General features: G+C 36.1%; 2 protein-coding genes across 5 annotated transcripts; one reads left to right on the plus strand and one right to left on the minus strand.

The window, feature by feature from the left end:
* Positions 1 to 10,236: 10,236 nt before the first annotated feature.
* On the minus strand, positions 10,237 to 200,290 carry LOC149780838 (uncharacterized). 4 transcript variants are annotated; one of them, XM_089937905.1, is made up of 2 exons: positions 200,166 to 200,290; positions 10,237 to 21,936 (listed from the first exon to the last, which is right to left on the minus strand). In XM_089937905.1, the coding sequence occupies exons 1-2, from the start codon at positions 200,203 to 200,205 to the stop codon at positions 18,413 to 18,415; spliced, it is 3,564 nt and encodes a 1,187-aa protein (XP_089794031.1). In that variant the 5' UTR covers positions 200,206 to 200,290; the 3' UTR covers positions 10,237 to 18,412. The 4 variants fall into 4 exon arrangements, with proteins under 4 accessions (XP_089794031.1, XP_089794033.1, XP_089794030.1 ...); XM_089937907.1 differs by lacking the exon at positions 200,166 to 200,290 and adding an exon at positions 118,564 to 118,687; XM_089937904.1 differs by lacking the exon at positions 200,166 to 200,290 and adding an exon at positions 85,824 to 86,166.
* Positions 200,291 to 200,352: 62 nt separating this feature from the next.
* LOC149780839 (uncharacterized) lies at positions 200,353 to 212,111 on the plus strand. Its single transcript, XM_089937903.1, has 3 exons — positions 200,353 to 200,477; positions 206,578 to 207,656; positions 208,279 to 212,111. Exons 2-3 carry the CDS (start codon positions 206,584 to 206,586, stop codon positions 211,493 to 211,495), a joined length of 4,290 nt encoding a protein of 1,429 aa, XP_089794029.1. The 5' UTR covers positions 200,353 to 200,477; positions 206,578 to 206,583; the 3' UTR covers positions 211,496 to 212,111.
* Positions 212,112 to 288,358: the final 76,247 nt, after the last annotated feature.

Here is a 288,358-nt window from a genome sequence, read left to right on the forward strand (position 1 = left end):
CGACGAAGTGACTCCCGACAACAAGTGACTGTTTTTGAGCGCCTGTTTGGTACATTCCCGACGGTGGCTGGAGATTGGGTGCGCTTTGGCAAAACCAAATGCTCTTTCGACAAAGGTTACTTATCCAACTGAACCACCGAATTGTTTCGTGTCACTGGATGTGTGCGTGGCCGTCATCAAGCCTTCTATAAATTGGAAGACATTAACAGGGAAGTGTTAAAAGGAACGTTTTCTCGTCCGAGTTACAACCTTGACCAAAATAGAAGACGAAGTGTACGACATCGAAAGCATTCTCGAACGAAGAACCCGCAAAGTGGGAAAACGCTGTGTCAAAGAAGTCAAAGTGAGTTGGAAAGGATATCCTCCCAGTTTTGATTCTTGGATCGACGCTTCGCAAGTTATCGACTTTAAAAAATAAGTGACCATCATGCCCTTCAACACAACCTCAACCTCAACCTCAACCGCTACCGCCGCAGTGAGAACGTGTGCCTAAAGCGCAAATTGTATTTTTCTGCCAAATGTTTGTGGTATAGTGTGTCATCGGTGCAGCCATTGCCAATCTGAGTTTTCAGCAAGGAGGCAAACGATTGTGGACCATTTTACTGAGCAGTTGCGGCGGTTACCTTCTTCCAAATCCTTTCCCGAAATACTCCTCAAACGGGAACAACGTGAGTCTTGTGTCCAACGTCAGTCACCACTCCAAACAATAATCACAACAGCAATCCTATTTTAGGCACTCCTCTGACCCCTCGGACAGCAGCATAACTCTGGAATTATGAACTTAACGTTACTCAGTGACAGTACCATGGAGGTGGTAGTTTAGCGACTAATTCAAGGCATTAATAGGACAATACAGGAGTACCTTTTTCTTCGGGTTCCATAACAAATGTTACATCGTCTTAAATTACGTGTTTAGGCTCGAATAAACAGTAACACAAGAAAGCGTGAAAACAACAAGCTTTGAAAAAATGTAACAAATAATGTATTTCCCTGGAAAAATATTGCACAAATGAAAAAATATGAGAACTTAGGGTTTCCAGAATCATATCCAAATATAATACAAGAATAATCAACGAATATAGTTTTTGAAGTACTAATATTGAAATGTTCTAATGATTCCAAGTTCGAATCCCGATGAAGAATCCAAGATGGCAGGGATGACCTATGTTGTAGCCTGTACTGTGTTGACGTCGACAGTTCCTTGTAGAGTCCAAATGTTCTGAAGGAAAATTATCATATAACTCAAAAACTCAAAACTTCAATACTGGTCACAACAGAAAAAAACAACTTGACATCAAGTTTTCATAAGCCCGGACTCTGAGCTCTCTCTCTCTCTCTCTCTCTCTCTCTCTCTCTCTCTCTCTCTTTAAACATCACTATTAATACTAAATATTTCGCGATTTCTTAAATGCCTAATTGCGAAATAGAAGATGACGTGATCATGTTTACATGAAAAAGTCACATAGCTCCTGTATGTCCTTGATAAGAACCAATCGTTTTACTCCGAGAAAAAGTTCTTTACTTGACCCTCAATCAAGGCCAGGAACTATGTCAAAAATAGAAACAAGTGTTTCTTTTATTAGGTATCTAAGGAAAACTCATGTCAAACTGAGTTTTCTGGAAAATATCAAATTCCCTGCAAACAAAATTACATTACACTGACATGTAAAGGAAATAAAAAGATTCCAAAAGCCACAAACAATCAAATCAAATCAAACACAAACTAAATCAAATATAAATTAAATCAAATATATGTAACACTTCGTCGTTTTGATCTAGTACTAATAACAATACAGAAGGTTCAGATTGTTGAAGACGGCGTAAAATTGAGGTAAATGCCGTAAATGTTTTAATTCCGATTACTGAGAACCTGTATATACCGGTAACATCGCCCTCTTAGTAAGAGGGGTGGTTAATTGGATTTGGATGACGTTATCAAGAGGATGACCTCCATCAATGTTATAGCCCGGTGGGAGTGGGAAAAAAAAAACAAGAATTTCAACAGAAAACTGAGCAAGAATATTGAAAAGAAAAAAAAGCAATAAGAACTCCCTTAGAAAAGAATTTTTTAAAAAATCAACCAAATTAAATTCCGCAATTCCAATTTAATCTAAATTATGTCAACATAATTTGTTAGCAGTGTCCAATCTGAATTTATTTCATCAAAATAACCAGTAGTGAAAAGAGCGCAATGTCCTCGATTGATTTGTATCACCTTCCTCCCTTCACAGTGTATCAGCGTCTTCCTATTTCCTCGACTTCCTATTCTCTATGTTTGATCCCTTCCTGGACTTCATAGTCCTTTATTCTGAACTCGTCACTTCTTTTCTTTTTGACTTCCGTTTTTGGACTGTTCCGTCTCTCTCTCAAGAAAATTGTTCATTAAAGAACAAAATTACCCTCAAATCTCTATATGTGCCACTTTCCACACGGACATAAAATTCCCTCACTTCGTTACTGAGAAGCATACTAGCTATCCACACAGTGCGTAAATTCTGACTTAATACGATAGAACAGTACCCTCGCTTCACACAGACAGGCTATAATTAACACATTCGCGGTAGCTAACGTTACCGTATCTCTTTACATACGCTATCACATGCTCAGTTACTATGGCATAAAATTCACAAAATTCTAGCTCGTAGCAATCGCTAACTTACAAGATTATTTAAACATTTCAAAATCAAATATAAATAGGTAATTATCGTTAACTCACGATAATCAGTATCGTCCTAACAGACAAAGAATTTTTTTCATATAACCCTATGAAATCCTACCCATATGAAAAGTTTGGATCTCATGCAATCAATTCTATCAATGAATTAATAACTGTAAAATTAAACGGTAAATTACATAACAACTCTAGTATCAACACATTTCCATGAAACAGAATAAAATAAATTGCATAACAACTCTAGCATCAACACTTTTCCATGAAACTTAATAAACGATACATAATATGGAACCTAGTCAGAGTAAACACATTTACATAAAACAAACAGCCAAAAAAATTGAAAATTACGTGGGAAATTAAAATTGCGTACCTTAATGATATTCTCTTTCCGAACTTATGTGTCCTAGCACTAAACCCTGTCTTTTCTCCCTATACAGCCACATGGTCCCTTTCTTGTTTAACGAAGAAAGCGCTATTCTCTTTAGGCTTCCCCCGGAGCCAAAACTACTCCTGTCTCAGGAAATCAAGACTAAAGAATTCCGACTAAGGTCGTCACTTTAAATTCATATTGCTACTAAAGTGTACGCGTAAATTTATTCTGTCCAATCATAGGCAGCGGTTTCAAAATTTTCCCCAAGATAATAATTTCTTCCGTCAGATTTAGACAACATAGAATCTGTGAACTACGGGGTATATAAATTTCCCTTTAAAAATGATAACTTGACATGGGATCCTATCAAGCGGTTATGGTTGGTAGCTCAGATGTTTACATTTTCAGGACAGCGTAGCAGTGCCCTTGGTCAAATCTCACTCAGTCATAAATTCTAGTCTTCAAAGTTTTAACACTGACACGGGGGGAGAAAAGAAGAAATGTTGAAGTGACCCTTCACAAAGACCTTTCTGGTTTAAATGCGATAACATTTTAATGCTCAATGCATTCAGCTTTAAGGTTCAATACAATTCTAAACTCGACACTTCACAACCGGTAACATCGATGTTTAATGGGTTTATTAAGTGGTGTCCATAATGTTGATCTAGATGCTATGGTATATGTTACACTGTCGGTAATTTTCGATATGTCAGAGAACTTAATGTCGATGACTGATGGGTCTATTTAAGTTTCCACGAAAATTTAAGAACGTTTGTACATGATTAGCATATTTAGATCTAAATGTGGTAATTTCATCATTAATTGCAATTAACGAGTTCAGCATCGGGATGTTGCTATCGTCGACGTATTTCTTCGTTGCAGCGTCATTGTTTGATTCTGGTTCTCCAAGACCAGTAATTTTAATATTAGTCATATTGAGAGAACCAGCCATTGTATCAACTGCGGTTAATAAACGATCATTGATCTCAGTTCTGATCGTGTTGTTGTTGCTATCTACATATCTTTTTGTTTCCACATCATCATCTAATTTTCGTTCTCTCACATTAATAACAGTAGTTTTACTTATACTGAGATCGCCATGCATAATATCTCCAAATTTTCTGATGCCTCCAGTAATTTTTCTCATGATTGATAGAAAAGATCCCTCCGATTTTTTAATGTTACCGTTTTTATCAAACACCACTAGGTTATCTTTGGTCGCATCTGGAACCCGTAGAATAATATCTGTCAACGGGTTTTTTCATCTTTAGTCGTCCTTGTTTATCTTGAAAAACAAGGATATCATTTTGGTCCACATTTGCAAGACTCAAAAGATTAGGGAGTTCATCTTTAACATCATCAAGGGTTGCATATTTAGATAAGTCGCCATGCTGAGTTTTGCTGAGTTTTACTCTGAGTAAGACTCAGAGAAACTCTTCCATATACCTCTAACATTATACTTTAAGATAAAGGACGATGGAAGGCTATACCGTCTACTTGTATATTAGTACACGACTTTATGAGGTGGTATTGTTGATGATGACACAGCGTCTAGTACAGCGAGTACTTCACGGCCACATATTGGCGGATCGGTTATTGTCTGGATTGGTAATGTTGAATACCATACTGGAATATTTTGCACTCTGCCGACATATTTTAAAAATTCTTCTGGTGGTGCCAACCCATACGAATCAAAATAGACAATTCCACGTGGATCAGTCGCGTATGTAACCCAATGAGTACCTGGGCCAGAAGTCATATGGAGATTAATGATACCGATTTCAGCACGGTTTGGTTGTTTTGGTAATTGGTCACGCAAAAAAAAAACCCAACCAACTCTGAAGTTTTTTATGTTTAATATTTTTAATTTTTAACAGCATCAAGTAAATCAAAATTTGACATAGGAAGGAGACGCTTTGCGTCTAACGAAGTGTCCTGGGAAGTTTCAGACCTTTTCCGTACTACGAGTGGGGAGTTCCTGGTAGTCATAGACCCTTTCCCTTTTTTAGACGTCTTTATTCATTTTCCTGTTGCTTTCTTTATTGCCATTCCAGCGACAGTTCCAACAGAACCAAATGCAGCTGCTTTTGCAACAGCTGAAACTTCAGCTGCAAGAAATGGAAATATACCACCCGTCTTGACTGCGTCTTGAAGTCTTGAATGGCGCCCGCAGAAAGATTAAGTCTAACACCGGTTTTTGATTCTTTAGCTTGACTGAAGTGCCTGAGTTGACGTTCTGACAATTATAGTTTATTTTGACCTCCTTCGATTTGTTCTTTTTTGAGTGATATATTTATTCCGCAGTTCTTTGCTGATTTCTATTGAAGCCTTTTAATCTGACCAGGAGTCAGACTGACAATAACACGATGATATGACATTATAATATCATGAGTGATTTAATTACATGTTTTCTACTGGGGCATCAACCGGTCCTTTGTATTTTCGCCACCTCTAACTTGGATGTCTTTAATGTCAACAATATGTTTTTTGTTTAGCTTCTTGAACATGGTTAAGCTGTATTTGAGTTAACCACAGGTAATCATTTCTATTTAACAGTGTCTGGTAAAGCCTCAATATTTTCTTTAGATGCTTTGGGCTAAGTCCATCCTTACCTTCGTGATATGACATTATGTTACATCATGCTGTTCAATTACAACAAACTACAGCAATGATAGGTTTTCCACCACCTGTGCACTCCAACAACAGCATCTCACAGGAGCTCGACATGACCTTAATATTAAAAAAAGAAGCTATAACCTGAAGGGAAAAATTCATACCGTACGACAAAATTGCCTCAGATTACCCCGATGACTCATTCTAACAAAGATTCCTGTCTGTCGTGTTATAAAAGAGACAAGGTAATTAATTTTCAAAAACATCGTTCCACGACTGACCCTTAAACTCCTTCTGCTATTTCCGGCTTTGAAGGCACACTATCATAATCTATGAATTGTTTTACTCCTGAGATAATCTTGTATTCATCAAGCCAACATTGATTTTTCTGCGTTGCACCAAACTGAAGTTAAGGGCTCCGAAACGTACAAATGCCTGCCGGGACAAACTTACTCTTACATGCAACGTGTTCTATTTACTAAGAGAGACTGTGTTTGCGACTCTACGATACATTCCTTCATTAATCTGAGAACAGTGGTAGATGCAGAAGTATGTTCCTACTTCCATTAACTCGATTCAACTTTAGGAATCCGGTTGTATAGAAGAATTATATATTTGTTATCTTAAATCCACGCAGATTGATTACACGTTACATTCCTTTTCAGAACATTCCGATTAAGCGTGACACACGTTAAGGGCGAAATATGATTGGCTAAAAAGGTAACATCATGAACCAGATGCATGGTTTCATTTATGTATTACCCTTTTATACTCAAACTTCATGATTGCGCTCTTGTCAAAGATGCCAAAATATGATCTGATTCCCTGGAACCAACTTTTTTTATTACACGTATCCGCCATTATGTGGATGAAGCATGCAATGTGTGATATTTCTGGGACGATGCATGATAGTTTTTACTCCCATCAAAGTTAAAGTACTCTGCGCTCTTTCACCAATCTGTTAAAATTAGATCGTTGCTGTCCTTCATTAATATCTGACGACGGTCGCGTAGGAGTAATGCTCTGGTGGCCTTTGAATTAACCAATGGAAATGCAGCTTTCCAAAATCGGAAAGCGAATCATATCGTTCGGTACACATTCATGCTCTTCATCCACACTCCTCAGTTTCCAAAACGCGAAGATATTAGACTTCATCTGATTGGCTGATAAAATTAGAAAATATGGTAATAACATAGTATTTTTTTTTTTTAAAAAAGACCTCTAAATGGTCGCTGTTAGATCTTCTGTTATAACAGTGGAGATATGATTTTAATCAAATTGGTTTTTTATATATGACATTTCTCCAATTACTTAGTGCAGAAAAGTCACATCATCACGGCCTTCACAGCTACCATTTCCTCGAAATTAGCGGAGAGGAAAAATGACTGTGGATAAATGTAAAGAAGAACAAAGAAAAAGGGGAACTTCTGCTAAAAAGAAAGCCTTCTAAGAGCTACCAACACTGCCTCTTATCCAGGGAACCATTTTGGATTGGTATCCCGTTTCCATAAAACTATTATGTACACTAACTTGATCCGTCAATCCACCGGTTCAAAATTCAAACCTTTTATGACCTAACAGAGACCAAACTTTTTATATGTCGCTCAAACATATTAGTTATAAAAAATTTGTAGGGCATCTACAACGTACACTATGAAATATAATTTTTACGATTGTTAGAACGTAGGAAAATTGTACAACTTGTTTTGATTTGACCCAATTGCACAGATGGCTAGCACATTATTGGCATTTTTTATTGTTCATTAGTACAACTAGACTAAATTTGACTAAGTACGGGCTGGCGTTCTTGGTTGTGCACGACATCCATGGCTGGCTTGCCGAGTTCCTTGCCCTCTTGCCTCTCTTGGACATCGTATAACGGCGGAGATATGGAACAATTTCCACCCCACCCCCAACGCTAGGTGTCCCGATGTGACGCCATCGTTGCGACCAATCGCAACTGGCATTACATACTGCTTGGGTCGACACATAATAGTACAGAAGATATGGACTGAAATCAACTCATTGTTAACATGAGTGTGTGTTGGGCCCATTCCCATTCATGAAAGCCCTTCATTCAGGTCGTTAGAGACATATAGTCCTACCACCTGACGGCTAAATTAGCAGTGCTCCTTGAGCACATAAACGTGTGGGGGATGTGGCACTAATTCCTTCCCCCAGGGATATTTAACATCCCGCTGTGCGGGAATAAACCCGTCGCACATGCACTTCTGGGCGCACGCGATGTAAATCCAATCAATCAATCAATCACGGCCTTTCCTGTATTGTACTTAAGCCATTTGTATTAATTTGTCCATTATTGCTGATAGTTTCTTCTGATCATCTTCATCGTAATTGTGTGCCAGTCGTTTAGGCGGCGGCTGTACACCATGCAAATACTCCCTCGTGTTTACCATTGTCATGGCGCAATATATTGAATGTTTTATCTAAACACATTGTTTGGTATAATTTTGGATTATGTGTTGAGTTGTCGCACGCAGCTTGTAAAGTGTTGTCATCAGTATAATAAGTTGTTTAGCAGTGACCATCTTGTGACGTCACGAATAACTATCACATACTTAAAAATAAAATGTAGTTCCAGTTTCGAACAAACAGATAGTAGTATGGCTGGCCAATACCATTATTTACATAATAAAAATACCGTATTTATTGAGATAGAGTAAAGCAAATTAAATTTTAATAAATACAATGATGCAGTAATTAATCTTATTGATAGCTTTGTAAATACTTTTCTTGCTGCCTAACAACCTGTATGTACGGAAGTTCTGTTCTATTTGTACATCTCTGAACACCTTTTTTTTATCAACATATTCTTCCGATTTAATGCATTGTGCTAATTAAGTACCCAAATGTCATTTAAAGATCCATTTTAGACTCGTTATAAATTTTTCTGATTTTATTATTTTATTGTTATTTCAACGGTTTTAAAATTTAACTCCTTTTTTATTTATAATAATAATAATAATAATAAACTTTTTTACTCAATTCAACTAATGTTAACCGAAAATACAAATGTAGAAATGCGGGGTATCAAATATTCCTATCGTAAAATAACGTATGCACTACACTGGACATACCCCTCCCCCCCCCCCCCCCCCCGGCCAGAATTTCGATCAAAATATTATCTTTAATAATTTTTGGTAGAAGGTATTTTCTTAAAAAAAAGTATAAGTGAACTTACACTCTTTATTAGCTCAAGTCTTTGAGTCTTTGCATCATTTCAGTAACAAACTGACAATTAAATGATGAAATAGCTATAATTGGCTAAACAACTCTACAAGTGTTTATAGCTGGCTAAACAACTCTACAAGATAAGGCGTGGAGGCCGTCTAAGTTCCAACGACTGTTCTTAATGCGCTAAGACTGCCATGGAAATTATCACACTAATTGAGTGGATGAGTGGTCAAGTTACAATCAATAACAAGATCAATACTTGGAGGACGTCATCTGGGCTGGCTAGTATTTAGTGCGCTAACACTTGGATAATTATCATACTAATTTTGTGGACGAGTGGTTTTGAAATCATTCCATTCGCGCCGCGAGCATTTTTTTTTTTTTGCTGTTGGTACCTTGCCAATTGCAGGATATTGGTAGGTAGGTACTCAGTTGACACAACTGGAACGGATCATTTTACCAAGAAGGGAATGGTAGGTAATCAGTTGACACAACTGGAACGATTTTACCAAGAAGGGAATGCCGCCTTAAGGCCACTTAAGTGTTTAACGGTTGCGGTAGATGACCGGAAGTAATTTTCACTGCCCAAACGGATTATTGCGTACTGGTGGGTTTTACTGATCCGCGAGCTGAATCACTAATTGTGAGAGGGCGGATCACGGTTAGAATCTCTCACTTTCTCTCTCTCTCTCTCTCTCTCGGAACTGCGGTAGCGGTAGCTCAGTGGTTAGCATGCAGGTCTCTAGCCGACCAAGAAACTTAATTCCAACTACATTGGCATTTAATTGCCTGCTTGTATTGATGTAGCATAAAATCCCATTAGACTGATATTATCAAGTGCATGTGATGGAGAGATATATTTTGATAATACAGCTTTTTTGTGATTTAACACCTTGTTTAAGTAATATGTTTTCCAAACCAGAACCAGTAACAATATCTCCAAGTATTCTTTAAGAGCAACGTCAAATCTGTTGGAATACTTATCTGAACCCTTTTCGTTGAAAAAGACATTACATATAATGGATCAACCGAATGCTAAAGCAAGATGTTCAAAAGATGATGTTTAAACTATATACGAATATATCCCTCTCACTAAAGGTTTCATCAGTTTGTATTTGGTAGCTATGTGGATGCATCATTTTATAAAAATGACGGTCATGTACAAACCAAAAAATTTCACATTCTTTTTTTTTCCTCCTTTTTTTATGAAATACCTCTTGTACGTGCAGAATATTGCATGTCGCCGAGGGCCTAATGGAATACTGGCTGATATTTAGTTCATCATGTTGTACCACTTAAAAAAAGTATTATGATTATTATGGTGACGACCACGACGACGATCATCATCATCATTATTATTATTAAAAAATGACAAGGTAAAATATTCACTCTTAAAAAGTATTTATTATCTTTAACAAATATTTCAATATCAGCTTTGTTTTTTTTTCTTCTTCTTTAGAATGACTTACTACTGAAAATAATGATACAATTGAAGATAATGCTAGGTTTATATAAAGCCTTTACTCTACATGCTGGCTGGTCCTCACAACACAACAGTGGTTGACTAATCAAAATGTCCACTCATCTTACCATAGTTAATTGTTAGTATAATATAAACCTATATGAGAAAAGCATAAACCATGTTACATCACCCTATGTGAACTGAAGCAAGAAAAGCATAAACCATCATTATCGTATAATGTGAACCAAAACGAGAACAGCATAAACTATGTTACATCATCCTATAATGTGAACCTAAATGACAAAAGCAAAAGTCATGTTACATCATTCTATTATGTGAACCCAAACCAGAAATGTAAAATGTGTTGCATCATCAGATCATGTCCGATACAAATTGTTGGTAGTAAGAGCAAGCTGAAAAATGAAGATCATACTAGAGAAATTCTGAAATTCAACACTGGAATTAAAAGTTTTTGGCTGATGCAATACTCTCCCAAAGTCATGCCCAAAAGTTCTAAGGTTAAGAACAGATTTTTGTCAGCTTCATTTTACAAGTGATTGTTTATTTTCTCATAAGGAGAGTGATTTAAAACTACAGTGGGTTGGAACATTTTTATCTAGGTGTAACCCCAAATTTTTTTTTTTTTTTAAAAAACTGGTTTGTCATAAAGACTTTTTGCTTGATGTAACCCTAATTTTATTCTTGCACTGGTTTGTAGCTAAAGTTCTTGTTGGCATTTACTGATATACATTACATCTGCACTGTGAAACTTAAATAAAGAAGTTGAAAACAAGAACTGTTAAAGACAAACCCATAAAATATCTCACAATTTCCGTTGGCTGCAGAGAAGACAGATAAACCTACATATGAGAAATGGACAAATATGCTGCATCATTATCAATTTCTAAACCAAAAATGATTTTGAAATACATGGATAAATTATGATGACAAATTATATATGGTACATTTCACTGTAGACCAAACCACCCTCTGTTTTAAAGTAGGTAAATTCGATTTGGGCAAGTTTTTTCTGCCAATGTAAGATATTGAAACACAGGATATGAAATCAGATTTGAGCTTAATTCATCTCTTTAAAATAATTAAGACTTTTTAAAGCATAGTTGAATTCACATAAAAAATTTGAAAGATTAAAGAACAACTGCGATATTTTTAGCAAAATTATTTTTAAAAGTTATATCATCACCTTTGGTGGTATTTTTGGAATTTGCAATTTTAAACAGAAGAGTAAATAATGAAAATCAAGGTCTTTTTATAACAATTAAAAAAAATTCAAGGTTTTTTCCTTCCTTTTAAAGGAAAAATAGAATAGAATCTATACATTGTTTTAAAATATCAATTATTTTTTATACTTCATTTAAACTTTTTAAAGTTATATTTCAGATGTATGAACCATTTCATGCAACTGACTAATTAATCTCTGTAGCACATGGACATTTAATCTCATTTGACTGTATTAACAGCACATGGATATTTACAACTATCAAAATGCATATATATATATATATATATATATATATATATATATATATATATATATATATGTAGAGTTACAGAGTCTTAAACATGCCATTATAATAGGCATTTATATTGGTCAAAATCACATGATGTGAAGCAGAAAACTAAAAGTTATTAGTTCACAACACCAGAAAGGAACTCCTCATGTGGTTATGTGCCCCTCTTGTGTGCTTTTAAAATATTTTAAGCAATGGTAAAAATATACCTGATGTTTTGTTTTGTTTTTCTCAAGATTTTTTTCTTTTTTCACTATCTGCAATTGAAGAAAATGAAGTTTACATTTTACTCAATTGATAGTCATGAAATTTGAAAATTCATTACACACTATGCTCTGGGTATTTATGCAGTGTGAAATTGATTTTCAAAGCTTCAGGACTTCCTGAATCCTGTCCATTATTATGTTCAATCCTAAAGTAACCAGACATCATTTAGAATCATGTCCATTATGTTTAACCCTTAAATAACTGGACACCATTTAGAATCCTGTCCATTATGTTCAATCCTCAAGTAACCTGACCTTATTTAGAAAAGATGAGTGGTACATTCTGATTTGTCATGAATAATCCCATTAAATGCAAACAGTGCTCTTTTGTGAAAATTGTAGTGAAACTTTGCGTAAGAAGAGTCACAACTTTTATTATATATATATAATATTGGACAAAGGGTATAAAAAGTGTATTACCACTTTACAAATATTCAAGGATTTCAATGAAAATGGCAACAAAAACCAAGGTGGATACTAATACATATTGATATGTAGGAGAAAAACTGGATTCATTATACACGGAGATACACAAGTAATGAAAAATAACATGGAAATGTATCATAAATATTCATGATAATCACAAATAGCATTATCATTTAAGGCAAGCAGTACTTTGTGTGGGTTTAATTGCTAGATTCTAGCAGAAAAAAGGGTCTACATTTATATTGTAATTTGTTATTAACAATGATCAGAAACAAACAGATGGTACATGTACAAAGCCAAAGAAGTATTGATATTTAATCAGACCATGATCAAGGTATGGTACACTGAGATAGTCAGTCGGACACATTAATGAATTTCCAAAACCTTGTGCATCACTACATGATCCAACCTGAGATCAGCTTCCACTGCTCATGTGCATGAAAAATGAGTAAGAACATACAATAGCAGTGTGGAAGATGATTTGTATATTACAATATGCCTCAGATGATACCATTAACTAATGGTTGTTTCTTTTGCATAAGAAAAGTGTAAATAACTACTGTTCTATGCATTATTGCAAAGCTATTACCATGCAGAGAACATAAGCACAAGGCCTTTGGAAGTGAGTGAAAACTTTTATAACGAAATCATTTAACTTCTTGAGAGAATTACATTTCCTTCTGGTAATTACTTTGGGCGTTCACAATAACAACTGATTTATTCAAAAACAGATAATGAGTGCATAATCAAAAGATTAAAATCAACATTAGAATTCTAATAAATAAACAAATCATTAATAAAGTCCCATTACAAAGTGCCCATAATTCAATCAACGTCAAAACAGCACTTAAAAGTTACAAGAACATGTGGTAAGGGAGGTAACTACAGGTAAAAATAACACAGTATTAGTAGTTACAAGCCTTGCATCAGCATTCTGCAAATGAAGACATGTTTTGGACAATGAAATCCTAAAATGCTTCCTATGAAAAGAATACAACTACTTCACAGAAAATGAACATGATACTTACAGTCTTATGAAATGTTCCAGTCAAGTTAAATGCTTTTATATTACTCTGTTCTTAAGAGAACTTAATTCCATATCTACCCTTTTTCCTTCACTTTTCAAATATTTTACACAAGGATGGGAATGACAAGACACAGAAAATTCTCAAAACTTAAGATTACGCATTTAAAATATTATTTGAAGTTAGTAAGATTTGTTTCCAACATGAACAATACAAACTGTACTATTTACCAGTACTTCGTCCATTACACAAAGTTTTGGAATGGTAACAACTTGTTTCATGGATTTCTTGTCAAAAAGTATTGTTCATACAAATAAAAAATTATTCAAATGATTTACATTTATACATTTATAATATTTATCAAAATTACTACAGTTCAAACAATTACCATATATACCTGCTTATAAATGAAGTCCGACTGCAAACACAGACCCTAATTTTCCAATGCATAATTTACCTTCAGATCAGGGGTTATACTGTTTGTTCTACTGATTACTCCTAACAAATTGCACAAACCCAGATCTACTGGCACATTATGTGAAATCAGATATGGGTCTGTTCAGTATGCAGTTGGACTCGACATTAATGCAGGTATATACAGTATATTGCAACACTTCTTAAACAATGGATATCATGGTATGTGTATCACTTCCTAATGTACTTAGAAAAGTTAACATCATTCAGTAAAACAGTTTAAAAAAAAAAAAAAAACAAAACAAAACAATACAGGTTACAGTCTTGTGTGTAATAAATGAAATGCCATATGTACATGCTTGTAAGTCAAGTGTGTAATAAATGAAATGTCATATGTACATGCTTGTAAGTCAAGTTCAGCTGCAAACTGCGCAAACCCAGATTTGCTGTTGCATATGTGCTTGTAGATATGGATCTATGTAACTTATTTGGAGTAATCAGCAGAACAAACAGCACAGACCCTGATCTGCTGGTGCATTATGCAATGGCAGATTGGAGTCTATGCTGTTTGCAGTTGGCCTTGTGAGTATACAGAGTCTCAACCATGTTTTTTAATTGTTGTCAAAATGGTTATTTAAATGTTATAAATATTATTCTTATATACAGACTTTGCGGGGGGGGGGCATCATTTATGTAAAATTATAATGAAAAAGACAGAACAGACATTCAGATTTTAAAAAATGCCCTTGTACTGGAGTGATCATTCAATGTACAAGAATAAATGCCATATTGTCTGTGTTTTCATACTCCCTTTAAATATTTATACATCAGATCATCCAATACAGTACAACCTGATATGAAAAGACTATATTTCAGGGAAGACCAAGATTCAATTTCACCAGCATTTCTTAAGATTACGACTTAAGTCTAGATTCAATTTTATCCAGTCAGGTTGATGCAATGAAGAGTATAACTTTAGTCTAGATTCAATTTTATCCAGTCAGGCTGATGCAATGAAGAGTATAACTTTAGTCTAAATTCAATTGTATCCAGTCAGGTTGATGCAATGAAGAGTATAACTTTAGTCTAAATTCAATTGTATCCAGTCAGGTTGATGCAATGAAGAGTATAACTTTAGTCTAAATTCAATTTTATCCAGTCAGGTTGATGCAATGAAGAGTATAACTTTAGTCTAAATTCAATTGTATCCAGTCAGGTTGATGCAATGAAGAGTATAACTTTAGTCTAAATTCAATTTTATCCAGTCAGGTTGATGCAATGAAGAGTATAACTTTAGTCTAAATTCAATTGTATCCAGTCAGGTTGATGCAATGAGGAGTATAACTTTAGTCTAAATTCAATTTTATCCAGTCAGGTTGATGCAATGAAGAGTATAACTTTAGTCTAAATTCAGTTGTATCCAGTCAGGTTGATGCAATGAAGAGTATAACTTTAGTCTAAATTCAATTGTATCCAGTCAGGTTGATGCAATGAAGAGTATAACTTTAGTCTAAATTCAATTTTATCCAGTCAGGTTGATGCAATGAAGAGTATAACTTTAGTCTAAATTCAATTGTATCCAGTCAGGTTGATGCAATGAGGAGTATAACTTTAGTCTAAATTCAATTTTATCCAGTCAGGTTGATACAATGAAGAGTATAACTTTAGTCTAAATTCAGTTGTATCCAGTCAGGTTGATGCAATGAAGAGTATAACTTTAGTCTAAATTTAAGTGCTGTTGGTTAAATCCAATTTAGATTGTTCATGCATAGATGAATTGTAATGATACTGTGCTGATTTTTAACAAGATCATCTTTCTTCATTGATCATTGTTGGCTGAAGGGGTGTGATTGTTCTTTCAAGACACATTTCAATGTATTGCAATTATGTTTTGTACAGAGGTTATCATATCCAAATATTGCAAATTTGAGATACAAAAGAAAATTTTAAGTCTTTTCTATCCCATAATTATTTGCACAACTTTATATTTTTTTTGGTAATAAGTATCCAAAATTGAAATCAATACACTGGTTTCCATTCACTTTAACTTTTCAGTTAACTTCTGACCAGATTGATCACACTAGATTGAACAGAATCATTCTCTTCATAATACAGTATTAATTTCATCTGCTGGAAAATCCATTGTTATTCTTAGAAATGGTTTCAGTTGATTAGTTGAGACTGGACTGCAGTTTGAGTAAATAAACTGGATATGTGCTCACTGAACAGTGCTGTCCCACTGCAGGGTATGAAAACTGACCTAAATGCAAAACCAACCCATTGTGTGCCAAAAGGTCTAGGATAAGACTATGCTATTACCACTGTCATGGTGGAGCATAAACAGCTTTATGTCGTTAGGGAGGAAAAAAAGTTTTATGAAACATTTTTTAAGTGTATGATAATTAACAATATAATATAGTGGAAATGATTATGCTACTAAATATACTAGAGTCAAATCCAAGTATAAAGTGCACTGGCCCAGATCTAGCATTGCATAATTCACAAGCAGATCAGAGTCTGTGCAGTTTGCTAGGAGTAATCAGTAGAACTAGCAGCACAGACTCTGATCTGCTGGCTCATTATATCATGGCTCCTGACATTTGCAGCTGGATCCAATTTATGTGAGTCTGCTGGCTGAAAAAGTATTAAGTGATGAAAAACTATGTGCCAATCGTTGATGGATGAATGATGTTTTGAGTCAATTGTATTTTCACAGCTTTGGAGTAAAAGTTCTTTGGATTTATTAAATAAGGATGCTCTAATACATGACATTATGCACAAATTCACTCCTGAGAAATAGCAGTAACAGTCATACCATATTAAGTTTAAAACATCTTTGTAAATAAAAACAAAGTCTCATGAGAAATCTTTTGAAACTACTTCAATATTATGTGTAAAATGAAACCTTGCACTCTGCAAAAACATCAAAATAATTAAGTTAATATCCACATTATATTTTTAAGATAAGAGTAGAATAGACCAAACAAATTTTAACTTGAAGAATGTATTAACAAATTGGCCACTGATTTGTACATGTTTATGTATTTGTAGAAATGTTACATTAATGTTGACATCTATGCTACAATTTTTAAGAAAAAAAAATTAACATGCAAGTCTCAATTAGCACAAATGAAAAATAACAAGAAAACAGTTGTAAAGCTTGAAATTTGTGTCCAATGCTAATGTGCATACTGAAGATCCACATGATTTGGAACATGCAGTCTGCCTGGAAAAGTCATCTCTGATCCCTAATTGACCACTAATCAAGACATGTAGGAACTTACATCTTAAGTAGTAAGTATTTATAAAAACCAAACCAAAGTTTATATGTATTTCTTTTCTCTAGAAATATTATCAATTAGTCCATAACAAAGACTGCATTGAAACCTATGCTATCTTCAAAGAAAGAGTTCAGTTACAAAGACCTACCTGGAATTCAGAAGCTGTTGTTCAAATGCAACATTCAAAAATGATAAATCTTTTAAAAAGGTTGACTGCACAACACATAATTTAATTTTCATGGTTTGGAGCCATTAACAGAAATAAAAATCTATAATAAGTTCACACTGACTATATTTTCACTTTTCAAAGAATAAAACCTATATGTTAAAAAAAAAATAACTTATAGATCAAGCTCTTACATTTGCAATGAAGAAAAAAAAAGTGAAAAATAATAAATAAAAAAGCAAGAGGCCCAAATGGGCCTATAATCACTATTCTTCCTATTGCTTTGTACAGCAAACACAACTGCAGCAAAGTTAGCAAGTATACACATCTGGATGCTTTTCCAAGCATATATTTCTAATTTAAATCAGTCTGCTTCAGACATTTCAAAATGTACATATAAATAAATTAATTGTTCACAACCACATGGGAATAACTATTATCTGTATTATATGAAACTTTGCACCATGTGCTGAAAATGCAATTAAGGATTTAGTAAACAATAGTAGACACTGTAAATCTCATGAAATCTTTTCAAAAATAAACATGGATAAAAACTGGTTCAGCCAATCAAATTCAGCAATATCTCGGTGAATCAGGTGCTCAATCACCTCATGAATATATACTCATATAAATTCATCCAAAGATTTGATTGATATAGACCTACGCACCATGTTTCACTGAAATTTGTTTGGATATAAAGTCTCCAGGGGGGGTGGGGGGTGGGGGGGTGATAAAAAAATTAGAGGAAAATTCAAGCCATAATGCAAGGCGAATGATGGACAATGGGTTCATTCCAGGAACTCATTTGGCCTTTCGCTTGGTAAGCTATAAATTTCATAACAATCTTAAACTCTAAAACACTGCAGCATTCAGAAAATGGGAAAAGATAGACAATTTAAATGCCGTTAAATTTATGAATGCAACTGAAGAATGAGGTTGTTATAAAGTGAACAAGAAGTTTCTCCAAACTCTTTCCTAACATTTAAAGTCATATCTCCTCTTTTTCTAAAATGCTACCTTTCTTTGCAAGCTCTTGTGCCATTTCATAGTACTTGACAAACTTAGCTGTATGATCCAGGGGGAGGTAGATGTATGGGCTCATGTTGAAGGCTTCTTTTATTCCATACTTTTTCACACTAGATAAATGACAGCGACTGAGATGATAGCGATATGATCCCTTTGAGGCAAATCGTCGACTACAGGCTGCACATCTATGTTCCACTGCTTCAGCATCACCGTTTAGTGGACTCCCTTCACGATCAGAAAAGCTGTCCTCTCCATTTCTTTCGATACTATCTTCATCACTGTCATCTGTCTGAAGTTTGGTGGACAAATTAAGAGGCACAGGCATATCTGGTGAGGCTTGCAGCTGAAGAATTGGAGGCAAATATTTCATTGATCTCATTATATTAAGTTTTGACATGTCGGGTTTGGTAATCAACCTCTGAAGACTGTCAAGTGGATGTTCACTTGTCATTGGTTGTCCATACACAAAGCTGCTCAAATTATCAAGTGCTGACTTATTCCTCACTGCGTTTGCCTCAGAATCATCAAGATTCAAATACTTTTCTTCAAGATTCCTTGATCTCTCCACTGAAGTCTCCGACTGATTGTCTGATTTTACACTGCTGCTATCATCCATGTCCCTGGAATCAGTGTCTTCCTTTGTAGGCAACTTCAAACCTGGAGAACCTCCACTTTCCAATTTTGAATCTGTGTCCTTTTTCTCCCTCTCACTGACATGCTGATGTTTGTCAGTATCCTCTATAATATTCTGAGTGTAGTATGAATTGTACAATTTTTTGTACTTTTGATAGTCAAAAGAATTTTCCTGCCCAAAGTTTATCCCCTGTGAATATGGTCGAGTATATGAACCCATGCTACTACCACCAGGATTTAAAATAATATTGCCCTTTTTGAAGTCCATTTTACTACTGAAACTCTTCTTGATAAAAGATTCCATGGCCTGAAGGGCTGAATTACCTAACTGTCCTTCACTCAAGTTTTCTGGATCAATAATATCCAGTTTCTTGCCTGAATCATCTTTGGATTGTACAAAATACTGATTGTCTCTTTCCTCTAGTGAAGGAGTTCTTGCTTTCCTATCCCTATAATTTTTTGTAATGGAGGAATTTTCCATACTGCTAGTTCCATTTTCGCTAAAACCTATGGTCTTTCTACCCAGGTCTAGCTCCTGGATTTCTTTTGATGTATGTAACTGACCATTAATAGTTGATGGTTTAGGTGATTTTACTTTTGGATTTGCTTTTGATAATTCTCTTGATACCTCCTCTGACTGACTCTGCTTCTTAAATTCTGAATTGACAGAATCTACTTCTTCTTTGACAAAAGTTGGTGAACAGTTCAATTGCTTAAACTCTGAATCTAATGCTGAACCTTCAGTGGATAAACTACCCTTGTGACAATTTGAACGTGTGACAGAAGAAGTTAATTGTACTGCAGTAGATTCATCCTGTTCTACATGCCTATATTTTAATTCCACACCATCCTCGAGAATTCTGCTTCCCAAACATGCTCTAACATGCTCAACAAAGAATTTTGCTTCAATTCTTTTACCACAATTTTCACAATTGATTGTACCACCTAAATTTTCCAAATGAGTATCTGAGGATAAATCTGGACTCATTCGATCAGAAGTTGGATATCTTCGCTTGTATTCCAGTAAAGCTGCAACTGTTGGATTTCCATGAACATCATATGCATCTTCAAAGCTATAGTAACGTTTCCTCTTTGTTTTAAATGATACATCAAATGCATTTTGCAACATTTGCTTCTTGTGGTGACCTGAGAGTACCATATGATTGGCTAGGCCTTCCATATCTGTGAATGTATTGTTGCACACTTTACACTTGAAAACACACTCCTTATCAGACTCACGATCGCAATAAGCTGAGCATTTGTGGGCTCTACGAGCATGCTCTGAACTGACAATTTTGGTGTAGTGTTGTGTTTTCATCATGTGAACTGTTAGCAATGGCAACGTTTTGAAAGATTCACCACACTGAATGCAACGTAAAATTCTCCTTGTTTGCTCTGATTCTTGATTTAACCACATGTCTTGACCACGAACAAGTTTTGGGTAGTCCATCAGATTGACATTACGACTTCCTGATGGCATATGCCCTGATTCTTGAAGGTGTAGACTAAGTTCATAAAGATTGTTGAACCATTTACCACAACTGCAGCGATGATTTGTGTACCTGTCACTTTTTACATCCAAGTCTTCTGTATCAGAATGGGATTGCACATGTTCAGGTTCAGACACCTGACCAATTTTGTTGTTCAAACTCTTATCATACATTTCCTCCTGCTTTATGGATTTCCCTGATATCTCTTCCCTGCTTTTAGGAGATGGTGTCGTGTTCCTGACCAAAGGACCATGCTTTGATGGACTGATCCCGCTTGAGTGGGATGTCAAAGCACCATTGGAGGGCACTGATAAGGATGCTCTATGAAGCATTGCTATATGATATGCTGGAAGATCGGGTCTAAGAAGCATATGGTTTGGAGCACTCCTCCCTCTCAAGTGAAAGTCTCCTCCAAACTTCTGTTGAAGACTTTGTAGGCTGGATGATGCAGATGCAGCCAGTCCATTTTTGTGTTGCATTGAAGAGCTGGACATTTTCTGTTTTGGTTTCTTGGACAAATCAAGAGGTTGGTCATTTTCAGGGACATGGGTCACACCCCTTGCCAGGTACATATTATTCTGAGAGGAGAGAGTTTGATGGGAGGATTTCTGAGAAGCTAAAGGCCGGATACAAGATGTTCGCAAGCTCGACATCATAGAAGCTGATGAAGATATTGATGATGAAGAATACAATTGCTTTGGATGAGAAGCAGTGCGAGAACTGACCACAGAACTTGGGACAATCACTGAGGCCAGTTTAGATGTAAACCCTTCCTTCATCTTTTTCGGAGGAGATGGGGAGTAGAGAGGCTCACCTGGCTTTAGCAAGGGAGAAAAATCTTGTCTCATCAGTCTTTTAAGAGGTGGTGTTTCTGGCCTTTCATTATAATTCATATCTTTACAGTATTTCTCTTTAATGCATTCATTTGGTTCCTTTTCTCTCATCCTTCCATTTTCAATCCTCTTTTCAGAATCTTTTTTCACCATATCTTTTCTATGGTCTTCACTTTTATCTTCATTGTGCAAATCTTCCATGTTTTTGCCAAGTGTGTCATTGTCATACAAGTTACATTTTTCTTCTTGATCTCCACTATCTTTCATCAAATTTTCCTCCATTTCCTCATAGTGATCTCTGTTACTGACACAACCTGATTTACTTTGAATATTTTCCTTAACTTTGGGAACACCTGGACTAGAGTCCCTTTTGTTCAGAGTATCACCATCAGAGTCAGTAGCATCAATGTCTATATCTGCAGCCATACTGTTATTACTGGAGTGTGGAATCTTCTTGTTGCTGTCCTCTTTATTTTCATTGCAACTTCCTTCCTCTGGGTTTTTCTTGTCACCATCTCCCTCTTCACCAGCTGTAAAGAAAAGGAGATGACACTTAAATTTTAACATAACAAGGGGTCCACATGGCTCTGAATTCATTCACTTTGCTAACAGATGCCTAATATTCTAATATAAGAGCAGCTGGTCAAGAAATGAGTCTACTGAATGCTTACTGTCACAACTTTCTTCAAATCTTATTGACAAAATATGTTAAGATGACAGGTTTCTGTTTTGTGTGTCCTCATCTAAATTTAGTGGCACATTCATTTAAGAAACAATTATCCAATATTAAAAGGCTTAAACTGAGGATGGTTTCTGTAAAGTTTGTTAAAATGTTTTTTGTATATATTTTGGTTGTTGTTTTTTGGTGTGAGATAAAGTGATTTAAATAATTTTCTAGTTTTAGTAATGCTTGTCATATTTGATGGTTGATTGGCATCAGCTACACAAAATTTTGAAAGCCCTTCTTACCACAGTGCGTTCTGTCAAACATCAAAGATACTGGCAGTATTACATAAAACCAGATCTGTCGGCAAGTGAGTGCTTATATCTCTACCCAACATAAAAAGTGCAAATATAATTTGTTTTTTTAAAAAAAATCTGGGGGAGATAACTCAAAATGTACTAATATGACAATTCAGAATTTAGTATGGATCAAAACTCTTGTTCTCAAGCAAATTCATACCAAATAATATAAAGATAGATAAATTTCAAATGGTTCTGCAGATATTAACTGGACATGAGTATTAACAGAAGGATGAACAGCCAGACCAATACAATTTGTAATAAAACTTGGACAACTCTTAAAATTCTAATTCAACATGTCCCACATTTCTTAGAACACTATATCCTGAAGACATTTCAAATGGTTCAGGAGGTATTATATAAAGAAAAATGTGATGATCAAATGATTATATAAGCCCAATCCCACAAAACTTCATCTGAGAGGGGTATAATTAGAGAAATGCAGTCTCAGCTATGGCAAGGAAAGGACTAATATACCAGTACTAAAGATAATTTTCTGACTTTGCTCATACAATCAGTAATTAACTAATCAGCCTGTCACAACCAATCTTAGTTGGCTCGACACCACCATCTACAAATTTGCACTTTCATGGGAAAAGTCTATAACTGAAATATGGAGCTTTATGTGGAAATATATTAAAAGTTATGCCAGTTTCACATTATGTTCAAAAATGGAATGTGACTTTTATTGAATTTATGGCATGAACTCGTCAAGTTGGTCTTTAGATGTGTCTGATAAGACAAGATTAAGGTGTCCATATAGTTTTCAAATGCCCTTGTCTTAAATCTTGGTAAAGATAAAAAACAGTTTATGAAATAAGCCTTAATTCAATTTAAAGGAACCAACATTATCAAGTGGAATGTGGAATTTACATAGTTACACCCAAAGGATAAAAAAAGAATGTGGCAATATAATGTCTAAATCTGCTGATAAACCAGTTCAAAAGACAAATCTTCATCTGAAGCACTTTGAAGATTTTGTTTTTCCTTCAAATTTAAACACTTTGCATGACCATCTAATAGTATTACAAGTTTAATTAGCTAGTGTAGAATTGAATCATCATCACATACCACGGATGAAAATTTCAATGCATGCCACAGGTGAAATTCTACAATGCTCTCTTGACTTATGATGATGAGAGATGAATGTAATGATAATAAAATGCATCAATTAAAATTTGTGAAGATAATTAAAAGATTTCCTTCATTGGTAATAAAATGAATACAAAATATCATCATGTGCTGCAATGGAAAATAAGTCACTGTATAAATACAAGGCATGAAATCCCAAATTATTTTTAAAAAAATATTAAAGTTCTCCGCTATGGCACTTGTATCCATAATAACCTCTTCTTATGGATGGGGTAAAATAAAATGGGTCCATAAATTTTAATTGAAGGAGTGGATCAATGATATTTTAACAGTGCTTCGCCACTTTAAACACTGTGAGTGCCATCTGGTGGCAAATGTTGTGCATGTACTTTTTGTTTCACTTTTTTGAGGGGTGAAACAAATTCATGAAAATGGAGTAACTGTGGGAAAAATATAGACGTTTTGTCAACCTGACAAAAGGACATATCATACATATTTTAAAGTTAAGCAGAAGTTGATTCTCACTATTGTTAAGATTGTTACTGACTCTAAACATGTCACTGGTGACCACTGGTTTGGTGAAGGTCAACCTGGAGCCTCCTAACTGGGTGCAGAAACAAATAAAATTTTCCAGTTCCACTGCCACATATGTAACTATCACCTTTCTGGATAAACAACAACTGTAAACATGAACAGGAATATTAGTTAGCTTAAAAGTAAGATGCATGTTTCCGTGATTGACTGAAATGTCAGGCTTACAGATGACTGGCTCCCATAAACATCCTGGAAGCAATTCTAGAAGGAATAATGTTGTTGGTTTAAAGCCATTTTTCAGCACATGATAGGCAATACATGTCAGCCAGTAAAATTGGTTGTTGTTGTGGTTGTTGCATGGTTTAATGCCATTGTTCAACATAAGATAGGCTATACATGGCAGCCAGTATAACTGGTGGAGGAAGGACCCGGGAAGAACCACCAGCCCATGAGAAGCTACTACCAAGCTTTCTTACATACCCACATTAGCTAAGCCTGAGACTTGAACCCACATGGACTGAGGTGAGATGGCAGTGATCCAGAACAGTGAGCACTTTAGACCACTCGGCCAAGCCCAAGATATGTTAATTAAGAACTGTGTTCTTATATTAAGTCCAAAATTCTACATTTTATGATATACTATTTTCACAGATTCATGTCATTTCTGTGGATGGACAAGAATGTTCTCTTACACGTCCCCAAAGGGAATGACAATATATGAGGAAGATACTCTAAATGATGGTGCACAATTGTTTCAACAAACAATGCTCTACATTTTAGGAAAGTTGGGTTTCATTTGTTTATCACATATCATCTAAATAGAAAAAGAATGATTATCTAAATATATGATTTCTGTTTATCAAAATAAACAGTCACTATATAAATACAATATATGAAATCCAGAGTCATTTAAAAAAAATATATATATATTAAAGTTTTCCACTATGGCTCTTGTGACCATAATAATCTCTTCTTTTGGATGGGGTAAAAAAAATGTTTTCATAAATTCCACTTGAGGGAGTGGATCAGTGATATTTTAACACCCTTTGATGCTTTAAACACTGGGAATGCCATCTGGTGGCAAATGTTGTGTGTGTACTTTTTATTTCACTTTTTTGGGGGTGGAGTGGGTGAAAATTCATTAAAATGAAAGTTAGTTTGGAGTAACAGTGGGAAAAATAGAGATGTTTTGTCACCCTGACAAGAGGACATATCAATACATATTTTAAAGTTAAGTAGAAGTTGATTTTCACTAATTTTAAGATTGTTACTGACTCTAAACATGTCACTGGTGACCACTGGTTCGATGAAGATCATCCTGGAGCCTCCTAACTGAGTGCAGAAAGAAATAAAATTTTCCAGTTCCACTGCCACTTATATAAGTATCATCTTTCTAGATATAGAACAACTGTAAACATGGAAAGGAATATTAGTTAGCTTAAAAGTAAGATGCATGTTTCTGTGATTAACTGAAATGTCAGGCTTACAGATGACTGGTTCCTGTAAACATCCTGGAAGCAATTCAAGAATGAATTATGCTGATGAAAAGCCATTTTCAGCACATGATAGGCTATAAATGGCAGCCAGTAAAAGTGGTGGAAGAACCCAGGAAAATGAAAATAAGAATCATCAACCCATGGGAAGCTATTGACAAGCTTTCTCACGTATCCAGGTTAGCCGAGCCTGAGACTTGAACCCACACAGAGGTGAGATGGCAGTGATCTGGAATGGTGAGTGCTTTAGACCACTCAAGACCCCGCCAGTTTAAACTCATGGAAGAACCCAGGAAACTGACAATAAGAATCATCAACCCATGGGAAGGTATTGGCAAGTTTTCTAATGTACCCACATTAGACAAGCTCAAGATATATTAGATAAGAATTGTGTTCTTATATTAAGTCCAAATTTACTACATTTTATCAAATAATATTTTTACTGTTTGATAAGTCATTTCTGTGGTTGGACAAAGATGTTCTCTCAGACGTCCCCTGATGAAATGACAATATATGAAATACTCTAAACGATGATGCACTGTTATTTTAACAAAGAACGCTACACGTTTTAGGAAAGTTTGATGGTTTCATCTGTTTATTGCATGTGATCTAAATAGAAAAATTGATTTTCTTAATATCATTTCTGATGATCAAAATACAACTTTTTACTTATCTGCAAAGGTTCATTTAGTTGACAATGATAATTGTTTGAACACTCAAGAGTACCTCAAGATACAATTATCAATAATCCTTGATTCTCATAAACTTGGTATTTATTTTCTAAATGGAAGATTTAGTGTGGATGAATATGGAATATGAACATATTTTGACAGTAAAAGTGTCAAAATTCTTGCAGATTAAATGTTAGCATCATCAAATATATCTGACATGATTCTCAATTTTTCTGTTTTAGATAATCATGAATCTGAGCCTTGTCCAATCATGTATGTTTTTTCGAGTTATCTTCCCTTGACCATAGAATACTCAGGAAACAAAATTCTTTGGTCATTTGCATTGCAGGGTAGGACAAACATCTTAAAATATTACTTGTCCCTGTTCAGCAACATTCAAAAATATGAGCAGAAAACTGGAATTTTCAAGTATGATACAACAATAACTGTCAAGAATGTCATAGTAAATATAAACAGTATTGTTTTTTTGTTTTTTTTTACAAGATACATAATTTACTGAACCATTTAAAAATATTATGGCTGATAGTGGAGATAGTTTTTTTTACAAAAACAAGTATGATCCAAAAGATAATCCAACGTTGACAAATAAATTAATTTTTTTTTTTATCAAACTATCCCAGGCAACTGGTATTATGTTTTTTTATCAAAGTATCCTAGGCAACTTGCATGGTGGAATACTGAACCTCAGCTTTACAAAAAGAAAGAGAAGTTTATTCTTCTGAAACAATGCAGAATATCAAAATCAGATAATGGAAAGACTACTGGGTAAATTATTACCAGGAACAGATATATTACAAGTCTAAGGAACAATGCCAAGATAAAGTATGCAAGGACCTTGCACTTTTCATATGCTTCTCCTCAAGAAGGTGTTGCAAATTTTCTGAAATTATTGGACGTTGATACAGAGTCTGAAGAGGATATGAATTTTACAAAAGAAGCTCATCATGCAGCTGTGATCTCTGAAAACAATATATCATATATACTCGCCTATAACTGAGTCAAACTACAAACAACAAAGATGATGATCTGCTGTAGTTATTTGTTCTATTGATTCTTTCTATCAAACTGCCTAGACCCAGGTCTGTTGGTATAGTATGCAACAACAGATCTGGGTCTTTGCAGTTGGACTTGTCTTATAAGTGAGTATAAACTGTAATATACATCTTGATCAACCAATCACTTTAACTGGGTTTTGTAAAGCTATCAAGTCAACAAACAACAACAAAGCACAAGTCCAGACAGTACTATAACTTAACTTTTCCAAATTTAGTAATCATGCATTTCTAATGGTGTTACTGCCAAACAAAACTTTTCAAAAGGCATTTTCCAAAACCAAAGTGTGAAGGACTCATTTATCCATTACATAATGGTATGTGTAAGAAGGATGTAAATAATTATCATGGAACTGCTCTTTTGAATGTTTCTGATGAGTTTTCACAACAATTATAAACAACAGAATAACACTGGGGGAAAAGAACAAAGTTTGTTCTATGAAAACCAAGCAAGAAACAGAAAGGGATATAGAACATTAATTAGTTGAGAAATATATTTCAAGGATAAATAGGCACTGCTATCACTGCAGAAATCAGTCATACTCAAAGTTGTGAAATACACTGAAACGTCCCAAAAAGCAAATTTCATAATCTTTTCAGATTCCCTTTCCATGCCAAAAGTCTTGCAAAACCTTAAATATAACGTGTTAATATTCCAAATATTCCAAAACTGTGATGTTCTCATACAGTCTGGGAAAAGTATTCTGCACCATTGGCTATCGAGTCGCATTGGTATAAAGGGTAATGAAAAAGAAGATGAAGCAGCCAAAGCTGCTCTGTCACCCATTTCTTCAAATAAGGTTGACTTTAAATATTGCATAAATCGGCATGCTCATACTGCTTGCCAAAATACATGGAATGAAAACTCCACATACAAACTTGGGAGCATCAAACTCTCTATTGGCAAGTGGTATTCCTTGTATAAAATAAATTGCAGAGATGACGTGGTATTGTGCTAAATTGTGTGTTGTAAACACCTCTACCTGGCTTGTATATACCTCCTGAAGGTTGAACCTTAATAAGAGTGAATACATGCCAGTATCAACTGACAATGGAACACATACTTGGTGAGTGGTTCAACTTCCATCCTGTGAGACAGAAGAATTTTGAGGTCAACTGCAATAAAAAAAACTTGATGAGGATTAACGACCCAATAAAATTTCAGATTTTTATGAAATGCAGTTTATATAGTAAATTTTGACCACATTTTGGGGGATTTTGTATTTTAACTTCATCTTTTGCTGTATATACATTTTCCAGAATCTTAACATTTTTAAATTTTATATTTTACCTTAATGTATTTCATGTTAACATTTATTAGGAAAGGTTTTTCTTCCTTACATTTTGGTGCAGTTAATTTTTCATACATTCACCTATAGCTGGCACAGAATAGGTCAATACTGTGCTGCAGTGCCATCAAATACTACAATATGCATATGTGGTTTTTTGTTTTTGAATAGCATTTAATTGTGAAAGGCATCATTTTTTTCTTCATATTTTTAACACAAAGAAAACAGACTTAATGGTCAACTTTTTAAAATTATTCAATCTCTGTATAAAATCAGGTGTGCAAACTGAAAAAACTTTCATATAATAATTTAAATGTTCCCTTGGTCAAGTTGAACAGTTTATGAAAATGAACTGTTATGAAGGCACAAATTAATCCAAAATTAGGCAGCATACATGTACACTCTATTAAATCAAAGCCAAAGAGATACTGTCCAATAATTATGGAATTAAAGTAAATCTGTCTAAAATGTATGCAATGCTTTTTTCAAAAAGGGTCATTTAATGACTTTCATTTTACAAATATCTAAGGACTATATTTTCCTTCAATGTGAATGATCCAAAATACATCTTATGTCAGCTAGTAAAGAAAACAAACTGAGGCTATTGAAGCATTTTGCTGCAACGCGTCTGTGTACAGACATAAAAATATTGCTTTTATTTTTCTGACCATATGGTTTTACCATCAATGTTATATGCATTTGAAATATGGGGATATATGTTCATTCTATGGAAACTGTTAAATAAGTTTTGTAAATATATATTTAGATTGAAGACAAAAAATTACTTTAGATGCTGTTGTATTGGGAGAGAGTTGGGTGTTGTCTGTTATTACTTCATTATATGAAGCGGTGTATAAAGAATAAGTTAAAAGTGGATGAATCTAGAAACTAAAATGGATGCTGAAATCATTTGATGATATAAGAAGAATGACTTGGACTACTCATCAAGGATATGGTGAGGTCAGGTTGTGTAGGTGACAACAAACAAGTTTTACACATGTGAAAAGCAGTTTAGTGTGCAGCTTTTCAAAACTGGCATACAGAAATGAACAAAAAAGAACATTAGATAATAAAAACTTTTTAAAAAACCATTTAAGTTTGAAAAACTAATTAGTATGAATCATACCTTTGCTCTATCTAGATTGTGTTGCTCAAATCATACTTATAGGCTGCTGCATTTGTATGGTAAAATATGAACAAGTTTTTTCGATGGAAATACTGCACGACCATGCTTGAGAACCGATGACATGGCTCATGTAATTCAGATTTGCAGAACCAAGAATGTGCGTACAAATGCAGTAACCTTTTTAATTATATGCTCATTTTCTTATTCTACCTAAGGCTTAATTATATAAACAAAAATACACTACAAGAAACAAAGTCTGAATGTATGCAGTATTCCAAACTAAATACACAAGTGCAGCTTCATCATTACACAACATTATTAATGCGCACATTACTCCGCCCAGATATATTTGAACATAGTCATGCGCTAGACATAACTTTCAAAAGAAAAAGGCATTTTTGTCTGCTTAAAATTTACATTTGGAGTCATACTGTGAATGAATGTGCAATGCAACAACTTTTCCATTTGATCTGGAATAGATTTTGGTATTTTTGTCGATTCTTTGAGATTTCATGATTATGGACTTGATTTATCTGTGCCAATTCTACATGAAGTACATCAGATTTCAGCAGCATGTTGACATTTGCAAGTGTGTTTCTGTTCTGTCATTGAATGTTTGAAATCATAATGTGGGAAAAATATGAAGTCTTTCAATTGCAATTATCAAAAAGACGCTACGGAATATAATGTTTCTTTCATTTTGAGTTCAGTAAGGAGGATGTAACTGCATTTGGAATATAGTTGACATTGCAGTACAATTTCGATATGTGTAATCAAGCTTGAGAACCCATGACATGCCTCATGTAATTCAGATTTGCAGAACCAAGAATGTACATTTTGAAATTCAGGATGTAAAACAAAGTATATTTTTTGCCATTCTTATTACCAGCTAAAGAAAACAGTTTGTGCCTCGTCACTTGCATGTTATTTGTAAGGACCCTGTCTGGCATCTACAGCTAGCCTAACTCCAAAACAATGTATCAAAAAAAGTCAACGCAGAATGTGTCAAACCAGTTGGTATGTGGCAGTCCACGAAACATCTGCTTTAGTTCATTCAGAAACAAATTTAATCAAACTAAAAATAAAGCATCTGCTACATGCGTGTACATGATTTGTTTACAACGCAGTTCATAATACACTACTGGATACATGTGTCCTGCACATGAGTGCAATATGTAGGTGTGCAATATTGTAAAATACTTAATGATTCTGACAATGTAAAGTTAACGGAGAAAAAACGAGCATATAATAATCTATCTAGATTGTGCTGTTCGAGTCATACTCTGTCTAGATTGTGATGTTTGAATCATACTCTATCTATATGGAGAAAATAAATTACCAGCATTTACAATGCTCACAATAGTTATACAATCGATCTAACGTGCTTCAAAAAAAAACCTTTCCAAAATACCATGAATCAGGGTCAGTCTGCTCTAAAGACTATTTAACAAATAGAAATCCACCGTAGTCACTGAAATGACGGACTTAAAAGACATTAAATAGTTGCATCCTGCCGATGTCAGTTGTGTGTATGTCGGGGGGGGGGGGGGTAGGCCAATAAATCAGCCCTTCATCCGTGATGTTGATTTTCGTACATCAGTATCAACACAGATTTGGGGGGGGGGGTGATTAATCAGACTAGGTGGGTTGGTGCGTGTGTGTGACACCATGGTAACTGATAGACATTTACAGCACATAAGCAAAATCTGGGTGTATTTGTAAGCAAGACACATGCGTGTAGAGTGCTCGGAAGTGGCTGAGGGCCTTCAAGGGAGACTAGATACGTGTGTATTTTAATTGAGCTACCGCGTTAAATAAAGAATTATTATTATTCAGTACAATTATTGCAAAATAAATTAAAAGCAACATAGGTTTTGCAATTGTTATTTTCGTCAGAAAGTTCTGGTAATTTGCTGATGATCTTTCGATAACCCCCATGTCACTATCACATTTTAAAATTTTTCGAAAAGTTTACACTTTTCCCGGGATCTTGTCACAGACTGCAATTAAGACCTTTCTTTATAGCCTGTAACCTTTTTACATAATGTCAGTTTCATGTCAGTAATGGCTAATGACAGGAAACACACCTCATTTCTAAGAACACATTACTCCAAGTGAAATAGGCCACTTTACCTGCAATGTCAATCCATCTCATTACACAGACTGTTTCAACGTTCCCTCCGTACACCATATTTACAAGTTTTACAAAATGGAAATGAAACTTACTTAAATCAAAGTTAAACAAGGACAACAGCCAGCTATCCATCGTAAAATACCATCCACTCTGCGGAATGATGACTTGAAAATACCGTGTGAAATGTATAGCCAAAGAAATGATAAATTATTATCAATGAGCAAAACAAGGATGATAAAATCCGTCAGAAGTCCCTTATCAGACATTACGGGGGTGAAAAAGGGTGCCCTACAAAAGTAGGATAGTCCGGAGATCACTCCAGTATATGACACAATGCAGGTTACCAGGCATGTGACTTGTAGCTCTTGTAAAAGCTAACATTATGTAAATAAATTTGAAAAAATAACAGTATTTACAAAAGATTCTTCTCATTATGCTACAGTATTGAAAAGTGTACAAGAAAAAAGTAGCTATTTACAACAAGTGACCAGAGCCATGCACTGACTTAAGGCATGCTAAGTAACCTGGGAGCCCAAGGAGTGGGACTGTGATGTTAACCTAGATCTTACATATATGTCATAGATTTAGAAGAGAACTGTATAATGTACATGTTTTCTTTCATCTGATATCTGATGTGTACCTGATCAAAAATGTACAGAGCATGGGGTAAGTGACAGGTTATTGTAAAAACATTCAAATATAATTAGGGACTTTGACCCCTACCCCTCATATCTCTCTCATCTTCTCTTCCTAGATGGTTATGTTTTGGTCACCAACTTTTCTATAATGAATGTATATACATGTATGTTACTGAACATGCTTGAAGATATTTATCATATCAATCATAAAACACAATAGCATAAGAACAATGTCCAATACTGAAACATCTGAACATTTTGTCCACATACAAACTTTTGTTTAGAATATATGTTTTTTGTTCAGCTTTTCAAGTAGCTATCCACCTTATTCCAACCTGAATTATTACAATTATAATGGAATAGGACAAAAATCATCCTTCTTTTCAAGACTGATGGAAAGTACAGGTTTGCTGTAATAATGACGGATCATGTTAATATTTATGAGTTAAATAGAAATTTAAATGTTGTGGCTTAGTGTACAATGTGAAAAGAAATAGGGATGGAAGATCATTACAAATGTTTTTTATATTACGTTTTTCTTTCTTTAACCAGCTTGTGTTAATTCTTGTTAAAATTTCCAATCTATAGTTACCAGTTTAGATCTGCAAAACAAGGCACAGTTGGTACTGTCTTTTCTGGTTTTTGGGTGTACCTGATAAAACTTGGAGGGTTGGAGCCATTTAAATAAAGGCAGGTTGGGTTACTGGAACCACATGTTTTTTTTCTTTAGTATCAATGAAATACGGTCTATTTATCCATACTGCAGCACTCTCTCTTGAGCATTATGTAGATGCATATTTTGCATATTAGTAAGAGAACAAAATGGAAAGCGAAATGATGACAGCATTTGTCTGATATAATGATAACTATTAAAGATTGCTGATTAAGTGATTAGAATAAAAACAAATAAAACAATGGTTTTTAGGGAAGAAAATGAAGGACTGTGAACTGCTGTTTGAAGGAAGATACTTCAGGCAAGGCAGTGATATTTTGTGCGAGTTTGCTCCACTGTATAATGTCCTGTGGAAAAACAATAACTAGCCATACCTGAATATGGACAAATGAAACTGTGTGCTTGCATCTGGTCATTCATCAAAAATTAGGTGATAAGGAAGTATCCATACACTAATAGGTAAATGCAAATGAAAATCTGTAAGGTCATGACAATTAAATCAATTCATCCATCAATTAGCATATGATCAAACACTGACATTATACAGTACATACAGCCCAGCATAACAACATAAATAAACTGATAAATTTTACTACTTTATTTCTAGATCTGGCAACCATATATCACAGACAAAATACCAGCTTCCAGCAGCTAAACTTCAAACTAGATGGCAGGTCCATCACTTGGAGGCCAAGATAGAATCAAATCCATTCATCAAGCTTAATCACTTCGATTCTATCTGCTTTAAAGGGCATCAATTTACATTCTGTCTGAAAGCCTAATGTGTTCCCATACATTTCAGTTTAATGGAAGTTGCTTTATGTTATGAATAAACTAATTTGTCACTAACAGATACAGATTTAGTGGATACCATTTTGGAGAAATGAACCTAGCTGCACAGCTATTGTAAAGTCAGTTCTGAGATTTTTAAAAGAAAATTGAGAAATAAATTATTTTCAAAAATGATTAGCTAATATGGTTGACTAATAACTATTGAAATAATTTAAATGTTAAATCAAATCTGAGAAGAAAATGGAATCATACTTCCAAACAATGTATTTTTCATCTTTAAAGGTAAGCAAAAACAAGTTTTTCCTTAAACTCTATTTTCTTAAAGAAGGCTTTCATCTGCTAAGACTGACAGTAACATAAATAGTTTATTTTATTATTCCAAGAATGCTTATTTTGCATATTTCTTGTCAAAACCAGCAGAAACTAGAGCAATTGCAATAGCTTTCCACTTTAATTGCCACGCCTTTTATTGCACACTCCAAACTCACCCACACCAACACCCCAAGAGTGTGGCCCAGTAGGTCACAATGTAAAATCAGCCACACATACATCTTCCAGCTATGATAGCATAAGTAAAGTTTCGTTACAAAATATTCAACAATGTCATTGTAATCAAATCAAATCAAAGTCCCCATCCCAGGGACTCCAGGTGTGAGAGCCATGGATGAAACCCCTCTTGCAAATGGTTACCTCATGAGCAACATAACAACAAAGTTTCATGAATTTCCACTCAGTGGTACAGTATAGGAAGATATGAGGTAATGGACAGATAAATCAACAGTGGGTACCACAATACCCTCTGCTCAAGTCTTTTGGGGAATTCATATCTAAAAGTTGTTCACTGGTCACAGTGACTTCAGAACCTTTCATAATCAGAAACCTGGGGAGATTAATAATAAAAAAGATATATTTTGTGTGTGAACGTACATCCATAATTTATATTAATGGCCACAATGAATTCTTACTAATATGTTAATTAATGAAAACCTGGAGAAATTAGTAATCAACTGCTATATTATTTACATTTTAAGCACAATTTTTCTTAAAATCAGTGAAATGAATGAACAAAATATGAAAATATTCATTATTATTAAAGAAATAATTTTTGTAAATGCATATTTTACATCAATTGGTCATAATGAACTCTGAAACATTCACTGCTGAAAACCTGAGGGAAAAAAGTCATCAAGTGTTCTACTACTTACTTCTGAAGTATAATTCTACCTTCCATCCCAGAAATTTGTTCAGTAACATGAAGTATGACCACACAGCCTGTCAGCTGAGTGTTTGGCACAGCTTGTATTCAGCTACAATTTCTTGGTCTAATAAATTCTGACAAGAATTTTGTGAGCCATTTATTCCTGATGTCATTGCATTGCCCAAGGACAGCAGAAACACTTCAGGGTGACCAGCTGTCACTGGCTTTTGTTGTTGTTGACAAAATGCCATGCCATGTGTGCTCATGTGGTAGTCATTATAGATAGGGAGTTCAATCACCGAAACAGAGGCTATGGTCAGACTAATGTGTGATCAAACTCATTCTTGGTCAAGAAGAGTGATGTGTCATCAAGAACCTATGGTCTGACCCATCCATACACTAGTGGTTTTTCTAGTTCTGACATAGAGGATGTAAGAAAAGTGTATTCTGTACCTCTTTGAATACTAAAATTAAAAACCACATACTATAAAACAATGATGAATCTGTAAGTAAACCATATTTCTGTACTAAACTTGACAAACTGTATGAAAATGTATTTAGCACGGTCCTAAACCAACAATATTATACAGTAACATGTTTCCGATGGTCACCTATTTCCGATATTGTAACTCATAAAATTTAAGGTAAACCATGCTATAAGAATTTAAATTTATTTTGAACAAAAGATGTGTTTTTATTTATGTCAAAAAGGGAAACATGTATTTAAAAATATAAACTGACCTGCTTTTGCCATTTTTAAGTGACTAAAGACTATAGATACCAGTTTGATCTTTGCGGCCAACCAGACGTGCAATTTAAATTCCTGGACACAGATTATGGTCAGTTATTAAACTACCACATTGTAAAGATACAATTCCAATTTTATTATGCTCATGCATATTATCCAATAAATTTTAAAAACAGATTCTTAGCAAGTCTGCTGCCATGACTTTTGTTTTTCTTTCTTTTACATCACTATTAGTTAACTGGACAGTCAGTTGTCCACAAATTTCTAATATACATGGAATTTGTTAGAGGTGCTGGCGTGACCTGAAAATGATCCTCAGCCCCAATGTTCAAAGATCCATTATCTAGTTTTAAATATTGAACTCTAAATTCTACATTACTCTTTATAAAACTGTTGTACCAATTATGAAACAGATTTTTTTGTCACAGCAATTGACCCAAACCTTTTTCTAATCAAAATTAAAATGGACATTTGTTTCACCAATATATCATCAAGTTTATGTATACACTAAAATGTTATCCAATGGGATTGCTGCATTCAAAATTTAACATCTAAACTTATATTTGTGAACTCCACTAGTCAAGTTCCAATTTCATACATTAATCATCTCCATCTGCTCACATGATTAATATAAAACTTAGTCTCATCTCAAATTGACAAAAGTAAAAATTAGTTTCTTAATTTTTAATTTGAAACTGATTAGTGTTATTCTGCAATGTTTTAAAAACAAGTTTCAAACAAAAATTCTTGGAAATAAAACATCCTGGAGTCTATTCCTTTTATTGAGAATAAAGTGACTGATTTTTGGCCTCTTAGGATCCATAATTAAAATGTTTAAGAAGACCACATGAAAGATTACCTTAATGCTAATTATTTCAGTATGACAAAATAAAGTTACAACTAATAATCTTATTGCTCAGTTTAAGGAAAACAAGACTGACTAAAATTCCAATAGGGACATTAAGAGTTTTTATAAACCTATCAAGAGTGTTTATTTCTTGTACCATTTTTAAAAAAAAACATATTTGAAACATGTGGAGGGGAGACTGACTATATCCAAGTCTTACATTGTTGAAACTCTTTTTAGCACAAGATCTGAACTTATATTTAAAAATATAAATCAGATATGATGTTTAAAAATTACACCAGTGTCCTAGTTAAATTCAACATTTAGCTTGAGGAAACCAAAATTGAGATGATTCAGCATATTTGTATAAAAAAATTTTAATAAAGTTTCAGGATGTAAACATTTCAAAGTTTATTTCGAATTTTTGGCTCTGTAGTACTGAGACAAATGAGAGTCAACTGCCATGAATTCTCTGGATGGTAGTCATATCATAAACAATGTGTTCATATGGTATATTGTGTTAGAATGTAAAATCCAATATGAAATCTAAACCAAAATTCTGACTAGTTAGAGTGATTGAACTCAGTGTGGGTATTAACATGTTACAACTTTAATGTGGGATGACTAGGCTAATGAGCAGAGACACTGCATTAGTTCCTCTGAAGATGACAATGATGGACTGACAATTCTTAGGTGTAATGATGATTAAATTGCCGATAACATGACCTCTGGGCTGGCTAGCCAGGTAAAAACAAATTCTATGATGGGAACATATCACCTGGTGTTATTTTACCTTAATGCAGATGGCAATAATTGGCAGATACAAACTAAACTGAAAAGAGGCTCAATGTCAACTGAAGCATGGTTTACAGCTCAAAGTGACTGCTGTTCCAAATTTAAATTACTGGCAAGAAAAATAAGTTTTTATGAAATTCTGACATTTCAGTCACAAGAGCTTGAGCACCTGCATTTGCAACATATAAATAAATATATTTTACACAATAATCTCACACAGCTTTTCAGTTAGTGTCCTGGATTTTCAAATTTGATTGCTGCTCAAACTGTGATGTATTGACTGCTGTGATGTCTCTGGACAAAACATTTTACTGCTATTACCATGTCTCAATATTACCTTTTGTGTTGATCTGCCAATGGACCACCAATCAATAAATCAATTTTTTTTCTCTCTCATTTCCAGGAAATCGCTTAAGCAAACAAAAATACAGAAGTTCATTACTGGATAGACAATAATTACAGAGTATGGCCTGCATGATGAGTGACTGACCACACCCCAAATTCCCAAATGGTTTTGACAAATGAACAACACTAAAAAGCTGTCATGTTACATTGTCCTTCTCACACTTTCCAGCCATGACCTGAAAATTCCCCCCTGCCTGTCTAGTTTGTTGATTAATACAGATGCAATAGGAATAAAACTAATGACAGAAAGGAGAGAAAATGACATCTAAATGGAAACCTCATATCAACTATCCCACCTTCAGGCTGGATCACTACAACATTTGCAAATCAGTTTTTATATCACAGGCAATCATGTCAATAAGCTGTGTGATGGTATACACTGCATAATGCCCCCCCCCCCTCGTAACCAATTTTATTAGATTTCATTGCTTTGCTTCAAAATGTCTGAATATGATTTTTCAATTTACCTGTGCCAGAAGGACAAATAAAGACTGCAGTTTCTACAAGAATGGGTTAGGATGTTATATTTATAGATTTCACTTAAGACAATCTTCACTGTAAACCTTCATTCACTGGTTACTTTCGTTAAGAAGATACCTGCATTCAACAGTCCTTACAAAAGCAACTACAACACAAGAATAAGTGTTTTCAGTGTTCATTATAATTCTATATAATGACTTTCAGCAAGCATCCACCCAAGCAAACAGTATGGTGAGATTCTGATGCATCCACACCAGTATTTCACCCCGTATCAACCTCTCCAGTGGCCTAGTGGTTAAAGCATCCATCTTAGATGCTGGGGGTCACAGGTTCGAACCCCGGTCGCGTCAAACCAAAGACTTGTAAAAGTGGTATGAAGATTTGCCTTGCCTGGCACTCAGGATTAAGAGGTTAGCATTAGGACTGGTTGGCCTGGTGTCAGGATAATGTGACTTCATGGGACATCATGCTACATGTCTGCGACATGATGCCCCAGTGAGAGACATCACTATAAACTGCCACACTGCAGACATTGTAGTGATATGATTGATTTCTTTTTAAAGCTATGTAAAAGATAAAAAAAAACCCACATACACACTCACTTAAGATAAACTGAGAAGGCCAGCCTTGCAATTTTCTTTTGAGAAGTTGGGTGGGTTTCTCGTGTACAAAACTTGAAGGAACTGATGCTCTATTGACTGTAAAGAATTTTAATATAAGACCATTTCTTCTTATAACTGCTGAGTGTTGAAACCATCTCTAATATCCTTGAGTGATAAGATTTTCAGGTTAGCCAGTATGGCAGCTATCCTGGATGTAAGAACCATTTTTCTAAAGGACAAACTGGATTCCATTAGGAGACATTTTATGAGTACCTCATACTGATACAACCATTCATTCAGGAGGAGTAGTGACAAGATTTTCAATATGTTAATAATTGTGACAGCCATATCTGAGGTCAGATCAGCACCAATTTCATTCAGCCCAACTATGTATCATAATTATTCTTCTGGTAAAATCTTTTGGTCAATATGACTTTCTACTTGACCACTCCGGTGGCATAGTGGTTAGAGTGTCTGCCTCGGAAGTGAGAGATCGTGGGTTTTATCCCGGGTCGAGTCATACCAAAGACTTACAAAAATGGTACTAACAGCTGCCTCGCTTGGCGCTCAGCATTAAGAGGTTAGTGTTAGAACTGGTCGGCCTGGTGTCAGGATAATGTGACTGGGTGGGACATCATGCTACATGACTGCGGCATGATGCCCCAGTGCTAGACATTACTATAAACTGTCACAATGCAGACATCGTAACGATATGACTGAACAATTGTTAAAGCTACGTTAAAAATCCAAATCACACACACACACACACACACACACACACACACACAACCTTCTACTTATGAGGAGTGGCAATAAAAAAAAATAAAGATAGTCATAATGGATGTCAGATCAGTGTCAATTTTGTTTAGGACCAACTAGACATCTTAAGAATTCTTGTAGTGAAAGCTCCATGACGATGTGGCCATCCATTCAGGTGGAGTAGTAATAAGATTTTAAAGATGGTTGTTGTGGTTGCCATATTGAACATCTAGAAGCACTGGTTTCATTTAGGATCAACTAGACATCATAAAAAATCTTCTAGTGAAACCCCCATGCCAATATGACCTTCCATTCATGAGTAGCTATAATAAGTATGTCAAGATGGCTGCAATGGTGGCTATGGTGAATACCAGATTGGCACCATTTTCATTTAGGATCATCCAGACATAATAATTTTTTTTTTTAAAAACCATCAAATGTTGATATGACCATCCATTCAGGTGGAATAGTAATACCAAGATGTTCAAGATGACTGCTGTTACAAAGTGGCCATATTGGATGTCTTATCAAATAGACCTCTTGATCAATATGTGTACACAATTTCATGGCAATCCTCCAAGTAGTTTAGGAGGAGTAGTGAGTAACAAGATTTTGAAGATGGCTGCTGTGGTGGCCATATTGGATGTCTGCAAAACATCATATTCATTTCAGACCAAGTAGACCTTGGGATGAATATGCATGTTAAGTTTCATGGCCATCCTCCAAGTACAGTAGTTTCAGGAGTAGTGATAATGTGCTAATTGACAGACACATACAATGGATGATGGATGATTGACAACTCGCCTTCTGGTCTGAAAAAATAAATTTTCTTAAAATACAAGAGAGAAAAATCCAGGTTTGAAAGATAACCCCAGTCCCCAACCCTTCCATTAAATGGTATGTCCCTTATATCAGAAGAATGCTTTTGCAAGAACTGTTCTAAGAACCTCAATGACCTTTGTACACATTATATGTTACTTTTTATATTGTCTGTGCATATGTAAAACAGGTAAAAAGAAATACATTTCAAGTTGTACTTGACTGAACTTTCTGTGGAAATATGAAGTCATGCCCGGTATGAAAGCTTTGACTGAAGAGATCATGTGTTGACAATTTTTTTTGGGGGGGGGGGGCGGGAACAGTATCGTTACAAATCATCACTCATGCTCCAAAATGTAAAAACAATGATGTTTATTTCAAATATGGTATATCAATCAACATGAATCAGGTATAAAACAGCAGACCTCAAACATTAAAAATCATGCTATTATTCACAAATTTATCATAAATGCACTTGAAAACATCTGCCTTTACCATCTTTTAGCATGTGGTGAGCTAAGAATAAAGTCAAATAGCTTTATTATGGTCAGAGCCCAAAGAAAGATAGGGTCAAGATTTAATGATTAAGATAATTCTAAAACTGGACTGATGTGACTGGACTCTTCAGATACATTAACAAATGTCCTGCACTCACAAACCATTATCTTCTTCCTCAATCTTTGTATAATCAAGGATCTTTATTAAATGTCTGGTACAATTGCATCCAATTCTGTCACAAACCTTCAGCCTTCTAGTTACATATTGATGACCTGAATTGCTGAGTCACTTTTTTCCACTTGCCTAGTGAAAACGCCCCCCCCCCCCCGCCTTCTTTCAACTTATTAACAATTTAACAACTATAACTATACACAAGAATATTTATATGAAGAATGAATCCAAAACATTTGAACAGTGTGTAAGGGTTCAGGTCATGGTTATAAGCCAAGTGTAGGAGTCTATTTATGCCTGCTGCAAAGTGTTCCTTTACAGATGGTTGTATTTCTGAAAAGCCCTTTTCACCTGTCAAACTATTGCTAATTTATAGTGGTGATTAGCTGTCTAAATCATGTCACATGACCAGAACTAGGCTGATATTGATTTTATATGTAAAATACCTGTCACTTCAAATGACTTCAACACTGAAACACAGAAAAGGGGGCCCACTAAAGGTACATTGTAATTGGAAAATCCTGGAAATTTCATTAATCAATTATTATGATGAACCCTAGCCCCCCCCCCCCTTTGTTTAATTATATACTACCCTCACAAATTTTACCTAAGAAAAACAATTAAAAAAACTAAGTTTTAAGTGAGATGGCAAAAGAAATAATAAAAGCAGCTGACCAATAGCAGCAATTGTGACAGCACCTCTGGTAGTATCAGAGTGTTTATAAAAATGCATCATTTTTATTAGCTCCACTGAAGAGGAAAAATGTATAGCAAAAAGAGTCAACAAAACAGCACAGCAAGCTTTGATGCTGTTTATGACTCTTTGGATACATTTCAGTTTGAAAAAAAAAACTTGACCCCCAGGTCAACATATGGTCACTTGACAGGTACAAAATATGGTCAAGTTATGCTGTGCTTTTCATTCACCAATCAAATTAGAGCCTTCATATTTCTAGATTTGAAAAATGATATTCAAAACATGGTTACTAGAGACAACTCCCAAGAGAAAATGCAATCCTTTTTTTATGCTAAAACAAATAAATGAGTTGGGAATTCCAAATGTCACCAGAACAGTTGATCAATGTTTGTCGGTTCTGTTTATTATAAATTGATCTTGACTTTAATCAGACTATCTTGAACCCACTTTGACTAATGGCAGTCAAAAAAATAACACTTCAAGGACATTTGCAAAATAAAGCCATGTTGTCATTTAAGTTTGGGATAAAGATGCTGTTTTCACTCTCATTAAGCTTACTCATTTCTCAGTATGAACAGTGACTGAGACATGAATAAAATGACTAACGCATACAATTTAACTATAAACTGTAGGTCAGTTGTTCCATGTTACTTTCTTGATCACTGCATAGCCTAGTATGAAAGTAGAAAACTGTAACTGCATCACTGCTGCAAAGAGATGTTACTTTATCCAGTAAACTCCATTGTTATGTGTCTTCAATCCACCTAGTTTTATCTAATTTTTCTTACTTCTAAGTTTAAATGAGAAAAAAATTGTGTAAATAACTGGTATTTAGAAATCAGAGATATATTTTATGCAGTTTAAACATTCTGTATTCCCTCTGAAACATTAAGGATATAACAAACATTTTTCAAATTCAAGAAGTTTTCAAGGCAATCTCTCAAGGTTGTCAGAACCATGTTAAAGTAGAAATTGGTCACAAAAGAACTTTCTTGAAAATAATAAATTAAATTCTTGAATTTTTCTCTCCGATGAAGCTCATTTTAAGATCTAAAGTTCAAAATTAATATTAAATTCTAAGACTTTAAACTGAAAAGAAGAAATCAACATGCCTCATCAATAAAATGCCCCTATACACAGACTAAACAAAGACATTCCTGTATATTAATATTATTACAGGTTTATGCCCAAGACAGGTCTTTGATCCAGTAATCAGAGTAAACGTGTCAAATGCATCAAAAGTTACACTTGACAGTTTAAAATTATGCACTTGCTGTGATTTTGCACTTCCTAAATTCCTTTAATGTCTTTAGCAGGCTGCAACAAATATTAGAACAATAATTAATATCAGGGAAAATGAAAGCATTATTATACATGCTTATCCAGGAATGGACAAGAATGAAGAATAAACATTTCAGAATATCAATAGATCTTTCTAATTTGCAAACTGCTTTATGTAACTGCTGTTTTAATGTCAACTTCTTTGTCTATAGTAAAAACTAAGTAGTCACACTGTTGAGTTTAGAGACAAGTTATTGTCAACAACTGTGATCTTTCTTGTTTCTTTATTTGTTTGGTTGAAGATAACAGTGAGGAGTTGGTCTTCTCACTGATGTAGACACTATGTTGGTTGGCATTCAAACAATCTGGCACTGGTAAGCAACTCAAAATGCAGAACTGATCCTATTTTATCAATATTTATGTCAGCAAAGTAAATATCAGTATCATATATATACATGTTTTCTTCAGATTCTTTACAAGAAACAAGTAGATCATTTATATAAATAAACAAAAGAGGTTCTAGGATGCAGCTGTGGGGAACAACCATATTGACGATCATGCTATATCAAAGGTTAGCATTCATGACACTGAATTAGTTTGACAGATATTAGCTAGGCCCAAAAACTCTTTTATAGGAAAATGTTCAAACACACCAAGTACTTCTGACAGTCATTGTCAGACAATTATCTGCCCGTTTTAGTATTTTAAATGGCACTTTTTTACAACACAATATTGACTATATCATGCAGAGGAAAAGGGAGCTAAGCACCTTTCTGGGTGTATCAAATCCACAACCTTTGGGTTATTAGTTGATTGCTGTACCAACTGAGCTACATTATCTAAATATCTGTTTCTCTTCATGATGGTTTTTTTCTGCCTAAGAATTTACATTCTGGAGTACATTTTCAGACCTATCTATGGTCAATTAGTTAAGGAACTGCAGTGTTTCAGAGGTTAGTGTAATGGACTCATAACCATAAGGGTGCAGGTTTGAATCCTACCACTGGACAAGGCACTTTACTCCAACTGCCTTGGCACTAAATAACCTATTTGTGTTCCTGTGCTGTAAAGAACCAAACCACACACATAGTCAATTAGATATGGTTCTCTGGCACAAAAGAGGATAAAATCATAGGTTTTCCAGCACAAGAAATAACATGATGAAGATAGTCCATGCTAAAATTAAAATAAAAAAACTTTGAAAAAAACACCTTCTCCAAATTGATGCAATTAGTTCACAGATTTCAATATCAAATACCTGGATATGTAAATGCTTTAAATTGTTAATGTATAGTCAGTTTAAAAGAATATAAATTCACAATAACTGATATAAAAAGTTCAACAAAATGTTATGCCATGCTAATATAATTGCTATCAAACAGTACAATGTTCCAACTTAAATTATATAAAAAAGTGGGTTCCATTAAGAAGTCATCCCATGTATTTAGTGAAAATGTGGTTAAATATAGAAAGCATTTTGATTTAAACTTATCACTATTTCCATTTGTGTAATTCTTCTCCCTGTCCTTCTTACAGCCCCAGATTTTTCTTCACGATCTTATCATACTGATATCGGTTTAGTCCAATATCTAGCACATTATACAACAGTTATCCAAGTGAGCTCTATTTTTAGTAGTCAGTATCATGTACATGGGCAATGAGAGGGAAGAATTGATAAGTAAAACCTTATCCTTTTTTTTTTTTGTTGAATTAAAATTTCACTAAAACTACGCCATTTAGATTTCTTGCTATTTTAAAAAAATCAAGAGTAACATCATTATAAGCATAGATTTGCAAAGTTTAAGACAGTGATGCCAACTGTGTGATCTTCAATGTGGACAAGATGTCAATCAAGCACTTGGATACCTGATAAATTTATATGCAATTCACAAAAGGAAACAAACAGAAAAAAAAAGTGGGATACACTGCAAAAATTATATCGAAATTAAACTAATCTCAACAGAAGATAAAAGAGAATGATGACAGGAATATGTTACTTAAGTGCAACCTCCAGGAAGTAAAAGTGTGTAAAGAGTCAAATCATGGTCATGCATCCATCTGCAAATAACATCCATATTTTCCCAAATCCCTCCTACTTAATAATTTGCCTCCCTAAAACCAACACCTGCAGAATATGGCAAATTAATGTAACTTTTTGGTACATTGAACACTGATTTACTGGCTTTAAAAAACAGCATTCTTTGAGGGGTTATATCTCTCTGCAATGAAACTTGTCTATAGAGGTCACTTGAAAGTTCCTGAAATCTGTCCTTTATTGAAGTAAAACATGCAAATAAACTAATGGGTTTTATTGTCTGTTTCCATTTTGAATATATGTTCTTTAACTGCAGGTGTTCACTAAACCCAGTTCACTATATCTGCCCATCTTCTCAGTCTGGTTTTTCTACTCTTTTTATCTATTCTTCATTCTAAAACTGTCTCCCCTTCTCACCTGGTCCACTAACTGGTTTTTATGCTGAGCTCTGACTGTAAATTGTAAAATGTCATTTTCAGTGTTTTGTTCTGCCTCTCCTTTTTTACTGAAGCGTTTTGATGGTATAAAGGACCCCTAGTCAATACAAACAATTTTATTGTATTATCCTGATATAATACACATAAAACTGAAGACTGACCCAGATCTGCCAGTGCATAACTGTTCAACTGAAATGACAATTAGAACAAAACAGCATCAACACTTATCTGCCAGCCAATTATGCTTCTGCTATCAGGGTCCACCTTGTTTGGATTTGGATGCAGTACATAATAAAGAAGTAAGGACAATATAAGAAATGAAACCATTTCAAAATGGCAGAATAACCAGATGTTTAGATTTATGTTTAATAATATTAAAATAAGCCTAAAGCATATCAAAATATTGCCACTTTTTACGATAACAAGATGATAATATCATGATTTTTATACTATTTCAGATCAATCAAATGTGGCAATCAACATGAGGCCAAAGTTATAGTTTGCAGACAATTACAGTAAATTGGAAATGGATCTACAGGGGCCCAATGTGGTGGTGGTGATGGGGTGAGGGCAGTATAAAAGTTACATGATATTGCCAATCTACAATTTTTGTGGTTTGGCCAACTACAATTTTTTAGATTTAAATTGTTGGTTCTACTGGCACTTTAAAAAAATTATTGGCTACAGTGGAAATGAAAGCTAATTGCCTTTCCCAAGGAGAGTCCCACCCAAGATGGTCTGAATGGGTACTGAACTTGTGATCCTTGGATTGCAAGTCCAATGCTCTACCAACTGAGCTATTGTGGCTCCAATTTAATTGCTGAGAAGGAATGTAAACAGTTGTATAGAGACTGCATACCATGATACAATACTATTTGATTGATTTATTAGTACTGAAATGTAAATTAATAACATTTATTTTAATCTGTGAATATAATAATGATAGGATTTATAAAGTTAAGTCTTTTGTGCAAAAATATGGATTGTATCTTTTCAGAAAGAATTGATATTCATGCACATTTTAAATAATGTTACAGGCAAACTATCCCAGTGTCATGGCCATCCATGATATCGTGTAAATTTGTTCTCGTTATAAATGTAGGCTAGTCTTGATCAGGTAGGACAGACACTACTATAACATAAAATGGTGCTGTTATAAACATTTTTAATCCAAGAGAAATAGTTGTTTGCTGATTTATGTCATTATAAGCAACACCTTTTAGGTGCCAAGGCAATTAGAGCAAAATGCCTTGTTCATGTGCACGATATGGTAGCCAATCCATACTAATCCTGAAGTGGGAAATGAACCAACAGTTTTCTGACAAAATTTAACTTAATTAGTTTACACAGGAAAATTAGTTTACATAGGAAAAATTTAAAACCTGTTAAATCGCCTAAAATCAAACTCTGACTCACATCATGGAAGTCATCATATCAAAATTGTGAAAAGTCCCATCAATGCCATTTCTGTTCATTGTTCGCTTGAAAAGACAATATGTAATATGGAAAACTGATGAAGAACATAGTAAGGAATAGGATCATATCAGTGAAGAACATGATATGAAATTGGGGTCGTATCAAAGTCAACATGATATAAAATAGTCATCAAACTTAAATTTCAGAATTCTTGTCGGACACTTGTTTTATCTAGAACAGTTACAGTCAATCCCACAAACCTTTATCACTTCCCATCCCACTCATCCTTGATCATTGTACTGCAGAAAGTAATTAAACTGCTATGGAATTACCAATATGAATAACACAAACATGGAATTAACCAACATGCTTAGAATCTGACACTATCCTTTAATTTTCTTATCAATAAAATGTACATAGGCAGGTTAACATAACTTAGAACACGATCATTTAATTTGTAGGGGTCAAGAGTTTGCTTTTAAAATAAAGCTTGCTGCTTTGTGTTATACATATGTACAAAGCCATAGTTATCAGCATATATTGCAATTTGCAGAGTTAGGTTTTCACTTTCTTTTGTATGCCTTGTTGAAAATGACTAAACTTTTTCATGGGAATTCCTTTTTAACCTGCAACCAAACTGTCTACTCATAATCTTGTTTCAGGTGGGATCTTTCAAGGCAACTTGTCTAGGAATGGAAGATTTAAATAAGTACCAAAGTACACATAAAGAGGATGGATTCAGTATCCCTAACATCGATGAATATTTGAATGCTATACAAATACATTCAATGATCATCTGAACAGGAAAATCTGATATTTGTTTCAGTTCTATTAATCAATATGAATTCTAGTCATGCCTTAGACTGATTGACAGTTGATCCTGTAGACTATTGACCAATCAAATTTTAAGCCAGGTGTAAATTATTGTGTGATCATCCCAAAGCATGGTTCATCATAGCCCTGGTAAAGGAGGGAGTGAACCAGTTACTTAAATTGTTTTCCATATAAGACACATAAATTCAGATTTTCAAGTTAGACATTTCTTGCCCAAATTAAGCTGAACATTTTTTGCTCAATTTCAGTGAAATTTTCAAAAAATATTAAACCACAATCAAAGTAAATATGCAGATTTCTAAAATAAATTATGAGTTTAAAACAACATATCTGTGCTAAACAAGTAGGTCAGCACTGCTGACAGATTAATCACCATTACAACTTGTGCGTCTTCTTGTACAAAAGAACAATTAATGTTTCACTGCATTCAACAAACAGCAGAAACGTTTGATCTTCAGACACATCCATCTTGATCTAAGACTTTTCTTATATTTGGCTCATCATAAATCAAAATGTACATTCCTCTTTAGTATAGGGTCATCTTTAATAAAAGTTATATTCAGCATATCTGTACAATTTTAATGTAATTTGTGGTAATACCTCTAATTCAAACATAACACTTTTATGACTCCAAAAGAGGATTTGCCATATAATTCTAGATCACTGTACAGACAATTTCCAGGATGCAATGAATAATATAAAGATTTTAACAATACATGAAAGAATATTTCTTAGAAATGCCAAATTGATGTATAAAGTATTCAGAAAAGCCATTCCTGTCTATCTAAGCAATTTCTATCACCAAAGAGATGCTGATGGTACTCCAAATTTAAGTTCCATCAGAAGTAAAAATTACATTATTCCCAGGCCAAAGAAGGAATTGTTTAAAAAAAAGTTTTCAAGATTCTGGTCCACTGGTATGGAACAACATTCCCAGTGACATAAGGCAGGCTCCTAGTATTTCTTCTTTTCATAATCAATGTCTCAAATGGATGAAATCTTTAGACAAATGAACAGTTCTAGTACAATAAATACTGCATGCTTTCCTGTAACTCTGCATAATTTCACAGTTGAATTTTTCAATGCAGGATGATATTTTATATTTTATATATGTTTATGTGTTCACAGATTCCTGTGCATATATTCCAGGTTTGATACTTTGGTTTTAAAATCACTTAATTATCTAGTGCCAAGCCAGATTCTTCACATTATGTTGTATATACTGTATATATTGTATATAACAGATAGAAGGCCTCAAGGTAGATTAGTTCTGTAACTGAGTTACCTTCTCTAAAGAAAGTCTTTATTATTATTATTATTATTATTATTATTATTATCATACAACTAGATACACTTCATAAATTTGCATTTGATTACAGTTGTAAAACCAGCAAGATGCACTGTCACCAACAGCCAACAGCTTCAGTGCTGATAACAATGTTGGCCAATCAAAGTATGACAGATTGTAACAAAATGATGCCCACAGCTGACATGTGGTTGGAGGACATGTGCAAAACCATTAAGGAATGTGGACTAACTACACATAATACCATTCCCTCTTGTGTTTCTGAAGATACTGGACTAATCTCCTTTGAGAAATTTCAATGTAGCACCAATTGCACAATAAGAAAAAAAAAATTTATTATCAGGATGACAAGTTTGCAGGAATGTAATGAGATGATTTATAAAATTTTGTTGTTACCCATCAACCCCACAAACTTCCAAGTCATTTTTCCCTGCACTCTGATTCCATATGTTCACTATTTGGCCTTTGAAATAAAAATGGTTTGTAATGGCCACCAGCAAAGATTTTTATGAATCTATAATGTCACAAATATTCTATCATGTTATCTGCCCACTGGCTATAGGGTAAAGGGCATGCAAAGCAGAAGTAAGGTGTGTTGATCAAAATGATGATAATGATAATGCCTGGGGTCAAGTAAATGTTTACTGATGTATGTGTATGCACAGAGTTCAAGGCACACCAGTACAATCTTGGCTATATATACAGGCCAATTATTTAAAGTAAAATCCAACTGTTACTATATGTCAGCTTTGCAAATTACAATACAAATATATTGTTACAAAATTTCTCCTGAAAGTCTCTCAAGAACTTATTCAAAATTGTAATGTTATAAAATATAAAAACTTCCATGTTTATATACCAGAATTTACAATTTTCATCCTTATGATAGGAACCATCTGTCAAAAGAGTTATTTAGGAAGGAAATCATGCATGAAACTACAAACACACAAAATCAGAAATTTGGGACACATTTTGATATTGTTCACTTATGTTCTTGTCTTGGTGGGGGTGTGTGTGCAGTGACCCAGCTGTTAAGATGTTGCGCTCGTGACAATAATGGTGCATGATCCAACTACCGCATCCTGTTCAGCCTGGACTGTAGTATTTGCTTACCCTCCCATTTGTTTGTACACCCACCCCTCCCAATCTACAGCGTAAAAGCTGCTTCAGGCTTAAGTCACTTGAGCTTGTGATTTTCTGAAGTGCACATTTCATTCAATGATTTATCCATGCATAGCACATACATCAACTGGAAAGTACAAAGAACCATATCTGTCACTGCATAATGCAACTTCATATAGGGGTCTATGCTGTGTATAACAGAAAACATGATTTCAAGCAAAGAGACTAAGATGGGACAGCAGATCTGGGTCTAGACTGTTAATCAATGGGATACATGATACACGGATACATACGGTAAACAGAATTATATAAAAGAAAGCCACCAGAAGTGCTTGTACTTTGATAAGAGTGTCCCTGTACTCTATTGATCACATTGTTAATGCTTCCCTATGATTGATTACTGATGAAATATTGATGTCAGGAGCTAAAAGGAAAACCAAATGTGATAAGATCATGCAACAAACAAATCTGTTGCATCTCACATTGACAGAATATAATCTACAAGTTTGCGGTTATGATTGTTGGTTAGCAATTACATATCAACAATCAAACTATCTAATGATCACAAAGTTACTTACACTATTGCTAATAAAAGGGAAGAACTAGAAGCACAGTAAACATAATAGATTTGGCTACAAGTTGCTCCTGAAAAAGATCAACCTTAGAGAGTTTTATGTACAAACCACTGTCAACACTGATTGGTGTGAATACTTTGAACTTTAAATACAAAGTTTCATATGAAGAAAATTACTTTTACACTATAGGTGATATAAACAGAGACTCTCTCAGTGATAAAATAAAAAATAATTTATTGGATTTTATTGCTTCATAAGGTAATGCAAAAGAGTAAAGTCTACCTATAAAACACTTAGCAACCATATTTATACCTATATACCAGAAAATGTTTGGGAAGTAATGGTTCTTAAGATTGATTTATGTGACCACATTGCAGAGTCAATAGTAAAAAATAAATAATATCCATAAATCCATTACTTACAGATCTTTTCAAACTTTGATACACCTCAGTTCCTGAAAGATCTGAAAAGATTCCATGGAATACAGCCCAACTCACTGACTATATTGATGATGTTTGGGTATTTGGATGGATCTTGTCATGGAAACAGTAAAGTAAAAACATGCCCCTTTAAAAACACTGTCTAATTACACAAACAACTTTTCATGGACCAATCAATATCTCCAAGATCCAAAATCTGGTTAGCAATTTTGAGAGTACCCCCTTCCCCAATTATGATCAAAGTACCTAGCAACCACTTGATCCTAATTTGAGATTTGTACATTTCCTATAATAAGTCACAAATAGTATGTGAGTACATGTATGTATACTTTAGTAAAATAAACTAAAAAGTCTTGCCACAATTGCCCCTGACCTTTTCACCCTGTACTTGACATATGCATACTGGTAAATGGACAGAATGTCACATGACAAAAAGTCATTGACCAAAACAAAGTCACAAATACACATAGGATAGAAAGTCCCAGGACAAAAGGTCACACTGTGAATTACCATGGTAATGATGGGCATGCAGAACAAAAAGTCACACTTTGAATTTAAACAAATTAATTTCCAAAAAATGCTTTATAATAATTATATTATTCTTAATTATCACCATTAATGATCACAATGAATTGATGGCTTCACAGGATAAAATTATTTACTTAGCATCTTAAGTCTTAAAGACAAATTGCAAAACAAGCAAATATCATTGAGATCATTTATTTAAGGCTTACTCTTAGGAAATAGTAGCTCTGATAAGGATATACAGGTAAAATTTTGGATTCAATTTTAATTTCTTTAAATAAGTATGTTAATAAAATTAAATAATTTGTGCGCAAATGGCTTTATTTTCCAAGGCTTCAAATATAATTAATTTATATAATAAATCATTACTGAACTTTTGCATTAGCAATGACAGTCATAACAATGTGATTATTTTGTTATAAAATAGCTGATATGGGTTTACTTTTCTGCAGTTGGGTGAGTGTTATACATGAATAACATACATGAACAAGAGCCTCTTGAAGTGACTAATACTCCACTATGCTAACAGAATTTCCATGAATTCATGATAAGACCAATTCTTCTTTTTAACTGTCAGGTGTTCAAACCATCTCTGACATTCTTTAGTAATAAAAAGATTTTTAAATTAGGAGCTGTGGTACACATACTGGATGTCAGATTGGTATCCTTTTCATTAGATATTATTGGAAGTCTTGTGGTGAAAACCCATGGTCATAATAATTCATTTAGTGAGGAAGTAGTGCCAACAAGATTTTATAGGACACATGGTACTAATGGTATGGAAAAATGGGAACCAGCCTGGAAATGGGTGAACATAAAATAGAGTATATATGGGTTAGGCTGACCAGGATTGGTTAATAATGTAAGTTATGTTGTAGAAAAAAGAATCTTTTGAGAGCTTTTCCTAGTTGTAAGTGAAAAAATAGAAACTTTGTTTTATTGATGGAATTTCAGTCCTTTAACAGTCTTGAGTTTGGAACACTCATCACTAAAATTAGCACCTGACTCTTTGGTGCGGAACTGAAAGCACATGTTTCAAACACATGCAGGTCCAGAAAATGCTGCTGCTCATATCCTTTCTTCTACACAGAAGCTGACATCCAGGTTTCATCTATACTGATAAATATAGGTTTGATCATGAGCACTCTGAAATTTTAAGTTATTATATTTTTAATATCATGGTGTTTGCATAGGTTTACTATGGGAACTGAATTAGTACCATGAGTCCACAGTAATACACAGTGACTCCACATATGCAAGTGCAATTAACTTTACTACAAATGCAATCATATGGTTCTATTTGTGGATAACTTTCAAAATTAGTACATATTGTAAACCACAGAGTGACTCTCAGTAGGATATTAAACGCATATTCAGATATATCAATGTTAAATGGAGTCTTTAGCACTTTGGTTTATATCTAAGCGTTGCATATATAAAATTTATACAATTTACCATTTATGGAGTAATTACAGTAAGCAATATGATATTTCCTATTTGTGTTTTGTAACATAATAATAATAATAATGAGGACTTTGTATAGCGCCTAATCTTTAGAAGCTCTAAGCGCTTTACAACATTAGACAACACCTATAAGATAAGAAACATAATAATATTATCACAAAAACAAACAACACGAAATTAGAAAAACATTAAAAAATAAAAAACATGCTGAGAATATTTCAGGTAGGAAACATTATTAGGTCTTTAAGTTTGTTCTTGCAGTCGAAATAAGTGAGTTTTGAGAGCCCTCTTGAATGTGATCACTGTGTCTTTGTGTCAAGTTCAGTGGGCAATTCATTCCACGTTGCTGGGCCCTGGTATGCAAAAGAACGCTGTCCATATGACTTTGTTTTCATAGTGGGAATAATGAGTATACGATTGTCAGAAGAGGAGCGTAACTATCTTGCTGGTGTGTACACATGGGTTAGGTCAGATATGTATGTCGGACTAGAGTACAAAAGTGAAATGTAGCACAGAGAACAAATTTTGTATTTGATTCTGGATCGAATGGATAGCCAGTGTAGGGTACAGAGCAGCGGGGAGGTGTGCTCTGATCGTGGTACTCTAAGTATGATCCGAGCAGCTGTGTTTTGAACTTTTTGAAGTTTCTGGAGTAGATACTGAGATGAACCAGACAGAATTGAGTTACAATAGTCCAGTCTTGAAAGTACTAATGAACACACATAATGCTTCAGATATGATCACTTAGGTCTGTTCCACCATGCTTAATGGTGATGACCTCTCATGACTTTGCATCCCACTAATTTCTTTCTGTGAATGTTTTGAAAGTTCATATTTTGTATTTGAATGGACCTATGTCTACTTTACTTTAGTTTTAAATTATATTTCTTCGGGTGGGGGGGGGATTTTAGGTAGCTTTTGTCATTTAAATCTCTTTTTCTGTAATAATATATGTACATACAGATGGTCACCTTGACCTTTTACTCATTAATTACATAATATGACAAGGCTGGTAATATATTTCAGCATTTAATTGAAGAGCAATAAATGGTGATATTAAAAAAGATGATTCTTATTATACAGCTTTATTTTAATAATTTTTCTAATTTTCTTAAATAAAGCTCAAATATTTAAATGTTGCCTGAAATGCACAATTGGTCTTTAGGTGAAGATGAACTTGCAATATAATGTAATATTCACAAATGTAATCTTTGACCAGCAGAACTATGCAGATTGCTTACTTATGAATTGAACTACTACTATTCCTAGGGCTGTCAAGAAAATCAAGGGTGAATATAGGACACACGGTACTAATGGTATGGGAAAATGGGAACCAGCCTGGAAATGGGTGAACATAAAATAGAGTATATATGGGTTAGGCTGACCAGGATTGGTTAATAATATAAGTTATGTTGAAGAAAAAAGAATCTTTTGACAGCTTATGCTAGTTGTAAATGAAAAAAATAGAAACTTTGTTTTATTGATGGAATTTCAGTCCTTTAACAGTCTTGAGTTTGGAACACTCATCACTAAAATTAGCACCTGACTCTTTGGTGCGGAACTGAAAGCACATGTTTCAAACACATCCAGGTCCAGAAAATGCTGCCACTCATATCCTTTCCTCTACACAGAAGCTATCATCCAGGTTTCATCTATACTGATAAATATAGGTTTGATCATGAGCACTCAAACATTTTAAGTTAATGAATTTTTAATATAGTGTTTGCATAGGTTTACTATGGGAATTAGTACCGTGAGTCCTTAAGACAGTTGCCATGGCAGCCATATTGAAAGTGTGACTGTACCATATTTATTTAGGACCAACTAGATACTGTACGAAATCTATTGGTGAAAACCCAATGTTGATATGGCCATCCATTTGGAGAGGATATGACTTTCCATTTTGGAGAAGTAGCAATAACATGATTTGCAAGGTGGCTTCTGTGGTAGCCATAGTGGACATCAGATTGACACCACTGTTATTTAAGACCAACTGGACATCATAAGAAGTCTAATCTTTTGAACAGCTGACAGCAACATGAATTTCTGTTAATTGACAATTAGAGTTGTGATAACAAGATGTTTAAGAAGGTTGCGATGGTGGTCTTCTTAAATGTCAGATCAGCACCATTTCATTTAGGACCAGCTAGTTATCTCATAAGAAGTCTTTTCGATTAAATAAATATCTCAAAAAGTCTTTTGGTAAAAAACCAATGTTGATATAATTGTCTATTCAATAAGAGTAGCAATAATAAGATTTTCAAGATGGTTGCTGTGGCTGCCATTTTGTACGTCAGATTATCACCATTTTTTCCATTACAAGCAACTAGACATCATAAAAAGTCTTTAAGTGAAATTCCATGATGATACGACTGTATGTTCAGAAGGAGATAACAAGATTTTCAATACAGCTGCTGGGGTGGCCATATTTGAAGTAAATTGGTACCATTTTCATCTAGGACCAACTATACATCATACAAAGTCTTTTAGTGAAAACCCCATGATCATATGACCATCCATTCATGAAAAGAAGAGATAACAAGATTTTCAAGAAGACTACCATGGTATCCATATTGAATGTTAGACTGGCACCATTCTGATTTAGGACCAACAAGACATTGTACCGGTAGTAAATATTTTAATGAAACCTTCAATTTTGAGATGACAATCCACAGTACCAAATAACAAAATTTTCAAGAAGGCCACTGTGATGGCCATAATGCATATCTGAGCAGTACCATTTTTTTTCATCTAGGATAAACTAGACCATGGGATGAATGTGTGTGTAAAGTGTGATGGCATTCTCCAAGTAGTTTAGGAGGAATACAAATAATAAATTTGTGCTAACTGACAGATGGACAACAATCAATAGACCATCTCATAAGCTGTTCTGATCTATGACCAGTAAAGCTAATAAATAAAGTAAAGAATGCATAAAGAATATAGCTCTCCCTTGTTATTATGCATTAGGAGGTATCCATAATTGCTCCAGCATTTTGTACATAACTTGATTATAGTGAGAACTGTGTTCTTTACCAAGCCGCAGTATAGCAAGGATCACATATGAAACCTCAGTAGAGTGGATTGATTTAAACTTGTCCAATAAAATTATCCTAAAAGAAAATAAACACACCATTCTAAGATTCATGGTGCTTTCTTTCAACTCGAATTGTTGTACATTTGCAAGGCAAATTAATAAAAGACAATGGATTAATTGTGAGTCATGTGGTCACAGTTGTACTGCATTATATCCAGAATTGCATTATAACAAAGTGTGTTGTAATGAGACAGAGCTGTACAAGGAGAAGAACAAACAATTCTATCTATCTATTAGGGGTGAAATGATATAATCATTTATTTTGCCCATTCAGTACACATACTGACACTACAGGTGGAGTATAGATTCAGAATGATACACACCATATAAATGTTACATGTAATTTTTAATGGCCATAAATAATGCTTAGCCTTTTGCCTCTATTCTTTACATGTATCAAAATGTATCATATCATAGACTATGTATTGTATTATGTAACAATGTTAAACATGTGTATTGTTTCATTATTATGTATTTATATAGTAGCCACAGCAAACGTGGCTACTGTGGAAACTACATCAGCAGCTGTAGCTGAAATAACAGTACAGTAATTATGGTGGTGGTTGTCACTAGCTAATGATCATCAATTCACTTTGTTCCACACTGACCCTTGCTATATATATATATATATATAGCTTGCAGATGGCGAGTTACTGTCCATTGCAAGCAAAATCAAGCTTGTCGACCTGTTTGGTTTTCAATGAGGTTACATCTATGATGTCCATGTAAATTGACTCAAAAGAATCATGTGAATTAAAGCTTTAAACAGGACAAATTTAAATGTGACTCATGTCATTGTCTATGGAGGTTACACTGATTATTTCCAGCTATCACTGCTGATCAATGTAATAAGCCATCTGATTGGATCAGTTTCTTGCAGATGCATTCAATCAATAGTAGAGTGACATATACTGTTTTTTCTAGTGATATATGTTGACAGTCAGTGTGGAATGAAGTGCATCAGCAAACTAGAGAAAATGTGTAGTTGTTGCAATGACTGTTTCAAGAGTTCTAACAAATGCATTAGCAATAGCTTCTTCACTGATCAAAATAGTGCCACCTTTAAGGAAAGTGAACTAATGCAGTTTTCATTTTTGCACATTATTGTTTTAGCAGAAAATATCACTCAACTTTCTTTAAAATGTCAAATAAAACAGCACTTCCACTGATCATAAATACCTTTTCAAACAAAATTGAATCCCTTTGTGTAGAAATAAAAGAGAACGAAATACAGACACAAATTTCTCCTTACCTTAAAGTATTCCCCTGTAGCACTGAATTATTGCCAGAGACCATTGACAAAGGCTAGTTTATGATTTACCACCACTGATTTAAGACAGATGCCTTCTAAAGCTTTTACAGAGTGCAGCTTGCCCCATGTGGGGGAGAATTAATGTAACACTGCCTTTGAAAACCCTGTCAACTCCTAATGATGATTTATTGGCTATCTTTATGAGCTGTTGTTTGTCTTGATCTTCATGGTACTGACTGATCCACACAGTTATGAGAAAATTAAAATATGAATACACACTGTAGATCAAATTAGCGGAAACCTGAATCAGCCTGCCAATGTTTGTAAATATTCCCACTCCCATGAAGAGAGAAGGATTTAAAAAGGACATTAACATACCATATATGTCCAGATAACAATATGACTCATTTCATTCATCAAACACTAAATATTGCAATGAAATTTCATGAAAACAAATTTTAAATTTTATAAATTACTCACTTTTGCCCCCCCCCCCCTTAGATACCTGGACAGTTAGGTTGGGATGGGAGGTCAAGAGCACATACCGAACTGAAAAGTTGGAATGCCATGGTAGCAGTATAGGGAAGTATGCTGGGGCTTCAATAATTATGCAATCTTATACTGAATCCTACCTCTCCAAAACTGATGATTGTAAAATATTAATTTTCTTAGACATAACAATTTGAGCATTAGTTGTAACTTTGATAAGTAAATGTATAATTGATCATCCAATATTGATCAAATACTTTAAATTCACAGGATCTCCAAATCTCACAGCCTACTTGTTTAAGCACAATCAAGTTATCATCAACCTAAATCTTTCATAGGTTACTTGCATAATGTGAATTTGTTTTTACCTCTAACATCAAGGAAAATATTGGCTGCAAGATTTGGGATCATGCAAGATGTAATGTAAAAAATGGCAAAGTATGAGGTACAGTTTGTAAACACAGAAGTTTAAGGCTCAAGTGGAAGATACTAATGAGGCAAAATATGTTTTAATTGTTATGTCTGATAAAATAAATCATTTCCATCTGTACTCACTTATAAGTCAAACTACAAACAATGAAGATCCAAAGCTGCCGTAGTATAATATGCTTGTAGATCTGGGTCTGTGCAGTTTGCAGTTGGTCTTGTTTTATATGTGAGTATATATGGTAACCTTGCTAAGCTTGTTAGTAAATTGCTACATTACACTGCTACCATGTAATTTTAGCAAATTCCAATTCTACAAGAGCTGATGCACTCTGACCTCCCGGTGCAAATAACTATCCAAATGTCTACCACTGAGAGGGAACTGTCAGAGGAAACTCCACCAATACATTAATATATTCTAGGCTAATGTTACTGCAACTTAGCATAAGGGCATTTGGCATCAATGCATGTTTTAATCAGAATGAGTTGCATTTGCAGGTTCTGGTTTCTGGAGAAAGCTTTTTCCCCTTTCCAGTATGTACTAATATATTGTAGGTCATATGGGATATAAAAGTCGGTCATATTTAAAAAATATTTCTTACACTATAAATACTGACAATACCCTGAAGATAAAACTAAATTATATGATTACCATACATAAACATAGTTAATCAGGCAAGTGATACCTGTTTATTCAACGATAATAGTGACAACTGAAGAAATGTATGGGAACTGGCTGGAGACATATGAGGCAGTGTATGCAAATTCTGCATCTAAGGAAGAAAAACAGGTATCAAAATCTTGCATTTACCATTGCATTAGTCACCAAAAAAAACCTGTTTGCTGCTTATCTAACTAAACAGGTCTATGTCAAAGAATATAATGGATTTGCTTTCAGAGAGTGGAATATACTAACAACAACAACAATAACATAAAAATATTTAACTTTCTGAGGGTACAATTCATTAAGCCAAAAACATTCTATCCATATAGTCTATCCATGTTCTCAAAACTTGGAGCAGGAAGCTCGCATTCCAACTCTCAACCCCATAATGAGGTACACTTCTTGAATTATATCTATATCAGTGAAATCACAGGATTCTAAAGTTTAGTTATCAAAAACGTATATCAGCATTTAAAAACTCAAACAAACAATTTACACATAAAACCAAGAATACAAAATATTACAGAGACATGGAGTGAAATCAACAAATGTAACAAAATTCATACTGTGCTACAGTATGGATCCATTTTCTCCCCTTATAAAGTAAAAATCATTGGACGTTAATCAAAGAACAATTCATTAACTTACCAACACTTATCCTTCCTACATCAATGAAATCAAAAACAATTTATTATAATTTCCTCCTACAGAAGTCCCATTTGAATGTCTACAGACAACTACTGTTGACATGTACATCACATGTACATAAACAGCACTGCCCTGAATGGGATGTTGGCAAGATAAATTAATTAGAAAAGAACATGAAAAATGTAAATTTCAAATATTATATTGGAAATTGTCTAAGTTTCATGAATTTTTACAGGTGATTCTCAGTCTCTGTTCATTATACAGAATTCTCAGTTGTGTCCCCAAAAACTTGTCTACATGTATTCAAGTTTGCTTTAGTACCTGTGCCTTTTTGGTGACTAAACTTAAAAGAACAGAGTAAACTGTAGTAGTTAACATGAGGGGTTTGAATCAGGTAATGCCTCTGTGATTGAAACAAACAAATAATAATTCCCATTACAATCACAGAACGTTACAAAACTGGTGCTTTCTGTCTGACATTCAATTTGAGTATATGATACCAGCAGAACCAGTGTACACCCCCTACCCCACTCATAAAAACCCAAATATTTTATACAGCAAGCATTCTTTTTTGTAAGATGAAAAAAATGTATGCATAGAAGTGCTTAAAATGCAGGAGCTTCAGAGGGCTTCACCTCTTGGATTACCGTTAAGTGGTTCAATTCCACATAGTGCCTTCTTGTTTACACTACCACCACCACCATGATATTCCTAGATATGCCCCTGGGTTGACAGCCATTTTGGTACATCTAGCCATATATAATCTGTGAAACTCTTTTAGCACAAAACTTGAACTCAAGCCAAAAGCTGAAATAACATTTATCATCCTTTAAGTCTCCATCATTTAATACTAGTATACTATTAGAAAAGACAAAGTTCAAACAATCCTTAAATTTCTAGGGTTGTTTGCTGAGTCTATTTAAAATTAGGAGCATAGAAGGTCAACTTTTTTAAAATTTATTTCAAACTTGAGCTAATTTGTTTCTTTCTCAACAAGAACAAAATTTTTTAAAATATCCAGATTTATGGTCTGTATCATTATTCCAGCTTGTGTTTCTTGGTCCATGTATTTGTATTCCAGATGATTAAACACCTCAGCATTGATATATCTGGATAGACCATTGTCAATTTACAACAAAAGATATATGGAGTTCACATACAACCAATTCAAATAAGTGATCTGTTTTGCTCCAAGGTCAATCTTTAGAACTGTTTTTCCCATCAAATTTCATTTATGACCCTAGACTGGACCAATGTTATATTTTTTCTTTCTTAAAATTTTTCATTACTCAATTTTTCTGATCTAAGAAAAGCTCTGCATGTCATCCAGTTATATATCAGTCCTACTAATCCAGCAGTTTCAATGGGAAGAACTTTGTTGCAATAATGATACAGCCTATGAACTATTTTGTTTTCATTTAACCTTTTTCATTAAAGAGCAAAGCAAAGAAACAACTATCCAGATTCTCCTGTAATCTGAAAATCACATTCCCCTTTCTCTCTTCTCTTTTTTTTTCTTCTCTCCCATAAATGCTATGAATTTATCAATCTTGGCAATAAATTTAAAATCTGGTCAATATCAATGTCTTCAGATGACTCTTGATAACTGACAGCTTTTTTTTCTGTACTAGACAGTGCAGTACATGGTTTCACTTCTGTTCATAAGTGGTAAACAGAATGCCCTGCATACATTCTTTTTCTTCTAGCAAAATTAGTTTTATAGGTGTCTGTCTACACGCTAATTAGAGTGATGTCTGGCAGCTTCTGGTGGGTGAGATGGGAAATTCATTATGACAGTCCTGAAGACCTGACAATACTAATGATGGCTGAGAGAAGAATCCTGCATGCAATCTGGACCTAGCTAGGGTCTGCTTTATATCACCCACAAAAAGTAAAACAGGCATAATTATTTAATCATTGGAAGATTTATGTACAAAGTTATGGGTGATATACACATGTCTCACTAATTAGACACCAAGCCAAAATCGAGAGCCAAGAATTTGAAATTTCACAGGGGAAAAAAAGCAAACATTAAACAGGAAGAGGCACTTAGTAAATGCAAGAAGGTATAGATTTTGTCTGGAAACACAATAAGAATATCCTGCTTTAGTCAATGAAGTGATTAGACTAAATTATAAATGAAAATTAAGTAGATTGGGGTGCATCAAGACAACCTACTGGTGATTTATTGTTAATTATAACTGCCTCTTAATGAAAATGTTTGTTTTGTGGACTTGATACAATAAATCTATGCATGGTTGCTCAACTAGTGTTGCTAACACATGGATGGGGTAACTCTTGATAAATTAAAGTCTCAAACTGTTATGAACAACAACAGTTAACTAATTTGAAATATTTGTGCACGAGTACATGAGACATGGCTTATTACTGGAAGAATTAATGAGCAGACTTATATTATTTATTTATCCACCATTAAACTCCACAACATTACTACTGTCATACTTTTATACATGTAGACTTAAAAAAAATATTTAATAAATGCAACAATCACTTGCTTATTAATGTTCAGAAGTAAAGTTTTATTAATCCCTAACATTCAATACATGGGTAGGCAAACTTTGAATAAATTATCCATTGGGGTGGAAGTAAGTTAATTTTTTCAGCCACATTTTTTATATGCTCATGGTTACATGGCCATATTTCTCAAGTTAAAGAATCAAATAGAAGACAATATATGGCCTTTAAATTTGTCTAACTGAATTTTAAAAAATGCTCAAGTAAAATCAAAGATTTTGTTATCTTTTAAAACACACACACACACACACACACACACACACACACACACATATATATATATATATATATATATATATATATATATATATATATATATATATAAAGAAAGAGACAGAGAGACAGACAAAGACAGACAGACAGGGACAGAGATAGAGAACGAATTAAATTGCCTTTTTTATAGGGCTGACAACATCAATCCCTATCTTTCAGATAAAAAAGCTCTCCATCTCTCAGCTGCCATTGCCAATTTTTTTATATTTCCTTGTCTATATACAAGAACATACCATTTAATGAAGATACCTCAAATAGTGAAGGAGATATGATGTATAAAGACAACTGTCAAACAATGGGACATAACTCTAAAAGTACTACCAGAGGTCTGATAAAGCCAAATCTTGTGTAGATGGGTCACAAACTCTTGCCATGATACAAATGAATACAGAGTTTCCTAAAGACATTTCAAAAGGTTCAGAAGATATTAACTGTCATGAGTGTGATGAAGATAAATATACACAGTTTTTGTTTAAATTGTGGAGAACTCTTAAAATCCTGATCATACAGAGCCATTCTTTGACAAGATACATTGTCTAGTCATGATACAAGAGCATGCCAACTAAAAAGTTGGTCCTCTACAGTTTTGTATTTTGCATATGATTAGATTTTAAAAAAACAATAATTTTCCACGTTTTCCTCATTGATTATACTGGCTATTTAAAAAAGACCTGGTATATCTTAGTATTGTTAAAAATGCTTTTAATTCCTTTTATTTGTGGTGTATGATTGATGGGTGTAATAATATAGGTTACAGTGTAGACATACAGCATGGCCTTAATTTTGATGTGGGTCTATCAAACACTTGCTAGCTCTGGTTATTTATTTTCACTTCCTGGACTACAGAGGTAAACTGTATTAAAAAAAGAGCTGACAATTTTTTAAATACATTTTATATATTTGGTAATTCATTCAATGCATGTTCAGAAGCTGCTATTGTCTAATCTTGCAAAAATCATTTTCCCTATTTTAATAACTGCTAAATATAGTGTACTTTAGCCTAATCCACCCTACTTTAGACTAATTCAGGCTCTTGTTTTGTAGCACATGGGAGCAGTCATTGTGTTCATCTGTGTGCTTAGATCATGTACAATTTCCGTGTGTACAATATCCAAATAAATTTCAACCACAGTACATGAAAGTAACATAGATGTATGCCAACATTCTCTCCATTGTGCATGTTGCAAATGTAAACAGTTTCACCATACACCTGTCACTCTAACAAAAGTAAATAATAGCTGTAAAGTGCCTCAAAGACAATTTTTAAATATGGCAAATAACTCTAAACATGTTTTTTTTTTTTTAAACAGGCCAAATGTTACATGGGACATTAAATCTTGTAATGATACTAATGTATAACAAGTTCAGGAAGATTTCTCAAATGGTTCAAGAGATATCAGCTGGAGAAGAGTGACATATGGATGGACACAGCTTGTAATAAAACAAAAAGTATTAATCCAACAAAGGCGAATCTTGTATGGGACACAAGTGGCTGAAATGAGAAATGAGACAGACTGCATACCAAATTTCACGAATAGATCTCAAATGGTTCAGGAGATATTAACCAAAGATGAAAGCAATATATAGACAGACACAATTTGCAAATGATATAGAAATAACTCTTAAAATGCCGATCAGATTACATTTTTCACAGGACACCATGCTTAATCATGATACAAAAAGCACACCATGTTTTCTGAAGATATCTCGAATAGTTCAAAAGACATTAAATAAATAAAGATGTGATGGACAGACAAAATGATTTCAGCATAACTCGTCCTTCCCCTTTCATTTTCTGGGGATATAATAGTAATACATGTATAAATAAATAATTAAAAAAACAAAAACAAATAATAATAATAATAATAAATCCTGGATCCCGGAGACAGACCACTTCAGAATCCCGATTCATGTACATTCTTGAAAGTCATTAGGAAAATAAGGCATCTAGAAGATATCTGGCAACATTTTTACATGCAGGATTTTAGATTATCAGGGTACCACTCCCCAAATGTTTTCTGACTATTTATCATTGGTAGTCTCTACTCCTGTTTGGTGGAGTATATTGTGATACAATAAACTGTAATAAATCTGGAGTATGCACATTTGGTTATAGTGCCCCGTTTTAAGGAATTCTTAGATTTGTGTGATTGTGTGATTATTGGATTTCAGCGCAATGGAAATATCCCTAGCCCAAAATAATTAGCCAATTACTAGCAGCAAACGTCACAGAGTGAAGTGTTAGTGAGTTTCCATGATGGCATGGTTCACTAGTAGTGAATTCAGGCCAAAACTGAATGAATGTCTGTCCCTGAGTTAGATAGTCCATATTAAAATCTAATGGTGTACATTGGTGGTGCAACTGCAGTGCAGTATTTATGGTAGGAAACTGGTAAATTACACAAAGGAAGAAGAAGGGACTTGGCAGATATCGTTTATGTCACCATGGGGGCAAATGTGGTGCAGTTATCTTGGTAAAATGTGCCTGGAAAGCATACATTGACTGGCCTAAGTTGGCGGAGTTAAAATAGTTCCCAGTGGTAGGGGATACTCATGTATTTTCTAAGGCGTGAACAGTTGCTGGTACAGAAACCTGATAAAGACAAACCATGCAAATGTGAGGTTGATAGATATTTGGCAGGTTGTTTTAACTGTGGTCTTGCATTAATTAGAATAAAATTTAGGTATAGAATGGACACGTCGGGCTTTCTAATTTACAAATGAAGTTGAATGGAAGTCTTTGGAAAGTTGGGGTAAATTTATGACTTCTAATGGGAATCGCGCCAGGGTTTGACAACTGCTCGGTCAAGTAAGGACCCTTGGCATGTAACAATATTTGTCCATCCATCCATTCATAGATCTTTCAAGTACGATATTTCCAGAAAACTACTGGGTGGAATAGGATTGTTTGCACTTCAAGTAACCATGTGCAGGGGGGAGGGGTGCTGGATGGCATGTGATCATTGGATGCAACCTTTTGGGTCCCTGAGGAGGGGGTCAAAGGTCAGATTTATAAAGTTCTGACCAAACTGTACATATGCAGCCATTGCAGGAAGACACAATCTTTTCCAATCATTTTGACTGGGGTTGGGGTTGAGCACATAAGAGGTACGGACAGAAGATAAAGATGCTGTTAAAATTATGCGGATTTGCAATGTTTATTATTATTATTATTATTATTATTAAAACCAATCTTGTTCATGACATCTGGTAAGGTACACAAAAAATGTTTCTTAACGGAACATAAGTCGTGAGGACTTTACATATTCCTCGATATCATCACCTACACACACACACACACACACAAAGGTATTACTGAATTGCCAGTTTAGCTGAAGTGTGATACTGCCTCCTTTGCAAAACCAAATAGAACTCACCTGACATGAAGGACTTAAAAAGTTGACCCCTACAATGATGTAGGCTTACTGTCTGTACTCACTTGTAAGTCGAGTCAAACAGCAAACAACAAAGATCCTGATCTGCCCCAGCATACTGTGCCTGCAATTTAGGATCTATGTTGTTTGTTTGACTGATTAGACCTAACAAACTGCACAGACCCAGACCTGCCATGCATAATGTGCCAGCTGATCTGGATCTGTTTGGTTAGCAGTTGGCCTCATCTTATAAGGGAGTAAAGACAGTACGTAGTATTGTAAGAACAAAACCTCTGTAATCTCTCTTTCAAACTTTATTATCTGCCTTTTACCTTTTACCTTGTTTACTTTATCTTGACAAAAATTCTACCCAGATACCTTATGGCCTGACGCAAGAAATGGGATACCAGTTTTAAGATCTAGCACAAAAACTTACAGAAAGCTGACACATTTTCTCATCACTTCTGTTATTTATTTTAGTTTTTTAATGCACAAGTGATTTGGATATAACACAATTTTTGGCAAGCAAAATTATGAAATTAAAGATTATCAACATTTTTATTTCCAATTATATATTTTTGGCGTAATTTAAATTTTGGGACATAAGTTCAGATCCATTCCACAATTTCCAAAAAAGTTTAGTAAATGAACAGTTAAAGAATAAATCTCACTATTTTCTATATCCTTACAAAAGATACATCTATCAATATCACTTTAATGATATTTCTTTCAAATAGTGTTTTGTGGCAATATTTCTATCAAGAAATTTCAAATTAAAGCTAATCAGTTTTGTATCAAAACAAAATAATTTGTCTATTCACCTGGAGTAATTGCACACGGTCTAAACCCAATCTCATGCTTACAATCTGGTCTTTATTTATCTTGGTTATTTTTGGGCTTTTATAAATAAATTAATTATTTTTTCTTACCCTAAAGAGTGAAGTTTTGTCCAAAGCTACAAGAAATTTATTTCCACTTTAAAAGATATTTCTAGGACTCCTTCTCTACTTTGATGATATCATCAAGTTAAACCAAACTAATGAGTGAAATTATTTTGTTCTTTGTTTTATTTAATCAAAACTAAAATAATGACTTAACAAAATTCCTTTTGCATAAAGAAGCTGTTGAATAAGACTAACACCATTTGCTCTCCAACTTGGGTATAATTTTAAATTATCTATATTAATAAAATTAATGTAATTCAAGACAAATATTTTTCAACAGCAGAATGATTATTTTTCCAGTGACATATATAATATTCTGCCCAAATGTGTTGTTGATTGATTTTAAAACATCTTTCAATTTAACAGTTCCAAAATAAAATAACTGTTTACCTCAAAATTTTCAAAAAAAATTGTTAAGAAACCAATTTTTGCCATATAACATCTTTGTTTACTAAAAGAAACCTAACAAAAGAATGTTTTTATATAATGAACAAAATGAGTAAAAGTGAACCATATTTAAATCCCCATTTTTAAAAGAGTTTCTTTTAATTGTCTCAGTTTTACCACCCCAATATAATACAACAGCTCTAGAATATTTGATATGATTTACACACTGTAACAACCACAAGTTTAGGAAAGTCTTCTTTGTAAATAAACAGGATTTATTTTCTTTAAAAAGAAAATGTAAGAAATCTAAATTATGAACAATAAATAATAATTCACCTTATGGCATATTTCAATTTAAAAAGCCTTGACTCCCATTTAAGCAGAGATGTTAATCTCTAATGGCTCTAGAGTATGTAATTGGTATATCCAAATAAGTTCTCTCTTATAAAAAGTGTTACTTGAGAGCTCTGGATGAGATTTAATAATTTCTGTTATCTGTTATGCTGTGGTTAGATAGATTAAACAGTTTAGACACCGAGGAATCTTTTTGATTATAGATATCCCTTAAGTGTTCTTTTATTCTCATCTGGAATTCCCTTTTAGTCTCACCTGCATATTGTTTGCCATATTTAATACAGGTGACCTGTTATGTATGGTACAATGCTCTCTTTGTTTTTATTTATATTTTAAGGTTTGTAAATGTGCTTCTAATGATTTTGGATTTATCCATTTTCAAGCAAAAACTGCAATTAATGGTCTAATACTTTATATGTGAATGTTTTACTCGTTAAGCCATGAATGTTTGCTAGAAAACTTAATTCTTATTAGTTGGTTACTAAGTTTATTACCAAACCTCAGTGCAAATATCAGTTGATCTTGGAAAATTGCTGGTAGACTCAAACTGACACTTAGCCAGAGTTTTAATTGGATGTTGGAGAAAATAATTATCTTTAGCAATTATGAAGATAGATGATATTACAATGCTGTATTTTGATACTTTTTTAATTGGTTTCAATAGTTCTCAATGATCAATCCAGCTTGGTTTGTGAAAAGCTTCTGTTAGAATCATTATCAGATAGCCTCTTCTTTCAGAGAATTGAACAAGATTGGAGACTTGTTTCTCTTATATATATATATATATATATATAGATATATATATATATATATATATATATATATATATATATATATATATATATATATATATATATATATATGAAAAAATATGACAAAGTTTTCATTCATTCCAAATGGGTGACAAATTGAAATTAAATTTCAGTTTGCAGAAACAAATTTGTAAATTTAGTACCTTGCTTGTGACAGTATCCCTGCAGACCTAGTAAAGCATGAGCAAACAACCTGACCTTGACCTCTGACCTTCTGACCACTCCAAATATGTAACAATATGAAACTATACATGTATGAAAGAGATTAGTCACTTTATAATGCTCTTAAAAGTTTATCTCTTCCCAATCCCCCCCCACCAACAAAACCTAAACAAAAACAATTCACCCTGCATCCTTAACCACTTACACATGGATCCATCATCCCCAATGATGTACTACGTACACTAGTAATTTTATTGACAACTGGCCTTTTAATCTCAACACCAAGATTTTGATATCAGTTCATCATTGCATTCACAGAGAGTATTGCTAGAGCAAAAATCTTTAACCACTCACCTGTGACCAAATATTTAAATGGCTCCTGATGACAATGACCTTTGACAGTCCCTTGGTCATTCACCCTCCCCCATGTATTTGTGGTGACAATTCCCTGATGATAACAGGATATTTCCAGATGGATGGACTAAATTTGTAACTTCCATGTTATGTCCATATTGCAGGTGATACTAAACAATAACAACACTTTTTATTTAAACTTTAAAGGACAAAATGACTGGTCTAAATCACCAAAGACAAGTGTCATAAATGTGTGATTGAGCCATTTAAAAACACAGGTATGTGAAGTAATGGAGTAGGAATAAACTAGAACATACCCTTTTGCCCAAATGATTCAAACATCATTCAACTATTGCATAACAGTTTTAAATTTCAATGGACCACTGACTGACTCTCTAATTATCAGTTAAGTGTGAATCATTACTGGACTGGAAGTGTTACAGGGGTAGGAGAAGAACTAATGGGATAATTTTCACTATACAAATTATACCATTTCATACTTCTGTAAATATTCAACATTATTTATCCAATATTTATGAATGTTTCACCATTTATTTATAAAGTTCTAAGACCCCCTCCCACCACTGACAAAAAGGGATAGCTAAGCTAGTGAACAGGCATGGGGAAGACTCAATTGCAAGTTAGCATATAGAGAACAAGTGTGTGGAGTTAAACAGGACAGATCAATCTTGGATGAGCAGAATTATAAATATTCTTGCAAAAAAGTGTGCCAAAATTCAAAATAAAGCAGGCTATCATGATCATGAACAGTTTTAATCGTTCTTAATATTTGATTACCTAGCCTCTGGATTCTTTAATTATATGGTTGTTGTTGTAGGGTTTAACACCATTTTTCAGATAGGCTATACATGGTGGCCAGTATCAATGGTGGAGTAAGAACCCAGAAAAACCCTGGAAAGAACCACCAACAACATTCCCTCTAAGCTGTGCACGTGCGTCTGTGCAGCTGTTCAGATATCCCTGTGCAGCTGAATTGTTCTCTGTGCATTATTTTTTGCAATTTGTAAGTTTATAGTTGTGTCTAGCACTGGGGCATCATGCCACAAACATGTAGCATGATGTCCCACCCAGTCACATTATCCTGACACAAGGCTGACCAGTCCTAACACTAACCTCTTTATGCTAAGCACCAAGCGAGGCAGCTGTTAATACCATTTTTGTGGGGTCCCAAGTGGTCGAGTGGTCTAAAGCACTCTCCATTACTGATCACTGCCATCTCACCTCTGGCTGCGTGGGTTCAAGTCTCAGATTTGGCCAATGTGCGTATGTGAGAAAGCTTGCCAGTAGCTTCTCATGGGTCGGTGGTTCTTTCCGGGGTTTTCCCGGGTTCTTCCTCCACCATTAATACCGGTACTGGCCAAAATGTATAGCCTATCGTGTGCTGAAAAATGGCGTTAAACCCCACAACAACAACAACCATTTTTGTAAGTCTTTGGTATGACACGACCTTCCGCATCCGAGGCGTAGCAGACAGGAAAGTGTAAATGCTACATATTCATAACATCCAGATCCATTCATTCATTCAAAATTATATGAAAGAATTTGATTTCAGATATAAGAAATATACACTGCATATATTTACATGTAAGACGAGTTCAACTGCAAACATCCTAGACCCCGATTGGCCATACACCAGCAGATCAGGGTCTATGTTGTTTCTTCTTCTAATTATTTCTAGCAAACTGGAGCTGTCCTTCCATATACTTACTTATAAAAAAATTTTTTGAGACAGAAAGCAAAAACAAAACAAACAATAAATATATGACCTTGACCATGTGAGCAAGGACCCCAAATGCAGAATGTAACACATCTTCAAAATGACAAAACATATAAGTGTACTAATTTCATTCATATACATAAGTATAGTAAATTTCATTCCATAATCTCAAATGACTATAGGATGGACTGGAAATTATGATCGAAAACTTTATACACTAAAAAATGACCTGGACCCCTGAAGATATAACTCCTAATGAGGTATGTGACACTTGCTAATTCTTAAATTATAGAAAGGAAAGAAAAGTGATGAAAACTTAAAATACTGACCCTTATTAAGACCAGCAATGTAACATAAACACACTCTTTAATGATGATGTTCATGCATACCAAGTTTCATCCTAAACAGCTCTAAAGTTACAGACCAGAATGAAATGTGTGAGGGAAAATTTTAAAATGTTTAATTTGTGCCCTGGACATTGAATACATAATCTCTAATGTAATAGGCAACATGTCTCATGATGATATGTGAAATATACCAAGTTTTGTTGACATCTCTTAGCCCCATCCCGGCATGTGTAGCTGGTTAGAACCTTGAAGTGACACCCTATTTTTCTAAAGATGTATATCTTGTATGTGTTTCCCTGTCCACCCGATAGAATGTGTTTTGTATGGATGTATAACAGAAAATAATATGAAATATTATGAATTTTGCAGGGTTGAGTTTTTGCTCATCAAATGATATTAGTTTTTATTAATCCCATAAGTTTTGGGAGATAAACATACTCTTCTTCCCTTGGCCTAGGCTGACTTTGGGCCTGGTTTCTGTATCTCTCTTGGCTTGGAGCTTCAGGTCTGTATTCCTCACTCATTGGACTATTCAGTCCAGGAGACGGTTTCCAGCCCTTGTTTCCTTATTTATGGTTACACAAAGCAACTCTGCCAAAGTCAGTTTGTCCTGTGTTTGTAAGTTGCATGTGATATTGTTGGTTTTGCATCTGTTTGTGTTAGAACTGGCATTATCTATATCAAATCATGTGATAGTCTGGAATATCTAACTATTCCTTTTCATTTTGAATATAAAGAATATTGCTGAAAATGAAAGAAATAAAATGCCTATGCTATAATCTCTAGGAGCTCTAATGTATAAAAGCTGAATAGAGGGGTGACAGGAAACTTAAAATACTGAGCAGTGACCTTGTCCTTGAAAACACAACTGACAATGTGGTTTGCAACACAACTTCTAATGATGATATAAATATGCCAAGTGTCATACCTAATACTAAATGTCTTAGAAGTTAATAAAGGGCACAAGAATGAGTTTGGCAAAACTTGTAATACAGAACAGTGACCTTGATCTTGAATACAGGATCCCTAATGTGGTATGTGACACATTTTGATGATGCTGTACAGGTATAACAAGTTTAATTACTTAACCTCAAATAGCTTGAAAGTTATGGAGCAGAAAGAAAAGTGTGAAGGAAAACTTGAAATATTAAGCTCTAACCATAACCTTGCAGACTGAACACCCAGAAACAAAAAAGGCATGTTTCTGGTCGGATGACTGACCCTGTTCTCATTGTGACTCTAGCACAACTTTCACGTTATAGAGCAGAAATGAAATTGATAAAAGGCAATAAGGATTGCTAGATGAAAATGAGGAAACTTGCCCATGCTTTTCACAAAAAGCAAGGGATAAAAATCTTTTTTTTTCTTCTCTTAAATACTGAGACAAAAACAAGGCTTGCAGTACAGAACTGTTAGAATGATATTAACTGAAATATGGCTATACAATCTAAGAAAGTGATACAAGTTATACCAACAAAATACTGACAATGCACTTTTAAAAAAATTGAAATCACCAGTCACCACTGGTTTAATATGGGTCAAGTTTCATTAAAGCAAATTTCGTCCCTTTAAGTCATACATGTACATCCTATATCAGTACTGTCCAACCTTTTTGACACCATGGGCCACTGAAAAATGTTTTTCTTGAAGCCGAGGGCCACAGCAGAAAACTGAAAAGCAATGACTATGTAGCTGCTCGAGCTCTGGCGGGCCATTTAAAATAAGCCCGTGGGCTGCGGGATGGACAGCACTGTTCTATATGAATAGTGGCTCCTTCTAAAACATGCAGATCATTATGGAAGACCTACATATATGAATCACCAATAATATACAATGGAACCTGTCTTGAAAGACCACCCCTTCTGCAAAAACATAATGATCTCTCATGACAGGTGGTCCCTCATAACAGGTCATATCACTATATAATCAATAAATCTGTACATGGACAACCTGGTCTCTCAAGAGGTCTCTCATAGCAGTGGTCTCTCAAGACAGGTTTTACTGTAACACATTGAACGCAACACAGCAGTCATTAACTTCAGATTTAAACAATTTATCATAAAATTTAAACAAATTCAATTAAAATCTGCCATTTATATCCTTAATAACCGAATTAAAGCTTACCCACTAGAACCCCAGATCTCAACTGTCACTGGCTTTTGATGGATTTCTATCTTTTAGAGCTGTCCCTCACTCTTGATATCAGTGGGCCAAAACCCCCTACTGGCTTTTTGGCCATCACATCCTATCTTTCTGTCAACTACACATAATTGATTGTGGCTCTATTAGTTCTTGTGACAAAATTAACACATTTCTTTGTCCTGTTTGAGGGTGTTGCCTACAGTAGAAAGCCCCCTGAAATTTAAATCAATCTCAAGACAGACAGGTCCACAAAAATGGCAGAGGAAGAATAAGTGACTCCAAGAATCTGGTGACAATTTACATTAGTAATCTGATGATACTGTCATGTTAATTGGTGAATCAGAGTCTTCATAAATTACGAAGATTTCATGTAGAATCTGATTTGACCTCCTAACTGTATTACTTCATTTAAGGACAGTAAAGAAGAGGATTAGATTCATAATCAGTTACATAATCAGCTGTCAGGAATGTAAAGTGTGAAAATAATCAGAGAACTGGTGAATCACATGTTAAAACCCAGCTAAATGAATGACTTGGCTAGCTATTAAACTACATTATATTACTAAGATAAGGACATGTGTTTCTGATATTACTTGTGTGCATTATGACTATCAAGTAACATTCATTGTGACCCACTTTATACACTGAAAAGCTACTTTATAAACTAAAAAGCTAATTAAACCAGAAACCTACAAAATTAAAGGACCGCACATTTAAGTAACAGACTGACCAAACATGCATTTTTTCCCCATAAATTATATTTTAAATTTTTAAAGAAAAAACAAACATTTAAAACCTTTCATAAAACCCCAAATTTATCTCAGACCCTCCAATAGTCAGTTGCTTATGCTGCATTCTTTTCCAAAACCATGAATGCTCTGAAGTAGTGTGTGTGTGTGTGTGTGTGTGTGTGTTGAACAGCACATCAGCACACTCGAGGTTATTTAGTGCTGAACAAAATCGAGGTAGTAAAAGTACTGTAAAGGCAAATATCTTCCAAAACCACGAATGCCCTGGAAGGAGAGAGAGAGAGAGTGTGTGTGTGTGTGTTTAACAGCACATCAACACGCATGGTTATTTAGTGCTGAACAAAAGCTAGGTAGTAAAAGAATTGTAAAGGCAAATATCTTGTCAAACTTCCCAAATGTCAAACAGAATGAAGACAAAAGGGTGCAAGCCTTCACACATTAACCCCTGGAGGTTTTTGTCATTTTTGCCTGAAATTCGAGTAGGAAACACATTTTGAAAGCTATTTCTGAATACATCAACTTCCTGGTGATTTTCCAATAACCTAATTCTTAGTTGTGTTAGAAACATCATTTTTCATTGGCTATTTGGCTCGAGCATGAGCAGAGGGTAAAAAGTTCAAGTTTTTTTGTTTTTTTTGCTTATTGAGACCAATCTTAATTCCAAATGCCCATCTTATCCTACTTTTTGCAAATGTTCATCTGTCTTTTTGCAGTTCATACTGTTCTGCCTTAGATCTGAGAGCAAAAGGTCTAAAATCCAGATACAAAATCAGATTCCGACCAATGGCTATTTTGGGTGGAAAAAATCTGTATTTTGTAGTGCAACTAGAACTTCCTGATTATTTGGTATCATTGTGGAACTTAGTTTCTGTCTACCTTTCTTTAATACCACCCACTTTAGTGTATCATGCATGACCTTGATGCTACAGCACTCTGCAGTAGGCTACTACTTCCTGCCACATGAACTCATTGCCAGGGGTTAATGTGTTAAAATACAAGGTCAAATTTTCATATTTAAACCACACCATTTAAAAAATCCATGACCACATTTGGAACTTTATCACAGGATGTATCCAGAGGCAAATAGTTTGCCTTCATTAGTCACCTCTTACAACATACAGGAGGAAGCATACTCTACATCCCTAAAATTCACATGGAAAGAATACCATGGAGAAATATTTTCTTGGACTCTATAAATTATCTTTTCTTTAATTGTGGATAAAAAAATTGGGGTTTTGAGAAAAATTACATTGTCAGTGGTACTTCAGTTTGTTGATCCATGAATACTTCCTACTGATGTCACAGAATGATTCTTGTTCACTGATGTTTAAAGAAGGGTCATCATTCTCTGATCTATTAAACGGTCCAACTGACTTTAGAAAAGGATCATTGTTCACTGATCTTCAATGAGGTCCTATCCTTTTTAAATAAGGGTCACTGTTCACTGATCTGTGAAGAGGTCCTGCTGTTTTAACAGAAGGATCATTGTTCATTGATCTGATAATGATCTTTGAAGAGGTCCATTTCTTTTCACTGTTCATTTATCTGTGAATTGTTTTACAGAAGGATCACTGCTCATTAGTATATGAAGAGGTCTTTTTTTTTCATGAAGGATCATTGTTCATTGATTTGTGAAGAGGTCCCATTGTTTTCACAGAAAGATCATTGTTCACTGAATTACTAGTATTAAGAGGTCCTATTGTTTTTCCAGACAGATCATTATTCATTGATCTGTGAAGAGGTCATGTTCTTTCCACACACAGGCTGTTATATCAATCCCCAGAGATTACCATCATCTGACATCATTAAACGTAGTTTCTACTGGTATTAAGTTATTAACTCTTTCATGGTGAAAGTTTGTAAATTTTCCTTTACTTTACAAGAATAATACTAAAATGTATAATCCAAAAAATAGTTTCAAAAATTGTAATGCTGAATACAATAGCCACCCATTTTCATATTTTAAAAAAAATGCAGTGACACAATAACTGTGATCGGGCAAAACTACAATGAAGATATAGGGATCCCCATGACGATTCAACAAAGTTATTTGGAAAAGTTGAACCCTTTTTTGTGTGCAGCAAATATGAAATCACTCCTTGTTTTCCTTATTCATCTTCTAACATATGTGTGAGATGTGGGAAATTCTTCTTGCATTTTTTTAAAAATAACCCAGACTTAACAACTGGCCTGTAATCAATACCCACACAATCTGTTCTTTTCTCCTGGCCATAACTACAAGTTGTCAATGTTAAAACCAATCAGGCTAAGATTGACAGGGGCGTATATAGACTGACAGCCCAAATACACCTGGGGGAAAAATGTCTACTTTTTGCCTGGGTCTACTCATTACATCTGTCAAACACAAATCACCAATGATTAATACTGTCACTTCAGCAGAAATAAAATTCAATAATATCTCATTTATCCATTAGGTCTGTTTGTGTATGGAAAATAAAAACACCCATCCTGGATAACTGCAGGTTCAAGTAGATTCTTATTTAAATTGCATGTAAGTGCCGAATTTAAGCCTAGAGTGTTAGACAGGTTGTAGGGCAGATATTGCCAAAATAATACTATATTTTCTCTTCAATTATGTAAGCTGTCTTGTGCAATCAATAAAGATAAAATTTTACGATAGAAAGGTATTGTTGACAAGACAGTGGTAATAATTAGAAATCTTGTATGAATGTAATATAATTATTTCTGACAGACAGAAAAATGTACAAGGTCCCAGTTTTCCCTAGAAGAAAAGCACCACAACAAAAAGAAAGTTTAAACATCCAAACATGACACAAAGGATACATGTTCAGTTTGTATTTACCAGGATGAAGATTAATGGACTGGATAAAAATATGTATGTATGTATGTATGTATGTATGTATGTGTATATATATATATATATATATATATATATACACAAACACACACATTTCCTCATTAAGGAGCCTTTCATTATAACAGTTTCTTCGTTTCTTCATTTTGAAAATGGTCACAGATCTAATTTTCATCTGCATTAGTAAAATTATATATATATCATGTATTTCATTATAAAATGGTGATATACTCCATGGCTCCCACAGACTGTGTGTGTGTGTGTGTGTGTGTGTGTGTGTGTGTGTGTGTGTGTGTGTGTGTGTGTGTTTGTGTGTGTAGTTTGGGGATAAGGCCTCAAGGGAGAAATGTCTTATACTAATTGAGAAACCTCCTATAGATAAAGAATTATTACAATTACTATTACACAAATATTTTAAATTGTATTGGTTTAAATTTTCAGGGTTTTCCATATTACATTTTTTTTTAGACTTTGTAAATTCATGGATTGGGAAAAAGATTAAATGCTTCATATTTATAACACCATACCTGGGAGTCATAAATGTGAGGAACCCTTATAAGGAGAGATGTTACAACAAGGCTGTGTCATAATAGTGCATATACACACAAAAATGGAATATTTAATGATGTAATATCCCATTCTCACTAGCCAAGAACTATAATTAAATCAACAAATGTTTAAGAAGATATCCAGAATTCAAACAATTTAATGGGATCCATTACCATACCTGCATTATAAGAAGGGCAGCAGTATAATGAGATGATTTATAATGACGGACCACTGCGACATCATTTTCAAAAGTGATTGGTCTACAGATCTGATATTGTAGTGACTACAAATCCACAACTAGTATACTAAAAAAAAGGTGCACTTACAGTATATACAACAAATGTCAACAATACTAGTAAAGCTGGTTGTTGCTAAACCTCTTGCCCAATATATCACTGGCAATTTCAATTTGGAAAGAAATTAAAGTCCATTATGTTTTGCAATGTTATGCTCTCAGCTTGCACTGTCAACAGAAATCATAAAGATGGGTAAAAAAAACTATCTTGTTTTATCCTTTATTGATGTCATAATTTAGAGGGCAGTCACCCATCTTTCAACAGCATTATTTTTTCTCAACACATCTTTTACCTAGTTAATTTTCACTAGGTACAGAGGCACTCCTTACTTGTTAGATCACAGATAATGCAATTTGCAGAGTATTATTGAATCCTGACACAGCACTTTTATGGAAGACAGCTGAAATACGAATCTTTTCTTCAATCTATTATATGCATTCACAAGTCAAGTCCAGTTGCAAACGGCACAAAGCCAGTTTGGGCATAACAAATACACTGACAAATCTGGGTCTATGTAATTTGTAAGGAATAGAAATCTGTAGAACAACATAGACTGTGATCTGCTGGTACATTTTGCAACAAATGATCATGGTCTATGCTGTTTGCATTGGGACTTATAAGCAAGTAGACACATTTTTTCAAGGCCATATACTATGCTTTAAAGGGATACTGTCCTTAATAGTAGATAGACAAACTGAATCAAACTGTCAACTGATATGCTTAATCATTATGATGGGTCACATAAATTGTGTGAAAAAAATGTGAGCTAAAACAGTTCTTTTTATCACTATCCTGCTACAAAAATCTAAATGGAAAACAAAACATTTAAAATTCCACAAGTTGACACTAACATAAAGCCATATGTTGAATACAGGTGTTGGTAATCTATCTGCTAAACAAGGCGTTTACATGCAAACATGAATTTCATTGCTAATAGAGCACATTTGGAGTAGCCAATAACAAACAGACTAGTATGAAGGACTGATGCTATGACATTGGGAGTTAAGAGTCTCTCAAAGAGATGTACCACAAGACTTAATTTAGGTTGGTCTGCAATTGAAGCTGTTACCTATGGGTTATGAGTCTAAGATAAACACTAAACCTATGTAAGTAAATAATGCTGCAAATATACTACAGTACTGTACTCATGAAGATGCATCAACATGCAAAATTTGATCAATGGGTTGAGACCAAAATTACCATCTGCCTACAAGGCCAGCATCAATCTATTTGTCACTGTGCTGGTGTATTTGGCAAAATCTTTCAGGTTCATGGCTATGATTAAAAACTGTATTTTAATTAACATAATTATATATGCAACAGAATCCTTAAATCTGCAGATCCTGTCCAAAGTAGAAATTGAAACATCAACAGTTCATGTGAAAAACTGTTTAGTGTGCACTTGTATTTTACTTAGTTATTAGCATGTAACTAAAAAGTCATCAAACAGGATAAATATTGCACAATATGAATAATCAGAACAACATACGTGCATTTTTTCTAACTCTTCTATGTTTGTAATTTTAGTTATTTGTTTCTCACATAACCATATCTTTAGGGTTAAAGACACAGATGTAGTAACATACAAATGGCTGAACTTACAAACATGACTAAAGTGTCAAAATTATGTCACAGTAATCTAGTTTGGTATAGTCAAGTCACTCTCCAAGAGATGCATCCACATATAAATTTTCATAATCAGAAGTAAAATAGGGTTCAGGATACTGGGAGATAAACAGAACGATTTGCTAAAATTACATGTCATTCGAGTGTGCAAATTAGGACTGAGTGACCTAGTTTTGGTATGACTGAGCTACATTCATTTAGCTACCTTCACATGCTAATTCTCTTGAACACTGGTGAAACAGGATCCAAGGTATATGAGGATAACAGGAATGGATTGCTGATAATACAAATGTCACTTGTGCATGAAAATTATGTTGCAGTGACCTACTTTTAGTAAGGTTGACTTACTCTTCTGAGATGCACCAACATTTTGTCATGAGTAAGTGGAAATGTGGTCCCCGATTTTGAGGCTGTAGTGAAATCTGGCATGAAATGATTTTTAATCAATATACTGATGCAGTAATACCATTTCTATACTAATACAAGAGGTGAAGAATCAATACAAAATACATCATACCCTATTTAAGTTACTTTAATCTTCAGCAGTCAAGAGTAATCATTAGTTGTCCTTTTATTCATCTAAGACATCTGTTGCAAGTATATGCATTAATTTCTGTCAGGTTAACAAACAAAAACAAAATATTGATAACACCCACTTACCTTCCAGAAATTAACACAACTGGGTTTAAAATGTCCCTCTACTTGCCAATTCTATTTGGACATTAGACTGGCACCATTTTAATTTAGGACCAAATAGATAAAGAAGTCTCTTCATGAAAACATGTTGATATGACCATCCATTTAGGAGAAACAGTTATAAGATTTTCAAGATAGCTGCCATACTGGCCATTAGACTAGCAGCATTTTCATATAACACCAAGTAGACATCTTAAGAAGTCTTTTAGTGAAAATCCCATGCTGATATGATCATTCATGTAGGAAGATGGCTGCTGTGACAGCCATATTAAATGTAAGATCCATTATCCATATCATTTTCATTTATAACAAAGTAGACACTATAAGACATTTCGTGAAAACCCATGTTGACATGATAATTCATGTAGCTGGAATAACAATAAAAAGATTTTCATGATGGCCACTATGGCAACAATATTGGACATCAGAGAGCAACATTTTTTTTTAGAACCAACTAGACATCATAAAAAGTCTTTCATGAAAATCCCCATGTTGATAAAACCAAAAAAGTAGGAGTAGTAGCAATAGAAAGATTTTCAAGACTGGACTTCAAAATTGCAACCCATCCAAATTGTCTTTATTGATATATCATGGATTGGGGAGGGGGAGGAAGGACACTGATGATAAAACATAAATAAATGTAATCAATGTATTTACACATTGCAATAGAGTTATGTTTTTATACATTCTAGAAAAATATATGTGTCCACATGTAACTGGTACTACAATAAATGCAATATACAGCCTAAATTATCTACAATACAGTAGATTTTTCTTCATTTTGACCTAATTTCACCAGCATAAATCTTTAAGTAAAAACTAGACTTAAGAAACTTAATTTGTAAAATTTAGGTCAGACTTTAATTTCAGCCAAACCAATTGCTGAATTTGAGTCCTCAGAGTCCAGACTTAAGTTGTTTTTTAGTGTGTGTGTGTTATGTGTATGATCAAGGCCAGGACTCATCTGGTGACACTGACTTCATCTGATTTTTAATAGTAACAAACAATGAAGTTATATGTAATATTAGTCATAAATTCTAGACCATTTCATCAACTCTTAAAATCCAAAAGTGTGAATATGATAAATGGCATCCAGATTTTTGTACGTTCCACATCCAATCTTAGTATGGTTCATCCAATCTACTTATTTTTAAAATCAAGCTAATACCACTAGTAGTAACAATTTCATAAAAGTAAATTCAAATTTTGTTGGCTAAAAACAGGGGGTGAGGGTATTTTAACAAGATAGCTATGGTACACTCAGATTAATCAGACCAGACAGCATATGCCTACAGAGCTAAAACAATGCCTTTCTCATGTTGACACTTATTTTGAAGTAGTAGTTCTAAATGCAGCAAAAGTAGATCAGGAATGCAAGTCACTTAGTATGGGTCTGCTGTACATGAACCAGAAATAACTGAGGTCACATATACTACAATACATGAGTGCAGAAGGAAAAGGAAAATAACACATAATTTTCATTTCCTAAGATCTATAAAAGACTACTCCTCAGGCGGTCCACTGTTATTAGCATTACTTACTTTGGCACAACACAAACACTGGTCTTCCTTCGCTCCAACTTTTTATAACTATTCCAAATACATTTTACAATTACACATAAACATCAAGTTTCTAACAAAATCCTTTCAACTTGGGGTGGAGGAACAAGTAGTCTGAGTTGATTTCGTTAAAACCACCTCTATATCTTAATTGAAGTAGTTTGCTTTTTTTTAAAAACATTCACAGTGTAACATACCATGAATTAAAGTAATCATATTTTGAATTACAACCCAGTAGTTACCTAATAAGAGACTCTTGCGCAAATTTATGATCAACTGTCCTAAAAGAATTTCCAGAAAGTAAAGATAAGACGATTTCTTCTTTTAACTTCTGAGTGTTAAACCCATCTCTGAAATTAATGAACAATAGGATTTTCAAATAAGCTGCTGTGTTGGCCATACTTGGATGCAAAACCAGCACCAGTTTCATTTAGGACCAACCAGATATAACACATATTCTTCAGATGAAAAGTCCATGTTGATATGACATTACTTTTGGCACCACTCCAGTGGCTACTTGGTTAGATCATCTGCCTCAGATGCAAGAGGTAACGGGTTCAAAACTTATATCGAGACTTATGCAAACAGTACTAGCAGCTGCCTCATTTGGCACTCAGCATTAAGAGGTTAGTGGTAGGACTGGTTGGCATGGTGTCAGGATAATGTGACTGGGTGGGACATGATGCTAGACGTCTGCAGCATGATGCCCCAGTGCTACACATCACTTTAAACTGCCACACTGCAGACATGATTTAATACCTGCCCAAGCCAGCCTGGGTTGGCTGCCTTGGTGTGTCATTGGGGAAGAGTACTTATCACCTGTTTCCATGGAAATGATATAGTCAATAACAACATAAAAGTGCTCTTAAAAGCAACAAAAAACTAAACAAAAAAAAACCATAACAGAGCCTTTCACGGGAGGTACAAGAACTTTGGTAGAGTTACCATAAATTCGTCCAATTGAGGAAGCAATATATCAAGATCACAGATAATGAGTCAATATATCAGTTAAGTCCAATCTATTTGGTGGACAAGAAAAACTGGTGATAAATAACAAGCAATTGTTTCTTCCATCAATCCAATTTTATTACTCCTTGATAATATCTTGTGCATTCAACTTCAAATTGAGGAATTTCTCAATGTAATCTTGACGGAGATAAGAAATGCATCAATATTGCAAAAAGTTAATGTAATGCATAGAAAAACGTTAAAAGCCCCCTCCCTCAATTCATCAATGCTTTTTCTTTTAATATGATTCATCATTAGTTTATTTCTCACTGTAAAAAGCTTGTGTTAAGTATGGTCTTAAAGTTTCGGTATTAACAACAAAATATTTAGGCATGTAAAAACCTTTACCAAGGCTTGTCTTGAAGGTTTCAATGGTAACACCAAAATATTCATGCGAGTGAAAAGCTGTGCTATTTCTTCTCTTATAGGTTTCAATATTAATTATTTATGAGATTTTTTTTTGTATGAACAACAGATATATAAAACCTGAAAATCTGTCAGACAGAAGGAACTTTATGTAATGATTATTTATGTTCATACACACTGTGTGAAAATGATTCATTTTCACAAAACCATTAATCTTGTACAACTAGTAAACAATTTTTTTTAAAGAACATCAAAGAAACTAAATACAGTTTGTGTCATAGCATGTTGTCAATCACAAGGTATGAATACAATAAATTATCATAGGATATCCTGGATTGTCATAAATATTTCAAAGAGAATGGTCTGTAGGTTGAAAAAATGGAATGCAATTTGGGGATTAACAGTATAAAAACCAATAGTTCCTGTTAAAATAGCCCTGGTTGAAAGTAAAAATTTTCAGCCCTTGACTGACACACCTGGTCACATTACATTGTTGCAATAATGATTAAAAGGATAATTCAAGAAACTACTCAATAAACAAAATACAATTTTTTTAAAAAAGACAGTTTTTGGTTTCTGTTGTTGTTCATACAGTACTTTGAAATCAAAAACATTGTATACACATACTATTTTTTACTGTATATAATGCACAACAAACCATGAATGTCAATGATCAAAATCTGTCATTGCATAATGTGCCATTAGATCATGGTCTACACTGCTTGTTCTCTATATAGTACTCCCTCACCCATAATGATGTCCAAAGGAGCCAATGAATATACTGCCTTATAATTAGTCAGACTGTCTTACAGTGAAGTATATGATACATATAATTTTAATACCAATGAATGAAATGGAATTCATGACCATATCTGCCTAATAACAGGAGCCATGTTATAATACAGGGCCTTGTAACAGTTGAGGGAGCTCTGTATTTTTTCAAACAGTGTAAACCCTGATATGAGCCACAGTGGCATCGTGGCTCAGTGGTTTGCATACCAGAATTGTGATAGAAAGGATGTGGGTTTGAATCATACCATCAGATTAGCCCAGATCTGCTACCAATGTGACGTTCTTGGGCTAGGCACTTTATTCCAATTGCCTAGACACTAAATAATCTTCTAGTGTTGCCATACTGAATAAATTTTTAAAAAACACGATCTGCTAGTACATTATGCATAAATAGATCTGAGTCATTGCTGTATATAAATTAAATGTTCTATATTTTTTAAAGAAGGGGTTGGGTTGAAAAAAAGCAATTTAAAAAAAAAAAGTTGGGTGAGTTTTATGCCTGGGTAAATACAAACATGAACTGACATGATTCAACATGAAGTTCTCAAGTGTGCCGTATACATTAATATCTAACCCAAAAATGTATTTTATAAATGTAAGACTGTACAATTTCAAATTTTAAAAGCAAGATATAGTTTATTTTTCAGTTTTATGCAAAGGTGCACTATTCAATAACACTTAGCATCAGTAAACCCGCTATTAAAATATTTTGTTTCTATGGTCCAAGCTTTGTGCCAGTCACACAAGCTAAATATTATATATATACCAGACTTAATAATATTTATAGTGTGCTCACAATCTGAAGATAAAAGGCACATTTTACTTTAAATAACCCAATATTTCAAGTGAATTTTCAGCAAGTTAGACAATAACTTTAATATGTTTAAATTTGTTAATATGATTTTATGTTGACAAAGTGACTTTATACATAATAAACAATTTTCAATCTAAATGTACAATACAGAGTGGTTTAGAATCCTGATATGAAATAAAGATCTAATTGTACAAGTAATATTTTGTTCTCCTCCAAAACAGCTCTCTTATCTTTCATTATTTCACCTTTCTATATTAAACCCCCCTCACCTCAGCACCACCAAAATAGCATTATAGACCTATACATATCTTTTTATATTGCTTTAAAAAAAAACCAACATAAAATGTTTAAATTTTTATCATTTTTAGTAAATATTACAACTGAACAAGTTTCTTATTTTCTTTCTTCCTTTCGTGCATTGTATTCAAACTATATGTTGTTCAAGCTCTACATCAGACTAGTGCTTGTTGCTCAATCTGTTATGTGTGATGATATACAATCAATGAATTAATGAAGATTATATTTAATAGATATTGTTTCAACAAAGTCAATCTTTCATATGATAGTGAAAAGTATTAAATGATCAATTAATGACCAATTATTAGCTGGATTTTTAAAAGAAATGATTGATCATAAATGTTTGATAAATTCCCAATAGTACAAACTCTGACAATAGCCATATATTATCAGATAAACCTAAGTGTTCAATGTAAAGGTTAAATGCTGTTATAACCCATAATAAATCTTTCTGATTTAAAATATTATACTATAATACAAAAGTTAAAAATCAGAAATTTGATTAACGAGTCGAATGTATTGTTTCAATATATTTTGGACAACAATTAATTAGATGTCACAACTACATGTTAAATACTGTCCAATAATCAATCTATTTATATGATGAATATTTTGTTCTCTCCCAAATTGCCCTCTTTAAGGATCTGCAGTAGCTCAGTTGGTATAGCATAGTACTGATATCCATGAAACACAGGTTCAATACCTGCTCAGGCCAATCCATTGGCTGCCTTAGTGTGTTTTAAATGGGAAAGGCACTTACCTCCGATTTCCCCTGCATGATGAAATCAGTAATGTACTAAAAGTGCTATTAAATCCAAGAAAACAAACAAAGATCTTACCTTTCATTATTTTGCCACTGCAAAGATCCCTTAGCATGATTTTCTTGTTAGACTTGTATTGCAAACCCAAGTCAATAATCTCACACAAAACTTTACAGTGAATAGCAGAATCTTTACAGTGAATAGTTGAATAGCTGAGAGACTGGAGCATCTGCTAGTGAAGTGAGTGTGTCAATCAAACAGATCAATAAGACCACATCTTGTGTGTGTTTTCAAGTCTAGTCAATGACTTCATCACGACCTATTCAATTCTATCTCCCTGTTGCCTACTTCACAACAAACATGTTTAAGTAATATAGGATAATCTCAAGGCAGTCAAATAATTTCTCTCTAAATCAATCAAGTTCACTGCCTATCACTTGGGTGGGTTTAGCATAGATCCCTTGTCCTTACTCAAGCTTTTATAAATGTCAAATACAAGGTTAATTTTCCTGCCTCATAAATTTTCCTGTCTGAATCTGCAATCAATACTTCTGCTATCAAATATTGAAATTTGATAACGCTAGTGTCATAAGATACCTCCATAATACTTTAGATTCTACACACATACAATAAAGCACTTAAAAATGTTCCCTCAACAATGAATATTGTATAAATCCAACAAATAAAAGGTCATTTGTGTTTACAAATTTTGATTAAATTCTGAAAATACTTTGATCTGGAAATACACAACTTTTCAATACTGTGATTCAAGCAATAATTCTCTTTTCGTCAACCTAATTAATAACACCTAATTAATAACTGTGTATTAGAGTAACTTACTTGATGCTAGAAAATATTCCTCTGAAAGTGAAATTTATTTATGCAAGTTTGTTTAACTGCAAGTGAACAACAAGGAATCCAATGTTGAATTTCATGTAAATTTCGGGTGAAATCGGATGTCAAGTGAAATTAAACTGCACTCACAGTAAAATCTATTTCATGATTCTAAAACTAAATGTACTCCTTTTTCAGTGTATCAAAAACATCTTATGAATAAATGTTATCTCTGCCTTATAAGCACACAACCTTGATAATTCTAAGAATTGTTAAGCTTTAGAAAATCAACAGAAATTGGCATGTTCAAATTCCCACATCAGCTGTCAGGTGCTATCAGCTAAAGCAACAACAGTAGTAAATGCAGTACTGAAACTGAATCATATCTGTTGTCCTGTATAACTTCTTCCTCTTAAAGTGTGCACATGATTATGCCTGTCCTGACATTGCCACCTAGCAAGCGTCAGGGACATTTTATAGTATGTAAAAACATGCTGTAGCTGCCATGCAAAATTATTACTGCACTATGGTCTTGAGTCAGTGCTCCTCGTGTGAACTGTACATTTGGAAATCCAATAAGATCCATAATTGTACAACAGCTGTATAATTCTATTCAAATTAAATACCAGACATAAGTAAGGTAAATGGCCTTCATACATTAAAGAAGGATGGTAAATTTTATATTTACAATGCAATGAGAAGGTGACTCAAATTTTGTTTGTTGCCCACCTATGTAGGGAAATATGTGGTAACTAACAAATGTATTTCTGTCACAGAAACAGGAGTTCAGTGGTGAGGCTATATGAGTTACAGTCATTTTCCACATTTTGTAAGAACTGGTGGTAGTTACCTCAAATTAGTTTTAAGAGCTTTAAAGGTTGGTGGCAATAAATACTAAACTATTTTCTTAACCACAAGGATATAAACATTTAATAACTATAATATATATATATATATATATATATATATATATATATATATATATATATATATATATATATATATATATATATATATACATGGTATAGATTTTACTTATTTTAATGACCCAATTTCAGATATGACAGTAAATTTGACTTTTGTTTCTTTTTACAGGTCATGTAGGGATTCAGTACCAACCATCAGATATGAGTGTCATTTGTTTAAATAAAAAAAATTGATTGTACATACCATTAATGGTAATTATTCACTTCATTTGGATCATCATACATCCATATTCATTCAGAAGGTCAAAAATACACACAGCAAAATTAATGTTAAAAGATGTGGCCATTTTTGGACAAGGTCAACCTAAAGGTGCAGTACAAAGTGGACTGCATGTTATGCACTGTGATGTTGCAATAAAAGCAGCACGTGTTAAAAAGAAATTCTACAGCCTTAATATGTTATGTTAAACCAAACCTTTTTCTTGACCCAATTTAGTACCTGGCTACCACTTAAGTCCATAGCTATCGATAATTTTCATCTGAAAGTTTTATAATGACATTTGAGTTGCAAAGCATTCAAATATCAGGACTTAAAACAATACTACATGTAGTATTAAATTTTGGAAGAACAAATGACATTTTATTTATTTTGAGTAAATATGCCTACATGATCATGGTGACATATACTTTAGGGGCAAATTTGGTGTCATATTTACAAAACCACTCACTCTGCATGCAAATTCAAATTTAAATTGTTGATTATTACCAGTAACACTTTTTCCAATTTGAGTCTCTGTAAAACATATCTCACCTTCACCCATGCTCAGTACAGCCACTGGGATTTTATTTTCAATGATTCTGTAACTAGATCCAAAGGTTTCAAGGAGTATTTTTCTTCTGGTAATTGAACACTTTCCATATTTTACTTTGTCACTGCATACAAAAATAAAATTATTAAAAACAAAAATAACTAATTAGCATTCCACAACAGTAACGGGACACTACTTGATCTGGTAACAACCCATGTTGAATGTAATTTGATTGATGCAATTTTATTTATTTATTTATTTATTCATCAGTTTTGGAAATAAGTAAATAACCAAACTTTTGAATTTAAAAAGTGATTTATTTTATTCAGTTTTATACTTTTGTATTCCATCAGATTAGTTCAAAGTGTTTCAGGTACATTCATGGAGTTTATAAACAAATTCAAAGACTTTTCATGAATAAAACCAACTGTTTTAAGTCAAAGGAATTATCAAGGCAACCACTCGAATACCAGGATTTTCAAAGCTGTACAAACCATGTCACCTGTTACATCTAACCCACCCATCCACCTAATATCTGTGCACAAAGGATTAAGTCTCAGTGGGGAAAGAATACATCCAGGTGCCAATTTTAGTTGCAAGACTCATTCAAACACAACAGCAATTTTGTTATATATAAAATAAACATCACTATTCTAAAAAACCCTAAACCTCAGCTGAAACATCATCAAGGGACACATCCAAATGAGCAGAGAGGTTGCCTCTATTATTTGCCTCCTGTGACTATTCTACATCCCCAGGCCCACAGGGTGGCTCACCTGTCAAAAGATTTGACTCATGTGTGTGTGTGTATATATATATACATACATATACACACACACACACGATCAACTTACTATAAATGTACAAGATTTACTTAATAAAGGCCCTAAATTAACTGAAAAAGTGGTATAGATGCAAAACTTTTCATTATTATTATCAATTCTGTCATTCAACTCAGACTGAGAGTAGCATAGCTCAAACATTTGACAGTTTGACTTCAGAAACCATCTCTGTACTTTGAATATACGAAGTAATGAAATGAAGATAAAATCAAAGGGCTTTTTCTTCTTTTCAGGCAATAAAAGAAAAGAAAAGCATCCTTTTCATTATTATTGTTCATTCTGTATCAAGTGCTGTCCTATGACTCAGACCTAGGACAGCATAACTCACCTATTCAAAGAATGGCATAAATTACACACACAAAAACCTCTCCCAAAACTTTAAGAAATTCATCCATCAACATCAACACCCAATCAAAACACACATTGGAAGGTTTGACTGCAGAAGTTGTCTCTGCACTTTTAATGAAGTACTGAAACTGAGATGAAATCAAATGCCTTTCTTTTTGTTCCTTTTAGCACATTACAAGAAAACAAAATCCTCACACTCACGATTGATCACTGTATTCATTTATAATTGATAATGTTCTAACTGAGAGTTAATTATTAAATGTTAAAACAAGAGTACCATGAGTGCCACATTATATACCTGCTCAATGTTTAATAGTTTTCTGTGTAGATAACTGAAATTATTATGGCAAAAATTAATTATTTTCTTTCAGAAAAAGTAGTTTGGTAACTGTAAATGATGTAATTACTGTGCATAAATCATTTTTTTCTTCTCTTAAGTCAGTGACCTTGACTTCTGACTCTGATTGACCATTTGACCTCAAAATCAAAATGGTTCTTCCTTTCCACAACTATAAGCAATCTACAAAGCTTGATACCTGTATATGAGAAGTTGACTGATTATGCAGTAACTATTTGGCTTTTTTCAGTTGCAATGATGTTGTACTTCTAACCTTTTGACACCAAAATCAAGAGAGTTCTTCCTTACTCCAAGTGCAAGTCATCCAAAAGGGTTCTTAACCACAGATGGTTTAGAATTTAAGTATTGTATAAACCAATTTTTTTCAGTCATGTTGACCATGACAGATGAATTTTAAAACCCAAAATTAACAGGGTGTTCTTCAACCCAAGTGTAATCTGTCCACAAAGTCTGGTACCCATAAATGGTGAATAACTTGAGCTATTGCACGGAAACAAAACTGGTAATAGACCAATGGATAGGAGGACAATGATGTAACATATTGTGTTCTGCGATATTGTTACGCATGTCTGTATTATACCTCTTTCTTCTGTTAAAATTTCACCAAAAAATTAACATTCTTAACGATAACAAGTTTTTCTGCTATAGAAGGCTAGAAGGAAATATATTGTCTACAATTAATAATGAACTTTCTATTTAAGTACACTTGAGAAGCAAGACAGGAACTCTTAACCTATCAGCATAAAACTTCAGATCAAGGATAATGTTATCTAGTTTGCAAAGTTTCGGTTGAATACCAACAAATATAGATATGTGACTTTCAAAAAAATTTAAACAAAACTTGAACATTGCTCAGAATAATGAAGCAAGCTTTCTGTGTAAGCTGACGAGAAAAGCATGAAAGGAACTCCAAGTATATCAGCATATAAACATACCCACTGTAGTATTATTCATAGAGTTGCAGCTCAACACAGCCACAGATGTAGAAGATATCTGACTTTGTTAATTAACAATGTTCACCACAATGCAACAAGCTTTCAAAACAGCAAGACATGATTCCCCACATATCACAGCACACATTTTATATCTACTAATATTATTCCAATGTTTCTTTGTTCAAATAGAGCAACTGATGAAAAGATCACTTTTCAGTGCCAGTAATTCCAGAGCCACAAATGGATAAGTGACTATATGTTGTGGAGAAAGAAAAAAAAGGACACTGAAAACACTGCTACATATGTGTGGATTAATTTTTAAAAATAAAAGTTTAAAGGTCAAGGTCATAACATAAAAGTGGACAGATTATTCCTGAGGCTGAATTTGGCTCTCAGTCAGAAAACATGCTCTTTATCATCAGACTGGTTGTTAGACATTTGGCACCACCTAACATTGATTGACAGGTGAATCTTAAAACCTAACTGACAACCTCTCAGTATTTATTGCCTATGCAGGGAGGATATTAGCCTATTTTTCAGCACACACCATGGCACTGACCTTTAGATTGGATAATCAAGTTCACCAACTGGACCAATCATAATTTAGACTAGCATATGCTGCCTACACCTGTCCTCGAGTGAATGACTGGTTTCCAACATTTAAGGTAAACTTCATCTGTTAAGGTAAAATCAACAAATGACTAGTTTCAGACACAGTAATTAGCAGCTATCAGTACATGTTCGCAGCTATTACCAAATAAAATATCAAGTGCATTTACAAACTAAAATGTGAGAATTAACATTTTCCACCCAATTTCCATGAATAATTTCTTATTATTAACATATACAGTGAAACTTTTCTAAAGCTAGCTCTTCTGTAACCCAGCTCTTTCTGCAGAATGGTCAAATATCTGGGTTTAAAACTGACCATTCTACCAGTCGTGCTAATCAAACATCTGTAATAAATACTGTTTAACTCTAAAATAAGCAAGCATTTTTGATCTTGACAGTGTCCAATTTGTGAGAGTTTAACCACATCTTTAAAACTTAACTTTTTTTCATATGAAAAATGTATATATAGCACATATTATCAGCCAATAAGTTTGGGTAAAATACTGTAAAAGTGGGGTAATTACATGGTCTGGACTGCTAGAAGTAGGGCATTACAATCACACATTGACAAATCACAAAGGACCCCAGTCATCAAAGTGTACATAAGACATCCATTCTCAAGTCAAGTGGAAAAGGCATAAGAACTGCAATTTATTTCATTACACCTGTGAGACACCTGTAACATGTGGAATTATGACATCAGTCCATATATTGTGCTGGCATAATGTCTTATGTGCAGTCTTTTGCATTCCAGACTTTAAAATGTGACATACTTACAGGCATTCATGATGATGGGCTAACCATCAACACTCTCTGTACACTGCAATCCATCTGTAGTAAAAAATCTAATGAAGCTAATAAATGTATTCAGTTTCATAAACAAACCCAGATTTGTATGTCGGCTATATTTTACAAATTACCATGACTCCAAGCATTTGACTTTGATGATCAGTTTTTAACTCTATATCTGGTTTCAAAAAACAGCAGAGTATCAGCTGTGTAACTAAAATGACACAGTGATTGAAGAAAGGGTACAATGACATGCATATTTGGCTGCAAATGTACTATAATTTAAATAAAAACAAATTTTTGTCTTCAAATGCAAAATAAATCAGAAATGTTTTAAGTAATAACAATAAACAAAATACTTGTTTTTTTGCAACAAAAAGTCATGAAGAACCAACTGATGAGTTAACCAACAGCATACACATCACTAATACCGATACCTGTACTCAAAATTAATAGAACTGGGCAACTTAAAAAAAAAGACCTTACTGAAATTATAACTTAGTTACAGCAAGTTATAACAAGACTAATTTTTTAATTTCAAAATAAAATGTATGTTTGGTTTGATGGAATGTACTAACTACATGCCATCTCCACATCAACAATTTCAAGGTGTGGGAGGGAGTAGTGAATCCAGACTGGACAGGCTTTTATGAGCCTGAACTAATTCAGAACCATTGACTATTGACAAGAAACACCACTTTTGGGAAGAAAAAACTAATTTCTTAACAATACCTCTAATTTCACAATGCTGAAGTTCAATATGATAGTGCACACACACACGCACACACACACACACACACATATATATATATATATATATATATATATATATATATATATATATATATATATATATATATATATATATAACAATGGTGAAAACAAATGGTTTCCAGCAGAGAAAAACCTAAAAGAACAATACAAAAAATTAATTACAATTTGGTGCTACTGCAACAAAATTTTTGATAGGATGGAGATCTTAATAGTTATTAATTTATGTTCTGGGTGCCAAGTCTTTAGGATTATGTTTAGACCCATGGGTCAATTTCACTTGCATGTAGAAATTTATCTCTGAATGCCAAACTGTATACATTTGCTTATAAAGCAGGAATTGCAGCTATTTACAATTTATTATCATGGGGCCAAATCCCTGTGGATGATGATGGACCCCATGGTCAATATCAGTTTAATGTTTTCTTATTTTCAAGCCCAGTAATAGTGTATGTGGTTATAAAGTGGTGTTCTTTATATTTTTTATATTATGACCCAGAGGCTACCATATGTACCCATTTATACGTAGAGTAAAACTGCAAACAACAAAGACCCTGATTTGTAGCATAATGCACCTGCAGATCTGGGTCAATGCTGACTGCTCTACTGCTTGCTCCTAACAATTTGCACAGACCCAGATCTGTCAGTGCCTTATGGGATTCAAGGGTCCCAGTCAGGACTTGAGCTGAGACGAGAGTCATTGATCACACATGAATGATGCATACATCCCTGGTGCTATTTAAATTTTTTATATAAAATCGCTCTTAAACCCTATGCGCAAACAAAATTTAAAAGTGTTGTAAGAATCTAAACTCATCACTGGCCCAAGTTTCATGTGTAAAGTTTTAATGGAGTATGAGGAATTCAAGGACATTATATACATATGTACTTACTTGTCTTTGGATTGTATTACAATATCTATTTGCCTCTTAAATGCACCAGGATACTAATTACTCCTTTCATTTTGTGACTGATGGTCTTGTCTCTACTCTTCCTGACTTCTCAGTGGACCCCAATCTAACTTGTAAGGGAGAACACCTGCTCCTGACAGAATTGGAGAGATTAATTGCCTCATTAATACCAAGTGGTGACTGATGCCAACAATCAACATCCAATCACCACACTGACAAATGGAAGAATGACTTGACTTGCTCCTCAGGAATGTGGGCATGGGATGTGTTGTCTCCCCTAAATAGTTAGCCAGACTAATAATAATAATAATAATAATAATAATAATAATAAAAGTAGTCATTATTAATGGATGGTAACTCAGCTAAGAAGAACTAATCTCCCAAAAGGCCCTCTAGTAGATAATTTTGTTAATTTTTTTTTTATAAAAAAATTATTACCTCTCATACTCATGCATGCACTCTTTCAACAGCCTCCAACTATAATCATTCTAAATTTAAATCCTATTACTGGTAAATGTTTTTGATTATTATAAGCAGAAAGTAAAGCAGAAAGTATACCAACTTTAATGGTTTGTCATTGTAAATACCCATTATTTTTTCCAGTGCATATTTGGAGCCCTGGCTGGTCAAGTAGTCTAAGGCACTCATCTTCAAAGACCAGTCACCTCAGTCCATTTGAGTTTGAGACTTGGCTTGACCAAAATGGATATGTGAAAAAGCTTGTCAATCATCCTGTGGGTCAGTGGTTCTTCTCTTCTACCAAATATACTGACTGCCATGTAAAGCATAGTATGTGCTGAAAAATGGCATTAAACCCCACAAAACCAAACCAATCCACTCCATATTATAACCAACCTACTCCCAACATGCACGAGTAATCACCTCCAACTCATAATGCAAAATCCATTGCATATATAATGAATCTTTCTGCTATGATTGCATACAGTTTAATTACAAAAAATATTTGAAAATGTCAAAGTATTGTGAAAATTCCACCCAGTGGTTTATGATGAAATGTGGTAACAGGCAGATGAATGGGACAGACAGACAGACAGACAAGAAAAGAGGGTATCATAATATTCTTGACTCTTTTGTACAACAACCTGGGATTAAATAATCTGAACAAGTTAAAGAGAGATATCTATATTATATCTAGGTCTGGAGCAGAAAAGAAAATTAAAATGGCTAACAATGTCTATATATCTGAAACCAGTTTACAAAGACTATCATGACTTATTTATTACACCAAGTTCTAACAACGATACAGGGATAAATATCACAACTATTGATATTATACTATCTAATTATCCTGATCTGTTTGAAACTACACTAGATCCAAATGTAATCATTTAATTTTGTAAGAATAATGGACACATGAAATTGGATAAAATTTTAGGATTTGCGGATTTGTTTTATTTTTTATGCTACACTTAACGGATTACACTTTAACCATTTTTTACTTTAAAATACAGACTAAAACAGAATCTATTTTAATTGATTAATATCCTTACTATGTAAAAAAAAAAAAATGTGCACCACTGCAACACCTGAAACAGATACCTCTTTGCAATACACTATTTTGATTCTAACATGAAAATAAATAAGATATGACAGTGTACTCAATTATACTCTGCTGACATAATACTAAAACATGAGAATGATGCTCAACCACTGGCTGCACAATGCTATGTCATGCCAAGTATTACTTTTGGCAACAAATACTTATAAAAGTGGCATCCACTGTGCAAGATAAATAATTCTTTTTCTCCATGCAGATGGATGGATGGATGCCTGTCTGTCTGTCTATATGCACATGTGTTTGCACAAATTTATTTATGTATTGTTGTTAGTAGTCCTTTGAGTTTGACGATGGCAGTGATATATCTTACTTCTTTGGTTTCTGTGAATGTGGGCATGGCTGATGAGGACAATTTGTGCCCTGAATAAACTGTGGCACACTTGACAAGAGATGCCACTTGCGGTTGGTTAATCAACAGATGATGTGCTGCTTTTCTGCAACTTGTGCCACTTGTGCTTCTGTGCTGCCTCTGTGATTGTCTACATTCCAAAATATTGCTCCATTCTGGATGAGACTCTGCCAGATGGACCATCCTGTGCAAGATCTTCCTTAAGATTCAGAGTCATGCTTGAATTTTTCAAGGATGACTTGAAGGAATCTTTGAAGTGTCTTTGCTGACTACATTGATATCACTTTCCCTCCTTTAATTCATAGCAGAAGAGCTTCTTTGGTAGTCTTGCTTCTGACATCCTGGTGATGTGGCCAGCCCATGTCAACTGTGATTTAATCAGCAGAGTGTGGATGCTTGGGATGCCTGCTCATGTAAGAACCTCAGTGTCTGGGACCCATCCTACCATCATATTCTCATAAGTTTCCTCAGGCAGCTGATGCGAAAATGGTTCAGCTTTTTGGCATGGTATCTATATATTGTCAAGATTTTGCAAGCATACAGCAGAGTCAGTTATACAATGAAATTGTAGATTTTAAGTTTTGTTTGTAGACTGATAACTCTGTGCTACCCCACATTTGCATGTAACCTGTTAATTCTGGCACTGGTTTCATCACCTATGTGGACTGCATGTGACAGAGTGCTGCCGAGATAGATGAACTTGTCCATTGCCATAAGGATCTGGCAATTTACCTTGATGGTAAGCCCTATGTAAGGCTGGCGCTTGTTGGTGCATCATCTCTGTCTTCTTCCTACTGACTGTGAGATGAAAACTGTCACAAGCTAAAGGGAAATACTGTGTTGCATCTGAGACTCATCAGCAAATTGGAGATCATGAACAGTCACTTCTTGTGAATTCATCTTTGCTTTAAGTATTCTTAGATTGAACAGCTTGCGATCAGTCCAGTATCTGATGTTGATCGCAGTGTCATAGTCATGGAAGACATCAGTAAGCATCACAGAGAACATCATACTTAGGAGGGTTGGGAACAACACACAGGCTTGCTAGACTCCACTGGTAACTGGGAATGGTTCAGATGACTTACTGCTATTCATAACATGAGCAAGCTTGCCATCAAGGAATGGCCAAACCATCGTGATGAATTTCTCTGGGCAAACAAACCTTGACATTATTTTCCAAAGGCCTCCATGGCTGACTGTGTCAATGACTTCAATCAGGTCAATGAATGTTGTGTACAGGCTGGAGTTCAGTTTTTTGCATTACTCCTGGAGTTAATGAGTTGCAAACACCATGTCTGTGGTCCCTCATCTTTTCCTAAGGCCACACTGAATCCCTGGAAGGAGCTTTGATAGATCTGATGCACAAGACAACTAAACATAATTCTGGCAAGGGCTTTGCCAGCTACTGATAGCATGGAGATGCCCCAGTTGTTGTCAGAGGACTGTCTGTGGCCTTCTGCTTTACAAGTGGATGATGGATGCATCCTTGTACTCACAGGGTGTAGTTCCCAGAAAGCACACTGACAGAAGAATTTAGTCTGTTACTGTGCCATGTAAGAGTCTCCTGCTTTGTAGACTTATGCAGGTAAAGCATCTGCTCCAGGTGCTTTTTCATTTGTTGGCAGTTGAATCGCTTTGAGTTTCAGTCAGTTCTGATGATCTGCAAGTAATATGTTGATTTCCACTTGGTTCATTCAACCACACTGCCTCCTTGCTGACTGATAACTGTTGATTGAGAATGTTGTTAAACATGTTCTGACCATATTTGAAGTATCTTTTCTTTGCCAGTTTGCTGTGTGGCACTGTCAGCATTCAATATTGGCAATACTCCTGATGATTGTGGCATACAGATTGCCTTTAGAGCATCATATAAGTTCTTCACACCAATCCTGTCTGTACAAGACTGAATCTCATGTGCCTTACTGTTCAGCCACAACTCCTGCAACTCTCCAAGTTTGCATTGGACATTCATCTTCTGCCTTCTAAAATGATGAAGTGCTATCTTACAGATAAGCTTTCTGTAGCTGATCTTTAACATTTAGAAGTCTTTGAATGGAAGCATCATTCTCATCAAACCAATCATAATGTTTAAGTGAAGTGTGACTGCAGGTTTTGGATGCATTTGAGTACACAGAGTCTCTAAAGGATGCCTGGTTTTCCTGGACATTGTCAGAGTTTTTATCAATTGTATCCAGCTGGCTGCACAGTTCTTCTACAAATGCCTGTTTCATATGTATTAGCATTTAATTGCAACTCAGCATAGCAAAATATGGTACCAAGTAAGAGTAAAGTCCTAAACATTAAAAATGTAAAGATGATAAACCCTACCAAATAAATGTAAACATGAAGTACAACACATATAAACTCAACAATTATGTGTTCCACTGTCATGGTATGCATTCTGGTTGAGGTTCATCCTTCATGAGGTACTGTACGCACGAGTCAGGCATATGTGTCCAATTTGCAAACGGCACAAATGCACCTCATTGTAAAGTGAGGATTATATTACAAATGAACATATAGTGTATATAAATCTACTCAGTTTTTGCCATAATTTTGGTTTTCAAACACATGATTGCTTGAAGCTAATGGTGGTAAAATATATCTGAATGAGGCTTGATACACTCCCATCCACCCCTGCATGTCATAGGAGATGACAAATGGCATGCATATATTCATGCAAGATGAAAGATTTTTCCAACGTAAATTTATTTGCCAGGTAAAATACTAATAGAACTGGAGGATGAACTAACTAAATTACACTCATTTACCTAACTCACCTGTAATAATGAATTTAGGTTAAATATGTTGCTATAACTTGTTACAAGTATGATTTGTAGAGTTTCCAGACACTGTTGCAATTATTTTATGTCAATAAATATATGATGCATGTTCCTTATACCACATGAAAGTAAAGTCACTGTTGCACAAGTGAGACTCCTTTCAATGTTCAAATTTAAGAAAACCAAATTTCTTCTATGAGCAAAGAAATTCTACTCAGTATTGAAACTTTAATTTGGTGCAGCAAGAGTAACTCATTTTTGTCACCTGGGAAATATTTTTTAAATTCAGTAAACATATCCTAAACTATTGTTCTTATTTTTTGGATTTAAGTAATGTTAAAAAAAGGTCATTTTAAGAATACTGAAAGAAAACCTAATGGATACATATTCAGAATAATGACAAGATTAGTATGAAACTGTTTGAGGAATTAACATAACTAGAGTGATACTGACATTCATATTACCATTTCTGGATGATTATAATCATATTGCTCGAAAACAAATCTTGATACGGAATGTCTTCTTTGTCTCTAAATGAACATTTCATAACAACATTCATAAATCTTTTTGGTGAAACATAGTACTTAGTTATACAGATATCTTTTGGGAGGAAATAACTCTCTTTCTTTCACGAACTACCTGTGGCAACAAACACTATCAAGGCATGTATAACCAAACTAGGATCCAAATTCTTCTGTTTGAAGGATAATTTTATAGCATAAAGGGAGAAAACTCTTACTGGGCTATGCCATATGAGCAATTACTTGAACTTGCCCATATCATGATAGAAAAAAAGTCTATTTCTCATCTCTGTTCATAACACAGTTTCCCCAGCATACTCTAAATATACCTTTGATGAGTAACGGGAAAGTAAGAAACCTTAATATAAATTACGTTACTTTTGAAAAGTTTCAATTAATTGATTTAAATGCTTAATTATCGCCTTTGACATCTTCATCTTAATAATAAATAATCTTCTCTTAAACAAACTAATCCTATAAAACTCAATTTCAGCATTTGATAGAAGATTTTAAAAAAATATTTTATAGCATTACCTTATCAATAGAGGACTGAAATACAAATGTCTTGCACAGAGCAAAATTGGCAGGTTATGTGATAAACCCATTATGTTTAATAAACACAGTCTCCAAGGGTCGACCTTTAAATACAATAGGTATAAACCAGTAATGAGCTAAATGTGGCATATGCCAGTGCACACTCCCACTAATGATTAAGGTTATTTCTTGACATAACAGGCAGATTAGTCTCTATCACAAATATTTACGAGCTAACACAGGGGCAGCTTACAAAAGATTTATGATAATTTTCCTGTCATAGGCTCTCTGGCAGCAACACAAAAACACCATAACTCAATGTCACAGCCCAGACTGCCTGGTGCCAGCAAAATGATAGGCTCCCCAAGGAAGTTGATGATTCTTGACAGTTGCCATGGCAACATCATTCATTGGATCTATCAATGTCATTCATCATCCTTTATCTTCATCTTTTTAAGCACAATTGGATTTCTAGAGACTGCAACACAACCTCTCATTTTCACCTGGTAAACAAACACTCTGCTACCAAATCTGATATAAGGGTATCTCTCCTCAAAAAGTTGGTAATTTCATCTTGCTGTCAATATTACATGTGAGTGACATGTGAAATGTGATGACTTGAATAACATGGGTCCATTTCAATCCAACCTGTCACAGGACAACTGGCATGTTTATGTACTGCTAACAGTTTCTGTTAAATCTGACACTGTTGTAGAATATGCAATAACTGACATCATTCTGAAAGCCTGAAACTATCATGTGACATTATAATAAATTAGGGATATCAAATTACATATAGATCCTCTTCAACAAAGTTATCTAATGGTGTATTGAATAGTGGAGCAGTATTTTTCCAGATTCATAAAAAAAATGGTAGAAACTGAAGGAAAAAAATGACCTTATTAATGAGCTGCCACCATATAGCTCTAATTAATGGCACCACTGAGGTTTTTGCTATAAATCTACTTAATATTTTTTGTGCATGTTGAAAGGTTTTAACTAAACATAAACATAATGTAATAAATTTGGTTGAAAGTTCTCCAGAGCATATCTACACAAACAAGCACATGTATTTCATCCATGTTTTCTCCTAAGAGAGTCATACAAGGTCAAAAGTGGGTAGAAATGAGTTATATTCATCCTATTTATCCATTTCAAGCCATACTTTTACTTGCTTGATTAGAATTTATTAAAATTAAATGAAATAAATTTGTTGAAAATACTCTTCAAATGCATCTACTTTTTTTATAATTTATACCAATCATTAAGCACCCTTATCACAAATATTGCAGACACACAGGCAGACACATGGTCAGAATGAAAAAGATAGATATTGACTGACAAACAGGTAGAACCAAAATGCCTTTATTCTACTTCAGATTCAATTTTATCTTCTCTAATTGATTCATGCTTAGAATGAATGTTATACAAGATCAACAAGATGTATTGACATATTGCATCCATACATTGCACATATACCTCTCATGGGTCACATTAGCACAGAACAGTTCTCAGACTCTAGAAAACAAATGGCAAGATTAATAGTTAAGGGAATGACCTATTCAGTAAAATCATACAAATTTGATTAAGCATTGGGTGTACAGTAGAGTGAGTCTGCATAGACTGTAAGACATGAATTGGGAGCAATTAGATTCAACTTCTATTACAAAGCTATTGGTCTATTGAAAATGCAGCCATGACAAGGCAACAAAAACAGCACAAGTCCCTTGGAAGTTGTTGTTGTTGTTGTTGTAGGGTTTAACACCATTTTTCAGCACACGATAGGCTATACATGGCGGCCAGTATTAATGGAGAGGAAGAACCCTGGAAATCCTCGGAAAGAACCACCGACCCTCGAGAAGCTACTGGTAAGCTTTCTCACATACCCACACTGGCTGAATCCAAGACTTGAACCTACGCAGACAGAGGTGAGATGGCAGTGATCCATAACGGAGAGCACTTCAGACCACACGGTGACTTGGGGCCCCCCCTTGGAAGTACTGACACTATAAATGAAAATGCAGCCATGACAAGACAGCAAATACAGCATGTGTTCCTTGAAGGGACTGACACTATAAATGAAAATGCAGCCATGACAAGACAGCAAGTACAGCACAAATCCCTTGAAGGTACTGACATTATAAATGAAAATGCAGCTGTGACAAGGCAACAAATACAGGAGTCCCTTGAAGGGACTGACACTACAAATGAATATGCAGCCATGACAAGACAACAAATACAGCATGAGTCAATTGAATAGACTGACACTATACCTGATGAAAAGAATTTCCAGGAAGAATCTATATGTCTTTTTCTTCTGTCCTTTCTTTCATTTTAACTGACAAATATTAAAACCATTACAGATATCTTCGAGAACTCCAACATAACACACTTAGTAACAAAACTATTTTCTTATATGCTTGAATTAACATGTTCACAAAATACCTTAAGTGCAGAACATAATTATTTTTCATGACATTTGACCAAAAACCTGATACAAGAGCAGATCCAGTAATATCATTTAGTTAGTATCACTCTGGGAGGAGGGGGTAAACAAGCAGGTGATGGTTATTTATAGCAGAACCTTGCACAGGGGCCTAGAGAGCAAAGCCCAAAATTTTTATTTGAAACATTTGCTATTTCAGGGTATAATCTTAACAAGCTAACTACAAAGAATACTTAATATAGGAACATTCTGGTTGTTTTGTGCTCATTTATTTTTTTTAGTTGGGGAGTGGGTACACTGGCTCCAGTTCCTAAGATATCATGGATAGATGGATAGAAAATCATAGAAATTAAACAAGTTTACTGAACTGTTATCATTCAAAGCATTCATAAGATAACTGAACAATCTGAATTTTGTAAACATCCATTTACATATGATTTTCTGATCACACTCAAAACTTTCATAAGCCAATACAGCAAAAACCTACACGGAGTCAAGATCTGTGATACTGAAGTAACTATTACTTGTTTACTGGCATGTAGCTAAATACAAAGTTTGCAGAAAATTCATTTTATATGTACAAGTCTTCATAAGCTGAATAAAGAACAAAAATATAAACAATGCTATTGTAATGTAACAATGTTACTCGACTTGACCTTGTCCAAAATTGAGTTCATTTCTGCTTGACCTGATTGACTTTTTCTTGTTTTTTTAATTTCATGTATGTAAACAACTACTAATAGCTTCATTATTCTCCATGTGTATAAGTTTATTATCAGGATTATTATTCAGGTAAACAAAGGAGGAATAAATATGTTGGTTAGGGTCAGGGTTTTGGAGATTCCAAAGTGAATTTTGTAGGGTATTGTGTTGTAACTAAACAAGGCTCATTTGCTCATTCTAGAAAGTTATCTTCCATTAGGTAATGCTTATTTTTAGAAAATGCTAATTGTGACCGGAGGTCAAGCAGAGAACTATATTATCTTGTGACTGTCAGGATTTTACCAGTTGTGCTTTAACATTTAGCACTTTAAGATGTATTATGTTGTGACCAGTTTGAGCTGAATTTTATTGTCTTCAAATTATTGAATTCAAGTGATTATTTTCTCTGGAAATACAAAAGTGCTCTGACAAAATTCTTGGATAGAGACATTTATTGGAATTTATGCTGAATTCAAACCTGGAATAATATTTCTGTGATTCAACAAGAGACTGTTGACACATCAGCACTTTGCAGACCATACCAGACACATCATCACCTTCAATTCTGGTTCTCTACGAGACTTGAACTAAGTTTTATTCAGGACTTTTTATTACTAGGATTTAATTCACAATACCATAAGTTCTTTTTTCTCATTTTTCACCTTGTATTCTAGAGAAATAAATTATTTGTCCAAGTTTACAAAGTTTGTTGTCTTCACTCTTTTCTGTTACTTAATTTAAGAGCATGGACTTGTAACACATCCATTTCATAAAATATGGTTGCTGTGGCCCTCATGTTGGATACAAGATGCATACCATTTTTATTAGCACTAACTAGATATCATCAGATGTTTTGAAGTTAAAACTGCATAAGCATCTGTTCAGGAGTAGCTATCACAAGATTTTCAAGCTGGCCACCTTGGCAGCAATATCAGATGTCCATAGGGTATCATTTTCATTTAATACCAACTAGACCCTGGGATAATAGTGTGGAAGATTCATGTAAATTATTCCAGTAGTTTAGGAGTAAAAACAACAACATGCCTGTATGAATGGGATGAAGGATGATAAGGGATTAGGAGCCATTACATAAAGTCCTCTGATCTATGACCACCAGTAGAGCTAAAAATAACAATATTATCTTCTGCAAATAATATATTAGGATATTAATTAAGCATTTGACATTCTTCCTGATTCATGTCCATCAATTCATAAAGTTCCTCTGTGTGAAGTTTGTTGCAGAGGACCAGAGCTTGATATAATATATATGTTGATTGTCCAGTCCTCAGCATGCTGATGTGTTTATTCATATGTTGATGAGCATGATTATCATATAACTAATATGTGTAAATATTGTTTATACCAACAAAAAGAACCATATAAGATTCTATGTAAGCCTTCCCATCTTTCATACATCTTGGTCCATTACTGACTATTATTCCTTTTGTAACAAATTAGTGAAGACTGATGCTAAAACAAGAATGACCCTGGTGAATGCATAAAACTAAACCCTTACTTGACAGTATCTGGCAAATTTATCACCTTCAAGCTTAGGCAAGCCTTTGGACTAGAAAACAAATTCTAAGCATGGTCAATTTAAGCACTTTATCAATCAATATTGGAAATAAATGGTTCAGAAAAACTATGGCTGACAGTGCTATATCATTAACACTTGATTTATGTGATCTGGGCAGACTGATCTGGGAAAATATGGGTCTGTTATGTAAATTTACATCCATTCTCCCATGTAAAGTCTTGTCAGGCCAAAAAGACTATTTAAAACTGGTCTTTACACCAAAGGCCAAATCTTCTTTATAGGCTGTTGAAAACAGCAGCTAATGGCCAGAGAGTATGTCCACCTGTCCAGCTACAAAAGACAATCTGGTGACCAGGGTGATTTAATGTTCATAAGTAGCCTGCTTTAACAGCTTCTGGGTCTCTATCCCACCTTTTTGTATTCTGCATATCTGTACTACCCTACTGACCTGACTATAAACTTCTCATGGAAAGGTCACAGAGTTTTCTCAATAACAAGTTTCTAAATTCACACCTTTAAGATTCCCCTTAGAAACCACTTTCCTACTAATTTCCTAATTTTGTCAACTTTTGGAATCCACTCTTTAAAAGATTTTATGTTGTAGACGTTACTTTGTTATCACATTTTTTTTCACAGTCTCTCTTCACACATGCAGACATTTTGTCCATTTTCTCAAAAAGTAGTTTACATGTGATTTGCCAATTTAAAAAATAAAGCAAAGGATTGGTTGCATCACAAAAGAACCCGACTTTCCACAACTTGCTTTGCAGGACATATACATAAAAAATATATGTTGGAAAATTAATTCTGACTGATGCACGAAATAACTAAAAGGCAGTCCAAGAGGTAATTACCAAATACCACTTTTTAAAAAAATAATTGGAACAGACCACATTTGACAATTTCTGGAAATAAAATTTCTCCAAATTGCTCTGTCAGAAAAAAAAAAAGCTGGTGGGATTTTATATGGGTTAGTATGATAATAGGAAACAAAGAATTTATTTTCCTTGACCTAAAGTTATGCTACAGAAAGACAAAGTTAGGAGGACAAGCAATCTGGGGTATAATCACATTAAAGGACATCACATTAAAGGCAATCACTTGTTTCATTTACAAGAATATGAGGCCTGTCCATATAAGAGCAATCCGTAATTAAAAGGCAACTGCCTTTTGTTATTAATAATTATGTCCCCTTCATGAAATGCCACCATCTTCCATGACCTGTTACATTAGGGACTGACCATTTAATTTTTGGGATGGCGCCTGAGATTTTCTTCTGAACCAGGATATTTAACTTTCTTTTACATGTAGATAAAAAAAATTCAACTAACATTATGGAATAATAGGTTCTTCTTTCTAAAATTCAAAGCAAGAATAATTTCTGTATTCAGCAACAATGTACTTGGTGGCCTTTTTTGTTTCTTCTTCCATCCAAAAAGTCTCAGCCCCCCCCCCCCCATCAATTTTATGATCATTGCCTTAGTGGTGGTGGTGGTGGTGTGTGTTTGTATATATGTGGTGGGGGTAAGGATGGGGGTGAAGGGTGGAATCAACTGAATGCAGAAAAGAGAAACCACCTTTCTTTGATGTAGTAGGTCTTGTTTTGGGACCATCAAGTGTCTTATTCAGTGCCAAGTTTAAATATATTGCCAAACAATCATTAGATTTACTGTTAGAATAGTCCTTCTGCTGTTAGAATGTCCCCAGGAAGTACAAGGTTATAGTACCTATGAACCTTAACAGTCTAACACATACAGTGTGGTGCAATGACAGTTCTGACATAAATGTAGGAAATGACTGACAAGGGTCTAATAAAATTGTCAATTTCTGAGTCTAAAAACAAGCAGTCTAATTCAATTAATTTGATACATGGGTTTGGTTGAGGTGTAAATGAAAATGTTTACAGAGAAACAGACAGATAGTGATAGGTATATCTTCCCACATTACATAATGGTGATGGAGAGAATAGTAATGACAATTTAAATTGGGAAATGAATACATTAAAACTGAAAGCAGCAGCAGAAAATCTGTATGCAGAATACTGAAGTATCTGGGAATTACTTGTTAATTCAAACAAAACATAATTATCTGTGCTACAATTTTTTTCAGAAGTTTTCCAAAAATAATGTGTCCATTGCCAGGCTTATTTGCAATATACTGATTAGTGAAAGCTTCCTTAAGTTGCTGCATGTTTCATATTCAAAAGATTTTCCCCAAAAATTTCTGTAAACAAGGAATAATACTGCCTATTATTTATGAGAAACACAGTAGAACAATCATTCTCTTGTCACATTTCCAAAATTATTTTAAAAAAATGAAAATAATATCATTAACAGCATTTGACAGATTCATAACGTGTGGACAGATGGGCAAATTTTCCATGGTGATATATGTACACAGTAAGCAAGTGGAAAATTTGCAAACTTTTCTATGGTTCTTTAACTTGGTGTTTATACAGACAAATTATAGCTTGTATTTTAATGATGTTACACTTTTTGCATTTGTTTAATGTATTTTTTCTAGAACTGTTACAACATATTCATCTTTTGTCTTTTGTCTCATGGCCCATAATTACTTTTGGTTAGAGGAGTTTATTTTCCTTGATGATTTTTGTAAGATTTTAGCAATTGTCATTTTTCTACCAAGCTTTTGTTCAGCACTATTTAGCCAGGACAGTCCCGATGTGCTATGAAACCCTATACATACATGCATACATTCCATGCCTGTGGGCTGGAGGATATAAAATAGACTAATTGTGCCATGCATTATGACATAAAAGGCGATTCATGGAGGCAAACTAAGTCCATGGAGGGATGCTGTGAGCAGGAGGTCGCAGGTTCAAACCCCGGTTGACTGATACTAAAGACATAAAAATGGTACTAACAGCTGCCTCAATAAGCCATCAGCACTAAGAAGTTAGTGTTAGGACTGGTCTACCTAGTGTCAGGATAATGTGACTGGGTGGGACATAGTGTTACATGTCTGAGGCATCATGCCCCAGTGCTAGACATTACTATAAACTGCCCAACTGCAGACATCATAGCAATAAGACTGAAACATTGTTCAAGCTATGTTAAAAATCTAAATCAGACACACACGATTCATCTGAGAAAGTCTTGGACTTTTTAACAGCATACAGTTTTATTATGTATGTTCCAAAAATTCTTGACGCAGGGAACTAGTTCTCCAATACAAGATTACATCCTACCATTTACATAACCCACAAAGCAGTTTCAAAACTTCTGCATTTTACATTTCAAGAATAATATGACTGCAATGGTACAAAATTTGGAAGAATAATCTGTTTGTAGTATCAATTTCACAGTACATTCTTTAGTGGTATATTTTGTTGGGATCAGTCAAGTAAACATTAAGTTTGATGTATCCACTAGGATCATTATAGCTTGGCAACTTGTAAAAATTAATTTTGGGCATGAAATGAGTTTAAATTTAGGACTGGCTTTTTTAACAGTTCAAGCCAAAAAATAGTGTAATGGTAACCTGAGGTCATAGTGGTAAAGTTAAAAGAATGGAGACAAACCAGAGAAGATTTTTAGTTTGTTGTGGTCCATTTAAGACAGGAGTCATAAATTTATATTTTCCAGAATAGTTATTAATAAAGGCAGACTATAGGGAATTATTCTGACTTTGTTGGGAGTGATAAAGATTTTTAGTGAGCGAAGTAGTAATCCTGACTGGCTAAGCTAAACGAGGGGTGTGTGTTCTGAGATGGAATTCAGGTCTTTTAATATTGCCTCTTCATAGAATTAATCAGTCCAATTTCTTCTACCAAGGGGGAAGGTCTGAGGGACTCAGAGAAAATTTAAATTTCTCTCATTAGACAAATTGTCAAAAAGACAAGAGGGTCTATAACTGTTAAAGACCTGTATCCAGAGAAGGACAGGGGGAATTCTTTAATGATAAGCGAGAGATGGCTTGGATAAAGTACAAGGTTAGTCTCAATTGCATGCAGAGTTCAGAAATAATAGTGCATAACTATGATTCATGTTTGTAAGATGTCATACCATATTTTGTTGATTTGAATGAATTCAGATTTAGAGGTTTGGTATGTAAAAGAAATCATGTAGTAAGATTTCATGCATTTCATCTGACGCAAACTGTGTGACTATGTAAATTATATGTCCTAAACGAATTTGTATAATTTATGCTTAGGATTGATATTTTTTCCATGTCTGAAAATCTGTGTCAATGAATTGTCAATTAGAAATGTAACATAGTTAGGACAAGGAGTAAAGTCCATTAATTCATGTGCAATTAAGCTGTAATTCTCTTCGACTGAGAATCAAGTTAATGTGATGGTTTATTTGATGAGGTCTAATTATGTCATGGTACTCAGTTAAGAATGAGGTAGTCGCTAACCAGATATTGATTTATGATAATAGGTTGTTGTGAATAGATGCAAATTACTGTTGCTAATTCTGCTGAATTCAATAGAAAATATCTGACAAAAATGAGTGGGAATATTTGTTGATGTCAATAGAAGGAATATCCTGACATGTGTTTAGCTCTACACACACCTGACTGCACAGTGGGAAAGAGAGTACAATCTGCAACCAAGGATTTGATGACCTGAAGAAGCTAGAAGAGAGAGTTAGAAAAAAGAAATATGGAAAAACCAACTAATCACCAACAGTGATTTGGAAAGGACCGGAGGCACCATGTAGAGGGGAACAAGTGTATGTGTCATTAACCAAAACTGCTCATGACAAATGTCCAACCACACTACACCAATTCTTCAGACCTCTTTCATCTCCCAGTAAACTAACACTAGAAATCAATTCTACAGTGTTTTTTATGAAGATTTCATCTTCTCCTCATGTTTTCTATCTATGATCATTGACTAAGTGCTCTTCACTGGTGCCTAAGCTAATAAAAACCAGTCAGACATTTCAGTCAACCAATTAATTGATTGTCTGATGCTTCATTGGCAATGAGTGCACTATGTTTTGAAATTCAGCTTGATGTGCACTTGATTCAGTCTAAATCTAACAATAACTATGGGGTCTTTTCACAACTATCTTCTACCATGGCACTCTAATGGGAGGAAATCATTTCCAGGAATTGAAAATAAGACCATTTCTTACTTTTAACTGTCAAGAGTTGAACCCATCTTGGATATTCACCAGTAATTTAAAAACAAAAAGCAAACCGACTGCTGTCATGCACATATTTGATGTCAATGTGGGTTTGGCACTATTTTCATTTTGGACAAAGTAGACATCATTAAAAGTGTATTGGTAAAAACCAAGTCATTTAGGAGTAGTGACAACAAGACCTTTAATACAATCGTTCTGACAGTCATATCAGATGTACAACTGGCACCATTTTCATTTATGACCATCTAGGTATCATAAGAAGTCTAACGGTGAAAACCCAATATTGATATAGCCATCCATCTGGAGAGCAGAAGGGATAACATATTTTCAAGATATGACTTTCCATTAAAAATAAGTTACAATAACAAACTTTTCAAGATGAATGTCATGGGAACCATAAAAGATGTCATATCGGAACTATTTTCATTTAAGACCAACTGGACATCATAAGAAGTCTTCTGGTAAAAAAACCATGTCGATACAACTTCTGTTTAAAGTAAAGCTTTTCAAGATAGTTGCCATACTGAATGTCAGACTGGCACCATTGTTATTTAGGATCAACCATATATAACAAGAAATCCTTTAGTGACACACCATGACGATATTACCATCCATTTGGAACTGGTGGCAATAACAAGATTTTCAAGAGGACCACTATGATGGCTATAATGGATTTCAAATTGGGATTATTTTTATTTAGCACCAGCAAGACTTAAGTTTTCTGGTGAAAAAATACCCATGATGATATGACAATCAATTCAGGAAAAGCCAAAACAAGATTTTTCATGATGGCAGTCTTATTGGACACCATATTGGCACCATTTTCACTTTCCACCAACTAGACATCATAAGTCTTTGAGTAAAAAATCTCATGCTGATATGACCTTCCATTCAGAAGGGATAGCAATAAAATGATTTTCAGAATGGTCATTGTTGCAGCCATATTAGATGTCCAAGCAGCACAATTTTCATTTAGTACCAACTACCGGTAGACTATGGGATGAATGTGTGTGTAAGATTTCAAGACAATCATCCTTGAAGTTTAGGAAGAGTACTCCTCCCAAATCTCAATGAAATCTCCTGCATGCACAAATTATTTTAAAAAAACATTTTTTCCATTTTTTTTCACATGTTGGTTCCAGATTTCCCATAATACTGCCTGTAATTATGCGAATGAATTGGCTAAAGCAGGGAAAGAATGTAGCTGATAATTTTACCCTTTTGATACTTTTGGCATGGTTGCCTTCATAATGTATGAACATTGAGAGGTGGATTATGCTGTAAGTACAAGTAATTTGGACATGATTAGAATGTTGATTGATTATGACTGGGTTACTAAAGAGATCAAGCAGCATAAAACAGTACACATTACTTTGATTCTCTCTACTAAGTTCGATGTTTAAAGTTTTTTAGACGGATTTAAGTCCACACAACTATGATCAAGAATAATCTGGATAGGATTAAAGCTGTTAATTAAAGTTGGATTACGCATGGGATTTAGTATGGGGCCACTGGTGACCGAGTGGTTTAAAGTGCTCGCCTTTAACAATCACTGTCATCTCACCTCTGTCTGTATGGGTCTGAGCCTCAGGCTTGGCCAATGTGGGTATATGAGAAAGTAGGTCAGTAGCTTCCCAAATGTCAGTGGTTCTTACCAGATTTCTCCCAGGTTCTTCTGTCACCAGTTATACTGGCCACCATCTAAAGCCTATCGTATGCTGATAAATGGTAACAAAAAAAACAACCCATAACAACAGCAAGAACAACAAGAGCTTAAATGGCATAAAACCGGATAGTTTTGACTTCAATGTTAAAATTTGTTGATATGTCAAAGTCTACCAATCCCAAAACACCAAAATCCAAGCACAAAAGAGATATCACAAAATCCAATGTTGGTTGGAAAAGGGAATTTCAGTGGTTGCAATGGATATGGATATGCATTCTGCTCTTCCTGTAAAGCTGATTTTAATGTCTGTTACTGTGGCAAGAATAACATCACATTTCATGCCAAAATCCCTCTCATAAATGCATATTTACTGTGATAACAAATATGACATCAATGAAATCCATGTTTACAGAATCTGTATCAAATGTGGATAGTTACATGCGCCAAGACACTATTTGCCAACTTTAAAGGAGACCAGAAACCAATTGAAATACAGCATAATAATAAAAGCACTATAGAAGAAAACCTGATTCTGAAGTATCATCTGCGACCGTAATGCCAATATTTAAATATTGGCATATCTTCTAGGAGCTGAACTTCCGTGCCCTCGTATGCAAAATTTCTGCGTCTATTCGGTTACTTTTGGGGTGTGACATCATAGTAGTGACTCCAGCATCCCAACTGGGAGTTGCCAGAGTAAAAGATGCCGTTTTGTGTTGCTTACGGCTGTAATAGCACATTAAGTAAAGCCTGTGGACAACATTTTTTTGTTGTTGCAAAGATAACAGCATAAAGTATGGATACATTATTACCAGCGAGTCGATTTCAAAGCAACATCATACAGCACTCTGTGATCATTACATTTCTAAAGGAATGTTATGAGAACGATCCTGAAAAAAAATGACAGCTCTAGGATACGCAAATGCTAGCCCTAGACTAAAAGTTGTCGCTGTTCCAGACATACTGTTGGATATTTTAAATCCTGGGAAAAGTGTTAAACGTGTGAGTTACAAAAATAGGCAGAAAGCCGAGTAAGTGACCACAAAATGCAACATCAATTCACAGATCTTTTATCTACACCAGCAGTTCTAAAAATGTGATAGCCCAACACCCGGGGCCCCTCTAATTTTAGTTTGGGCCCATCCTGTATTCAAAGTTAGGTGCCCGTTGGGCTTGTCGGAAAAAATTGTTTTCCTGAGAAACTTTGATTGCGCTGGTGAATGGAGTAAATGTATTTTCAAGATGTTGACATACATACCTGAACATGGCACAATCGAAATCAAATCACCTCTGTCCTAGGTGAAATTGAGATATAATTTTAATCAAATGGAAGCTTTGCTAAAAATAAGATTCTAAACCCCAGATATGGTCATGTTTCGAGAAAACACAATTTTCAGTAATCTTAAACAAAAATTAAAAATTTTAAAAAACTTTCAGTCTATGCCTGTTACACGTAGTATGTATAAACGGTAATCTGTAATGATTGGAACTGATATAAAACTATCCCTTGGGATGTTTAAATAGTAGCGACTAAAAGAAAAGAGGCCAGTTATAAACTCAAAGTTTCAATTTAACTGGCTGACATAAAAAATTGGAGTGGGGGGGCTACTATTGACCCCATCCCTTGCCCCAATGTGCGAGCGCCCATGGGACGTTCCATTTCTCCCTGTGATACACCTTATTATTCTGGTCAGCTGTGGCTAAACTGCATAATAGCTAAAGGTTAGACTTGAGTACACAAACATAATGCCAGTGTGACTAATTAACAGTTAATCCTTATCAATTTATTTATCTTGTGAAAAGGACTGCCCTTCGGACATACTTCAAAGAAACCACGTTCTATAATATGTATATGTAAACATCAGCATTGATTGGCAAATAAACGATGCCCTATTTTATTATAACTTACGGTGCCTAGGACTTCATTTTAACAGTCCACATTTAATTCCCACCTTATTTCCTTACGTATAAGTCTTAAGGCGTGTAACACTGTTTACTGAATAAAATATTTATTCTGAATTGGTTCTTTGGGATCACATATACTGCGTGGCATATTTTCTTTTATTACTTCTTTTAATTTAATCATGGTAATTAAACTTTACATATACAGTAGAGGAATGTCAGGTGTTTACTGGTCGAGTTTCTTTGGTGGTAATGGAGATTGATTTTGTTTGCAGAGAAAAGTAGGCAACATTCACAGTGATCATCCATGGAATTTAAGCTAATTGGTGATAATTTTATTTTTTAACGTTTTTATTACTACAATTCTGTTGTAGTGTTTAAAAAAATCTGAAATTTAGGTGAATAATGTTTAATCTTAACATTCTGTTTACTGAAGAAAAAGACTCATGTGATATTTATTATTTCGTCACTACAATATTCACAAGTGATAAAATAGAATATGGCACCTGTGGATTATATACGTTTTATCTATTTATGTATGTTTTTTTCTTCTTCTGAGAAATGAAAATTGGCAGACATAATGTAATAACAGGGCATTATCTACCTGGACCTAAAATTTTTATTTCAGCACTGACCAGTACAGTACATAAACTATTTATACCAGACATGTATATACTATCAGATTTGTCAGTACGCTATCTGTAGCCTGCATGTAAAATACACTGTGATTGAATCATAAGAAGGAAGCTTCTTAATGTTTAAATTAATTACTTATGATTTCTGCTTTGCAGATTTATTTGTGGGTTGTTTTTTTTGTGAGTGTGAAAAACTAATGCTTAAGTTTCGACCGATGAAAACCATTCTCAATGCCTTTTACACCTACAAGGTAATGGATATTGTTTCACACACAGGTCAGTCCCCGTTCTAGTCTCTTTGCCCATATATTCAGTATTATCTCTCAGCGTTTCAGTGTTGGATGTATATTTTCAAGATAGCATACCTTCGGTGGTGGTGGTGGTGGTGTGTGTGTGTGTGTGTTGGAGGTAGGTAATGAATATGTCATTTACATATATTACGATTGAACCTCATCCTTCTTAAATGAATTTATTGCATTGTGATAAATTTTTAATTTTTACATTGAACACCATCATTTAATCCTTATAACATTTTTGTACAGCACACGGTGTATAAGTATTTATTTAAAATTTAAATTGCATTTTTTAAATTCCAAAATATGAAATATGAGCACCTTCTTACTGTTGTACTTTTCTGCTGTCAGGTCTTAAACACATTGTTAACACACAATTCAACATATATAGTTATGAGCATAACTCGGAAGCATATTCAACTTTTGAATTAGCAACCCAAATCTGGTCTCCACCTGTCTGTCTCGCTCGCTATGTATATGTTTGTATTTGAGGACTAGCTAGTATTGTGTCACGGGACCATGTGATCTGTCATCTCATCAAAGCTCAAAAAAACTCTGCAATTTACGGAATCGTGGTATCTTCTGGGCGATATAATCACTACCTACCTACGATATTTAATTTATAAACATCAAAGTCCAATTAAAATTTGTAGAGAATTACATACATAAAAGGAATTTTTTTGTTTCTGGTCTCCTTTAAAGTCAAACATTATCTCCCATTTCTTGTAGAAGATCATTTTTCAGATAGCAGGTAGCAGATAATTTTTCAAATCTACTCAAAATTATGTTCCCTGAGTCACAAATCACACAAAAGTTCTCATGCAAACTGACAAAAACTATTCATATAGTGACTATTGTATTGTTTGTGAGAAATCATAATCTTAATTTTAGTATAATAATAATAATAATAATAACAAAATAACTATTATTATTATTATTAATAAACTTAATATCATGAATGACCATCTGTGCAACATGACCAGTGACCATGAATTTTAAGCAAAATATGTGTTTGACACCGCTATGAACAACCATATCGGGCTATATCGCAAAAGTCTTATATAACCACCAATGACCCTGACTGAATTCTTTGTAAACATGAATGTAAACCACACTAAAGTACAAGACACTAGCTACCAATTTAATCCAAAACGCCTGGGATAAATGGAGATATTTGTCTTAATCAATAATACTAAGAAGTGATAATCTTTTTGGGATTTCAATATCATTATTAAAGAATGGTGATAGTGGTGATAATGTTCACAACAAATCTGTCTGCAAATAAGATTTAAATTCACAAAGGGTGTGCTGGCATAGCTGCAAGGGAAGAATTAGACCCTGACAGTACCAACCTTGAGCAGTTCTAGCAGTCAGTAAGCCATATGATCTGCATGACAATTTAAACTTCTTGACAGACTCAGCAGAGTAGTACTGACATTGCCACATTCCAATGCAGACACTAAAATTGACATTTTCCATTCTGAGGAAATTTCAGGCTGACTCTAGAGGAAACCTGGATCCAGTAACATACATTATCTCCAAAATGCTCAGAAAAAAAAAACAATGAAGACGACTTACACCAATATAATACAGCAATGATCTTCAAAGAAATTCTAAAATTGCTTGTGGTGCATGTAAGAAGCATATGAATGAAATTACTGTGAAAGGAGTGAATCAATGACTTGTAATTTTTGTCCATTTGCAAGCTAAAAATAAAGTAAATGAAAATCGTCCCTCTTTTGAGATCAAAACTCTTGGCCAAGGTTTGGAAATCTAGTGATCTGTCCTGACCTGACCTGTCTTTTCTGTATGTGATTGGAGCACTTACTGTAATGATGAAAGATAGAAAACTGGAAACTGGGGATATTACAGACATTTTCCTGATAAAACACCATCAAAGCCTCATGGAACAGATACAATAAAAATCTACCAAAACTACCCACTTCTCTACTGTGATTTTCTTTGAGTTTAAAAGTATTACCAAACAATTTTATAACTTTAAAAAAATTTGAACATGAGATACCTTTTGCAGAAAAGCCCCGTCTTAAAGCAAGGTGTTTAACTGTAAACATGAATCCGAACAGAAGCTCATTTGGAATAGTCAACAATAAAATGACAAGTATGCAGGACTCTGCCATGGCAGCAGGTGTTACAAGCCCTGCAAAGAGATATGACAAGACAGCTGATACACGCTGGCCTGGACCAGATTCAAGTTCATTAAAAACTGGTCAGGAGTCTGAGCTAATGACTTAACCACTGTAGAGAGGGAAGTATTACTACAAATATAATGCAGGTATCTGCCGATTTAAGCAACTTAGACTTGTACACATTTCGCAATAACCTGATTTCATATGAATTTTTCTATAATTTAATGTTTTTTTTATTGAAGACTGAAAAATGATTAAATTATTTGCCTAAAACAAAAAAAAAATCACGCTTCATAAAAGGTTAAAATGTATGGGATTAAAGTTAAATGAATAACACTTCTCAATGAAAATGAAAGGCAGTAAAACAAAAAATGCAGAGTTACATGATTTCAAGTTAAGCGACCACTCTTGACAAAGTCTGGAGTTAGCTGTACTCACAAAGACACAACATACAAAGTTTCATCACTGCACAGTTGCAACAAAGTTTTATTACTCTAAATGTAAATGAGACCTAGGATGTAAGAAATGGCTGAAAAATAATCTTTCAAGCATGAAAATTAGGTTACAATAACCTAGATTGAAGTAGTTGAGTTACTCTCCTTTAAGGTGAGTCCACTTGTGAATTTTCATGCAAGGCTATGTAGGTAAGGCTATTATTGAGGCAAGTTACTGTTCTGAGATGCATTCATATAGAAGTTTTCATGCATATATGTATAATCGTGCAAACAATATTTAGGGTAAATAATGAATAGCCAAATATTAAATGCAAGTTACCCTAAATGAGCAAATCAAGTCTGAGTGATTTTGTTTTGGTATTGCCAAGTTACCCTCCCTGAGATGCACCTAGATACCAATCTTTGCACAGGTGAAAAGGACATAATAATGGATGAACGAAAACACAAAGGTACTCATGACTGAAAATCAGGTCACTGTAATCCAATTTTGGTATGGCTCTACTGCTCTTCTCACATGCATCTACAAATATGAAAGATATATTAAGAGATATTTTTCAATATATTAAGCACAAAAAGAAAATAAATGACTGAAAATATCAGTCATTTAAACAAGAAAATTAGGTCACTCTGACCTAGTTTTCTTTTGGATGAGTTATTCTTCCTGTGATAAATCTATCTACAAATTTTCATAAGTGTGCTTGACATAGGGTCCATGACATTCAGAATGTAACAAAACAATGATAGAAATACAAAGGTCACTCAACAGTAAAATTCTGTGAAAGTAACCTTGTTTTGGTATTGATGAGTTACTCTTGTTGAGATGCATCTACATATTAATTTTCATGGGATAGGTTTAATAGGGCCCAGGATACTGTGGTATAATGAATGATTGGATGAAAATACAACTTTCAATTATTGAAATTAGGTTACAGTGACCTAGTTTGGTATGGCTGGATTACTCTGTTGAAAGGCAGCCATGTACCAATTTCATGAGCGTAAGTGAAATGATCAAGATACTGAGGGTTAAAAAAACCTAGATAAAAATATAAAAGTGACTCAAGCATGACAATTAAGTTGCAGTGACATCATTTTGTTATGGTTATATTCTTCATGCATCCAAACACCAGCTTTCACAAGTGTTAGTGAAATAGGGTCCAAAATACTGTGAGCTGAAATAAAAAAATGACTCAGGCAAGAACATTAGGTGACAGTTATCCAGTTTTGGTATGGGTGAGCTACTACTGTTGTGTTGTATGTATCCACAAATAAATTTTTATAAGTGCAGAAGTGTGTGTGTGTGTGTGTGTGTGTGTGTGTGTGTGTGTGTGTGTGATTTGGAATTTTTACATAGTTTTAAAAAATGTTCAGCAATATTGCTACAGTGTCTGCAGTGTGGCAGTTTATAGTGATGTCTAGTGTCATCATGCCACAGAGATGTAGCATGATGTCCCACCAAGTCACATTATCCTGACACCGAGCTGACCAGTCCTAACGCTAACCTCTTAATGCCAAGTGCTAGCAAGGCAGCTGTAAGTCTTTAGTATGACTTGGCTGGGGTTCAAACCTACGACCTCCCACATCCAAGAAGATGCTCTGACCACTAGGCTACCCGAGTGGTGTACAAGTGCAGATGGAATTGAGACCAAGATACTGAATGCATAATGAACAAATGGCTGGAAATGTAAACCACTCAAGCATGAAAATTAGGTAAGTGACCTACTTTTGATAAGGTTGTTATTCTTTGTGAGATGCATCAATAACTGAAAATGATCTCATGATATTGAGAGTAAAATGACACAATGAACAAACATAAACAAACTAGCAAAACTCTATATTCCCTCCCAACTTTTTTGGCGAGAGGATATACAAGGCAATTTTAAATTCTCTTTTTACAAGATGTTAAATACTGAGAGAGAACCATTAAAATGATATTTTATCCCTGTATTCCCTGGTCAAGAATCAATTTATAAAGATAGCTAGATCCTTATTTCAAATTGAAAACTATTCCACTCCTCACCTGGTGAGAACTCCCATCCATCCCCCTTTGACTGGAATTCTTCTGACAACCAGATCTGACATTGGCCAATTAATCTTCAATTATGCTTATCCCCAAATCCCATAAAAGAGAAACTAGATATACCTTCCCTTCACAGAAAAGAGATATGCAAGGCAAAAACAAACTTATCACTCTTAACAAAACTGTTTGCCTCTCTTGTTTCATATCTCCAGTTTCAGCCAATCAGAGAAGGCCTTGCTATCTGAGGAATGATCTGCACCAATCAATCACCAGTCATGTCAAATAGCAAGTGGCACTGAGGCTGAGAGAGAGAGGATACTATGGGGAAACTCAGGAAACATGACTATCACCACTTATATTTATGCACATAATTTGAATTATTTCTTCATAACAAATTTTACTTTGAAAAACAATGGTCTCTAGATCTTTAATAAAATGAAGTTTATGTTTGCAAGCAAAATTCATATACACTCATGAAATAAGAAAACAATTTTTTAAAAACTTTTTGTATGCCTATATTTTGTTTCTAAGATTTCTGTTTCAAAGAACTACTTTTATTTACAGTCTCTGACCATGGAAAAATCAGTCTGTATGGGTCCAAAATGATTTACCATTCCACTTCCAAAGTACTTTAGGTCAGTAAATAATCTTATTTTTATTATCTTTATTATTTCTGTCTGAACACAACTATTAAGAAGAATGTCATATTCACACAAATTCTGGTCTTGATTTCACTAAACATCTGAAAATTGTTTCTTCCTCTAATGTCTTTCTTATTTCTTTGCTAATAACAATTTTTTCCACACAAAATTCAGTATCCATCAAAAATTAAAATAAATCATCAAAATGAGATTAAAATACAATCATAAAATTGTAGACGTTCCTTGAAAGACTCTTTATCTCTGACAATATTTTGAGGCTTTCCCAAAAATTCATTAATTTCTAAACTCTTTATACCAAGAACAAAAAGGTTTCCACATGTAAAGTTTTACAACCAGAAAGTAATTTTTCCTCTATCTCTACTTATACTGTCAAAAGTATAAAAAGCACTATAATGTTAAATTTCAATATGTGGAGAACATTTGAGAATTTTAGTGAAATTGGGGCCTGATTAGAGTCAACTCCATGTATATCTCTGATTTGCAGAAAGTCCACTTGCATTACCTAAACCTTTTACATATCTTCCTAAATCAATGATAGTCATTCCCTATGCATAATAAATAACATCTCAAAAACCCACATTTTAAGTTTTCCAAGCATAATCATTGAAAATTTAGAGTGTGGGTTTCTGAGACATTATATATGAGAAGTGTATTTCAAGGTGTCTAAAGTTCAAAATAGTTGTAGGATTGGTCAACAGGTGTAGAAAGATAATATAAATGTACTCTTATAACACATTTACCACCCAACTATGCCTAAAAACTGACAATAATGTAAAACTTAACTGAACTGACATACCACTTGACACATGGCTTAATAGATTGATGGGCAAGGGAAATGTTATATGACCTACCCTTTCATGGTGGTGCATACAAATAAATTAAAGTTTGAGGTAGCTTTTGAACAGTAAACAGGATCCTACATACTGGATGGAGTAAGGCTAAAAATAAAGTACAACATTTGGGTGGTAGAAAGATGGTCATTGTGCATAGTCAGAGTTACGTAAACAATAAATATAAAAATTAATGGAACAAAACCTCATAAACCATATAGCCCTATAATAAAAATGTTTATTTTTATTGAAAGGAAAGTAAACTACATGTGAAATATGCTATTCACCTTTATTGATTTACTAGAAACAGTACAGATTCAAGAAAATTGTGAGAACTGTACATCTGCAACATTGAGCTGTTAAGACAAAGAAAAATAACTATATTATGCATTTGAAAGCATAATGTGAACACACAGTGATCACCAGGAAAATTAAAGAGTCATGTTTGTTGTAAATATTAATTTCAAGATTATCAACTTTGCATACAAAATATAACCTTTGAGATTTGGAAAAGCAACAGAATACTGATACAACAAAAGGTGGCAGGAGAAGCAGAGGTGGAATAAATTTGTTGGTCTACGATGAAGCAATTACCATAAATATATGACTGGAACAGGGACTTCTTCGCCATGTAAATATCCATATGCTAGTATAAATAGTTATCAAAGTGCACATTCATTTTATAGACCATTCATATTTTGTATTTTAATGTTCAAAAGAACAGTATTATGGAGAAGAAAACATTTGTGGTGGAATATAAAGTTTATGCTATCAAAATTAAAATGAAAACTAAATCACATCCGCTTATGATGATATTGATAAAGTGCAAATAAATTAACAGCAGACGTAAACCATTATTATGGAATGAATCGACCATTAGATTATTTTACAGCTGAATAATTTCAGTCAAAATCCAGTTACATGCTATTCCTGAGTTGCAAGATTTTAGGATATTTGACATCTGGACAAATTAAAAGATTAACAATCATCAATTGGTAGGAAGAAACTGATCCTCAATCATAAAACATGAACCAAAGTCCAGCACTAAGAGTGACTATATGATGGTTAAAAAGCCAGAGATTAAAAAATGCACAAACTTCTATCATTTATGGCCCATAAGAAATCAAAATGGAAAACACTGCCTTTAGGCTCATTGCTTGTCTTCATTGTTCTCACTGTGGCACCCATCAAAAAAGATCCCAATGTATTATTTTATCTAATCAAATGAAAATTACAAAGACAATGGGTTGTCCAGGGAATTTTTTACAAATCTTGATTTGATCCAGTCTTCTACCTTGTAATCATTTGAGAACCAGTCTGAAAGACTTAAGCTGGTGCTCTACCTGCTTTATCATCCTATCTTCTGCAACTTTTGATTTAAGTACATCTTAGAAGCATCAGGTTTCTCCACTGTTACAGTGCCTCCATAACCTTGGTAAGCTTAACATTGCTGTTGAAAATATCAGTTGCACAGTGGGTAGCATTGCTGGATTTGCAACCAGGAGGTACATGTTTCAATCCTATAATCAGATCAGCCAAGTTAACTAAAGTGGTATACTGCTGAACAATGCACTTTATTGCAATAGCCTTCATCTTTTGATATGCCCTATGTACCAAACCAGCCTCATTGTAGTTGAAAATGAATTAAAACATAATGAAACGTATGTGAAATTGCTTTTAAAAAACATTAAATATTTCATTTTTATTTATGAATGTTAATTTCTACCCATCCTGAATGACAGTCAAAATGTAGCTCAGTGGTTTGCATGCTGGACTTGGGTGCAGGTTCAAATCCAACCATCAGAACATCCTGGATTGGCTACTGTGGTATCCCCCAGGAAAGGTATATTACTTCAATTGCCTAAGCACATAATAACCTACTTGTGTTGCTATCCATAAACATCAAACCAAGCCTGAGACAGCACAATTACAATTCTGCTACACTGGATCCAATGAATCTAAGTATTGTTTGTGCAACAACCATTATTTGCGGTACTCATTCAGGTTCCCTTATCCAACAAGTTTTATGAACAAGACTTAAAATCTTGTTGCATATGCCTAATACAGTACCCCATGATGATAGGTTGATAAGAGGGTTATATGTAGAAATGACTTGGAATGAGACTTAAACTTGTATTTTCTGTATCTGTAGCTAAGTGCTCAACCTAGCTGGCATCAAAATATGGCATATGCTGAATACTGAAATGTTTGTTTGTTGTTTCTTTGTTTCTGTGTATTTTGAGCAATTCTTTTTGTAAAGACCTATAGAGGCACTTCCACTCTATGAAACTTTGTGCTATAAATGTGGTCCCACATCTGACATCCCATCTCATGGAAGAATAAATGATCAAAGCCAAAGCAGACCAATATTTTGGTAATTCTGGTCCATATTATTTATATAATAAACCAATAAACAAGAAGAAAACTGCAATGGTATATTCTGTTGCAAAAATCTCCATAGTCCAACAGCTGACATAGTAATCATAATGGAAACAAAGATTTCATCTCAGTTTTCTTTACTTGGTCATTTTAGACTGAAAAGGTTGCAAAATAAATTAAATATGTTTTATTTTCTTTTAAATTTCAAAGGAATATCCTTGGATTAAATGATGTAGCCACACTGATGTAGTACTAGTATACTGTGATTGTGTTGTAGGGCCTAATGCCTGAAAAGAATCACCAAAGCAAAGCTGAAACTGCAGTAAATCAGTTATCTAATTAGCCTGGAGTGAAAACATATGTACAGGATAACAGATGGGACATTAAAACCAGTGCAAGACCATACATAAGAAAATCTGTGCAATTAAGATGCAATTGATCATGTAGTACAGCATCATCATTTTATCATTCAATTCTGTCACTCAAAAGGACCAAGCTAAAAATATGCAACAATACAGCACATATGTAGGCATACACCATACTTGAGCACAAATTTGCAAAAGGACAAGATTTTGTTCTCAAACAATGACAATTACATACCAGAACTGCCTGTATTGTCACTTTACAACAACCTAGAATGTAAAATGTATTTGTTTGTAGTAAAGCTTTACAGCAACTCAGCACAGCATTGGCTATATGGTGCCAAACTGAAGGTAGATTTAGAAAATTCAATATTACTTAAGTTTTGCTTTTTGTACCTTCACAGTGTACCAGCATAGTTATGAAAAACAAAAGTTGGTGTGCTCTAAAGCAAGGCAACACCTAATTGGTTTGCAGATTTCCTCCTGATGGGTTATGAAAACTGACCATTTGCTACTTTTTTCACCATTCATTCTGGCTTTTTCAAGATTTGGGTGATTCAGACTAGATTATAATATTCATATAGTATGCTGGTACAGTCTAGAGCCATGGTGATTTGATGCCAATGAATACAATTGGTGCAGACAATCACTGTCATTTTTGCTTATCTTGTGATGTTTAGTGCACTGAATGAGGGACCCCGAGTGGCCGAGTGGTCTAAAGCGCTCACCGTTCCGGATCACTGCCATCTCACCTCTGTCTGCGTGGGTTCGAGTCCAAGGCTCAGCTAGCGTGGGTACGTGGGAAAGCCTGCCAGTAGCTTCTCGTGGGTCGGTGGTTCTTCCCTGAGTTTTCCAGGGTTCTTCCTCCACCAGTTATACTGGCCGCCATGTATAGCCTATCTTGTGCTGAAAAATGGCGTTAAACCCTAGAACAACAACAACAAGTGCACTGAATGAACATAAATAATACTGTAGTTATTTAACTAAACTAGTTCTTTGGTGCCAAAGCTGAAAAATAATTTTCCTGTCACACACATGTCCCTTTTGTACCCAATAGGATGTATATACCAGAAATATGTCCTTTTCTGGGAGCACTGTCTTCATTAAGATGGTACTCCTAATTGCATGTGAACATGATTACTACTTGCTTCTCATGTAAAACTGACTGTCCATCAAATTGTTATTAGTATGACCAAGAACAGAGAGTTTAAATCCTGTCAAATCTTATGAAATCCTGTTGAAATGTCATTTTTTGTCTAACAGCTGTCAATTCCATATTCCCTCCTTCCTTCTGATACTTGTCAGCACAATAACATTGGCAAATATGGAAGAAAAATTGCTGACAACATTTTGATAGTATTCAAAAGAAGAACTGGAAAAGTGAATTTTGTGCAATTATTTAGCTGGCTTACAGGAAAATGGACATTTAAAGGGACAGAAACACCTCAGGATAACTTGCTTCTATATTAAAAAATCTTTTTAAGCTGTGCACAGGATAACAAGAATTTCCAACTTCTGACTCCAAATAACAAAGATATGATTCTCTGAAATTTAACATAACTGTGGATCATGGAGGTGACATTTTGGAAAAGTGAAGTCATTACTGCACAGGTTAAATTTTGTGATTACATTTATTACAAACTTTTTAAAGCTACTTTAAATTACTGTTCATGTTTTGCTTATCCTTTAGAATTGACTGAATAAAATATTTTCTCATACAAAAATGTATTTGTTAAGGCATTTTGAACAGATTTTTAAAATATACAGTGGCAGCCATTTTTGCACAATATATGGTTTCAAAAATAATCAAATGGCTGTCTTTTCTATAATCTTAGATAATTTTGAAAATTCTTCATTGTAAATGTATTAAAGATCTTTATATTTATGACTATTAGCATAGACCGGGAGGGTCTCAAACACATGGCATTCAGCCAATGGAGTTAATACCCGTGGCCTGCAATCACACCTGGAATTTTGTAAAATAACTAATAACGCAAAATATTTCTTCAGTGGGACGGTTTACTAATTATGTCACAGCTGACCACTCCAGTGGCCTAAGTGGTTAGAGTGTCCACCTCAGATACGTGAAAGAGAGGGTCCAAACCCAAGCCGAATTATACCAAAGACTTATAAAAATGATGCTAGCAGCAGCCTTGCTTGGCACTAAGCATTAAGACATTAGTGTTAGGATTGGTCCGTCTGGTGTAAGGATAATGTGTCTAGGTGGGACATGCTGCTACATGTCTGTGGCATCATGCTCAAGTGCTAGACATCACTATAACCTGCCACACTGAAGACATCATAGAAATATGACTGAAAATTTGCTAAATTTACTTTAAAGATCCAAATCACATACACACACATCATAGTTACAGTTAAGAATGCAAGCAGCTGCTAGAAAATATATAAATTCATGCTAAGAGGATTGTGAATCAGCATTAGGTACTGAACTGCACATAGCTTAGTTCTGTTGAATTACCATCGATGATATCTGACATAAAAGAGCGGAAAATTGTTTGATTTCTGGCACATATTATTTGAAGGAACACAATAACTCCATACTTGTACTGACAGTGGAAAAGAGCACAGTCTACAACCATGATGATTGGTGACCCAAAGAGGCAAGAAAAAGAGAGAGAGAGGGGGAGAGAGAGAAGAAATATGTCAATGTGAATCACCAACAGCAATTTGGAAATACTGGAAGCAACCAGGTGATGTTATATTTTGCACATACAGACTCATGTCATTGTATTCTATATCTTTGCTCAGATCTATATTATTCCAGCCATTAATTTCATATTTTAGTTTCCTTTTTAACTCAGTCAAGGCAATAACACCATGGGCAATCATCTCCTAGATAATGAGAACCAAAACACCATAAGGAGTGGGGATCTCACAAATTATCTCCCAATTTGTGACAGTCTGTACTATGTTAGAGCTTAGGTGATATATGATCCTCACCTTTTGGTTATCAGTGTTATTTAATCAATTACATAAACAAAATGAAAACTGAACATGACATTTGAATGATACAATTTTCTCTTAGAACAAGAATTATAAAATTTATGCAAAATGCAGTTAGTCATTCTGTTATACTGACAAAACAAATTTCATCACAGAAATTAGAGAATGATCGAACTCGAATTGCTGGCATGTCAGCATAACCAAGTTGCTCTCAGTCCTTTCCAAATCACTGCTGGTGACAGGTCAGGTAATAACTGCCCCTACCCTCCTCTGTCTCTCTCCAACCTCTTCGGGTCCTCAACAGTAACTTGGTTGCAGTCTTTTCCAACCATGGGGTGCACAGGTATGAAGCTATTTCTTATGCTTTTCCGAGACTTGCTCCCTCTCCAATAAAGCCAAATCTCTCTTTTCATGTCCCTCAACTTTCCAGACATTAATCTCTTGGGAATTTTAACAATAGTACCTCAGAGCTTCCCCTTCCACAGAATAACTTGGCCTGCTGAATTTCACAAGGACATTACTTAGCACCATGAATTTCATCTGGGAAACACACCCTCTCATTTAGCTTAGCCAATCGGGATTAACTTGCTCTAACCGCCAAAATGATAACACTCCCTTTGAAGTCAGAATATTTCTCTCCAGTCTGCCTTTATTAATAGCAATTCTGCAAAATATAAATTTTGATGCCTACTTCAAATGACCAAAGATTTTCTAAAATTTGTCTTTGGTTCATCTCTATTTTGTAATTTTCTCCATTTGACCCTATCTTAACATCTGTCAGTCCACTATCTTAGGGAATCCTAATGAAAACACCATGCATATTTCCAAACAAGAGAGGCTAACCATCATGAGCTACCAATTTATTGTGAGCCTAGCAAATACATCAATCTTAATGGTTATGTGTCATGCTGACCATGACAAAATGTTGTGCCAAAATATCTACAAAATTTAGCACCATTATAGTCAAAAGCTCTGAACAATACCAGTAAGATATAAGAATACTAAAGTCTACCATTACTCAGACTCACCTGAAAACCTTGAAAAAACAATAAAAATAAAGGAGAAAATGGACAATTTTCCCAACCCCTCAAGAGGAAAATGGCAAACTAATGAGGCGATGCTTTACCACAAAGCTCATCAGCTTCCATTTTGCACAAATGTATGCTGGTAAGGATAATTTTTTGATTACTTTTCTACAACTGATGACTTTACTGCTGCACAAGATATCACTACAATTACAGTTCATCACCTGTGAAAGCCTTAATTGTCTGAACCTCTACCAGTTATGTATGAGCATCATTCAAAGTTTTGATAGTTGTTAGAAAGTCTGGATTTAATTTGGATATAATCTGATTTCATAACAGAATGTCCTAAGTGTTTTTTGGTTTAGAAATTCTTTCAAAATGCAAGTTTTTGTATGTTCTGGAAATGTTCTGTTTTCATCTATCATGCTTGTGCAATGGAGTATCTTAATCATATATCAAGCCAAAAACATAATCAATATGATCAACTTTTCTAATCTATAAGTAAAACTAACATCTTGTCTCTATTCTCTCTTTTTTGAAAAAAGAGAGCAGAGATCCTTGGTGCCTAATCAATCATTTTCTTAGTCTGTATCTATCTGCAATATATGATACACAAGGAGTTTAATCAATCATTGAATCTGGAATTACAGTCTGAAATCTCCACCATCCTTCACATCAGACCTAGAATGTTGCAATCTTTTATTATCTCCATTAACATATATACATAATGCACAACTGCATATACACATATCAAATCTACACTTAAAAAAGTAAGAAAATAAATAAATAAGTAAATAAAAATCTTCATTTTCCTGATTAATCTCCCAGTTCAGTTGATACTGACAGCACATTTTTCAATAAAGGATGGATGTGAAGGAGGCTAAAACTTTCTTCATTAATTTCAACATACTAGCATTTTCATTTGTTTTATGTTGTTTATTGTACACAACATCAAAACATTAATGTGACAGATTCTTTCATAAAATAGTCTAATCTTAAATTTCAGTGTACTTATAGTATAGCATAGTTTTGATTAACATCATGCAAATATTAGTTTCCTCACTCTTTGCATGCATCTTTTTCAACAAAAAACTTTTCAGCTTTCTTCATCTATCAAGTTTTAATTCAGTCTTAACAAGATCAATATGCTTGACTTTCCTAATCTGTAAGTAGAAAATTTTCTTTTGCTGAAGTGCAATCAGTGATCTTGGAGCCTAATCAATCATTTTCTTCCATCTCTAGACACTATTGCATCATGAGTTATATTTATTGCTGTAACCTTTTTTAAGAATTGCAGTGCAAATGAATAATTTAATAGTTTCACAAGTTTAAGAACCAAGCAAACATATATGATAAGACATACAAATGTTCATGTATCTACTTCATAAGAATGGCTAGAAGTACACAAGTAAAGTGGTCCCACTCTTATAAGGCCAACTTTTCTGCAACAAAAATGTCACCTCTTAAATGGAGTGGCCTGTTATGAGGGGGACAAAGTGTCTGATACTATTCTGGTGTTTGGCAAAGTGGCCTTTATAAAGGGGTAACCAATCAAGATGGGATCCACTATTCTTAAAATTAATAGCATGTTAACAAAATACCTATTATATGGAAGATAGATTCTATATCTACCACAAGCATTTTAATCAATCAAAGACTTAGGTATTACATATCTGAATCCCATCCCATCACCCCACATGTCAGACTTGCAATATACCAGCCTTTTGGAGCCAAACCTGTCATTATCATTATATGTGATGTACCACAGCTTACACAACATTTGGTAGATGCCCAGCATTTCAAAATGATGTATATCCCTTTATCATGCCAGTCTTATCAAATAATGAAAACAAATGAGGCAAGAGTCTGCAAATTACTAATCAACTTTGGTTTATTGCTCCTCTCAGTGGGCAAAGGATAAATGAGAATTCTAGGGAATAAGACCTTGTTCTGCTGGTCTCATAAATCAAGCTGGTAAATGACATTAAGGTAGAAAGGAATAGCCATCACTCAATAAACACCATTTCACACAAAAACAATTAACAAACAATGCATTTTTGTCCTCCAATGCCCTTTTCATAAATTTCCATTTACAGTCTATCTCTGTTTAACGCTTATACTTTTATAGCATAATGTTTCACAAATATTAATTCATGTTTTCTTTTGATCCAACAAAACTTCTTAAGAGGTACATTTTTTATAACTTCAGGCATAGATGTTTTGATTAAAACAATTTTTTCAGACTGTGGTTCCTAATATAAAAATAAAATTAATATTAACTAACAAATTGCAACAGTGTGACATAAATAAAATTGTCCCTGTACTTCTCTATCAAGATAATTTATCAAAAACTTGAAGTACTGGTAACACCTAACCCCAAAATTTGGAGACTGCCAGTGCTTAAAGCCTGCCAAACCCCATGCCCTTTAAACTTTCTTTTTCATATCCTGAATGAAGGATGCTGCCCAATCAATTATAATTTGAAGTTATGATCAAAATGACTGCAGAAAAAAACATTAACTTTCTTTAAATGGCTTCCAATGAAGATCTGTTTGTTTTTGAAAGAATATGATATGATAAGATTACAAAAAGGATTATCAATTTTGATGAGCCTCCTAAAGACACAATAAATTGTGTTTTCTATTAGCAGATCAATTTTGAGTTACTCAGGCAACATAACATTCATTTAAAAGACCAGGTTTCAATTCATCATTTAGATTGATGCATTTTCAACAAAATATTTGTCAATATAATCATTAACTATCTTCAGTTAATAGCTATGATCACTCTCAAACAACAAGACAACCATAACCACTGACATTCCATTATGTGCCTGCCCAGTGTTTAACTGTTCACTGTGTAGGAGCTGGTCGTGGGTATGGTTGAATCTGGATATTAATGACCCATGGGTTTCCATGACCAAGACATTTTTTTTTACAGGTGTTCAGAAACCATCGTTTTCTTATAAGACTTAACATAACCATTTTACATGTCCACAAATTTTGACCGAGGAACTTACTCAAAAACAAGTAATTTTTCAAAACATTCTTTTGAGACAAATCACCTTGACCTTTGACCTTTTGACCAAAAAATGAACAGGTCTCTTCCATACCTTATGTGCATGCCATCCACAAAGATTAATGAAAGTGGATAATCTACAAGTGAAGTTATTATGAAAAAAGGTTAATGACTTTGAACTTCTGATCCCAAAATAAATAGGCTTGTTTCTTACCCAACATGTAAGTTATGTTCAAAGAAAACTTTTTTATTTCTTCTTTTAGTGACAGTGACATTTAATCATTTGGTCCCCTAATCCCATTTTTGTTCTTTTAGTTACTATGACCATTGCTTTTGACCTTTTGATTCTGAAATCAATAGGGTTCTCCTTACCCCCAGTGCAAGCCATCCACAAGTTCGGTAACTGAAGAAGTTGGACAGCGCAAGTTGTGTGAAAACAAAATATGTAACTGTCATTTCCAGTTTGCAATCTCTGCAAACTCCTAGCATTTGAATGTTTTTTACTCTTGTGATCGAAACCCAAGGCTGTCCTATCTCTCACACCATTGCTTTCAAGGCAGCCAAGATTTATGAAGTAATTCCATCTTTTTGTTGCTACAATCAAAACAATATATTGCATGAAGGGAACATTACTGAATAAGGGAACATTTAACTGAATGTATTACCCATGAAATAATTTCTGAAGTAGTAATTTGTTTCCCAATAATTTATATAACTGACAAAAACTATGATTCAGATCTGGAATTTGCACTATACATCATTAATGTTATGATCCATACATCACTACAAATGTGAAAAGCATAGATGTATGATGATATGGTTGACCATGCTTACAATCATGTCTATGACCAATGTTGTAAAAATTGTATGCTTTATACATATAACCAAACTAATAAAATTTAGGGTTGGAAAGTTATGCAAGACGGTTTGAAAACTACTTTCAGTCATAATTGTTTATGCCCCTTTGAGTTTCTTTCACCTTCTCTTTCTTCAACATTTCTTACAAATCTTTAAAAGGCAACTGATAAAGTTAAAAAACAAATGGTCCAAAGACTGTTCACAGACAAGAATGTGACCTGAAAGTATTTTCTTGCAAGTGTCAACTGTAGATCATTTAATGAAAAGTTGAATAACAGTATCTTCAACTGTCATCAAATTCAGGAATCTGCATTAGCTCGCTTGGTAGAGTGTCATACTTTTAATCCAAGGGTTGCAGGTTCAATACCAGTCTAAGGGTGCAAATTTCTGTTGATCTATAAAGAGCACGTTAATTTGGGCAAGAAAACAATTAATTAGATTTATGGGGACAGGTGCATGTTAAATCACTATACTGCAATGATTTTTAATGTTTGTGTCATGAGAGGAAGTGATTCTTAATTAAGCCTTTTCATTTATTCAACAGTCAGACAGACTGATAGAAAAAGGTTAACTTTGATCTTTGTATAAAAAATGTCAGAGTTGAGATTGCCCAGAATTAGTTATTTCGAAATCTAGAAGTCAGGCTGATTGCAATTTGGGTGTCTAGTTATAAAAGGGGGGTAGATATATTTAATCCTGATTGGTTACACTAAATAAGGGGCATGTGTCCCACACAAAATTTCTTGGTTTTAATATGCCCCATCACAAAAAATTAGTCAGCCTACGTTTACCTGCAAAAGAAAAAAATATAGGATACGCTGAGATTGAATTTAGAAGAAATTCTCTTGTAAAACATTTATCCAAGGGACCGGATGTCTGGAAAGTTGACAGACACAATTCTGGCAGTAGAAGCGAGCAAAGCTTGAAAATACAAGGTATTTGCATCAATCTCATATAATTCATTGATACCAATATAATGATTTGCTTGAATTTATTTGCTTATATTTGCATGAATTTATTTGTTTAAATCCAATAATCAAATTTCTTGATATGAGTGTAACTGTGTATGAGTTCATCTATCTGAATTCCTACAATGATCTTCTTTATTCAAGTTTGATGAATTGCTTGGATTTGTCATCTTGATTGTTATAGGAATCAGGTATTCTAAGAATTTCATGCTATACTTTAGTTAATATGAGTTAAGAGAATCCATGTGAATTCTCCAATCTTAGATGATTTCATATATGATAAAGACTTGAGGACGTATTGACTGAAACTAAAGTTGTTAAGCCATGAAGTGAGATTTCATGTATGCTAAAGACTTGAATGTGTGTATTCACTGAAAATAATGAGGTTAAGCAATTAAACAAATTTCATTCATTCATTTATGTAATTGAGACAAGAACGGAGCTGTTATGTCTCATGTGATGTTAATGTTAGTGATGAAATAGCTGTTAGGAAGTACATTAATCTTCTGAAACTAGGTTTGTTTATTGTCTGTCATGTATGGCTTGACCAGGTAGCCTTTGATATCTGTTTGAATTCCAATACGACAATATCTGACATAACGAGAGGGGAGCAATGATCTATTCCCAGCAGGATATCTGACAGAAGATTTAGGTTGCCTCTCTGTTCATTTTGAAAAAGGAAATAGCTCCACTGACATATCCAAGTACCTACTTATCCATGTATCTATGTATCTACGTACTTACATATCCACCTACCCACACAAAGTTTGAGGGCCGAAAAAGGCAAGACAATAGCGAGTTTGGAGAAGAAAAAAGCGAAAGGATCAAGAAGAACAGCCACAGTGAAGTTGGAGTGAACCAGCAATAAGCAGGTTATGAAGTTGTACAAGGCAATGACTTCAACTGTTCACTCGATTCTATGATGAACCAATTCTGTCATTTAAAACAGATCAGCTATTTATATGAGTATATGTATGTTTGAAATTCGGTAAATAATTTATTTCAAAAGAGAAGTGCCTCTTCCTAATGTAATGTATTATCGCAGTTGATTATGTAATTGATTGAATTGTCATATTTCATGTATGGGGTCTTGTGTCATTCTGTTCTATATATCTGCTCAGATCTCTATTTATTCCATCTATAAGTTTCACACTTTATATTATTATTTACTCAGTCTGGGCAACAATACCAAGGGTGATCACCCTCTAGATAACAATAACCAAATAAAGTAGACACCTTGTAAGAAGATACAATCTGCTAATCAACCCCACCAACACCTCTATCCCTACAACCAGCTCAAGTCAAGTGCCTCAAAGTGTCCTTGTCACACTTAGCTCCCATTATAACAAAAAACTACTACTAACTTGGTAAAGCAATGGACTCATAATCCAAGGGTTGCAAGTTCAATACCACCTCAGGTTGACTGCCTAATTGTGTCCCTGGGAAGATACTTATGTATCTCCAATTACCTAAGCAAGATATAGCCAATAATTTGTTAAAATTGTCATCAAAACCCAACAAAAACAACAATCATCATCGCTCTGGTGGCCAAGTGATTAGAGCATCCACCTCGGATGCGGGAGGTCGTGGGTTCAATCCCCAGCCGAGTCATACCAAATACTTACAAAAATGGTGCAAACAGCTGCCTCGCTTGGTGCTCAGCATTATGAGGTTAGTGTTTGGACTGGCCTGGTGTCAGGAAAATGTGACTGGTGGAACATCATGTCCCAGTGCTAGACATCACTATAAACTGCCACACTGCAGACATTGTAGCGATATGACTGAAAAATTGTTAAAGCTATGTTAAAAATCAAAATCACATATACACTCACAAATCTGAAAACCCTGTAAGCAAGGATGCTCTATGCCAGAAAAAAATTAGTAAAAACTGATCCAGTGGGCTCTCTTTTTAAAGGATAAAGTAGCAGTTGTTGATGGACATGCAACATATGATCGATGCTGGGCAATGCTTTAAGTTCACTTGGGTTTCGACCTGGTGAGCTAAAACTCAAACTCCAAATTAGCTTTCAATCCCTAAAGTCATTAAAGAAGCTACAGCAGAAAAACTGAAGGGCAAAGATGGGGATATAATTCCACACAATGTATCCAGAATGTGGTGAAAATCACTCTTGACCATAGTCTTTTTAATTTAAAGACTCATTCCAAATTTGATTTTATTCCTTAAAATTCTTCACTGAGTGGAACCAAAACTGAACAGCAAAGTATTAAGCCAGATGTCTATAAAAGCAAGCCAGAAATTGTGAAATAAAACAGTGCTCTGCTATGTCATCATAATACATGTATTCAATTTCAATCCTTGGAACTCAGCAGGTAGAACATCAGACTCATAATCCAAGGCCTGCAGGGTCAATACCAGTACAGGCCAGCCAAGATGACTGCCTTAACCTATCCTTGGGAAAGGCACTTAGCTCACAGTTCCTCTGCATGATATTGCTAATAATGTGTTAAAAGTGCTGTTAAACCAACAAAACCAAACAAAATATATCAATCTATGATGTAATGTGCCATGATAGATGCACATGGGTAACCTTATATGCACACACACACACACACACACACACACACACACACACACACACAAAATCAACAAAAGCAACACAAACAGCAATACCTTTATAAAAGTCTGTATTTATCCAATAGCTGGGCAGGGCACCATCCAGACAGTTATGACCAATGGATCATGGTGACAGTGATTCTGAACACTGAACCCTACATGCAGCAGGTTCCATACTTGCCCAAAAAGCAAACCATTGATGAATTTTCTTGAAAGATGATATTGTACATCACAAATTATGGTAAAACCAGCTGTTGTTAAGAGGGTAATTGTTATCTAGACACCTCTATGCTCTCTAACCAAATTTCCTTTTCATTCAAGCCATCATCAAAACATCATATAATGCCATATGTAGTGTGCAAATAAAATTATTTTACAGAAACATTTACCCTTGCCTTATACTGACCTTGGCCTTTGAACTTTCAATTCCAAAAACAGTGTGCCTTTCTTGCCCCATGTGCAACCCATCCAGATAGTTTGGTCAAGGTAAGTGGTCAAGACTATACTACACTGTTTCTTCTTATGACTGTGAACTTGACCATTGACCTTTTGACTGAAAAATCAATAGGTATCTTTTCTTATTCTTTCTTCTTTGAATGATCCTGACCCCTTATTTTTTAACACCAAAACTAAATAGATCTGTTTCCTCTCAACAATAAAAGCCATCCATCAAATTTAAATTATGACCATCTATGATCTCAAATAAAACTTAAACAAGTGAAAACCACTTTTCTTCTAGGGGTCAAAAGACCTGACCTTCTGACTCTAAAACTGATAGGTTTCTTTTTTTAACCTCAAGAAAAAGTCATCTGTCAAGATAGGTGAAGGAAACACAATCCACTAATACTCATAAAGGTACTTTGTTGTGAAGGGGCAAATTTCTGGAGATCTATCAAGAACACATTAGTTTGAGACCAGAGAACAAATAATTAAATTGAAGGGGACAGGCGCATATCAAATTGCTAAACTGCGAGAATTTCTATATATCTGGTCGGGGACGGTAATGAGCCTAATTACACTTTTGTTTATATAACAGCCACATGGACTATTAGGGACACAGTAAACTTCGATTTCATAGTGGAACAGTCAAAAAATTGAAAATTTCCATGAACCAGTTGTTGCAACATAGAAGGTTAAATTGACCCCAGATTTGGCGCCTAGTTGTAAAAAAGGCGGCAAATATATTTAATCCTGATTGGTTACACTAAATAAGGGGGTGTGTTTCCCCCCCACAAAATTTCCTAGTTTAATATCGCCACATCAAAAATTTTAATTAGCCTAAGCTTTTCTGCAAGAGATAACAAGTGTATGACGACCCCGAAAGTAAATTTCGGAGAAATTCTCTCGTAAAACTGTTGTCCAAGAGGACTGTTGTCGAGGAAAACTGACGAACAAATTTTGCAGTAGAAGCGAGGAACACTGAAAGCTCAAAGGTATCTGTGACAATTCCATGTAATTTGTTGATGCCATATATAATGCTTTGCTGAATTTATTTATTTATATTTGCATGAATCTATTTGCTACATTCGTATATCAATTTGCTTTATGAAGTAGAGCTGTGTTGAGTTTATGCATAGGAAGTCATACATGAATCTTTACATAAGTTTAATGAATTGTTTGAATTTGTTGTCTTGTTGCATAAGAATTAGGTTCTAAGAATTTCATGCATTACATTAGTTAATATAAGTTACGAGAATCCATGTGAATTCACCAAATTTAGAAGATTTCATGTATGATTAAGGTTCAGTGTGTATTGACTGAAATGACATAGTAAGCATGTAATATATCTCATTCATTCACTTGTGTAAATTAAGGCTGGCTCAGAACTGTTATGTCTCGTGTGGTGTTAATGCATGATGAATTAGCCATTAAACTAACTAGGGTCATTATAGGACATGTGGAGCCGACTTATAGCCTTAGCATCTGTTTAGCACCGATAGTAAGATCTGATAACGAGAGGGGGATAATGCAAGCCCGTTATCATAAACAACAGAAAATTTAGGTTGTCTCTATTTATAGTTTTTTTTTAAGGCAGAAAATAGGTCCTGTGACGTATTATCTCTGAGATGTATCCTGTGACGTATTAACTCTGAGGTGTATCCTGTGATGTATTATCTCTGAGATATATTCTGAGACGTATAGTGAGACGTATTATCCTGAGATCCAGGTATCTGTGAATCTACGTGCTACGCACAGAGTTGAGGACCGAAAGAGACAAGAGAGAGGGAAGTCGAAGGAACAGCTACAGTAGAAGTGGAGTGAACTGGAGAAGCAGGTTAAGCAATTGTACAAGGCATTGACTTCGATTGTTCACTCGATCCTATGATGAACTAAATCTATCAGTAAAACAGATTGGCTACTTTATTTAAATATATTTGTGTTTTGTAATTTGGTGAAAGTTTTATTTCTAGAAGCAGAGTATATTCCTGATGTAATGAATTCTCACAGTTGTTTTATGTAATCGATTAAATTGTTGTTTACATCTATGGGGGCTCGTGTTGGTCTGTTCTATATATCTGCACAGATCTCTATCTATTCCACCTATAAGTTTCACCACTTATATTTATATTTACTCGAACCAGGCAATAACATTGAGGGCAGTCAACCTCTAGATAACGAGAACCAAAATAAGCAGACACCTTGAAAGAAGGTAAAATGTGCCAACCCACAAACCTCTTGCAGGAAGAGGGGACTTTGTGTAAGGTTTCTACAAAGTGGACTGTGTGTCACTTACATTTGTCTACACAACTAAATTGCAGAAACCAAAAATGATGGACAGTTGGGCAGCAAAATGATGAATAAACATCTAAATATAATACGTCTAATTTACAGTTTGCATATAAAAATTAAATCCTGAAGTACTTCAAGTTCTCAGAACTCTTTGATACTTGTATTTACTATAATTATAAAAATCACTGTTTTTTGAGTAATTTCTGAATGAATCCAAAGATAACTGTTTGTGAGTGATTTTCATGTAATTGGTGACTTTTGATGACTTCCCAAAATTTGAATATTCCTTTGCGTATTTGATCATGTGTTCATCAATACTGCAATAAATTACAAAATTAACCATTCCCTGACAACTTGTAAGAAATTTCCAAAATCCTTGTTAACTAGATGCTTAGGTGTAGCCAGTATGTGATGAGGGTGTAAATTAAAGTTATTTTTTTGTTGTTGGGTTCTTTTGCATTGGGCCTACAATTTTCAGGTCCTGGACTCAATTCACTCCAAATGTGAAACATATCCTCCATTTCGCAAAGATTCATCTGTCTGTGTGCAATTTACACCAGTCTGGTTTAGATCGAAGGCAAAAAAGCCTAAATTCCATACACAAACTCCAGATCCAAAACTGTTAATTTCCAGCTTGAAAAATAACTGGGTCTAAAAACTTTTATTTTTGCCGTACATTTTAATGTAAATAGAAAGTCTATATTATCTGATATCATTGTAACAACTATATCTTTCCTCTTTCCTGTAATACCACCAACTTTTGGTATATCATAAATGATGTGACAGTACAGAGATCAGAAGTAGGGTATTGCTTCATGACACATAAACATGGCATCCAGTGTTAATGAGTTCAATGCTTAGCATTTAAACCATCTCTTTTCTTTCTGAGCAACAAGATATTCATATTAGATGTGGTTACAGCCATAATGGATCTTAGACTGGCATCATTTTTCATTTAGGATAAACGAGACCCTATTAGAAGACTTTCTGTGAAAACATGTTGGTATCACCATCCAAACAGGAGAAGTGACAAGATTTTCAATATGTTCATTGTGACAGACATATTTCAGGTCATATTTCCACGAACTGCATTTGTTGTTGACTAGTTACAATAATTCAGTCTTCTGGTGAAACGCCAATGTTGATATATGGCTTTCTGTTAGGAGGAGTAGCAATAACATGATCCTCAAGATGACTGGTATGGTGCCCATACTGGATGTCATACCATTTTCATTTAGTACCAACTATGACATCATAAGAAGTCTTCTATTGCAAAACCATTTTTATTTAAGACCAACTAGACATTATATGAAGCCTTCTGATGAAAACCCTTTGCTGATATGACTTTCCATTCAGAAAGAGTAGCAATAACAATATTTTTTCAAAATGGCTGTTGCAGTGGCCATATTGGATGTCAGATTAACTAGACATTATAAGAAATACTTTAGTGAAACTCCATGGTGATATGACCATACAATCAGAAGGAGGAGAACAAAAAAGATTTGTAATATTGCCATTGTGGTGGCCATAATGGATGTCTAAGTGAAACCGTTTTCACTGAGGATAAAGTAAACATCATGAGAAGTCTTCTCGTGACATTGACTTTCCATTCAAGAGAAGCCATTACAAAACTGTCAAGATGGCCATATGGAATGTCAAATAATCATGATTTTCATTTAGAAAGAACTATAAATCTTTTAGTGGAATCCCTATGCTGATATGACAATCCATTCAGTAGGAGTGGCAATAAGATTTTCAAGACAGCCATTGCTGGGGCCATATCAGATGCACAGGTGCCAACATTTTCATTTAGGATCAACCAGACACCATAGGAAGACTTATGGTGAAAACCCGATGTGGATGTGACACACCATTCATGAGGAGTAGCAATAACAAAATTTTAAAAATGTTTGCTAAGGAAGCCATACTTGATGATGCTGACTGAGTAAAACTTCATGGCAGTCTTTCATGTAGTTTGAGAGTACTGATAACACACTTGTGCTAATGGATGATGGAAAACAAAAAACAGGACATCTTCTGGTGTATGACCAGTAAAGCTAAAAATTCCAAAGGTTTTAATATTATTTGTATTGCTAAATAAAATTCAAATCATATTTCTAGAATGCTCCAAATTTGAATGAAATTCATTAAGAATTGTATTTGTCAACAATCAAACCATACTCAAGAAATGCCTGAAGATGTTATTTTACCTGGTATTTTAAATAATGTATGCTTTTTAAATGAAGCTACCATTGAGACTAAGCCATTTGTGGATTGCATCAGGTTAACTTATATAAATAAATTAAAAGGCATTAGTAAAATTGATTTTGTTTTCTCACAAAATTAGAAAATCTCATGTGATTAACAAAACTGAAGAACAAGAATATTATGTATAAACTTTGACACTATTGACATGTCAAAGTGATATCTATATCAACTAATAAGTGATACTCGACTTCAGCATTAATCTTAAATCAGCTGCCTTATAAATCCTTTAGAAAGGCACTTTCAATAAAGAAATGGTTTCTTAAAAGAGGACCATTCTGAACAATGGCCAAATTTGTTATTCTTTCTCAAGCAGCTCTTTTTCCAACCACACCCCCATTACGGTTACTCTCACATTTAGAACACAGTTTCAGTTACACAGAAAAACCATAAACCCATTATCACTGGCATAAATACATAGATTTTATGTATCCAATCTGAAAACAGAGACACATTTATAAACTAAATGCCACTTCACAATCTACATCTAATGTATAATAAATACAGTCATCTGATATGAAGAAACAATACCATGCACAAACTGACTGACTACTTATGAGAAAATCTCACTACTTTTGCCATGAAACCAGATATTCCCATGCATTTCTCCATGGCATTCTAAGAGAATGCCCATGAACATTAATGTCATAAAAACAGCCCTAATGGAAGAGTCTCCTTAATTAATCCATCAAGTCCTTCATACTGACAGTTGATACACTCATGCCCATTACACTTTTAAGGTCTCTATTGCTTTTCTCTGAGGGGTTTTCAGGACAGATATATATTTGATCCTTATTTTAAATATGAATACTGTCATGATGGCAAAGTTGCTCTATTTCACTTCCTGATAGGGAACTGCACCAGCTTAGTTGGCTGAGTACTGGACTATTAATCTAAGGCTGCATCTTCAATTCTGTCTGGGCCAGTCCAGCTCAGACGCCTCTGTGTCCTATGGAAAAGGCACTTTCAATAAAATGCTGAGAGTGGTATTAAAAACCAACCAACCAACATCATTTCCTGAGAAATAGTTCTAATCTATTGCAATTGACACTTTGAAACATATCTTTCTTATATCCTTGGATACAGTTTGGAAATGTCCTTATTGATTTAAGATTCACTGAATTTCCCAAAGGGTCATTACTTCTAGATTCATGTTCTTTATTACATCCATACTTTTATGAGTAAGTTTCATACTGGTGTAGTCTAGAATTTGATTTTTTAAGTAAAATATGTAGGCTACCACTGACAACAAAACAGCATTGCAAACCACATGATACCCCACCAACATGTTAGATGCTTGAATGTGCTTTCTGCAGTATAATGTGGAGCATTCATCTGGCATGTGCAACACACAGCCACACAACCTGGTTTTATTCTCTGTTTATATCATAGGGTGTGGTCTTTAAAATCGAATATCCGACCTAGAGGAGGTTGCACATACCTGGTATACATCAAAAAGAGGTATATACATGGTTTTAACAATGGTCCTTGGTCAACATTTGCCAACTATGGATTTGTTACTGCTAAAATCTCCCAAAAACTGAGCTGTTTTAAGGATTATCTTTTCGACAAAGTGAAAATGAAAATACATGACAAGTTTCCCTGAAATTGGTTACAGTGATGTTCTTCTATTGCCTAGAAATGAAATGCAGAGGCAAAATCTATTTTTAGTGGCAATGACCTTGAACTTCAAACTGCAAACTCTCAAATCTTTTAAGAACAAGGATCGTGTACAAATTGTATTGTCCAGAAATGAAATGCAATGGACAAAACAATTTTTTTTAACAGTGACCATAACAATAGTTTTCCTACAGCTAAGGGGATCAAATGTACAAAAATTGCTGACTTGTGTAATTTTAAACTTGAGTTATCATCTATAACTGAAATGTAAAAACTAAAATCTATTATTTGCAACACTATAGCACAAGTATTAGATAAAGCATGATTGAAGGGGCCAATGACTAAGGCATAAACCAATGCAGATTATAGAGAATACCCAAATGTTTGCTCTTACATAAAATTAACCCCAAAGTATTAAATATTTTGAAACAACCCATTCTATTGATAATGCTTTATTATTGTGAATCACATGTAAGCATGGGTTCTGAACTTAATTTCTGGGTTTGTGAATCTCATGTAGCTACTGATTCTGCAATTAAGAAAGTGATTTAAAAGGTGTTAGATATTTGTTAATCGTAAGTCTCCTGTTACTACCTGCCCTACCCCAACCCACCATCCACCCCCCCCCACCCCCAATAAGTAGGTTCAATAAAGATTGCTGGACAAATTTCTCAAATAATGCACTGCTGGAAATAATAGAGGTATCTGGAATTAAATACAATGGCAAAATCTATTTTTAGCAACAGTAATCTTGACAATGGAGCAACAGGCCCCAAAATCGGTAAGTGTTCTTTCTTGGGGCAAAGGGAAAAACACATACCAAACAGCACTGCACCTACAAGACCACCTGCCCATCATTCTGCCCAGCCCACTGACCTGGACAGATGACAGTAAAGAATAATATCCTCCAAGTTTCCCTAGCAGGATATCAAACCTATAAAATCCAGCAAGTTAAAAAAATTGATAAATCTAACAAATAGTGTAAATGGTACATAAATCTAACCAGGTCATTTATATTAAGATGGCAAGCCCGCTGAATTTTCACTGCCAGGGTCAAGCAATTTTCACAAAATTATGCTAAGATGGTTTGTACTGAAATTAATTTGAGTCAGAAAGTAGAAAGAAACATATAACAAGAAAAAGAACATTAAAATAGTTTGAAAATCTAGAAAGGTCATCTACATATGGATAGAAACAGATCTACCAATTTATTTTGTCTATCTCCAGTAGTTACTGCATAACAGTGATAACAATATCTCCCCTGGATGGACATAACAGATGGGCATCCTGGTGATGGAAACATGAAATCAAGATAATCCCCTTAAACATGCATGCATGCATGTACACACACACACACACACACACACACACACACACACACACAGAATTTTCTTGGTTTTCCTTTTCTTCCTTTAAACTCCTGAGTGTTTAAACCATCTTTAATATTATTCAGTGATAAGATTTTCAAATTAGCTGATGTGATGGACATACTGGATGTCAACCATGTACCATTTTCATTTGAGACCAACAAGGCATCATAAGAAGCCTTCCAGTAAAAACACCCATGCTGATATGACCATTCATTCAGAAGAAATAGTGAAAAAAAACTATTTTCAAGAAGGCCACTATGGCAGCCATATTGGACTTCAGATTGGCACAATTTTCATTTAGGACCAACTAGACATCATAAGAAATCTTCGGGAGAAAACAGTATGGTAATAATACTTTTTATTCAGGAGGATTATGAACAAAAAGATTTGAAGGACAACCATTGTGGTGGCTATTTTTGAAATCAGATTTGGGCCATTTTCATTTTAAGCCCAACTAGACATCATAATTAGTCGTCAGGTGAAAACCCCATATCAATATGACTTTCTATTCAAGTAGAGTTGTAATGGCAAGTATATGATGCTACCACAGTAGCAATAAGGACTTCAGACTAGCACAATATTTATTTAGCACCAACTAGACACCATAAGAAGTCTTTAGTGATAATTCTATGTTGATATGTCCAACCATTCAGAAGGATTAGTGATCCATTCAGAGGAGCAGTGATAACAAGATTTTCAAATGACTAGTTTGGCAAAGATATGGGATGTCAGTTCAGCACCACATTCAGTTAGGCTCAACTACATCATGGAATGAATGTATTTGTAAAGTTTCATGGCAATTCTCCTTGTAGTTTTGGAGGAGTAGCAATAATAAACTTTTTGTAATGGATTGGTGGATAATGGACAATGGACCATTACATAAGTTCTTCTGGTCTATGACCAGTAGAGCTAATAAAACTTAGAGCCAATTGGACAAGAAAACCAAGTAAGATAAATATCGGCAGCTTCTTCTTTAGTGTCTCTAGATCATCACAAAAAAGTTCAAGCAACATTAAAGGCAAAACTTATCTTGAATCGAGAGCACTTTTCAATATAGCAGTTTTATTCAAATAAAGTAAAATTTTTTTGCCTGTAATTCTAAGCAGTGGCCCATGACAAAAATACTGCTCATCCAAGACAATGAAGTGACAGCTATTTATGTCAGCTGGTTTCTATGTTTGAGTGGCTCTGATTTCTTTAGACTGATTAATTGTTGTGACTGGCCAAAACATAAGCTCACTTCCATACAGCTCAAAGTTATCTTCATGCTTGTGATGTAAAACACATGCTACGGTGTTTCATCAAATTCATTTCAATGATTATAATGTTTGAGTTTGAATAAACTCTATCAAATGCCAGCTTTATGAATAAATTAATCTTCACATAAGTATCTATTTAATTCCTTTACAATCTTTAAGATTTAGTCTAAGAAAACATGTTCCATAAAAATGACCATTATAAAAAATAAAGCCTCAAGGATGGAAACAAACTCTTTCATATAGGTCAATTTCATTCATACTTGAGCTTTATGATGGGTGCAGTGGATCCATTGTTGCAAGCCATGTGTGAAATCTGCAACACTCCATTTTTACCCATGGATCCCTGCAACAAGACTGACTTGTTTCTCATGAACACATACATACCGAAACACCTATCAACAGCACAGTGAAACAAGTTCTTATACATCATCAAAAGTGCCCTTTTGATCGATCAATAAAGTGAATGTGTTTGAAGTCAAACTATAACTGGCTCATTCACAAAGTAATGTTTGGTCAACTTTCTGATAAAAGTTTACTCAGGCTCACAACAATTGGTTAAGCAAGTTTACATATCTTCATTAAAAATAAAGAAATCTTATCAGAGACAGCTACAGGTGAAAAAGGAGCACAGGAAATTTTCACCTGTGGTTTGAAATGATGCAAAGGATCAAGCGCCTGTTGACCCATAAATCAAGGGTGGCATCTGACAATCAACTTATAATCTTATAACAGTGATTCAAATCAAAATCAGCAGCTAACCTACCTTCAACAGATATTCAAATAGGCAGCTAACCAATTCCATCACCAGATTTGCATGGATCAGGTGGCTGCACAAAAGCTATCCAAACATAAAACTGGAAAATGGAAATTGCTTATGCATGCAAATTCTACTCTTTATAAAGTTTATATTTTTTCATCACATTTTAATAATTTTTCACATTATACATCAGTCTTGTTTCAATCATTAGAAAAAATTTGAAAATTTACAAAAGTTTTTGAGAAACAATTTTGCAAGCAATTAGGCAGAATATTGTTCCTTTTCTGAGGGATTATTTTTTTTTACCTTGGGCTATATGAACTAAGGACTGTTGTACAAATCAAAATGTAAACCACCTCCTGAAGTAATCCCACTGATTTAGTTTGTTTTTAAACTTTTTTTGTATTTTATATTCATTTTGACCGTGATAGTCCCATTTTGAAAGCTCTGGAGTACTAATGTGCCTGGAAATTCTCTAAGCTTTGAAATATTACCATGTTTAATTGAGATTAAAGATTGCCATGTTTGATAAAGATTAACGAATTATCAAATATTCTACTGTATATGGATATGCTTATTCTTCTAAAATATACAGTCCCTCAATCAAAACAATAAATAATGTCAGATTAGAGTTGATATCTGGCGTCAGTTTACAGTGTTAATATTGCAGTAACTCCTACTGAACAATATGTGACACCTATCCATCTGGTACCCATTAATAAGATATCTCATAATCACTTCAGCTATCATATTGTTGCCTGCATCATTTCAGTGTCAGGAAAACAGATCATAAAGAAGTTTTATTATTTGAGAAATAAAAGGTTTCCTGATTTATTCATTCTTCAGATTTAAAGAAAGGGAAGTGATGACATGTTTATGGACATTAAAATGTATATGTATTAATTCCACTTTCACATCACTGGCTACCAAGGAGGGGTCAGCATGCAATGATCAATTTTCAACAGTTGTGGTGATGAACACAGATCAAAACCTGTTTAAGAATGGCCCAAAAAGAACCTCATGCAGCTGTAACAATGCCATACAATACAAACAAATGCTTAAGTGGACCTGAAATCGCTACCTGACATGTAAGCTTGTAAAATGAAAATTCATAAATGTATGCAAATATGAAAGGGAAAGATAAGCTTGAGGCAATTAGATGTCACATTATTTATTAAACCTAAAAAAATGTTCTGATTTCATGCTAAAAATATTGGTCAGTCAGACAGAATTAAATTTATGACCATTTTTCAATATGCATTTACTGAAAGTGACCTAATTTTAATCCCTTTAAAAAAACAACCAGATTTAAAAAACAACCAGACAGTATTATCCAACAATGTGCTATAAGATTGATATGTGCTTTTGATATAACTACCTAAATAATATGTATTTTAGGAGAGTAAAGCCAAGTTAATCAAACCAAAAGGTTCTGGCATACATTTAGATTACACCAAAGTTTCAGTAGAATGTTGCATCCGAATCAGAATAAATGTTTCAAACACTTTTGTACTAAACCATAATCTTCACACCATTGATGTAAAAAAGTGAGACTTGTGTATCAGCATTCACAAATGAGATAATAAAATGTCTTAAAGAAAAATAAGCAAATTCTGTTGAATTTTTGTCCTCCACCTACCATAGTGAGTTCATTAAAGTTTGCAATAATGCAAATTAGGCTTCAAGTTACAAAGGGTGTGATGGTCATAATGTATGTGTTTGTGCTTCATGTTGAAAATCTTACTGACATTAAAACAGACCTAGACAGTACCAATCTTAAATAGTTCTGGCAGGCAGTCGGCAATCTGAATCTACACATTGGCAGGAAACAATATGACTTCTTTGTGGACTGGTCAAGTTTTCAGTGTAGACACTGAAAGGATATTTTCCATTCTAAGGAAAATTCAGGCAGTCTCCAGAGGAAACCTGGATCCATTAACACATCATCTCCTAAGTGTTGAAATCAAGAATGATGAGACATGCAACAAATATAATCCAGGAAATTACCTAATAATAAATGCTAAATTGATTGTGGTTGTGGTTTGTATTACTCCCATTGGAAACTCCATACATACATACTCCATTTGGAAAGTCTTCAATGAACTTACTGGAGGAACACACAAAGATCAAATAAAATTCACTCACTTCTGGCAAATGACACCATAGCCACTGATGACACTGACATTGCAAATGTCCTAAATGATTTTTTCACCAACATTACCACAAAGTTAAAAGAACCTGTGATAGAAAACAACTTTAATGAACTAAAAAGTTCTGCAGCAGCAAAATCTCTAAGAAGGTATGTTTCTCTTTCCCACCAGTATCAAAAAACTTTGTTACAAAATGTCTCTGTGAAATTGATGCCAAGAAAGCTACAGGACTTGTTCAGACTAGTTCACGACTCATTCAATCTGAAGATAGCATGACATTCATAATCAGTTTAAGTATTGCAACCTCGTATGTCCCCAAAATAAGGAAAACTGCAAAATTAACTCTGATTCACAAATCTGGTTCTTAGGATGATGCTGATAACTACCAACTAATCTCAATACTACCAAACTTGTCAAAACTGATTGAAAAACATGTCCATGACTCATTCATGTCATATTTAACCAAACATTTGCTGTTACACCCTGATCAATCAGGCTTTAGACAGAAACATTCTTGTGAGATTGCCTTGATCTCCCTAACTGATAAATGGCATCAAGCACTTGACCAAGGTAGAATAATAGGATCTGTATTTGTGGATTTCAGGAAAGCTTTTGACATGGTGGATCATGAAATCCTTTTGAAGAAACTGAAAATCTACCAATGTGATGAAAGAATAATTAGATGGTTTACTTCATACTTAAGTGAGAGAACACAACATGTTTACATAAATAATGTTCTGTCTGAACCAGTGAAACAATTAGATATGGAGTACCACAAGGCTCAATTCTAGGTCCATTACTATTTATTTTATTTATTAATGACCTACCACTTTTACTAAGAGACTCAATATCATCTACAGATCTCTATGCAGATGACACAACATTATCAGACATCCAAAATACAAAGCATGAACTCGAAATTTCTTCACAGAATGCCCTAAACAAAATGAAAACTGGTGCACACTGCAATGGCATTGTGGTAAATACTGGTAAAACTAAAATATTACATATCTCAGCAAGGCAAAAAAGGACAAATCTTGACAGTGATGAACTATGTCTGACATGGAGGATACAAATTTGTACATGGTTTGTCATGATAGACTTACTTGGTGTTCTGGTAGATAATAACCTATCATGGACTGAACATATCAAACATCAGTTAAAAAAAAGTCAATTCAAGTTTATGGCTTCTCAGTAAGATAAGACATTTTCTCCCTGAAAGGCACAGAAAACTATTTTATAACAGTTACATACAACCCTATTTAGACTACTGTAATACAGTATGGGTTAATTCAAAGTATAAAAACAGCAAAGCTGGCACATCTTCAAAAAAGAGCATTAGAGCTAATATTAATCCAGAAAGAAAGCAAGGAAAATTTAGCTGGTAAGTTAAAAATATTACCTATTAAAGAACGAATCTATTTAAGAAAAGCCAAATTAATGTACAGGATAATCCCGTGATAGTGCTCCTAATATTTACAATCACTATTCCAGTATAGGCTACCTGGTAATACTCCCCACCTGCGATCCATGTCTACCAAACAGTATAAAATTCCCAAACCAAATAAGGAGTTATTTAAAAAATGTTTCCAATACTCTGGAACTCTGCTCTGGAATAGTATTCCAGTTGAGATTAGAAATGCCCACTCTATTTATTTCTTTCAAACCAGGGGCGTCATTTGGGGTGGGATGGCAAATTCCCCCTCCCCAAATCTCATGTGCTGTAAATTTGCTGTAGCCTATATACAATAATTAACAAACCTGTCAAGTTTTGCTCCACCCACCCACCCACCCCGGCCAGGCAATCAAGTTTTGCACCCCCCCCCAAAAGGTTGAAATGACGTCCCTGTTTCAAACCCAATATATCCAGTAGCTTCAGAGATGCTGCTAAAATAAATAAATTCCTTTCTATGTGGGCCTCAAGGTAGATCAGTTCTTAGCTAATTGTGTTACCGTCTTTAAATAAGGTCATTATTATTATTATTATTATTATTAAGAAGAGTACGTATGGCAACAAGTTACTGTGAAAGGACTGATTTGATCATATGATGTGCATATTTTAACTTTACAAAAATTTGTTCAATGCTTGTAATTTTTGTCCATTTGCATGCTAAAAATTACGAAGATGAAAATTCTCCTCCAAAACTATTAGTTAAAACTTTCCTGACCTAACCTGTCTTTTCTATCACAGGTATGATGAGCATCAAGGAAAAGTTGAGTAAGGGGGTAAAACATTGACCAGTTATAGAGTGGAAAAGAAAGTTTGATGGAAAACCTGAAATACTGAGCCATAACTTTGAATATAGGCTCCCTGCATGTGACACACCTTCTAGTGATGATATACAAGTATACCAAGCTTCATTCATTAATTACAAAGGTTTTAATATTTGAAAGTGGAAATATTGAACTGTGACCTTGACCTTGAAGATAGCATGCCCAATGTAGTATGTGATGCACCCTCTAAAGATGATGTATAAGAGTACCAAGTTTCATCACTTAATCTAAAATGGCCTTGACATTACTGAAAGGAAAGTACCATCAGATATTGATCCATGACCTTGATCCTGAAGACAGCACCACCAATGTGGTAAACAACACACTTTCTAGTGGTAAGACATAAGTATAACCGACTTTCTTCCCTTAGTTTCAAAAGGCTATAAAGTCACTGAGCAGACAATATCAGTGTGAAAGAACATGTAAAATACTGAACCATGATCTTGGCCTTGATGATACCACTGCGGATGTGGCACCTGACACACCTTTATGCTATCGAGGAAAAGTGAAGTATGATGATCAATAGAAATCTTGATCCTACATCCCTCACTTTTCATTGGAAAGGCAGGAGACTATTGTGAAAAATACAGTCCAGCATGCCATAACTGTTGCCTCAATGCTCCAGATACCTCTCAACTTAGTAGTAGGGTAATCTCTTTAAATTTAAGTGGCCATTTCCAGTTTTGGTTGCCTAATTTGGTCACTTTATGCAATGAGAGCAGAAATCAGTTGAGTGGGGGATCATTAGTAGAAGATGACAAAAAGTCATGATTTTAGTTAAAGCAAATTACGAAATGATTATATAAAAAAGTATACATTTATTGTTAATAATATACCATCTCTCTGATAGAAATGTCAAAAGTCACTATCTGCTTCAATATCAAGCAAGCCATTAAAATTAACTTTCTGGAGTTCTAAAAACCATCTTTCTGCACAGTTTAAAATTACTGATAAATAGTTTTAACCCTCATTTTCTATTGGCAAATATATAATAACCATATCTGTGTTTTTTGCTAGTTTGACTGACAGCAATTTTACTGATGACAAAATTTTCTACTTTTCTGTCCATTTCCACATTTCTCTGGATCTATGCAATTAGCTGCAGTTGCTATCACAGGTCATGTCAAAGACTGGTTACAGGCTGTAAACCGGACTTGTCGCATGTAAAGATGGCAACTTAATGCAGGAACCAACAGTTTCATAACTGAAAAACGATTTGTATACTGTGAATTTTTTTAGCGTAAAACATGCTATATACCTGTAATTATAAAGCACTGATGCAATTTTTGAACTACTTTAAGATTTTGAAGGTCACCAAAAAGTAAACAGTTCACAATTTTTTCAGTGCATTTGTGATACAGTCTTTATGAGACAGCCATTGAGATAAAATAATCCATCATATGTATTGGTGTAGAATAGTCAAATCCCACTTCTGGGTTCTAAATTTTTATATAGGAACTCAACAAAATTTTATTCCTGCAAACAAATTCTGACCCTTGGGTAAAATTTCTCTTTCTCACCACCAACACACCTTAAACATAAATTTTTTAACACAATTAACAGACAAATTTACATGATACTCATGTGATGTAATTCACATCACATCATTGATGCAGACACTGCAAGAAACATATCTTAGGTTTTGAATATTCAAGGCTTTCTGCACTTAAATATGTATGTGTTAGGCAAGAAAAAGTCTATTTACACCATGACTGAACAGGATGGCAAAATATACAGTAGGATTATTACCCGGGGCTCCGTAGGTCTCATTCCTGACAAAATAAAGTTATCATTCTAAGTAAGATTTTCCATCCTAACTTTTTGCATGGGGAAAATACTATAATCAATGCATTTTTTCTATTATATAACCATCCTCTGAAGCCACCTCCTTTTAACTTTCATCAGAAGTCTTCCTCAGCAAGGTCAAATTATTATTGTAGTGTGAGAACTGCTGAGCTACAAACCAAAGAAAACTTATTCTCACATTCCTCTATGTAAATAATTGTCTTCTCACCCGTGAACAAAAATTACATTTATTTTGCATCATGTCACTGCAATATTTCTTTTAATACCCTCAGCTGAAAAACTTTTGTTTTTCTACCTTCACCAGTACCTACAGGTGCACTGATCAACAAAGCCTATAAAAATATACAAAACTATTCAAACAATTCTATAAAAAAATAAATCAACTAATCTGGTATTTTGTAGCAAACTCAAAGCTCATTTTTCACTGTTAATGCTAGATGATACTGAAGTTAATTTCCCCCATGCAAGAAGCATACACTACAAAAGTACAATACAGTACTCCCTCTTTATATTGCTGTTCATTGGAGCCACAAAAGTAATCTTCATTGTAAGTGACAGAGTCTTATAATGAAAGAAGTTCTAAGAAGGTTGTATCATCCTAGTCCACAAGAATACAAAACTTAAATTATGTAAAACCACACTATAACCAATTCTCATTAGACAAAAAATTAAAACCAAATTTAATAAAGCAGCTATGAAAAAACAAATTAAATACATTTAATGGAATCCATAAACATACCTACATTATATGAAAGTCAATGGCATAATGAGGGACTTTATAACGAGGGACCACCATATGGGTTGGCTAGTGTGGTGTGCCCTTGGGCAACATTTCCATGATGACCACTGTGGCAAACATATTGGATATTAGATTGGCAGATTCTAAGGTGAGCAAGAAAATTGTCTTGGGGGTAAGGTTTTCAAAGGAAGCTTCACCCAAAGGTTCATATGGGGATTCATTTAAGGACCACAAAACGTAAGAGATTCCATTTAGGCAATAAAAAGCAAGATATCTTATCATGTATGCAAAGTGAGAAACCATCCAAATAGTCAGGCCTATAGAAAATGTTAGTGTTGGAAAGAGCTACTTGTTTGCCCTTAAGCAGTAAAGACTGAGCATTGTTTCTCTTCTAAAAGCCATGCACATATTGAGTAACAGCAAGGATCAATAATTTTTATTCTCCATCAATCACAGAAGATTTTCTATTTGGCATCATACACCTTAGGCATCAATCTTTTCCTGGACTGAATGATGCATTTGACAACTTAGATCAAAAACTTTTCTTTGAGATGAGCCAAACGTGAAGGTAGAGAATCTCTGGGCTGTTGTGCAGGGATAACCATATGCTGGAACAGGCGGTCTTCCTCTGAGGTAAGGTCCTGGGATGGTCCACCAGCAGATTGAAAAGTTCACTGAACGAAGATTGCTGGGGCCAAGGTGGTGTAATTAAAATGAGCTATGCAGTGGAGTGCCTGACTTTGTGTAGAACCATTGGGATCATCATGAAAGCAGGAAGGCATATGTGAACAGATGAAAGTATCCACTTTCGAGACCCTCTGGTTGTGGACTGAAGACAGGTAAAAGGGGAGCTTATTCTTCAGCTTGGTGGCAAGCAAGTCTGCAAAAGACATGCCCCAAAATTGGAACAAGGAGTCTGCTACAGACTGATAAAGTGACTATTCCATGAGATCTGTCTTTTATTTCCTTGGCAGATTGTCAACCGAAGTATTCTTTTTGCTTCAAATGTAACAAATTCAGAGGGTAATTCCTTCCAAACATGCCCAGCAAAGGAGGTTCCAAACCTCCATGCAAAAAGAAGGTGCAATTGAGTACCTCCTTATCTCATGAAGTATGCCACCACCAACTTGTTGTCAGAGGAGACCATATGCAGCAAGCTCTTACTTTGTGGATGCACCTGTGATGGGCCAAGAACAATGCCAACATTTTCAAAATGTTGATGTGGAGGGTAGATTCCTCCTTGGACCAAGAACCGTGCATAAGAAGTCATTTGGGCTCTAGAGCACCCCACCCTAAATCTGACAATGGAAATTCATTCTCTCTCCAATATGGTTGTGCACATTAAAATGCATATAAAATCTGTGTCTGAGATGAAATTAACCCACAAAGTTAAAAGATTAATTAGAAAACAGGCATGCATAGTGACAAGTTCCAAGAAAATCACTATGTCCTGGGAAAATTTAAGTAGCTACTTTTGTCCAATGAGATATGCTGGCTAGGAACCAATATGCTGAGAAATTAAATGAATAATATGTGTGGGTTTTACGCAAAGATGGTGTGGACTTGTTAAGGAATGCAGTCAATATATCCAATATGATGTAAATATTTACTGAACTTTAAAATGGGCCACAGGTCTGGAAATATTCTTTCAGGCATTAGTACAAAATAAGATGCACATGTTCACATAGTAACAAGCACTACTTGGATTAGTTGCTTGGTTGAGTGCCTGTCAAACTCCTGTTAGATGCGATGTAAATGCTACCATTATCTACTAAATCTAAAAGAAGTACAAGTACTTGTAACTATTTACTGAAACGATAGATTAAAATTAAATAGACAAGGGGGCAGACAGCTTTTAAATTCACATTTCAGCATCTGTGCTAGATCATCAGAAACATTTCAGATTATGATTTCTTTTACATAATGGAATGACATTTCACACATAAGGTGTAGATTTTCTCCCAGACATGCAAAATCATAGTATTGATGTCTTTCCTCTCTTTGTACCTGACAAGGATATGAATAATTTATCCCTTCATCCCCTTAACCCCTGTAAAATGTCATTTCAATCTCTCCTTACAATTCCTTTTACATTTCTCTGTTCTGATGTCTTACAATCTCAAATTCAAGATAAATTGTGAAGGTGTGAATACACCCTATTCTTACAAATAACAGATAATACATGCCTTTTACAACACTGGTATAAAAAGATATGACAGAAATGATTCCTCAAAGATTTTAATGGCAGTTTTGTGATAAATAATTCTCTGACATAATATATGGCTAATAATTTTCTGGCCAACATTATGTGCTACCATTGTTTAAAAATGTCCATAGTTTGGTATTTGTTAAGCCTTCCTAAGCCATATTCCCACCTGGCCTGATGTGAAATACAATTGAAGTTTCGCAAATGACAGAATAAATCACATCACAGTGATTACTCTGGCAGATTCACAACCATCAATCAATTCTCACCCCACTGATTTTGAATACATTGGGCTAGGCAAAAAGTAATCAAGTCCCATGATATAGCATAACTGTGAAAACAAGGTACTATACTCCTTGTTTGGGGGGATTTTTTCCCATCCTTTGACATTTCATGTTTGTCAACCTAATTCATTATGCTTGAATTTTAATATCCTGCCTGGTAGAAAGAAGGATTAAAAAATTACAGCAAATCAAGGTAAATACTCTGACATTTGTCATTATCGGAGTCCATCTTTATGTCTTGATGGATTGACATTTTGTGCAATTTATTTCAATCATGTACCAAGGATAATCTGAAACCCCTACTTCTACCATGACAGTGCCACAAATCTCACACATTAATCTGGGGAGGTAGAACAATATACAGAGGATTTTCTCAATTCATTAAGCACAAAAGTCATTATACAAATACTTCTGATAACATCCAATATAACCCTTTGATGTTTCAATCACGGCTATCATAGAATCTAATATAATCTATCAATCGCAGGGACATTGTCTCTAATGTGCAAATCAGGACAATATTTTCTCATAAATCATTCAAGGTCAAAACGATCTTCCAAATGTAAAGACATAAAAGATTTGAAATAATGTGTAGCTTGTAAATTTCATGGTGCTAAATATTCACTTCTGCTGTGACTACATTGAGGTTTAAGCCCCATACACAACACTTGCTGTGACTACATTGAGGTTTAAGCCCCATACACGACACTTGCTGTGACTACATTGAGGTTTAAGCCCCATACACAACACTTGCTCCTATACCTGTCTCAGTTACTGATCCTCACAGTATAGTAGCAACACAACATTTCCAAGTTTCATCCCTTAATCTCTAACAGCCATAAGACAGAATAGAAAGTGTGTGGGAAACTTGAAGATTTTAAAGTATACCAGGCTTTAATCTCAAATAGCTCTAAAGTTATAGTGTGGAATGGAAAGCATGATGGTGAATTTTAAATATGGTACTGTGACTTTGGTCTTAAAAACAAAACCCCCAATAATGTCATCCCTTATCAACCAGCACTAAAGTTATTGAAGGAAATTGAAAGTATGTGGAAAAAGCTAAAATAATGACCTGTGACTTCATCTTGAAGATGTGATAATTATGTGGTAAATAACACACGTTTTGATGACAAGGTACACATACCTTATTTCATCCCTTGATTTCAAATGGCTTGAAAGTTATAGTGTAGAATGGAAAGTGTTGGGGAAAAATTAAAATATTGAGCCATAACCTTGTTCTTGAAGAAAGGACCACCAATATTTTATGTGACACACCTTCTGATGATGATGAATAAATATACCAAGTTTTATTTCTTAATTTCCAATGGCACGAAAGTTAAATAACAGAAGAGAAAGTGAAGTAAAACTTGTTAAAAATGTGTGCTCTGACCTTGAATTTGATGAAAGTTCCATACAATGTGGTATGTGACACACCTTCTATTGATAATATATTAAGTATACAGGGCCTGCCATTAGATTTAAAGGTGGAGGCTAAGTTGTCAAATTAGGTGAATGGGGGCAGGGGACCTCCCCCATTGGGGATACATGTTGTTGTTTTTTATAAAGTAGTTGGGTATAAAGTAAAAGTAGCTCCCAGGTGATAAGGAAACCCCTGAGTGTGCCAAGTTTCATTAATTAATCTCAGATGGCCTGAAGGTTATAGAACAAAATGTAGAGTGTGAGGGAAAATTTTTAAAAAATGAGCAGTGACCTTGACCTTGATGACAGCATCCCCAATATGGCATGGCACACCCTCCAATAACCATGCATGAGTATACCAAGTTTCATCCTTTAATCTCAAATACTTGGTGAGTGGAAATGAAAGGTTTAAGGAGAGGCCAATGGATGGAAATGCAAATACTCTCATAGCAGTTTTAATGAAAAGACAAGGGATAAAAACTTCCCTGGCAATTTCACATTATTTGAGAACAAATCTGTCAGTTGTAATCACTGCCTTCTGAAGAAGGAAATAGCCAGTCTATTAATTGCAATGTAGATTAAACTTTCAGTATATTTGTTCTCCTCTGTAAGATAATGTACTATAACAAAACCAAAGTGAACAAATTAGTTGATCTGCTAAATTTAGAAGCAACAAGTTTAACCACTCATCCGATGTATACTGAAGTTATGCAAATGGGTCAGACATGAATCTTTACTTATTAAATGTTTCTTTACTTGTTTATTTATCTATTTCAAGGCCAGGTATTTAAACAACAACAAACCTTTGTAATTTCATTGATCAGTGCACAATAAAAATATAATTGGTGTACAAAAGTGAGGTAATCTGGGGGATACATTAAAAGTGGTCAACAAATTGTTGGTCACACATCACATTGTAAACCTTCTTACCATATGTCCCTAGTATGACTTCCTATGAAAATCCATTACCAGAGATCAGCTACTATAGTTTCCTCTTCTTGTACACCACTTTTAAGCACATAAAGAACCCAGTAAGTTTGTTGCAATGTAATATGACATCACAACAAATCTACCCTGATGCAACAGCACACAAACACAGTCACATCATATAAAGAATTTAGTGACAAATTAATCCTTAAAAAATTAATTAAAAAAATTGTTCTCATCGAGAAAGGTTTAATTTTTGTTACATAAGCAAAGCAACTTTAATACAATTTCATATTTAAGAAATGGGAGTATATAATAAATAAATTATAGTATTTGTATTTTTGGATATTGTTGTCCTACTTGAAGTACATTGGGCTAACAAGCTCTCCCTGTTGTACTTTGGTCTCCTACATAATATCCAACAGTACAAACACTATAATCCAACAACTGCTACCTCCCTGGAAACTACAAAAAGCCATCTCTTTTAGGTCATCCTCCACCATTGTAATGCAGAAAATGATTTAATGTATTAATTCACTGATTGATCGAAGCCTTTGTATATCTAAAACATAGATTTGTGAAGTATGTAGTTTTCTTGTTATAAGAAAGATGGCATAATGTCACACAACGCATCTAGGCACCACTCTTGAGTCAAGATAATGAATCTTATGGAAAATAATGACAACTCAGTGTTGCTAAATGTAAAACTAGTAAAACATTTATTATGAAAATATAAAGAAAAGTGACAGAGACTAAATGAACATGTGAACAGTGACAGAAATTTAAAGCTCCTGGAAAAATGATCAAGTCTGGAGATGTTAGAAAATGGCAAAGATGGGGTCATTCACATCCATGACAGGACTAAAATTCTTAATTTTCCCACAAATTTGTTAGATTGAAGATAGACTTAATCGTTTCATTTTATAATATTAAGTCATTATTGTTGTTATACCTTTTGTCTTTCAAACCACTGCGCACTGTCCTTTTCTGCTTTCTATAACAGTCCATTTTCAGCATAAACTGTATAATCTGCATCAAAATTTTGCAATGTCTAGTTTTAATATTTCTATTTTAAAAAAGGGGCAACTCTTATGTTTAAAGTGATACAACTCCCAAAGTTACAGAATTTTACAGAATTATTCAGAGTTTATCGATGGCAAACAACATCACTTCTGCTGCATGAAAAAAGTAGACTCGCGCAAGCAAATATGGTTCCTGTGTTAGTATAAAAACTCCCATTTATTATTAAACATGAACAAGATGATAGTGTTAGAGTCTCCCTAGTGACAATCAGGTTCTAAATTATAAATTGATGAATGAAATGACTAAGTTAGTGCCTTTTTTGTATCCTTTATGCTTTTTGATTTTAAAATTGGAAGGGTGTACAAACTGGGTGGGTGGGGGTGTAGGTGAATATTATTGAAAACACTAGAAGCAAAATCAGCTACAATTCACAACAGTGTCTTCAACCCTTGAAAAAGATCATGTCTGTAATCACACCAGAATGATGGATATGTTTTATCATTTTGGACTGGAATACATAGTAGTGACAATTTGATAAAATTCTCAGGAGATAGTCTAGATATAATAAGACAGAACCATTTGTTTTCATCAGCTGTGCTAAATACCAAGAGAAACAGAGATAATCAATTATGAAAAGACATCTATAATGGGATACCATCTCCCAGCAGAGAAGGGCGATAAAATATTGCAGTATGCGTTTTCTGTGACCTGAAATAATTATTCTGAGTTATGGAATTCAGTGCAGTTTTCTAGATAGCAATGAAAATTTTGAGGACATTTTTTGATGTTTAACTGAAGAAGGACAACAAATTACTTCTGGATAAGCCCCTGTGGTATCATTAATTTTCAGGCACAATCAATTCCTCCCATGTTAATTAAAATTGTCATAGAATATTTTATTACTGATTCTAAATATATGATTTCTTTCCAGATTTTTATTTTTTCCTATATCTGTGAAACTATCCAAATAATTTTCACTTAACAGTCAAAAGTTTATCCCCACAGATTTAAATAAAATTAAAATAATACTAGCAATTAGGATTTTATTTTTGGTATGTGCTTTATCAAAAAATGGTTCCAGGAAACACTTTCAAACTGCTCTCCATTGACATATGTAAAACATGCCAATGCTTGCACAGACAATATGACTCCAGAGTCAGCTTCATTCTGAGTGGACACATTAGTCATTTCATTTTTGCAAAAGATGAAAATGAACATATTTTCCATTACTTTTTGAGAGTCTATTGAAAACTTTGGTAAACACAAAAACTGGTATTTCCACAAGAATGTTGTAGATTTAACCCCTGATGACACTGGAGAAAGAACACAGAGCCCCTTGATTGGACTGATGCTCCAATTAGTGAAATGAATTTCCATTAATTCAAGATAAAACCATTTCCTGCTTTTAAATGCCAAGTGTTGAAACCATCTCTGATATTCTTCAGTGACAAAAAAAAATTCAAATTAGTTGCTGTGGTGGACATATTGGATGTCAGATTGACACCATTTTCACTTATGACAAAGGAAACATCACTAGAAATCTTTAAGACAAAACCCATGTCACAATGATCAACCATTCAGGATGAGAGATGACAAGAAAATTTTTCCAACAGCTCTCACTGTAGCCATATTGGATGTATGAATGGCACCATTTTCTTTTAAGAAAAACTAAGTATCATAAGAAGCCTATCAGTGAAATCCCATGTTGCAATGAATATATTCTGATTGACCATTATTATGTATGATACACAAATTCCCCCTCCCCCCAACAAAATATATAAATTTCAAACAAACTCTTGACACTAATAACCTTGATCCTGGTGCAATTACATCTGCTGATGGACTGTGGTACCTTTAATTCTGTCCTCTCAAACTGACATAAATAAAGCACATTACCAAAACATTAACATCATACAAAAGGACTAGTCTAAAGATTGGAAAAAGGAGTACTCATAGAACTGACAACACCCACCTTTATCCTGGCATATGCATCGGCATAAGTGTCTTAGGAACATGCACAATACTCTGTCTACATACAAGTCTACAAGAATCTGGGATGTTATTCTACTTCTGGTGATGACTTCGTTATTGAATAATCAATCTCTGAGGTCTATTCTTGGATGCATAACTGTAGGATTCAAACTAATTTCCAAAAATATTCACTTTAAAAAAAATAATTAGCCAAATGTGCAAAAATCATGCATTATGTTTTCAAGCCCAATCTGTATTTCTTTATTAAATACCTGCTTTTTCAAATGAAGGGGGAAATTCCCCTCAAAGTTTTTAGTTATAGAATAGATCCTACCATACAGAGGTTACAATAAATTTCCAACTCTGACCTGAAGTATAGTGAAAAAGAGTGTCTACTTCAGAATATAGAAACAAGAGAGTCGTGGGTTCAAAAACAGGAAATGGAAAAAGGGTTTTCTTTTAAGCCATTATCAAGAAGCAGGGGATAAAAATTATATTCTGTCCGTTTGTTTGTACATCCACAATAAATCACACATTTTTGGTGTTCATGCTCAACCACAGGTCCTCCATAGTGATATTCATATTTATATATTCAAGATATTTTGCAGATTTTATGCTGTCCTTTCATTAATTAACATGTTTTTGGTAATATAAAGGACACGAAAAAATATGGATCTGGGACACACACACACACATATATATATATATATATATATATATATATATATATATATATATATATATATATATATATATATATATATATATATATATATATATATCTGTTAACAAAATAAAATTACACCATAAAACAAATCCTTGTCTGATACTGATGCAATTACTAATGTTATTTATTATCCTAAAATAATTCAAGAAAAAAAAACTCATACCTCAAGTTCAAAAGACTTCCACACTATCATCACTTAGCAATTTGCAATTACCAAATTACAAAAGAACAGAGAGCTAGACCAGTTTTTGTTATGAAATATGCCTCTGTTCAACACTGTTCATAGAGAATAATTGAAGGAAATGGCTGCAAGAGCAATTTGTTATGGGGTAATATTTCAAGTCTGTGTGATTGCATCTAAAGTACCAGTAAGCCTTTGAAGTCTAATCCAGTTCAAACCTTGTCTTGGAAATGATGGATTGCTGACACATTGTACAAAGCTGGTGGACAAAATGGGGCTGAAGAATATTCAATTAAGAAAATTTAGGGATCTTTGATTAAGCTTGACTTATTTATGGGCCTGGACCCTTTAATATGCTTTGTTGACAATGTTAGAGGATGTAATTGATGATTATTTAGTTTGAAATTTTGACATGTTTATGATGGTCAAGAGAATATGGAACAAAGACTTTCCCTGCATGGCACCAAAATTAACTTAATCTTGCTCTTGGAGAAAGAGTTTTATGAGACTTTACAGTCATGGTGGGAAAAATCTGCAAGGTTAGTGATTAGAAGTCACAATAGGATTTAACATACATTTCTAAATTTTTCATTACAATAATTACTTATAAATGGAATAAAATGAAGTTAACTACCCACCCATCAGTTACAATAGCTTTATTAAAAGGAGAAAACAACATTCCCAAAGATTCACATAGTAAAGTATTCAACAATTTACATGTATATGGGTTGCCTTAAAAAAGTAGCTGCTTATTGCAAAAGTCTGAAATTTCTTTATTAAAACATAAAGACAGAGTCTTCGTTAGGTTCCATCTGGCTTTTAAAAGCCTACTTTTGTCTATTTAAAAGCCTGCACATTCTCTCTCTCTCTCTCTCTCTCTCTCTCTCTCTCTCTCTCTCTATATATATATATATATATATATATATATATATATATATATATATATATATATATATATAAATAATATTCTCATCCTCATCTGACCCTCCCTTAACGTCGGGGGATATGTAAAACTTGGACCAAGGATCCTGCTCTTGCAATCTGCTCTCTCTTTGATTTAATGAGATGGATAACTAAACAGGCCTCATAATTAGATTCCATAAAGCATTCTTGATCTAGGGTTTTACAACAACTGTCTATTATCAGTAATTAATGCATAGCCGCCTATTGATAACAAAGGCCTACAAGTGATGGGTTTGCCATTTGGAACAGCTCCACTGTGGTCTTGCAAGATGAACTTCTGTTAGATGACAGCATAAATCATGTCAGACTTGATCCAACTTTAAGAAACCAGAAAGAACTAAATTCTGTGAGGGAAGAAAACTTAAACCCTTTGATTCCCCAAAGCAACATTATTTACACAAAAGTTAGATCAACAAGCTGTACTTTGCCTTTTTTATTTGTTCGTTCTGACATGATAAGTGGCACCATCAGTCAGGACAGAAAGCAAAAAAAAACAAATTTTTGGTCAACACTGGAGGATACAAGTTCAAAAGAAAAGTCTTATTAGCAATTGTAAAGACAAATTTATTACTCTCAAGCATACTGAAGTAGTGACTCAAGGATATTGTTGATACCATCGTTGCTGCAAATACTACCTCAAACAGTCAAGAGTTTAAAGATCACTTTTTAAAATCCTGATTATAAATTAATCTTGACTAAAAGGGATCAGATCAAGTTGTAACAGATGTCTCAACTTCACTTTAAAAACATTAATTACAGTATTAACAAAAAATCAAAGTATGCAAAATACTGTACAGCTTCAGCCATTTCTTTTTACCAAGTCACTGGATATGGCTATCTTTTCAGTGTTTTTTTATTCCAGGATATGTGCACAATACTTACATGGATTTATTTTCATCTACATGTAGTCATTTCTTTATATAACAATAATAATTTTCAGTTAATGATAATGTGCTAACATGAAAGTTCCATTACCATAATTTTTTAAAAAATCCATGCGTAAATATTTCAGATATCATTATGTTTAATATTTGCTATTTGATATTATAAAATGTCAAATTTTAGAGCAGGATAGCATCTCCATCGTCTTAGTTACTTTACAATTCTAAAATTGTTTCATAAGAATATTTTTTAAAAGGCCACCAAGGCAACCATTTTGGGAGAATATATCAAAACCATTTATTACTTGACCAACTACACTTGTTTATATCACAAGAATTGTTTAGATTAAAATCCCATGTTGATATGACCATTCATTCAAGATGACTAGTAATTGACATAGACCCATTGCAGAACAAAGGGCAACATGATTTGCTAATTAAATTCTTAGCTGTCATCCATTTCAATTAAATGAGAGAAACATGACTTAAAATGAACAAGGTAACAAGGGAGAATGACACCTCTATTTCACCTGAGGCCATGTTTTATCATCATGTAAATGATTATGACTGACGGTTTAATGACATCCCCAGACCCCAAAAGAAATAAATGATGTCCAGATTAACATGAAGTCATCATGGCTGTCATCATAAAGGCATAATTAGCAATCAGTCACATATAAGTGTATTAGAATATATATTAGCATATATTTTATACACACTTATTACAACAAAATGAAATAGTACCACAAAATAAAATTAAATATGACACTGTTCCACTTGCTTCCAAAATCATTTTTATTTACCCTTTTAGGATGGATGTCAACAGTGACAATTCTGCAAATAAACATTTGGGGGTTAATGAAGCAATAGAGTATGCTTGAAAACTTGAAAACAGTTAGGGTTAGGGTTAGGTTAGGCTTATGGTTATGTTAGAAGTTAGGGTTAGGTGATTTTAGTTGGTCTGTTAACTTTAGTGCCAATTCCACATTCAAGCATCAAAGAATAGACCCTGAACCAGTCAAGTGTATCATGAGTAAATAATAATCATGCAATATGCATATATTTTGAATGCTGCACATGCACTTTGACTAGATGAGACTTAATACCATGTGTATTCCTATTACAACCTGTGGTAGAAAAAATTCACTATCTTTTAATTGGTTTTCTTTTTTTAAAGATTGTGGTAGTTAGACAACACACAATCCTAGGCTTCAACTAGTTAAGATGCATGTGATGTGCATGAATACTGCAGTATTATATATGTGTTATACACTATAATGGTTCCAAAAATACCATAACTAATTACCTAATTGACATGCATTAGCTTGGTCTTTTCAGCACTTATCTCCATCCCAAACCTCAGTGATGCTTGGTTGAGAGGGTTCACTAATGTTTCCAGTTCTTGTTCATCTCCTGCTTTTAAAATCACTGATATAATCAGTGAAACACAGGCTGTTGATTGTTCTGCTTCCAACATGACACAGCCCTCGTGGTCTTCCAAGACAATGAACATGATCCTTTCCATGTACATGCTGAAGATAGTGGGTGAGAGGAGGCACCCCTGTCTGACTTTTACTGGTTCTGAACCAATCTCCTATATTGTCACTGATGAGAACTGCACTAGTCGCCTTGTCATACAGGTTTTCTATGGTGCTGATTAGTTTAGCATTTTTGTTGTATATCCACATGGTGGCCCACAAGGATGCATGCCATACCTTAATGAAAGCCTTCTTTAAATCAAGGAAGACATGGTAGAGGTCCTGTTGATGCTGAAGATACTTTTCACAGAGGATTCTAAGGTTGAAGATCTGTTCTGTAATGAGTATATTATTCAGCAATCATGTTCTTTGCTTGGAGTTCCAGTTTGTAAAGGATGATCTTAAGCATAACCTTGCTTAAGTGACTGATATGGCTGATTGTTTGGTAGTTCTGGCACACTGCGAATTCCCTATTTTAAGGAGTGTGATGATCAGAGACTGGGTCAATTGGGTGGGCCATTCTGTTTGCCAGGTTTTGCGTCAGATGTTGAGAGGACATCTATCATTGAGATTCCTCCTGCTTGAACAAGTTCTTCTGGTATATTATCTACCCCAGCTGATTTTCCTTTTTTTAGTGGTTTAACTGTGGCCTCTACTTCTTCCCTGATGATCTAGTGGTCAACCTCTGTTGTGGTCAGTGGGAAGTTTAGTACAGCTTTGCCTCCAGAAGTCTCCTGGTTGTAAAGCTCAGAACAGTATTCTGTACATCTTTTAAGAATTTCTTGGTCTTCCATGACACTCTCTTTTCCTCAGCTGAAGTTTGATAGTCATCATTTGCAACTCATGGTCGCTTCCTATGTCAACTCCTGGGAAGATAAATGTTCTGGTAAAGTTGATGCTAGAACAGAAGTGCTTTATCAACAAGATGTAATCAATCTGGTTATGGTGTTTTTCATGTGGACTGAGCCAAGTCCATCTTCTAGATGGTTTGTGGGGGCCAAACTTGTTCATTAGTACTAGGTTATTGTAGGTATCAAAGTCCAGGAGCTTCAGTCCTCTCTCACTGGTCTGTTCATTAGATTATAACTTCTAACAAATCTGCCTGTGCATCTTCTCTGACCTTGGCTTTCCAGTCTCCTTAATAACTAGAATATTCTTCATGGGTGTCTGGTCAATGAGAGTTTGAAGCTGGTCATAAAACACATCCATTTCATCATCATGGTTAGATGTTGGGGTACAAGCTTCTATGATGGTGATGTTGAAAGGGGACTGCATTCATTCTGTTTGACACTGGTTGATTGCACTCACAATATCCTAATGTACTACAAAGAAGACTCCACGCTCATGCTTGTCCTCTTGTCCACTGAAGAAAATCCTTTGTCCTTCATCTGTTGCACTCTCTCCAAAATTCTTTTAATGCATTTGACCAATTCTTCCAATGCATTTCACCAAGTCCAAGGATGTGCCATTGGTATCTTCCCATCTCATACAATAGCTCCTCAAGTTTCCTTGCTGGTCTTAATGTCTTGACATTATATGTTCTATTGGTAATGTTATCTCTTGCCTGTACTTTGATGGTGGTTACACCAGCAGCATACTTATCACCTCTGTCCTGGTGTCCAGTGGATGGCACAGCCATTGGTAACCCAGGCTAAGATGGATCCAGCATGAAAACTCTGTCTATTGTCATTTAGTCATCTCTGACATATAATGGGCAGTTGCAACCTAGTGGAATCCATCCATCTCCAAGTTGCAGACCACCTCCTATATCCATGTTACCATATAGCTCACTCTGGTCTCAAACAAGTGACTTTTGAGTTCATCTTGGAACCCCTCCACCCTGACCAGTGAGTTCAACTTGGAAGACTTCCACCCTGTGATGTCATGTTACCACCAATCTATTTCTCCACAGGTAGGAAGACTGTGGAGGCTGGAGTGTCTTAAATCTTTTCATGCATGGTTTTTTATCTTGCCACTGCCTATGCAGTCCAAGCAAGTTCTTAATGCTGTGCATCAAGCAAGGTAGCTCTTGGAGTCATTGTTTTTATTTTAATGATCTTAAGATGGCTTGGCGAAGATTCAAACATGGGACCTCTTGCATACAAGGCCAATACTCTAACCACCAGACCAACTTAGACAGCAATATCAATGATGTAAGCCCATAAGAAACAATTTTACTGTGTTCATCAGTAATATGACATGCATATCTGACACCAAATGCACATGCATGTCATGTGAAACAGTTGGCTTTTCATAATGAAACAATTACATACTTTAGTACTGTCTTACTCAGAGTGATTATCAAATATTTGCATGTTCTAAACTTAAAGCACTATAATGCTTTTTGTATTAAGTGATACTGGAGACACTTGAGACCTGGTTTTGCTCTGCAATCTGTTGATATATCTGTTAATCAATCTTTCTACACAAAGGAAACACACATTGTCTTTCCAGTGGCAAATGTTGCATGTGACCTTGACTCTTGACCCTTTATCTGTTAGCACTTCAATCAAAAAAATATTATATCACTTTGCAACATGTATTCTAATAATAGTAATGTCAACCTAATGGTAATAAATGATATAGGCATTCAAGAGCTTAAACCACAAGTCAACTTAAACCAAATAATCCAGGTCACTGACAAGAGTGTGACATTAATGTCTTTTATTTTTGTCTGCACTTTTCTTAATACATCATGTGCTTGTCTCTCCATCCATACATCCATCTATCCACCACTCAGTTTACTTCATAATGGTATCTATACACTGACTGAGGAATGGTTATGATATTTGGATGAATAGATACTTGGATGACAGATGCAGACCACCCCTGGGTAGGAGGAGATAGGTTCCAAGGTAACATATTCATAGGTTATAAAGACTCTTCCTTGTAACCTAACTCCATTAGTTGATGGAGAATGATTACATTTGGTATTATGTTTCACTTGGACAAGTAAATGCTTGGGGAAATACCTCAATATTTTTGTAAAGAGCATACATTAAGAAACAGTCTTTACTAAAGTAGTTGGATTCAAACTGACTCAGTCACTTGCAAAAAGAAGTCAAAAATAGGTTTTCAACCTGGTTGCTAAAGAAGCCACATCATTGTTAAGGAAGACAACACAAGCACAAACTTGATAGAGCATGTCCAAAAAAATATTCTGACCATGTTTTATCAAAACTGGTTAAGCCTTCAAAAGAGAAAGCTTAAAATAGGTGTTCCACCTGCAGAATTGATTAGACACCTTAACTTTTGCTATGGGAGCCACCACAAACAGAATTTTGATACAATGTCCTAAGATACATTCCTACCTAATTTGATCAAAATTGTTTTGGCAAGCTGAAACAAAGTTTTTACCTGGATGCTGAGGAAGTCCAACTGTTGACAGGGACAGAAACCACACATGGCACAAATTTTAATAAACCTTGTCCTAAAAAAGACCTTTCCTGACAAATTTTGGTCAAAGCTGGCTAGCCATTCTAGAGAAGTCAAAAAAAGGTTTTCCTCCATGCTGCTAAAAAGGGAGACAATTGTTCTAACCAACTGTCATTTAAAGTAGTTTCTAACTGCAATTACCAATTACATGTGATGTACTATATGTGTAGTCATCTACTGACAGACACTCATTTTGAGAAACATATTCTGTTGGAGAAAGGATGGTCTCACAAGACAGGTTTATATAGGTCTAATAAGCATTCTCCACCAATAGAACTGTACATCTCTTCTCAAACCTTTCCAAAAGGATACATTGATATAGTAAACACCCATTTTGAACAGTCATTTTCTCAAGACTTTAATTAAGATATATTTTGAGTGAGGGAAAAAAATATGATATAAGAATTTTGTTTCCAGTTTATGAAGTAACCTCTAAAAGCTTGAGAAATATAAAATTTTATTGAAGTTTGCAATTTAAAGAAACAACCTAGATCCACTAGGTAAGTGATACAATAATTGTTTAACATGCTGTATATCTACTGGTATATACTCCTGAATGTTAATGAACAGCACCATTTTCTAGACAACCTGCTTGATATATGTTCCAAATTAATTTGCTGACAATTGATGTATTAGTCTCCGGTATGTAATAAGACCATTAATAGCTGGTGAGATTGTAACACTTAACTACATATTGCAGACAGAGCTGACATTTCCTTCCAATCTTTGGAATTTTATCAGTTTCATATTTGCTTTTTTATCATCATAATTGACCAATATATCAGGCAGCTGACTCATGTTAGGGCTGAAACAATGACTGACATGTATTCTGTGGCCCACTGTAACTGTCAAGCTGGGTTAGCACTAAAACTAAACTGAGATAGGTGTATCAACCCTAGTTGACACAAACAATTCCCATAAACCCCAACAATCATTGTACAGCCCTCTCCTTTAAGATAATATGTTAATTTAATTATTTTACCTATCTGCTGTACCACATCCATCACTCATCACAAGCTCCACCAATGTTTCTGAGTAAAACAAAACAAAAAAAAAAAACAACAAACTTTTACATCATGCAGTTGAGGTGCACTAATTTCTAATTCATTAATAAATTAAGCACGAGACAATCATAGTTGATTAGATAAAAAATTCCTTTCAATGCAAGAAAGACTTTTGGTATCACATCATCTGGATCAAAAATCAAAGCAATAATTTTAGTTCAAATAGGTTTGTGTTTGCAAAATATGTACGTCCCAACTGCAGACTCTGCAGACCAAACAAGCATAAGTCCAAACCACAATCTATGCATTACTGTAAAAAAAAAAGCCGACAAGGTCAAATCCACATTTTTACTGTTCAAAATGTATGCCAAGTATGTCACATATAAAACTGGCTTAACTTCAAAATGATTCATCTGAAGTATTAAAAAACATGAAGTGGTTTAGGATACAAGACAATTATAAAACTTTAACAAAAATATTAACACAAATTTTCTAAGACTGTTACCTTGATGCCAAGGACACAATTAGGATCAACCAGGTATCATAAGTTGTTTAGTAAAAACCCCATGCTGATACAACTATCCATTCAGGTGAAGTAGTCGTAACATTATTTTCGAGTTGGCCACTGTGGTGGCCATGTTGGATATCAGATCCACATGATTTTCATTTAGGATCGGACAAGTGGTGACTATTAGGCATCTGATTGGCACCATTTTCATTTAGAACTAGTTAGACATCATGTGAAGTTTTTCAGTGAAACCTCATTTGATATGCCCATCCATTCAGGAGCAGTACCAATAACAAAACTGTTGGCCATATTAGCATCCATACTGGCCATTTTTCATTTAGGACCAACTAGACATCATAAGTCTTATGATGAAAACCAAATGGTAATGATGTTCTGTTTAGGTGGAGAAGTAACAAGATTTCCATGATGTCTACTATGGTGGCCATAATGGAGATGAAATTGGCATCATCTTCATTTAGGTCCAGCTAGATACCAGAAGAGGTATTTTCTTGAAATCCCCATGCTGACCATCCATTCAGGATAAGCAGCAATAACAAGATTTTCAAGATGGCAATACTGTAATGGCCATATCAGATATCAGACCGGCACCTTTTTAATTTTCGACCAACTATACATCATAAGAAGTCTTCTTTTGAAAACCTCATGTTGATATGACCATGAAATTCAAAAGAAGTAGCAACAGCAATATTTTCAAGATGGCCACTATGGCAGCCATAATGGTTGTCCAAGCAGCACCATTTTCAATCAGGACTAACCAGAACATGGGATACATGTATATGTAAAGTTTCATGGCAATTCTCCAAGTAGTTTAGGAGGTGTAGAGATAAAAAAGACAGATGGATGATGGATAACAGATATTGGAGGGATTAAGGACCATCCCATAAGCTCTACTAGTCTGTAACCAGTAGTGTTAAAAACATGAGGTCCACATTGTCTATGAGGCCTAAAAAAAATATTAAAAAAATGTCCTTCGAGTTTCATGCTGTAAAAAATGGATCATTTGCTTGTGAAAGCAAATTCATACATGTAGTGAAATTGTGGAGTGGAAAGAAAAGTTTGGAGCATCTAGTTTTTCACGTTGTAGGGTTTAACACCATTTTTCAGCACAAGATAGGCTATACATGGCGGCCAGTATAAAAGAACCCTGGAAAACCCCAGGAATAACCACTGACTCATGAGAAGCTACTGGCAAGCTTTCTCACGTACCAACGTTAGCTGAGCCTGACACTCAAACCCACGCAGACAGCGGTGAGATTGCAGTGATCCAGAATGGTGAATGCTTTAGACCACTCGGCTGCTCATTTTGTTGAGCAATGAGGTTAATGTTGTGCATCAAAAATGCACAAACAATACCTACCTGTTTTTTAAGCTATACTTTTTTAAATATCTGACAAATTTATGAGATTTTATTTTTTTAATGTATGCTATATTTTTTAATTTATTTTGTATTCTTATTGTCATATATATTTTTCAGCTTTAAATTCCAGATTATTCAATTTAATCCATATGGAATAACTTGTTCTATTAAAATTCATGAATCCTATATTATAAATATATTTTTTTTAAAGCTGAAACAAGTTTTCCAAGGTCAAAAACTCTCTTCACAACCTGAAACCTGTCATTCTAAATAGACTGCATCATAGCTGCTACTTTGGTTTTAAATTGCATGTCACCTTCTGGCATGGACGACTCTTTTAGTTTGCACATGCTTGCATGCTATTTAATTTATGCAATTTTCAGCTATTACCCTGCCACCAGAGCAAGCCACTGGAAGCAAAGGTGATTGAAATGCTTTCGTCTGTCTTCTTGACCAATGCTGTTACAGCAAACAAAATGCATCATAGGTTACTCCCTTTGGTTTAATATGCTATGTACTATTTTGGCCTCCACTGCTGTAGCACAGTCAGCCAATCAGATGCAAGATTATCTCATTAATAAGATTTCACCTATTATCAAACCCAACCTAACCTCTTTATGATAAAATCCAATATTTCCAATTTAAAGATCTAACCCATTAACAAATATGAGACCTTGATGATACCAGCAAATATTCCAAATCTGATCAAAATCAGATCGGAAATACGACTTCCAGACAGGTAACAAGGTTAACCAATTTAGTACAAGATCACCTCATTAATATGTATGGATCTTGGTCATAATCTAATCTGTATAAGACTCTGATGATATAAATCCATATTCTTAATTTAACTGAAATCAGATTAAAAACATAAAACTTCAGCGTGGTCACAAGCGACTGATGATGGATATGGCCATACCATAAGCTTACTAAATTGCCTAAAAGCCAGGTGAGTCAAAGCATTGGGAAACAAAATGTAAATAAAACTGTTGAAAACAACATCTGATAAGTGACTGCTACAACCCATGTCTTCATCAACATTGGCTGGAAGAAAGTAAATGACAGGAATACAGCTCACGGACCTTCCATATACACATGAAATTAGAACAGCATCAATTTATATATATGTTGTAATTGGGACTGCTTACATTGTCCCCAAAAATTGCATGAATAAATTGTAATTTATGAGAATCATTAGCCTTGGTATTTCTGAAATATGATAAACAGCTTGAAATAGCTGGGGAAATACTTATGTGAAATAACTGCATATCATCAATCAAATTTCAGGTCAGTAAATTCCTCCTACCAGTGGTCTATGTTTTCCTTCTGTAGGTGTTATTGTGCACCAAAACAAAGAGAAACAAGCAGATATATATTTCTTTGGACATGATTTGCCTCTATTTTTTTTCTTCAGAAATGTACTAAAAATTAACCATCAACATTTGTATTTCCTCATGCACAAAATTACTTTTCAAGCAAAAACAGGCCAACACACACTCATGCATGCACACAAACACACACATTTCCATTATTACATTCATTAGGCAATGAGGCATTGCTTTATTATGAAGTTATAATGAATCAATATGAAATGTATCAGACATGCAGCTTGTGTTACAATGAGATATTTTGTATATCTTATATTGCAAAACTTGTAGTCCAAAACTTAAAATGAGTACACTAACTTTATGATACATAAAAAGTGGTGTATACAGCATGCATGCACATGCAATTGTAGCTAATAAATTCTGTAGTAGTCTTGCAGCATTCAATGCCATTATACTGGTCTCAATAATCCTTTATTACAATAAAGATCACATGGAAAGCAATTATAAAAAGACTGGACTATATTTTTGACCAAAAAATACATTGGGAAAATTAAAGGATTATTATATAGTAAAAGGACATGATTCTCTGCAGAACTCGCATTACTAATTCAGCTCCCTTAGTAAACCTATGGAAACATCCTGATATTCAAAATTCATTAAGACTGTTCATGATCAAACCTATATTTATCAGCACAGACCAAGTGTCAGCAACCTACTGCACACGTGCCAATGGCTGCAAGCAAGACCCTGGAAAGGCATACAGTACAAGCTGCAGTTTTGTATTGTCTGTACTGAAAATTATATATAAATGAAAGAGACGAATATGACTTGGCAACTGCAGCACACTACAGCTTAGTGGACCTGGCACAGCAGTTCTAACAGGTTGGCAATGCCTGGTAAAGACATATCTTAGATGCAAGCTTCTCTTCACAGAAAACCATGCGTCACAGCATCTTGTGGATCTACATCTGTTTGAAACATGTTTTCAATCCTGCTCAAAAGATTCAAGTGCGAATTTCAGTAACAAGACTTCTAAAACTCAAGTCTGTAAAAAGGACTGAAATTCTATCCATAACATTTATTTTTAGGATAAATTCTCAAAAGATTCTTTTCACTAAAATTTTACTTTTATTGTTAACCAGTCTGGGTCAATTAAATCCATATATACTCAAATTAATGTTCCCCTTTCATGACTGGTCCCCATTCTTCAGTATCATTCTACTGCAAGTCCTGCTGTGATACTCCTAATGTTTCCATGACACAGTTGCTTTGCCCATCAGATTTTCTTTTTGCATTCTAAAATGTTTCAAACAGCCAACTTCTTACATTTGCACTGCATCATAAAAGTAAGTGGAAACTGGCCCATCAAGAATGCATTTTTAAACAAGCCCACCCACCACCTACCCAACCACCATCATACAGGCATATGATAGCATGCCTGCCAATCTATGTATGTATTAGTACATGCGTTGATGCTTATATTACATTTAAGTTTCCTTGCATAATAATGCACAGTTCCTACATACAATCACTTAAAATTAAGACTTCAAAATCTGGAATAAAACCAAGCACTAGAAAAATTAAGAATTCTCAACCTTTTCACTAGCACACAGCTAAGTATTCCTTGAAAATCAGCAACTTTTTCTTCAAAATATTTGAAGTCACTGACAAGGTGACTTCATAAAAACTTCATAAAAACTGGATTAAAAATGTCATAAGATTTAAAACTGTTTATGTTATAAAATGAATATAACTGCAGAAAATTATGCAAAAGAAGAAGGTGACCTACTTGTCCAACAAGCTCTTGTGCAATGATGAAACCACTACTAGTCCAAATACAAGAAAATATTGATTCCCACCAAGCTGTCAAAAAATAGCAAAACTGTGTATGTCTGTATGTCTGTCTGTCTGTCTGCATACATGTTTGTATGTATGCATTCATATATGTATGTAATGGTGAGTAATAGCACCTCAGCACAAAAAATATCTACATAGTGCAAATTAAAAGTTCAAAATATGTAAAAGTGAATAACTGCAGAAAAACTTCAGGAAGATAAGAACATTCAAAAGAAATGTAAACATGAAGTAGGACAATATAAGAGATGCAAGGTATAGATATTAAAATTCTGTAAAATATAAGTAAAATATGTAAAAACACAAAATGTAAGGGCAAAACATAAAATCATTCAAATATAGGGTCAAATCTGTTTAAACATTCCCATAAAAAGTCCATTTCTCTGGTGATACGTGATCGTAAAGATTCTAAGCCAACAATTAGATTAGTTGATGGACGTTTGATTGATCTCTTATGCCATAGTTGATTCACAGATGCTACTCAAGAATGATTGCTTCAATTTGCCTGTGAAAATTCTGGTGATGTGTATTATTTGTTTCTTTGTGTTTAATGGCACTTAAACACATTAAAGGTTATACTGTGCCAAGGCAAATGGAGTAAAATGCCTTGCTCAGGGACACATTGCAACCAACTCAGCCTGGTGTTGGGCAGGCTTTGCGAGTCCATCATACACTAACCTATACATGTGTACACTGGTCAAAGTTCCAAGAATTCTTATGCACTCTGGGGGTAAGGAAAAAGGGGATAGAGGTGATGAAGGTATAAAAGCTGAGAGAAGAACTGGCACAATCCTGCTGTTGCTGCTGATATTGAGTGATAAAAGCACAAACAAATGAGGGTGTGTACTAGTTTGAATCAGCCATTAACAGAACAACTGAGATATGAGATACAGATCTTTTATTGCATAATTATTCATTTAATTAGGTCCCCATGCTTCTCTAAGAGAAAAACAAATTTTGCAAGTCTGATCTACCAAGTGTCTGCAAATTAGATAGCTTTAGCTATTAAAGAGACCAATTAGACTGTTTTTATCAATAGGGTCCTTTTTGTTTCAAACATATATATCCTTCAAGGACAAGAAAGCTATCTGTATTGGCAAGAAGTGTGAGTAATCAATGATCAAAAACACCAAAACTTCAGTTTATGCCCAAATGCATTTTATGGCCAAGCAGCCTCCATTCAACCAACAAAAGCTGAATGGAACTGAAGTGATGACCAGTAGACTTGACAGATTTTATAATGGGAACCCAAACTCAGACTCCCTTGGTGGATGAACCATCAGTTTAAATCTGTCAATCACAAGCAGTAACTGACAGCATATCAAATATGTTCCCCAGCCTAAGGACACAACAATTATTGGCTTATTGGCATGTATCCCTTGCTATGCTGGGGTGCAGTAATGAAAACGGGAATTTGATGTGGTGACTTTTTGTTGTCCTTAATACATTAACCCCTGGTGACGAGTTAATGTAGCAGGAGGTTGTAGCCTACTGCCGAGCTCTGTAGCGTAAAGGTCATGCATGATACACTAAAGTGGGTGGTATTATAGAAAGGCAGACAGATGTAGCTCTACAATGATACCAAATAATTTGGAAGTTCTAGTTGCACAACAAAATACAGAGGGAAAAACCTCATTATCTGGACATGATTTTTTTCCACCCAAAATCTGCCTGTGGTTGGAATCTGATTTTGTGTCCAGATTTTAGACTTTTTGGTCTCAGATCTAAGGCAGACCAGTATGAACTGCAAACAGACAGATGAACCTTTGCAAAAAGTAGGATTTGGAATAAAGAGTGGTCTCGATATGAAAATAATGGGTCAATTAAACAACAACAAAAAACAACAAAAATTCTTTTTTTTACTTTTACCTTCCTGCTCATGTGCGAGCCAAATAGCCAATGAAATACTACGTTTCTAACACAACTAGGTATTAGGTTATTGGAAAATCACCTGGAAGCTGATGTCTTAAGATGTATTCAGAACTTGCTTTCAAAATGTGTTTCCTACTCAAATTTCAGGTGAAAACGACAAAAACCTCCAGGGGTTAATGTGTTAATACAAAATCTAAAACACATCTTCAGTTTGAACATCAGTCAATGATGGATAAAAATCAATTATGGCTGAATTCATCAAAAGATATTGATAAATACTTTACATATTTCAAATAAAACTAAAACAATCAAGATTCTATTGCATAGATCTCATGACAGACATTATAATGGAAACAAATACTAATGACAAGTTAAAATATATGACCCTTGACTTGTGCAAAATTACACATACAATCATATGTAACATAATTCAGGAAATGCACTAGGAGTTTAAAAGGCACTAGTCACCAATCAAGTAGGGCATGTCTGTTATACTTGTGAGACTTATTAGTCTCCAATTACTCTCCATTTCAATTGTAGGTCTAATTGTAAAAATCATCAAAAGTACTTCAAGGAGTAATAATAAAACACATTTAATTAACACACTGTTCCAATAGGATGTTATGATGAAGCAATTGCAATTAATTGGTCTTCTAAATGATTGCTACAGTTATGGGTGTGTGTGCACATACATGTGCATGCATTTGTGTGTGTGTGTGTGTCTGGGTGCACAAAAATACAATGTGTGCATATCCACTTAAACTGCTTCTCTCTCACCATCATGTGAACAGGTACCGGATGGATAGATGGATGCATAAATGAATAGAATGACTGATCAACCAAATGACAAATAAGAATAAGGTAGATAAATATACAAGAAACTATGTAGACCTTAAATTGCATTCAGTGAAATTACATGTACACTGCAAAAAATATCATATAGAGAATTACATTAATAATTATATCAGGCATGGATAAATTTATGTACATAACTATTGATGTAAATACAGATATCAACAGATACATAAATATATAGCTATCAAACTCATATGATAATTAATTACATAACTATGGCAACTACTGCCACTTAAGAAGCATCTGAATGCATCTTTCCTGGCCTGTAAGTAGCATGGCATTATGAAACATGTGATGGAGGTCTACAAGGGCTTACAGCTGTGTTTTGTATAAACACTGACAAGTACCATGTTTATTCTTTTATGTAATAATGAGCTCATATCTGATCTGTGTAAATTGCATGTATACTCTAATCTCTAACCATGTAACACACCAGAAGAATGAATGTTAAGTCTAAACTGTCCAGTCTGGTGATTAATAACCAGTAAAGATCCTGCTCTGCTTGGTATATTTTGTAGATTATCCAGGTCTCAATCGAGTTTTTCCAAACTAGGGTACCACACCACTTATCAGTAACGTGTTGCTCAACATCCTACTGGAATTCTAAAGAAAAATATGTTTCTATAGAATTTGATTAATGCATAATGTAATTGACATCAAACATTCTATATGACTTTGGTAGTCTAATGATGAGACACTGTGCCCTGTCCCCTATCAAGATGCCCCTTGCAATCAAATCAACCCTAAAACGTAGATACAATTTCCCAGTAGTGCAGTATCACTCTTTTATATAAGTACACAGGCAGACTAATTTGAAGAAAAAAAATGCTTTAAAAGCAATATACAAACTGAGATGTTTATAGGGGTTGCTTATTATAAAGCTATTCATGACAGCCATACAAGTGTACAATGGGATGATTCAAAAAAAACCATTTTCAGGCCCTCCTATTTCTAGAATTGGGTGGGATTGTTAAAAAAAGAGCATTTTGAGAAATGTTTGAGAGATATGCTTCTCTGATAGCAATATCCTATCCCTCAACACTTGCATAATTTTTGTTGCAAATTATTTTCAGATGACCCTTCAGATTAAAAAATAATATATTAGTTTGTGTCCACTTTAAACCAAACTTATAAAAATCTGTTCTTGTATTGTACTGAAGTTGCCTAGTTTGGTAATAGTAGTTAAGTAGCAGTCATACAAATTGTTGTTGTTGTCTCTGGTATAAAAAAACAAAAACATGTCTTAACAAATTAATAAGTGATGGAGTAAGTGTAGCTAACAAATTTATTTCTTTATTCATCTAACATAATTTAAATTTAAGAAGGGTTTTAATAATTCTGTCTGATGCTTTCAGGCGTTATTGGAATACAGGTGCTCAATGATCACATGGCACCATAAGTTTCACATCAAATTAAACATCTGTTCTGTTTTAAGGAATAAGATTTGCAGCATATTTGCCAAGCTGACACAAAGAATCAACAAACTAGAACAGTGAACACTATATAAAAAAAACTGTATTCCCTTTTCAACAGAAATGTATGAAACAGAAAGTAAAACAAAAGAGTCCATTGAAGGGACCAATGCTCTACTGGGCAAAATAATATTCCAGGAATTCAAGATAAGACCATTCATTCCTTCTAAGTGCTGGGTGTTTAAACCATCTCTGATATTTTTCAGATTGTCACCATTATCATTTAGGACAAAGCAGATGTCACTATGTCTTTTGGTCAAAACCCCATGTCATAATGGTCATCCATTCAGAGGATGTAATGACAACACGGTTTCCACAACAGCCATCACTGTAGCCATACTGAATGTATGACTGTAACTATTTTCATTTATGACAAACTAGGCATCATAATAAATTTTCATCATTGGTGAAAACCCATCCTTGATAAAACCATCCATTTGGGAGTAAAGATAACAAAACTTTCAAGTTAGCAACCACAGTGGCCATAATTGAGGGCTAGTCATTTTCATTTAGGACAAAGTAGTCACCATAAGAACTCTTCTGATGAAGATCTCAAAATGACTCTCCCTTTAAGAGGAGTACTTAAAAATAGATTTTCAAGATGGCCACATATTTTGATGTCAGATCAGCACCATTTTAATTTAAGATCAACAAAACACTGTATGAATTCTTTTATTATAAATCATAAGGTTATTCATTCGTATACTGTGGCAGCCATACTGGACCTCAAATCAGCATTACTTTTGGTTCTTTTGGTGAAAACCCCATTTCAATATGACTTTCTGTTCAGGGGGAGTAGTGATAAAAAGAAAAGATTTTCTATGTGGCTGCTATTGGCAGTCAGATTGTAATCATTATCATTGAGGACCATCATAAGAAGTCTTTTAGTGAAACCTTGAAGTTGATACAACAATCCATTCAGGAGGAGTGATAACTTGATTTTTTCCAAGATGGCCACTGTGTTGCATCCATGTTGGATATCAGTACCATAATTATTTACTAAATTTAGACATAAGAAGTCCCTAAGTGAAAACCCTGTGCTGGTAAAATTGCCCAATCATGTAGGAGTAGCCAAAACATGAATTTCAAGATTCCTGGTGGTGGCTATACTGGATGTGTCAGCAGCACCACTTTCATCTAGGACCAACTAGACCACGATCAATGTGTGTGCAAAGTTTGATGTTGGCCCTCCAATTAATTTATGACAAGTAGCGATGTGGCACCATTTAGGACCAACCAGACATCATAATAAGTCCTCTGGTGTAAAAACAATGTAAATTTCACTTTTTTCTTTTTTATTCAAGCAGAGTAGACTAACAAGATTTTCAAAATGGCTGCTGTGGTGGCTGTACATGTATTTTGACATTAGATTGGCCCAATTTTACTTCAGGACCAATTAGACATTACAAGAAGTCTTCCAGTGAAAACCTTATCTTGATGTGACCATCCACTCAGGAGCAATAATGATATCAAGATTTTCAAGCTGGCCACTATGGCACCATATTAGACATCAGATTGGTACCATTTTCATCAAGGACCAACTAGACATCTTAGTAAGCCCTCTGGAGAAAAGCTCATGTCAATATGATCTTCCATTCAGGAGTAGCAATAATCAGATTTTCACTATGTGGGTCATTAGATTGTTACCAATTTAATTTACGACCAACTAGATATTGTAATAAGTCTTTGATATGTCCACCCTTTCAGGTGACACAACAATAACAAGACTATAAAAATGGCTGCCATAGTGACCATGTGGGATGTCCAAAAACACAATTTTCATTTAGAAACATTAGACCAAAGTGATCCAACTACAGGCCTGTGGATCATATTATTTTTAACCCACACTCATACAAATAGTCAGCTCTATAATTATAGTCTAATTACTATAATATATATCATGTATATAACTTTACATTTTTGGTCCATGTGACCCAGAGTGCTGAAGATGTTGGACCAACCTGAAATAGACCATGGAATGAATGTAAGTGTAAATTTCTTGGCAAACCTTCATAAAGTTATTTTTTCAGGGTAGGGATAACAAACCTGTGCTAATGGAGGGACAGCCAATGGTTGACAGGTGATGGACCATACCCAAAAGCTCTTCTGGTCTATAACCTTTTAAGCTAAACAAATAAAGCAGGGGTGTGGGTAGGGGAAGCAAGGGTGGAATCATGTTTCTAAAACTATTTTCAAAGTGAACATTTATATATTAAACCAATATTACCATTCCACATACTAGCAGAAATACCTTCATCTTTTTGGTAGCTGGCTTAAATGTGACAGCTAATCACAACAATTAGTCAAAGAAAACCAGTCAGTGTAAATACATGTAGCTACTAATCTACAATCTTTCGTGCTGTGCAACATTTTGCAAAACACTTCTAAAATTACAGGCCAAAACATGCTTCAAGTCAGATGCTGCCATTTCAAAAAATACATCCATCTGGGGGTTAATATTAGCCTGGAAGTTTGCTATAAGCAAAGTTTTGTGAAAATAATGTGCACCAAAAACACTCAACTCTCTCAATATTTTCTTGTCAAGGAGTTTTGATATTGAACTTTTCAATCAGTTGACACTTGAACTAAGAGAAAACTCTGAATTGATCCAAACAATAATTTTTGAAGGATAGTAAGACTGTTAATGTAACAAAGTTTCAAACTTGTAAAAGTGTTGAAGCAGTTGCCTATCATTTGCACTTCATGCTAATGAACAAAACAATTGAAACCCAGGTGCTGACATGAATCTCCTATTTCTGAATTTTTCTAAAATACAATGAAATTCACATTTAAAATTTTTTTAAATTCTGGGACAAGTTATTTTTATTGATGTGTCAAATACAATATTCAAAGAATCAAATCATGTATTAAATCTCTAACTTTTTATATTTTTACATAACAACAGAGCAGCTGAATATCAGTCAGCTGCAATCAGTGGCACTAACAGCAAGACAGCTCTGGCACTTTTATAAGTACATTACCATTATTTAAAGTTAACAAAGAAATGCCGCTCCACATAAGAGAGTCTGCAATCAAATTGAATGCCAGTCCCTATTTGCTGCAGATTTCTGTGACTGGAAAAAGTAATTATACACAAATTGCAAGTCCTGTATTTTCTTCAGTACCTGTATATATCATACATCACACCAAAGTGCAAAGAGCATAAACTTTGATCTGCTGTCAAATGATGCTCCAGCACATCAGAGTCTTGTTTGTTTGTTGTATGATTCAAAATGAATGCCACAGACCCTGATCTGTTGGTGCATTATGTGATGGCAGATCTGGGTTAGTTGCCTACTTTACTGGGTGCAATTGTTAAACTTTGGCATTTTATCAGACCTACTAAACCAAATATGTAAATTAAAAATTTCAGGTAGAAGCAGCTTCCTACAGAGATCATGAAAATTCTGGAGATCTCCAGTTACAATTGGAACATTTTTTTTGTTAGGGAATCTACCAAACAAATAACAGTTCTTTCAACTACTATTACTGTAATTCTGCCATGATAAGGCCAGGGGCCAGACTAATTAATTGCTAAACAAGTTGAGGTGGACTAATTACTGGACAGAGAAATCCTTAGTAAACATTAGCAAATATTTTGTATAAAGGGGAGGAGGGGGCATATCAAGAAGCCTGAGCTGATCATCAGATTATACAGCAATTGTTATATTATTATGTAAACAAGAGCTATACACCTGTAATATTTTTAGTCCTCTATCCAGAAATAAGTTTCTTCTTTCAGTCAGTGACCTTCAACTCAATAGTTTTCTTCCTTATCCCATCTGTAAGCCATCCATAAAGGGTGATCCAGGTATGAGATGCAGAAGTGTGTGGAAACCATTTTTATTCCTTCCATCACAGTGAAGGAAGCATATGACAATATGCCCCAATGTCAAGAAGCCATTTATCTTCATTCAGTCAAAGTGACTTTGCTCCTTGACCTTTTGACCACAAAATCAATATGTTTCTTCTTAAACCAAGGTAAAAGCCACCCACAAAGTTTCACAACTGTAGATAATGGACATCTCAGGTCAGTGTGCCAAAAGAAGCATTATTCTTTCGGCAAGTTACTTTGACATTTAACATTTAGATCCCAAAATAAACAGGGTTCTTCCTCACTGCAAGTGCAAGTTTCTTCCTTAATTCAGGTGCAATCCATTCACAAAGTATGGTAACTGTAGATGGTGGAGAACTTTAGTTATTATGTGGAGAAAACTTTTAGTCAGTGACCCTGACTTCTGAGCTTTTGACCTTGAAATTCGTAGTTCTTTCTAACCCCAAGTGTAAGCCATCCACAAGGTCTGGTAACAGTAGATGGTAGACAATTCAAATTATTGGGCTAAAATAAAATTAGTAACAGACAGATGGACATACAACATCATAAAATAATACACCATGCCTTGTGAACACCATATAAAAGCAAGCATGGTATTTAACAAAATGAATAAACATTTTCAAAGAATAGTAATGCATTAAGATAGTAGTTTTACTCCACCTCAACCCAAAAGTTGCTATGTTATGTAGTGCCAGCAAGAAAAGAAAGTCAAACAATTTTTCTTAACCAATCACGGTTTCTTGAGAAATCAATAATAAAAAAAATATTTCCACAAAATATTTGATAGGCCAACTACAATTCTCCCATTTTGCCACAAAATCCAGACTATTTTCCAGTCTTTTCTATCTGAAACCATAGTATTGCACCCTGTGCACCTGTGTAATTTTCTTCTGGTAATCTGTGCACATGACTGTCTTTCTTTGAATCAGATGATATGTCTTATAGCCACCGATTCTGAGCAACTCTTCTTGTTTCTTTTCCTACAGAATGTTATTAACACCCGAAAAAAAATTGTATAGATCTACTCAGAATACTGGCACAATACTGTGAAAGATCAAGCAAGGTAGTAAATTCAGGAGAGTACATGTATACAATCTGCATTGATTATCCAATATTATCATTGCTGATAATTGATATTTAAATGTCTATTTTTAATCATTAGAAGTTACATTATAAAGTAAGTGAAATCATAGAGGAAAACAATTTCTAGTACATTGTATATTTTGCTTCTTTTCAGAATTGTTTACTTCAGATACTTATTGTGGATTTGGAAATTGCATAAATTAATATTTTAAGCTCGAAAAACAAATAAATAATTGTAGATATATCATATTTTCTATATTTCTGCACACCATCAATATATATAAAAAATATTAATTATTGTTTGCTTTTTTTAAATATTGGAATATCAAGCATTTTCCTTATTAAAGTAACATTTTAAAATTTTATATACTTAAAAAAGTTCTAATTAATATTTAAACCATTTATTATTGAAACACCCAAAAAGAGTTTATGAAATCAAAATGAACAGCTGAATATTCACATGCCCAGATTGAAATAGCAAGTGAAAATGTCCAGTGGTTATTTAATTTTTCCAATCAGTCAACCCTACTTTATTCACCTAAGTCAATGTTTTCCATTTGTTTACTTTATTAAGTCAATTTTTTCCATTTGTTTACTTCAATTTTTTCCATTTGTTCTGATCCTGCTCATACAAGCACTCTGCTTACACTGCTTAATACTAAAAAACACCAGTTGGTAAGGGGGCCCCGAGTGGCCGAGTGGTCTAAGCGCTCACTGTTCTGGATCACTGCCATCTCATCTGTCTGTGAGGGTTCGAGTCCAAGGCTCGGCTAGTGTGGGTACATGGGAAAGCCTGCCAGTAGCTTCTTGTGGGTCGGTGGTTCTTCCTGGGTTTTCCAGGGTTCTTCCTCCACCAGTTATACTGGCCGCCATGTATAGCCTATCTTGTGCTGAAAAATGGCGTTAACCCTAGAACAACAACAACCAGTTGGTAAGCAAACTGATCAGCAATTTCTAATTACTTAAAACTGGTGAAAGAAGGGTCAAAGTAAAAGTGGTGGAAATGAACTTTTCATATAACTGAATTTCAGTCATAAACATCTGCTTTTCAAGAACACGAGTCCACGGTTGAGTAAGAGTTTATTCTGTATGAGTGAAAATTATTACTATTCTCAGACTACAGAAATGGATTTTTAGATATTTTTCAACCCCTGCAAGATTATTTAAAAAATGACAAATATTACAATATATTGGCAATAACTGCCCATTTCCCAAATGTTTTCACAATCACACTGCATGAAATATCACCAAATATATACAAACCAACAAAAAGTTTAAATCATTAGTTTCTGCACTTTTGTATCTCTTACTGTTTTATATCTTACACAGTTTTACCCTATGACCAGATGGATCTAAAACTTCCATATATAAACAAAAAAGGTTAAAAAATGTTTTTAAATGAAATAATATAATGAATTAGCAATATACAGTGTAGTTTGGTCTGGTTTAATGGTTTTCATGGCACTTTTAACACAACACTGGCTTTATAACACTAAGGAAACAGAGCTAAGTGCCTTTCCCAAGGAAAATTGGCCATAGAGACTTGACTTTGACTCTTCTTTCTCTCTTCTTCTGTCTCTCTCAGAACTGCCATGGGCCCAGATTGGTACAAGAAGAAAAATTGGCTTGGATTAAGTTAAAAACATCCATCTCCTTGTGTCTAGTGGAAAGACACCTGCCATTAGAAGCCCAAGTGACCCACATTACTGCTTTATCTTCCAAATGGAGCTTGTCAAAGAATCAGAAGACTGCTTATAGAAAGACAATGGTGTTTATCTAATTTATGGGACAATTATTCCTTCTGACAAGCCAATAGTGGAGAATACTGGTGAGTGTAGATATAAAGGATGAGGAGGAGAAAACACAATAATTATCCCATCCAGGAAAAATCTGTTGTCTGGAGGAAGACTCTGGCAAGTGATTAATCATTCGTCAGTTTGGGATCTTGATGGTTACCATGGAGGACTTTTGATATAAAACTAATAATCTATCTTACACCACATTACTTTACACTAGTCTTTGGTACATGCATTGTCTCTATGTAAATAGGACAGTTTATTTTGCACATTTTCCTCCTCAAATATATTAGAAAATTTAAAGGAACAGAACATGCACCGGACAATAGATTATTTTTTTAAGATACTTTACAATTATATTTCTTTGCAGCAGACCTGCCAACCCTGACGAGTTCATCTCAGTAAGGCAGTTGATTTTTTCTGTAAGTTTGACCAGTTTTCAGTAAGAAGTAACAAAGCATCATAAAGTGCTATTGTAAAGCTGGAAAATATAATTAAAAGTTTGGAATTCAAAAATATGCAGCGATGATAAACATTCCGTTCAACTGAAAAGTTTGTAAAGCACACATAGACTTTATTTACCACTAGTACAGTTGCATGAACTTTAGTTCCAAACCCTATGCAGCTCAATGGCTTTTTTCTGTCCCTCAACTTGATGTAATTCTTGAAAATTCTTTTTTCATTTCACATGATGACAGCAATCATATATCCCACCATGAGTCATATTCAAATTGGCATGTGATGTCCAATACACATAATTGTACTGCTTCCAGATTTCATTCACAAGAATCTGAATATTCCTTTTTATTCTTCTGTGTTGATTATTAACACTTTTCAAGAGGCTTATGTTACCTTTCGTCTTAAACCTGCATCACTTGTTGGAAGCCATTTTAAAAAAAAAATACTATAGAAGCCATTTAAAAAAAAGATACTATAATCACAGGTTGATTGTGCAGACACTTTGCATGAACAAATAGGTGCAGTTTAAAGCTCTGAGGAACTTCTGTAAAGTCGGTCTGGTTCCCTGACCAATTACACTAATTCAAATATGAAACTCAGATCCAAATCAAACATGGATGAAAGAAATTTTTGGATATTTCCGGCAATGATCATTTCTCGCTAGTTTTTGCTCTTATGCCGTAAGTTCATATTTTAAGGGTAATTTTTGTAAGACTTATGGCAAAATCGTAAGGGTTGGAAGGTCTGCTGCACTGGAGCCCCATAATTCTTGCATCTATTGTTTATCTGGTATTTCTCAGAAAAATATTAGCTGTAGCAAAAATAATGATCGTGGCAGGAGCAGTAGTAGTAGCTGTTGTTGTTGTGGGGTTTAACGCCATTTTTCAGAACATGATAGGCTATGCATGGCGGCAGTATTAATAATGGAGGAAGAACCCGGGAAAACCCCGAGAAGAACCACCGACCCAAGAGAAGCTACTGGCAAGTTTTCTCACATACCCACATTGGCTGAATCCTAGACTTGAACCCATGCAGACAGATGTGAGATGGCGGTGATCCGTAACGGAGAGCGCTTTTGACCACTCGGCCACTCAGAGCCCCAGTAGTAGTAGCCTCACATCACAATCAAAATGTTTGCCCTAGCTCAAAATTCTTAAAAAGGCAAGACAGTGTTGCACACAATCCTTGTTACATTTACTAAAATGTTTATATGTAATAATAAAAGCATGAAAAGTATCCATAGCAAGAGAATATAATAACTGTTTACCTAAAATCAAAGCAGACTAAATTTTGATCCGACATATCAAATCCACTGAAATAAACTTCAATATCTCCAAGAATTAGCACCTGAAGAAAAATATGCAGGTGTTCACCCTGATCTACCATCCCAAGACAAGTGTGGACACTATATCTGTTGACAGAAGATCAAGGTTTATTCTAAAACATATCATTGTGTGATTCAAGTTATTTTTTTCAAAAATTGTGCTGAAAAATCAACCAAATACAATATGCAGCAGTTATGCATAATATTTTCAACCCCTACCTTTATTTTCAATTAAATTCCTTCAATGTTAAAAAAAATTCTGGCTTTATCGTCAAAGCTAAGGAGGAATCCCCCTTCCCAAATTTTCAGTTCTAAAATATAACATAGAAGATCTTCAGAAAAAATGGGTCCAAGATGTAAAAAAGATACTTCAGCTTTATCCCAAACAAATATCTTTTTTGGAAGGCAGTCACAATAGATTCTTAAGAATTTTGCAGTCTGCTGTACTTTGATAGTTTTTACTTGTATCACAATATTATGAAAACAAAACAATGCCTGCATGCTTCTGAGAGAGCTTGCATATCATACAAAGTATATTTGATTGAAAGATGACCATTTAACATTTTGACATACAGTAAAATCTTCAATTTCAGAATTAAAAAGGATGAAAGAAATCATTAATCATTTACAAATTAGCATACAGACAGAAAATAAGAATTAAAATAACACAATATTAATTTTTAAATTTAGTTGAATAATTATTTTCTAAACCCACCAATAGACTGCCTATCACAGATTAAATCATCACTTGGTCGCAACCTTTCTTGCATGGAAGGAAAGAATAAATACACACAGTACAGATATTTTTGCAGGAATAAATTACTTAGAATTGTCAATTCTGCATGATTTTTAATGTTTTCCCTGTGGAAACTGGCTCTATCCTTCACCTCAGAGCACATTAAATAGTCCATGTTGTACCACATCAACTGTCATTGAATAAATTCAGTCAGATAACAATAATTTTGTCATTTATAAAACATTAGAAATACTCAGAAAGTGTGTGTGTGTGTGTGTGTGTGTGTGTGTCATTACAATTCCATAATGACTAAGAAGAACTGAAGGCTATTTAAAACATACATGAGAAATTGATAGTTATGTTTTTACAGAATACTTTATGAGTAAATAAACACCACCATTTTTTCAATGAATGATATCTGACCATTACAAATTGCCACAGAAGCAATTCTTGTGAAGCATGGAATGATATAGATAATCAACTACTTAAGTCAATAAGATACATTCTCAATCAGATTGATCTGGAAAAAAATATTTATTATTAATGGAATGATTGTTTGTGACATGTCCTTGCATCATAAACTCTACCTACCTATTCATGTACTGCCAATCATATGTTTTTTTAAAGTATCATACATACCTGTGACCTTAGTGATGAACTAAATAAAAACAATTTTCTGGTCTTCATAAAGATTTATTCATTTATGCTGGACCTTTCTGATCACTTATTCCAATTCCAGTTCCTGACAGATTTGTGAGCAAAAAGTTGAGAATAACGGAATTATTCAATAGTTCTACCTATGTAAAAATTAAATTTATTCACCTTAAGAGTCGGATAACCAAGACTATATTCTTGCTTCCCGAGTATGGCTTAACATTCCCATTGATAAAGATATGTTTACAATACGTTTTTTCCCAGATTCTCCCCATAAATTTCTTAAAGTTTGATCCAACCAGCAAGTAAACTAGTTATACATTCACCTTGAAAGTAGGTCATATGATATACATCTTCAATCTGATTAAAATCAAGATCAACTTATAAGTAGATCTGACAGGCACCACCTATACAGAATCATGTTCTGCCAAGCAATGAAACTTCCCGTCCACTTCTTTTGTACAGCCTATCTGATAAAATGTTGCATTTTGTGTTTGAGAGTTATCATCAGAAATTATATTCCAAATGAAGTTTTTATTTTCATAAATGTAACAGCTGTAATTTGATTGGTGAATCGCAAGGTCAACAGAACATGACCTCCACAGTTCATACAAACCCAAAAGGATGATTTTCAACTTTTAAAGAGGACTGACACAAACACAAATTTTTTATTTTTTTATTTTATGAAAACAGCTTTCTCAAGAGCAGTGATTAAGTGTATAAAGGGTTTATGTGGTACTGGGAAAAAAAATGTATAATCATGCACTTGTTACCAGTATGATGTGGTTGATCAATGACACATTCATGGCAATATTTACATTTACAATAAATATCTCAAAATATGATTTCATATCTGCTTATGAATGAAAAATTTGTTAAAACAAAATTAATGCAAATAATACTCTATTATAACTTGACTCAAAACATTTTGTAAAATTATTGGTGAAACAGCAAACATTCATTCAAATAAAGTAATTTCCTATTTTCTGTAATTCTATTAACTGTTTGGATTGATCTGGTGTTTTGTGGCACAGCAACACAAACAGATTATGCAGTGCCAAGACAATTGGAATAATATGCCTTGACAAGGAGACACCAAGGTAGCCAACACATGCTGATGCTATTGTAGGATTCAAACCCACACCCCTTCAGTCACAAGTCCAGCATGCAAACCAATGAGACATTACACAGTCCTTGCATCCATTAGCTTTTTTTAATGACATGAAGGACAGCACAGCCTATTTTATATCCTAGATCTGCAGGTGGGCTCTCCTAACTCGGTGGTTACCAACCTTTTTGAGTATGATGATCCCTTCTTAACTTCCCAAAAACTTTTTTTTAACAGACCCCTCAAATGCTAATACTTGTACTTTTAGGCTCCCTTGGAATAACTCCAAGGCTCCCATTAGTCAACCTGCCGGGAACCACTGCCTTAACTGACATTTTGAAAATAGGAAGCTATATAAGCCATTAAAAGTAGGTAATTTCAAAACATTACAAAATGATAACAAATATTTCAAGGTACAGAAACTTTCCTATTTTCACTGTAACATTCTATGTTCATTCCCTCTACTCTGTGGGATAAAACACTTACACGGATTATTTATGTTACACAAAAAAAACTTACAATTTTAAGACTGGACAGTACTTAAGTGTACAAAAGCTACATAAGGGAGAGGGCTGCCAAACTAATTTTGCTACTGTGGACATCATTATAAACTGACCCTCTTGATCAGATTTCTCAAGGGAACTAAATTAGAATTTGCCCTGGATGATATGTTTTAACCTTTTTTTCTTCTTAGTTTCAACGCTTGATGGTTTGAGAGGTTTTGGGTTTCCTCAGGGTTTTGCAGATGTGAAAAAGTATGTCCTTTTATAGGCGTTTTTATGATGAGAGAAAAAGAACATAATTATGAAAAAAACATTATTATATGTGTATGCGTATGAGTGCACAAATGAAATAAGCTGTTTCTTTCTTTTAAACATTTAACAAAAACTTGACTGAACAATGTAAGCTGCTAACACAAATCGCATCCAGTCACACGAATATAGTCGTTCCACACAGAAATACGGTCCTCTTCTCAAGAAACATATACAAAACAGAAGATTTTACTGCAAGTCTATAAGTATTATGAACAATAATCCATAATGTTTACATACTCCATACATTTTATGAAGTTCCCATGTAAAATTCATCTCCTAGTTTCTTAAGCATAAGTTTTGGCCCGGATTCATATACTCCGATCAGACCAATTTTATCCTACAATGCTGACATCTTGACATGCAAGTGAGGACAAATGACAGTCATAGCTACTACATATACATGTAATGATTCTTCTCATTTAAATAGAGTAAATCTGAATAATGTTTTGTTGGTGTCCATCAGCAAAGCATCAAAAGTAAGACCTCATGCCTTGTTAATTAATCCCTTGAATTTAAATTAACAGCTCATTTATACAATCACAATTTGATAAAAAGCAGACAAACATAAGCTTTTTTTAAACTGCTAATCTAGAAGCGTGTAGTTTTTAATAATGTACCTTAAAAGCTGGCTTTTTCTATGGTATAAAGACTTTTGATAGCCATTTGTCAACCCCCAAAATGTGTTGGTGCACATGTCAATATAGTTTTAACCACACTTGCTCTTGGGACATTTTATCAACAATAAGCATACTATATTACTTGCTAACTGTAAATGATCTGCTCCAGCATATCATGAATTGAAAATACGTATCCAAGTTGTAAGTGAATTTCGATTTTTCTTAAAAATTTGTCTTCTGTATCACTGAAATTTGGGATACAAATTTTCTTCAGTTTGTGGAATAATGGGGTTTTGATATACTGGGGGAAAAAACGAAATTATAGGAAACATTCAGCACTCCAAAACATTATTCATATTGAAAGGCTTTTGGGATATATATATATATATATATATATATATATATATATATATATATATATATATATATATATATATATATATATATATATATATAAGTACACACCTTAAACCAAAAGGACTCAAAAAAGATTTCCCATTTTGCAAAGTTTTCAGTTGACTGAGGTTTATGCAGATGTGGAAAAAATTATTTTTCTAAGTGCTTGTGTAGTAAGAAAAAGAGAGAGAATGTAGTTATGAAAGCATCTGTGTTGGTGAGTGTAATAGTACACAAAATTAAGAAAAGGTGTTATTTTTTAAATATATGTATTTTAATGAAGAATTAGTTCCTTTTGAAAATCACATCCTGTTATATAAACAAATGAACTTCTTCCATGTAGAAATAAGGTTCTCTTCACAAGAAAAACTTAAGGAATGAGATACATTTTATAATTTTAGATAAGTCCATTACAATCATGAATGATACTCCACAATGTTTGAATACTCTGTATAATTCTTAATGTTCACAGCAGAATAGCCTGGCTTGCAGAAGGTGTGGAGCACTGTCTGCTTTTTCTTATATCTTTATTTCACTAGTGTGGTTGTATTAATGACTCCATTTCTCATCCCATAGCCAAAGAACACTCTTCCTTAGCAAATCATTTTTTAAATCTCTGTATTAGACCTAAAACTTCAGGTTATGTCATTGATGAGTCTGACCTTTATAATACTGCTTTGTTTGTCTCCAATGAAAAAGCATCAAAAGCAAAGCCACATGCTTAAAACAACCTTGATATTTAATTTTTTTAAATGTTCTACTAATCATGTGTACCAATAATTAGCATCAATTAAATTAGATAATAAGTAGATAAATACACACTCTTTCTTAACTGGCTTACCTACAAGTCTTTGATTATTAAAAAAATCACCTAAAATGCTGGGTCTAGTGTATGGTGCAAATACTAAGATTAGCCTATTGTTGGCTCTAATTTGTGTAGGTGTGTGTCTGAGTAATGTGTTAAACTCACATGCCCTTGGGACATTTTCCAGGTCTTCATCTCAGATTATGCCACAAAAGTATTTACAAACGATAATTAATGTTCCAGCATGTTGCATGAATTTAATAGCTAAGATATATTTCTAAATTTGAACTGTGTGCTTCTATCCTCAATTTCTAACTTTCCCCTTTCCATTGCTTCATGTGACTACATTTTTCCATCATTCATAGGTCCAGACACATTCACTGCATGAAGCTGGAGAAAATACATCATGCTCATGTTTTGAAAGGATTTTTGCTGGTATCTTTCTATGAAGAGAGAGAAAGAGAGATGCACTGGTGAGGTTGGGGAGACTTACCATAAAAGTGTTTATTCTTTGCCAATCCCTATGTTTTGTTATTGGTCAATTTGCCTGCTACCTTACCAACATACACAGTGATAAAAGGACTCACGGTACTAATTCAGGTCCCATAGTAAACCTATGCAAACCCCATGATATACAAAATTCAATAACTTAATGTTTTTGAGTGCACATGATCAAACCTTCATTTATCAGTATAGATGAAACCTGGATGTCAGCTTCTTTGTAGAGGAAAGGATATGAACAGCGGCATTTTCTGGATCGACATGTGTTTGAAACATGTGCTTGCAATTCCGCACCAAAGAGTCTGGTGGTAATTTTAGTAATGAGTGTTCCAAACTCAAAACTGTTAAAGGACTGAAATTCGATCAATAAAACAATGTCTCTATTTTTTTTCACTTACAACTAGGATAAACTCTCAAAAGGTTCTTTTTTCTACAACATAACTTACATTATTAACCAATAATGTTCAGCCTAACCCACATATACTCTATTTTAGGTTCACCCATTTCCAGGCTGGTTCCCATTTTTCCATACCATTAGTACTGTGTGTCCTAAAGAAAGGCTGACAATGGGTAGAGTGACCTTCTGACATTTTAATATTAAATAATGTTTTTATACCTATATTGTTAAGTTTTATAAAACATGAAGAAAGAAATAAAAACAAACAAAGCATTAAATGAATTACAGTATGTGTATTCCTCATTGCAAATAAATGTACCAAACAAGTCTTGACATGTCACTGCAACTTTGTACCACTGGTATTGTGAACACTATTAAAATCCCACTGAACATGTACACCTAACCATTACGAAGTTCCAGGTTCTTGTAGATTATTTGATGCAAGTTCAGTTTTCTTTTTTCCTCTCACTCCACATACTTTCCTTTATTCTCTCCCTTATGCAAGAGAGGAAGAGGGTGCTGAAAGGATTTGAATGAAATTCTGCATCATGTTTAAATCATTTAGAAGACAGGGATTATTAATATCTTCATCATTATTTTATTACAACGCTAATGATTAATCAGTGGAAATTCATCAGATTTAGCAAATAAAGAAGTGATAGCCGAATGGTGAAATATAACCTAATGTTGAAACAATATTTATCTATATATATTAATGCATAACGGGTGAATCACAATTTGATATATCAGTAGTATTGATATATCAAATTGCTTTATACCAACACATTAAAAGCCATGATATTTTAAAGATATGTGATCTATATATCCCTGTAGACCAAAGGTCTCAAATTCAAACTGTCCAAAGGGCTGCATGAGGGCATTTTCGATGGCCCAAGGGCTGCAACACCTTTGTTACCTCTCATGACACTGTGTGACAGTAATCATTTGCGAGCCACAGGATACAACTTGCTGGGCGATGTGCTTGAGACCCCTGCTGAAGATACTGCCATACAAGGCTGAATGCATTATAGGGTTTAAGGAGACAGATAATCTCTGAAACTGTGGTCATGGATTCAAGTCCAAACAGGACAATTTGGTTTTCTTTATTTTTCCTAAGCCTTGTTTAATGAAAGATACAAACTGATGCAGGTATGATTTCACAGTGGTTTAATATATGTCAGAAAGGTACAATGTAAGACTTCTTGAAAGAAATGTTCACTTTCTTCCCCTTTCTTCATCGAAGATACATGTATGATCAGCTGAATGGCAGCATCTAAATCCAACATTTCCAACTGAGCTGCAATCAAGATACCTTTTGCATGTATCTTTGAACATCACATTCCAATCTCAACAATAACCACAACCTCTGATTGGTCTTAAAGGCCAGCTGCAAAGCCACATGTAACATGAAGATCTCCTTCCTTGTTTAATTTTTCCATACATGAGTGGATGGTTAAAGGTGATAGTTTAATTAGCTCTTTGATTTTGACATGTGCGAAAAAGAATTATGGTAGAAGGTGCTATCAAGACCACATAATTTTGCACAATTTAAGATAAATGCTGTGGTCTGAAAAAGTAGTCAACTCATTCATTTTCTTGTTTATCAATTTCATGGTTTTGCAATTAATTCTTTTCAATGGCACATAAATCTGTTGTGGGGATGAAGGTCCTACTGATTCCACAGAAGGATCATTATATTCTTGGCTTGACAGACTTACAGTCCTTGTTATATTGATATATCAACATTTTTACCTGTAGTCATACTGGTCAATGAAAACCAAGGGTAGTTACTCTTGATGTTGTTCTGGTGGATTTTAGGAACTCCAATTTTTAAATAAAGCTTTGATAAAAAAAAAAAACTTCACCTAAAGGTATGTGTGAACTCAAACCATATACTTATGGTATGGATTCAGAGCAACTAAACTAATACTCAAGACCACAATGGTCATAGATGTTTACACTTTACATGAATGACATTTTGTACTCTTAATGTGGCTACATGCTTCATAAAATGTATGCTTTCAAGCATTGCTGATTATTAAAATAATGTGAACACTGGTAAATGTCAGAACAAATAGTGAAACTGCATGCAAAGTTACCAGTAACTGTCACAATTTGCATTCAGTGGTTACTTTATCTGTCATAAACACCAGTAAAGGTAATTTTAAAATATTATGACATTTACTAGTGGTACTATACGTTCATTCTTGACAATGCATATAGAGGACCCTTGTAAATGTCATAAATGCTGGTAGATATCAAACAACATATTCAAATAGTCGGAAACACAAAACAAGCTTTTTAAAACTTCCCTGCCCCTCAAAGCTCAAAAGAATATGTGTCTATCTATTAGTCCATTTCAAAAAGATCAGATTTCCCTTCACATTTTTAGCCAAATTTACCTTCACTAATGCTTCAAATATACTTCCATCCTCTTCCATTCAACTTACAATTTGGGTCTAACAGTACCATATGTAAAACACAACAAATATCTTATACCAAAGCATACACTAACATTTTGTGAATATAGTGATCATTTTTTAAAACTTATCTGGTAACTACTAAACTGTGAATAATAACACTGTACAAAAAAAATGTTTGAAAAAAATGTGCAAAAATAGATACAACACCAAAATTACCAATGTCTTCAGACAATCAAAAATAATTATACTTTTCATTGCTTCTCACCTTCCCAAAAAATTAAAAAAACTGTGCCAAAACTTCACAACACCTCACCAACCAGGTGCAATACATTGCCTAATATGAAAATAACTCTTCAATCTTTGACAAGAATGTTATAAACACCTATATTCTTGTTTCTTTTGCTTCTTTTTCCTCTTTGCTTTTGTACAAAATAAATCCAAAGACATAATAAAACAAGCAAAAGACTTTCAGTAAGTGTCCTATTCACACCTATGCAGGTAATATTGTAATTGAGATGCCACTATTGTGCTTAAAAAATGATTACCCCAGTGATTATTTAAAGTTAAAGGGTCACACACTATGTGAATTAAAAAAGTGCTTGACTGTCATATTTATGACAGCAACTAGTATGCTGGTCATGGTAGTCAATGTCCCTTTAATTGCTTAAGAGCAATTTTCAATGATGTAAGCAACCCTGTCTACATGCAGTAAATATGCAATGCAAAGAACTGTGCTTTTTATGTCTTTGGGCAGTTTGTTTTCAAACACCCAAACTTGTTTCACCAAATTAATTTTAATGTGTCTTGTAATTTTTGGACATCACAATTCATTCTCAGGGATTAAAACATTTTATAAAAGTCAACTTGCCTGGGCAATTTGATTCAAAATTTGAACTTGACTTTGGAAAAATTGAACTTGACCTAAACATAATATCCAACATAAGTAAAACAGTAAGATTAAATATGGTATGTTGTCAGCAAATCACATTATATTTTTGAAAATTTTGTTTCCTTTGTATCTTTATGTCACCTTATAGGCTGATAGTTAAAAGTTATCTAAAATATATGTGTAATTAATACATGTGGGTATATACTGGGACAGGTAGAAAAGATTTTGGAAATAGCTACATTTTTGAGAGAGAGAGAGAGAGAGAGAGAGAGAGGGAAAGGAAGGGAGGAGTTAAAGCAAGATTGTTTGTAATGATTTAATTATACACCAAACTCAAGGATTTGTGAATACTTATCATGTAGTCACCTTCAAATCATCGAAGTACTTGAGAATCCGACTTTTAAGAATGATTTCAGAACATATATTTATTTCCACTGAATTGTTTGCCAAGTATTTTGTATAAAGTCGCCTGTAATTATTATGTAGATAACATATTATAAATATGACATAACATGGATTTTATTACAACTGCATGTGGGTACATTTTCCTAACCTCCCACTTTGAACAAAATCATCCTGGTAGTTAATTGTTATGGACAAGTGCCTAACATCCAAAACACACACCTATCAAAGAAATTTCTGAAGTCGCATTGTTAGCAATTCACATTTAGTTGCCATAAACTTGGTGACATACATCAAAACAATCTCTGAAAAGCCAATTGTTTAGTGTCTGCACTGTCCGTGGCTAACTGAGAACCAGAGAGTCCATGAACTCCTGCTACTTACAAATATTACGATTACAAAGTAATTGATAATTTAAAACATAAACATTTATTCCTTATTGGTCAAAACTTGCTTTCAATAGTAAATATTCTTATTATTACGCCTGCGCAAGAAAACTGAGAGAATGACTTTGACATTGATTACAAGATGGAAATGACATATACAATAAATGAAAGACACTGTAGCCAGGTATTGCGGCTGGGTATAAAACCTGCAGAACATAAAATATTAGAAACTGAACCCGACCCCATGTCAGTAAATTAGCCCACACAGAGTTATTATATTTTACCCAGACAAGTGAGGTTCAATACAACTTTTCATATCTTGTATCCCTCTCTCAATTTTATGGACTTCCCCGAGGGCTAGTATCTTGCAAATATCAGCTTGCCCGAACTAAATTTGAACTTGTTCTGGGAGTGGGGCAAGTGGATTTGTAAATCATTGTTCCTTTTAGTGGCAAAACTGTTTTGAGTTGCCAGTAAATGTTGAAAGGCCAATTAATGCCACTTTGTGACAATTATTAGCATTTGTGACACAGGTGCTACTCTGCTTATTACAGGACTGCAGTACACTGGACAGACCCTAAGTTATGCCATTGTCCAAAAATATGGCACTGCAAATGATTCCCTATTTGTTTACTGTATGAAATATCTTTGTTTCCTGTAAGGGACTGCCCTCCAAAGAAGGTAATTTACCATACAGAATATATCTGAAAGAGTATTTTCCTAGTTTAGAATGATTTTAATGAAATAGTTCTCAATCAATTGGTATAATATATATATATATATATATATATATATATATATATATATATATATAACAAAACTTTTCAGATTTTTACAACATAACTAATATTATCTAAACATAAATATTTCACATGTTCTTTTACTAAGCATTCTTTAACAGATTGCCTACTATGGGAACGTGATTCCTTGATAGGAAGGGAAGCATCCTAAATGATACAATATGAGTCATTGGTCCAACCACCATGACAGCACTGGCTATTCTGCATGATATTATTACAGGTGTTAAAATAAGTGCTTCAACTAATGCCATATTGTGGACTCTTGTTAACTCACTGCTTGCCAGACATTGTAGAATTGTTTTTTTTTCAACACATGGAAGAAAAAAATAATAATTCTAACTCCTACAATGCAAACTTGGGAGAATCAACTTCAAGTTTTAAGGACCAATCAAGAAATATGTGCAGTTTAATGTGACCCAAGTTCCATCATTTAAGTCCTGAACCATATCTGCCATGTTTACGCATAAGGTTGGACCCTGCTTCTCAGCTCGATAACACAAGATATACCAAAGTGGGTGGCAATACAGAAAAGTAGACAGATGCAGTTCTACAATGATACCAAATTAATGTTGACCACCTACTTGCATTAATAAATACAGCAGGGGAAAACCTAATATTTTTTAGAACCATTTTTGTAAGGCCAAAAATTACTGGATTCAGAACCTGCATTTGTGTCTTGATTTTAGACTTTTGGCCTGAGATCTAAAGCAAATTGCTCTGAACTGCACAAGGACTGGTGAACCTTTGCAAAAAGGTCAAGTTTGACATTTGGAGTAAAATGTGGTCAATACATGAAAATCATAGGTCTAATATGCAAAAAGAAGAAAACAAGTTCAATTATTACCATTCTATATACCACAGTCTATTTGACATCCTGGATCTGCAGGTAGGCTCTCCTAACTCAGTGGTTACCAACCTTTTTGAGTATGATGACCCCTTCTTAACTTCAAATTTTTTTTTAACAGACCCTTCAAATGCTAATACTTGTACTTTTAGGCTCCCTTGGAATAACTCCAAGGCTCCCCAGGAGTCAATCCAGCTGGGAACCACTGCCTTATCTGACATTTTGAAAATAGGAGTCTATATAAGACATTAAAAGTAGGTAATTTCAAAACATTCAAAATATAAAAAGATATTTCAAGGTACAGAAACTTTCCTGCAATATGCTTTTCCTTCAAAGACAAACCAAGACGTACTTTTATTCTCAATGTAACATTCTATGTGCATTTCACTCTGCTCTATGAACCTTTGCAAAAAGAAGGACAAGTTTGACATTTTTGGAGTAAACATTGATCAGGACATGGAAATCATAGGTCTAATATGCAAAAGAAGAAAAGGAGTCCAATTGTTACCATTCTGCACATGAACGAGCAAATTAGCCAATCAAAAATGTCTGGTATACACTTAAGCATCTGGCTAAATGAAAATCTCCCACAAGTGGATGTGTTTGAATGCATTCAGAAGTAAACCCAAAAATATGTTTCCTACCGCCATTTCAGGCAAAAACTAAGATTCTCCAAGGTTGAATGACTGAAAGGTAATTAGAAAAGGCCTACCAAGAGATTTTTCCTAATCGTTATGACAAATGTGAGACTGGACACAACAGCTATATATATATATATACACTGTATATATATATATATATATATATATATATATATATATATATATATATATATATATATATATATATATATATATATTACTTGCAAGGCAAACAAGGGTAGAAATCTTTAAAACACAAAGCCAAATTCTAAATTTTTGGGGAAATACAACCACAAAAATACTCACAAAAGGAAATCTTTTTATGACTCAACAAGGAAAAAAGGAGATCTTAAATATAACATGGTCATACTGATGGGTCTTCTAAAGGCTACTAAACTTGAGCTGGTCTACCAGTTAATTTCCAGGTAACTGTAAACATATCAGATTTTCAAATTTGTTGGACTATCATAGGCTTGAAGACAACCTGTTAGAAGCAGTATTATATACACTGTTTTCAGAAGGTGTGAATTTATTTAGCATGGCTGTAAAAGTTACTTGGAATATTACAAGTGCTTGACATAAAGACTCTTTATTTCAATCAGCATTTTTTCTTGCTAAAAATTCTTAAAGTTATGTTAAATACTGCTTCTTTTGTTGGAAATTGAATATTTTCCAAACACAGGGTGAGTACTTGGGTTGACAACTATAGTAGTATGTAAATTGAAAATCGCCCTGTTTTCTGTAACTATAGACAAAATATGCACATATACTGTTAAAAAAATTAATTTGATTAAAGAATCCTTATAATTTAGATCTAATAAATACTTGTAAAAGATTTTTTTAGCATTTCTAGAGAAAAATTATAGTCTACATTTATGTGGAAATCGTGAATCCAAACCATGCTGATGATAATCAAGTTTGATAAAGAACAGACTAAATGTGCTCATTTATATTAAAAATTTCTTTTTGTAAGTCAGTTGCTCATGCATTCTTTTTCTTTGCTACTATTTAAAGAATTATTATAACTAGATGCAAAGTCATCTCTTATACGTTTTCTCTTTTACTTCTTTTAATCTAATACATTGTAGAGGCTATTATGCTTCAACTCTGACCCTTTCCAGTTGAAACGGTATGACCTCTTTGGATATGCTCCCTGTCAATCTCCACTGAACTATAACAATTTACTCTCAAAAAGCCACTGTACATTCACAGCTTTAAAAGAAACATTTCTACAAGAACAGCTGCTAAAGGCTATTAAGTCCCATGACGATAAGGTCTTCACTTGGCAATTTCATACTGAATAGCAAACACAGTAAAGGATTCCCTACAATAATATCTACCTCAGCAATTGAGGTTTCTGTGAGGAGAGTGTATCATTTTCTATCAACATGTGTTTTCCAAAACACATAGTTTTAGCTTTGGATCAAAATAAATGCCATCCCCCCCATTGCTGGTTAATAGTAACACTACCCTGCTTGGCCTTACTGCTGTATTTCATCATTAACTTTAATTTATTACTTCTGCAAGTCTGACATGTACGAAAAATAAACGACGTTATTTGTGCTCTCCTTTGACTGATAACAGAAAACATCAATCACATTGCAATTAGCATCTCCCATTACATCAATGAATGAATTCCGTCTATTTTGGGTGCAGCCAGAAGGTATCAAGATTCAGCTAAATTTACATTAGTACAAGGATATAGCTGAGGTCCCATATTGTGCCTCTGCAAAAATATTCCACCTCCAAGTGTTTTCCTACAAAATCAGTAATTCAATTTTAATCAAAATGCCATCTTGCGCTCTGGTTAGGTAATAAATCTTGAAAAAATGTCAATTGTGCAGCAGACGTTTGTATTTGCACTATCAAACAAAATTCTAGACAATAAAGGCGGGTGGTGATTGATTTGCACCTAGATTGATCGCACGCGGCCGTACAAAGCGCGCGTGACATGTGATTGACACCCAGCAATGAATTTCTTGATTGATGCCGGTTGAATAAACAGCAGATGGTCGTCTGGTAATGACCGACTGTGCACAGGCGCTAGGGTTTTCAGCAACATAGTTATTGTGTCTAAGAAAGAAAGGAGAATATTTTAGAATATGTACAACTATATTTCCTAATTCCCGCTGTATGACATGTACCATCCTAGTTGTAAAAGCTGTACTTTAGCGATAATCGTTTGTAAACAAACACGATGTTTAACAACGCGTGACGCGGAATGACTGACAATCGACATGACAATCGTCTGCGCTGATACACAGTGACAGAAAACCAATCGATACTAAGTTGAAATAGTGAATAAATTACTTACATTTCAGACGTTTAGGTTGTTCCTGTTTTCTTCTTGGCATTCTACACTTGTACAATATGGATTTCTAGTGAGACATGCGCCTTTTCGGCATTTGATTGAAATACACGAGACGTTGTCATTCATCCTATCTGAACCAACCTCCAAAATTAACCCGGAAGTATATCTTGTCAAGTCAGAGGTCAGCGAGGATTTAGTCATGCGCACTCTCTCGCACCTGCTTCCGCTAAGAAAGAAGAGAAGACGAAGGACCAAACGGACAAATGCCCAAAATCCACATTGGATTCACTGACTGAATGGTTTTTATACCTGCAGGTACACATAAGGCATGTTAAGCTTTCATAGCTCAGACTGACGTCGCGCGTTTATGCTGTAAAATGTGTATTTATCGATAAAAGCACTACAGACAGTGCTCCATTAGTGTTCATTTTGTGACGTCAGAGATAATGGGAGAAGCAACGGGACATAACCTCACCCTGTATATATATATTCCCTGGTAGGGAACGGTAGCAGCGTCAGTAACAACAACTAGTGCTAAAAATACTTAGACTAACACCACCATTATCAAAAGCAACTACTGCTGTTACTTCACCATTATTATCAACAGCAACTGCTAGCATTCAACATTGTCAGCAGCAGCAACATAACCTACTGCTCCTTCGTCATCATTAATAACGGGAATTACAGTTGCAAAGACAACTCTTTTGTAGTTGTTGTTGTTATTATTATTATTATTATTATTATTATTATTATTACTACTACTACTACTACTACTACTACTTCAGGAAACAAGAGTCATTATTTAAAGTGGATAGTCAGGATAATAAAAGCTAACTCCATACGAGCTGTTATACTGACCCGACGGATGATGACGACAGCAACAACGATGTTGATGATGTGCATATGCGTGTGTATTTGCACACAAGTGCACAATGGGTGAATTTAATACCTGTGTGTGGTTAAGTTTACGAACATACTCACATTTACCTGCACAGTGTTTGGAAATAACTGGAAAAAGTATGCCCCTAAAAAGTACATTATATGTAATGATATATTTCTTTACATGGTGTACTGAGACAGTTATTCAGATTTATTGTTCTTCCCGATGCATATGAATCAATACATGGAGTAAATTGAACTGATCTTATTTAAATGGAATCTTGTTCAAGGGTAAAGTTACTGTTTCAAAGTCAACGATTTTCCTTCAGTCTGATTTTATTAGATGTTTTGGCGCCCCAATATATCTGGCACCCGGGGAAACCGCCTTATCCACCCCCACCCTCTTAATACACTTCTGACCATCGTTTATTATCTTAACATGCTAAAATTAGAAAACCTTGATGACTCGCTATCGCCAATCATTCAGCTTTTCACTTATTCCCTTATTTGTAACTTTTTTAGACCCCCCCCCTTTTCTCTCTCTCTCTCTCTCTCCTGTGAAACACGATCCATAGGGTCCAAATTAAATTGTTTGAAACTCTTTACACACACACACACACACACACACACACACACACATATATATATATATATATATATATATATATATATATATATATATATATATATATATATATATATATATATAAAGTGTAATTGACATTTTAGTAAATCATGCATAATGCCTCCGTCTCAAAGATCCCAGGGGAAAGAGCCCCTTTGCACCTGGTTGCCATATAGATTAGGAAGTACCGTAAAATGGAGTAGGTATGGTATGGCAATTTTTTTTAAATTGCATTAATTTAACTTAAGTCAAAGAAAAATGATTTCAGTTTGGTGATAACAAATTTCACTGAAATGAAAAACGCTTTCATGTAAAACCAGTTCATATTTCTTTAATGACACTCGTTGTCACATAAGAAACATTATTAATCTGTGTTAAAACGAACTGGCATAGTTTATTATAAGAGCGAGAGAAGAAGAAAAAAGCCTTTACAATCTTACATGCAGTCTGGTCTCGTCAACACGATCTCTTTTTTTATAGTGCCGCTTTAAGATAAAGTCACACGGCATAGGTCCAATATGTAGGTTTCTGTTTAAACTTATTGAATTTAATACATTTTCCAAACATGAAAACCAACTTGCACCGTTTAAGAATAATTGCATTTTAAATTTTTCCCGCGCAAAAGTTGGCGTTTCGTGATTTACCTAGATGATGTCACATAGCTACCGCAGTGGACGGGCATAAAATGGGGAAACTATGAAGAGAAATAACGAATTATGCTCAATAATTCAACAACTTGCCAAATTTTTAATTATTATTAATCATGGAAAATACGATCGTTATAGCTTTATTAAAAGCCATAAGAGATTCGAAAAATTTCGAACCATTTTAAGCAATTAATAACTACTGTCTACATTAAGACTATGTAATCCTAACACCCAGGATCAGATCAGAATGTGGGTCCCATATGGCCCGAGTGGTCTGAGGCGCCTACATTTACAGATCACTGACATCTCGCCCCATCGCGCCTGGGTTCGAGTCGACCGAAATGGGTATGTGAGAAAGCTTGCCAATAGCTTCCCGTTGGTCCGTGGTCCTTTCCGTGTTTTTCCTCAGCCAAATTTATGCTGACCACCATGTTTAGCCTTTCATATGCTGAAAATGGCGTTAAAGCCACAAAATCCAACCAAGCAGGATCCGAATGACATCTCTTCCACACAGAATTCACAAACGTAGAAATTAAATAGATTTAATGGTTGATCAGTTTTAAACGGCACGTTCGAGTGCATGATTGGCTCTATTATGGAGAGGAAATGGAAGATAATTGAGGAAATGGGGGATAATTAATTGCCTTTCCCAAGGATATGCCATGGTAGCGCTTACCTAGTTGGGCATCGAACCCGTGAGCTTGGGATTACGAGTACTACGCTCTACCAATTGATCTACCGCAGCTTCTGTTGAAAGTTAAGACAGTGAAACTAAACTAATCTCTCTCTCTCTCTCTCTCACTCTCTCTCTCTCTCTCTCTCACACACACACACGGGCAACTTGACCTTAGATTGAGAAAGATTTTTTTTACCGAAAACAAGGACATTTATTTAAAAATAGTTTACAATGAAACGCAAAATCGCGATCTACGCGTACTTTTTGGCTTGTATGTTATATTAGTCTGATTGTAAAACTAAATACACCAAATTTCTTCTTTTAGTGAAAAAAAAAATGTATTGACAATTCTGAAAGAACTACAGTTCTCTGAATGGCACATGGTGGACCTTGCCTCTTTTAAATGTGCTGTTGATCTCCTAACACTTTCTGTTTTACTTGATGTTTCATGCTTTTACTTCATCATAAATCAATGATTATGGGGTTTAATGAAGAAATGTGCTTGCAGTTCAACTTTAATAACATGTTTGCAGTTCAAGATTCCTATACATGTGGATGATTCTCTCTCTCTCTCTCTCTCTCACACACACACACACACACACACACACACACACACACGTACTCACAGTGTCCACGACGATTAGCTGAATGATGGATCAAAAATCTTATTATTTTGTTTCCCAACGTTTCCACGGATTTATAATGATTCCAATGCTTGTAATATGGGGGGGGGGGGGGGTGTAGAATGAAATGAAGGGCCTTCGTAAAAAGATTTTCATAATGCTTCCTTGTTTGACATCGCATAACCGGTAGATCCCTACTAACTACGCCTTTCTTCATGAAGAAATTTTAAAATGAGAAGAACAATCATCTTTTTGTCTGTTTAATCACAATTTGTGTCCGTATAGAGCACAACATCCGTCATTTTTAATTGAATGTTTTGTGTACTCTATACATCGGTAAATTAGTGGTTGGCCAGTATACTAAAATAACAGCTAACGAATCTTAGCGAAGGGAAGTAATGCAGCTGGTTAATTTTAGATAATCTCGCTCTTCATTGGCGTAGACACCGCCCAAGCAACCCTCACAACTTCGCGGAGGGGGGGGGGGGAATTCCTATCAAATGACATTTTTTTAATTCGAAGGGACCTCAGGAGTAAGTTTTGCGGGGGGGGGGGTATGAATTCTACACGTGGTGTTTCACCAGAAACATAAAAAATTTGACATTTTTAAAATTTTCTTAATAACTGACCTTTGAAGGTTGCGAATGAAAATCTAATCATTTTGACGCAAATCTTCTCAGCTGCTTCTTCGTTGGGAAAGAACAGCCAAACGACAGCGACCACCTAGTTTAAAAATAGTAACTAGGTGCTTTCTGTAAATAAACCGATTCACGATCTGGGACTAGCACTGCAATCCTATGCACGATGACGTAGGTTAATCTAAGGTAGCGGCCAATCACATCTTGTCAGGGTTTTGTTAAATCATCTGAGGAAAACTTTTGTAGTTATCCCTCCGAATTTTTTGTGAACTATTAACGTACTGAGCAACATGTTTAACCTCCTTTAAAAAAATATAGAAAAAGTTACAATAGTATATCCAAGAATTAATAAAAAATAAAATTGGCTCTTAATGGTATTTAAATTAAAAATTATTTAAAAAATTCAATTGAATAGCCAGCCATGTGCAGCAAACGGACTTTACAAGAATGCCCCTGCCTTAAATACATTACATGACCTACTTATCCAGCCACTTCCATTGAATGCTTTTTTTCTTTATTTTCTTTTCAACTTTTAAACTGTGTCGAAATATAACGTTTCTATTGCATCAGAATCTTGTTTTGGCTCAGTAACTTTTGTAGGCTTTGATACATTCAAACCAATTTAGTACGAGGTTTTACATCAATTAAGCCTACGTCAAGTTCGTTACTTGCCAATTTCCAAGAAAAGTTTACGAATTTTATTATCCTTGTTTGACTCTGAACTTTGCCCGTTTAAATGCATTATAATTGTGATTACGCTTGTTAATGTGTGAAGGACTTCATTGATTTTGAACCAAATTTGGTACCATGCATTACATTAAGATGGCATAGCATAAGGTCAATTTTTGCACTTTTCCAGGAAGATATACCGGAGTTATGGTCCCTGATTGACATGGCACATTTCCGTTTTCTTAAAATTTCATTTCCGCTAATTAAGTTTTGAAGTTTTTCGTTTATACTGATCATATTCCGCATGCGGTTTTATATTAAGAAGGCGTAGTTAACATTTGATTTTCACAGTGTTTCAACAAAATTTGACGAAATTATGGCGCCAATCTGAGATAGTACTTTGCCTTTTTCAGTCGCTTAAGAGTTGTTTCTGCTCATTTCAAGGACTGCATGTACTGAAACCCAATTTTGTACGAATTTTTACATAAGAAGACCCAGGTGAGGTTCGGCTTGTTTTCCGACAAAATGTGAGAGAGTTATGCTCTCCATTTTTGACTTGCAACTTTGGTCAGCTGACTGGCATGGGGCATCCGTGTCGTATTGGCACAGTTATAAATACGAGGCAGAGAAATTTTAAAAACGGCAGCAGCAACAATCACATGCAGACTGGATTTGAATAAGGTGCTATAAACATAGTGTCGACGTAAATCCTCAAAAGTCCACTCATGTGACTTGTTTACGGAATCTCAAACCCCGTCGAGGATTTGAAGCTGCATACATTGATATGGAATTCAAGGTGGCCGAGTTGGAGCCAATATGACTATGAGAGCGGTGTTTGCCTTTGTATATTCTGTTAATATATATCGTCTTTTTTATCATTTGGTTTCACCTATTTTTCTGCAATCTTTTTTGGACGCTACTTTTTTTGTTCATCTCAGAAAATTGGTCACAATCAACTCTTGTTTCTGAATAGCCAAAAGTTTTCAAACGGAACTTTAATTGACTGTAATTCTAAAAGCAGCATTACATTTAATGACTGTTCATACTTTCTTGTCGAATCCATTTGATTTGGTATATGATAATTTACCTTTCGTGAACAGTATAATTATATATATATATATATATATATATATATATATATATATATATATATATATATATATATATATATACATACATACATACATACATCATGCTACTCAGTGCCGGATTACCCATTAAGCACAATAAGCACGTGCCCACCAGGGGCACAAGAAAAAGTTCAAATGAATTGATGATGAAATTGAATGCATTATATATGACCATTTCGATCTGCGTGTACCAGTATTTTGATTTGGCATGATAACAACACTAGTATTTTCCCACCTTTTAAGCTTTTTTGGGTGTGTTTTTTTTTCTTCTTCTTTTCATTTCACATTTTGTTGGGGGATGGGCACCAAATTCTTTTCGTTGCTGGAAGGCCTTAATCCAATGAGATGCCACAAAGCTGATATTTTATATCTGTCCAGACATTTTTTTTATTGGTGCTAGTTAAAATTTTGTTAATGAGTTGTAATTATCATTTAAATGTTTTAGTAATTTACATCACCATCTTACATTTCATATACAGATAATTTTGAAGGCATTAAATCGTACGAAGACTCGCTGTTTTATTTCAGACAAAAATGGACGGCGATGATGATATGCACCTGTGTCTCGTGTGCCACACAACGATCATGGGATTGCTGAACTATGTACACCACAAGAAGAATGATTGTCCTGGACGAAAAAATGCCGAGAGTCAGCTTAGGAGACAGTCCGTTCAGGATCTTCCACCGAACCAGATTTCATCCGAATCTTCTAGGAAGAACACAGAGAACACTTCCTCATTGCATTTTTCTAGCAATGTGACGGTTGTATCTGAACCTCAGCTTGTGAATGACTTCAATTTGACATCGACATCATCACAGTTTCTATCACCCCAACCAAAGGCGTCTTCACCTCTGAAGCCTCTCTTTACATCGTCCTTGACCCAATCTCCCTTATCCTCATCAGGATATAACATGGGGTTTCAACACCTTTCCAACTCAGCACAAGCTAACCCAACAATTAGACAGAACCTTTATCAAGAACAATCAGTATCGAGATCAGTTGACAGGGATGGAAACAGTTTTGCATCAGTCACCCTATCAGATTCTTTTAGTGACACGCAAGATTTCAGTGACAGAGGGGTGGTAGGTCTGGTCCAAGGCGATCTGTTACAGCGTGCTGACTTTTCATCGAATGTCAACGTCACGACGACATCTATATCTGTTGATATTCCCAGCTCTTTTTCCAGTCTTGTGTCTGATATTAGTCCAGCTTCAAATGGTACAGTAAATCCTAACGATGTCATTTCTACCGAAAGCAAACTGGTACCAAATCCTTCTGAAAATGTGGACAATTTCTTCCTTTCTCTGGAGCTAAGGAGCAAGTCAAGTGTTGAAACCAACCAGCAGGTCCATAAACAAAGCCAGCGAAAAGAACATGGTTTTATCCTGCCTGATGATTGTGGAGAAAGACTTGCAGAAGACTTGCCGATTTCGAATATTCTTAGCCATCTCACGTTTAGCAGCGATGAGGAAGACATCGACTTGAACTTCGCCGACAATGTACCATTAGACGATGGATCATCAGACGACTCGAATGACGGATTTAATCTTCCAACATTCCATACTGGTGGAAAGTGGAAACCTGGCATGGGCCCTGGATCAAAAATGTAGGTTGCATTAAATAACCTTTTTACTTTTTAATTTATAATCAACTGATCAGCTTTTGTAAGGTGTCATAAGGGCCAAACTGGTGGTAAATGATTGTAAGTGCCATGTTTGCAAACAAAAAGGAAAAATCATTTATCCTCAATGACTTCGAGTGTAAAAAACGGGTGTCTGTTGTATTACCCCGCATGTTGACATTTTGTAATTGGTCCAGTTGGAAACAGATTACAAGATGCTCAAATTCTGAGGGATATTTTTATAGCAAAGTTGCAACTTCATCCTTGTTGCAAAATATGTGTTACATTAGGAAAGGAGGTCGTTGAGTCGGTGGAATGCACTTTTCATTATTAATATTTAACTCAGGTCTGTGGCCGAGATCTTTCAAAGAGTTAGATTAGCCTTGATGACTGACACTTTTTATCCCTGTTTATTTCATACAGCTCTTATGTTTTCTTCTCTTTCTCCAACAGTATTTTTGTAAGGTTTAACGTTTAAAGCTCTATTGCTGGACTGCTTTCAAACTTTAAACTTTTGGCTGTGGGGGTTGCAAGTTTACATTTGAAAATAAATTTCCATGCGAAAGTCTCGAAAACTTTTTTTAAAAATTAAATTTTGCTTCTTTAGTTTCAGTTCAAATGTATGTAGCGGCAAATGGAAACCTGGCGAAGCCCCAGAACCTAGAAAACGGGGTAGACCTCCAAAGAGAGGTCGCCCTAGAGGGAAATCAATGCATTTAACCAAGAGAGAAACAGCAACTGGAAATAAAATGTATTTATGCAACTTCTGTAATGTCTCATTCTACAATCGCTTCCAGTATTCCCATCACTGTGGAAGCAAGACGCACAGGGAAAACGTCTTTGGAAAAGAAGGAATGCAAAGGCGAGAGGCTAGAGTACACTTAGACGATGAACACGTCCTAAACCAAGAACAAGAAGATACACCAAGCAGTGAAAAGAAGCTTAATGAGCAAGAAGGTCCTGCAGTTGACGAAAATAACACAGAAAAGTTTGATCCTAAAGAGGACCCACAGGCCGTGTCAAAAGATGAACAGGGTCCAGTCCACATTTGCACGATCTGCGATAAAAAGTATAACAATAAATATGTAATGTCCCGACATCTGATAACAAGATTTCACAATAACCGCTCTAAAGGCCGTCCAGAGGCAATTACATTGATGCAGAAGTACTACAAGTACATTGTCAGGTTGAGTCCTTTTCAATGTGAAATCTGCTGTTTTTATTTCAACCAAGAAATTTACTTCAAAAACCACATGGAAAGTGAGGCCCACGTGAAATATTGTAAGGATCTATATGGGGAGATGGTGTGCAGCCTTTGTAGCTTTAAAACTCACTCTCATGATGAACTTTTGGTTCACCTTAAATCACAAGAACACGAAGCTCTTGTTGCAAAGAGGAATAAACTTTGTATTGTTAAAGAGAGCCATATTAAAGTTGGTTGTCGGTATTGTGGAATGGTTATGTATTCCTACACGCGTCTTAAGCGACACATATTGAGACGTCACAAGGACAGGAAAAAGACGGAACCAGTAAAGAGAGTAAAGGGTGGATTTAAACCACTATGCTCAGTTTGCAACAGACAAATGTCATCTCAGCACGCTCTTACTATTCACATGCGTCGTCATAAGCGCGAGAAACCTTATTTTTGTTCGCCTTGTAACAAGGGATTCACTGACAAAGGGGCTTTGCAGATGCACGAAAAGACAGGCAAGCACACACAGGCAGTCGTTCAGCTAGGGCACATTTCAGTGAAAGACGTTAAAAAGGATAAAACAGACACTAACGTGATAAAAACTGAGGAAATTATTTCATCTGGGTGTTTTAAGGTTGACGAAATGATGGAAGATTTGTCTGGAAATATTGAAGCGGGTGAGTGTAGTGATGATGTGAGTGATAGCAATGACCCTAGCTTCGAGCCAAGGATTGTTTCCAAAAGTGCTGTTTCTTCCCAGAAAAACAAACTACAAAGGATAAAATCCAACAGAAGATTTAAGTGTGACCATTGTGACTTCACAGTGTCCTTCTACAATGATCTTCGTCCACATTATTTAGAGGTCCACTCATCAAAAGTGAAATTGTGCGAAGTTTGTGATCTGGTGTTTTTGTCTGACAAAGCTATGAATCTACACAACCATAGCAAGGCTCACCAAGAAAATATCAATAAATTATCTGGAAATGCCGCAGACACAAATTTCTATACTTGCAAAGTATGTAAGAAACGTTTCTCTGACGATAATTACTGCAGATTCCATGAAGAATTCCATCATTATAGCATAAATTCAGAAGAGGGGGTGCTAAAGAAGTATAAGGGACAAGATCTTACAAGAAGAACATTTGGAGCAATTTTGAAAAAAATTGAATGTCTTCATCGCACTGCAGAGGTCGAGTGCCCAGAATGCTCAAGAAAATTAAAGAAAGTCAATTTTATTGAGCATCTCAGAATGCATTGCAATGACAAACCTTTTGTTTGCAGACTTTGCACCAGTGGCTTCATTTCAGCCGTTACTCTACGCCGGCATCTCTTAAGTCATTTTGGATGTCAGGAAAGAACTTGTAAGCACTGTGGAAAGGATTTCAAAAAGGTTGGGTCTTATGAAGCACATATGGCTTTGCATGAAAAAGAGATGGCAGGAGACAAGAAGAACAATATATGCGAAACTTGCGGTGCTGCGTTTTACTTTCCATATCAGTTACGGCAGCATGCCAAGCGTCACAAAGAGAGACAATTCATATGCACCTTCCCAGGGTGTAGATGGAAGTTTGTATACGAGACGGAGCTGAAGTATCACATCAGGTCTCACACTAATTACAAACCTTACCTTTGCGATATTTGTGGATATGCAGGAACCACGAAAACTCGACTTCTGCGGCATTCTAGAACGCACACTGGAGAAAGGAAGTTTCATTGTGAGTATTGTGAGTATAAAGCGGGAAACTACACACATCTACATAGGCACATGAGAATTCATATAGGCTCCAAACCCTACAAGTGCCCATATTGTGATTATTCCTGCAACACCCATGAAAATATTCGAAAGCATATTGCAAAGACGAAAAAGCACGCAGGACTAAAGATTTATCCTTGTAAGTTCTGCGACTTTGCAACAAATGTTGGGAACGAGTTTAGAAATCATTTACTAGATGCCCATGAAGACATGGTTGGTGGAAGACACATTGAAGCATTGTCGGAGTTCACCGGGCTGTACAAAAGGGAACTAGATCCGAAGGAACCACTGGAGGGAACAAGAATTATACCTTTAAAAGAGCGTAAGCCACGCGTGAGCAAATTATTAAGAGAGCAAAAGGAAAAGTCTCTCCGAGATCCCAGCTTGAAAGGTGATGCAAGTACCAGTCAGATTTCAAAGGCTGTTATGTATTTCAACCAAGACCATGGGAACATGAGTCTTAGAGAGAATGTTTCCAATAATCAAAGTCACGAAGTTGTTGACTTTTGTGGAGGAAATAGTGTACAGCCAGTTCAAGATGATAGCCCTTTCATACCCACTGCAGTCTCACAGCCATTGCAGCTTGTCAACATGACACCTGTAATGTTAAAACCTATAGATTCGTCAGCTAAGGAACGTGTCACAATAGCCCCACTTCAGTCATCGTCTGCTGAGCATATTTCGTTTCGTACTAATACTGGAACAAAACTATATCAAACACAGATACAGTCGGGCATTCGATCCTTGTTGAGCGGCCAGGGAGGAAGCTTTCGTCAGCATCTTCTCAGTTTTGCAGGTGAAGAAAATGAAAGCAAAGACCAGATGGACGAGGATGGCCACAATCTGGTGATTGATATGGCTTACGGAAACCAAAACTAGTTTTATGGATGGAAATGGGCATACATGAGAACTAGCTTGTTTAGTACAAATGTACATAGTTGTTTTTTTTAGCTAGCGTAATGAATACGAACGGGTCTAGTTGGGTCTTATCAAGGCGTAAAGGATCCAGTACATGTGATACTGTTGTATATATGTTGCTTCTTGAAATGGCTTGCACAAACCAGAATTAGCCTATTGCATAGCAACAAAACATAGTTGTTTCTCCGCATGGCTTTTGGAATTGAGATGAGATCATGAAGGATGGTAGTGGAAAATAGAATTGACCTCATGGATAGCAACACACGCGTGTAATTATTATAAAATTTATTTTACAGATTTTACAAAAACGAAAATTCAGCCCATCAGATGGTAACTGTCACACCAGTTGACTTGTGGCCCAAGGAAACAGCGATATATTTTTGTGTCAGCTGCCTTAGGCAGGCAGCAGTGAAGTGCATTGAGCCTGATGTTATGGGTTGAAAAACTCAATTTCAGTATAGCCTTTCAAAAACATCAGCATAAAGTCTTTTGTTTATGTTTTGTTTTGTAGCTTTTTTTTGTCAGAGTATTCTTCGTATAATTGATCAAATCATTTGAATAAATATTGAGAAATATTTTTTAGAAACATTCCAATCAAATCTTTACTTTTGCTTATGTTCTTGCAAATGAAAATAGTCACCGTAAATTAAATAGTTTAAAATGTTATGTAAATGATCGAGAGTATCAAACTCTACTGTCTCGCTGTCCGCCTTTTGTAGCCTTGTCCGCCCGTTTTAGCATATGTTGGAGTGTTGAAGACAAGATATTAAATTCCATCTATGTTTGTGCGTTTTGCAAAAAATAAGTTATATCTTCGGCTTCATACTTTCTCCTTTTTTTCTTTTGGAGGAAGAATTTATGCATACTTTTACATCCTTCTTAGCCGCGTTCAGGTTTATATAATATTAACATGAAAACCTTACACAACAGAATCGTGTGCCAACTTGCCAAGGTATAGGGCTAGGTTACCAGTCTACTTGATACATACAGTGTTCATACAGTATCTACACTCCGTTTATGAGTTAGATAAATCTGGTCTCATTAAAACGTTAAACAGTTATTCGAACCTCCTTTTGTATTCCAAAATGGACGTCTCTTCGTTGTAAAATATTCTGGCTGATGCTTAGTTCGAGGTAATGGTCTGAATTATTTACCTTATGATTTCTTGAAGCATAAATGATTACCTGTTTGACGTATGGACAATGAACGTTCAGTTGGAAATGAAAATGTATTTACAAACAAATTTGTGACAGTAAAGTCGCACCACCATTTTTTAATTATAACTCTCATTATAGATGATTATTGACACTGATGTAAGCTGGGAATCGCCTCCTCGGAGAAGAGACATTATGTTGCTTTACGGTTACAAGATCTAAATATCGTCAAAAGATTTTGATGACATGTCCTTTTATTAGTATGTCGTTAGTCCGAGTTTCCTCTGACACTTGCCATCCCATTTTTTGATATTTGGACATTTATGTTGGGGTGTAGGGTCAGAGCGCATTCCCTATCGAAAACTTGGAATTCGCCATTGGTGTTGGGTAGCCGCTTTCTAGCCGACCCAACACACTTGAACGACCTTTCGTCGAGATATACCTGCATGAAATTGATAGGAATATGATGTATTTTCTCAAAAATCGTGAGCATAGCATTCGTCATGTCTTTAATCCGCTGATAGACGAGACGAAAGTACGTCGTTGCTGAAATTTGACCTGGATCGGGTCATTTGCATTCGAGTCACGTGACTACACAAATCTCGGAGCCTACATGTCAATGACATCAGAGGTCATATAGTCACGTGATATCGACAATAAACAAATTTCCCAAGTTGTTGTACACAGAATTTGGACATATTATATAGAAATCACTTAATGTTTGTAAATAAATATAATGCACACTTAGTTCTCAACATATTTATTCTGAGAACAACGAACAGAAACCTGTCGGTATCGAAGCAGGGTGGAGAAAACCAGTTTCAAGAAGTACCGTGCTCTTCGGAGTGAATCTGGTTTTCTTCAAATTTCTGCAACATTTACAAATTTCCGTCGTTGTTTTCACAGTAAATATTTTGAGAAGTTTGTTTTTTCATTTGTCTATAAAAATTACACGACTTTTATTTATTATTTATATGTTCGATTTGTTTTCCTACAGCAACACTAGAAATGGGCTGTTGTTGATATCACGTGACTGTATGACCTCTGGTGTCATTGAGAGGTAGGTTACGAGTTGTGTAGTCACGTGACGAGGAATACAAATGGACAGATCCAGGTCAAATGTTAGCAACGATGTACTTTCGTCTCGTGTATAAGCGGATTAAAGTCATAACGAATGCTATGATCGCAATTTCTGAGAAAATAAATCATATTCCTATCGATTTCATGCAGGTATATCTCGATGAAAGGTCGTTCAAGTTTGCTGGGCCGGCTAGTAAGCGGCTACCCCATGCTACCAAATGGTGTCGGCGAATGCCAACTTTTTGATAGGGAATGCGCTCTGACCCTACACCCCAACATAAATGTCCAAATATCTAAAATGGGGTGGCAAGGGTCCGAGGAAACTCGGAGTAGTATGTTATATATATTCTTACTATAGTTTTTATTACGTAACATAATTCTAATTACAAATACAAGTAATTAGTATACCTTATATTTGGCATTCAAACATTACGGACGTGTGTGTGTGACTTGGATTTTTAATGTAGCTTGAATAATTTTTCAGTCATATCGCTACAATATCTGCAGTGTGGCAGTTTATAGTGATGTCTAGCACTGGGGTATCATGTCCCACGCATTCAAATTATCCTGACATCAGGCCAACCAGTCCTAACACTAACTCTTATTGCTTAGCGTCTAGCGAAGCAGCTTTTAGTACCATTGTTATAAGTCTTTAATATGACTCGGCCGGGATTCGAACCCGCACCTGAGGCGGACGCTCTAACCACTGGGCCACTGGAGCTGTCCATTACAGGCGTAGTCACACGCTTGGTTTTAAAGGGTCAAAGATCACTGCAAGACACGAACGATCGTCAAGTTTGTTTTTTCAACAGTTTGAAATGGGCAAAAGTGCGCACCGTTTGTTTTATCAGATGTTAAAAGATTACGGTAAATCACTCAGTATTGAGGTAATTTAGCTTTCTCGAAATGGATTGGCTATTGTGTTATCAATGTATAAACACCAAAACCAAAACATGTACTTCTTGAAGAACTTGCACGATTGCTAATTACATCAAGGGGCCGTCCATTTAGTACGTACGCATGGATTGGGGGAGGGGGTAACCCAAATGCATACTCTTGCGTCGGGTGGTGGTGGTGTCTACTGATGATGTACGTACGCATAGGAAACGGGGTGGTGGTGGGTAAAACCTCGATAATATTTTGTCTAATATGAAACCTGTTTGACTGGGTTCATTTGGCCTTTGAATTTTATCGGACACTAAACACACTTTTTAAAGTTACGTAGCTTAATTCTTTGATGCATTGATCACTCCGGTGGCCTAGTGGTTAGAGCGTCCGCCTCGGAAGCGAGGGGTCGTGGGTTCGAACACCGGCCGAGTCATACCAAAGACTTACAAAAATGGTACTAACAGCTGCCTCGCTAAGCGCCCGGCATTAAGAGGTTAGTGTTAGGACTGGTCGGCCTGGTGTCGGATAATGTGACTAGGTGGAACGTCATGCTTCATGTCTGCGGCATGATGCCCCTGTGCTAGACATCATTATAAACTGCCACACTGCAGACATCGTAGCGATATGACAGAAATTGTTAAAGCTACGTTTAAAATCCTAATCACACACACACACACACACTCTAATGCAGCCAGACATTCAACTTTTCGGCGGACTGTCTTATTAAACACGGTAATATTATTAATCCTTGATCGTTTCTGCGTGTATTAAATAGATGACGTTCTATATAATTGGGGGGGGGGATCAAGCATTCGTACGCAGGTGGGGTGTTGGAAAAAAGTACGCATGTGTACGGGGGAGATGGGCCAAGCTTTGCCAGATTTTTGCGCACGTACTAAATGGATGACCCCTAAGGAGAAATTCAGAGGCGGCGTTAGGAGTACGCGGAGCCTAAGACGACCATGACCGCGCGGTGCTCGAGTATCGTTATCTCAATTGGTATGCTACTGCAAACACTATTGAGACTAGTTGAACGCATTGTTTCAAGAAGCAGCTGAACTAAGTTGATGTGGTATCTATAGGCTATCCGGGTAACTGGGCAGGAATGACCATAGACTAGAGACAGACGGGACATCGCCCGCCTAGCCCAACGGCTCTCGCGCAACCCTGCGAAAATTTTAAAAACTGAGATCCAAGATATCGGACCGCCGTTGGCCGCTAGTGGTGTTGAGAAAATGGCTGCATCTGTCTGCAACTTTGCGTGCATTACATGCGGCCTGTATCAGCGTTTCCAGTTTACCGGAGAATATAGCTTGACAAACCCATAAGGACGACCTTAGGCCTGAAGAGCTGGGCCTGTGGCGGTCGCTCTACTTGCCACACCCAAACGAGACATTCGTCAAGGTTTGACCAAGGACCTGTCCAATGATAATATTCATGCTACGGTACATACACACAATCATCCTTACATGTTACAAATGTTTAGCGCAATTTGGTGACCTCTTAAGTGATTTCACGATTAAAGTAGGACTACTAATCTGAATGGACTCATATGGTCAGGTGTTATGTATATTTGATTTAATTATATCTGATTTAATATATATTTATTTCAATTTAATTATTTGTCAATTTTATTTTTTTATAAATATTTTTCATTACATGCTATTGTAATGTAAATGTATTCACTGGAAATAATACTTTTTCCAAAAAATAGTTTGACCTTCACTGTTCCTTTTGTAAACACCAGGTGCTGATCTAGATCCTGACCTTGATTCAAAATTAGCAGCAACCACGTAAATAAGTTATATTTGTATTTTAAAATGATTGGTTGTTGTCGAGGTCATGATGAGACTACGCGTTTAAGATGTAAACAATTTTTTTAAATTTTATTTCTTAGAGTAAAATTATTGGTTTCATCAAGACCATAAATAATGTCGATGAGGTGCTGGAACACGATCACGTGACCCCCATTTGCGTTTTAGAATACGATATTACCTTTGTTCTCAGTTGGGTTCTTACACTGGAAGTTGTATGTTGTGCTGTTTGGAGTTATTTTAAATTACTTGGATTCAAAAGGATTAACTCTTTTTGTCCTGGAAAATACGTGTGTTCGTGTGAAATTCTTGATTTATTCAGATTTCCAAAACCAGTGTGATATTTCTTTTTTCTACAATGAACTGTAGACTTCAGCACTATATAGTACAGCATACGTCATCGTCTTCCATCTTGGATTCTTCGTCAGGACTTAAACTTGAAATCATTGGAACATTTTATTATTAGGACTACTAAAATTTTATTCGTGGATTATTCTTGGATTATTTTTGGATTTGATTCTTAAAAGCGTAAGTTCATATTTTTTTCATTTTTACAGAATATTTCCAGGGAAATAAATTATTATATTTTTCAAAGCTTGTTGTTTCACACTTTTTTGTGTTACTGTTTTTTTCGAGCCTAAACACGTAACATAAGACAGGTTAAACTGAGAAGATTTCGATATCGTTGATGGTTCACGAAAATAGTCATACACATAATACTAGAAAGAATAAATAATTGCCTCTCGAACTGCATACAATAAGCCAATTGAGCAATATCAAACCCATCTCAGCCTCTTGTTTGTTTGCATTAACCTTTCAACATTAAATACCAAACCTTCTGAACGAAACTTAACACTGAAACAAAATGACAGACATCAGAGATGTTTCGTAACAGACGAGATTCTTATAGTTTTTTTGTAGGTTTTTTAATGGTAGACATTCTTCTCAAGTAAATGATTTAGAACTTGAAGGGAATGGGGCTCCCCACTCTTTTTTCAGCAAGACTAAACATACATCTATTATAAGAACCTTAATCACAAATTTGAAAAGCTTTTTGGCAATGCAAGTGAATCGTGGGCGTAGTTAACACACAGATACAGGTATTTTCTTTTGTTAAATAGTTTAATAGGTAGTACTATAGGCCACTTGACTTTATTAAATACCGCTCCGGTGGCGCCTAAGAGGTTAGAGCGTCCACCTCGGATGCGGGAGGTCGCGTGTTCAAACCCCGGCCAAGTCATACCAAAGAATTATAAAAATGGTGCTAACAGCTACCTCACTAGGCGCTAAGCATTAAGGGGTTAGTGTTATGACTGGTGGGAATGTCAGGATAATTCGACTGCGTAGGACATGATGCTACATGTCTGCGGCATGATACCCCAGTGCTAGACATCAATATTAACTGCCACACCACAGACATCATATCGATATGACTGAAAAAAACTGTTAAAGCTACGTTTAAAATCTAAAAGCACACACATACACTTTATTAAAAAACTTTTATTGATAGGTGAACTAGTCGTAAAAAAGTGAAGAGAAAGTCCATCAACTTTTAATTGTCGAACCTCGGCGGAAGCTCGATAGAGGGATAACTTTAGCGTTCGTGTGCGTGTCCGTCCGTATGAGCGTCTACACCCTCTATTGACCGAAGTGTTAACATTTCGATTAATCTGCATTTGCGAGGGGTTTAGTTCCTTAGCTAAATATAAGATGGGCTCTACAGGAGGAGGGTCTCCCATTTTCTTTTGATGTTTATTCATCAATTTGCCGGACGATGAAAACCGCTCCACTCGTTTTGTCAATGAATTCCTTGATGATAGTAACCACTGTACTTGTTTTGTTCTTGGAGTTGCCTGATGGTAGTAACCGCTCAGCTTGTTTGTAACTACACTGGTTACAGACTAGAGCTTATGGGATGGTCTGTTCGCTGTCCGTCGTCCGTTAGCACGTTTGTTATCTCTACTCCTCCCGAAGTTCTAAAAGGATGCGTTAGTAGTGAATGGGGATACTTTAGCGACAATGGGACTTCAATGTTAAAATAGGGGGTTTGTACCCTGGCGACAATGGAAAATTTAACATTAGAGAAAAAAAGTTTGTACCCTGGCGACAAGGGGAATTTAACATGGGGAATAAATCGTGGGACTGTTGAGCGCCAAGGGGAATTGAACATGGGGAATAGAGTTTGGGACTGTTGAGTGACAAGGGAAAATGGAACAGGGTCGGGCCCCTATTTTAAAAAAATAAAAAAAATAAAAAAGGGGGTAGGAAATTGAAAGTCTATCTCTTTTCGAGAGATTGGAGTGGCCCTGAAAAGGGCCTTTGGGTTTATGTTAATGTATCCATTAACATAAGGGGCACCGCATTGGTCTTCTTCTTGTCCTTAGGCTGCGTCTCACTGTAGGACCGTAAATCAGGACTCTTTTGAGGCATCCTTGTCTTTCTACGTAGATCCTACGTATCTACAGACTGGTGTCTGTCCTATGGACAACTGTCCAGTTGGATCGGACATACATGGGTATGTCCGTCCGGAACATCATCGTTGACACAAGGGTGGAAGAGTGTACGTAGGTCCACATGTTGAGGCGCCGAGAACAGGTGAATCAATGCAGTGAACTGCGTTTATTTATAGGTAGAGGTAGGATTAAAACGGATTGAGTTTGTTGACCAATCCAAACACGCGTTACAAAATTCAGTCAGCCCGCATCCAATCCGAAGAGAGCAGTCTGTGACGTCACGTGGTCTATATAGATTCGCTAGCGCCTGTGTGCAGTCAATCTATGCGACAGTTATTCAACATGACGGAAACTTGGAAAACGATCAATTGGGGTGCACCAGCAGTGGAGACCACCCAAGGAACCCGGACTTACTTTCAGAAGAGGTGAATGGGAATTTTGTGGATTTTCTTACCTCGTAAGAATTTGTTCCGGAACCTTCGTCTCCTTCTTCATTACCGCACGTGGAGAATTTTAGACAGAGACAGAAAGAAGAATTGGAGAAATTTATGCAACAGCAAAAGGAAACGGAACAAGCTTTTCTCCTACAGCAACAACAGCAAGAAGAAGAGGTAAGAAAAAAAACAACAACAACAAGCAGCAAAGAAACAAGGGTGTGAAAATCAAACGGTCATGGTATTGTTAGACATTTTAGCGGAGTTAAGAAGTCTGAAACAAATGTATCAGACTTCTTTATTACGACCGAAGAGAGTACGACCTTCCCGAGCTAAACACGCCAACCCTGTGACTAAGCCTACCGTGCCACCCTTAGTGATTTCAACCAAATCATCATCATCATCATCAACAGTACGCCGTCCAGAAGTAGGCCTTGGTCGTGGCAAAGGCTTAAGGCAGCTAAAGTTGATTGCTTAAACTCACCCCTACACCAAAAAAAGGCCCTTTTCAGGGCCACCCACAGTTCTCGAAAAGAGATAGACTTTCAATTGCCAATAACTAAAAAAAAAAACAAACCATTTTACCCCGATAGTACGTGTCTGTGTATGAGTGCGTGAGTGTACGTTCTTATTTTAAAATCAAAACCCAAAGACACTTACCTTTTATACCTAATTAATTCTTTTTAATATTTACAATCCAATTTACAATTCACAACAGAGCACTTTAAAAAGTTCATACATTTCTTCTGTTTCATTGTTTAGTCTCTCTGTTTTTTAAATTTCTTCACCGTCACATTCTTTTCCTCCTCTTCCTCCTCACTTTCTTCCCTTCTTCTTTTCTTCTCCTGTTTCTTTTCTTTACCTGTCTGCTTTCTTCCTCTGAAGAATCCCTCTCTTCTTCTGAAGAATCCCTCTTTTCTTCTGACTCCTCTTGTTTCTTTTTTGGGCAATCTGGAGACCAATCTCCTTTTTCTTGACAATAATAACAGGTATCTTGACTTTTGTCTCTTTTACCCCTTTTTTTCTTTTTTGACGGTCTGGACACTCTGAAGATAAATGCCCTTTCTTCTGACAGATACAGCAAGTATCTTCACTTTTATCTCGAAAGGAAGGAGAGTAGTCCGTCGGCTGGTCTGAAGAGAATTTTCTAATGACCTCTCGCAACGCTCTGATGAAATGTTCGATTTGTGTAGTCTCTTCCATCGTTGTGCTCTGTTTGAGAGTGAAATGAATAGTGAAAGGACAAGACACACACCCTTTTTTATATGCTGGTCTGCCATGACTATAAATTAGTCTATGGTGTTTAAACTTTGTCATTTGACGTTTTGCACTCAAGATGAAATGATCCAATTCATTTGAGAAGAAAGAAGAAGAAAGTAAGATTCAGAAACGTGATCTATCGCCTCGTACCAGGGCTAAAGTCTTGGCACAAATTCATGCCAGTGATTTTGAAGAGGACATGAGTGAACCAGAATCCAAACCCTCTAAACAAAGTTCACCACCCTTAGTCAACCCTGAAAAGTACTATTCCATTCGAGAGACGGAAAAGCGCTCCTCTAGGAAATTTAGAACCACCGCTTACAAATACACGGTGAAGTTTAAAGATTTCAAGGCTGAAGTACCGTTAGAGAAAGCAGAAGGGTTCATCACCGGGGTGTGGGATTCTTTGCTCACCACACTCAAGCGACAATGTCAACCCAAAGAGGACGATCGCTTGAGACTTTCCATACAACACGACGGTTTGAAATCCCCTGTTTGGATCGAGTTTAGCACCCCTGCAGAATTTACTGCTTCCAAAGTCATGGACAAGATTCAACACGTACAACAATCCAATGACCAGTTTGACATCACCGATGGAAAAGCCACACTGGATATGACCCACGTCTCTCCTCCTCAAGGGACTGGCCGCAAAAAAGTCTTATTGGTGAACGACCTTCGCAGCACCAAAAAGAGTCTCGTCCGAATTCACAACCCTCAAGACAGATGTGTTTAGCCCGTGCCATCGTGGTGGGACGAACCTATGCCAACAAGAACGACACGGTAGAATGGAAAAGAACCTGGAAAACTATTCAACAATCCGACCGAGCCAAACAACGAAGTGAAGCAGAACTCCTGTTGCAACAAGCCGCCTGTCCACAGACACACCCTGCGGCATTCCTGAGATGCAAACATTGCAAGATATTTTAGCTCCACGCTACACCTTGAAAGTGCACCCTCAAGAAGCAGAACTCCTGTTGCAACAAGCCGGCCTGTCCACAGACACACCCTGTGGCATTCCTGAGATGCAAACATTGCAAGATATTTTAGCTCCACGCTACACCTTGAAAGTGCACCCTCAAGAAATGCGTGGGCCTCTGTTGTTTCGAGGGAAAGACTTTAAGGACGGAAAATACATTCATGTCTATCATCACGATGACCATTTCGATACCATTACCAGTATCACCGGATTCCTGGGATACGGTTATTACTGTGAGAAATGTGACTATGGCTATAACAATCGAGAGCAACACAAGCATTGTGGCTCGAAATGCTCAAGATCTTTGGCCTCTCCACCCTGTCTGAGCGAAGGGTAAGAACCATTGCATTGTTCAACTTGTCAGCGCACGTTTGTCAGCCCTGCCTGTTACCAACAACATTTGAAGGTGCAAGGTTCACAGAAGAAATGCGCTTGTCAACTACTGAGATTGTGCCCCGCGTGTGGACAAGGCATACGTGCCAATAGTGCCAAGGCACACGTATGTTCAGGAAAGAAAAAATGTCACATTTGTCACCACATCGTGGACATGGAACATCAATGCTACGTGCAAAAATACCAACCCCCACCAGAGAAAGAGGATGGACACAAAAAGAAAGGCAATTTCATCTTTTTCGATTTCGGATGCATGCAAGAGACCGGCATTCACATTCCTAATTTCTGCGTGGCTCATCGAGCGTGCGAAAAGTGCATTCAAGAACCTATCTTTAGTCATTGCCCTTACTGCAGCAAGATTCCTGGAGGGCGTGAAAAATCTTTCGGGGACCGAACACGCTAGCCGATTTCGCCCAATGGGTCTTAGACCCCATCGACAAGACGTGGAGCCAAGAGGACATCGAACGTTACGGAGATTGTCATCGTCATGCCACGGTGATGGCTCACAATTTCTCCGGATACGATGGACAGTTTCTTTTGAGATACTATACGGAACATGGCACCGAATGTCCTAAAGTGACTTTGAACGGAGCCAAAATCATTTTCATGCAAGTGGGACAAGTACAGTTTAAAGATTCGATGAGTTACTTGGCCATGCCTTTGAGTCGAATGCCTAAAACGTTTGGAATGACAGAAATGGCTAAAGGGTACTTTCCACACTTTTTCAATACGGAAGCCAATCAACACGCCGTTCTACCCCATTTGCCTGAGGCTCACTATTACGACCCCGACAACATGCGTACCGAACAACGAGACGCTTTCTACGCTTGGTACCAGACCCATGCCTCGAACCCTTTTGACTTTCAGGAAGAAATGCTAAAGTATTGTCGTTCCGACGTGGAAATTTTACGGCGTTGCTGTGGAAAATTTCTTAAACTGTTCATGGAACACGGAGGGGTCGATCCTTTGAAAGAAGCTTGCACCATTGCCAAAGCGTGTTCCTTAGTGTACCGACAACGATTCATGCCTGAAAACACCCTGGCTGTCATCAGTCCTCAAACGACCCACTATGTCAAACGTCAATACTCGGTCAAAGCCCTACGCTGGTTACATTACTTGTGTGACAAGGAAGACAAATGGATTCAGCATGCCCGCAACGGAGGGGGCGAAAAGACCATCGGAACGCATTCGGTCGATGGCTGGGACTTAGAAAACCCCAAGATCGTGTACGAGTTTAACGGTTGCTTATTTCACGGATGTCCCGTCTGTTACCCTGACCGTGGCACTAAAAATCAGTTTTTACAATGAACCATGGAAGACTTGTACCAGGACACTTGTCAGCGACGCCTAAAGTTAGAACAGGAAGGATACCAAGTGGTGGAAATGTGGGAACACGAATACGATCACCGTTTGAAAACTGATCCCGAATTTAAACGCCTCGTGGAAAGTTACCAGTTCATGGACCCCCTGAACCCGAGGGATAGTTTGTACGGAGGAAGGACCAATGCCATCTGTTTGCTATACCAAGCCGACGAAGAGAAAGGAGAAGAAATCAAATACTTGGACGTGTGTTCACTGTATCCTTACGTGTGCAAATATTGTCGCTTTCCTGTAGGGCACCCGCAATTGTTAACGGAACCTATCGACCTGAAAAACATTCGACAATACGAAGGCTTGATCAAGTGTAAAGTTTTGCCTCCCACGAACCTATACCATCCCGTCTTACCTCACCATTGTCAAGGCAAACTGATGTTTCCTTTGTGCCGTACTTGTGCCGAAACGTGCAACCAAGATCAACCTTATCATCACACCCAGGAAGAACGAGCCTTGACGGGGACGTGGGTCAGCGTAGAATTGTTCAAAGCTCTGGACATGGGATACCAACTGTTAGAAGTGTACGAAATTTGTCACTTTCCCAAGACAGAACAATACCACAAGGGTGACCCCACGCAGAAAGGCATTTTCGCAGACTACGTGGATGCCTTTTTGAAACTGAAGCAAGAAGCCAGCGGCTATCCGTCCTGGTGTCACACTCCCGAAGACCAAAAGACATTCAAAGAGAAATACTATGAACAAGAAGGCATCCCTTTAGATCACATCGAGAAAAACGAAGGCAGGCGATCGTTTGCCAAAGTGATGTTAAATTGCTTGTGGGGTAAAATAGCACAACGACCGTGTTTACCCAAGACGGAATATTTGATCGAACCTTCCCTCTACTTCCAGATGATTCACGACAAAACCAAATTCATGAAACACGTGGACGTCGTTATTGAGGATTTGATCTTAGTGAATTACGAAGAAGACCTGGACTTTGTACAAGACGACCCCTTTGGAAATGTCATCATTGCGGCTTACGTGACAGCTCATGCTCGCTTAAAATTGTACGAAGCTTTAGAACTGTTAGGGGAACGTGTCCTGTACTTTGACACGGACAGTTGCATTTACATCGATCACCCTAGTCAACAGCACCCTGACATCGAAGGAGACCGTTTAGGAGCCTGGACAGACGAGCACCCCGACGACAAGATTCTAAGTTTCGCCAGTGGTGGTCCTAAAAATTACGGTTACGAATACCGGGACAAACAAGGAGAAGTGCACACGACGTGTAAAGTGAAAGGATTGACTCTGAATTATCATACCAGTCGAGTGGTGAACTTTGGCGTATTGAAAGAAGATTTGCAGTCTAGAGAAGATGAACACTTTAAAGTGACCACCTATCAACCCAACAAGATTGTACGTTTACCCACTCACCACATCGTCAGTCGACCCTTGGAAAAAGTCTATCAAATCGTGTACCAGAAGCGATTGCGACTGCCCAACCACTTTACTTTGCCGTATGGACATGTTGGTATAAAACATTGGTTGTAAGAGGATAGCCACCCACCAGAAGGATGACTTCGCCACAGCAAGAATCGAGTGAGAAACCCGATGAGAACTCCAAGTTCAAACCCTACCATTTTCCGGTTTTCTTGCCTGACTATTGTGATTGTGCCCGTCGACTGGACACGTTTCAAGCATGGCCTACGGATAGGAAAGGATTACCTTCTTCGCATGTTTTAGCTAGAACAAGATTTGTCTACCTGGGACCTGAGTCAGGATTGGGATACGAAGTACAGTGTTTCGCTTGCGGACTGAAGTTACGAATGGATCTATGTATCTATAAAGATTCAGCTATTCTGGAACATACTCGATGGTCTCCGCACTGCCCTTACCTTTCTATAGCCTTTCCACCCATGACATTACGGTACAATGATGACGGTACCTTAGAAACGGTACCTTCCAAAACAAGACATAAAAAAGGAACGATGTACAAGCTTGAGACTGCATTGCGACTAGTATAAAAAGGGGCTATGGTCATGATCGATAGTTCATTGTGACTACCAAGACCAAGCGAACAAGATGAATACTTTCAGAGAAACACAAAACAAGTTCAGACAGGTACACGTCAAGTGTGGGACTTCTGAAGTGGAATGCGATTGTGAGCCTTGCGATGGGAACGATGCTGTACGCTGTGACCTTAGCGATGCCGTAAAGCATCATGGGAACTTTGTTCTCACTACCCCTATCATGGAAAGTGATGCTGTGCGTGCCAAACCTGAGGGATGCCAAAGCGATGCCGCTCGTCCTCTTGGACACTTTACTGGGTTTCGTTTTAAAGGTGGATGTTCACCTTCACGTCTACCCCCCTACGGATGTCATCCAGCCCTGAGCAAACTCCTGTCCATGTCACCCAACCCTCATCGAAACGAACCTGTGAAAGACGAATATTCGTTTCCTGTGCGTTTGTCGGAATACTGCGACTTTGAAAATCGTCTTCAATCGTTCAAAGGAAAATGGCCTAAGTATCTGGGAGGCCCGACCCCCGAAGAATTAGCCAGAGCCGGATTTTTCTACTTGGGCGAAGGAGATAAAGTCAAGTGCTTCAGTTGCGGTGTGTCACTTCACCACTGGGAACCGCAAGATTCGGCCTACCTAGAACATGCTCGTTGGTCACCGAATTGTCATTACTTACCCTTAGTGGGACCGAGACATTGAAGTAACTTACCATGTCGTTGACGAAGAAGAAACCAGATTGGCTAGGAATCAAATGTTGGACATCACCGAGACCGGTATTTAAAGTTCATTTCAAAAACGATATTGAATCATTACCTAAAGAACTGTAAGAGAAGATTTACAAGGAAGTTTGCCAGGGGTTTGCCAGAGTGAAATCTCAATGGGTGACTGTAGAACTTTTGTGCCGAGAAATTCACAAGAGGAAAGTGAAAAAAGTCAACCAGTGTGTTAGATTTCTTTGGGTCAAGTGTGCATTCATCCTATTGTATTACTCTAGACCGTTTACATCAAAAGAGTTCAGTGACATTCTTGGACGTTATCCTGAATGGGAGTGGTCAGAAATTACTCACTATGTGGATTACTTTTGCTCTAGGAGAAGATTGTGAATTGTACGGACTGACCTATTCATGGATAATTTACAAGAGAACATTCGTGCTTTGCCTGTGGAATTGAGAGAACACATTTACCGAGAGCTGGTCAAAATACAAGTGAAACGTAAAGAACAGTTGCATCCGTTACGTCACCAGATCTTTAACCACTGGTACCTGAATGGTATAAGAGGACTGATTCGTCAGAAATTGTTTCAGTGGTCAGACCTTGTTGAACACTTTCAGTTAGTGAATGAACTAAACGTTTGTAATTTTGGTCACTTCGAGATTCACCTAGTGCAACGTATTGAGGAAGACGAGTTAAAGGATTACCAACATATTTTACGTGGAATCTGCTTAGCGGAAGACGAAACATCTAGACAAACTCTGACGTTTCGGTTCCAGTATGCAAAATTTAGATTCCCTACTGGAGAACGAAGATGTCTAGTTAGAAAGTACCTTTATTGCTTCCGAAACAAGGAGACTATAAAATCAGGAATCCATGCCACGGCTTATGTCACATGTAATTGAACAGATTCCGTGGAAGGAACTCAATGACCATATTCAAACCGTGGATCATTACCATCGATTATTACAAGAACTGTATCCATTCAATTTGGGTCGACAAGTGGTGTGTGTCTTAGTGACTTGTTTTCTGGGATTTCGTTTACCAGCCGATTCCTTTTGGACTCTTTACGAACAGTACTTACCACCCCAATGGCCTTAAATGGTCATGAAAGACTCCTTTTGCTCAAAGCCTTGCGGTTTCATCTGGATACTTCTCGACCTCAACAGGAAAAAAAGATTCGTCAACCTTTAGCTACCGAAGACGTGTATGACGATGTGTGTGTAGCTTGTGACTTACACCCCCATTGGACAGATGTCCGTGACTGGAAAAAAGGGGGTTTTGAGGCTTGGACCCAAGAAGTGGCCCAGTATGCACGAGAGTTGTTCAAGGAAAAAAGTTACTTTTCAACCTGTGTTAGTGACAGTGCCAGAAGAACCCGTCACCCAGGACAGGACTGTCGTGGACATGCCTGAAAGACCCTTTCGGGAGGACACTTGTGTGACCTTACCCCCTATAGAACTGGTCAGAACATTACCCAAAACATGTTGTACAGACACTTGTGTTTATTCCACGTTGATGGTTATCATGTGCCTTTTCTCGTTGTACTTAAGCCTTTCGCTTTTATGCATTTTTGTCTTTCGTGTTCACGTTTAAAACATTCAATAAACGTGTCCTGAAAAAAGTATATAAACTCTTGTCTTGTCTGTTTTCGTGTCACAAGTGACATTCCTAACACTATGGCTACCTCTGCTGTCTTTGCTCCCTCTTCCTCTACTGTCAAAGTCATCGACGAACACTTAGATCGTGCCAGTTGGGAGGCTTTGTATCCTCGCCATCCCTTTAACATGCTCATTGCTGGACCTAGCGGTTCAGGCAAAACTGAATTCGTCAAACGCTTGATCGAACATAAACATCATTTGATCGATCGACCACCTCAGCGCATCGTGTGGTGTTACAAAGAGTGGCAATCGGCGTACAGCCTCTTGCGAGAAAGTCAAGGCGATTCCATCGTGTTTGTGAAAGGCATTCCTAAAGGAGACGACGGCATCGTCTCTGACTCCCGTCAAACCCATTTGGTCATTTTCGACGACATGTTAGGAGAAGACGAAGAAGAAATTAAACTGTGGTTCACGCGCAAAGGGCATCATCGTAATGCCAGTGTCGTTTACATCACTCAAAATTTGTTTCAACAAAGTAAAGCCCATCGCACCATCAGTCTCAATGCGCATTACGTGGTCTTGTTTAAAAGCCCTCGAGATAAATCGCAAGTGCAAGTCTTAGCCAAACAGTTAGGAACGCCTTGGCTGACTCAGGCGTACGACGATGCCACTCAAACTCCACACGCCTATTTACTCGTCGATTTGAAACCTACGACCCCCGATGATTTGCGATTTCGTACCCACTTGTTTCACCACTGGTGCCAAGACGTAGGGCCTGTCCTGTACACGTCTCCGTCCTCGGCTTAACTTCATTCCACAAAAAAATCTATAAAAACCTCAGACACTTTTCGTCTGTCTCACACAACGTCAACATGACGTCCCTTCAGTCGCATCTTCCCGTCAAATTGATTCGTGCCTTGTATGGCATCAGTCGAGAAAAAAATCCACAAACACGAGCTCGTGTCTTAGAAGCTAGTCTCAAAGAAGTCTTACGATGGTTCACGGTGACGGCACGTCAATTACTACAAGGGATCATTCAGATTCCTCATCAAACCAAACGCTTTTCTGATCGAAACAAAGTCGCTTTGACCCAACTGGCCGATCCCCGCATCGACACTCAAACCAAAAAACAAATCATTTTGAAGCCTGGAGGGAGCGGTACTCTAGGAGGGGTTATCATTCGCTCTCTCTTTAGATGGGATCCCAATGCCCCCAAAGTTCTCCCCAAGAAAAAAGTCAAACGAAGCTCCAAGAAGAAGAAAAAAAAAGGTCCCCAAGGAGAACTTCTCCAGTGGAGGGACCCTCCACTTACAAGACAGCACCCCGGAAAAAGAAAAGAAGCTCCCAGAAAAAGAAACAGAGAAAAAGTCCCCAGAAAAAGAAAAGTCCACAGAAGAAAACTAGTCGCAAGAGAGGCACTTCGGCCAGGACGCAACCTTACACTCGCAAACCACGACCTGCCACGGCGGTGACTGCGTCTCCGGCAGCCTCAAGTTCATCCACTTCTCCGTTGATGACACCAAGAACTGAAGAGTACTTGGAGACGTTGATCACACCAAGAACTTCTCCGTTGATGACCCCAAGAACTTCCCCAGTGGCAGGACCCTCCAATTTAGTGGCAGTGGCTGCTGCTCACAAAGTACCTTCTCCCAAAATCAAAGTCCAAGAAAGATCGGGCATGTTACAAAGTTTACTGGATTTGTCCAAGCAAGAACTGGCTCGATTTAGTCCGTTACGTACCCCTGCACGACGTGTCATGCCTGTCCTCAAGTTGATACGACGTAAAGACAATCAGTGGCGACGCGTTCCAGTATAAAAAAGGTGTGTGACCAAGTAGGGTATCAGTGTTTTGGTGCTCCTGAAGATGACACCCTCCAGAAAATATCCCTCTTCTAAACAACCCCAAGGAAAGAAAAGGAAAGGACTGCCACCACGTTTAGTCAAACATGGGGACATGTTATCTGTCCTGTCCAAAGCTTCTCCACCCCTACGAAAAAAACTCATTCAATCAGCTTCCAAAGAGGTCATCGATACCGTGTGCGAATGTTGTTTGAACGTCTTGAAAGGTACAATCCCTTTGTCCAAACACCAGAAACAATGCTTAGGCAAACATCGTCACGTTCATCGCCAAATGGTTCAAAAGAAAATCCCCCTTCGTCAAAAGAAGAAGATGTTGGTCCAACGTGGAGGCATTTTACCCCTCTTGTTAGGCCCATTTCTGAAAGGAGTCTTCGGAACCATGTTGGGAGGACTGATGGGAGCAACATAAAAAGGCCCTCTGAAGTCCCAAGATCCCAGAATCGACCCTTGACAACCCCATGGAAGGACGAAAACTAGCTTTAGTGCCTTACAAACGATGGATGGAATACCATCGTTGGCAAGAACAACGCACCCCGCATTTACCTCCTAATCCGCATTTGAGCGAAATGTCCCAGTTACAACACGAATTGCAGTCCTTGATGGATCGCCAAGATTTGTCCGAAACAGAAAAATCGCAAAAGTACGGGCAACTCTTGCAACGACTACTACAACTCTTTCACCAGAAAGCTTTAGACGAAACAGCTCTACCCACTCTAAAAGATTTTAAGACCATGATGAAAGGTCCAGCACCATCACCAGTACCACCACTACCACTACCAGTGACCAAGACAGAAAAAGAAGAAGAAGAAGAAGGGTTTCAAACTCCACCAGAAAAAGTACGCAAGTTAGCAACACCACCTACCTCCAGAATTGGATGGATTAAAAAGATGATGACCATCCCTTCTTCATCACAAGAGAAAAAGAAAGTGAAGACAGAAGTGAAACAAGAACCGATATCCCCTGTTCCGACATCCTCCTCTGCGACACCTATTGCTGGTCGCACACGCAAAGCATTGCAATCCAAGAAAGTACCCCAAGAGAAAAAGAGTAGCATCTTCCAAGAGTGGGTGCCTTATTAACACACAAACACAAAATGGAAAAAGTGTTAGCCAGCATTTACTACGATCCCTCGCATCCTGCAGGTTACGCAGGAGTTCAAAAATTGTATCGTGCTGCCAAAATGCGACTGAAAAGTCTCCGTTTACTTCAAGTGCAACGATGGTTACAAGAACAAGCTACCTACACTTTACACAAACCCATTCGACGCAAGTTTCCAGAAATCGCACCCAAGTGGAAGGCATCGATCATCAATGGCAAGCCGATTTAGCCGATGTCTCTCATTTGGCCAGCTACAATCGTGGCTACAAATATTTGTTTTGTGTTATCGACGTCTTTTCCAAATTTGCCTGGGACGTACCCTTGACTTCCAAATCGAGCAGCGAGTTAGTGCGAACCCTGCAACGAGTGTTGAAGCAAAGCGGTCGTCACCCTCTTCGATGGCAAACGGACAAAGGCACCGAATTTCTGAACCAAGCTTTCCAAAAAGAATTAAAGAAACGTGACATTCATTTTTTTACCACCGAGAATCCCGAAACCAAAGCCAGCATCGTGGAACGTTTTCAACGCACTTTGAAAGAACGTATGTGGAAATATTTTACGCATCACCACACTCTGAAGTACATCGACATCTTACCGCACCTGGTGCAAGCGTACAACCAATCTTACCATCGAAGCATCGGACGTGCCCCGCAAGAGGTGACTCCCGACAACGAAGTGTTGGTGTTTGAGCGCCTGTTTGGTACGTCCCCGACGAGGGCTGCCCCCAAGAAAAGTGGAGTGTTGACCGTAGGAGATTGGGTGCGCATTGGTAAAACCAAACGCACTTTCGACAAAGGTTACTTACCTAACTGGACGACCGAATTGTTTCGTGTCACTGAACCAGACATGAACGAAGAAGTGCTCAAAGGAACGTTTTACTTACCCGAGTTACAACGTGTCACCAAAAAAGAAGACGACGTGTACGACATCGAAAGCATTCTCGAACGCAGAACCCGTAAAGTGGGCAAACGACGTGTCAAAGAAGTCAAAGTACGTTGGAAAGGATATCCACCCAGTTTTGATTCTTGGATCGACGCTTCGCAAGTCATCGACTATAAAAAGAAGTGACCATCATGGCCTTTCACACAGACGCAGCTACTACTGCTATCACTCCTTCACCCAGTTCTTCTCTGCAAGATTTGCAAAAACAACCCTTGTGGATGTGGTGTGGAGAACGTGTGCCTAAAACACAAATCGTCTTTTTCTGCCAAATCTTCGTGGTGTATTGTGTCATCGGGGCAGCCATCGCCAATTTAAGTTTGCAACAAGGAGACAAACAATTGTGGACCATTTTATTGAGCAGTTGCATCGGTTACCTGCTTCCCAATCCCTCCCTGAAATTCTCTTCCAACAGGAACCACGGGAACCTTGTGTCCAGTACCAGTGTCAGTCACCACTCCAATAACAACAACAGCAACCCTATTTTGGGCGGAGACACGCCTCTGACGTCCAGTAACCCCTCGGACAGCCACAGAACTCTGGAATTATGAGTCACCAAAACCAATTTTACTTAACCTTACCCAGTGACAGTTCCATGGAGGTGTTTCCCAAGAACACGTTGTGCTGTTACACGGCCAAATTACCTCAGACCATCCCATTAGATCACGAAGCCCATTGGGAAGTGTTGTTGTTGTTGTTGTTGTTGTTGTAGGGTTTAACGCCATTTTTCAGCACAAGATAGGCTATACATGGCGGCCAGTATTAATGGTGGAGGAAGAACCCGGAAAGAACCACCGACCCACGAGAAGCTACTGGCAAGCTTTCTCACATAACCACATTAGCCGAATCCGAGACTCGAACCGACGCAGACAGAGGTGAGATAGCAGTGATCCGTAACGGTGAGCGCTTTAGACCACTCGGCCACTCGGGGCCCCCTTTTGGGAAGTGGCTTTAGTAGAAATCATTCACCCGACTCAAGTCCTCAGTGTCCTTCCCAATCAAAATTTTTTTGATGTGGAAGTTTATAACGAGCAAATGCAACTGTACTTGGATACCCATGGCAAATATAACATAAAAACCCCTGGCACACAAAATCAAAAGTACACCACCTATCACTTGTTCGTTCCCCCAGGCTATTATTTTAGTGGTCAACATTTGGTGAGCACCATAGCCTCCAGGTTTAATGTCGTGTTTCTGAAAGCTTTGGAAAGTGCCAAAAAAAGTGTCACCATGGAATACCACAAAGCAGCTCGTCGCTTTTTGATGAAATTTGACGGGAGTAAAATCGTGTCCATATTATTTTGTCCTGAATTGTTTGACATGTTGGGCGGAGACATGGACATGAGAATAGCCATGCTCAAGAAAAACGAACCAAGGACTGAATTTGATGTTTATGTACTCCGATGTGGTGGAGTATAACGTGGTGGGACACACCTCTGTGCCGTTACTGCGTGTCATTCCTTTCAAAGTGGATTCTGCCACGACCGCTGACGAGGAAGGTGGAAACACTTACCACGTTCACCGCGAATTTGTACATCCTCACTATTTGCCTGTCAGCAAGTCGTATTTGGACACGGTCAACATTGCTATAAAAGGAGATCTGGGACAAAATATTCCATTCACCAAACTCCATTTTCGAAAACGGTTCTCTCACGACTCGTAAGTCATGTATCCAGTGTACCGAGGGGTTGCTCGACAACGAGGACACGGTTTAGGAGATATGTTAAAATCAGCCTTTCGTTCGGTGGCCCCGGTGTTGAAACCGATGGTGACACGTGGATTGCACGCCTTGAAAGATGCCGCACTGACACAAGGCAAAGAATTTCTCCAAAATGTCATCATCTACAAACAAAATCCTAAAGAAGCCTTCATGAGGGCCGGCAAAAATGTCTTGCTGCAAACGGGTAAAGACCTTTTGGGCCGACGAGACACACCTATAAATGCCCTGCACGCTACCGAGTCAGACATTCAGCAAGGACAAGGCAGAAAGAGACGACGAAGAAAACACCCTTTCACCAGACTTCACACTTCTAAAGCTAGAAAGGCAAAGAAAAGAAGAACCGTTCGAGACTTAGACGTTTTCGATTATTGAGAAAGAGAAAATTGATGCACCGAGAGTCTTGCGCCTGTTCCAAGTCGGAACTGGATCTGTTTGCCATGCCCCCCACGATGATGACCATGCAAGAATCCCAGTGGGTGGAATTTCAGCGAAGTGGACTTGTACTTGAATAACAAACTGGTCAGCAGCAGCATGGATACTTACCCATATCGTGCCTACCTGGAAAATCTCTTGACGTACGGAAAAGAAGCCAAAAATACTCATCTGGATGCTTGCGTGGTATGGAAACCTGACACGGCAGGTGTAGCCACGTTTAGCGACACAGTCCTGACAGAAGATGACAATCCTCACACTGTGGGGTTTAACGACCGTCGTAAGAAAATTCTGCAAGGGCGAAGTTTAGAACTCATGGATCGTTTGCATTTGGACATGTGGTTACAAGAAAAGTATTTGCTGAATGGGGTGGATATCCGTCTGAGACTGAATCGTAGCAGTGCCGCTTTCCATTTGATGGCCCATGCCAATGAATACAAAACTATCATTCAAGAAGCCCGACTTTATGTGCGTCGTGTGGAAGTGTTACCTAAAGTGGGAAACGACGTCAGTCAGACGTTGAGCAGAACGACCGCCAAGTATCCGATACGACGCGTAGAAGTGAAAACGTTCACCATTCCCGCTGGACAGCGATCTATGATCGAAGATCATCTGTTCAAAGGACAGTTACCCAAGCGTTTGATTGTTGGTATCGTCAGGAATTCAACCTTCAACGGAACCCACGATCAAAATCCTTTTGAGTTTCAACATTGCAATGTGTCCAAGATCGAAGTCAGTCGCGACGGCAAGACCTTGTGTACCCGACCTTTTGAGCCTAACTTTGGTGTCGCGAAGAATTATTTGAGATCGTACTTGTCCCTGTACGAAGCCACCGGACAGTTAGGAACCAACACCAGTCACGGTATTTCGTACGAGGATTATGCAGGAGGCTATGCTTTGTGGGGTTTTGATTTCACTCCAGACCAAGGCAGCGACGAGGGACATTTCCACCCTATAAAATCGGGTCAGATTCGTGTGGAACTTCAGTTTGCAAATCCACCTCCAGATCACACAGTGAACGTCATCCAGAATTTAACAATACCATAGAAATCAACAGTTTGAGAGAAGTCATTCTAGATTATTAGAAGCTATGGAAGACTGTTATCCCTCTTTACCTAGTGGAGAAACTTTGAAGATAGAATGTAAGGAGACCGTGGAAGATGAAGAAGAATTCCAAGACGAAGAAGTTATCATGATGAAGTCAAGATGGCCAGAACAAGAAGCCCATTTAGTCTCCTGTTTTGCTACAGTCCTGGCAGATATAATGAAAGAATTGATCAAGGAAGAGTGCTATGGATGTCACAACGATCATCCCAGTCAAATTCAACACGACAAATGTCTGATATTAAGTCAAGAAGAAAAATTGGATGAATATCTGGACAAAGCTTGGGATCACATCGAAATCGAATTCGTGTTGAACGAGTGGTATAAAGGCTTGGATAAACATTCTTCTCCTCCATTAACGCGTCTGGAGTGCCGTCGCATCGAATCTCTCTTTGACCAGAGTAAGAAGTCGGATCTTAACGCCTTTTACTTGTCATACATTTTCAAGCAAAAAGTCAGGATCGAATTGATCACTTATCATTACCTGTGAAGAAGAAAACCACACAAATCAATGGATACCTGGGAACTTTATTACCTTTTGAACCACAGCTCGTACACGGCTTCTTGGAATCCCGTCGTCTGTGCTAAAGATGAACTCCCTCATCGTAAACCTCAAGACCATCTAGCTTATGTGATCAACACAGACGACAGTCATCTCCCAGGAACCCACTGGGTAGCCGTCTAATTTCCTCAAGAAGGATGTGTGGAATATTTCGATTTGTATGGATTGCCTCCTTTGGAAGACGATATCATTGACTTTATGAGAAGAAATGCTCAGACCACCCGATTCAGTAATGTGAAATTACAAGGCACAGATTCCTTGGTGTGTGGACAATATTGTGTGTATTTTCTGCATCATCGCAGCCTGGGTTATTCCTTAGAACATTTAGTGACTCATTTTGATCCTCGTTCTTCTCCTAGAAACGATGTGAAAGTAGATCAATGGTTTTGTGACCATTATGCTTATCTTTTGTCTCAAGCTAGGAAACGTAGTGTCCATCAATGGCCTAATGACTTCCAACAGTGGAAATCACAATTTCATTCACAACGTTGTCAACCCTGTCCAAAATAATGTGTTAATTGGAAAAAAATGTTTGTGATTTGAAAAAAATGTTTGATGTTATATTGTTAAAAATGTTATAGTTGTTTGTTAGTGTTAAGTGATTTTGAATAAAAAATGTTGTGTTTTGAAGAAAAAATACCTTTGTGGTTTGTTTGACTATAGAAATCTTGATTCATGCTCTTTGACTTCTTACTATCCCTCTCATGACACTCATTGAACGTTCCGGCTCGAAAACCGTGAAGGGATGTTTTCCTTCACGTCCGCGCTTTGACTTTAAAAACCGGGGTAGTTTCCAGTCTAACCATCCATTGCCGACTCATCCTCCTACGAAGATGTGCTCCAAACTAGCTAAGCTAAACGAAGCCTACGTGAATTTGCATAGGGTCAGACACAGTCTGATACCGAAACCTGAAGAGACAAAGAATGTGAGAATGTTAAAAGTCACTGAAGACCTGATAGAAGAGCTCTTCAGAGAAGAAGTGAACAGGGAGAAAGAAGAATGGACAGAGAAGTACAGACTTCAGAAACAGCAGAGAGAGCAGCAACAGCAGCAACAACAGAAACCTGAACCTGACAGAGGCTTTGTCGACTGTCGTATCGACACCAAAGAGTTCTTCTTCTCTTTCCGAAGAAGCAGACCTATCGTCAGAAAGTCTATCGTCAGAGGACGTCGCATTCTTAGAAACTAAAAGATTGCCATAGCAAACAAAAAACCAACAGCCCTTTTCAGGGTTACCCAATACTCTAGAAAAGAAATAGTAATCCATTTGCCAATGTGTGTATGTAGAGTAGTGTGTATATAAACACTGACTCATTTTTATAGTGTGAGTGAATGTGTTTGTGTATATGATTGTGTGTTTGTAAGTGCTCACGTACGTTTGTTGTGTGTATGTAAGTGCTCACGTACGTTTGTGTGGATAGTAGATTATGATCATGTTTTTGGTTGGGTTTTTTTGCTGTTTGACGTGTGGTGAGAGTAGATTTGGGGTTTGATTGCTTTGCGTATGTGGATAGTATATTGAAGTGATTAATGAAAATTTTTAAATTAGTAATGGGTAGTATAAAAAAAGTGAGTGAGTGTTTCTTTTAGGTCGGCGCGTTGTTTGGTCATGATCTAGGTAATATCAATTTTGTTTTAGGGGGATGTTTTCCTTCACGTCTGCACTTTTAGTATAAATTGAAAATCGCTGGGCCGTCTAGCTACCCTGTTCATTCGTTAACAAGACAATGAATACCAGAACTGTAAAGCTTCTAGAACTCCAGATGTACCTGGAATATGCCAGGCGCATACTAAATGAACTGGCCGCGGAGGCCATTGTCGAAGAGGGAAGGATGAAAGAGGAGGAGGAAAGAAGAAAAAAAGAAGAGGAGGAAAAGGAGAGAGGAAATTTAAGAATCCCAGAGACAGAAAATTGGGATTCTGAAGCCACTTATCCCGCCTCTGCTCTCCCCCAAAAAAGAGTGAAAAGAGACTGGGGAAGAAGATGTGTGTGTGGTGCCAGGCCTGGAAGGTGCCATCATTAACCAGGTGCCATGGAGTTAAAAAAAAAACAGCCCTTTTCAGGGCTATCCAAACCTTTAGAAAAGAAATAGTAATCGATTTGCCAATGTGTGTGTATGTAGAGTAGTGTGAATATAAACACTGACTCTTTTTTATTTGTGTGTGTGTGTGTGTGTGTGTGTGTTTGTTTGTAAGCGATCACGTACGTTTGTGTGGATAGTAGATTATTGGGTTATGTAAGAGCTTAAGTTGGTTTGTGTGATAGTAGATTATGATTTCATTTTAATGCTTTGCGTGTGTGGATAGTAGAATTTGGGTTTGTTTATTGTTGCTTCAGGTATGTGGATAGTAGATCATATGAAATGAGAAAAGTAGGGGATGTTTTCCTTCACGTCCGCACGTTTTAAGTGATGATCTAGGCAATATAACTTTTGGGCTACCACTGCAGGGTCCCAGAAGACATAGAGCATATTTTTAACAACTGCCATACACTTGAAAAAGAAAGGGCTAAGTTTAAAGTTAAACAGCATAATATTGGATCCCCTGCAACATACCCGGAATTCTTGATGAACACAAACCCCAATATTAATCTAACATGCAAAAATATCATAAGTTTTATACACGAATCCAATCTAATAAAAAAAATCTAAGAAAGTAAATCAAAGACCAGTTAAAAATATTACAAATCACTGTTTGGGAATTATGACGGCCGGCTCGGTCTCGTGGGTTCACAGACTGACACAGCCGTTCATTGCCCGAATAATAAAAACCAGTTAAGGACGAATATTACAAAATCACTATTTGGGAATTATGACGGCCTGCTAGGTCTCGTAGGTTCATAAACTGACACAGCCGTTCATAGCTCGAATAATAAAAACCAATTAAGGCCACAAAAACTTAAAATAGGAAAATAGGAATTAATTAAAACAGGACTCCATAATAACATACAAACAACCATAAAAAAGTTTTCATTACAAACCAATAAGATAAGGAATCAAAATAAATAAGGAATTCATGAAGAAAAAAAAAAGAAAAAGAAAAAAAAATATACTCCTAACCGTCTCCTTGTCTCTAAAACAACATCTGGCTGAACTTTTAAATCAAGCTTCCACAGCTATTTCTACTAACATACTCAGCCAAATCCAGGCAATGTTGGCAGACGACCCTGAAGAATTTGAAACTTCCACGCTGGCAGCGGCCCTCTAAGTATCATCATCCAGCGGCGATGAAGCTGATGAACCTGCACCACCTAAACAGAGTGGAAAAAAGGAAGGCTGTCTACCGGAATATGGGACTGGGAAAGGCAATTGATGATATCAAAAAAGCGGGCCACTTCGTCAATGCCACAAGACCAGGTGTCCTAATGTGACGTCATCGCTGCCGACCAATCGTAGCGGGAGTCACATACTGCTTGGTTTGACACCTGGGGCATTTCGATCCTACTAAGAAACACGAGTGTGTGGTGTGACTATTCCCACTCATGTTTATTAGCTTTTCAGTCAGGTTGTTAAGGACTAGTTAGTCCTACACCTGAGTGGCTAAATTAAAAAGTACTCTTTGAGTACATAAAAGCCTGGGGGATGAGGCTTCTTTTCCTTCCCCCAGGAGTAATTAAAAATCACGCAGTGCGTGAATAAACAAGTGGTACATGTTCAAAAGAACGAAAACCACTATAATCCAACTAACTAACTAACTAACTAACTAACTTTTTGGGCTTTAGGGGGATGTTTTCCATCACGTCCGCGCTTTTCGTATAAGAACCCACAGTATTCGTCGTTCAAACCATTCTACAGAGAATAAAAAAGAAGATGGCTTCAAACCAACTTGATAAAATGAAAACATTGCAAGACGTTCTGGACAATTTGGGTATGATGGAGCACATGTTAGTTAGGCTAAACGAGGATCACTATTCTTATAGTCCCCATCGAGTGAAGATGGAGATCAACAATTTAAGAAAAGTAAAGGACATGATCAGTGCTCTGATGAAAGAAATAAAGGAGGAGAAGGAGGATGAAGAGGAAAGGATAAGGATGAGATAATGGAACGAAAAAATTGAAAAAGAAGAAGAAAATGAGAAGAGGAAGAAAGAAGAGGAGGAGAAGCAGAAAGAAGAGAAAAAGAAGAAAAAGGAGGAAGAAAGGAAAGAAAAGAAGAGAAAAAGTGTAGGACAGAAAATAAGAAGCTGGTGGAGAAATAGAAGAAATTAGAAGAAGAAGAAGAAAACCAAAGGCCCTTTTCAGGGCCACTCCAATCTCTCGAAAAGAGATAGACTTTCAATTGCCTACCCCTTTTTTTATTTTTTTTATTTTTTTAAAATAGGGTCCCGACCCTGTTCCATTTTCCCTTGTCACTCAACAGTCCCAAACTCTATTCCCCATGTTCAATTCCCCTTGGCGCTCAACAGTCCCACGATTTATTCCCCATGTTAAATTCCCCTTGTCGCCAGGGTACAAACTTTTTTCTCTAATGTTAAATTTTCCATTGTCGCCAGGGTACAAACCCCCTATTTTAACATTAAAGTCCCATTGTCGCTAAAGTATCCCCATTCACTACTTGCGTTACACACATTTATCTCATTTATCATTATTCCTGAATATATAAATCATATTAACATGGGTTTTTCACAAAAAGACTTATGATGATTTCTAACTGCACCAACATTTCCAGCGCCATCGTAAAAATCTTTCTATTGCCACTCTTCCTGGATGAATGGTCATATCAGCATGTGGTTTTAAAGAAAAGACCTCCGATAATGTCTAGTTGGTCCAAAATAAAAATTGTGCACATCTGATATCAAATATGACAGCCATCTTAAAAAATCTTGTTATCGTCACTCCTCGTATCAGCATGGCGTTTTCACTGAATGACTTCTTATGGTATCTACTTGATCCTAAATTAAAATCGTACCCATCTAATTCCATATATGGCCGCCATTACAGCAGTCTTGAACATCATGCTGTTGCTAATCCTTCAACATGGATGGCCATAGCAACATGGGATTTGGCTAAAAGACTTATAACGTCTACCTAGTCCTAAATAAAACTGGTTCCTATCTGACGTCTAGCTAATTAAAATTGGTTCATATCTGACGTCTAGCTAGTCCTAAATAAAAATGGTTCCTATATGACGTCTAGCTAGTTAAAATCGGTTCATATCTGACGTCTAGCTAGTCCTAAATAAAACTGGTTTCTATCTGACGTCTAGCTAGTCCTAAATAAAGTTGGTTCCTATCTGACGTCTAGCTAGTCCTAAATAAATCTGGTTCCTATATGACGGCGGTTCATTCCAGCGGCTTTCCGGGTCTTCTACTAAATAAACTGGCCGCCATTTATGAAATGCTGACAAATCTTGTTTGTTGCAAATCCCAAGTTCATTTGCCCCAGTTATCAAATATTTTAAAGCCTTCAAGAGACAATGGAGACACTGAAGAGGTTTAGCGGTGGTTCGTTTTAATATCTAGTTGGCAGAGAAATATCAGCTATGTTTTTATAAAGCAATATTTACACGCATTAGTTTCAGATTATTTGTACCCAAATGTAAATATTAATGCTGGTGTTGATAGTATATTTTAGTGCACTGAATTTGAATGCAGTGTCCAATAGCAAAGTAGACCTGATATCTTGTGAAAACGCGATTTATCTTCTCGATAAGATGATTGGTTGGTTGGTTTTAACGTCACATTAGACACAACAGGCTACTAACTGACATTTCTGAAGACACTGAGACAGCCGAACCATGCTGTTAGGGGTGGGTATAGAACTCGCCACCCTTTAACTTCGAATCGGATGTTCTACCAGCTACATTACAGCGACTCACCCTTTACCGTGCGATACGCATCTTAAAAGGTATTGCTTACGCAATATTCGCTATATAAAAAAACGCGAGCTTGATGTTAGGAAAAAAAAGAAGAAAAAATCATCTAAAGGAAAAAATCATACAGAGTGACAAAAATACCTTAGATTACTCCCATGACCCGTTCTGACATAGGACCCTCTCTTATATATTATGATAGAGAGGGTCCTATGTCATAACGGGTCATGAGGTAATCTAAGGTATTTTTGTCACTCTGTATGATTTTTTTCCTTTAGATGATTGTTTTTTTTTTTTCTTAACATCAAGCTCGCGTCGAGCACCTGTGCTGCCATCTGGTCATTTACTATCCAATTTCGGAGATTCCTACGCCGATCAAATCTGAGGCTACATCTGTATTTTAAGAGCAACAAATTAGTTTCAAAACACGTTGCTCCATTACTTTGTTGATTTTCATGACTTACTGAAGTTAGTCTAATGCATCTCTTGGAAGTAATTTTAAACTAAGCACAATTCTTTCAAAAACGTTTGTTAGTATGTACTTTTGCAAAGCGTAAAATTGTCGATGCTTCCTGTAGACTGGTTCCCTGCTTCAAATGTTCCATGCGCTGGACTCCGCTATATAAGTATAGCGGAACCAGAGCGCTATTCATTAGTTAGCTAATGTTACATTCAGTATTAGGAAAGATCATTAAGTGGTCCGCCGAGAAATCAGCGATCAATTAGTGGTTCACCCAGCCCCTCATCAATGTTCAATTGGTCCACGAAAAAAAGATTTGAGAACCACAAATCCACTCACAAGCTTTGGTCAAGGAATTTAGATTATTAGAGTAAATTCCTTGACCAAAGTTTGTGAGTGGATTGCAGTAAAGACATTCATACATTCTGGGGTCATACTATCAGAGGCCACGGTCATGTTAAGTCTGATAAGTAAATCAGTAAAAGATTCTGCACATTTAGTTTAAAATTGTGCCAAGAGAACTGTTAAACACTTTGCATGCGAATAATGCACCTTTGACTATTATAGTGTTTCTGGTGCTACGAGTGACTTTTGGTACTGATACAAGGAGCAACTGCAACTCGGTACATCACATCCTTTTCAAACACATATATCAACAGTGCACGTACTTTAACAATGGTGTTGTATATATTAGTTTGATAAAAATCTGACCGATTTCAAGGACTTTATTTCAGTTTGGTACAATGGGAGTCTCTCTCTCTCTCTCATAAACTTTTCATTTTCAAGACAACATCAAGTTATCTGATCTTTATTCTGGTAGAGTATATAGGGTTGCCTTGTTGTCTGTGCGTTACGCTTTAGCCAAGTTTTGCTTTAAGGTCAGTTTACAGGCAATGTGACGTGGCATGAACACATGGTTTTTATTATTATTATTTTTGGTGAGGGCGGATTGTTTTTATTGTTTTTGTCTTTATGCGAATATGATTCTATTGTGACTCGAGTACTCATGAACATGGACATAATTTTGAACATTTCTACGTTGCATTTTTTTTCTCACAAATTTCAAATTCTTACAAAACCTTTGAGTTTTTTTTAGAATGTGAAATGTGAATGTTTGAATCTGTGGACATTTTAGGTTTGGCGCAAATTTTAAAAATCATTTTGTTTAATATAATTTTTTGCGATCATAAAAACGGAATTAAACACTTAAGATTGGTTAATGCTGTGTAATATTTAAATCCTGAAATGAAGTTAATTTTTCGAGATTCTCGTACACCAGTAATAAGCGAATATGAATGTAACAAAAATCTTGATTTACATTATGGCTCGGGAAAAGGTATGTTCATGGTGGCCAGTCTGAACGCTTTAAACGTCAAAATACTTTTTAGTAATGAACTACTAATATTTATATAATCTCTTAGTTTTGTATTCAGAATTACCAGATCTGAATGGTATGCCCCAATTTAAAATTGTAAAATTTTGATTGAATGCCTTTTCGAAACCTTTAAACTTTAAAATGCAGGTAACAGCACAGTCGGAAAACAAAGTCAATAGCATTAGCATACGAATGGGTAAACACGCCTTCTTCGATTTTACTAGTGTGTTATGTGATGTGATTTGCATTTTTAACGTCGCTTTAACAATTTTTCAGTCATATCGCTACGATATCTGCAGTGTGGCAGTTTATAGTGATGTCTAGCACTGGGGCATCATGCCTCAGACATGTAGCATGATGTCCCACCCAGTCACATTATCCTGACACCAGGCCGACCAGTCCTAACATTAACCTCTTAATGCTGAGCGCCAAGCGAGGTAGTTGTTAGCACCATTTTTGTAAGTCTTTGGTATGATTCGTCCGGGGATCGAACCCACGACCTCCCGCATCCGAGGCGGACGCTCTAGCCACTAGGCCACCGGAGCGGTTGATTTTACTAGTGACAAGTTCGAAGGTGTGTGTGTGTGTGTGTGTGTGTGTGTGTGTGTGTGTGTGTGTGTTCCAGTGCCATATGTACTGCGTAATCAAAGGATCTACATATTTTTAATTGCCAGTTTACGCAGTTCATTTAAATCGTATATTATATTTTCTGATCATTTTTCAAGACGATGAATGGAGAGGAAAGTTGTGCAATAAATTTTCAAGGTAATGGCTCTTTACACAGTATATCCTTAAACTGTTCTATATAGTCGACATTCTGTACTGATTGGCACTCGGGCCAGATTAGATTGGGAGGGGGGCCTTGGCATTTAAGATGGGTGAGGGGCCATTTTATTCTTCAAATACACCCCGAAATAAGTCTATAAATTATCCTGTATATGTGTATGATTATTGTACATATTAGGCTAGGTATTAAAATAGACGGTTTTGACATATATATGGTTTAGTTTAATACATGTAATTTACCCATTGCAATCGGAGGGGGCCATGACGAGAGCATGGGCACGTGTCCCCTTTTCCCTACCCCTTAATCTGGTTATGGACAGTACGCATATTTTATTTATTTATTTATTTATTTATTTATTTATTTATTTATTTTTAAATTTATTATTTATATATATATATATATTTTTATATTTTCGATTCAAACCCATGTGAAAAATTTCACTGATCTAAAACAAATTCCACAAAAACTGGTTCCATACAACGTTTTACAAGGCTGAGCAAGATGACGTTTCATTTTAAAAGCACTAGAAATAAATGAATATCAATCAATCATTTGCAGGTATGACTTTTAATAGTTACTTGACGTGCGTTACATGTGGACATTTTGCGTACTGTTTTAAAAAAAAAAAAAAAAAAAAAAACATTCCTTCCCGGATATTATCCCGTGGTGTTTTAGATGGGTTATAGCAAGATCATGGACGCATTATTTGGAAACAAAAACCGGTGCAGTCATGGGTTCAATCAGGCCAGAGTTTGATCGTTATTAGCGATTTATTACAGCGTGGCTTGTCTGTCAATTTATGCATCTTACATAAATTTGTATCTATTTTAGCGCTACGAAAATAAATTCTGCTTACGATAGATTGTATTTGTGCTTAAGTTAAATTAATGTACTTTATGCTAAATTATATTTCAAATTATATATGCCAAATGGTTATGTATGTCGGTTCTTTCCATAGACGTCAATGTTGTGTATGTAGGTACCCACAATGCAACGCGCAAGCACACTGTACCGCCATTTTACTTCCCTAAACTTTTGTCAGCATCACGCATATCAAGATACAAAATCTGATTTAATTTCTCGATAATGGTATTTAGCAGCAGTGGAGGTGAACAGGCAAAAAAAAGCTTCCTACGAAAATGAAAATACACGGTCAATAACGCTAAACCAAAGCCTCTAACTGACCGAGAGTTTCTCTAATTGGGTTAGTTTTATTTTTGTTACATTATTGTTGTCGTTAGTGCTTTGAAAAAAGTATGCGCGCTTGTTCACCCACTGTGACGCTTCACTGATGTCGCTACTCCTCTGCTGCTATAATTAAATCATTGTTATATCAATAATGGCACCAGCTATGGAGTCTTATACAGCTAGATTAGCTCGAGAGAGAGAGAGATTAGAAGCAATCAAAAAAAAGTCTTCCCGTTCGTGATTCAGTTAGACAAAAACTACAAGAACGTCAAGAATCTCAGGTTGAATTTTCAGAAGGAACATAACAGTTATTTAGACCTGTTACCAAAATAGCCGAAAGAGTTGCTTCTGCAACTGAAGGTCTTCTTCCACCAGTATGACAATCTGCGGAGGAAACTGAAAAACAAGCGAGAAGAACTAAACAAACGAGAAAGATTTTACGAGATCTTCCAACTAAAATAGCTGCCGCACAACCTCCCCCTATAGATGAAGAAATACTTGAAGGTATTGCCGAATTAAAAGAACTTGCACCCAAACCTAAAGTAAAAAGAGAAAATATTGAACTGATTGAAAAATTTGGAGATAACTTTATTAAAAATTTTGAACTATTGAAGAAAATAAATTACCGATGACATTATTACGTGGTATTTTTAATAAAATCTGAATACTTAAAACCCGGTCATGAAAATGTAACTGATACTAATCTTATTAAATGGATATATCGCATATTTTACAACAAAAAAAGAAAATCAGGCCAGAGATGATGATTTAAGAGATACAAGTCTTGTTAAAGAAGTACAAAGACTTTATGATACGGCAACGGCACAAATTTCTCAACAAAGGCATCTTCTGCGGCAACCTTCTAGGCAAGAGCCCTCATATCAGCTTCCTCCACCGCAGCAACAAGTAGAACGACAAGCACAATTTTGTCAACTAAAATCTTCTATTCCAATTCTTCCATCAAAATTTAAATTTCCTCAACGACAACAACGATAACAATCTTCTTCACCGCAGCAAGAGATGATGTTGGAACTTGAAATGTCAAGAGAAGAAATGAAACAGAGAGAAGAAGAAATGAAACAGAGAGAAGAAGAAAAGAAACAAACAGAAGAAGAAATGAGATTTAGAGAAACTATACGGCTTGAAAATTTGCGTTCTTCACTAAGTATGGAAAGAGATCCTGGCGATGATTCTTTTGGCGCTACTGGTAGTGGGGTTTCTTCCCTAACTACAAAGGGAGGTGGTTTTATTGCTTGTCCTAACAATGTTCTTTCTGACGTAGAACCACTAGAAATTCTCATGGGAGGGAAACGTGCTAGAAATAATTCCCCAGAAATTATTAATAAAGCAGCTGATATTTGTCGAAGATTATTTACAGGCGGTATCATGGACAGCGATGTTTATCGGTCTCTTATCGATGAAATCGTTGACGATTATTACAGTGATTAGATAAATAAATAATAAATAAAATGATCGTACATAATGCTCAACGTGGACCTGTAATAATCACGGTGATGAATTCGCGATTACCTAATTATAAAGCGAATAAAGGTGTTGGGAATGGCGATGTTGTTTAACGTTTTTTCAGAAGAATAGCCACAAAAGCAATATCAATTGCAAAACAACTAGGAATGAAATCTATTGATCTTGTTCGTGAACATATTCCTGGCGCGATTGGTGATGTTGACGGTAAAGCGTTCTTGGCAATATAAGAAAGACTAGCACGATTAATACGACGACAACCACAACCATTACAATTATCCAGCACTGAAGTTATGCCTGCAAATGTCAGTAAAATAATTAATCAAGCCGCAAATAAAATACTAGCAGAGACGATTGATGAAGCAGGAATACCCATACCAAGAAAGAGAGAGAACAAATGCATGTTTTATTTCTTGATGTCGTCTTCGTTTTAGACGATAATAAATATAATAAGATGTTTAAGCGAGTATCTAATCCAGAGTTTGATATGGACGCACCAGTCCTTAAAGATGAATCGGTACGTGGTTATCAATTTTATTCTTATGATGCAGGACAACCAAATCATCGCGGACAACTGAATTACAAGTTCATGATACAAGTAGATACTTTCTACCCGCTAAGGTTTTTGCTGAGGTAGAAGGTGAAATTATAAAAACAGATGATACTGTATATGATGCTAATTATAGCATCGGATTTGTCAATAATGGTATTATGGGGCTGTTTGACAGTGCTACGTATATGATTAATGGGGAAAATATTGAAACGATTCAGAAAGACGCTGATGTTGCTACAAGAATAATAGGTTTAGCAAGATACTCTGATGATTATACAAGATCAGCTGGCCTGATAATGATGTTCGCTGATGTTCGCTAATCATAATCAATTTGTAATAGCACGACCAAAAATCTTTGCTGGAAACGCACCTGTTGATGTAGAAACTATGACTATTTCGCCTAACCCGGATTTTAATGCAGGATTTGCATTTGGCGTTATGACGATCCAGCAAATGGTCTTTTCACCTCCTCTGCTGCTTATTTACTTCTTCGAGATGATACATAAATTATACTTGAAATCAAGTGGCACTATAGCACGAAAAGCAAACAATGCTGGAAATTCCCTAGCATTTATCGGAAAAAACTGAATAGCGAAATTGAACCGCGACCATTTATATTAACATAAAATAAAAATGCAGTTATTTCTAACAAACATATAATGTTGTGGTTTTCTAAATTTTATTTTGTATTTTGTCTCCATATATCGCCATTTCGAAAGAGTATTTCCGGACAATGAGCTTCGGGATACAATATCAGTTACCGAATGAAAATTCGTAACGTGTATTATACCAAAACTTATATGTACAAATACTCCTCGTGAAAGCATGTACTTGCGCCAAAGACAGTTGAATTTTTTTTTAATTAGTACTGTCAAATCTTGTATTTGTTGTGGATGGACGGAAGATTATACTGTATGAAAGCGAGAAGTATTCAAAAATGTTGTTTCATCTTCAGTGTATTAAAATGAAACGTATGTTTGTGTCGAATATCAGAATCGAGTATTCTTGAAATGCTTTTAGAAATACGAAATTACATATTAACGATTGGCTCTTTACTTTGAACAATAACCAAATGATTGATTTCATCCCATGAAAATTAAAAACTTGTACATGTTTCTACTTGTTTGTGCATCCATTTGTTTATGTATCTGTTTATTGATGGATCTTTTGTGAAAGAATAACAAAGATTGTTGAAATTTCAATGTTTTATTTGGAGAAAATTGGACAAAAGCCATGAACTTAGTCTCGTATGATTGCTATGCCTAACAGAATATTGTGTATAACCTTACGCACAAAATGAAATGTGCCTGTATAGTAAGCTTGATAAAAACTGCATAATGCATAATAATTTGCTAAATTCAGTTATGGTTATACTAAGCTAACATATTTGTTCCTAAACTAAAATATGGTTATGCTTAAGCTAAGGTATTTGTGATGAAGATAACTTGTTATTTAACTTAACTGGTAATATTGTTAGTTAGCTTAAAGGAGACCAGAAACCAATGGAAATACTGGATAATAATAAAGGTACTATAGCAGTAAACCTTATTCTGAAGTATCATCTGCGACCGAAATGCCAATATTAAAATATTGGCCTATCTTCTAGGAGCTGAATTTCCGTGACCTCGTATGCAAAATTTCCGCGCCTATTCGGTTACTTTCGGGATGTGACGTCATAGTAGCGACTCCAGCAGCCCAAGTGGGAGTTGCCAGAGTAAAAGACAATACCGTTTTGCGTTGCTTACGGGTGTAATAAAACATTAAGAAAAGCCAGTGGACAACATTTTTTTTTCTTTTCCGAAAGATAAAGGCATACTGAAAGAATGGATACATTGTTACAGACGAGTCGATTTCAAAGCAACACCATACAGCCCTATGTGCTCGTTACATTTCTCAAAGAACTGTTACGACAGGGATTCTGAAAAAATGGCAGCTCAAGGATACGCAAATGCTAGGCTTAGACAAAAAGTTGGCTCTGTACCAGACATAACGTTGAATATTTTAAATCCTGGGAAAAGTGTTGAACGTGCGAGTTACGAAAATAGGCAGAAGGCCGAGTAAGTGACCACAAAATGCAACAATCAATTCACAGATCTTTTATCTACACCAGCAGTGCTAAAAATAAATCGGATAGCCCGACACCCTGGGTCCCTCTGGTTTTAGTTCCGGCCCATCCTGTATTCAAAATGAGGTGCCCGTCAGGCTTGTCGAAACAAAAATTGTTTGCCTGAGGAAACTTTGATCGCGCTGGTGAAATTAGTAAATGTATTTTCAAGATGTTGACATGCATGCCTTAACATGGCACAATCTAAATCAAATCAATACTGTCCAAGGTGAAATTTAGATTTGATTTTAATCAAATGGAGGCTTTGCCAAAAATAATATTCTAAACCTGTCGTGTTTCGAGAAAACACAATTTTCAGTAATCTTATAAAAATTACAAATTTTTTAAAAAAAATCATTGTATACATGTAGTATGCATAAACGGTAATCTGTAATGATTGGAACTGATATAAAATTATTCCTTGGGCAGTTTAAATAACAGCGATTAAAAGAAAAGAGGTCAAAGTTTCACATTAAATGGCTGACAATAGAAACTGGGGGGGGGGGACTATTGACCCAACCCCTTGCCCCAATGTGCGAGCGCCCATGGGACGTACCTTTTCTCCATGTGATACGCCTTATTATTCCCCCAGGACAAGCCCATTTTGCATATTCTGGTCAGCTCTGGCTAAATTGCAAAATAGCTAAAGTTTTGATTTAAGTACGCAAACAATAAAGCCGATGTGACCGTTCCGGTGGCCTAATGGTTAGAGCGTCCGCCTCGGATGCGGGAGGTCGTGGGTTCGATCCCCGGCCGAGTCATACGAAAGACTTTTAAAATGGTACTAACAGCTGCCTCGCTTGGCGTTCAGCATTAAGAGGTTAGTGTTAGGACTGGTCGGCCTGGTGTCAGGATAATGTGACTGGGTGGGACATCATGCTACATGTCTGCGGCATGATGCCCCAGTGCTAGACATCACTATAAACTGCCACATTGCAGACATCGTAGCGATATGACTGAAAAATTGTTAAAGCTACGTTAAAAATCAAAATCACATCACATCACAATAAAGCCGATGTGACTGATGAACATATTCCATCCTTGCATTGATCTTGTGAAAAGGACTGCCCTTCGGACTTACTTCAAAGAAACCCTGTTCGACAGTGTGTGTGTGTGTAAGCACCAGCAATTGATTGCCAAAATAAACGATGCCTATTTTGTTGTTACTTACGATGCCATGGACTTCAGGTTTAAGTCTTAATGCATGTAACACTGTTTGCTGAACAAAATATTTATTCAGAATTAGTTCTTTAGGGCCACATATACTGCATGGTATATTTTGTTTTATTCATTTTAATTTAATTATGGTAATTAAACTTTACATATACGGTCGAGGAATGTCATGTGTTAACTGGCCGAGTTTCTTTGGCGGAAATGGAGATGCGATTTTTGTTTGCAGAGAAAATTTCACAGTGATCATTCATTTAAGCTAATTGGTGACAATTGTATTCTTTAAATTTTGTTATACTATAGTACTGTTGTAGTTGTTTAAAAACATCTGAAATTTACTTGAATAATGTTTAATTTTCACGTTCTATTTACTGAAGAAGAAAAAAAAAGAAAAAAAAATGTTGTGTGATATTAATTATTTCGTCCAGTGCCGGATTTAGACGTGTGTGCGTGTGATTTGAATTTTTAACGTAGCTTTAACAATTTTTCAGTCATATCACAACGATGTCTGCAGTGTGGCAGCTTAGACTGTGGATTGCATACGTTATATCTATTTATAAACGGTTTGGGGTTGGTTTTTTCTTCTTCTGACAAATGAAAATTGACAGACATAATGTAATTATCGGGACTTCGCTGCGACAAATTTAGAGATATTACGAGATCGAGATGTAGATGAGGAAATACCCCCCAAAATCAGGAGGTTTTTCTCCCGGCTTGAGAGTTGACAGGTATGAACTGTCCGGGCTTGTGGAATTTCAGTCAGGGCTTGAGTTTATTTAAGTCACCTGCCCGGGGCCTGTGCCTAAACAAATGCTTTTAACACTGACCAGTACAGTACATAAACTATTATATCAGACTGCAGATTCAAGTTTTGAATGTGCAACCCAAATGTGGTCTCCTTCCGTCTGCATCGCTCGCCAATGTTTATGTTTGTATTCGAGGACTGGCTAGTATTGCGTCACGGTACCACGTGATCTGTCGTCTCATTAAAACTCGGAAAAACTCGGCAATTTACGGAATCGTGGTTTCTTCCATGCAATAAAATCACTACCCGCTTACGATATTTAATTTATAAACATGTCAGTCGAATTAAAATCTGTAGAGAATTACATACGTAGAAGGAAAATTTTGATTTCTAGTCTCCTTTAAGGTTTAATATTTGGACTAACGTTAACATTTAATTAAGCTACAACTGTAATGTTGTTTTTTTGTAAGCTAAATTTTATTGGTGCTTAAGATAAAACATTTTACCTTGAGCTAAAATAGAATTACGCATAAGATCAAATGCATCATTTTTACGCAAAGACCGCTCCGTTAAAAGTTCCCGAGAGGTTCTTGATTTTCTTCTACCGCAATGACCATCTCATAGCGGCTCCTGGACCGTCAGTAGCGTTAAATGTAACTGGTGTCTCCTTATACAGCTGTACTATTTCGCTTGGACATTAAACTGATTGGTTCCGAAATTTATCTAGTCTTGATAAGTCTTCTCTAACTGTCAGTATCTGGATCTACTAATATCCTAGTTCTTTATCGCCAGCAGGTGGTATATACAGTTTACTGTACGCATACAAATCTTATATAAACGTTCACATTTGATTGTGACCGCTAACTTAAGTGGTTAGATAGTCCGCCTCGGTTGCGGGAGGTAGCAGGTTCGAAACCCGGCCGATTCATACCCTATAAATATAAAAATGATACGAGCAGCTGCCTCGCTTGGCGCTCAATATTAAGAGATTACTATGACTATAACATCACTATAAGCTGCCACACTGCATACATCATAGCGATATGAATAAAAAATTGTTAAAGCTACATTAAAAAAAAATTAAAAAAATACAAGTCCAAATCAAACCCACGTATGTCTTTTGTGTTTGTGGGTCCCGCCTACCAAACCAGAGATCGCATGTTCGAAACTCGAGTTGGCATCCCAATTTTGTATTTATTTATTTTTATTTTTTATGCATTATAATGTTCAAACTTTCTTTTTAACTGCTCATCACAATTTTTTTTACTTTAAAGTTCTACCCTTTTTTAAAATCTGGAAACATTCTTTTATCACTCCCGTCCTAGGAACGGCAATAGCTAGTATACATATAAACACCAATTATCATACTCAGTTTATTCGTTCTTGCACGTCAAATCGGCACGATAATTACGCTTATGACACACTCTATACAGCGTTTATTCCCAAGTATAGTTTCTTTACATGTTGGGTAAGTGTGGGTATTTTTCTTTACATGTTGGGTAAGTGGGGGTATTTTTCTTTACATGTTGGGTAAGTGTGGGTATTTTTCTTTACATGTTGGGTAAGTGGGGGTATTTTTTAATTTGTAATTGCACAATGCAAACAAAAAGCGTTGATGAATGCTTAGTAATTTGCCAATACGTAGCTGACTGCTGATATTTGTTATGAAATTACGTGTACATAAATGAGATTTACATTTGACTGATGCCTGAAAGTAAACAACTTGATGGATTGACAACTGTAATGGACATATGAATTTGTTATGAGAACGCATCTTCCGTGTTGCTCCCACGTCAACGTTGTGGTATACGTGTACATGCATTTGATAACAGGAAACTCATCAGAGACATCACATGAAGACACAATATATATATATATATATATATATATATATATATATATATATATATATATATATATATATATATATATATATATATATATATATATATATATATATATATGTGTGTGTGTGTGTGTGTGTGTGTGTGTGTGTGTGTGTGTGTTCGTCTATCCACGCAACCATGCCTGCATCCACCCATGCGAGAAACTGCAGTATGACGTATATGAATTTTTGTACTCACCTCTTATATATATATATATATATATATATATATATATATATATATATATATATATATATATATATCTGTGTGTGCGCGCTTGCGCACACACACACACACACACACACACACACACACTTCCTGACACACTAAAACAATTTATACAGTTGTGAACGGGATGAACCTGACGAATGAAAACTGAAAAGCCATTAATTTTAATCACACCTGCCAACTTGTTTGTATTAATAACACATGTTGCGTGTCTGCAGCTATATGTCGCATTTTATAGCGCTTAAGTATGTCATCAAGGTAATTATAAAAAATTACAATTATAAAATATCGCACATGCGACATTGTCGCCATGCTCCAGAAGAAAATGAGTTTCTTCTAGGACACTGGACGATGTTTTTGAACATATTTCTAAAACCCGTTTTTTTAATAAAAAAAATACAATCAGCCGTTAGAAGCATATACAGATAAATTTATTCATAAGAAAGTAGAATTTGTAAGATATGTGAAAGGAATATTTTTATTGTTATGAAATGCAGAGATTTTAAATTGTACATTCTGCAGTGAAAACTTACAATAAATGCAAACCTCACATTTCGAAACAAACACTTTGGCTGATGTTCATGACAGAACGAAACTTACTGTATGTACTCGCCTATAAGTCGAATGAAACTGCAAAGAGCAAAGATCATAATCTGCCGTAGCATAACGCGCCAGCAGATCGGGGTCTATATTGTTTGTTATCATAATTGCTCCTAACAAACTGCACAGATCTAGATCTGCCCGTGCATAATGCACCGGCAGATCCGGGTCAGTGCAATATGCAGCTGGACTCAAGTACTCGAGTATATACGGCAGCTAATATGCATAAATTGTGCAAATTTTACTGGAATAGTGAACGTGTTCAAATCCGATGAAAATATTGACCTAACTTGATCCATTGGTTAAAATGGTAAATTTATGAAAAGTTTTAAGTAAAGAAAGTAACCGTTATTAAACATAAACAGGAATGCCATTTAACTTTCATGAATAGATGAGAGAAGACGCAGTCGTAGCTACGCACATCTTGTAAAAATTAATCCTTTAACATATGCATAATTCATTTGGAATAATAAGTAAACAGTCTAAACTGTCACACACAAAATAACAAACTTCATTAGTGAGATTACAACTCAGAGCAGCGTACAGTTAAAATCACTAACATTGAATATACAATTTTAAAAAAGAAAGTTAAACTCTAGAAGGACTAGCGCTCTATCTTGTTAAATAACACCACGGCGGATTTGATTAAAATTTGAGATAATTTATAGTTAAAAAAGAAACTTAGCGAATTTACTCAAAGAAAGTGGGATGCACATTTATCCTCCCGCTTGTCTTTATTCTTTACATCCCGTCCTCTTTCGGGCTCTCTCAGAATCCGCCCCTGGAAATAGTTTCCTGAATTTTTTTATTGTTAATCCTAAGTAAACTACAGTAAAACTCTGTTTTTGTAAAAACAGGAAGGCTACGAATTTACGGTTAGTACAAAGCGAATTTGCATTCCCAACAGAGTATAATATTACACAAAACAACATGGATGTAACGACATATTGATACAACGAAGTAATTTTGAGTTCTGGAGAGGTTCGGTATAAAAGTGTTGTATCATACTGTCATTTTAGACGTCAGGGCCCTGCATCAAAAGCATTTACGTGACTACAAATCTTACACGAGTATTCCGAACAATCAAAAGACTGCATTTGTCGATTTCAGTTACAATATTCTTGTATAGTGTAACACTTTTTACTCGAAATGTTTATGGCTAATCATGGCAGTAGAACAAACGGAGTTAATTCTGGATGATTTTCAAAGTATATTTTCTTTCCGTTTTTTGAAAGTGATGATTTGTTAAAAGAAACACGGATGGAAGAGATTATATAATTTATGTATTAGAACACCTAGTGTTGTTGGTCATCTTATTTCACGCAAACCATTACTGATAGTGACAAAATATTAAGCTAATGCCCGAACATTATGTAACAAAATATAATAAGTGAGATCATCAAATTCTCTGTTGCGATTGATGTGAACACTATGCAAAAAAAAGCGTTTTGAGTTCAGATGGGCAGGATTAGCGTTCTAAACATGTCTACGAGTAGATTAAGGAAAAGAGCCACGTAGAAATAATTCTTTTTTTAAAGACTACTTTCTTTCTTATCTTCCTCCTTTCGATGCCTGTCCATCTTTTTGTCCGCCTTTTTTCCCCTTCTTTATCGTGTCTCGGAACTGTGGCTTCATTTAGACATGGACATGTATATAGCATATCATGAAATGTACATGGCGGCAGTTGCATGCTGACATCGGAATATTTACTTGTTTTCTTGTCTAAACTCCAAAAATGTCAATGACTCAACCTTTTGCTGAAAAAAAATGATGCTTTTAAAGTGTGATATGACATATGAAACAGATGTGCCATTCGTATTTACATAGACCGAAAGAAAAGAAATAAAATGATGTACACGTCTACTTGAATGTGTTCTATTTCACCGCTAAATTGTATCTCAAACACGTTTTTGTGATATTCGTATAGATATATAAATATTTATGTGTCGTAGATTTACAGTATACGGCAATAATTCATCTTTACTACACACTCAAATTATCGCAAATAAAGTCCAAGGCATACATTAAGGTTGTAAATATCGCTAAAGTGTCATTTAATCTAAACGCATTACCATAAACACCTTGCAGGATGGCTGAAGGATAAGTATGAAAATAATTGTCATGATGTTAAAAATTTAAAACTATAAAACTCACACAATTTAAAACATTTTATTTTCTTATATTCTCATTCTATATTACCCTAATGCTAATTTGTTGCAATTATTTTACGCCTGAGGTACCAATTTCTTTGATATTACATAAGGAACCTGATCGAAGATAATAAGACCTTTAAAAAAAAACATGCACGTGAAATCAAACTTCGAAAGAAAGAAAAAGAATGAAAACTACATAAATAAGGCAAATAAATATGGCATCTACAAACATTAAATTATGACATACAAACATGGTTAAAGTCATGATCTGTTCTAACCCTTTGAGACGGGTCACTTATCAGCGTTTTCATTAAGATTTCGGTAATTTCAGTAAGACATTCTCATCAGAGGCGAAATATCCACTTTTTCTTTTTTTGGTGCAGATTTATTTCTGAAGGAAGGGACAATTAAAAAAATACAGTTTGGCAATTCGTACTTGTGATGAAGTAAATATGCGCAATAGTCTTGATGGCATTAAATAGAAGCACGATCTACCATTGACACAATTTTTATAGTTAAATTGTCTGTGGAAAACAAGAGATGTACTCAAGGTTTCCTTATTAACTATTTTAAGCCACATTTTTCTATTTGTAGTATCTGAAATATCTGTTTAATCAAATTTTAATAATGCAATTCGGGCTGGACCGTGGGGGTGGGAGTCTTGTTTTATTGTATCCATTGAACAATGGCTCGCCTTTTCCTAAATTTCTAGAACTATTAGAATTTATACTGTTTAGAAAGCGAAGTAGACGAGTTGGGAGCCTGGGCGTATTTTGCACTCGATATAAGCTGCATGATTGATCAAGTCATGTCACGCGAAATGGCATTGTGTATTGACATTTAAACTTAAAGTTTTGATTAATTGTGTCGTTCTGAAGTAGACATGGCGCCAGCTGTGTTTCTCTCATAGTCTGGTTAAATTGTTGTTTCTAATTATGGTATAATATTCTTTAGGAAGTATTTAAAGAAGATGATTTGAATCAGAAAATCATTTCACTTCGGAATTTAAAAGGATACAGGCGACCAATCAATCGAGGGGCAACTCTTTTATCTCCACATGCAGAAGGTTTTGTACATCACCTCGTAGCACGAGATCATTAAAGTATCAAATTGCTAGTCAAAAAGATCAAACGCGAACAGTATCCGAGTGATGGTAGTCAAATAAGTAAGTATACTACATTCAGAGAGGGGTGGGGTTTCAAAGTTAAAATATTAGGACACGAAATAAAAAAGATCATTTTTTGGAAACTTTTCAAGACTACTGCTTCAACACGATCGCTTTTAAACATACATTTTACATCTATTTTCAAAGACTGAACTACCTGCATATGCGCGAGAGGAGTACAAGTTTTGGCGAAGGAATATAAATGTTACTTTATCAAATAGGACGCAGTTGGCCAGTCACTAGTATACCCTGGCCACGCATGCCGTCTGAACGTAAGCTTGAAAGTGAGAGTTTTACATTTTAATTTTAATTACTACGTTCTTTACTTCTGTAACATTACTTTTGACTGGCTGAAAGTGGAAACTCAGTTTCAAACTCAAGCACAGTTTTAATATCTCTATTTCTTGAGAGATCACGAAATTCGAAAACGACAATTATTACAATGCGAGAAAAAGAAATCTCCAGTCCAGTTCAGCATCAGAATAAACTGACGAAAATATTTAAATTAGATTAAAGAAAATCCCCTGACCTAACCTAGAGTTACAAAACTGACGTGAAATTCTAGTGCTGTGTTTACCCTATTTATCCATACCCGCAGATGTACCGTTGTATATGCTCTTACAAACCAGGGTATTTGCTGTCTGCTCAGAATCATAGGTAGAACGAAAACCTGATGTTCCAACAGGTCATTTTTCAAAAGATAATACACGAGCTATAAAGTATTACCGTGTATCCTCTCTTATTTGACGAGTCAAATTTTGAAGTGCAAAGATCCTGAATTGATGTTCCATAATGCGCCTGCAGATTAGTGTTTACGTTGTTTGTTCTACTGATTACTCATAACAAACTGAACAGAACCAGATCTGCCTGCGCATGATGCGACGACAGATCTGGATCTGTGCAGTTTTGCAGTTGGGCTGGTCTTTAAAACTAATAAAGACGGTAAATGGACACAATACATGTGAGATGAGAAAACTCTAGAAGGGCGGGGGTTGGGGGGCTGAGAAAAAGATAGATTAGAGTTCAATGTCTGTCTAATTTAGATGATCATAATTAATGAAGTGAGTACAGGAGCTTAGTGATTGGCATATCAGATTCACGAAAAAAAGGGTTCGAGATCAAATCCTGCCCAGAGACCAGGCCGTGTCAGCCGCAGTGGTGAGTTATTGGAAAGCACGTTAGACCACATTACCTCGACACGATGTAATTTTTAATGAATTGATATGTCGTTAAAAACCAATCAATCAATAAAGCGAGTAGAAGCCCAAAGTATTGACAAAAAGAATTGTTTTTTTTTTTTCAACCTATTTTCCCAGAGAACAACTTCAGGAAATGGACGAAAACTATCACGTAGGCTTTCACTGAGATTGTATTTAATCCAGTCAGCACGTGGTGTATGTCAGGAGTCCAATTCTTCTGATGTAGTCTATAAAGGTACATGAAAAGGCTTGTAGCAAAGTCAAATGATGCATGAAAAATAAGCACAATATCCGCTTTGGTTTTGTTCTTGAATATCACGCACAAACCAATCTGTATAAAACTTTCAAAAGAGAAGATTAAACCTGGTACAAAACAGTTCCCCAAAAGCCACGTGCATACGTGACCTGATTCATGCCCCCGTGGTCTCGAAACCGCGCCAGCACGAGATTTCAATTTAGCTTAAAAATAACACGTTTTGATTTCATAACATTGTACTCACAATAAAGTTTGGAATAAATAAACTTAAAAAGAATTAAGTTAATATTGATTATCTTGCATAGTCACATTATTATGCACTACTGATTCTGAATTTGGTCATGTCGGTCCATACGTGCGTACGTCTCCAATTTGTCTTCTATCTAACACATTTTTGAACTTCTTGGACTTGTATGCTGTGTATAAAAGCATCGAAAGCGCGAGTGAACAAAACTACTTCAGGCAGGTAAGTGAAATTTGGTATGTTTCTTTGTATGCGTATTTAGACAACTAGATTAGAGTTTCACCCAATTATAGCAAATTTTTTTTATCGTTCCAAATGTTTGATTTTGGGGATTTTTCTTTTTACAGTGGTTGCATACGTGTTTTACAAACACAAATCTTGTCTCATTTCATCCACTGGTTGCTAATATTTGTGGCATGAGTCAGAGTTACATGTTTATTCTCAGACATTTTTGCGATGATTTTTCCAGGTGATTGTGAGTAATTTGAGATGATGTTTGAAACAAAGGTAACAAGAGGTTTTCCTTTTCCTGTTTTATTATGAAAACAGAAAATGTCACTCCCACCAGCATTTTAATTTTTTATTTTTTATTTTTAAGTGAATTCCTTGATTCTTTCATCATTAATGCTTCCTCTTGATTGTCTTAAAAAATGATATTGATTGGGAAATATTTCCTTACTTGCTCGCGTATTGACAATTACGGGTTTTATGCTTTTAACCGAGAACCGTGTGCACTATTTTCTTTAGCGGCCTTTGCAGGAAATTGTCCTTTATGAGAAAGCAAATAATTAGGGCTGATGAAGACATCAGACTTGCTATGTGTGCTATTTTTTTAAATATTTTTTTTGTTGTTGCTTGTTTTGTAATTTGTTTGATTGTTGTTGTTTTTTTCCATCCCAACAAATTGATGATTAATGTTTATATTTTACACAATTTTAAAAGTATGAATTGTTTGTTAGTCTTATAACTAATTCATTTTTCATCGACAAAATAGTCAAGTAACTAAGTGATCCCCTCTCCCCGACCTTATCCAAGGGTCCTAGCACAAATTCCATCTGATGTATATTGTTTCATCACACTATGACTGCAAGTAAATTAAAAAAAATTAACTGTAATTTTAGTACATTTTAACTCAGATTCCAGCAAATGTATCCCGAGGGGAGGGGCCAAAAGCTATGACTGACATATGAAAAGCCTAGTTCTGATACTCCTGTTATTAACATTATCATTACAACAAGTTCTCCAACTTTATGTACAAAGTGAATTTCCACTCGGCGGTTTTGGGAGAAGTAGGTTTACAGACAGACAGAGGGTATTATAATATTATTGGCTCAAGCATGGGAATAATGACTGCTGCTGCTACTAGTACTACTTCTGCATTAAAGCTAGCATCAACGCGTTGACATTTATTTATTTTGCTTTGGTAGTACAACATATTTGACGTAATTGTATATTTATATATTATTTCAATATAACTAAATGTGCCTTGTTTCCTGTCATGTTTATATTAGCCAACATCAATCGAGCAAGTATTTAATAACTGCCAGTTTTACATAGCTGGGTGTATATTTTTACATAATTTATGTCTGCTCGTTGACACCTATTCTTCTTCACCAAATGGGAATATATGTGCGCACGCCTGCTTCTGAAAAGACACAAACGCACTACTTTGTACTCAGAAATTGGATTGAATTAATACATCGGCCTGGAAGCATTACTCTGATTGGATGCTTCGTTTGTCTCTGATTGGATGCTTCGTGTGTAAGAGAAATAGTTTAATTGGTTTTTCAGGATGCAATTGATATCCTACCTTCAGATGCGAAAAAAAAAAAAAAAAAAAAAACCAATACCGAGATCGGCTATCTAGATACAGAGAGGGAAACAACATTTCGGCTATTCAGTGTCAACAACTTACAAAACTCTACGAAACTACGAAACCAAATAGAAAACGCGGTCTGATCACGGGTTGCGTTTAGGTTTCTTGATCAAAGGGTGTTGAAAACTATTGGTTCCTGGCGATTCGTATGGTGGATGAGTGAGCATGCTCTATAGAGTTGAGGAAAAAGAATGAGAGTTCTTTAATAGAATCACTTCTGTTTTTAGCGTCGATTTGTTTACTGTGGGCTTTGTTATAGTGTTTGATGTATTTATCATCTTTTTAATTCCCATCCTGTATTTAAACAGACTAGGTGAATGTAACAGGGCCATCAGTTAAATGTAATCCACCAGAAGGTCTAGGCTAATTCCGCCATGTCTCAAATTAGAAATTCATGTCATACGCTACCTCTGTATCAACGTTTTTTATTTCCCAAACGTTTACCCTATTGATTGACTCAACATCCTTCCATCAAAAGACAGACTCAAGACGCCACAGTTTGACAGGTTAACACAGATGATAAATTTTGCTCTTAAAACGCAGCTAACTGTGTTGCCATAAGAGTTTTCCACAACGCGCCTTAATCCGTCCAATTCTTTATCTTTTGACAGGAATAAATATTATGCAATCAATTTTCATTACAATCTGTCCTAGCATCCAGTACATCTTCAAGAATGCATACTGTACTCTTCCTTCAGAAATACTTTTATATTAATGTTTGTTACCGAGTAGATTTGTAAAATTCAGTACGTCAAGCCAGAAATAGATTTATGTACCAGGAAGACGGGACTCCTGTAAGCAAAGTCAGAATCACTGCTACAGATGCTGGAAATGTAAGTAAATTCGAAATTTCAAGTTGTCTGATTTCCTGGACAACTTCATTCCGGTTCTGTCCGTAAAGAAGTACCTCCATAAAGGAGAAAGATGGAGTGTACTTGTCTGGGAATGAAACTAGTGCTTACAGCTTCTTACCGGGGGGTGGGGGTGCACTAGGTTTATAAGATCTTTTTCAGTTGAACTCTGATCAATATAGGCCTGTTAAAAATATGCTATATCTAGTCTGAAAAGTAAAATTCGTCTTTTGATGAAAAAAACAAAACGATATGGCAATGCAATTAAATTATGCTGGTATTCGTCAAAAAAGTAGAAAAGAAGTCATCAGAAATGCTGCATCTGCAACAGTGTAGAAAATCGACTGAAATTATGCTTTTTGTGTCCAATGCAAAGGTAATTTGAAAAAAAAATTTAATATATTTATTTTTTAAAATACCAAACTATTAATGCTGTATTGTATGTACTTAAATTCCTGTTACTAGTGACTTACGAAACCGGAATCAATATCAAACATTTGAAATTGGAGTAGATATTGATTATGTAGATATTGAAGGATGTGTGTGGGTATGTGTTGTGTTTTTTGGGTGATTTTTTTTAAAACATAGCTTTAACAATTTTCCAGTCACATTACTACGATGTCTGCAATGTGACAGTTTACAGCGGTATCTAGCACCCGGGGCATCATGCCACAGGACATGTAGTATCAAAAACCATTCAGTCACATCATCCTGACACCAGGTCGACCAGTTTGAGGCGGACGCTCTAATCACTTAGGCCAGCAGAGCATTGAAGGCTGTAATTACAATATGTATAAAATACGATTCAGATACAATATAAAGTAAGATACCACACATCGAGTAATTATCATATGTACGGCACTAATGTTCAAATATATTGTAATCAATAACACTTGTGTAAATCGCCTTTTCGAATTTCAGCTTGCAATGATTCGCTGACAGGCAAATGGAATTGGCGAAACATATATAAGTGGAAAATTTACCTACCAAAGAACTCACTGTATTGTACCTACTCCGCAACAGATGTTTGGTATCGTTTTTAAGTTTTGTATGGTTGTTATTTGAATCTGTAATCTAGTGTAGAGTTTTGTAAACTAAACACTAAACCGCCTAATTATTAATGTAAAAACCTCACACCACAACACAGATGCGACCTGACAAAACTGGAAGTGATATCAAAGTTCTGAGTAGAAATACACAGAATACAACGGTACTGGACTGTAATCGTAACTATCCGGTATGCGCTGTGATTGAGATACTCGATTTTAACTCTCAATCCGGCCGTCCTTGGTGACGATTCACTGCCGCTTATCCATGAAAGATGCATCCTGTTTCCTTGATATCCTGCTTCTCACCTAAGAAATTAATATACATACGCGCGCGCTCATATACTTTAAAGCGTGATATTGATTTAAGATGAACCACAGTGGCTAGTACAGTTGCTGACAATTTTCCTATACATATATACTACACATACAAGAATAACACGAGTTGGGTGGGGGACACTTATACCCCTTCTCATGCGACCTATTTCAGAATCAATGCTGATATTTCAAGCTAAACTTTGCGTAGCGTCATACATGAAATACCGATAGTTAGCTTCGACATCAGACTTTGTATGCCTACAACTTTTTTATATATACTTACAATCACATCTTTAATGAATGCCAGACCATTTTCCCAGACTAACGCTCGACATGGACACGATCGCATCTGCTCAGTATGCAGGTAGAACGCATTGAATGCAATATTGACCCCCCCCCCCCTTTATGGTGGCATTCTCCAGTTTCGCATTTTATATAGAGTTAGATTTTTAAAGAAAATGAATTTCCCATGATTTCCTCACCGGTTTTACTATCTATTTACCCAAAAAATTTATACTTTAGATATTGTTAAAATTCTCTTTATTTTGGTCATTTTCACTCCATGGATTTCAAAAGCAAATTGTTTAACAACGAGAGCCAATAACTTTTCTTACATTTTCATAATGTATGTATTTGTTAATTCATTCATTTATATATATATATATATATATATATATATATATATATATATATATATATATATATATATATATATAGCTTGATAAAACTTTATTTGAAACATCTCGTCCATCACCTGCACATACAAAATAGCCATATTAATAATGCCTTTGTTACAAGTTTTTCATATAAATGTGACAGATAACAAAATTCTTACATGTTATCTTTATAACATTGCATCCTTTTTAATAATTATTAATGTTGCCAGTAAAGCTAAGAATGTTTGGCCTACTACTACCAGTAATAATAATAATAATAATAATATCGCATGATATGGTTGGCCAGGAATTACAATAAAATAAAAATGCCGAAGCAATCATTTGCTGCTTAGTTACAAATAATAACTCCGCGATTCCATCTTAATTCCAGCCGATAATGAAATACTGGTGTTTTTAATCAATCACCGTTGATATCCAGGGCGGGCTAACAAACTTCGATTTTTCTTTTACCGCGTGGTAAACAAGATCAGGTAATTGTTTAGACAATCAAAATCTCATATCTTTTCTCTCTTTCTTCAAAGATACTTTGGTCGGAAATGCTTCTTTTGGCAATCGCATGTTTGCTTATATGTTTGTTGTTTTGTTTTCAGGGACAAGAGCACCGACATGGCTACAAAGCTTTGATTTGTCATCTCACGAATATTAATATAAGCCAATGCATGGCTGGCCTGTGTAATCATGATCAATGAATGTAAAGATGATGAGCTGGCCATCCCTGAGTATCTGGGGGCTTTTTAAGTCAACAGTCTCATCATATTAACCGATCTAGTCTATCAATGATCGTTTTTGGTAAAGACCACCCTTTGGGATCAGGGATTTTATTTTAAGCTCAGGAATGCTGCTGTGCCTGCCTCCTTAATACAAAATAATCATGATGAAAACATGTCATTGAGACCCAAAAGCAACATTTTTTTTCTAAAGTTATGGTATATGGGAAGATTACAACATGTCTCGTTTAATCAGATAGTTTTGTAAAAAGGCAATAACATAAGAAGGTGATGATGTACCTTAAAACCTGAACGGGAATGAGGACAGGTAATTCCTGTATACACGTATATATGAATGCCCAGCCCTGTTGGTTACATTTTCTGAGCTTGACCTGACGTCAATACGGTTTATTTTTTATGGGGTGTTGGGGAAAGTCTCGGTAAATTACAAATACACGATTGGGACCTTATCTTTGATTCTTCATACATAAATATGTCCTTAATTAAGAATTTTGGGTTTATTACTTCGGATTGGGCATCTGACTCCAATTAAACCCTGATGGAAAGAGTTGATGTTTGATCTTACACGGGTATATTGGCACTATGTTAACATTATGCGGTCATGGGCAGCTAGGTAGATCAGTATTTAGTTGTTGTACACAGGTATATGAATGCCAATTTATTGCGGTACGTGATTGGTGGACAACTTTATGGGATCCAGAGTTGCACATCCCTACCCAGTTTATAGTATGGAGTAATCCCGACAAAAAGTCCCTATTTACACGCGAAAAAAAGTCATCAGGAAGTGTGCTGCACACGGAGCAAACGCAAGCCATGTCGTATTTGACATATTTTGATACACTGCCAACAATCCCCAATCAACATCTCTACAATCGGTCTCCATCTGACTCGATATTCCACCATCTCCATGGCTTTTCCCCAAAGTCGTACCTACGATTATTTCCTTTTTCCATATTTTTTTTACGTCTTCTTCTTGATTTACAACACATAACATAACTCGTGATCTTTGGGGGTGGTTTTCCTATTCACCAATCGTCATTTTCTCTCCTTGATTTTGGTCTTTTTGATCTTGAGTTTGGCTCTTTTTCATACATTCTTATTTGCCATGCTGTCCACACATTTGACATCACAAAAGCTATTATAGGCGTTTTTGAAAAGCACATCAACTTTTCTAATGGAGTTTTCATATATATATATATATATATATATATAGAGAGAGAGAGAGAGAGAGAGAGAGAGAGAGAGATTTATTTTTGCGCTAAGATTCCAACATTGGTGTCAAAAGAGCCGAGTTTTAGGTCCTTTAAATAGGTTTCATATTACGACGTGCTAACTGTGCCTTGTTATGATGTAACTGATATCTTTTTCTGTTCCTTTGCTTTTGATTGCAACGCTTCCTATTTAAGTTAATTGATACACCTCGATATCACTAAAATGTTTTCCTTACAGGTAGGCGTTGAGACGTACCCCCCCCCCCCCCGTGTTCTCTGTACTTACATTTAACATTTGTCTCGGTGTTACTCTTATCTTAGAACTTCCATCTTATTTCTGATATTCAGATGGTCTCTCCAAAGAATGATGGTTAACCTGTGATAAGAACTTCACCGCCAGTTCATCTTGAAGATATTTTAGATAAACATATTATTTTATTAGAACATTTACACATTGAAAAGTTTTCAACTGACAATAAATGGAACGACTACATACGAAAAAGACGTAATCTGAGAACAAATACCCGCAATCTGTCACACTGTTACAGGAAGCATTTGTAAAACCCGAAATACCCACATTAAAGCAAGCCCCGATACCTTGAGGTTCTGACATGGGCTGTTTTGTTCCTTATATAATTAGATACATATTTCTTCATAAAATGGGAATAGGTATCGGTGGTTTCTTTCATATGTTTACACAAGATGCTTTGAATAATGTAAACAGATCTTGTCCGCTAAAAAAATTCCTTTGATTTGAGACACCTTTAAATAACACCTTTAAATAATTGTTGGTCAGACCGCATTGTTATGGTAGTTAGTCTTCCCGCAAAGATCAAAGCAATGCAAGTAGAGAAGTTGTCATACTGACATGTTGTATACGCGGCGCATAAATTGTGACAATTAACTGCTCATAATCAAAAGTTGACGAAAAGACATAACACAAAGGAAGGGCTAATCTGATAGCATAATTTAAAAAAAATTTAAAATTACCGAACAGAAGTGAAGAAGCCTTTATTGAATTGAGTCAGACCCATACCATATATATATATATATATATATATATATATATATATATATATATATATATATATATATATATATATAGAGAGAGAGAGAGAGAGAGAGAGAGAGAGAGAGAGAGAGAGGAGCACGGATTGTCTAAAAATTAATTCCAATGAGTATCTTAATGAAAACGCCTTTGGTATGTGAAATCAGCTTAGCTATCAATCCCTCCATTCAGTTTTTAATTCCTACAAAATTTTACTAACAAACGAGCTTAAATTTTTCACTCTGTTCTTATTTGTCATTAAATGTTGATAGTTAAAAGAATTAGGTCGGATGTAGTAATATTTCTTAATCCAATGCATTGTAGCCTCCCTAAAGAATTCGGACTAAAAGTTCATCATTCAAAACATTATATTGATATTTGTCTAATTAAATCTTTTGGACGGTTTTTATTCAACAGTTAACCAACCTTCTTTGTGTTAATCACACAGGACGGGTCCACTATATATCTTGTGAGAGCATGAGAGCATCTTGTACTACTTTCCAATTTTAGTTTTAACATCCGTAAGTGGTATGTGAACACCGGAACACAGTTGGTAATTTATCTAAATTAATATAACCTTAATATAACCGCTCCGGTGGCCTAGTGGTTAGAGCGTCTGTGAGGTCGTGGGTTCGATCCCCGGCCGAGTCATACCAAAGACTTACAAAAATGGTACTTACAGCTGCCTCGCTAGGCGCTCAACATTAAGAGGTTTGTATTAGGACTGGTCGGCCTGGTGTCAGGATAATGTAACTGGGTGGGACATCATGCTACATGTCTGCGGCATTAGGTCCATGTGCTAGACATCACTATAAACTGCCACACTACAGATATCGTAGAGATAGGACTGAATTTTTTTTTTTTAAAACTACGTTAAAAATACTAATCACACACACCTAAATTAATATTATTGTCTCATGCAAAGAAGCCTCGGTTGGACGAGTGGTCTAAAGTGCTCGCTTTTACCGATCAATTCCATCTCACCTTTGTCCGCGTGGCTTTGTCTTGGGATCGGCCAATATGGGTACATGAGAAAGCTTACCAATAGCTTCCAGAACGATCGGTGGTTTTTACCTGGGGGTTTCCCAAATTACTTCTTCCATCAGTTATACTGACCGCTATGTAACTCCTATAATATGCTGAAAATGGCGTTAAACCCAAAACAACAGTAATAACGCTCTCGTGTATATACGAGCATGGCATCCAGCGAAGGGGCGCCCCCCCCCCCCCCGATCATTTAAAATCCATTGTACAATATGTGAATATATCCCTTTTATATTTTGGCTTGCCCCCTCCCCCCAACCAGTATGATTTACCCACCTCAACCCCACTGAAAAAATTCCTGCGGTCTTTCACGGGTGCAAGGCTGCTTTAGAGTAACATCTCTTGTTTTGTTGAAACAACGAGAACTACCAAGCACTTTGAAATTTCTTAATCACAACGAATACACGTGTGCTTTTATGAGCTGCTCAACCTAACCATAACTAATATGTTTTAACTGATTTTTTAAGTTAGATAAAATTATTACGAAAAGTACAAAAGGAAGAGGCAATTTAAAAGACATATATTTAACTTTGTCTCCTTTCTTTTAAAGAATATCAGCAAAAAAATTGTAGGCTATTAAACATAATGGACAAAAGCGTTTGTTTTTTTAATAAAAAAGAGTCACATACAGTTTTGAAGATAAACTGTGAAAATATATAAGAAAAGAAACAGTCATGTTTGGGAATTTTAAATACTTACATTTAACTCCGTCAGAGTGAATACAGGGAAAGGCAAGAAAATTCACCTAATAGGAGATCATAGGTCTGAAACGAGGGAAGTACCAGCAGAAGTTCACAACTATAAAACCATAGGAAGCATAATAACCCAATCCAACTGATACAGAACATGAGGTGACTACCCCTTAACCCAACCTAAGAGGAGTAGCGCGAAACCAACATATTTTAAAGGAGATAAACGAGAAAAGCATACAGAGATTTTTTTTTGCAATGATACGTACAAAGCGTACTCCTCCTAAGTTTACTTTGTAAAATGGAGAGCTACGCAGTGAAAACAGATTACAAATAAAACTATTACGTCAATGAAGAACGGTACAGAAAAGTATTCTATATCCAGAAATTTCACAGGAAAATGCAAGTTGTACAACATTTTTTCCCCAGACATCGGCATCGGATATCGAGAAGGGCAATTTCTCGTTGCCAGCAGGCACCGGCAACGCAGGGAATTGACATTTTGGTACTAGAACCAGACCATAGGCCAACCTGCGGGGTCACACTAACACCTATGGAAACAAAATAAATCGACATGGAAAAGGTTCAGACCCTAAGTCATGCAGGAAAAGGAGTATGTATTTAGTTATGTATATTTACTTGTGTAAATAACGTTTATCTATGACTGTAAAGTAAGAAAGATTGCTATGGAGTTCAAAACGATCATCCCAGTCAACTTCAACTCGATAAATGTCTGATGATGAGTCAAGAAGAAAAATTAGACGAGTATCTGGATAACGCTGGGGGTCTTATCACGGAAGAAGCAATGTTGCATCAGCGGTATAAAGACTTACGTGATCATTCCACTCCTCCATTGATTGCTCTAGAGATCCATCTCATCAAAGCTCTCTTGGCTCAAAGTGCGGAGACGAAGCGAAGAAACGGTTACTTGTCGGAGATTTTCAAGCAAAAAGTCAGGATTGAATTGATGACTTACCATTACCTGTGAAAAAACAAGAAAACAAAATAAAACTGGATACCTGGTAACTTTATTACCTTTTGAACAACAGTTCGTACACTGCTTCTTAGAATCCTGTCGTGTGTGCTAAAGATAAACTTCCTCATCGCAAACCTCAAGACCATCAAGCTTATGTCATCAACACGGATGACAGTCATCTCCCATTAACCCACTGGGTAGCCATCTACTTCCCTAAAGAGGGTTGTGTGGAGTATTTTGATTCCTATGGATTACCCCCTTTGGAAGACGCCATCATCGACTTCATGATAAGAAATGCCCAGACGACACTATTCAATTGTTGTTGTTGTTGTTGTTGTTGTGGGGTTTAACGCCATTTGTCAGCACACGATAGGCTATACATGGCGGCCAGTATTAATGGTGGAGGAAGAACCCGGGAAAACCCCGGAAAGAACCACCGACCCACGAGAAGCTACTGGCAAGCTTTCTCACATACCCACATTGGTTGAATCCGAGACTCGAACCCACGCAGACAGAGGTGAGATGGCAGTGATCCGTAACGAAGAGCGCTTTAAACCACTCGGCCACTCGGGGCCCCACACGATTCAATAATGTAAAATTACAAGGCACAGATTCCATGGTGTGTGGACAATATTGTGTGTATTTTCTTCATCAGCGCAGTCTTGGATATCTCTTTGAACACTTAGTGACTTATTTTGATTGTAACTATTCTAGAAATAATGTCAAAGTAGGTCGATGGTTTTGTGACCATTATGGCTATATTTTTCTTTAGCTAGGAAACGTAGTGTACATGAATGGCCCGATAACTTCCATCAGTGGAAATCTAACTTCACTTCACAACGTTGTCAACCTTGTCAAAAATAGTTTGTTTAATTGTTAATTGTTTGTTGTTTGAATAAATACGTTGTGTTTTGAAAAAAGTGTCTTTCGTTTGTTTTCAATTTTATAAATATACATGCTCTTTGACTTCTCTCTATTTCTCACCCTAAGATAAACTCTATAGTATTCCGACCCAACAAAAATCGTAGGAATGTTTTCTATCGCGTTCGCGCTTGAACTATATAAAGTGAAGCAGTCTCCAGTCTCCAGTCTATTCCTACCAACCCGACTAATTAAATATCATGGTCATCAGGAATTAACAAGTCGCAAAAGCACACAGTTTGCACAAGCGACTATAATTTATATTCATCATCATCATCAGTCTCCCATTTAACGACAAGGGGGTCAAAATGTATGCCCTGGATAAACCAAGGTGCCTACCTAGTGTGTGGGCTTCTCCCTGACTGAACCTTCTTCCTTGCCACTGCCGGACATTAAATTAATAAATGTGCCTAGCACATATTAAATACATGATGGAAGATGCACTTTTTCCTCTTTTTATGAGCAATTAATTAACCATCCACATGGGAATAAAAACCTAGGTGTCTCAATGTGACGTCATAGTGGCGAACAGTCGCTACTGGCGTCACATATTGCTTTTTCGCCACCTAGCGCAGCACATGCAAACTGAATTACTACCTTTAACTCGAATGTGTGCTGGGTCTGTCCCCACTCGAGTATAGCCTTACATCCAGGTCGCTAGGGTCTATGAAGCCAGTCATATTGACCCAAGACCTGACGGCTCAATTAAAAAGTGCCTTTTAAGCACAGTAATGCCTGGGGAATGTGGCACCATTCCGCTCCCCACGACCAATTAAATAGTCCGTTTCGGATAGTAAACAGACGTGCATGCCCGTATGGGCGATTACGTCCATAATTTAAATATGATGACGATGATCAGTCTTCCCTCACCTTCTAGCCATAAAAAAGCCCTTCTAAGGGCTCCAAATTGCCTTATTATCTTAGGGATTTCATTTTGGCTTGAAAATCCTTTTCGATAAAACCACCTCAAGGAAACTTTACTCTTCAGTATGCAAGCAAATTACCAGCTGGGGTGTTAGCAGTCCATTTGTCGGGCGGACCCTCAGACGAGTTTTTGGGTGTGACTTGAAGAGTTGTACCGGCTGACTCATGGTGGACTGACGAAAGCAGCGATGTGAACCAGGTGCTGTCTTACTTCTGATGACCCCCGGTTTTAACTCGATATAGAAAAGGTCTAGCTACCTGCCACAATTGCCAAAGTGAATTACACGGTTTCCATTTTGGCTGGGAAACTGTTACCTCTATTTTAGACCCTAATTCGATCATTTCGATACTGACATAAAAAAAATTGATCATACTATTTTGAAATGTAAGCGCAATACAAAATATTATGATTCATTTTGACTTATCTGATTGGTATTGTTTAGCGAGTATTTATTTACACTTTGTACACAAATTTCCAGTTTTAAATAGAATGACATATGATAATTTATAACTGTTATTGATTCGACTAATTGCACAGGTGGTATCACATTGGCATTTTGTATTGTCCATTTAAATAACTGGACTAAATTTGATTAAGTACGGGATGGCGTTTCAGGGCTTTGTGTGTTTGCGCCTGCTGCCGTGTACCTTCACTCCCTTGCATCCCACGGACTCCCTGTACCATGACGGAGATGTGGTACAATTTCCACCTGTCAAACCCAGGTGTCTCGATGTGATGGATGTCAAAGTAGCGACCAATCGCAACGGGCGTCACATACTGCTTTGGTAGACAACTGATTCAGTAAAACAGACTGATAAATCTCTTTAGAACATCAGTGGGAGTTGGGTCAATTCCCACTCATAAAAACCGTCCATTCAGGTCGTTAGGGACTTATTGTCCCACGACCTGAGGCTTAATTAACAGCGCTCTTTCAGCACATTAACACCTCTAATTCCTTCCCCCAGGAATAATTAGCTGCCTGCGATGCAGGCATTAACCAGTGGCACATGTACAATCGTACGCACGCTACTTAAATCTAAAGAATAAATAAATCAATTAGTCTGACCATCCATTGCTGACCAGTCAACCTATGAAGATGCCTTCTAATTCAGCTAAACTAACGAAACCTACGTGCATTTGCATCGTGTCAGGCAAAGCCTGATACCCAAGCCTGAAGAGACAGAGAATGTCAGGATGCTGAAAGTGTCAGAAGACCTCATAGAAGAGGTCTTCAGAGAGGAAATCAAGAAGTAGAAAGAAGAATGGACGGAGAAGCACAGACTTCAGAACCAAAAAGAGCAGAGGGTGAGGGAGCAGCAGCAGCAACAACAACAGCAACAACAGCAGGAACCATACAGAGGTTTTGTCAACTGCCGCGTAGACACGAAAGAGTTCTCCTTCTCTTTCCGAAGAAGCAGAATTTATCACATTGGAAAGCCTGCCGCCAGACGGGGACGCACTCTTAGACGACAAAAGATTGCCATTACTTCCCGTCCACAAAACATCCCTTTTTAGGGCTACCCCAATATTCTAGAAAAGACATACTAGTCCAATTGCCAAATTTTGTGTATTTGTGTTTGTCTGTACGTTAAAAATGTAGAAGTGTGTCTATAAGCACTTCGTTTCTTTGTTTTATGTAGAAAAATAGAAGTTAGTTTCCGTAGCTTGTTAAATTGTGTATATTTATTTGTAGCTAGTGATTGTAGGTAAAAAAGTGAGTGAGTTTCTTTTAGGTCCACGCGTTCAATGTGATTTATAATAATGTGGGTCTTGTAAGTTTTGGTGACAGGGGATGTTTTCCTTCATGTCTGCGCTTCACACATATAAAGCGAAAGCGTTCGTCAGTCTGGCTACCCAGCGTTGACTAGTCAACACAAAAATGAGCAGCAGAATTACGAAACTGTTGGAACTCCAAATGCACATGGAGTATTGGAGTATGCCAAGCGCCTAACTGAAGAACTGGCAATGGAGGCCATTGCCGAAGCTGCCAGGCTTGAAGAGGAGAAAGAGAAGAAATGGAAAGAAGATTAGAAGGAAGAGAAGACAGGGATCCTGCCTCATCTCATCCTGAGGCCTTTGTGCGAGGTCAACACTGAGGTGAGGATACCTCCACAGGCAGCAGCACCACAACCACGTCAGCTACAGCCACTGCCATGATCATAGTTTTTATCACCAGTAGTAAGAGTCGTAAACCCCCAGATGGAAAACTGGGAGGAGGAGTTACGAGAGCAACCATGTCAACAACATCGTCCCCTGGTCTGGTGTAGAAGAAGACAGAGGGAAGTCTTCAAGGTCCCGCAAAGTGAAGCTTGAGATGATGAGGCCACTTAAGCTGCCTCTGTACTCCCAGTTGAAGTCATTTGGGAGCATGACTATAGTAGGAGATGTGGAGGGGTTAGACCTGGAAGGTGTCATCACTGACAGGTGCATTTGGAGTTAGAAGAAAACAGCCTTTCTCAGGGCTAAGCAGATCTCTAAAAAAGAGACAATTCAAGTTGTTAATTTGTGTGAATGTGGAGTAGTGTGACTATAAACACTGACTCCTTTACTGATGTGTATGTATGCTTACTCGTACGTTTGTGTTTGTGTGTATGTGTGATTGTATGCGTGCGCGCACGTTGTGTGAATGGTAAATTGTTGGGGTTTGTATGCGTGCGAGTACGTTGTGTGGATAGTAGATTTGGGGTTTGTATGCATGCACGTATGATATGTGGATAGTTGATTTGGTTGTTTTTTTTCTCCTTCCCGTGTGTGGATAGTATAATTGTAGTTTGTATGAGTGCGAGGACGTTGTGTGGATAGTAGATTTAGGTTCTGATTTTTCTCCTTCCCGTGTGTGGATAGTAGATAATATATGAATTTAGTGTAAGGGATGTTTTCATTCACGTCCGTGCTTTAAGAACATAAGTCGAACGTTTGTCATTCGCGCCATTCAACCTTGAATAGTCAGCCATGGCGAGTAATCACATCATAGTGAATAGGGATACTATAGCGTCAATGGGACTTAGCATTAAAAACACCCCCTAGGAACATATAGCGTCAAGGGAAATTTAACATGGAGAAAAATCGTGGGAACATATAGCGTCAAGGGAAATTAACATGGAGAAAAATCGTGGGACTGTTGAGCGTCAAGGGGAATTGAACATGGGAATAGGGGACTGTATAGCGTCAAAGGAATTTAAACAGGGTGGGACTGTATAGCGTCAAGGGAAATTGAACATGGGATTTTAAAAAAATTTTTTTAAAAAAAAAGGGGTAGGCAATGGAAAGTCATTCTCTTTTCGAGAAATGTGGGTGGCCCTGAAAAGGGCCTTTGGGTTTATGTTAATATTAATATTAACATAGATGGCATCTGTCACATCTTTTTCTTCTTAAACTCCTTCTAACTGCAGGTCCATACACAAGTACCCTCTTGAGACATCCTTGTCTTTCTATGTAAACTCTTCTCATCCGTAGACTAGTATCTGTCCTATCAACAACAGTCCACTTGGACCGGACATACATGAGCATGTCCGTCCTAAACATCATTGAAGACACAAGGGTGGATGATTCAACTGTGGTCCACATCGTGAGGCGACGAGAACAGGTGAATCAATGCAGTGAACTGCGCTTATTTATAGGTAGAGGAAGGATTGAAACGGATTGAGTTCATTCACCAATCCGATCACGCGTTACAAAATTCAGTCAGCCCGCATCCAATCCGAAGAGAGCAGTCTGTGACGTCACGTGGTCTATATAGATTCGCTAGTGCCTGTGTGCAGTCAGTCTATGCGACAGTGATTCAACATGACGGAAACTCAGAAAACGATCCATTGGGGTGCACCAGCAGTGGAGACCACCCAAGGGAACCCGGACTTACTTTCAGAAGAGGTGAATTGGGATTTTGTGGATTTTCTTACCTCGCAAGAATTTGTTCCGGAACCTTCGTTACCTTCTTCATTACCGCAAGTGGAGAATTTTAGACAGAGACAGAAAGAAGAATTGGAGAGATTTATACAACGACAAAAGGAAGCGGAACAAGCTTTTCTCCTACAGCAACAGCAGCAAGAAGAAGAGGTAAGAAAAAAACAACAACAAGAAGAAGTAGCAACAAAGAAACAAGAGGGTGAAAATCAAACGGTCACGGTACTGTTGGACATTTTAGCGGAGTTAAGGAGTCTGAAACAAATGTATCAGACTTCTTTATTACGACCGAAGAGAATACGACCTTCCCAAGCTAAACACGTCAACCCTGTGACTAAGCCTACCGTACCACCCTTAGTGATTTCAACCCAATCATCATCATCAACAGTACGCAGTCCAGAAGTAGGCCTTGGCCGTGGCAAAGGCTTAAAGCAGTTAAAGTTGATTGCTTAAACTCACCCCTACACCAAAAAAAAGCCCTTTTCAGGGCCACCCACATTTCTCGAAAAGAAATAGCCTTTCAATTTGCCAATAACTCAAAAAAAAAACATTTTACCCCTATAGTACGTGTCTGTGTATGAGTGCGTGAGTGTAGCTTCTTATTTAAAATCAAAACTCAAAGACACTTACCTTATATACTTAATTTATTATTTTATCCATTGTTACAATCCAATTCACAATTCACAACAGAACACTTTAAAAAGTTCATTGACTTCTTCTGTCTCATTGTTTAGTCTCTCTGTTTTTTAAATTTCTTCATCGTCACACTCTTTTCCTCTTCTTCCTCCTCGCTTTCTTCCCTTCTTCTTTTCTTCTCCTGTTTCTTTTTCTTCACCTGTCTGCTTTCTTCCTCTGAAAAATCCCTCTCTTCTTCCGAAGAATCCCTCTCTTCTTCTGAAGAATCCCTCTTTTCTTCTGACTCCTGTTGTTTCTTTTTTGGGCAATCTGGAGACCAATGCCCTTTTTCTTGACAATAATAACAGGTATCTTGACTTCTGTCTTTTCTAGCCCTTTTTTTCTTTTTTGACGGTCTGGACACTCTGAAGACCAATGCCCTTTCTTCTGACAGATATAGCAAGTATCTTCACTTTTATCTCGAAAGGAAGGAGAGTAGTCCGTCGGCTGGTCTGAAGAGAATTTTCTAATGACCCCTCGCAAAGCTCTGATGAAACGTTCGATTTGGCTAGTCTCTTCCATCGTTGTGCTCGGTTAGAGAGTGAAATGAATAGTGAAAGGACAAGACACACACCCTTTTATATACGCTGGTCTGCCATGACTATAAATTAGTCCGTGGTGTTTAAACTTGAGTCATTTGACGTTTTGCACTCAAGATGAAACGATCCTATTCATTTGAGAAGAAAGAAGAAGAAGAAAGTAAGAGGCAGAAACGTGATCTATCGCCTCGTACCAGAGCTGAAGTCGTGGCACAAATTCATGCCAGTGATTTTGAAGAGGACATGAGTGAACCAGAATCCGAACCCTCTAAACCAAGTTCGCCACCCTTAGTCAACCCTGAAAAATACTATTCCATTCGAGAGACTGAAAAGCGCTCCTCTAGAAAATTTAGAACCACGGCTTACAAATACACAGTGAAGTTTAAAGATTTCAAGGCTGAAGTACCGTTAGAGAAAGCAGAAGGGTTCATTACTGGGGTGTGGGATTCTTTGCTCACCGCACTCAAGCGACAATGTCAACCCAAAGAAGACGATCGCTTGAGACTTTCCATACAACACGACGGTTTGAAATCCCCTGTTTGGATTGAGTTTAGTACCTCTGCAGAATTGACTGCTTCCAAAGTCATGGACAAGATTCAACACGTGCAACAATCTAATGACCAGTTTGACATCACCGATGGAAAAGCCACAATGGACATGACCCACGTCTCTCCTCCTCAAGGGACTGGACGCAAAAAGATGTTATTGGTGAACGAGCTTCGCAGCATTAAGCGTAGTCTCGTCCAAATTCACAATTCTCAAGACCAGATGTGTTTAGCCCGTGCCATCGTGGTGGGACGAACCTATGCCAACAAGAACGACACGGTAGAATGGAAAAGAACCTGGAAAACTATTCAACAATCCGACCGAGCCAAACAACGAAATGAAACAGAACTCCTGTTACAACAAGCCGGACTGTCCAAAGACACACCCTGTGGCATTACTGAGATGCAAAAATTGCAAGATGCCCTAGCTCCACGATACACCTTGAAAGTGCACCCTCAAGAAGTGCGCGGACCTCTGTTGTTTCGAGGCCAAGACTTTAAGGACGGAAAATACATTCATGTCTATTATCACGATGACCATTTCGATACCATTACCAGTATCACCGGATTCCTGGGATACGATTATTACTGTGAGAAATGTGACCATGGTTATAATAATCGAGAGCAACACAAACATTGCGGATTGAAATGCTCAGGATGTTTGGCCTCTCCACCCTGTCTGAGCGAAGGACCAGTGCCTTGTTCAACTTGTCTGCGCACGTTTGTCAGCCCTACCTGTTATCAACAACATCTGAAGACACAAGGTTCACAGCAGAAGTGTGCTTGTCAACTCCTGAGATTGTGCCCTACGTGTGGACAAGGCATATGTACCAATACTGCCAAGGCACACGTATGTCGAGGAAAGAAAAAATGTCACATTGGTCACCACATCGTGGACTTGGAACACCAATGCTACGTGCAAAAATACCAACCTCCACCAGAGAAAGAGGACGGTCACAAGAAGAAAGGCAATTTCATCTTTTTTGATTTCGAATGCATGCAAGAGACCGGCATTCACATTCCTAATTTCTGCGTGGCTCATCAAGCGTGCGAGAAGTGCATTCAGGAACCTATCTTCAGTCATTGCCCTCACTGCAGCAAGATTCCTGGAGGGCGTGAAAAAATCTTTCGGGGACCGAACACGTTAGCCGATTTTGCCCAATGGGTTTTAGACCCCGTCGACAAGACGTGGAGCCAAGAGGACATCGAACGTTACGGAGATTGTCATCGTCATGCCACGGTGATGGCTCACAATTTCTCCGGATACGATGGACAGTTTCTTCTCAGATACTATACGGGACATGGCACCGAGCGTCCTAAAGTGACTTTGAACGGAGCCAAAATCACTTTCATGCAAGTGGGACAAGTACAGTTTAAAGATTCGATGAGTTACTTGGCCATGCCTTTGAGCCGAATGTCTAAAACGTTTGGAATGACAGAAATGGCTAAAGGGTACTTTCCACACTTTTTCAATACGGAAGCCAATCAACACGCCGTTCTACCCAATTTATCTGAGGGTCACTATTACGACCCCGACAACATGCGTACCGAACAACGAGAAGCTTTCTACGCTTGGTACCAGGCTCACGCCTCGGACCCTTTCGACTTTCAGGAAGAAATGCTAAAGTATTGTCGTTCCGACGTGGACATTTTACGGCGTTGCTGTGGAAAATTTCTTAAGCTGTTCATGGAACACGGAGGGGTCGATCCTTTGAAAGAAGCTTGCACCATTGCCAAAGCGTGTTCCTTAGTGTACCGGCAACGATTCATGCCTGAAAACACCGTGGCTGTCATCAGTCCTCAAACGACCCACTATGTCAAACGTCAATACTCGGTCAAAGCCCTACGTTGGTTACATTACTTGTGCGACAAGGAAGACAAGTGGATTCAGCATGCTCGCAACGGAGGGGGTGAAAAGACCATCGGAACGTATTTGGTAGATGGCTGGGACTTAGAAAACCCAAAGATCGTGTACGAGTTTAACGGTTGCTTATTTCACGGATGTCCCGTCTGTTACCTTGATCGTAGCACGAAAAATCAGTTTTTACAACGAACCATGGAAGACTTGTACCAGGACACTTGTCAGCGACGCCTAAAGTTGGAACAGAAAGGATACCAAGTGGTGGAAATGTGGGAACACGAGAACGATCACCGTATGAAAACCGATCCCGAGTTTAAACGCCTCGTGGAAAGTTACCAGTTCATGGACCCACTGAACCCGAGGGATAGTTTGTACGGAGGAAGGACCAATGCCACCTGTTTGCTGTACCAAGCCGACGAAGAGAAAGGAGAAGGAATCAAATACTTGGACGTGTGTTCGCTGTATCCCTACGTGTGCAAATATTGTCGCTTTCCTGTAGGGCACCCGCAATTGTTAACGGAACACATCGACCTGAAAAACATTCGACAATACGAAGGCTTGATCAAGTGTAAAGTTTTGCCTCCCACGAACCTATACCGTCCCGTCTTACCTCACCATTGTCAAGGCAAACTGATGTTTCCCTTGTGCCGTACTTGTGCCGAAACGTGCAACCAAGACCAACCTTGTCAGCACAGCCAGGAAGAACGGGCCTTGACGGGAACCTGGGTCAGCGTAGAATTGTTCAAAGCTCTGGACATGGGATACCAACTGTTAGAAGTGTACGAAATTTGCCACTTTCCCAAGACACAACAATACCACAAGGGTGATCCCAGTCAGAAAGGCATTTTCGCTGACTACGTGGATGCTTTTTTGAAACTGAAACAAGAAGCCAGCGGCTACCCTTCCTGGTGTCACACTCCCGAAGACCAAATACAATTCAAAGAGAAATACTTTGAACAAGAAGGCATCTCTTTAGACCACATCGAGAAAAACGAAGGCAGGCGATCGTTTGCCAAAGTGATATTAAACTGCTTGTGGGGAAAAATGGCACAACGACCGTGTTTACCCAAGACGGAATATTTGACAGAACCTTCCCGCTACTTCCAGATGATTCACGACAAAACCAAATACACGAAACACGTGGACGTCGTTCGATAGGATTTGATCTTGGTCAATTACGAAGAAGATCTGGACTTTGTACAAGACGACCCTTTTGGAAATGTCATCATTGCGGCTTACGTGACAGCTCATGCTCGCTTAAAATTGTACGAAGCTTTAGAACTGTTAGGGGAACGCGTCCTGTACTTTGACACGGACAGTTGCATTTACATCGATCACCCTAGTCAACAGCACCCTGACATCGAAGGAGACCGTTTAGGAGCCTGGACAGACGAGGATCCCGACGACAAGATTCTAAGTTTCGTCAGTGGCGGTCCCAAAAATTACGGCTACGAATACCGGGACAAACAAGGAGAAGTGCACACGACGTGCAAAGTGAAAGGACTGACTCTGAATTATCGTACCAGTCGTGTGGTCAACTTTGGGGTATTGAAAGAAGCCTTGCAATCAGGAGAGGATGGAAACTTTAAAGTGACCACCTATCAACCGAACAAGATTGTACGTTTACCCACTCACCACATCGTCAGTCGACCCTTGGAAAAAGTCTATCAAATCGTGTACCAGAAGCGAGTGAGACTTCCCAATCATTTCACCTTACCGTATGGACACGTCGGTATTGGTCTGTATATAAAAAGGAACCCTAGGCAAGATCGATAGTTCATTGTGACTACCAAGACCGAGCGAACAAGATGAATACTTTCAGAGAAACACAAAACAAGTTGTTTAGAAAGGCACAATTCAAGTGAGGCTTCGGAAGTGGAATGCGATTGTGAGCCTTGCGATGGGTACGATGCTGTACGTTGTGACCTTAGCGATGCCGTAAAGCATCATGGGAACTTTAGTGTCACTACCCCTATCATGGAAAGTGATGCTGTGCGTGTCAAACCTGAGGGATGCGAAAGTGATGCCGCTCGTCCTCTTGGACATTTTACTGGGTTTCGTTTTAAAGGGGAATGTTCACCTTCACGTCTACCCCCCCCCCCTACGGATGTCAACCAGCCCTGAGCAAACTCCTGTTCATGTCACCCAACCCTCATCGAAACGAACCTGTGAAAGACGAATATTCGTTTCCTGTGCGTTTGTCGGAATACTGCGACTTTGAAAATCGTCTTCAATCGTTCAAAGGAAAATGGCCTAAGTATCTGGGAGGCCAGACCCCCGAAGAATTAGCCAGAGCCGGATTTTTCTACTTGGGCGAAGGAGATAAAGTCAAGTGCTTCAGTTGCGGTGTGTCACTTCACCACTGGGAACCGCAAGATTCGGCCTACGTAGAACATGCTCGATGGTCACCGAATTGTCATTACTTACCCTTAGTGGGACCGAGACATTAAAGTAACTTACCATTTCGTTGACGAAGAAGAAACCAGTTTGGCTAGGAGTCAAATGTTGGACATCAACGAGACCAGTATTTAAACTTCATTTCAAAAACGATATTGAATCATTACCTAAAGAACTGCAAGAGAAGATTTACAAGGGAGTTTGGCAGGGACTTGCCAGAGTGAAATCTCAATGGGTGACTGTAGAACTTTTGTGCCGAGAAATTCATAAGAGGAAAGTGAAAAAAGTCAACCAGTGTGTTAGATTTCTTTGGGTCAAGTGTGCATTCGTCCTATTGTATTACTCTAGACCGTTTACATCAAAAGAGTTCAGTGACATTCTTGGACGTTACCCTGCATGGCAGTGGCCAGAAATTACTCACTATGTGGATTACTTTTGCTCTAGGAGAAGATTGTGAATTGTACGGACTGACCTATTCATGGATACTTTACAAGTGAACATTCGTGCTTTGCCTGTGGAGGTGAGAGAACGCATTTACCGAGAGCTGGTCAAAATACAAGTCAAACGTAAGGAACAATTGCATCCGTTACGTCACCAGATCTTTAACCACTGGTACCTGAATGGTATAAGAGAACTGATTCGTCAGAAATTGTTTCAGTGGTCAGACCTTGTTAGTGAGTTAGTGAATGAACGAAATGTTCATCATTTTGGTTACTTCGAGATTCACCTAGATCAACGCATTGAGGAAGACGAGTTAAAGGATTACCAACATATGTTACGTGGAATCTGCTTAGCAGAAGAGAAAACTTCTAATCGAAGTTTGAACTGTAGGTTACAGTATTCTAGATTTCCTACTGGAGAACGAAGATGTCTGGGTAGAATGTACGTGTATTACTTCCGAAAAAAGAGAGCATAAAATCAGGAATCCATCCCACGGCTTATGTCACAAGTGATTGAACAGATTCCGTGGAAGGAACTCAATGACCATATTCAAACCGTGGATCATTACCATCGATTATTACAAGAACTGTATCCATTCAATTTGGGTCGACAAGTGGTGTGTGTCTTAGTGACTTGTTTTCTGGGATTTCGTTTACCAGCCGATTCTTTGTGGACTCTTTACGATCAGTACTTACCACCTCAATGGCCTTAAATGGTCACGAAAAACTCCTTTTGCTCAAAGCCTTGCGGTTTCATCTGGATACTTCTCGACCTGTACGGGAAAAAAAGATTCGTCAACTTTTAGTTACCCAAGACGTGTATGACGATGTGTGTGTAGTTTGTGACTTACATCCCCACTGGACAGATGTCCGTGCCTGGAAAGAATGGGATTTTGAGGCTTGGACCCAAGAAGTGGCCCAGTATGCACGAGAGTTGTTCAAGGAAAAAAGTTACTTTTCAAGCCGTGTTAGTGACGGTGCCAGAAGAACCCGTCACCCAGGACGGGACTGTCGTGGACAGGCCTGAAAGACCCTTTCGGGAGGACACTTGTGTGACCTTACCCCCTACTATAGAACTGGTCAGAACTTTACCCAAAACATGTTGTACAGACACTTGTTTTTATTCCACGTTAATGGTTATCATGTGCCTTTTATCCTTGTACTTAAGCCTTTGGCTTTTATGTATTTTTGTCTTTCGTATTCATGTTTGAAACATTCAATAAACGTGTTCTGAAAAAAGTATATAAACTCTTGTCTTGTTTGTTTTCGTGTCACAAGTGACATTTCTCACACTATGGCTACCTCTGCTGTCTCTGCTCCCTCTTCCTCCACTGTCAAAGTCATCGACGAACACTTAGATCGTGCCAGTTGGGAGGCTTTGTATCTTCGCCATCCCTTTAACATGCTCATTGCTGGACCTAGCGGTTCAGGCAAAACCGAATTCGTCAAACGTTTGATCGAACATAAACATCATTTGATCGATCGGCCACCTCAGCGGATCGTGTTGTGTTACAAAGAGTGGCAATCATCGTACAGCCTCTTGCAAGAAAGTCAAGGCGATTCTATCGTGTTTGTGGAAGGCATTCCTAAAGAAGACGACGTCATCGTCTCTGACTCCCGTCTAACCCATTTGGTCATTTTCGACGACATGTTAGGAGAAGACGAAGAAGAAATTAAACTGTGGTTCACGCGCAAAGGGCATCACCGTAATGCCAGTGTCATTTACATCACCCAAAATTTGTTTCAACAAAGTAAAGCCCATCGCACCATCAGTCTCAATGCGCATTACGTGGTCTTGTTTAAAAGCCCTCGAGATAAATCGCAAGTGCAAGTCTTAGCCAAACAGTTAGGAACGCCTTGGCTGACTCAGGCGTACGACGATGCCACTCAAACGCCACACGCCTATTTACTCGTCGATTTGAAACCAACGACCCCCGAGGATTTGCGATTTCGTACCCACTTGTTTCACCACTGGTGCCAAGACGGAGGGCCTGTCCTGTACACGTCTCCGTCCTCGACTTCATTTCACTCCCCATAAAAAAATCTATAAAAACCTCAGACCCTTTTTCGTCTGTCTCACACAGTGTGAACATGACGTCCCTTCAGTCGTATCTTCCCGTCAAATTGATTCGTGCCTTGTATGGCATCAGTCGAGAAAAAAATCCACAAATACGAGCCCGTGTCTTAGAAGCTAGTCTCAAAGAAGTCTTACGATGGTTCACGGTGACGGTACGTCAAATACTCCAAGGAATCATTCAGATTCCTCATCAAACCCAACGCTTTTTCGATCGAAACAAAGTCGCTTTGGTCCAACTGGCCGATCCCCGCATCGACACTCAAACCAAAAAACAAATCATTTTGAAACCTGGAGGGAGCGGTACTCTAGGAGGGGTCATCAGTCGCTCTCTCTCTTAAGATGGGATCCTAATGCCCCCAAACTTCTCCCCAAGAAAAAAGTCAAACGAAGCTCCAAGAAGAAAAAGACCAGGTCCCCAAGAAGAAGAACGTTTCCAGTGGCGGGACCCTCCTCTTACCAGACACCACCCCGAAAAAAGAAAAGAAGCCCCCAGAAAAAGAAAAGTCCACAGAAGAAAACTAGTCGCAAGAGAGGCACTTCTTCGGCCAGGACGCAACCTTACACTCGCAAACCACGACCTGCCACGGCGGTGACTGCGTCTCCGGCAGCCTCATGTTCATCCACTTCTCCGTTGATGACACCAAGAACTGAAGAGTACTTGGATACGTTGATCACACCAAGAACTTCTCCGTTGATGACCCCAAAAAGAACTTCCCCAGTGGCAAGACCCTCCAATTTAGTGGCAGTGGCTGCTGCTCACAAAGTACCTTCTCCCAAAATCAAAGCCCAAGAAAGATCGGGCATGTTACAAAGTTTACTGGATTTGTCCAAGCAAGAACTGGCTCGATTTAGTCCGTTGCGTTACCCTGCACTACGTGTCATGCCTGTCCTGAAGTTGATACGACGTAAAGACAATTAGTGGCGACGCGTTCCAGTATAAAAAGGCCTGTGACCAAGTCGGGGGTATCAGTGTTTTTTGGTGTCCTGAAGACTCAAAGATGTCACCCTCCAGAAAACCCCAAGGAAAGAAAAGGAAAGGACTACCACCACGTTTAGTCAAACATGGGGACATGTTATCTGTCCTGTCCAAAGCTTCTCCACCTCTACGAAAAAAACTCATTCAATCGGCCTCCAAAGAGGTCATCGATACCGTGTGCGAATGTTGTTTGAACGTCTTGAAAGGCACGATCCCTTTGTCCAAACACCAGAAACAATGCTTAAGCAAACATCGTCACGTTCTTCGCCAAATGGTTCAAAAGAAAATTCCCATTCGTCAAAAGAAGAAGATGTTGGTCCAACGTGGAGGCATTTTACCCCTCTTGTTAGGTCCCATACTGAAAGGAGTCTTGGGAACCATGTTGGGAGGACTGGTGGGAGCAAGATAAAAAGGTCCTCGGAAGTCCCAAGATCTCAGAATCGACCCCTGACAACCCCATGGAAGGACGAAAACTAGCTTTAGTGCCTTACAAACGATGGATGGAATACCATCGGTGGCAAGAACAACGCACCCCGCATTTACCTCCTAATCCCCATTTGAGCGAGATGTCCCAGTTACAACACGAATTGCAGTCCTTGATGGATCGCCAAGATTTGTCCGAAACAGAAAAATCGCAAAAGTACGGTCAACTCTTGCAACGACTGCAACTCTTTCACCAGAAAGCTTTAGACGAAACAGCTCTACCCACTCTGAAAGATTTCAAGACCTTGATGAAAAGTCCAGCACCATCACCAGTACCAGTACCAGTGACCAAGACAGAAAAAGGAGAAGAAGAAGAAGAAGGGTTTCAAAATCCTCCAGAAAAAGTACGCAAGTTAACAACACCACCTACCTCCAGAATTGGATGGATTAAAAAGATGATGGCCACCCCTTCTTCATCACAAGAGAAAAAGAAAGTGAAGACAGAAGTGAAGACAGAAGTGAAACAAGAACCGATATCCCCCGCTCAGACATCCTCCTTTTCAACACCTATTGCCGGACGCACACGCAAAGCATTGCAATCCAAGAAAATACCCCAAGAGAAAAAGAGTAGCATGCTCCAAGAGTGGGTGTCTTATTAACACACCAACCAACACAAAAAAATGGAAAAAGTCTTAGCCAGCATTTACTACGATCCCTCCCATCCTGCAGGTTACACAGGAGTTCAAAAATTGTATCGTGCTGCCAAAACTCGACTGAAAAGTCTCCGTTTACCTCAAGTGCAACGATGGTTACAAGAACAAGCTACCTACACTTTACACAAACCGATTCGACGCAAGTTTTCCAGAAGTCGCACCCAAGTGGAAGGCATCGATCATCAATGGCAAGCCGATTTAGCCGATATCTCTCATTTGGCCAGCTACAATCGTGGCTACAAATATTTGTTTTGTGTCATCGACGTCTTTTCCAAATTTGCCTGGGTCGTACCCTTGACTTCCAAATCGAGCAGCGAGTTAGTGCGAGCCCTGCAACGGGTGTTGAAACAAAGCGGTCGTCACCCTCTTCGATGGCAAACGGACAAAGGCACCGAATTTCTGAACCAAGCTTTCCAAAACGAATTAAAGAAACGTGACATTCATTTTTTTACCACCGAGAATCCCGAAACCAAAGCCAGCATCGTGGAACGTTTTCAACGCACTTTGAAAGAACGCATGTGGAAATATTTTACGCATCACCACACTCTGAAGTACATCGACATCTTACTGCACCTGGTGCAAGCGTACAACCAATCTTACCATCGAAGCATCGGACGTGCCCCGCAAGAAGTGAATCCCGACAACGAAGTGCTGGTGTTTGAGCGTCTGTTTGGTACGTCCCCGACGAGGGCTGTCCCCAAGAAAAGTGGAGAGTTGACCGTAGGAGATTGGGTGCGCATTGGCAAAACCAAACGCACTTTCGACAAAGGTTACTTACCTAACTGGACGACCGAATTGTTTCGCGTCACTGGACGAGTGCATGGCCGTCATCCTACCGTCTATAAATTGGAAGACATGAACGGAGAAGTGCTCAAAGGAACGTTTTATTTGCCCGAGTTACAACGTGTGACCAAAAAAGAAGACGACGTGTACGACATCGAAAGCATTCTCGAACGCAGAACCCGTAAAGTGGGCAAACGACGTGTCAAAGAAGTCAAAGTACGTTGGAAAGGATATCCACCCAGTTTTGATTCTTGGATCGACGCTTCGCAAGTCATCGACTATAAAAAGAAGTGACCATCATGCCCTTTCACACAGACGCAGCTACGTCGACCACTCCTTCACCTAGTTCTTCTGTGCAAGATTTACATCTCTCTTGGCCTTTGATTATGGGGCAGGCACTTTGTGAGCAGCTGCTACTGCAGGAAAAGAGGAAGAGGGTGTCACCGCTGGAGGAGACACGGGTTTCCATTATTTCATCAAATGAGGAAGACCGGTTGTCAAATTGGATTCGGCTGGCATCACCAGCAACGGAGAAGTGGAAGAACCTGAGGCTACTGGAGACTCGGTCACCGTCGCTGCAGGTCGTGGTTTGCGAATGTAAGGTTACATCCTGGCCGAAGTGGGCTTCTTCTTTGTTTCTGAGGCTGTGACCTGGTCTTAACACCGTTGCTCTTGTTCGTCATCTTCTGTGTACTTTGGGGTGGGGTGGGGTGGGTTTTTGGGAATGTGAATGATACCTTGCAGTAACTGACGTGCTGTCACCGTCAACTATCGTAAGACTTCTTTGAGACTAGCTTCTAAGTCAGGAGCACATATTTGTGGATTGTTTTCGTGACTGATGTCGTACAAGGCACGAATCAATTTGACGGGAAGATGAGACTGAAGGGACATCATGTTGGGGCTATATAAGACAGACCCAACGTGTCCGAGGTTTTTATAGATTTGTTTGGTTAAGTCGACGGGGACGTGTACACGTGCCACCAGTGGTGAGACAAATTGGTACGAAATCGCAAATAATCGGGGGTGGTAGGTTTTAAATCCACGAGTAAATAAGCGTGTTGGGTTTAAGTGGCATCATCGTACTCATGAGTCACCCAAGGCGTTCCTAACTGTTTGGCTAATACTTGCACTTGCAGTTTGTCTCTAGGGCTTTTAAACACGGCCATGTAATAAGCATCGAGACTGATGGTGCGATGGGCTTTACTTTGTTGAAACAAATTTTGAGTGACGTAAATGACACTGGCATTACGATGATGCCACTTGCACGTAAACCACAGTTTAATTTCTTCTTTGTCTTCTCCTAACATGTCGTCGAAGATGACTAGATTGATTTGACTGTGTTCAGACACGATCCCTTCGTATTCGACATGAATGCCTTCCACAAACACGATGGGATCGCATTGACGTTCTTGCAAGTGACTGTACGCCGATTATCACTCTTATAACACTATACAATCCGTTGAGGTGGACGATCGATCAAATGATGTTTATGTCCGATCAAACGTTTGACAAATTTGGCTTTGCTTGAACCGCTGAGTCCGATAATCAACATGTTAAAGGGATGGCGAAGATACAAGGCCTCCCAATTAGCACGATCTAAGTGTTCGTCGATGACTTTGAAAGTGAAGGAAGAGGGAGCAGAGACATCAGATGGAGCCATAGTAGTGCAGAGAAGACAGACAAGACAAGATTTTTTATATTTTTTTTCAGGACACGTACTTTTCTAAACTAGACATTTTTGGTGTCATGTTGAGGGTAGTAGATGAGACATCTGTGAAATAAGCACCTGTTATACTCGTACACAATCTTGGGGTTTTCTAAGTCTCAACCATCCACCGAATATGTTCCGATGCTCTTTTCGAATCCTCCTTTGCGGGTATGTTGGCTCCATTTGCATTCCTTGTCGCACAAGTAATGTTACCAGTGTAGGGCTTTGACCGAGTATTGACGTTTGAAAACG

The sequence above is a fragment of the Sinohyriopsis cumingii genome, chromosome 16, assembly GCF_028554795.1.
Source record: "Sinohyriopsis cumingii isolate HCF-2022 chromosome 16, ASM2855479v2, whole genome shotgun sequence".
NCBI lineage: Eukaryota > Metazoa > Mollusca > Bivalvia > Unionida > Unionidae > Sinohyriopsis > Sinohyriopsis cumingii.

Excerpts from the sequence above, each read along its gene's own strand:
- LOC149780838 (XM_089937904.1), bottom strand. The coding sequence starts at position 85,974 with ATGCTCCAGTCTCTCAGCTATTCAACTATTCACTGTAAAGATTCTGCT. Across the intron at positions 21,937-85,823 it reads CAGTGGCAAAATAATGAAAG|CTGGTGAAGAGGGAGATGGT; the intron begins GTAAGATCTTTG and ends TTTTCTTTACAG.
- LOC149780839 (XM_089937903.1), top strand. The coding sequence starts at position 206,584 with ATGGACGGCGATGATGATATGCACCTGTGTCTCGTGTGCCACACAACG. Across the intron at positions 207,657-208,278 it reads ATGGGCCCTGGATCAAAAAT|TTTCAGTTCAAATGTATGTA; the intron begins GTAGGTTGCATT and ends TTGCTTCTTTAG.